Below are 245,727 nucleotides of genomic sequence, written 5' to 3'. Positions count from 1 at the left end.
AGGACTCCCAACGCCCATCAGCGGCTGGGGCTGATCAGGGGCCCAGCAGTCAGCTTCGCCTGCTGAACAGCAGCCTGAAGGGGGAGAAGGCAGAGTGACTTCATCTGTAGCTGATCAGCCTTCAAGGAAGCGGAGGAGAAGGCATTGATGAGAACCAGCTGGCTTCAGCCTTATTAAGCAGAGCTCTCAGCAGCAGTTGGATGCTGGAAACAACGCCTGTGTTTCCGGGCCTTACCTCGTTGCTTCCTTTTCTACATCTGGACGCTTGGTTTTGTGATTAAGAGCCTCATGCTATACCAACTTCATATGCTGAGTGTATCTCAGAGACTCTCGTTTCCACCGAGCTCTGCACACTGCTGCTCAACAACAGGACCACAGCACCGATGGGATTTGGAGTCCATAAACATCTGGGATGGGCGAACACCCAGTTGATGAAGGCTGACATGAGAGCTTTACAGAAATGCAACCAAGCTGCCTTAAACGTAGCCAGACCGCTGGCCAGTCTAGCAATGTCTACTCCAGGCAGTGCTATTTTTCTAGAAAAAGAGGCGCCAGAACTCGCCATCAACACCTCCGTCGTTTTCTTGGAATGGCAATGGTGTCTGCCTGACAGGTGCCGGAACTCCGGCTGGAAAAAAAAAGTCCCGACTCCGGGAGGGGAGAACCTCCAGTTGCCCAGATGATGTCAAACCCCAGTGTTGGACTCCATCTGGGCCAGGTGAGATTTCAGCACCCAACATCACCTGCATGGCCGCAGGTTCTCTGCCCCTGCTCCGTTGACAGCAGGTCTGCAAGAGAAGGGGAATCCTTCCTAGCTTCCTGAATCTGACCCCTTTAAATAGGCATTTGAACCCTGAGCTCTGTCCCCCAAGCCCTGCCGCGCATATGCCGGGTCCTACTGTATAGGATATTTACGTAGCTGGAGAGAGGCAGGATTGAGAGAGAGAAACAGTCGCATTCATAGAGGCACACACATACCATATTGCTACCTGTACACATATATTTTTATAGTTACAGGTAGGTAGCCGTGTTGGTCTGAGTCGAAGCAAAATAAAAAAATTCCTTCAGTAGCACCTTAAAGACCAACTAAGTTTATATTTTGGTATGAGCTTTCGTGTGCATGCACACTTCTTCAGATAGGTATCTGAAGAAGTGTGCATGCACACGAAAGCTCATACCAAAATATAAACTTAGTTGGTCTTTAAGGTGCTACTGAAGGAATTTTTTAATTTTACATATATTTTTATACGTGAGAATATCTGTAACAATGGGCTCGACCTCTTTTTATAAAAGATCCAGATTCTGCAACTTCGGGGCTCATCCAGATAACGGCTTCTCTCATAGAATAGAATCATAGAATCGTAGAGTTGGAAGAGACCACAAGGGCCATCCAGTCCAACCCCCTGCCGAGCAGGAAACACCATCAAAGCATTCTTGACATATGCCTGTCAAGCCTCTGCTTAAAGACCACTAAAGAAGGGGACTCCACCACACTCCCTGGTAGCAAATTCCACTGTTGAACAGCTCTTACAGTCAGGAAGTTCTTCCTAATGTTTAGGTGGAATCTTCTTTCTTGTAGCTTGAATCCATTGCTCCGTGTCTGCTTCTCTGGAACAGCAGCAAACAACCTTCCTCCCTCCTCTCTATGACATCCTTTTATATATTTGAACATGGCTATCATATCACCTCTCGACACTCCTGATCTAGAACTGGGGCAGATGCGCAAAGCTGGGAATAACTTCTCCCGCTCGAAGAAATATCCCGACACAGGGGGGTGGAAAGTGGTCCATTTGTACAGCCAATCCCATGTGTGTATTCCATGACCGAACAAGCACAGAAATCAACAACGGGCACCAAATTAAGCCTCTTAAGAACCTCGGTTCCCACCCACCCACCCTACCAAAGCCAAGTTTCTAAGCCTTATGGGTTTGAAGACACACCTGCGTCTATCCCCAATGTTGTCCTTTCCCCCACAAATTTGCAGCATTGATACAAGCTGCAGGATTCATCGTTGGTTGGCACATAATTTGATGGTGACATGTGGATATTATTATTATTATTATTATTATTATTATTATTATTATTATTATTAAAGGGGAAAATACAGGGAGCCCTATGCATAGCCCAAGCTAGCCCCATTCAAGCGGATGGATCCGAGCCAAGGAATGCGGCCTGGGACATTATGGTTGTAACCTACAGATTTGGACTGGGGGAAGAACTCCGTCCTCGAAAAAGCAGGAAGAGACAGTCGGGTAAACTCCTGAAGTGTACAAACGCACACCCCGTCAAGGGGACTTTTTTAAACTCTGGGAGATTTTGATCTCACTCATCTGCTGCTAAAAACCCCCGGCAAGTTCCCCTTCGGTGGAAATGCTGATGTGTAGATATAATCATGTAAATAGCTTTCCTAAGGGGGGTCGGGGTGGGGTGGGAATGGACATTGTGCATGTTGAGATGTATCTCTTTAATTCCCGTCTTTCCTTCTCTCCCCGTGGTTCCTTTTCCTCTTTTTGGAATTGTTTGCTTTGTAATTTTAAAAGGATGGGGAGCCTCCCGCAAAAAAAAATGTGCTGGATTCTTCCTGCTTCCCAGCCTGGGAGTAGGACGCCAAGAGGACCAGGGCTGTTCCTTTTCCGGATACAATCGGACTGAACGTTTATTTTCAATACCGAGGCAACGCTTGCGCTTTAAAACCTCTATTAATTCCTCTGGTGGGGTTTTTGCAGCGACTTTCTCTCTCAATGGGGGTTGCGGGGAGCCTGGGGGACAAAAGGCGACCTCAAAATCTGCCCCCTCGCCCTCTTGACCAAGGAAAATTTCTTCTTCTTAGCCGGCCAGTGGCTTCCAGACTGCAAGGAAGGCTGGATTGTGAAACACAGCCAGGACTGTCAGACTATCCCAGGCCTGCCCTGTGCTGAACGAGGAACCCAAGATATTTAAAGTTTGGGAAAAAACAAAACAAAAAAAACAAACCCATCCCTCATCCAGAGGGCATTTGAAATCTCTTTGTATGATATTTACTATCTGAGTCTTGCCTAAGTGTTTGATTTCTACGTTGTATTGACCTGTATCATTGCGGGGAGCAAACTGGAAGGGGAGATTTCTGTGGGGCGGGGTGGGGCGGTGATCGTTGACCATGGCACTTTATGCAAAATAAAATAAAATCGGAAGAAACGTTAACTGTTGTTTGTTTGTTTTTAAAGAAGAAAAGTTAACTTGTTTTTTTAAAGAAGAAAATGGAATGCCATAAATGAAAAAAAATCTCTTCTGAATTTAATGTCTGTAACCACAAGGCAGGTCTTACTGTGGGGCAGGGCTGTTGGGTGGAGTGCTCCACAGCAACACCCAAAGGTCAACAGGGAAGTATGGAATCGTAGAGTTGGAAGGGACCCACAGAGGTCATCTAGTCCAACCCCCTGCAATGCAGGAACCACAACTAAAGAATCCCTGGCAGGTGGCCATCCAGCCTCTGCTTATAAACATCCAATAAAGGAGGTTCCACTGTTGAGCAGATCTTGGGGTCGGAAGGATCTCCCTAGTAGTGTTTGGTCAGAATCTCCTTATTTAGCGAGATGCCTGAATCTCTAGGCGATGTGCTAGCAAGTTGGGAAACATGCAAGAGAGGGTTGGAAAGACCATCGGAACGCAAAACGCCAGACCAACCCAGCATCTGGGAGAGGAGGACCTCTCAGCAAACCCAGAACAGAAGCAGCATATTTATGACTACAACTCCCAGCATCCAAAGCCAGCACAGCTGATGGGAGTTGTGGTCCTAAGCTGGGTGCGCCACCTTTGGGGAAGGCTGCTGTAAGTCATTTTAGGAAATGTAGGAAGCTACCTTATGCAATGCAGCATCACGGACCGGTTTGACGTAGAGGAATGGTGGAAGGAACCTGTTGGGGAACCCCCAAGGGAAGAAGGCGCAGAGCAGAGCCTGGGGGGGGGGGGTTGACGGGACAACGATGAGGAGGGAAAAGGAGAAGAGGGAGAAGACTGGAAAGAGGAGGTGTCAGAATCTGAAGAAGTAACAGGTTTTAGTGAGCTGGGAGAGCCTGTGGCAGAAAGAAGTCTAGTACAGTGGTCCCTTGGTTCTCAAACGCCTTGGTACTCAAACAACTTGGAACCCAAACACTGCAAACCCAGAAGTAAGTGTTCCAGTTTGCAAACTTTTTATAGGTAGAAGCCGAATGTGCTCCGTTTTGAGTGTTACACTGTCACGGTCCGGTCGGCGGGCGGTTGAAGCCCTGGCTGAGGACGTCAGGACCAGAGGCAAGATGGTGATGTAGAAGCAGGAACAGGTGCAGGGCTGAGGGTCCAGCAGCAGGCAGTCGCAGGGTCAAGGAGCAAGGCAGAGGCGAAGACGAAGGTCTGGGAGTCAAGGAGCAAGGCATCGGCAAGGCAAGGGTCCAAGGGTCGAGGATCAAGGCAAGGGTCCAAGGAGCAAGAGGCCAGAGGCAACCAGGCAGGGATAGCGTTGCTGTGGCAAAGAGCTGAAGTGAAATGCTGACTTTTATCCCTCCCAGCTCCTGCCACCAGGTGCAGTGAGGTATCAAGTGGCCTCACCTGAGTGACCACTCCTTGCCTCTCCAGCACAAGCTGAGGTCTCACCTGAGTGGCCACTCCTTGCTTCTCCAGCACAAGCTGAGGCAGGCCCCAGTCCCGCAAAGCACTACAGGCCCCAGAGCCTGACTCCTGCCCTACTCCTGACATACACTGACGATTTGAGTGTTATGCTGAGGTCTGTCTGTTTTTGCTATTTATTTTGCGTTTTTGTTTTTGTGGCTCTTTTTCGCTTTGTTTTTGTGACTGCGTGGAACCCAGTTCAGCTACTGACGGACTGATTGTGTGACTGCAGTACATTGTTTATTGCTTTCATTTTATGGCTCAATGGTCTCGTTAGATAGTAAAATTCATGTTAAATGGCTGTTTTAGGGGTTGTTTTTAACGGAACGGATTAATCCATTTTGCATTACTTTCTCTGGGAAAGCGCGCCTTGGTTTCGGAACGCTTTGGTTTTGGAACGGACTTCCGGAACAGATTAAGTTTGAGAACCAAGATCTCACTGTATCAGAGGCAGAAGCTGAGGCAGGAAAGGAGGGAGGACAAAAGGCAGAGGTGAGTCAGACTGCTGAAGAGTCACAGGTATCTCTCCCTCCTGCGGCAACAAGCTCCTTTCCCTGCTGGTCTCCCAGAACCAGAAGAGGCATGAAAAGGGTGGAGGAGAGGTTGTTTGCATGCAGGTGCAGTCTCTGATTGCTTGAGGAAAAACCCTGAAGAGGCAGGGGCTTAGATGGCTGTGGGGAGGCTGGGACCCTCAGTATCGGCAGCTGCTTCATGACCAACTGGAGGTGAGGTTCTCTGCTCATGAGGCCTGACACTCCACCCAATCTGTGAAGATCCTGTTTTGGCTAACGAAGAGTTAACTCCAACTCACACAGTGTGATTGACTGCTGGCTTGCGCCCTACCGACAGATCCTTGGGTCCAACCTGCTCACTGTTTTCTGCACTGACTGGCAGAGGCTGTCCATCCCAGGTTTCAGGCAGGAGTCTCTCCCAGTCTCAGCTGGAGACACCAGGAATTGATCCCGGGTCCTTCTGCAGGCAAGAGCGCTGAGTTACAGCCTTTGCCCTCCCCAAACTACAGGCTCCTTTTATACAAGGGAGGATGGAGACCACCAAACAGGGGACTCATCCACATTTACCTTTTGCCCCACACTTTCTAGGCAAAGGCCCACACTTTTCTGGTCTGTGTCCGACCTAGAGATGGGAAGGCCTGGGAAAAACCAGGAATATTTTTTTGGGGGAACCTGTTTTTCCCCCAAAGCCGTTTTCCCCTGGTTTTTTTTTAAAGTATGTGGAATATTCAAACTATATCAAACTCTCTCATTTTTTCCCAGGAAAAAATGGCTTTGGAAAGAAAACAGGGGGGAAAACTGTCCCCCCCCCATTTTTCTGGTTCCCCCCCCAGGCCTTCTCATCTCTGGTCCGACCAGGAAGCAGCACTGAGCTAGACGAACAAATGGTGTGACTCAGTTTACAACCCCTGCCTGTGTCCCTAGGGCCCAGGGCTCAGTGCCAGGGCACAGACTTGGCGTGCAAAAGTTCGGCATCCCAATAGCATCTCTAGGAGAGACTGCCTGCCCGAAACCCTGGAGAGCTGCTGCCAGTCAGTGCAGACAATGCTGAGCTAGCTGGACCAGATGAGGCTTCTTCTTCTTAGGGCCAACCCACCCAGAGTCCTCTCCTCATTCTTCCTGGGTCTGGTGCGCTCAGCCTCGGAAGCCCTGCCAGGGACGCTATGCCAGTGCTGGAGGACGGACGAGAGGGAAGGAAGACGGAGAGATCGACGGCTTTCCAATAATAGACTCCACAAGCACAGGTCTTCATCAAGGGTGCAATATTCACACGCATCAGGAGTGGGAGGTATTTTCACTGCTGATAAATTAATATTTTCCCCCATCCAAGGTCAAGCATGTTTTGACGGGATATGTCCCGCTGAGCGAATACATGTGGGCTCTGGAGGACAATCGTGGGACTGATGAGTGGCATATGAGAATCTGGGCTCCAGAAGGCCCATCACGCCTCAAAATCATGTGCTCAGGAGCTATAAGCCCTCTTCTCCCCACATCCCAGAAGCGTTTGGGTGGGCTGCGGTTACCTAGCAACAAGAGAACAACATCCACTGTAGACCCAGAGATAAGAATGGAGGAGGGTTTTTCTTTGCTCTAATGGTGTTAAGAGATTCTGGGCGGGGGGGGGGGGGGACATCCCGAAACCCTAGAAATTAATAACTGATTATTCAGGATGTGAAGGGAGAAATACAAGCTGCAGAGGAATTCCTGGGCTAGCCTATGCAAAACGACCTGGACAAGATGGGGGCATTAAGAAATAATACAGGACAACTGAGGGCCATTGACAAGGCAAGAGAATTGTCCTCCCCATTTGCCCTGTGGTGTGAACTGGTGGTTTGGAAGGTTGCTGGGGTAGCAGAGTGTGAGGTGACAGGAAAATAGTTTTTTTGCAGGGTGTTCTGGGAAGAAGGGAGAAAGACTGGGATCCATCTTGGGCAGGCTGGCTGAAGGCTGGCTGCACTGCTGTGCGGGACAAGCCCCTCTCAAAATGACCATGCTATAAGACAGGGGTCGGCAAGGTTTACCTCACCTGGGCAGGTTCACTCCTGTGGAGTGGGCCGGATCGCGCCTGCATTTCCGGCGTCTGCGTCTGCGCAGGTGCGATTTCCGGCACCGTGGAAGCGAGTCCCTGCTCTGCGCTGTGCCACTTTAGGTCAGAGCGGGGGGACTCGCCGAGAGGGCAGCTCGGTTCGGGGGCGGCTCGTGGGCCATTTAAACGACCCCCGTGGACCGCTTTTGGGCCGCTTATAGCAGGTTGCCGACCCCTGCTATAAGATCTGGACGTCCTCCATACAGACGGGAGGTGTAAATAGGTGAATAAACCACTGTGTGAGTGTCTAGAGGCAGTTGGAGGATGGATGGCAGCTAACAGATTGAGGTTGAATCGTGACAAAACAGAACTACTGATTTTGGGGGACAGGGGGCAGGTGGCTATGGAGGATTCCCTGGTCCTGAATGGGGTATCTGTGCCCCTGAAGGACCAGGTGCACAGCCTGGGAGTCATTTTGGACTCACAGCTGTCCATGGAGGTGCAGGTCAATTCTGTGTCCAGGGCAGCTGTCTATCAGCTCCATCTAGTATGCAGGCTGAGACCCTACCTGCTTGCAAACTGTCTCACCAGAGTGGTGCATGCTCTAGTTATCTCTCGCTTGGACTACTGCAATGCACTCTACGTGGGGCTACCTTTGAAGGTGACCCAGAAACTACAATCCAGAATGCGGCAGCTAGACTGGTGACTGGGAGTGGCCGCCGAGACCACATAACACCGGTCTTGAAAGACCTTCATTGACTCCCAATATGTTTCCGAGCACAATTCAAAGTGTTGGTACTGACCTTTAAAGCCCTAAGCAGCCTCGGTCCAGTAGAAAAGAGTTTTGGATTTGGATTTGATATCCCGTTTTATCACTACCCAAAGGAGTCTCAAAGCAGCTAACATTCTCCTTTCCCTTTTCCCCCACAACAAACACTCTGTGAGGAGAGTGGGGATGAGAGACTTCAAAGTATACCTAAAGGAGCGTCTCCACTCCTATCTTTCAGCCCGGACACTGAGGTCCAGCTCCGAGGGCCTTCTGGCGGTTCCCTCCCTGTGAGAAGTGAGGTTACAAGGAACCAGGCAGGGGGCCTTCTTGGTAGTGGCTCCCACCCTATGGAACGCACTCTCATCAGATGTCAAAGAGATAAACAACTACCTGACATTTAGGAAACATCTGAAGGCAGCCCTATTTAGGGAAGCTTTTAATGTGTGACATTTTAATGTATTTTAATCTTTGTTGGAAGCTGCCCAGTGTGGCTGGGAAAGCCCAGCCGGATGGGCAGGGTACAAATAATAAATTATTATCATCATCATCATTATTATTACTTAAGGGGGAGAAAATTGGATTACCTAGAATTACTTCTCGGTGGTGGCGCCTGCCCTGTGGAACGCCCTCCCAGCAGATGTCAAGGCAATAAGCAATTATTTTACTTTTAAAAGACATCTGAAGGCGTCTCACTGAAATCTCTCACTGCCTCCATTTCTTCCCCTTCTATTTGCCAGGAGGTGATGGGACCAGTGGCCATGATCTTGGGTTTTTTTTGATGTTGTGCTTCAGACCATATTTTGCGCTCTCCTCTTTCACCCTCATTAAGAGGTTCTTTAATTCAGCGTTTCTCAACCGCTGTTCCACGGCACACTAGTGTGCCGCGAGACGCTGGCTGGTGTGCCGCGACGTGAGGCGACGAGAAGGGCGATTTGCATTGTCACGTGCCTGGCGGCCGCCAATAAACACCACTGACCCGCCGGAAAGGAATCCGGCCGGGTCACGACGCGGGGCGAGCGCAGCTCTCAACAGCCACCACCACGGGAGGGTGGTTTTAGACAAACTTAAAGAAGCTGGCTGGATGAGCTCAACCTGAAACTTGCTGAGCAAAGGATTGTGCTGGCAGAGAAATCAGCGGCTTGTGAAGCCTTATTACAGGAGATTGCAACCAACACGGCAATTGGCAAGTGTTTCTTACAGTCATAATTATATAGTCAATATAGGGTGGCACAGAGTTAAATCTTTTAACTTTTTTAATGGTGGTGTGCCTCGTGATTTTTTTCATGGGACAAGTGTGCCTTGGCCCAAAAAAGGTTGAGAAACACTGGTTTAATTCCTCCTCACTTTCTGCCATCAAGTTGTGTCACCTGTCATCCATTTGAATGGGTCTACTCTAAGTAGAACACATTTGGCTATAAACCCACTGGGCTCCATCTTATTGGTTTAGGTGTGGGCTTGTCATGGATATGGCATGGGAGTTATAGTATGAACAACTCTGAATCCTTGGTCAAGAGCAATGGATGCTGGGAGAGACAGCAAGAGCAGGCTGGGCCTTTAACAAAACTTGCTAAGTCCCTCTCTGCTAGCCCCAATTAGCTGCCTGCAAAGGAATGTGGTAATTGCCTTTGGCTGAAGAAGAAACACCGGTGTTCCCTATTTCCTTATGGTACGGATGGGAGGGGGTTTAATCACTCTATCCTGTCCACCTGGGGTCGGCTTGACCCTGATGAGTTGGGAGGGAATGAGAGAATTGTCTTACTATCTGCTAGTATTAGATCAGAGTGTGAAGTAAGACAGGTGAAGACAAATGGGCTACACCTGAAATCATTGGTAAACTGCTAATTGGAGCCTCATTTCCATTGGTGGGAAAACGGAACCCCACCTGACCCTTTCCCCATAACTTGGGAGTTCTAGCATTAGAACTTTGCATTTTGCCACTTGCAATTTTGCCAGAGCTTCTGCGAGTATGAAGCTGTGAGAAGAGAAGGGGGGCCTGCGGGCTGCGCCTTCTGAAAGCTTTGCAACAAGTTATATCTGCGTAACCGTATGTATCCTTTAGTTAGAGCAATTTGTTTGCTTATGTTTATTATTTGCGATCTCTGTAACCTCACAAGAAATGTGCACTGCTAATTTTTAAGTTGTATGTTTTACACTTTTTAATAAAGCCTTGAAAAGGTATATTTTGGTTTGGACCTTGAGTATTGTTCAGGGTGGGGCAACTAGTCCGGTCCCTTGACCATTTGGTCGCATACTGAGTGTTGGGCTGCACAAGTGAGTGTGCCTGGGTTTGAGTAAAGAAACCAAACCAGTTGAATTTCTGCCTGCTTTATTAAGAGTAGTCAGAGGCTTGCAACCTTGTAACAAGGCGGAGAAGCTATCCCTTTTGGGCTCTCTGGCCAGGTGCAAGTGAGAAAGGGTGGTGGCAGCGAACTACCAGGAAATTGTTTTGACTACGGCTCACAAGAGAAGTGCCGAGTTGTGTGTTTCCCACAAGCTGCTCAAGCCAGGAGATTGGCTGGGACAGGCAAGTGAGAGCCACCGACCATTACAGGGCTCCTGGGTTCCTCCCCGCCCACTTTCCTCCTTGCGTTCACAGCCAGAGCGACCTCGAGTTGATTGACTCATATCTGTGAGGAGTTGAGCCATCGCATAGCTTCCGACGTACTTGCTAAGCACATGTCATTTCTGACTGATGAGGTTGGTATGGAGGAGGAAGTTCGAGGGGTGGGGAATCGGCCAACAGGTGTGTCCAACCCTCATAGCCAGAGATGCTTTGCGACAAAATAGCTCCTCTCCTACCCCCCAGAAAGGCAAGAAAATTCATATAGTCATTAATGGCAATTTCCAGCTCTTGGTGATTCACTTAGCCTCGGCTTCTTAGGAGCTCCTGGTTTATAACATTTTAAAAAAACAAACCAACCCACAACCCTCAGTAATATTGCTGCCTGCTTCTCACTCCTTCACTTCTGAACACAAGAGAGTAGAATAATAGAATCATAGGGTTCAAAGGGACCACGAGGATCATCTAGTCCAACCCCCTGCAATGCAGGAATCTTTTGTCCCAAACGAGGCTCGAATCCATGACCCTGAGATGAAGAATCTCATGCTCACCTGACTCCGCACTCTGGAACTCCCTGCCAATTGATATCAGGCAGTTCGCTGTACTGTTTTTGATGCGCCCCCCAAAAAAACCAGTTTGTTTACACAGACCTCCCCAGACATGTAAGTCTGACACCTATTTTAATATGCAATTTTTATGTTTAAAGACCAGCTCCTTTTATTCATGTTTTTTGCTTGCTTTTACACCCCCAATAATGCCTGATCAATAATAATAATAATAATAATAATAATTTTTTATTTATACCCCGCCCTCCCCAGCGAGAGCTTGGCTCAGGGTAACTGACACCAACAATCAAGCCACACATTTTGTAAATAAACTGTTTATTACAAAGACAACTGGTTGCAGCTCTGTAGTTTTTATAAAAACATTTCCAACATTATTTACTAGAAGGCGCAACGGAGCAGTGGTTCCCAAACTTTCGGGGGCCTTTTGGTTCCATGAACTCACCCCCAGCGCTGCCTTTCCTACCCCATTTGAAAAAGCACTAACAAAGATAATGCAGCAAAATTCAAAACAGTAACAATTAGTTGCAACATTTAGTCAAGATCCAATTAGAACTGTTTAATTCGCTCAACAAAACTGTCCAGGTTTTCAAAGTCTGATCGTCATTTGTACCTCCCTGCCTCCTTGCTTGCCCCCCCCCCCGTAATCACCCACTTTGAGAACCGCTGCAGTAGAGCACGAGTTTGCTTTCGCCTCCAGAGCTATGCAGTCCCAGGGAACACAACCCAATCGGCCTCTTCCCCTTTTCATAATCCACATCACACAGGTCTCTGCGGATATCGGCTCATTCTCCCGTGGCGTACTGAAGGGGAAAACACAGGGGAGTGTGGCTTCAGGATTCTCCCTCCCCCCCCACCCCCGAGCAAGGAGGAATGATGTCACCCTCGGCAGGAGCGTCAGAGTAACTGAGGGACCCTCCTTGCTCTGGCCAGTGAATGCGGCGATAAGGAGGCTTTCAAGTTTTACTATGCAGATTAGCATAGAGGAAATCCATGAACGACGGAAAGAATCTAAGGCCGGGTACTTCTTCCCTTTTGTTTGATAGGGTTCCTACTCCACACTAGAAGTCCAAGCACCGATGCTTTGCTGCACGATTCTAAAAACACAGCTGCCTTGATTATTATTCTTTTTACTCTCTGTAGAGGGGCTGTCGGGATGAAGTCCTGTGATCCAAAGTTTACCAGCGTTTATCTCCTCGGCCAGAAAAGCACGAAGCCATCACGTCTCTTGGCGAAGTCGGGGGTGGCTTGTTCTGCACGCGTCTCCACAGAGACCAGTTTTTTCCGTCCGTGGAGGCTGAGCTGAATGCAGTCTGAGACCTGTACCCGGAGATCCCTCTTAGTCCTGCAAACACGGGAAAGGAAGAGGGAAAGTCTTAGGGACGAGTGACCCTTGGTAGGAGCTCAAACTGCTTCCCGGGAAGTATGAAAAAGTTAACTGTCTTTGAAACACAAATGTAAAAAATGGCTAAGAAGCATAAAAATGCGTCAAGTAAATTTTGGAAGTGTAAACATACTGAAGGGCCTTACCCCCCCCATATGTCAAGCATGGCCAAACTTGGCCTTCCAGATGTTTTGGGACTACAACTCCCATCATCCCTAGCTAACAGGTCCGGTGGTCAGGGACGATGGGAATTGTAGTCCCAAAACATCTGGAGGGCCAGGTTTGGCCCTGCCTGCATATGTGGCAGAGATGTAAAAAGGCTTTGGGGGAAATGATACATGATGAATGGAAGAAAAGGTTCAAATTGGTTATTCCCAAAAGTTTTCTCCCAGGAATAATAGGGAGGGAGGTTCTGAAAAAGATGGTTAAACTATTTAGGTTTGCCACAGCAGAAGTCAGAACCCTGTATATGCAGAAAATAGAAAGAAGGAGAAATGTCTTCCTAATGTATGGGTGCTGGAGAGAGGGTGGGGTGTAAATGAAATAAATAAACAAAAATATCAATTTCTTACTATTGCAGAACGGGGATTAAAGGTAAAGGGTAAAGGGACCCCTGACCGTTAGGTTTTGTCGCGGATGACTCTGGGGTTGCGGCGCTCATCTCGCTTTATTGGCCGAGGGAGCCGGCATACAGCTTCCGGGTCATGTGGCCAGCATGACTAAGCCGCTTCTGGCGAACCAGAGCAGCACATGGAAACGCCGTTTACCTTCCCACTGGCGCAGCACCTATTTATCTACAGTACTTGCACTTTGACGTGCTTTCCAACTGCTAGGTGGGCAGGAGCAGGGACTGAGCAACGGGAGCTCACCCATGCCCACCTTCCGATCAGCAAGCCCTAGGCTCAGTAGTTTAGACCACAGTGCCACCCATGTGACACCTATTAACAGCGCCAGTTCTGTTACTGGCAATCTCAAACTGGTGCCCTCCAGGCTTTTTTTTTTTACTCCCAACCAGCTCCTTCCAGCGTGGCATGATGCAGCTTCCGGCAACTGCACCGCTTCAGCCTGAATCTTTTAAAGACTCGCTTTATTTCTGTGATTGTAAGTTGCTTCAAACCGTTTCTTTAAAAAGCACTTTTATTGGCTATTATCCTGTTAACCCAAACCGCAATACAGATCCTGCCGCCGGAGAATTAGATGGTACAGTACTTATGCCAAACTTACGTTCAACATTGCGTTTTAACATAACCCACCTTAGGGTGAAGGGCACAACAACAACAACAACAACAACACAAAGCAGGTGAAAAATGGTCCCAACCAGGAGGGCTTATGTTATGCAGAGAAGATAGGAGTTGTTAGCTGAAAAATGGAAAACGCAGGAGTTACCGACGATTGAGGAGTGGCAGACGAAAATGATGGACTATGCTGAATTAGCAAGGCTGACTAGCAGGATCTGAAACCAGGGAGAGGCAAGGTTCCAAAAAGACTGGAGTAAATTTGTGGACTATATGGAGAGGAACTGTAGAAGTTTAAAGACACTTGCAGGACTGAAATAAATCCTACGAAATGACATTAAGTAGAAGGTGTAAAGGAACTGTGAGATAGGAGTGGATAAGAAAACAGAATGGGGGGAGGGAGGGAAGTCAAAGCTCGGCAGAGCACAGAGAATCCGAGATAGTTAAATAGATATTAAAAGGGGGGGTTGTGTGTGTTTATTGATTATTGTGTGTTGTTGTGTATGTTGTTGAATGTTTTGTTATTGTTTAATGTGTTTATTGGAAAATTTAATAAATTGCTTTTTTAAGAGAAGATAGGAGTTGGGCTTATAGTGTGTGTGTGTTTGTGTGAATTGACAATGAAAAGAAAGAATGGGAAAATTTGGAGTGCATGGGGGCCATAGGTGCCAACTCCTGGGGGCCCGAGCACCCACAAAATTCCCCATGAGGGGGCCGGGCACCCACAAATTTCGATGCCAGGGCCATGCACGCTGGCCCCAGGGATCCACAGCCGTGCGGCCAAGTTGGCACCCCTGCATAGGGGAGCTGGTAGGATGAGGCCTAAAGTGCTGGGGGTGGGGATCGGATGGGCTTTGAGGACCACATCACATTTACAAAATCCCCCCACCCCATTCTGCTCCTGCTGACCCCCTTATTGCAAAGGAGCAGTCTGCGGCTGCTTCCCCCCGCCCCTGAGCCCAAGGGAGGTTACTTTTGGAGAGGTTAAGGCCGGCCGGCATTTATTTGCTCTCTCGCTCAGCTTCGAAACCTCCAAAACAGGTTGAAGAAAAACCAGCCTGAGCTCCCCACCTCCGCGTGGTGCCAGTGGTGGGATGCTAATTGGTCTGTGGATGGTCCACAGCTTTGGGGCATCGATGGAGCTCGGGCACTCAGGAGCAGAACACAACAATATTCTCTCTTGGTATTTGTTTGTTGCGGAGGTCAGGTACCCCTGACCGTTAGGTCCAGTCGCGGACGACTCTGGGGTTGTGGCGCTCATCTCGCTTTACTGGCCGAGGGAGCAAGCGTTTGCCCGCAGACAGCTTCCGGGTCATGTGGCCAGCATGACTAAGCCGCTTCTGGCGAACCAGAGCAACGCACGGAAACGCCGTTTACCTTCCCGCCAGAATGGTACCTATTTATCTACTTGCACTTTGACGTGCTTTCGAACTGCTAGGTTGGCAGGAGCAGGGACTGAGCAACGGGAGCTCATCCCGTCGCGGGGATTCGAACCGCCGACCTTCTGATCGGCAAGTCCTAGGCTCAGTGGTTTAGACCACAGCGCCACCCGCGTCCCCCGTTGTGGAGGTTACCCACCCCCATAAAAGCAAGTTCAACGGAGTGGAGGGAGATGGAACCAAATCACCCGTGTTATTATTGCCTGGGGAAATGTAATTCCTCTCTTCCTCAGCCTGTTAGCAACCTATAGCAGCGGTTCCCAAATAAGGTGGGGGCATAATTAGGGGGCACTAAGAGGTGAGGGGGACCCAGGTGGCGCAGTGGGTTAAACCACTGAGCCTAGGGCTTGCTGATCAGAAGGTCGGCGGTTCGAATCCCTGTGACAGGGTGAGCTCCCGTTGCTCGGTCCCAGCTCCTGCCAACCTAGCAGTTCGAAAGCACGTCAAAATGCAAGTAGATAAATAGGAACCGCTACAGCGGGAAGGTAAACGGCGTTTCCATGTGCTGCTCTGGTTCGCCAGAAGCGGCTTTGTCATGCTGGCCACATGACCTGGAAGCTATACGCCGGCTCCCTCGGCCAATAATGCGAGATGAGCGCGCAACCCCAGAGTCGGTCACGATTGGACCTAATGGTCAGGGGTCCCTTTACCTTTACCTTTAAGAGGTGAGGGGGGGCATCAGGGAAGTGCTGGGGGTGTGAAGGACTATCAGACGGTCACTGTTCCAAGTGCATCAGTTTTCTCTAATTAAGTAAACTAAATAATTTTAATTGCATTCTGAATAAACATGCCGTTAACCGTTTTAAATTTTGCCATGTTATTATCTTCCTTGGTGGGTCGCGCAAGCTGATATTCTGAACAAATTTTATCGAAATAACAGGGGGGGGAGTTATGGAGATTAATATCAGATAGGTTTTTACCAAGACTGAATAGCTGGTCTAAATAAAAACACTGAGCAGAAAGAGAGTTGGGGGAAAGAAAGAAAGAAAAAATAATGAGCAGCGAAAGCGGGGGAAAGAGGGGAAGAAAATGAAAAAAGATGGAAAGAAAGAGAAAGAAAACTTCAAATTCTTTATCTGTCAGCTATATTTTTGTAGGGTAGGGGGAACTGGGCATGAATTTATGGAACCTGGCCTGAAAAAAAGTTTGGGAAACACTGGTCTATATTAAGCAGGTCTGAACTGCTGGGGGGGTTACTTTGAATGATATTAGATCATAGAATCATAGAGTTGGAAGGGACCACAAGGGTAATCTTATGCCCAACGTAGGACTTGAACCCATGACCCTGAGTCTCACGCTGTACCAACTGAGCCAGCTAAAGAGGTCCTGATCTCCTACTGCCTATTGCCCTGAACAGGGGGGGGGGCGTGTCTTCCTTTCAGCACCTTTGGGCCACTGATGGAGCTGGGACGTCCCAAGTCGATCTACTGCAACCTGCTTAAGCATGATGTTGGTACCCAAGAAGGTCCAGTTAGCAGATATCCAGTGTGGCCTATTGGTTAGAGTGTTGGCCTAGGACCTGGGGAGACCAGGGTTCAAATCCACACTCGGCCATGAGGCTCGCTGCCTCTCAGCCTAACCTACCCCCACGGGGCTGTTGTGGGAATTAAATGGTGTGTGTGTGTGTGTGTGTGTGTGTGTGTGTGTGTGTGTGTGTGTGAAAGAGAACCATTTTTGCCACCTCGAGCTCCTTGGAGAGTGAAAAGGTGTGATAGAAATGCAATTTAAAAAATATTTAAAATTCCGAAACGCATCTTGTGGTGGAGAATCCGCCCCCCACCCCCACCCTCGGCAGACAGAGCAGATCATTTTAACCCACGTCTAAACTTGTCTCTTCCTGGCCAACCGTTGCCACGGCAACCGGGCACTAAGCAAGAACCATGGCAACTGGGTCCAAATGCTTCTTCCTGCAGTCCAAATATGGCAGCAGGATGTTGGAAGGCGAGGACCTGGAAGTCTGGAAGCAAATTCAGTCTGGAAGCAAATTCAGAAGCGCCACAGAATAATAATAATAATAATAATAATAATAATAATAATAATAATAATTCTATTATTTGTACCCTGCCCACTTGACTCCATTACCCCAGCCACTCTGCGTGGCTTCCAACAAATAGAAGAACATAATAAAACAATTTTCAAAAAGGGGAAAAGAAAGGACCCAAACAATTACCGCCCAGTCAGCCTGACATCAATACCAGGAAAGATTCTAGAGCAGATCATTAAGCAAACAGTCTGTGAGCACCTAGAAAGAAACTCTGTGATCACTAAAAGTCAGCATGGGTTCCTGAAAAATAAGTCATGTCAGACTAATCTGATCTCATTTTTTGACAGAATTACAAGCCTGGTAGATGAAGGGAACGCTGTGGATGTAGCCTATCTTGATTTCAGCAAGGCCTTTGACAAGGTGCCCCATGATATTCTTGTAAAGAAGCTGGTAAAATGTGGGCTAGACAATGCTACCATTCAGTGGATTTGTAACTGGCTTACTGACCGAACCCAAAGGGTGCTCATCAGTGGCTCCTCCTCATCCTGGAGAGTAGTGACTAGTGGGGTGCCACAGGGTTCTGTCTTGGGCCCAGTCTTGTTCAACATCTTTATCAATGACTTGGATGATGGGCTTGAGGGCATCCTGAGCAAGTTTGCAGATGACACCAAATTGGGAGGGGTGGCTAACACCCCAGAGGACAGGATCACACTTCAGAATGACCTTAACAGATTAGACAACTGGGCCAAAGCAAACAAGATGAATTTTAACAAGGAGAAATGTAAAGTACTACACTTGGGCAAAAAAAATGAAAGGCACAAATACAGGATGGGAGACACCTGGCTTGAGAGCAGTACATGTGAAAAGGATCTAGGAGTCTTGGTAGACCACAAACTTGACATGAGTCAGCAGTGTGATGCAGCAGCTAAAAAAGCCAATGCAATTCTGGGCTGCATCAATAGGAGTATAGCATCTAGATCAAGGGAAGTAATAGTACCACTGTATTCTGCTCTGGTCAGACCTCACCTGGAGTACTGTGTCCAGTTCTGGGCACCACAGTTCAAGAAGGATACTGATAAGCTGGAACGTGTCCAGAAGAGGGCAACCAAAATGGTCAAAGGCCTGGAAACGATGCCTTATGAGGAACGGCTTAGGGAGCTGGGTATGTTTAGCCTGGAGAAGAGAAGGTTAAGGGGTGATATGATAACCATGTTCAAATATATAAAAGGATGTCATATAGAGGAGGGAGAAAGGTTGTTTTCTGCTGCTCCAGAGAAGCGGACACGGAGCAATGGATTCAAACTACAAGAAAGAAAATTCCACCTAAACATTAGGAAGAACTTCCTGACAGTAAGAGCTGTTCGGCAGTGGAATTTGCTGCCAAGGAGTGTGGTGGAGTCTCCTTCTTTGGAGGTCTTTAAGCAGAGGCTTGACAGCCATCTGTCAGGAATGCTTTGATGGTGTTTCCTGCTTGGCAGGGGGTTGGACTGGATGGCCCTCGTGGTCTCTTCCAACTCTATGATTCTATGATTCAATCCCTTCTTCAAAGTTGCAGCGACGCCCCCTCCCAGCCAGACCCCTGCCGAGATTATGCAACCACCTTATAATTACACGACAATGGTAACTTAAGATGCATTGCAACGCTCAGCGCAGATTCCCAGGAGTTGCCTTTCGGCTGGATCTGCTATTCTCTGTGCGTGCCCACGGGCAAGCGATTTGCAGTGCTCCAATATCTTATATTGGAGCAGTGAGAGATTTTACTTTCTTGGCTCCTTGATCATTGCAGATGGTGACAGCAGTCACAAAATTAAAAGATGCCTGCTTCTTGGGAGAAAAGCAATGACAAACCTAGACAACATCTTAAAAAGCAGAGACATCAGCTTGCTGACAAAGGTCCGTATAGTTTTCCCAGTAGTGATGTATGGAAGTGAGAACTGGACCATAAAGAAGGCTGATCGCCGAAGAATTGATGCTTTTGAATTATGGTGCTGGAGGAGACTCTTGAGAGTCCCATGGACTGCAAGAAGATCAAACCTATCCATTCTTAAGGAAATCAGCCCTGAGTGCTCACTGGAAGGACAGATCGTGAAGCTGAGGCTCCAATACTTTGGCCACCTCATGAGAAGAGAAGACTCCCTGGAAAAGACCCTGATGTTGGGAAAGATGGAGGGCACTAGGAGAAGGGGACGACAGAGGACGAGATGGTTGGACAGTGTTCTCGAAGCTACGAACATGAGTTTGACCAAATTGCGGGAGGCAGTGCAAGACAGGAGTGCCTGGCGTGCTATGGTCCATGGGGTCACGAAGAGTCGGACACGACTAAACGACTAAACAACAACAACAACAACAACAACAACAACAACAATATCTTGTTTCGGAGCGACTTAAGTTGTCCCGTTGCACGTAGCAGAATTTGAACCCTGTTCTCTCGAAAACGGAAGCACCTGGTGCTTTTGGGATTCCTAAACACTTAGCTCTGAAGCATCCAGAATGACTTCTCGGCATTCTCAGCTCACGCCTTCCCCAGAGGGGGCCTAGGAGCCCGTTCTCAGCAACCAACTTGCCTCCTTGCACAAAGAGCAAGAAGGCTCTTTCTCCATGGCTGAAAAGCTCCCCTTCTGTGATGATTGAGTGACTCTAGGGTGCTGGAGAGAGGGGCCCTGCTGCAGAAGGAATAAAATTACACCACTGGGGAGCACAGACAGAAGTTGCACTATAGTGCAAGGGTGTCTCTCCCAGCTGGTGGGGGTTTGGGGTGGGTGGGTGGGTGAATATACTGACACAATAATTAGCAGCGGATTTATATTGGATCAATCCACACATCATCCCTTTGTCCTGTGATGCTTTCTTTAATGTCACCGCATAATTTTCCACCTGGAGGGGCCACGTCCCTCCCATCTCTGTAATTCTGTGATTAAAGTTGGTTGGTACTTGAATATTTACTTATTTAATTGGCGCATTGGTAGCCCGCTCCTCGGCCCTCCCAAGGCGGCTGACATACAATCAAATCAAGACTGCCTTTACCCGCCGGCTTGCAACCTCCATGACATACAAGGGGAGAGTGGCAGGGAGGGAAGAGGAAAATTAAAACCTCGGTTTCTAAACAGTTCTTCCTATAACCTAGCGGCTTACAGAGTTCAGGGGCAGGAGGAGTTGGGCCTCCAGCAAAGAGGATGGAGTGAGTCTTGTCGCTTCTCATTTCTCTTGCTGAGGGGATGGCTGCCCCCCAGGTGACAACAGGAGGGGAGAGCAGGGCCATCTTTCCCATAGACGCTAGTGGTGCGGGGCACCAGGGCGCCAAGTTCTAGAGGGCAACAGGCGAGAGTCCGGGGAACACCGAACGAGCGTGCTGAGTAAGCGTTGGCTCAGTTTTTTCCCCTTTAGCCTGCAGGTGCCGAATTCTGTGGGGCGCCAGAAGGCTAAAAGGGGAAAAACCTGAGCCAACACTCAGCGGGAGTGGCGCACGCACCCTCGCTCACTTGGCGCAGACCCGCTCGCTTGGTGTGCTCGCTCGGCCAATGGGTTGAGGCGCAGGCACACACGGCGTCCCTCCTGCTAGCCGGTTTCGTCTTTGAGCCGGGCATCAGGTGCCGTGGATCTCCACGGGGCCCACTCGCCGCCCTCGCCCGCCTCCGCCACGCCGCGCCGAAGCAGCGCCGTGCCCGGAGCCTCCGCCTGCCGTGGCCACCGCAGCACGAAGCGGCCAGCTGAGCTGGGAGGCGCCACATCCAGTCTCTGCCTCTTCCCCGCCAGAGGAGCCGCCCTCCAGCCGCTGCCCACCTCCTCCAGCCCCACAAAGCTAGGCACGCGTGGCCGACAGTGCCGTCCCGTCCCAAGAGGCTTCCTCCGCCGCTGCTGGTGTTCCCTCCCTAAAAAAAGGTCACCAACTCTGAGAAGGATCGGGGGGGGGCGCCAGAGGGATCTTTGCACCACAGCGCCGGATATGCTTAAGACAGCCCTGAGGGAGAGGAGGCCTTGTAGGGCCGGCCGGCCACACCAGAACCAATGGAGGCAACACAGCAAACTTTCTGGCGGCCAGATCTTGGGGAGTTTCAAATCTCGGGGCGTTTTGTGCTGCTAATTCAGGTGTCTTGGGGACTTAGCAAAATCACCAGCTCTGTGATTCCCCCTCCCTCAGTCCCGTTTTCCTGCTTGATAATATAGATTGCTGTAAACCTTTCAGCTGGTGGGCTTGCTGAGCGCTAAAGAGAGCGCCCAAGCAGGGAAGTGTACAATAGAGCTCCGTGGGACGCCCCTTTTTCTGAGCGAGGGTTATTGGGTGGGGATCGGTGCTTTGATTCATTGAGCCGCCTCGAAGGGGGATTTCCTTCGAGGGCCGCCTTCTCACCTTACAAAGCAAGTCGCCCCTCTGTTCTCGAGACACACACGTCTAGCCATCTGGAAGGCGACCTCTGACGGCCCCCAGACTTGACCTAAGTCTTTAGAGACTGGGTAATTGATTCCCTCCACTCTGCCCTGCGGTCGGTGAGGACATCTGTCTTTTGCAATCGTCCCCCTGCCTGATGGGCCTCTCATGCTTTCAATGGGACGGGGAGCACGAGAGAGAGAGAGAGAGAGAGAGAGAGAGAGAGAGAGAGAGAGAGAGAGAGAGAGAGAGAGAGCATTAAGTGCTGAAGTATAGGTTCACGGGTGGAGCCCAAAGGTGTTAAGAGAGGAAGGAGTTCATCTGGGCCAGCCTTCCAAAAGCTAAAGCCCTTTGAATGCCAACTCCCGCCAGCCCCAGCCAGCCCAGGGCACCTGTGCATGCACAGAGTTCCTTTCCCACACTGCCGACTCATCGCAACCACAAAGTGTTTTCAAGCGGAGGGCACGTTTTCACATGGGCCCTTCTCTCTCTCTCTCTCTCTTGTGAAACAAGAACTCATGGGCACGCAGTGAAGCAGAATGCCGGAAGATTCGGGTTGGATAAAAGTAAGGACTCCTTCGTGCGGCGCAGACTGTGGAACTCCCTTCCACAGGAAGCAGCAATAGCCTCCAACTTGGATGGCTTTAAAAGATGATTAGGCAAATTCACAGAATTATAGAGTTGTAGAGTTGGAAAGGACACCCATTGGTCCACGCCCTGGGGTGCAGGAATCTCAATTAAAGCGTCCATGACTTTGTCCCCCCCAACCTCCGCTTAAAAACCTCCAAGGAAGCAGAGTTCGCAACCTCCCGAGGGAGACCGTTCCCCTGTTGAATTGCTCTTACTGTCCAAAAGTTCATGGCTAAGTTGAGGCCGTTGATGGCTGCCAGGCATGATGGCGATTGCTCTGCTCCCACAGCTGGAGGCAGCAAAGCTTTTGAGGACCATTTGCGGGAATTTACAGAAGGGGAGAGCGGGCTCTTGAGTTCGAATCCTGCTTGGTGGTTTCCCCTTAATGGGCATCTGGTCGGCCCCTATGAGAGCAGGATTCTGGGCTAGACGGGGCCCCTGGGCCTGATCCTTCAGGGCTCCTCTGCTGCTCTCACGCTACTACCTGTCTGCAAGGACCCACCTGTGTTCTCTCCTCCCTGTCCAAGGAAGGAGGCACCCTGACAGAGGAATCATAGAATCCTAGAGTTGGAAGAGACCACAAGGGCCATCCAGTCCAACCCTCTGCCAAGCAGGAAACTCCATCAAAGCATTCTTGACATATGCCTGTCAAGCCTCTGCTTAAAGACCTCCAGAGAAGGAGACTCCACCACACTCCTTGGTAGCAAATTCCACTGCCGAACAGCTCTTACTGTCAGGAAGTTCTTCCTAATGTTTAGGTGGAATCTTCTTTCTTGTAGTTTGAATCCATTGCTCCGTGTCCGCTTCTCTGGAGCAGCAGAAAACAACCTTTCTCCCTCCTCCATATGACATCCTTTCATATATTTGAACATGGCTATCATATCACCCCTTAACCTTCTCTTCTCCAGGCTAAACATACCCAGCTCCCTAAGCCGTTCCTCATAAGGCATCATTTCCAGGCCTTTGACCAATTTGGTTGCCCTCTTCTGGACAGGTTCCAGCTTGTCAGTATCCTTCTTGAACTGTGGTGCCCAGAACTGGACACAGTACTCCAGGTGAGGTCTGACCAGAGCAGAATACAGTGGTACTATTACTTCCCTAGATCTAGATGCTATACTCCTATTGATGCAGCCCAGAATTGCATTGGCTTTTTGAGCTGCTGCATCACACTGCTGACTCATGTCAAGTTTGTGGTCTACCAAGACTCCTAGATCCTTTTCACATGTACTGCTCTCAAGCCAGGAGCCCAAGCAGATCAAAGAACCGCAGGACCCCCGGATGTGACTGGGAGCAAGCAGCCCCAGGCAGCTGACATGCCACCAGGGCGAACAAAGGGGCTCTTATGGGAATCCATGGCACTATTCACAGACCGGCGGCTTTGGATGGGAGAACGAAGCTGCCCTCTGCAGCTGCCGCAGAGATATAACACGGCTTCAAGGCTCAGCGCGAAGTTTGCCCTGGAGATACCTGGAGGAGACGGCATGGTTGGTAGCACCAGCGACCAGCAGCCTTGCAGATCTGAGTTCTCCCACCCATGCTTAAAGCAGACAGCCTGTTCTACTTGTGATGGTTGCTGCAACACACTGTCAGGAGTATGGGCAGGAGTCAGGCTCTGGGGCCTGTAGTGCTTTGCAGGACTGGGGCCTGCCTCAGCTTGTGCTGGAGAGGCAAGGAGTGGTCACTCAGGTGAGGCCACTTGATACCTCACTGCACCTGGTGGCAGGAGCTGGGAGGGATAAAAGCTCAGCATTTCCCTTCAGTTCTTTGCCACAGCAACACTATCCCTGCCTGGTTGCATCTGGCCTCTTGCTCCTTGGACCCTTGCCTTGCCGGCGCCTTGCTCCTTGGAGCCTCGCCTTGCCGACACCTTGATCCTCGACCCTTGGACCCTCGCCTTGCCGACACCTTGCTCCTCGACCCTTGGACCTTTGCCTTGCCGACGCCTTGCTTCTCGACTCCCAGACCTTCGCCTCTGCCTTGCTCCTTGACCCTGCGACTGCCTGCTGCTGGACCCTCAGCCCTGCACCTGCTCCTGCTTCTACATCACCATCTTGCCCCTGGTCCTGACGTCCTCAGCCAGGGCTTCAACCGCCCGCCGACCGGACCGTGACACATACCCAGCAACCACCCCAATTTTCCCAGGGCGTCCTGGAATTACAGAAGAACGTCCCAGCTTTCAATAGGACTCTGGAATGTCCCACCAGCTGCCAAGCTTGGGGAGGAAGATGAGCTATTATAATCTTGATAGAAGTTATAAGGTTGAATATTCTTTCTTGCTAGGCTATGATACACCCTTGGAACCTAAAGCATTTCTGCTTGGTTGTCTAAAAAAAGACGTTATTCCAGAAAGTAATCGTTTTAATTTTTCTATTGCTGTTTTATTCGGGATTTGGCTTTTGGCGTTTCTTTCTTTCTCAGCTAGGCTCACCATCCAGTGAGCTTCACGGCTGAGCAGGAATTTGAACCCTGCTCTCCCAAGTCATAGTCCAGCACTCTGACCACTGCACCACACTGTCTCTGTCATAGAATCATAGAATCATAGAGTTGGAAGAGACCACAAGGGCCATCCAGTCCAACCCCCTGCCAAGCAGGAAACACCATCAAAGCATTCTTGACATATGCCTGTCAAGCCTCTGCTTAAAGACCTCCAAAGAAGGAGACTCCACCACACTCCTTGGTAGCAAATTCCACTGCCGAACAGCTCTTACTGTCAGGAAGGTCTTCCTAATGTTTAGGTGGAATCTTCTTTCTTGTAGTTTGAATCCATTGCTCCGTGTCCGCTTCTCTGGAGCAGCAGAAAACAACCTTTCACCCTCCTCTATATGACATCCTTTCATATATTTGAACATGGCTATCATATCACCCCTTAACCTTCTCTTCTCCAGGCTAAACATACCCAGCTCCCTAAGCCGTTCCTCATAAGGCATTGTTTCCAGGCCTTTGACCATTTTGGTTGCCCTCCTCTGGACACGTTCCAGCTTGTCAGTATCCTTCTTGAACTGTGGTGCCCAGAACTGTCATAGTCCAGCACTCTGACCACTGCACCACACTGTCTCTGTCATGTATCATTGCAGCTATTTTCACCGTACCCTTGTGAGCCCTCTTCAAAATTTTGACGCAGAAAGGTGGAACAGAAATATCCTGAAGGGATACACCAATAAACCAAGCCACATCCCGGAGGCCTTCTGTCTGCAACCTGCCAGGACAGCGAGAGGATTCCATCAGGCCTGCCTACATCGAGAACGCCCCCCCCCCCGCCCCCAGGATTACACCTGCAGGTTTTTGCCTGTGCCAACAGCAAACCCTCGGATGAATCAGTTGCAATGACTTGGCAATCCCTTGTGACTTTGATCCTCTAGCAGCTTTGAGGATCAAACTGGGCTTGCCAAGTCATCTCCACCTCCTGCTGCTTAACGTACCGAGCGCAGCCTGTTTTGATGTTTGGAAAACGCTTCGCTCCAAAGCCACTGTCCACTCGAAGAAGAGAAAAAGATTCAGGTGCTCCTGGGCCCCGTGTTCCTTCCTCGGAGCATCTCAGGAAATAAAAACTTCTGTGTGCGGAACAGACGCGTCTGGCCTTGAGTGCACATTCACGTAAATGCATGGCGGGGTTACGGCTTGCCAGCTTGCCATCTCACATGCCACAGATAGGAACATAAGAAGGCCAGCACATCATGCCAGTGACCTTTGAGTGGCTGATCACAGTGGCCAACCTGCAGGCAGGATCTGAACACAATAGCACTTCCTCATCCTGGGGCTTCCAGAAACCGGAATCCAGAACCCTTGCTGCCTCTGACTGTGGGGGCAGAGCACAGCGATCCTGGCTAGTAACCATCGAGAGCCCTCTCTCCTCCTCCAAGAATGTGCCTAATCCTCTTTTAAAGCCATCCAGGTTGGTGGCCACCGCTGCCTCCTGTAGCATTGAGTTCCACAGTTTAATTCTATGCTGCTTCCTTTTATCTTCCAGCATTCATCTTCGCCGGATGCCCACAAATTCTCGTGTAATGAGAGAGCGAGAAATAATAAATAATGAGAATAAATAATAAGAATTAATAATAGTAATAATAATAATGATAATTATTATTTATTATTATTTATACCACTCTGGGCGGCTTCTAAAAGGATATTAAAATACAATAATCTATTAAACATTAAAAGCTTCCCTAAACAGAGCTGCCTTCAGATGTCTTCTAAAAGCTTTCCTCCATCCATTTTTGTCCACACCATGAAATTTTTTACAAACTTCAGACATGACGCCTCTCCCTTGCCATTTCTCCGAACTAAAAAAAAAGCAGAACTCTCTCTACCTAGACTATGATACAGAGGCGCTTGACCAGGCACCCTCACCAGGTGACAAATGGTGATGAAAGGGTGTTTTTAGAGGGTGCTGTCCTGACAATGGGGTTGCCCCATCTTGCTTCCACTCCTTTGCCATTTCAGGCTGAGAAAGAAAGAAAAAACCCATTTGGATTGGACAAGCTGGGTACATTTATTTATTTATTGCATCCATTGTTGTTGTTTAGTCATGTCCGACTCTTCGTGACCCCATGGACCAGAGCACGCCAGGCACTCCTGTCTTCCACTGCCTCCTGCAGTTTGCTCAGACTCATGTTGGTGGCTTCGAGAACACTGTCCCACATTCTCATCCTTTGTCATCCCCTTCTCCTAGTGCCCTCCATCTTTCCCAACATCAGGGTCTTTTCCAGGGAGTCTTCTCTTCTCATGAGGTGGCCAAAGTCTTGGAGCCTCAGCTTCAGGATCTGTCCTTCCAGGGAGCACTCAGGGCTGATTTCCTTCAGAGTGGAGAGGTTTGATCTTCTTGCAGTCCGTGGGACTCTCAAGAGTCTCCTCCACCACCATAATTCAAAAGCATCAATTATTCAGCAATCAGCCTTCTTTATGGTCCAGCTCTCACTTCCATACATCACTACTGGGAAAACCATAGCTTTAAATATATGGACCTTTGTTGGCAAGGTGATGTCTCTGCTTTTTAAGATGCTGTCTAGGTTTGTCATTGCTTTTCTCCCAAGAAGCAGGCGTCTTTTAATTTCGTGACTGCTGTCACCATCTGCAGTGATCAAGGAACCCAAGAAAATAAAATCTCTCACTGCCTCCATTTCTTCCCCTTCTATTTGCCAGGAGGTGATGGGACCAGTGGCCATGAAATTAATTTTTTCATAGTTTTTTTTTCCTTTTATTGTATCCATACCCCACCTTTTTCTGCAAGGAGCTCAAGGTGACAGGCACGGCCCTCCCTCTCCTCATTTAATCCCCACAACAACCCTGAGAGGTAGGCTGAGAGGAGCTGTGACTGGCTCCTAAGATCACCACCCACACAGCTTCCTGGCCAAGTGGGGATTTGAACCCTGGTCGCCCAGGTCCTAGTTCAGCACAGTGAAATGGGTCTGTGGCTTCACCCAGCTAACTGAGCAGAGCATCTTGTGTTTGCTCTTCAGACCTGGTAGGGTAGGGAAAGGGGGGAGGTTAGCTGGCTGTTCTGTTAACTTTAATTTTGGATTGATTTTTTTAAAAAATGTGTTCTTATTTATGTTTTTTTAAAAAAAAAATCAGCTCTTTGGAAATCTTTAGCTCATTTAATAATAATAATAATAATAATAATAATAATAATAATAATAAGGTAATAATATATTATTATTTATACCCCGCCCATCTGGCTGGGTTTCCCCAGCCACTCTGGGCGGCTTCCAACAGAATATTAAAAACAGAATACAGCATCAAACATTACAAAACTTCCCTAAACAGGGTCGCCTTCAGGTGTCTTTTAAAAGTAAGATAATTGCTTATTGCCTTGACATCTGCTGGGAGGGCGTTCCACAGGGCAGGCGCAACCACCGAGAAGTAATTCTAGGTAATCCCCCTTTTCCCCCCTTAAGTAATAATAATGATAATAATAATTTATTATTTGTACCCTGCCCATCCGGCTGGGCTTTCCCAGCCACTCTGGGCGGCTTCCAACAAAGATTAAAATACATTAAAATGTCACACATTTAAAACTTCCCTAGATAGGGCTGCCTTCAGATGTTTCCTAAATGTCAGGTAGTTGTTTATCTCTTTGACATCTGATGGGAGGGCGTTCCACAGAGTGGGTGCCACTACCAAGAAGGCCCTTTGTCTGGTTCCCTGCAACCTCACCTCTCGCAATGAGGGAACCGCCAGAAAGCCCTCGGTGCTGGATCTCAGTGTCCGGGCTGAATGATGGGGGTGGAGACGCTCCTTCAGGTATACAGGACTGAGGCCGTTTAGGGCTTTAACAGTCAGTACCAACACTTTGAACTGTGCTCGAAAACATACTGGGAGCCAGTGTAGATCTCTCAGGACCGGAGTTATATGGTCTCGGCGGCCGCTCCCAGTCGCCAGTCTAGCTGCTGCATTCTGGATTAATTGCAGTTTCCGGGTCACCTTCAAAGGTAGCCCCACGTAGAGCGCATTGCAGTAGTCCAAGCGAGAGATAACCAGAGCATGCACCACTCTGGCTACACAGTCTGCCGGCAGGTAGGGTCTCAGCCTCCGTACCAGATGGAGCTGGTAAACAGCTGCCCTGGACACAGAATTGACCTGTGCCTCCATGGACATCCAAAATGACTCCCAGGCTGCGCACCTGGTCCTTCAGGGGCACAGTTACCCCATTCAGGACCATTAGTTCATTAAAAGAGACTGTGGCTCACTAGGATAGAATGAGATTCAGCTGAGTTTATGTGGAAATCCATAGCTCTCTCTGGATCCCTGATGTTGTGTTTTCATTGATGCAAAAGGAAGAATGATAAGCGAGGAGAAGAGAGGTCTCTTCCAAGCTATTGCCCTTCAGACGTTTTTCAACTACAACTCCCATTAGCCACAGACAGCTGTGGTTGTGGCTGGTGGGATTTGTAGTCCAAAACATCTGGAAGGCCTCACAGTGGGGAAGGACTCTATAAAGAGAGGCACCACGAGAGCCAGTGTGGCCTAGTGGTTAGAGCAGAGCTTTCCAAACTGTGTGTCGCGACACGTTAGTGTGTTGGGCTGCAGTGTGAACGCTCCCCACGCTCCTCCTGGGTCTGGTAAAACTGAATGACTGTGTTGCGAAATGACGCAGGTCGCCAACATGAAAAGTTTGGAAAGCTGTGGGTTAGAGCGCCAGCCTAGGACCTGGGAAACCAGGGTTCAAATCCCGTCATCCGTGAAGCTCATTGCCTCTCAGCCTAGCCTACCTCACAGGGTTGTTGTGGGCATTAAATGAGGAGGGGGCATAGCTGCCAAGTTTTTCCTTTTCTCTCGAGGAAGCCTATTCAGCATGAAGGAATTTCCCTTAAAAAAAGGGAGAACTTGGCAGCTATGGGAGGGGGAGAACCATGTATGCCACTTTGAGCTCCTTTGGGGGGGGGAGTGAGAGCTGGACCATAAAGAAGGCTGATTGCCGAAGAATTGATGCTTTTGAATTATGGTGCTGGAGGAGACTCTTGAGAGTCCCACGGACTGCAAGAAGATCAAACCTATCCATTCTGAAGGAAATCAGCCCTGAGTGCTCACTGGAAGGACAGATCCTGAAGCTGAGGCTCCAATACTTTGGCCACCTCATGAGAAGAGAAGACTCCCTGGAAAAGACCCTGATGTTGGGAAAGATGGAGGGCACTAGGAGAAGGGGATGACAAAGGATGAGAATGTGGGACAGTGTTCTCGAAGCCACCAACATGAGTTTGACCAAACTGCGGGAGGCAGTGCAAGACAGGAGTGCCTGGCGTGCGATGGTCCATGGGGTCACGAAGAGTCAGACACGACTAAACGACTAAACAACAACAACGGGGGGGGGGGGGAGGTCTGATATAAATGCAATAAAATAAATAAAAATGCACTGGCCAGGGCCCCGATGCAGTTTCAGTGCTTGTGAGAGCTCCCTCCCTCCTCTTTCTCTCCCTCTCTCCTCTCACTGCACCCTCCCTCAGCTCAACACCTTCCTTCCTTTTCTTCACCTCTCTTTCATTCTTTCTCTTTCTGCATCCTTCCAGGCTCACTGCTTAATCTCAGCTGTTAATGAGCTTTCTGGCAGTTCCCTAGCAACCATGTCCCAGGCATCTGCAAAGTGGGACAATCAAGTTTCCTGCTCTGGCTTTAGAGAGGAAGAGGCTCCATCACGGACTTTGCAGCCGACCCAAAACCCGCAAGGAGCTGCGAAAGCTCAGGAGGGCAGAGTTCGAATTCTAGCTGCGACCCCAGAATGCCGGACAGCAAAACGAAAGCAGGCGTTAAGAACTGGGGAGTTAAAAACACAAAGAGCCCTGGAGATGAAGCCAAAGGCCTACTACCCAGTGGCCAGTGAGACGCAAGGAGGACAAAGCCTTCTGCCCACCTGAGATTCCCATGCTGCCTCTGAGTGAGACAGAATGGGGCCACCACGACTAGCAGCCACTGTTAGCCTTTTGTTCCATGGATTTTCCCTTTTAAACCCATTCGGGTTGGTGGCCGTCACTGCCTCCTGTGGCAGGGAGTTCCATAGTTTAACTGTGCGAAGAATGACCTTCTTTTCTCTGCCCTGAATCTTCCAACATTCGGCTTCATGGGATGTTCACACGTTCCAGCTTTGAGGAAGAGGGGGGGAAAGCTTAGCCATCTTCAAATATCTAAAGGGCTGTCACATGGAAGATGGAGCAAGCTTGTTTTCTCTGTTCCAGAGGGCAGGACCCAGGGCCGTCTTTACCCAGGGGCGCAAGGGGTGTGGGCGCTGAATTCTGGGGGGTGCCAGGCGCCCGCTGCTGAAGTCGCCTAAGCTCTTAACTATCTACCTGTTATGAAATAATAAATAATTTTGATCAAACTAGAAAAACAAAATACATATATATCGAAATGTATACCTAAAGGTAAAGGTACCCCTGACTGTTAGGTCCAGTTGCATACGACTCTGGGGTTGCGGCGCTCATCTCGCTCTATAGGCCGAGGGAGCCAGCGTTTGTCCGCAGACAGCTTCCGGGTCATGTGGCCAGCTTGACTAAACCACTTCTGGCGAACCAGAGAAACGCACGGAAACGCCGTTTATCTTCCCGCCGGAGTGGTACCTATTTATCTACACAAGCACCACATTAGCTAATGGGGCCTCCTGCTGCCGCCCTGCTGCTGGAGCACGATTCTGTTCTCATCCTGAAGCAAAGTTCTTAACCTGAGGCACTATTTCTGGGTTAGCGGAGTTTGTAACCTGAAGCGTTTGTAACCTGACGCGTTTGTACCCGAGGTACCACTGTACTTGCACTTTGATGTGCTTTCGAACTGCTAAGTTGGCAGGAGCTGGGACCGAATAACGTGAGCTTGCCCTGTCGCGGGGATTCGAACCACCAACCTTCTGATCAGCAAGCCCTAGGCTCAGTGGTTTAACCCACAGCACCACCCGTATACCTACTGTCACTAAAGGACTTTTGACTTTGTGCGCTCATTTACCAAATGTATTTTTTGAGAATTTAAAGGAAAAACCATCTCCCACAAAAGCTTCTGCTTGCCTTCTATCACTGCGCCATACAGAGCGTGCTCACGTATGGTTTATGTGTGTGGTACGGAAGCTGTACTTCTCAGGATAGAGCAGGGCTGTGCAGAATTATTAAAACAGCAGAGAGCTAGATGACCCTTGGTGTCCCTTCCAACTCTACGATTCTATGTGTGTTGCTGTAACCCACCCTTGCCCCTTATGGCAAAAGAATTATAAGTAAAAAATAATAAATGGGCACGAGCTTTGTGCCCCACAGATGGGGGCAATTTCCTCCTTGACAGTAGCACCTTCATTTTGTCAGGACACGTTTTCCGCTGCCAAATCTTAAGAAGTGCAAATTAAAGACTCCGCTAACAGGTGAGAGAGAGCTGTCGCTTCGAGTCTCGCACTTGGAAACGGCACAAACGGCGTCGCGGGGGGACGTGCAACACGTCCAGCCTCCTCGCACAAATTTCATGCGGCTTGCGTTAATTATGCACTATTTATTTCCATCCATAATTAAAAATACACACAGGAGCTTCTGGCCTTATAGATAAAGAGGCTGCTCTAGCACGTGCCAAAGTGTGATGTCCACTTCTGCTGGGACTTGCCACTATCTCTGGAGGCCTTCTGCCGACACGAGCAGGAGCTCGGCTCGGGGAAAGGCAGATCTCGGACATGCAGTTTATCAGTCTTGTGGAATTAATTAAGCTAAATAGTTTTAATTGGGTTTTGAAAAATGCATGCAATTAATTGCTACTGTTTTGAATTTTATTGTGTTGCTATCTTCCTTAGTGGGTCACACAAGTCACTATTCTGAATGAGGCTTTTTATAGTGAGCACTGGGGATGAGTTTGTGAAAGCACGGGGGGGGGGGCAGTGGGCCAAAAAAGTTTGGGAACCACAGGAGTTGACAATATTGAGCTAGAAAGGCCAGTGGTCTGACTTGGTATAAGGCAACAACATCCTATGTATGTTGGTCAGGACTCTGCTATTCAGTACCAGTGAGTGTCCATCAACGGTGTCTCTGAAAAAATTTACACATCACTTGGGAAGACAGGCGAACTAATGCCAGTGTACTGGAAGAAGCGAAGATCACCAGTATCGAAGCAATGATTCTTCAACATCAACTTCGTTGGTCTGGTCATGTTGTGCGGATGCCTAATGATCGTCTTCCAAAGCAACTACTCTATTCCGAACTTAAAAATGGAAAGCGTAATGCTGGTGGTCAACAAAAGTGGTTTAAAGACTCTCTCAAGGCAAATCTTTAAAAATGTAGTATAAACACCAAGAACTTGGAAACACTGGCCTACGAGTGCTCCAGTTGGAGAACAGCCTTTACCAAAGGTTCCATGGGCTTTGAAGACACTCGAACTCAGGACGCAAGGGAGAAACGCGCTAACAGGAAGGCACGCTTGGCAAATCCACACCGTGATCAATTCCTGCCCGGAAACTAATGTCCCCACTGTGGAAGGACGTGTGGATCCAGAATTGGCCTCCACGGTCACTTACAGACTCATTATTAAAACCGTGTTTACGGAAGACAATCTTAATTGGCTACAAGGGATCGCCAAAGAAGATGAAGAGGAAGAGGAGGAGGAGGAGGAGGAGGAGGAGGAGGAGGAGGAGGAGGAGGAGGAGGAGATATTGGTCATAATATAGACATGGAAGCATGGGAAGGTTGGTGGAATATGGATATAAAATTTACAGCATGTTACAAAAAAATAAAAAAATTGTCCAGTAGCACCTTAGAGACCAACCTCTGGCTGATTAACATTCTACCGTGTTTCTCCGAAAATAAGACACCGTCTTATATTTATATTTCCTCAAAAAAACCACACTATGGCTTATTTTCAGGGGATGTCTTATTTTTTTCCTCCTCCTGCCGCGGCTGGCATTGCTGCTGCAGCTATCACTATGTCTTATTTTCGGGGTATGGCTTATATTCATTGAATGCTTAAAAATCCTGCTATGGCATATTTTATGACTACGTCTTAAAATAGGGGAAACAGGGAAGAAGAAGAAAGTTCAGTACCATGGCCAGCTCCTCCAAATACCTCTTGTTTTTCCTTTGGGAAGGGCGGCTGGAGATCACAGACTTCAGATCCTTTCATAAAGTATAGAATCGTAGAAATGTAGAGCTGGAAGGGACCCCAAGGGTCAACTATAACCCTCTGCACTGCAGGAACTACAGCTATAGAATCCCTGATAGATGGCTATCCAACCTCTGCTTAGAAGCCTTCAATGAAGGATAGTCCTCCTATGAAGGATATTCTATTCCTTAAATCTCCACCCGAAGGGCAAAAGCAGATCTTTCCAAGCTTTTCATGTCGGTGACGCACTTTTATTTAGACATGCATCATTTCGCGACACAGCCGTTCAGTTTTATTAGCAAACCGGATGTTAAACGAACCCCTTTCCTTTTTTCAAAAAAATATATATATTTCTTAGTTTACAAAAAGACATGCATTGCCTCTTTTTTCAAGTTGCGTTTTCTACAGATCAGTTTCATTTGTTGTGAGACATGAGCGTTGCATACAGAGTTAGGTTAGGAAGAAAAGAGAGGGAGCGGGGAATGGTGAGTGGGGTGGGGTCAGGTGGAGATACTTCTATTCTTCTACTTAGTGTCAGAGGCGAAGCAACCTGCTCCAGTACCCGCATCAGCCCTCGTCCCAGGGGACATGGCAAGCATCCCAGGGGACGTGATGTGCATCCCAGGGGGTGTGGCATGCCGCCTGCGGGGGGCGTGGCGTGTGTCCAGGGGGTACATGGCGCGCTGTGTGCACTCCGGAGGGTACCGCCGATCGGGGGTCGGTATTTTGTCACACACACCCCTTTGGACTGGGACCCGGAGCAGACTGCCCCCTGCCCCCTGGAATGCCCCTGCTTAGCGTAGGTGTGGGGTTTTGTGTCAGCGTCACTTGTATGGATTCTCTTACTATTCACTTCTTGTGTTTCCTGGGTGGTGGGTTGGGGGTGGCCTAGGGTGTGGAGACTCTTGAGAGTGCCATGGACTGCAAGAAGATCAAAGAAGGAAGTCAGCCCTGAGTGCTCACTGGAAGGACAGATCGTGAAGCTGAGGCTCCAATACTTTGGCCACCTCATGAGAAGAGAAGAATCCTTGGAAAAGACCCTGATGTTGGGAAAGATGGAGGGCAGAAGGAGAAGGGGACGACAGAGGACGAGATGGTTGGACAGTGTTCTCGAAGCTACGAACATGAGTTTGACCAAACTGCGGGAGGCAGTGCAAGACAGGAGTGCCTGGCGTGCTCTTGTCCATGGGGTCACGAAGAGTCGGACACGACTAAACAACAAAGGGTGTTGTTGGTTGTCTTTGGTTGGCTGTAGTGAGAATTGTTTTTGTGTGTGAGCAGGGTGTGTGTGTGTGTGTGTTTGGATCAGGTGAGCCAGATTGATTCGTATGCTGTCGGTGGATTCTTGTCGTTGTCTTGTCGGGCTGTGTATGTGATGAAGGGGAGCCATACCGGGGTGAAGGCGTCTTCTTCTATTTGCCCCTGTGACAAACTAACCCCTTTCCATCCCCAGGAGGAGCACGGGGACACACTTACACACTGCCGCCAGCACATGCGTCGCCACGACACACAGTTTGGAAAATTCTGGACTAAAGGCTTTAACGCGGAGAGAGAGATCAGCTCAGGCGTGTCTGGCAAATAACTGCTGTTGTCATTTATAAGAATGGAGGGAGAGCAGACTCCGAGGCAACAAAAGGATCTATACTAGGGGTCAGCAAACTTTTTCAGCAGGGGGCTGGTCCACTGTCCCTCAGACCTTGCGGGGGCCAGACTATATTATGAAAAAAAAAATGAACGAATTCCTATGCCCCACAAATAACCCAGAGACGCATTTTAAATAAAAGGGCACAGTCTACTCATGTTAAAAACACGTTTGCGGGCCAGATTTAGAAGGTGATTGGGCCGGATCCGGCCTCTGGGCCTTAGTTTGCCTACCCATGATCTATACCGGGGTGGCCAACTCCCAAGAGACTGTGAGTTAAAAACTGGTGGTGATCTTTTGGGGGGGGGGTTCAGGTCAAAATTGTTGAGCTTCATTTTAGGAAGGAGGAAGGCCCATTTTTAAGGGTTCAGGTCAAAGTTGTAGGGCTTTTTTTAGGGGGAAGGAAAGCCCCATTTCTTTGGGGTGTAGGCGTCCAGACGCCCAGTGATCTACCGGTAGATCACGATCTACCTGTTTTAGGTGCCTGATCTATACGATTGGAAAAGGGCCGCAGTTCAATGGTAGGAAAAAGATATATAAACAAGATGCCCAATGTTCAAATCTGCTGTGCACACCCCACATCAGAACACAAAGGCCAAAGGGGACCCATCGAGTCCAGCCTCCTCTTCTCACAGTGGCCAACCAGATTGCACCTCATGGGAAACCTGCAAGCAGGATTCGAGCGCAAGAGCCCTCTCCCCTCCTGCGGTTTCCAGCAACTGGTGTTTCAGAAGCGTAGCTGCTGCCTCCGGCCGTGGAGACCAAGCCAAAGAGCCACCGGTAGCCCAGCCCAGCCCTGTGCAGTAATTTCTCGCAATCCCCTTTGTGAAGCTCCGGGGAAATGCACAGCAAACAGCCCAACCCCCCTTCCTTCCTTCCTTCCTTCCAGCCCTCCCTCCCCTTTCGTCCTCGCTGCTTTCTTCTCCTGCACCTGGTCAGTGTCCCGGCGTGTGCCGGCAGCTGCCGCAGCAGATGGCAGTGGCTCGACCCTGGAAGGATGGGGGGGGGGGTTCCTGGAGAAGGAGCCCATCTGTCACCTGCTGTGACGGCGAAGGGCCCAGATTTGCATTCCCTCGGCTTCCCTTCCCCTCTCTCTGCCAATATGGACGGTTGCTTATTGGAGTTCTTCACAGTTACAAATCAGGCTGCTCCATGCGCGCGCACCAGCTCCATGCCCCTGAAAGGTCCTCGAAATCATGGAATCGTAGAAGAGTCCAAAGGGGGACACTAGGGTCATTTAGCCCAACCCTCTGCAATGCAGGGAATCTTTCGCCCCAACGTGGGGATCGAACCCATGACCCTGAGATTAAGAGGTTCGTGCTCTACTGAAATGAAGCTCAGCCCTAAAGGCAGGGGAGGTGGGCTCAGGGCCAGAGCACACAGACGGGCCCGGGGGCAATCTCGGCACCTGAGAACGTCCCCTTCCCGGAAATCCATGGAGAGCTGCTGCCGGCCAGTGTAGGCAATACTGAGATAGATGGTTAAAAAGGTTTGCCCCACTGTTTTTACAAGCCTGTAAGCATTCTGCATCTTAAATAGCAGAGACATCACCTTGCCTACAAAGGTGCGTATAGTTAAAGCTATGGTTTTCCCAGTAGTGATGTATGGAAGTGAGAGCTGGACCATAAAGAAGGCTGATCGCCGAAGGATTGATGCTTTTGAATTATGGTGCTGGAGGAGACTCTTGAGAGTCCCATGGACTGCAAGAAGATCAAACCTATCCATTCTGAAGGAAATCAGCCCTGAGTGCTCACTGGAAGGACAGATCCTGAAGCTGAGGCTCCAATACTTTGGCCACCTCCTGAGAAGTGAAGACTCCCTGGAAAAGACCCTGATGTTGGGAAAGATGGAGGGCACAAGGAGAAGGGGACGACAGAGGACGAGATGGTTGGACAGTGTTCTCGAAGCTACGAACATGAGTCTCACCAAACTACGGGAGGCAGTGGAAGACAGGAGTGCCTGGTGTGCTCTGGTCCATGGGGTCACGAAGAGTCGGACACGACTAAATGACTAAACAACAACAACAACAACAACAACAACAACAACAACAACAACAACAACAACAACAACAACAAAGCATTCTGTTGACCTCCAAGCTTTCTCCCTTTTTTGCCTCCATTGCTTCATGAATGTGGATACCCCAAAAGCGAAGTCATTGTGCCAGGCATATTTCCGGAGTGCTCAGAAGCCCGCTCTCAGACCCTCATTCGGGAATCAATGTGCGAGCCAAGAGAAGGGGCTCTGCGTGTGTCCCAGGGTCGACCCTGCCCCCCACCCCTAATCCCAGCTCAGACTCCTGAGCCTCCTCCCTCTTCAGATCTGCATTAGGGTGCCCTGGGGGGTCACTGGGTCAAGAGCGGCTCTCTCTAATCCCACCGCCGACGGGGAGGGGGGGCATCTATCGAGGGCACGGGATCGTGGTTTGCGGCACAGACAGCTGGAGGTTGAAAGGTGACCCACATGCCTTTGCACAATGCCTAATGAGGGGGATTAACGGGTTGGGGAGAGGGGTGGGGATGGCTTTACACAGTGTCCCTTGTTGGCGCAGGCACTGATTGTCATTCGAGGGGGCCTGTCAGCAGCCTGCAGTTTTATTCTGGGGGTTTGCCTATCTCCCATTTTTAAAGCAACGCAGTCGATGAGGCCAGGGTCACCGATGCAGAGAGGAACTCCGGTCATGAGCTGGTTGGACGCAGAGGAATGGTGGGAGGAACCAGCTGGGGAACCCCCAAAGGAAGAAGGCGCAGAACCCGGGGATTGGTGGTGGGATAAGGGTGGGTGGCTGGAGGCTGGAGAGGCAACAAGGCTTAGTGAGCAGGGAGAGTCTGTGGCAGAAAGAGGTCCGGAATCAGAAGCTGAAGCAGGAGAGGAGGGAGGCCAAGAGGGTTTTTTTTTTTTTTTTGCTAATAAAGAGTTAACTCCAACTTGCAAGGTGTGATTTACTGCTGGCTCATTCCTGACAACTTCTCAGCTTGTTCCCCTGCACTAATCAACCCAAAGTTGCTTTATTGTTCATTTATTACCACCGCCACTATCATTAGCATTCTCCCCATATGGACCGACCCGGACCCTGCAATCGTCCTCTGAGTCCCGAGAGAAGTTCGGAGGGTGGCAACACGAGAACAGACCTTTTCTCCTCGCTTGTGGGATGCTTTCCTCAAGGAGGCCTGCCTATGCTCTTTTAAATGTATTTGTGGGAGGGGGGGTTATTGGTTTATTTTTGTTTTATTATGCCTTTTGTGTTCTCATCTTGAATTTTTGAGTCGTAAACTGCCCTGTGATCTTCGGATGAAGGGCAGTATATAAATTAAATAAATATTAATTATAATCATTCCTATTACAAGTACATGTTTGGGATCCAACTTATTTTTGAGAGTGTAAACTGTTCCTAATATCGTGTTCTAATGACAACCTGCCCTGAGGACCAAATGGTGAAGGGCGGGTAATTTGCAAGAACTCAAGCTTTTAGTGTGGCACTTTGGAACTCCCTGCCACTTGATACTTTGCCGTTCTCTTATGAGCGCCTGATAAAAAACACACACCAGGCTACCCAGTTGTTTGGAGAAAACAGATGTGATTTTTAATCTGACTCTCGTCTGTTGTTATTTTAACTTTCCAAAAATCTTAAATTATTGTTTTCTCAGTGATCATTTTATTGTTTTATATTTTTGTAAACCGTTCTGAGGGTTTATTCATTTTTGTTTTTTATTATTATTATTATTATTATTATTATTATTATTATTATTATTATGCCACGCCCTCCCCAGTCAAAACCGGGCTCAGGGTGGCTGACACCAGTAAAATTGCAATAAGACGTAAAAGAAAGAAAAACAATTAATTAAAATACGGGTTGAAATACAATTTAAATTTAAAAATTTTAAATGCAGCCTCATTTTAAAGTACGTAGCCGAAATCAAAACCATAAGGGGGGATTTAACAACCAAGCAGTGTATAAAACATATGAAATAAATAAATAAATAAAATTACTATTTTCAGCAGCATCAACAACAACAATAATAATATCTGCATATTTCCTCCAACAGGGGGCAATAGTTAGGAGGAGGGTGGGAGGGGAAAGGATTCATTCTGCACTTTGTTATAGCAAATGAGATGAAATTAGCTCCTCTGATGTCCAGCAGGTTTTGCAAAGGGCTGGCTGTTTCCCATCCTCGGACACAGGCAAAGCACATGGCTCCCTTCCCAAGGAATCCTGGGTACTGTAGTTTGCGAAGAGTGCTGGGAATTGCAGCACTGTGAGGGGGGGAACTACAGTTCCCAGGGTTGTACTTTCGGCAGAAGGCGCAGATGCGACCGCAGCTGTATTCTGACTCAGTGCTGCAATTCATCAACAACCTTTTTGATTAATTTGATTAATAATAATAATAATAATGATTTATTATTTATACCCCGCCCATCTGGCTGGGCCTCCCCAGCCACTCTGGGCGGCTTTCAACTGAATATTAAAACAGTACAGCATTAAACATTAAAAACTTCCCCAAACAGGGCCACCTTCAGTTGTCTTCTAAAAGTAAAATAGTTACTCGAGCCTTCTAAAGCCAAGCCACAGTTTAGGGTGACATCCCAGGGCAGCTGGTGTCTCTCGCTCACCCAAGCTGCTTTAAAACAACCCAGGATTTGTATTTTTAGGGAAGGCAAGCCAAGAAAGTGAGCAATTTATGTACAGAGGTGGCACCCGATCCCAACGACGACAATACCATTCGTGCCACCCCTTTTATGAGAACGCCCCGGGGATTTCATCGCTATACAGACTCTTCCCTGCCTGCACCTGGATCTCTCTCAGAACCAAGCACCAAATCTTGGCGCCGCTTCCCACATCACAGGCTAATTCAACATTCCACCCTCCATTTCCATACAATTAGCAGAATAAGGAAGTTACGGGAACTGGTGGAGGTGGTTTCTAAAAAAACCCCCACCAAGATCAAAACAAATATACATGAACCAAAGCAAGGAGGAATTGGCGGGCAAGGCCGTGTTCTCTTATTTCCGCGTGAGATTCTTTATTAATTGATACAGGCGGCGCTCGGCCAGGGAGTGGATTTATTTTCCCCATAGCTTTCTCCTCTTAATAATTAATTCATTAAAATTAATTCATTAAACCCACCTTCTGAAGTGGTCCACCATCACGCCGACCAGCTCCCCGACCCGGCGGTCGTTTTCTGGCTGCATTTTGTGGAGGCAGACCACCAGGCCGTCGTGGTTCTGGGTGTGGAAGACGACCAGCTGGTCCACGCCGCTGGTCACGCTCATCCCGGTCACCTGTCGAGAGGAACAAATCGCCAAAAAAAAAAAGGTTTCAGTGTCTCCCCTCCAGGTGGAAACTAGGCGGCCAATGCAGGAACGAAACAAGGTCTAAACTTTAACAAGCAAACAGGTACCTGAGATACCATTGCAGATCCAGCCAGCTGGATTAATGAGGGCCGGGTCGAAAGACCGGAATATTTCTTAGTGATGCAAATGGTCCCCTGCATGGACAATTCCCCATGAGGCTTGGGAAGTGCTGGTGTAGTTTTGGATATAGAGAGAGAGCCTAGAGGAGAGGTTCTCAAAGAGGGCCCAAGGGGGGAAGGGATGACCTAGGGGGTTGCTAAGTGGCAAAAGGGTGCAGGGGGCACCCCTCCAAGTGTGTTGATATTTACAATTGGCCAGGCTAGAGCCTTGAGTGAAATACCTTCCTGTCACAATAGCTTGCTGGTTAATTAATAATAATAATAATAATAATAATAATAATAATAATAATATATACCCCGCCCATCTGGCTGGGTTTCCCCAGCCACTCTGGGCAGCTTCCAACAGAATATTAAATGCACAATAGAACATCAAACATGAAAAACTTCCCAAAACAGGGCTGCCTTCGGATGTCTTCTAAAAGTCAGTTGGTTGTTTATTTCCTTGACATCTGATTGGGGGGGGGCGTTCCGCAGGGCGGGCGCCACTACCGAGGAGGCCAGTTCACACAGTTCAAAATTGGAGTTAACTGTTAGGAAAAACACGGTCTCCGTAGACTTCGCCAAGCCGAATGAGCACAGCAACTCATTCTTGGTGGTCTTACACCATGATCAGTTGCTGAGAATGAAAGTCCCTGCCTCCTCACAGCTGTCTAAGGCCCCTCCTCTCCAGGGCTTTCCCCAAGCAATCAGAGGCTGTGCTTGCGTGCAGCCAAACTCTCCTCCACTCTTTTCATGCCTCTTCTGGTTCTAGGAGACCAGCGGGGAGAAGAGCTTGTCGCAGCAGAAGCAGGAGACACCTGTGACCCTTCACCAGCCTGACCCATCTCTGCTTCTTGGCCTCTCTCCTCTCGTTCTTCAGCTTCTGCCTCTGATTCTGGATTTCTCTCTGCCACAGACTCTCCCCGCTCACTAAGCCCTGTTGCCTGTTCAGCTTCTGACACGTCCTCTTCCCAATCTTCTCTCTTTGACCACTCATCATCGTCCCCCACCAATCCCCTAGCTCTGATCCTTCTTCCCTGGGGGGGGGGGGTTCCCCAGCTGGCTCCTCCCCCCATTCCTCTGCGTCTGACATTTCCATGACATTTCCTTACTTCCTATTTAAAGTTTTACTGCTCTTCTCGCTTTGAAAGCTATTTCCCTAGGTTATGTTCGTCTGCAAAGTTTTGGGGGAGATTATGCGCAGTACCGTTTGTGCCTGTAAAAGTTTCGGAATGCCTATATTATGCAAATCCAATTGAAAAAACACGTAAACGTAATAGGCTGTATGATAACAATTGCAAAGTTATTTGCTAGAAACGACTTCTCAAAATTTACAAGTCCAACTTTATCATCTTCATTAGAAACTTAGAAGATTATTTCATGCCACTCTTCTAAGGAATATGTCAGACAGAAAAATACAACAGAAGATGAAGAAATTAGAAATGAATGTGTTACGGCGCTGACAAAATAGGATTTGTATTTTGTACATACAGTCATACCTCGGGTTACGTCTGCTTCGGGTTACGAAATTTCGGGTCACATACACCACAAACCCGGAAGTATTTTTCGCCGCATACGGGCTCTGCACATTCACAAAAGCATTCTGCGCAGTTCGCGCATGCGCAGAAGCACACTTTCGCACTTCTTCAGGTTACACACTTTTTGGGTTACGAACCGCACCCTGGAACGAATCAGGTATGTAACCCAAGGTACCACTGTACTGGACATGGTGGTCAACTGAATAAGCTACATTTTAATATATTATGTAGCCATGTTCAAATATATAAAAGGATGTCATATAGAAGAGGGTGAAAGGGTATTTTCTGCTGCTCCAGAGAAGTGGACACGGAGCAATGGATTCAAGCTACAAGAAAGAAGATTCCACCTAAACATTAGGAAGAACTTCCTGACAGTAAGAGCTGTTCGGAAGTGGAACTTGCTGCCAAGGAGTGTGGTGGAGTCTCCTTCTTTGGAGGTCTTTAAGCGGAGGCTTGACAGCCATCTGTCATGAATGCTTTGATGGTGTTTTCTGCTTGGCAGGGGGTTGGACTGGAGGGCCCTTGTGGTCTCTTCCAACTCTATGATTCTATGATTCTATGTCACAATGTTGATTTTGACACTACGAGTAGCTGTATCTAATTTTTGAGAAGTAGTTTCTAGTAAATAACTTTGCAATTGTTATCATACAGCCTATTACGTCTACGTGTTTTTTCAATTGTGAAAATTTTGGAGCAGATAGACGGCTTCATTTTCCAATCCGGGCATGCCCCATAGCTTCTGCTGAAATCCTGTAAGTCTCCATACCACAAATTGTATGGGGAGAGGGTGGGGGGGGGGGAGTCAGGTAGGTCTCACTTTTGTTGTACAAGAGTTGCCCCTCCAGATGGCAATAATGCAATACAATATTGGGGAAGAGGTTTCACCTCACCCCCAGAGGCACACTCCATTGTCTCCTGAGACAGAAGGATGGCAAAGAATATCACAGAGCAGCTAATAAAGTGGAATGTTGATTGGACCATCTTATAAAAACCCACCGCTATAGTTGTGCTGATGGCATGTTGCAGAAGATGTTTGCAGAAACATCAGCAGCCTGTTAAACGTTACCACCTTAACTGCCATGAAAGCTGCCCACCGCACCTCCTCCCCAGGCCCGTTGCCACGAGAGGTCCCTCTTACCATGCTCAGAGGAATCGATCTCATCACTTTGTACTGTTTCCTCGGTTCCAACTTGTATAGGTGCTGGTCTGTGATGAGGACGGCTCGGTCTGTGCTCTTGTTACAGCGGTTGATCTGCAAGGAGAGAACAACATCAGTAATGACACACTTGTTTAGTCGTTTAGTCGTGGAGGCAATGAGAGATTTTACTTTCTTGGGCTCCGTGATCACTGCAGATGGTGACAGCAGTCACGAAATTAAAAGACGCCTGCTTCTTGGGAGAAAAGCAATGACAAACCTAGACAGCATCTTAAAAAGCAGAGACATCACCTTGCCAACAAAGGTCCGTATAGTTAAAGCTATGGTTTTCCCAGTAGTGATGTATGGAAGTGAGAGCTGTTCCATCAAGAAGGCTGATCGCCGAAGAATTGATGCTTTTGAATTATGGTGCTGGAGGAGACTCTTGAGAGTCCCATGGACTGCAAGAAGATCAAACCTATCCATTCTGAAGGAAATCAGCCCTGAGTGCTCACTGGAAGGACAGATCCTGAAGCTGAGGCTCCAATACTTTGGCCACCTCCTGAGAAGAGAAGACTCCCGGGAAAAGACCCTGATGTTGGGAAAGATGGAGGGCACAAGGAGAAGGGGATGACAGAGGACGAGATGTTTGGACAGTGTTCTCGAAGTTACCAACATGAGTTTGACCAAACTGCGGGAGGCAGTCGAAGACAGGAGTGCCTGGCGTGCTCTGGTCCATGGGGTCACGAAGAGTCAGACACGACTAAACAACAACAACAACATTTTCTCCTACTGATAGGTAACCCACTTAAGGACCCTATACGGGCTCTTGGGAAAGGAGCAGTTTTTTTCTACATCAATAGCACCAAAAGCAAGCATATGAAGAACCATGCAGGTGGATGAAGCCAAAGGGGGCCCAGCATCTCATTCTCACAGTGGCAAACTAGATGCCTGTGGGAAGCCAGAGAAGCAGGATACGAGCAGAGCAACCCTCTCCCCACCTCCCAGTGTGCTGCAATTTGCAGTTTCTAAGGCTCCCCTCTAGGTTTAAAATTGTCCAGAAGCCCCTTAAAAAGGTAAAGGTAAAGGGACCCCTGACCGCTAGGTCCAGTCGTGGACGACTCTGGGGTTGCAGCGCTCATCTCGCTCTACTGGCCGAGGGAGCCAGTGTTTGTCTGCAGACAGTTTTTCCGGGTCATGTGGCCAGCATGACTAAGCCGCTTCTGGCGAACCAGAGCAGTGCACAGAAATGCTGTTTACCTTCCCGCTGGAGCGGTACCTATTTATCTACTTGCACTTTGACGTGCTTTCGAACTGCTAGGTGGGCAGGAGCTGGGACCGAGCAACGGGAGTTCACCCCACTGCGGGGATTCGAACCGCCGACCTTCTGATCGGCAAGCCCCAGAGGCTCAGGGGTTTAGACCACAGCGCCAACTAAGTTTGCTCTGGGTATAAGCTTTCGTGTGCATGCACACTTCTTCAGATACACAAGAGCTTATACCCATAAGACCTTAGTTGGTCTCTAAGGTGCTACTGGACAATAAAAAATATATACAGTGGTACCTCTACTTACGAATTTAATGCGTTCCGAACACACATTCGTAAGTCAAAAAAAATTGTAAGTCGAATCCCATAGGAATGCATTGGGAGAAAAAAATCGTAAGTTGAAGCAACCCTATGTAAAAATTCGTAAGTAGAAAAAATCCTATCTAAACTGCATCCAAGATGGCGGACGGAGCTCCATTCGTAAGTAGAAACATTCATAAGTAGTTATTCGTAAGTAGAGGTACCACTGTATATATATATGTTTCAACTGCGTCAGACCAACACAGATACCTACCTGAATCTGGAATCTAGGTTTATAGTTCCCGAGGCTCCTCTCCAAGATCTCAGTTCCCACCCACCCCCCCACCCCCCCGGGAGAGGAAATTGCTCTCAACCCAATTTAGCTCAGCGGTGCATTTGATGCTCTGCGTTGAGTCAGGAGGGAGCAATGTAGTAGCCTCTGCTTCTGCTGGCTGCTCACCTTGCGGACGTGGCACGAGAACAGCACCGAACGGAAGTGCACCTTCTCCTTCAGGGCTGACACCCGTTTGGCAAACTGGTCGGCCATTGCAGGGTTTTCAACTACCTGGAAGAGTTAAAAGAGAGATTGTGAGCTGGGTGGCCTGAGCAGGACAGCAGGACAGAGAAGGGCACAAATTACAGTGGTGCCTCGCAAGACGAATTTAATTCGTTCCGCAAGTCCATTTGTTTTGCAAAAAATCCGTCTTGTGAATCGCGGTTTCCCATAGGAATGCATTGAAATTTCTTTTTTGGCCCATAGGAACACATTAATTAAATTTCAATGCATTCCTATGGGAAACCGCGATTTGCAAGATGAATTTTTTGCAAAACAAATTCGTCTTGCGAGTCACCATCAGATCGCAAGACGCATTCGTCTTGCGAAAAATTCGTCTTGCAGGGCATTCGTCTTGCGAAGTATCACTGTATTGTTTATTACTGGCAATTGATATTTTCCCATTTGGAGGGTGGGGAAATAATAATTATGAACCAAGAAAATTGAGGGGTCCCTTCAAGGGGTTCAGCTTCTTAAGGAAGACTGGACCTTCGGAGAGAGTGTACCCTTTAAGGCTCAAACCGGTCGGGAAATGAACAGAGACCAGACCAGCGTAAACAAAAGCAAAGCGGCTATAAGCCTGATCTTTATTAACAGTTGCAACAGGGTGCCCACTGCTACATGCAGGAGGTAGGAGGGACCCAGGACAAAGGTGTAAAGGTAAAGGGACCCCTAACTAATTAGGGCCAGTCATGACCGACTCTGGGGTTGCGGTGCTCATCTCGCATTATTGGCCGAGGGAGCCAGCGTACAGCTTCCAGGTCATGTGGCCAGCATGACAAAGCCGCTTCAGGCGAACCAGAGCAGCAAACGGAAACGCTGTTTACCTTCCTGCCAGAGCGGTACCTATTTATCTGCTTGCACTTTGACGTGACTAAACGACTAAACAACAACAACAACTACAACATGCTTATGTTACTGTTATTTATTGTCTGTAAGCCGCTTTGGGATTCATTTGAATTGAAGGCAGCATATAAACACAATCAATCAATCAATCAATCAAACCCATAGCTGCCAAGTCTCCCGTATTCCCCGGGAAACCCCCGTTTTCCCAGCTGTTCCCAGCCAAAAAAATGGATTCTTTTGTTTTTTCCTGGTTTATTCTGACGCAGTGGCCATTTTGGAACTGGGCGGAGCATGCTCAGAAGCGACTTTTGATGCTGCTCTGCCCAGTTCCAAAATGGCTGCAGCCCGACTTCTGGTGCGGTGGCCATTTTGGAACTGGGCTAAGCAGCATCAAGTCACTTCTGAGCATGCTCCGCCCAGTTCCAAAATGGCGGCAGCGCTACTTCCGGTCTGGTACTTCCAGCCCGATCCCTTATTTTTCAAGAAGGAACTTGGCAGGTATGATCAAACCCCTGCATATAGGAAAACTGCCCTGGGAAAACGGCACAGGCATTTTAAAGCAAACTAGCAAAGCAGAAAGAAGTTCAGGATTGCTGTCTCCCCGATACGTTGACAGCTGCCTACATGGAAGGGTGCTTTTCTCATTTTCACTTCAATCCTGGGGAACGTTCAAATATATACAGCCTCCCACCGCAGTCTGCCATGGTACAGTCCGAAACCGTATGCGACCTCTGCCTGCCAGCCCACAAGCAGACCAGCAGCTGCCCTGCATAGGAAAGTTTTTACTGTGCGATGTCTTACTGCGGTTTTTATAACTTGTTGGAAGCCGCCCAGAGTGGCTGGGGCAACCCGGTCAGATGGGTAGCATCTCAATCAGGCATCCCCAAACTTCGGCCCTCCAGATGTTTTGGACTACAATTCCCATCTTCCCCGACCACTGGTCCTGTTAGCTAGGGATCATGGGAGTTGTGGGCCAAAACATCTGGAGGGCCGCAGTTTGGGGATGCCTGATCTAAATAAATATATTACCATTATTCTCGTGGCACAAGGCCTTCCTTTCAACCTACCAACCCCGCCTTTTGGGACAATGCTGTTTTCGACAACGGCACCTGAGGATGGCTGAATTCTAATGTATTACACACACACAGCCCACCCTGCTGCTCTGTCTCTTGATGCTGAACCGAGGTAGCAATTCTCCCTCTGTAAGAAACTGGGCGTTCGCCTGTGTGCGTGGAGGCTGATCTATTAACACAGTACGATTCCATAGCTAGCAAGTGCCGGAAACGTCTGCAGGGGCAGCCACCCACACAGCCTCTTGCTCCCGACTTAGAGGATTTGGGGGAGACGTCGCCATGGAGACAGCGCATGAGAAAAGTTCCTCCTCATACGGAGCTTTCTCCTCGCCGCATCTTCAAGCTCCCTGAACAGATGCACCTGTCTTCCTTCAGTGTGGTTTTCGGCACCCTCCCCAAATCACCCCACCCAGAGCCACCAGGCAGCAGAACTCAGCTGTGGGTGAAAACTCATCTGCTCGGCCTGGTGTGTGGGCTTGGGCTGACTCAGCAGGCCTGGGATGACTCAGGAATCCCGTTCCAAGGAACAAACAAAGGCAGGTGACACCGCCACCAAGGCAGGGGGTGGGTGGCACATGGGCAGCTAGAGTCTTCTACGCCAGCCAGCTTTGGGCTTGGGAATACAGCTGCATCTCGTGGAAAGAGAGTCCTCCTGCCGGCTGAAGATTTGGCTGGCAATTCCTCATCGGTTCCTGCATTTCAGTTTTCCTCCTCTCTGAGGACAGATGGATCGATCCATGTTAGGCGAACATGTGTTCATTCGCTCCTAAGTCCATGCAGCTTCCATAGTATTCCGAGAGAGGGTTTTTAAATCATGGAATCGTAGAGTTGGAAGAGACCACAAGGGCCATCCAGTCCAACCCCCTGCCGAGCAGGAAACACCATCAAAGCATTCTTGACATATGCCTGCCAAGCCTCTGCTTAAAGACCTCCGAAGAAGGAGACTCCACCACACTCCTTGGTAGCAAATTCCACTGCCGAACAGCTCTTACTGTCAGGAAGTTCTTCCTAATGTTTAGGTGGAATCTTCTTTCTTGTAGTTTGAATCCATTGCTCCGTGTCCGCTTCTCTGAAGCAGCAGAAAACAACCTTTCACCCTCCTCCATATGACATCCTTTCATATATTTGAACATGGCTATCATATCACCCCTTAACCTTCTCTTCTCCAGGCTAAACATACCCAGCTCCCTAAGCCGTTCCTCATAAGGCATCGTTTCCAGGCCTTTGACCATTTTGGTTGCCCTCCTCTGGACACGTTCCAGCTTGTCAGTATCCTTCTTGAACTGTGGTGCCCAGAACTGGACACAGTACTCCAGGTGAGGTCTGACCAGAGAATTTAAATTTTGTTTTAAAAAAGAACCGTACAAAAATTTGCATTCTATCACCCAAAAAACGTATTGCAGCGGTACCTTGGTTCTCAAACGTCTCCGTTGATGAATGTTTTGGAACCCAAATGCCAAAAACCCAGAAGTAAACGCTTCCGTTTTCGAACGCGCCCCGGAAGTCGAACGGCTTCCGTTACGTGTTTTTCAATTTTCTCAATTGGACGGGCAGGGAGATCAGGGTCTGGCTGACCGCGCATGCGCCCGGCCACAGAGGAGGGAAGGGGACACGTCGATGTCACAATACAACTCAACCCCACTCGGTTCCACTACACAGGCAGCATTGAGTTCAGCCGGCATTTTGTCACCCCTCTTGTGATGGCACCCCCTTCCTACGCCCCTGCTACTGACTGGGCTGTGGGTGGAATTTCAACTGCATAACGGCAAAATTCAGGTTGCAGAATTAGTGGTCAAGAAACCCACTACAGATTTGCAAAAATAATATTTTTGTGAGGAGGAAAGCAACACACAAACTGGAAAGTGTGGGTTTAACGATTGCTGGGAGCAATGTCAGTCTCCCCACAAACAAATAGGGACGGATGCTCCATAAGCAGGTCATAGAATTAAAAAAATTGTAGAGTTTGAAGCACACACACACACACCCCTGGGGTCACCTGGTCGTTCCCCTGCAATGCAGGAATCACAGCTGGATGGTGTTATGTAACTTCCCCGCAAACAAATCAGACCAAATCCCCGAAAAAACCGTGCAAACGGGTCAGGATGAAACCCTAGCGAATGGGAAGTGACCCAGGGTAGCCATTACCTGAGCTTCATGCACAAATTGCTATTCAGAGGTGGGGGTCCTCATTTGATACGGCTAACGGCCACCCGCCTCTCTAGTCAAAATGAATCCACACTAGCGTTTTGAGAAAATAATAGCTGCGAACTTCACTCTCTTCCCCCCCCCCCCACAAGCTCAAGAAGCTCCGATAACAATTTTAGATTCTCAGCAAACAAACACGCCAACCTTCCCTCCTCTCCCCCATCAGGATTTTGAGGAAGGCGGATGAAAGACACGCAAGGAAGTTGTGAATCATAGAATCATAGAATCATAGAGTTGGAAGAGACCACAAGGGCCATCCAGTCCAACCCCCTGCCAAGCAGGAAACACCATCAAAGCATTCCTGACAGATGGCTGTCAAGCCTCTGCTTAAAGACCTCCAAAGAAGGAGACTCCACCACACTCCTTGGCAGCAAATTCCACTGCCGAACAGCTCTTACTGTCAGGAAGTTCTTCCTAATGTTTAGGTGGAATTTTCTTTCTTGTAGTTTGAATCCGTTGCTCCGTGTCCGCTTCTCTGGAGCAGCAGAAAACAACCTTTCTCCCTCCTTTATATGACATCCTTTTATATATTTGAACATGGTTATCATATCACCCCTTAACCTTCTCTTCTCCAGGCTAAACATACCCAGCTCCCTAAGCCGTTCCTCATAAGGCATCGTTTCCAGGCCTTTGACCATTTTGGTTGCCCTCTTCTGGACACGTTCCAGCTTATCAGTATCCTTCTTGAACTGTGGTGCCCAGAACTGGACACAATGTGGCTCCTTTAGGGTTCCAGCAATTTAGGCAGACGGCTGCTGGGTTTTTTTTATAGCCTGCTTTGGATTGCTTTGATAAATGTTTCATGGCAGAGTCTCTCTCTCTCTCTCTCTCTCTCTCTCTCTCTCTCTGTTCTGTTGTTTACTGCCTTGCGCCGACCGTGGGATATAAATAAACAATTTCCCCGCATTCACCCTCTTTGCACATTTGAGGGTGTCTTTTTTTGTTTGTTTACAGATTCCCTAGTCTCACCTTCCCTCCCTTCGCCTTCATCTTTTCAAAACTAAAAAAAAGCCCATCCGTTAGAGCGGTGGCTCTCAAAGTGGGCAGTGGGATTGCCTTGGCCGGGGGGGGGGGGGAGCCAATAAAAGGCAAAGGGGGGCATCAGGTGGGGTATATACTGGAGTTATAAATGACCCTCAGGCTTTGAAAAGTCTGGTATGCCTGGATCAAGTTTGTCAGCTTTGTTGAATGAATTAAACTGAATCGTTCTAATTGGATATTGAATAAACGTGCAATTAACTGTTTTGAATTTCCTTGTGTCATTATCTTCCTTAGTGGGTCGCCCAAACCGTGTCCAGAAAGTGGTTTTAGGGAATGAGTGTTCAGACCCCTGGGCTCTCACTTGTGGGGTGCCTCAGGGTTCTGTCCTCTCCCCCATGCTTTTTAACATCTTCATGAAGCCGCTGGGAGAGATCATCAGGGGGTTTGGGCTGGGTGTTCATCAGTATGCGGATGATACCCAGCTCTACCTCTCTTTTAAATCAGAACCAGTGAAAGCGGTGAAGGTCCTGTGTGTGTCTGGGGGCGATTGGAGGATGGATGGCAGCTAAAAGTTGAGGTTGAATCCTGACAAGACAGAAGTACTGGTTTTGGGGGACAGGGGGCAGGTGGGTGGGTGGGATTCTCTGGTCCTGAATGGGGTAACTGTGCCCCTGAAGGACCAGGAGCACAGTCTAAGAGTCATTTTGGACTCACAGCTGTCCATGGAGGCGCAGGTCAATTCTGTGTCCAGGGCAGCTGTTTACCAGCTCCATCTGGTACGCAGGCTGAGACCCTACCTGCTTACAGACTGTCTCGCCAGAGTGGTGCATGCTCTAGTTATCTCCCGCTTGGACTACTGCAATGTGCTCTACGTGGGGCTACCTTTGAAGGTCACCCAGAAACTACAATTAATCCAGAATGCGGCAGCTAGACTAGTGACTGGGAGTGGCCGCTGGGACCATATAACACCGGTCCTGAGAGATCTGCATTGGCTCCCAGTATGTTTCCGAGCACAATTCAAAGTGTTGGTGCTGACCTTTAAAGCCCTAAATGGCCTCTGTCTGTATACCTAAAGGAGCGTCTCCACCCCCATCGTTCAGCCCAGACACTGAGGTCCAGCTCTGAGGGCCTTCTGGCAATTCCCTCATTGCGAGAAGTGAGGTTATAGGGAACCAGACAGAGGGCCTTTTTGGTGGTGGCACCCGCCCTGTGGAACGTCCTCCCACCAGATGTCAAGGAAATAAGCAGCTATCCTATTTGTAAAAGATATCCGAAGGCAGCCCTGTTTAGGGAATTTTTAAATATTTAATGCTGTATTGTTTTTAACACTCGATTGGGAGCCGCCCAGAGTGGCTGGGGAAACTCAGCCAGATGGGCGGGGTATAAATAATAAAAATTATTATTATTATTATTATTACTATTATTATTATTCATAGAAGAATCATCCAATTGTAGAATTGAAAGGGACCACAAGCATCACCTAGTCCAACTCCCTGCAATGCTGGAACTTCACCCAACGTGGGACTTGAACTCGTGGCCCTAAGATAAAAAGTCTCATGCCCTACCAACTGAGCTTTCTGAATAATGTTTTTTTTATAGGGTAGGGTAAGGGGCATCGGGAATGAGTTTATGGATCCGAAAAATTTGGGAACCCCAGATCTAGAGCTTCCCTCCCTCAGCTGATTCTTGCTAACTTTCCCTGTTCCAAGCACAATGCTAGAGAAAACAACAGCAGGTAGAGATTGCAGCCAAATACTGGCCCTACACCATGTTGTTAAAGCAGTATGATGCCAGTTTAAGCAGCCTTGGCTTCCCCCCACCAAAACCAAAGAATGCTGGGAACTGTAGTTTGTTAAAAGGGTGCTGCTCGTTGTGAGGAGACTACAATTCGCAGAGTCCTCTGAGAGGAGGGATTTGCTTGGGAGACCACTCTGGGAATTGTAGCTTTGTGAGTGAAACAGGGGTCACTCGGCAACTCTTTGGAAGAGTAAGGAGAGGTTGGATGGCCATCTGTCAGGGATTCTTGAGCAATGATTCCTGCATTGCAGGGGGTTGAACTAGGTGGCCCCTGGCGGTCCCTTCCAAGTCTATGATTCTGTCATTCTCCCAAGGCTAGTAAAATGCTGAATCATAAGGTTCTTCTGAATTTGGGAGGAGGGGGCGTTGATTCAGGTGGGGCAGGGGTTGTAGAGGAGAAGGAAAGAGAGGTGGAATCGCGGGGGTGTGGAGTGGGGGGGAAATGGACGAGCGGAGGAAGAGGAGGAGGAGGTGGAGGTTGGGCTTTTTCAAAAGCTCTGCAGTTACTAGGGAAACGGCAAGGCAGCCTTCTAAAAGTGTAAAGGGGGGGAAGTGGGAGAGGTTTGTTTCGTTTGGCCCCCAACTCACGAGCAGGATAGCAGTCCTGCAGGCCTTCCAGAACCATCGACTGAAGTCTGGTTCCCCCTTCTTTTGGTTTTTATCGCCATATTTTACCATAAAGGGTTAACTTCACCTCCTCTGTGTGATTTCCTGCAGGCTCGCTTCTGACACTCAGCAGGGAGGAGGGTGGGGATAATAATAATAATAATAATAATAATAATAATAATAATAATAATAATTTATTATTATTATTTATACCCCGCCCCCATCTGGCTGGGTTTCCCCAGCCACACTGGGCGGCTTCCAACAAAATATTTAAATACATTGGTCTGTTAAACATTAAAAGCTTCCCTAAACAGGGCTGCCTTCAGATGTCTTCTAAAAGTCTGGCAGATGTTTTTCTTTTTGACATCTGGTGGGAGGGTGTTCCACAGGGCGGGTGCCACTACCGAGAAGGCCCTCTGCCTGGTCCCCTGTAACTTGGCTTCTCGCAGCGGGGAAACCACCAGAAGGCCCTCGGCACTGGACCTCAGTGTCCGGGCAGAACGATGGGGGTGGAGACGCTCCTTCAGGTATACAGGACCGAGGCCAAAAGCAGAATCCTTTCACCCTGCCTGATCATTGGGCCCTGGCCCTGCCTGTCATTGGCTCCGGCTCCGCCTACAATTGGGCTCTCTGCCTTCTCTCTCTGCCATTCCCAAGGGCCACCAGCCACCAACTGTGCAGGAGGATACAGAAACGGCAGGGCATCAACTTCTCGCCTTCACTTCCGGAAACACTTACCGACACCAAGTAGTTCCTCCCCCAGCTCCTGGAGCAGCCCCAGTCCTTCCGCAGGCCTTGCAGGACGTCCAGGGCCGCCACTTTGGCCTTGATCTGGTCCATGTCGGATGGAGGGATGTTCTTCACGATCTGTCTGGCTCGCCACCTGGAGAAAGAGATCCCGGGAGAAGCTCAGGGAGAGATTCCGACTGAATAACTTTCTGACAGCAAGAGCCGATCGACAGTGGAACGGTCTCCCTCGGGAGGTGGGGGACTCTCCTTCCTTGGAGGTTTTTAAGCAGAGGTGGGATGGCCATCTGCCAAGGATGCTTTGGCTGAGATTCCTGCATTGCAGGGGGTTGGACTAGAGGACCCTCGGGGTCCCTACCAACTCTACAATTCTATGAGAGAGAGCGGGGGGATCTACACATTTGGTTTTTAAAGGTAAAAAAGAGTTAAAGTTCTGATAACTACAGTATACAGCCAACCCTTGGTTTCCGAACGGCTTAGTTGACAAACAAATTGGCTCCCGAATGCCAAAAACCCAGAAGTAACTGTTCCGGTTTGAAAACTGTTCTGGTTTTTTGGAAGCCGAACATCTGTCATGCCATCCACGGCTTCCAGTTGAGTGCAGGAAACTCCTGCAGCCTATCGGAAGCTGCGCCTTGGTTTTCAAACGGTTCCGGGAGTCGAACGGACTTCTGGAACGGATTAAGTTCGAGAACCAAGGTTCCACTGTATAGCCACATGGCATTCTTTTTCAACGTTAAAAATACATTATTAAAATGTGGTGCCAGAGGGCGGTCAAGAGCTCCCCCCCAAAAAAACCAGGTAGATCATACGGCAAAGGAACCGAAAGAGAAACCAAATGTCTTGATTTTTTTGGGAACAATATTGTTTAGTATTGTTCTAACAACGTTTAAAAGGCGAGTGTAGATCCAGCCGGAGTCTGCCTGGCTGGGCTTGGCCCGCACGGCATGTGTAGGTGCTATCCAGATCTGTTTTGCTCTGAAACGAGGAGGCCAAAGTCAGCCATGCCCAGTCATTTCAGGGGGCCTCCTCAAAGCAAAACACAAGCAGCATACAATCCTTCAAGATTTGCTGCAGGCTCCAGCAATCTGAAAGGTATTTGGGCACGGCATGGGGCCCTCTCCTGTTCTTACATTCCAAGACCCGGACTGCAGAATCTGGGACCGGCAGCCATGTGGCACCGGAAGTTGTGTCGGCGTAACTTCTGGTGTCGCTTTGCCCTTCTATGGGCACCAAAATTGGCCACCGGCGGCTTCGAAAGTCGCTTGTACGCATGTCAGGAAGTGCGTCGACGCAACTTCCAGTGTCGCTCCGCCCTTCTATGGGCACCAAAAATGGCCGTCGTCGACACCGGAAGTCGCGTCTATGCACTTCCGGACATGTGTAGATGCGACTTTTGAAGCCGGCGGCGGCCATTTTTGGTGCCCATAGAAGGGCAAATCGGAAAGAAAAAATGGCCGCCGGCAGGAAAAAATAACGGAGAAAAACGGGAGACGAAGTGATACGGGGGACCACCGGGAAAAGGTAAGTAAAAACGGGGGGTTTCCCGGGGAAAACGGGGTACTTGGCAGCTATGCTCCTGTTACCTGCGGAAGATGAGCTTGCTGTTCTCCTGGAACTGAGTCAGCACGGCCGGCGGTTCTGGCCACTCCACGCCCTTGCCGTAGTCCGCCATGCTGCGTACTGCCTGAAACCTTTGCACCAGCTCCAGGAGGTGAGACTTCACCTTGTGGCGCTTGTAGTAAGACATGATGGTGTAGGTGGCCCGCAGGTAACGGCAGCGCTTGCGGGCCAGGGCGCCCCTCCAGGCCTGCATAGGACGGACGAGTCAAATCAGGGCCAGCCAAGCCATGACAACCCCACCACCACCACCACCACACCAAACGCTCCCTGCACCCAGGGAAGTAAAAAGGAAAGGACCCCTGGATGGTTAAGTGCAGTCAAAGGGGACTATGGGGTGTGGCGCTCATCTCGCTCTCAATTATACACATTTAGGTGTGAGGCAAAAACATTCCTTTTTAACCAGGCCTTTGGTTGATCTTATTGACATCCAACACCCTGCAGATTTGACTTTGGGGGGGGGGGGAGTTATTGGGTGAATGCTTTTGGTTTGATTTTATATGTTGTGGTCTTGTTGCGAACCGCCCTGAGACCTCTGGGTGTAGAGCGGTGTATAAGTTGAATAAATAATAATAATAATTTGAACCGCCGACCTTCTGATCGGCAGGCCCAAGAGTCTCAGTGGTTTAGACCACAGCGCCACCCGCATCGCGATCTCAGGGGCAGAACAGCCTTGCCTTGCATGCAGAAGGTTCCCAGGCAGGGAAAACTCCCTCTAAGGAACCCATCAGGGGTGTAGCTCAGTGGCAGAGTGTCTACCTTGCGGGCAAAAGGTCCCAGGCTCATGACTCCGTTGCCTTGTTTTGACCTGGAGGTACGGCAGGCCTTCAGGTGTGGAATCTGGCGCCACATTCCTCCTGCTCATAGTTGCAACCGTCAGCACGGCGTTTGCACGGGCGTAAATGGAAAGTGGGTACCTTTTGCAGCAGCAGCACGATGATGGGGATCAACTGGGCCCGTTCCTGCTCCAGGGTGAAAAGCGTCTGGGGCGTGCGGATAAAGATCTTGGTGTGTCCGTAGGCAACGTCGTCCTGGAAGCCGTGCTGCTCCACCAAGGCCTGCGTGGCCTCCTGGTCAGTAGCCATGAGGTGGTTGGGCCAAGTGTACTCACAGGTCATCTTATACCTGGGAAGGGAGGAAGTTATCAGTGACTGGCCTGGCCTGAGATAGAGTCTGGGAAATGCTGGCTGCTGGACAGCGGGGTGGGAGAGCACCATCCCAGCAGCCTTTTCGCAGAGCTGCAGGCAAAGCTAACACCCCCTGCAAGGAGAAAGGTTGTAGCTCAGCCCACTACCCACTGTGCTAGCTTTCTGCTTGCATGGAACATTTTTTGGTTGTTGTTTTTTTAAATAATTTTTATTAGGTTTTATAAAACGAAAGAATAACATCCATATAATTACACATTGTTATGACATCCATATTTAAAGATAAAAAATTAAAAAGAAAAATAACAAAAAAATAACTAAACATTGACATATCCATATCATTTTTCCTCATTTTAATAGAGGACTTCCCCGGGTCCCCCTTCTAACGGTTCATTGCTTATCATTCTTGGCAGATTCTATAACTTATTGTCCAAATCCAATTACAATATCCTTTACCTAATTTTACATCTCATTATCATATCTAAGCTATTTTCAATTATATCTCACTTATTTCCTTTATCTGCAACTCCACAGTTGCTTATAAATCTCCTCATACATCAATTCTACAATATTTTTTATAATAAATTCTGCATTTTTTGGGTTTTTTTGCAGGGGAACTCATTGCAAAAATGTGAAAGCTGAAATGCTACAGTCTGTTCCGCCACTTTGGGACTACCCCACCTCATTCTGGGAGAGGATATTGGGGTCCCTCTCCCAGGTCTCATGATACTTTGCTTACTTACCATGCCCTAGAAATATTCCTACCATGAGAAACGACATCCATTGATTTTTGCCATTGAGTGTATCAGGCCAGGCACAGGGTGGCAGGGGGGAAGGAAACAGCCCCCGCCCACCTTTGGGAAATTTGCAGTGCTGTGTTTGTACAGAAGGCCTCGCGGTGGTGCTTACCGGAGGAGGAAGCGGTCGTAAGGCTGCCTGTAGGCGAATCCCGCCCTCCGAACGCGCACGTTCTCAAGTAGTCCCAAATACGACACCTGATGGCGGCAGCGCTCGGCGTCAAAGAGCAAGGGAGACTTCTGGTCGTTTGGCTTGATGCAACGGACGTAATATGGCTCCTGTTCGGAAGAGGCAGGAAAGGAATCAACGAAGAATGGGTGAAGTTCAGCAACACTCCCCCCTCCCCCCAAAAAAGCGCTTGCAGAGAGCCAGCGACTCACTGAGGAATTCTGCCTCATGGAGAGGCAGCGTGGCACAGTGGTTAGAGTGTTGGACTAGGAACCTGGGTTCGCATCCCTGCTCGGTAATTGCAAAGCTCCCTGGGTGACCTTGGGGGTCGGCCGCTCCCTGTTGGCCTAGCCTGCCTTGCAGGGTTGTTGTTTCAGGGGGTAAAGGAGGAGAGGGAGAAGAACCACGTATGCCACCCAGAGGGCGTTGGAGGACAAGGTGGGGTATAAAGGAAACAGATAAATAAATAGCCGACGGAGAACAAAAACAGGTGGATTTAGGGCTTTAAAGGTCAGCACCAACACCTTGAATTGTGCTCGAAAACGTACTGGGAGCCAATGTATGTCTCTCAGGAACGGTGTTATGTGGTTTTGGCGGCCGCTCCCAGTCCCATTTTGAATTATGGTGCTGGAGGAGACTCTTGAGAGTCCCATGGACTGCAAGAAGATCAAACCTATCCATTCTGAAGGAAATCAGCCCTGAGTGCTCACTGGAAGGACAGATCCTGAGGCTGAGGCTCCAATACTTTGGCCACCTCATGAGAAGAAGAGAAGACTCCCTGGAAAAGACCCTGATGTTGGGAAAGATTGAGGGCACTAGGAGGAGGGGACGACAGAGGACGAGATGGTTGGACAGTGTTCTTGAAGCTACCAGCATGAGTTTGACCAAACTGCGGGAGGCAGTGGAAGACAGGAGTGCCTGGCGTGCTCTGGTCCATGGGGTCACAAAGAGTCGGACACGACTAAACGACTAAACAACAACAACAACCCAGTCACCAGTCTAGCTGCCGCATTCTGGATTAGGTGTAGTTTCCGGGTCACCTTCAAAGGTAGCCCCACCTAGAGCGCATTGCAGTAGTCCAAGCGAGAGATAACTAGAGCATGCACCATTGGCCTTGTTGTAAGCCAAAAATAGCTTATCTCCTGAGTTTATGCCAATAACACCACGGCCTGATCTAGCAAGCTCTTCTTATATTCTGAGCCAGCCCACATCCCCAGCCAGTCGGCCTCCTCTCTCCTCCTCTCTCTGCCGAGTCGACAGAGTAGTTAGTTGCGAGGGTAAAAACGGGCGAGAGGGAGCCATTGTATGTGCGCTTGCCCCCGGGTTCCCTGGAGGGAGGCAGAAGCTGGAAATGCAATCGATAATCACAACAGGCTTATTTATAGAGCCCCGGTGGCACGCAAAGGGGGACCATCTGGACTCTCCTGTCTCTCCGCGGTGCTCCGATTCCTCTTCCAGAGCCATCTAATTTTGGTTCCCAGCAAGAGAGGCGGGAGCCAAGGAGCACAGGGGAGCCACGGTGCCTGCCAACGGTTACCAAGGCAGCTGAGGACCCCCGGTGGCCTGCTCTCGCCAGCGCCTTCCCAGGAACGGCTGTTGCAGGAATTGAGGGAGAGAGAGTGCAAATGCAGGTGCGGAGGTGGTCCAAAGCGGGGGTTTGTCCCCTCCTCCCCATGAAGCCGGGACATCGGTTTACATGTATTTATTTATAATAAAACAACGCATGTAAGAACACAAGACGGCATGCTGTTCTCGCAGTGGCCAACCAGACGCCCGTGGGAACCAGCAAGCAGGATCTGGGCCCAAGTGTGTTTCTTCCCTGCGGCGGTTTCCAATGACTGGTATTCAGAAACATTGCCGCCTCTAACTGTGGCGGCAGGGCAGAGCCGTCCCGGCCAGCAGCCATTGGAATCTAGACTCTGGGTCAATACTGAGTAGAATTTCAATTACAGGGTGTGTGTTGTGCCGTGTGTGTGTGTTATCTAAAGCAGCGTTTCTCAACCGCTGTTCCGCTCAGTATTGACCCAGAGACGCTGGCTGGTGTGCTGCGACGTGCGGCGGCGAGAAGGGTGATTTGCATTGTCACGTGCCTGGCGGCCGCCAACAAACAACACTGACCCGCCGGAAAGGAAGCCGGCCGGGTCACGACGCGGGGCGAGCGCAGCTCTCAACAGCCACCACCACGGGAGGGTGGTTTTAGACAAACTTAAAGAAGCTGGCTGGATGAGCTCAACCTGAAACTTGCTGAGCAAAGGATTGTGCTGGCAGAGAAATCAGCGGCTTGTGAAGCCTTATTACAGGAGATTGCAACCAACACAGCAATTGGCAAGTGTTTCTTACAGTCATAATTACTGTATATAGTCAATATAGGGCGGCACGGAGTTAATTTTTTTAACTTTTTTAATGGTGGTGTGCCTCGTGATTTTTTTCATGGAACAAGTGTGCCTTGGCCCAAAAAAGGTTGAGAAACACTGATCTAAAGTTACCTTCGACGCCAGGTTCTCCACCAGCGCCACGATGGAGTTTTTGAAGAGGGTAGCAGCCGTCAGGGGCCTCTTGGTGACCTCAGTGATGCTCTGCTGGCCCTCTGGCCACATGTCCTGGAGGACTGGGTCTGCGCTGGGGAAAGAGCACAGAGCGGGAGTCAGGGGGTCCTGGCCGCTGCCAACGCCACCCGTTCCTTAACCCTCAGCCTCTCTGGGCATGGCCAAAGCCCACTGGTGACCATGTGTGTGGGAACATCACAGGATGCAGAGGAGCTAAGAACTCGCAGGGCGCAACTCATCCACCCTAGGGGCTTAAAGGGTAGCACTGCTGTTGCTTCTCAATAGTTTGCTGAGAGACCATCCTTCCGCTAAGCAGTATAATGAGCTGGCTCTGAATCTGGGCTCGGAGGGGCTGTTGCTTGGCAGAAGGGTATCCTTGCATAGGGAAGGCCACAGGTTCAACCCCCGGGATTTCCAGTTAAACGCTGCGCACCTTTGGCCAGGCTTCTTAGCAGCCCCAGAAAGCACACCCAACTCCAGCTCCCGTCGGCCTGTCCTGGATGCGTCCGCTTGCATTTCTTAGTGCAGAAAGCATTGATCTGACGTGTAGAGAGATCTTTCCTATTCTAAGTAATTCAAGGGGGTTCTGGAAGCTTCTCTGTGTGAAAGAAGCAAGCAGAAGGTTCATGATGTTTGGATTATTCCTTCAGAGAAGTTGAGGACAGCAGCCTTAAAGTGGTTCTCTTATCTCTTCTGTCAAGGTCATGTTGACTATAATAATAAGGCCAGAAGGAGCCTGGGCTTCACTTTCTCTTTCCATCTCTCTTCCTTCTGGTGTGGTGTTCTGTACATAGTGTTAAGGTTTAAACATAGTGTTAAGGTTTAAGTTTAAGTCAAGTCTGCTGCAACTGGATTTCTTATGGACAGGGCCAATTCTGAATGTATTGGATTTGTGAACATGATGCTCATTTGCCTTCAGTAGCAGTAAAGCTCTGCTGGATGAAATATTCATTGCCTCTGGTCTACTTTTTTGGGAATCCTGCAACGTGTTTTAAGTTTTTACTCTGCTAACTATACGTTGGAATCTGTTCTGGATCAATATTGAGTAGAATTCAATGACAGGATGCGGAGGAGCGGTGGGGAGGCACCAAAAGCCACTTGGGGGGAAGGTACATAAATTAGTGGTGGGGGAGCAGGGGTGCCAACCTCAATAAAATATTGGAGGGGGGGCAAGGAAACCCCATGTAATCTATCACATCGGGGTCAGCAAACGTTTTCAGCAGGGGGCCGGTCCACTGTCCCTCAGACCTTGTGGGGGACAGGACTATATTTTTTTTGGGGGGGAATGAACAAATTCCTATGCCCCACAAATAACACAGAAGTGTATTTTAAATAAAAGCCACACATTCTACCGTGTAAAAACACCAGGCAGGCCCCACAAATAACCCAGAGATGCATTTTAAATAAAAAGACACGTTCTTCTCAATGTAAAAACACACTGATTACCGGACCGTCCATGGGCCAGATTTAGAAGGCGATTGGGCTGGATCCGGCCCCCGGGCCTTAGTCTGCCTAGCAATGGATCACGTGATGCAGTGTGCACACACCATTTGAATGGCAATGCCCATCAACCGGGGGGGGGGGCTGGCTCCCTCAAATATTTTATTGGGGCGGCCGAAGAGGACTCGGCCCATATGAGTTGGCGCCTGTGAAGGGGAGTGGTCCCCAGCTGCTGCAACCACTCCATAGGGCACAGAACCGGGAGCAGCTTTGTCGGTATTCGGAACTGCAGAAGCAAGTGTTATCTCCGACAACAAAGAGTGAACTCTCTGCCGTGTGCATCCCTTTGGTCGGGGAAGGCTGGAAGAGCCCTCCTGGGCACGGCAGACAAATGCTCTGACCGGATACACACAGTATTGCCATTTCATCAAGGTCATTCTGGGAGCTCCGCCTGGCTCAGGCCGACATACCTGTTATACATCAGCCGCTTGAAGTCCTGGAAAAGAGTGTCCTTGTTCTTGTCCAGAAATCCCTCCACGGAGTACCTGAAACACAGATCCGTAGAGGCTTGGTAAAACCCTGCTTGCTTGCTGTGTAGCTTCCCATGCCCTCTTCTCCCTCTGACCGCTTATCCTGCCACCACTTCCCAGGATCTGAGCCCTCTTCCCTTGGTGGTTCCCCAGCTGGTTCCTCCCACCACTCCTCTGCGTCTAACCAGTCCCTGACCTAGCACGAAATGACGCCGAAGTGGAGAGCAGCTAGAGGCAAGGAAGAAGCCATTGCTTGTTTTTAGAAGAGTGATAAGATTTGACTTGGCTAACCCCTCGCTGGAAAAGCTGTAAATCTGTCTTCGGAGGAGCTATGGAGTAGAATTTGGACATGATTTGTGATTGTGTACTGTTGGATTTGAAAAAGACCAGCAATCAGAGGGAGATAAAGACACAAATCCATGCAACAATCCTGTATAATAAAGTCCCGGTGTCTCTGCGTCCAGTCCCTGTGTCTGCGCTACCGCACACGTGCCCCATGGACACAGGGACTGGACGAAGAGACTGGACGCACGCGCGCACGCACTCTCCTCCCTCAACCCTCTGCCTACCGTTTACCTGCAGCCGCCAAATGCCAAAAAATTATTTTGCTTCGCGCGCACGGTGGGTCACGTTCCTCTTCCCCTGGACTCACGTGGATGTAGAGCACGGCGGCCGCCTCCACTTCCGGAGCGGGAGGCTGAGGGCGGAGCTGTGCGGTGGAGGCGCCTCTGAAGAGCCTCTCTGGCGGCCGAACTGCCCGCAGGCCAGCCGGGAGTGCCGCCCTGAGCTTGCCAAGGGCGCCCATGCCGCTCCGCACTGCTCTCGGGTATGTTCTAGCACCGGGTCGGGGCTCATCAGCGCTGCGCGGAGCACCGGATCGAGGAGCCGGTCTGCAGAGTCAGCGCCCAGCAACGCCGCACGGAGCATTGCCTCTTCAATCCAGCACGGTGTTGCTGGGCGCTGACTCTGCAGACCGGCTCCTCGATCCGGTGCTCCGCGCAGCGCTCACATATGTTCTAGCGCCCGTTTATTTAACGGGCTGAACGACACTAGTAGAAAATATTTTGGTAAAACCCGGCTGGCAACACAACTCAGAGGCTTGGAGAAGATTAAAGGATGTCAACAAAGACTGTTAGGAAAGGACTGTATTATTTTGGGACAATGTGTGAAGGTTACATGAGAGGCTGAATAATCAGGGAGAAATTATTAAAAGCAGTAGTGATTAGTAGGAAGCTCTGGAATCAGAGGCATGGGGAGTCTGAAAAATTCAGCATAATTGGAATGTTTCCTTTAATTGGAATTGTATAATTAATTTGGATTTGTAATATAAAGTGTAATTGGGAATAATTTCAATGTGATTTGATGTTGTTTAATTGGAAAATCTAATAATTTAAAAACAAACAAACAACAAACCAGTCCCTGACCTGACACTGAGTGGGGATTCGAACCCTGGTCTCTCCCAAGTGCTTGTTCGACACCCTAACCAATACACGGGCTTACCCTACCCTGCAAACCCCGTGCCACCTTCCACGAATAATGGAGTATAACCGTCAAGCCAGAGCAAAACTCACGTGACGTCTCCTGCATAGTGCTTAATGCGGAAATCGCGTCCGAAATCCATGGACTTGTCAGCAGGATTGAGCTGCAGGGAGGAGGAAGGAAGCAGACATTCATTCATTCATTTGACCGCCCTATAGCTGTAGATCTCAGGGCGGTTCACAACATAAAACTGAAACATATCACTGTGAAGACGATTCAGCTCCATTCACAATGGAACTCATGACCATGCAGTGAAGCTGAATGTGGGAAGAATCAGGGCAGGCGAAAAAAGGAAGTAATTCTTCACAGAGAGCACGGTTCATCTATGGAACTCCCTGTTAGGATTCTTGCTCCGTGTTTGCAGTCATGGGATTGTTGTTTACCACATGACGGTGTATGTTTTCATTCCAAAGTGTGGAAAGTGACGGAAACAGGATGTTTTGTACTACCAAGTCCCGCTTGGACTACTGCAATGCGCTCTACGTGGGGCTACCTTTGAAGGTGACCCGGAAACTACAACTAATGCAGAATGCGGCAGCTGGACTGGTGACTGGGAGCGGTCGCCGAGACCATATAACCCCGGTCCTGAAAGATCTACATTGGCTCCCAGTACGTTTCCGAGCACAATTCAAAGTGTTGGTGCTGACCTTTAAAGCCCTAAATGGCCTCGGTCCAGTATACCTGAAGGAGCGTCTCCACCTCCATCATTCTGCCCGGACACTGAGGTCCAGTGCCAAGGGCCTTCTGGCGGTTCCCTCGTTGCGAGAAGCCAAGTTGCAGGGAACTAGGCAGAGGGCCTTCTCAGTGGTGGTGCCTGCCCGGTGGAACGCCCTCCCAACAGATGTCAAAGAGGAAAACAACTACCAGACTTTTAGAAGACATCTGAAGGCAGCCCTGTTCAGGGAGGCTTTTAATGTTTAATAGATTACTGTGTTTTATTTTTCTGTTGGAAGCCGCCCAGAGTGGCTGGGGAAACCCAGCCAGATGGACGGGGTATAAATAATAAATAAATAAATAAATAAATAAATAAATAAATAATAATATTACTATGTTCCGGAATGTAGGACTATTGTCCTTTGTTTCTTTCTCTCTTTACTGTCTGATAAGAAAGAGGAAGGAGCTAAGTCAGAATGCTACGAGTCTACTATATGTAAACAAAAGTAGATTAGCCAAAATGCTGTGCTGCTGAGTTCTGTTACGCAAACGGCGAATACTCTGTGGATCCCTAAGTGTGCTGATGCTCCCTGGTATCAGTCGCTGTGATGTTCGGGCTGAAGAAAGCTTTTGAAGCTCCCGAAGGAATGGCCAGGAGGGAGAGAACATGCCAATCGGGCATGTGTCTCTGCCAGGGTCCTACACGAGAGTAGGACGATCCTAACACTCCCTCCCACAGGAAGCAGTGATGCCCCCCCCCACCGCTAGAACACTGGACCACCCTGCAACTCTTGGGATGTTCCCTTGGGGGCTGCATGCGGGCAATGTGAGGGATGCATTGTTGCTTGATTACTGGAATCGTGTATTTTGCTGTTCATAGAGAGTCCAGGCCGCAAGGTCTGTGCGCGTTAGGAAGTTTTTTTTTTGTATGGTGCCACTTAGTGCAAGAGGCTGAGCCTGTACAGGGATCTAACCTTTGGTAGGAAACAGGGGGGAAGTGGTTCTGTTGCTGTTAGCGTTGAACTCCATTGTCCTAGATAGAGGTGGGTGAATGAGCTGGCTGGAAATTATATTTCATGCTGCCTGGGATCCTTTGGAATAAGGCATTTGCTTTGGGATAAACTGTTGGCTGGGAGGTAGCTCTCTTTTTTTTGTAATCCTTTTTATTTGGTTTTGCAAATATTAGTTTATAACAATCCAAATTACATATCCAAATTTAGAGATTTCTCCAGATCTCTGGACTTCCCACCTTCCCCTCCACAGATCCTATCGTACACCCTCTTAACTGCCACAGTCCATTTTGTATCTTTCCATCTTGTCCATAATGTTAAAGGTAAAGGGGCCCCTGACCATCAGGTCCAGTCGTGTCCGACTCTGGGGTTGCGGCGCTCATCTCGCTCTATAGGCCGAGGGAGCCGGCGTTTGTCCGCAGACAGCTTCCGGGTCATGTGGCCAGCATGACAAAGCTGCTTCTGGAGAACCAGAGCAGCGCACGGAAACGCCGTTTACCTTCCTGCCGGAGCGGTCCCTATTTATCTACTTGCACTTTGATGTGCTTTCGAACTGCTAGGTGGGCAGGAGCTGGGACCGAACAACGGGAGCTCACCCCATTGCAGGGATTCGAACCGCCGACCTTCTGATCAGCAAGCTCTAGACTCTGTGGTTTAACCCACAGCACCACCTGGGTCCCTTGTCCATAATGTTAATGGCATGTTATTAAAATCCTGCTCGTGTTTTCATCTGTTTACAACAGGCATCCCCCAACTCACCCCTCCAGATGTTTTGAGACTACAATTCCCATCATCCCTGACCACTGGTCCTGTTAGCTAGGGATGGTGGGAGTTGTAGTCCCAAAACAGCTGGAGGGCCACGTTTGGGGGTGCCTGGTTTACAGTGATCTCCTAGATAAATTTCCCCATTCTTTATTGAAGTTTAGCTCTTCTTGGTTCCCGAGTCTTCCGGAGGAGGTGGCTCTGTTAATATGGGTATGAATGGTTGGGAGGGTGGAAAGTGACGTCTATATGTGGGAAGTTGCTGAGTTTGTGTTTGGAGAAGTAACTTGGGGTGGGGGGTGGGCGCTGCTTAGATCACAGCGATTTTGCTCAGCTGCTAACAATGCTTTCTAACACATGGGTTTTTCCATTGTATTTCTGTATTTGATTGTGACTTCTTTATGCTGAAGAGCATCTTTATTTTGCTGCTAAGTATGCCGTTTCCAATGTGCATTTCTTTTTGTTTGATTTTCTTTTGCAATGCTCTATCAATCTTCTATCTGTGTTAAGGTATTGCTGTAAACTACTCAGATTTTTTTTAAAAAAACAACAACACATAATATAAACTGTTATAGAAACTGAAGAAGTGCTATAGAAGTGCTATAGAATCTGAAGAAGTGTGCATGCACACGAAAGCTCATACCAATGACAAACTTAGTTGGTCTCTAAGGTGCTACTGGAAGGAATTTTTTTATTTTGCTATAGAAATGATCTAAATAAATAGATGGGAAGAACTGCTCAACAGTGGAACAGGCTACCTCAGAAGGTGGTACAGACTCTGCTCCCCTGGAGATTTCCACCTAAAGATTCTAAAGAAGATTCCACCTAAACATTAGGAAGAATTTCTTGACAGTAAGAGCTGTTCAGCAGTGGAATTTGCTGCCAAGGAGTGTGGTGGAGTCTCCCTCTTTGGAGGTCTTTAAGCAGAGGCTTGACAGGCATATGTCAAGAATGATTTGATGGTGTTTCCTGCTTGGCAGGGGGTTGGACTGGATAGCCCTTGTGGTCTCTTCCAACTCTGATTCTATGATTCTATGATTCCTTTCTCTCCCTTGACCAGTGCCGGATTTACATATAAGCTAAACAAGCTATAGCTTAGGGCCCCACTCTCTTAGGGAGGGGGAATTTGAAGGGGGGGGGAACTGGATGTACATTTCTAAAATATAAGATAAAAAAACAAATAAAATAAAACCTACATACAGCAACCGTGTTTTGTGTTGTGTAGGCTCCTAGGATGTAAGTCATGGGCCCCGCCTGCTAGCCTGCTCCCTAAAATATCACTGATTTTCTCATTTCTATTTATAGGGTGCCTAGATTCTGCATCAACTGGTTGCATGGCATGTATTTCATGATTAATATTGTTGTTGTTGTTTAGTCGTTTAGTCGTGTCCGACTCTTCGTGACCCCATGGACCAGAGCACGCCAGGCACTCCTGTCTTGCACTGCCTCCCGCTGCCTTCAGATGTCTTCTAAAAATCTATATTTTGTGATGTGCAAATGGCTTGAGATACCTATGAGGTCCATAAATTACCATGTAGCATATATTCAACACAAAAACAGTGACAATTTGTTGTTGACAGAGGACAGCTGGACATATAAAGGGCCCCATTACCGTCAGTAGCTTAGAGCCTCATCAAACCTGAATCCGGAGCTGAAACAGACATAGAGTCAAAGAAGGAAGTTGGAAGAATGGCACTCTTGCCCACTTTCCCTTCCAGCTCCATGTGTTTTCAAGGCTCAGATTAATTCTGTTCCTTCCTTTGGCCCATGTGCTGAAGAAGGGTGGGGGGCTGCCTCTGTTTTGCTTTGAGGTACCCCCTTCTTACCTTCCTGCTGGCATAGTGTGGGTGTTTGCCAAGCCTGGCATTCATGGACTCCAGGAAAAGGGCGTCGGTGACTTTCCCCCCAGTCAGGCAGGCCTCATCCAGCACAGCGATTATGCCCTTGTGCGGCTCCTCCACCAGGTCCACAATGATTTGGTTGTTGAAATATTCAATCTGTCGAGGGCGAGGCAGTAAAACGGTTAAAACCTGGAGTACTGTGTCCAGTTCTGGGCACCACCGTTCAAGAAGGATACTGACAAGCTGGAACGTGTCCAGAAGAGGGCAACCAAAATGGTCAAAGGCCTGGAAACGATGCCTTATGAGGAACGGCTTAGGGAGCTGGGTATGTTTAGCCTGGAGAAGAGAAGGTTAAGGGGTGATATGATAGCCATGTTCAAATATATAAAAGGATGTCATATAGAGGAGGGAGAAAGGTTGTTTTCTGCTGCTCCAGAGAAGCGGACACGGAGCAATGGATTCAAACTACAAGAAAGAAGATTCCACCTAAACATTAGAATGAACTTCCTGACAGTAAGAGCTGTTCGGCAGTGGAATTTGCTACCAAGGAGTGTGGTGGAGTCTCCTTCTTTGGAGGTCTTTAAGCAGAGGCTTGACAGGCATATGTCAAGAATGCTTTGATGGTGTTTCCTGCTCAGCAGGGGGTTGGGCTGGATGGCCCTTGTGGTCTCTTCCAACTCTATGATTCTATGATTCTAAAACAAAAGTCTCCGAGGCACCTTTCAGAAGGTCTGTGACTCAGGGGTAGAGTGGGAAATAGTATTGCGGCCAAATTAAAATTCCATGTGTTGCTAGATAAGATTCATGCAGTTCCCCTGTGAAATCCCATGGAGGGCACACTGTGGTTGTTATTTTTTATTAACCCCCCCCCCACCTCTCCCATCCTGTCATGATCTCCCCCTCACCGGCCACCGCGACTCACGTGTTGCCACTCGATCCCCTCGCGCTGGTACTCCTCCTGCTCCTGCCGCAGGATCAGCTCGATGAACAGCTGCTGCAGCTTCTCGTTGCAGTAGTTGATGCAGAACTGCTCAAAGCTGAAAGGGAGAGGGAGCAGGCGAGACTCAAGACCCCAATCTGCACCCCACAGAGCAAAGGGGATTCTGCACCCCAGGGCAAAACCATAGCTCAGTGGCAGAGTCCAGACTTATTTAATTACAATGGAAGGTGAGCCCGTGAGCTTCAAGGCAGGGATTTGAGCCCTGGTTCAGTTTTAATGCCATAGTGCCTCTGGGTCTAAATAATATTTCTAAATAATAAAAAATTATTATTATTATTGTTGTTGTTGTTGTTGTTGTTGTTGTTATTATTATTATTATTATTATTATTATTATTATCCCCACCCTCCTGCCTGCTGAGTCTCACAAGCAGCAGCTGGTGTCAGAAGCGAGCCTGCAGGAAATCACACGGAGGAGGTGAAATTAACCCTTTATTGGAAAAAACACATCAATACCCCACCCATCTGGCGGAGTTTCCCCAGCCACTCTGAACAGAATATTAAAATGCAATAATCTATTAAACATTAAAAGCTTCCCTAAACAGGGCTGCCTTCAGATGTCTTCTAAAAGTCTGGTAGTTGTTTTCTTTTTGACATCTGGTGGGAGGGCGTTCCACAGGGCGGGTGCCACTACTGAAAAGGCCCTCTGCTTGGTTCCCTGTAACTTGGCTTCTCATAGTGAGGGAACCGCCAGAAGGCCCTCGGCACTGGACCTCAGTGTCCGGGCAGAACGATGAGGGTGGAGATGCTCCTTCAGGTATACTAGACCGAGACCGTTTAGCTTAGCCATCACGACTGCAAGTTATTGATCAGACAGCCGACACATTTGTCTAATTTTCTTTTAAAGTCACCTGAGCCAGTGGCTATTGTCGCATCTTGTGACAGCGAGTTCCATACGTTTTGCGGGGCAGGCTGGGTTTTCTTTTGTTGGCCCTGAAATGCCTGCCCATCAATGTCACTGGGGAACCTCAGATTTTAGTACCGGGGAACCCAAATTTGAGCAGGCCTAATTCTGGACATCACACTTTCGGAAAGAGCGTAGGCAATTTGGAAGAGGTTCAGAGGAGGGCCAGGAAGACGGTTCAGTGGTATGGAAAGCAAGTTGTGTGAGGGAAGGATGGGACCGCTGAGCCTGGAGAAGAGACGGCTGTTTGGGGAAATGGTGGCACTCTTGATACCCGAAGGGCTGTCCAAAAGAAGAGGAGAGAGGCCCCATCACACCATACATTTAAAGCACTGTGGTACCACTTTAAACAGTCATGGCTTCCCCCAAAGCATCCTGGGACATGTAGTTTGGGAAGGGTGATGAAGGTTGTAAGGAAGTCCCTATTCCTCTCCCAGAACTACATTTCCCTGAGTTCCCTGGGAAGAGGCATTGACTATTGAAACTGCTCTGGAAATTGTAGCTCTGTGACAGGAATAGGAGGATGTCTACTAACTACTCTCAGCATCCTTAACAAACTACAGGTCCCAGAATTCCTTGGGGGAAGCCATGACTCCTTAAAGTGGTATCATAGAACTTTAAATGGATAGCGGGAACGCAACCTGTTGTCACGTGATCCTGAAAATGGTCGGATCCGGTTAAAGCCCGCCGTCCTTTCCAAGGATCCCGGCAACACCCAGAAACTAACCAGTAGTCCACCTGCTGGTGGGATTCTGACCCCATACGTTTAAAGCAGTATCATACCACTTAGCTCCCCCAAAGAATTCTGGGAGCTGTAGTTTGTTGAGGGTGGGTGTTGAGGGTTGTTCAGAGGCCCCTTTTCCCGGTACAGAGCTACAATTCCCAGAATGGTTTAATAATCAATCCCTCTTCCTCTTCCTCTGCAACTCTGGGAATGGTAGTTCTGTGAAGGGAAGAGGGTTCTCCTCACAACTCTCGGCATCCTTAACAAACTACATCTCCCAGGATTCTTTGAGGGAAGCGACAACTGTTTAAATAGTTATCACACTGCTTTAAATGTGTAATGCAGAAGGGGGTGCAGAACTGTATTTTGTTTGCCTCAGGGGGTCTCCCCTAGGTGAAAGACGCCTACCTATTGTTGTCGAAGATCTCGAAACCATAGATGTCCAGGACTCCAATCACCGTATTCTTGCCATGGATTCGGGCATCGTAGTTCTTGACCTCGATGACCGTGTTGATGCGGGCCACGATCCAACAGAATAGACGCTCATAGAAGGCCTGTCGATGAAAACACGGTGGTGGCCACGTCGTCTTTTGGTTTAAGAGGGTTTTCAGACTTCAAAGGCCCTCAACGCCTCAGGACCACAATGCCTCCAGGACCATATAAACTGACCCGGACTCTGCGTTCATCCCCTGAGACCACGGTGTGCCTCCTCCACAAGAGGTCTGGAGGGTGGCAACACAAGAACAGGCCCTTCTGCATTGGCTCCCTACTTGTGAAATGCCCGTCACTGCCTCTCAGCTTACCTTCCAAGTTCCGGACTGCAGAATCCGGGACCGGCAGCCATTTTACACCGGAAGTTGCGTCGATGTAACTTCCGGTGTTGCTTTGCCCTTCTATGGGCACCCAAAATGGCCGGCGGTGGCTTCAAAAGTCGCTTGTACGCATGTCAGGAAGTGTGCCGACGCAACTTCCGGTGTCGCTTCGCCCATCTATGGGCACCAAAATGGCCGCCGCCAACACCGGAAGTCACGTCTATGCACTTCCGGACATGCGTATATGCGATTTTTGAAGCTGGCGGCGGCCATTTTGGGTGCCCATAGAAGGGCAAATCGGAAAGAAAAAAAATGGCCCCCGGCAGGAGAAAATAATGGAGAAAAACGGGAGACAAAGTGATACGGGGGACCACCGGGAAAAGGTAAGTAAAAAAGGGGTTTTCCCGGGGAAAACGGGAGACTTGGCAGCTATGCCTCTCAGCTGAACCAGCTTCCCAGGGGTTGTTCTGGGGCTTAAATGGGGAGGGAGAGAACCACCTTGAGCTCATTGGAGAAAAAGGTGGAACATAAACGCAATGAGTAGATGTATTATATATATATATATATATATATATATATATATATATATATATATATATAAACTGGGCATGTAGGTGTGTTTCCACTTTTCACCAAAACCGCTTGACCGATTGAGGTGAAATTTTGACACAACATCACATGCGAATGTCTGGAGGCTATAGGGAATTTTGCGTAGACAGATGTCACACCTGCGCAATGTAAAAACCCCAAAACCCTGTGTTTCAGAACACACCACTCAGACGAAAATGCATGCTGGGAAAAGAACCAGGTTGCAAACCAGCGCCCTCTAGCGGTGGCTACACTGGTACGGCACCTATAAAACCTTCCCTCTCAACAGCACCTCGGCTCCCGTTTACATACTAGGCCGAAGACTTTACAGACTAGGCTGAATGGAGGTACTGACTCGCCTGGGTGGCGTTGGGGGGAGATGGGGACGGGATAGGTCAGCACACGGTGGGACCAGTCACAGGGATGAGCCGGGGGTGGGGGGAAGAGGGAGCGTGATACATCATGGGTCGGGACAGGGTGGGGGGAATCACAGGGATAAGCCGGGGGGGAGGTGGGATACATCATGGATCAGCACAGGGTGGGGGCAGTCACAGGGATTAGCCACAGCAACACGTGGCAGGGCCAGCTAGTAAATAAATAAATAAATAAATAAATAAATAAATAAAATAAGGAATAAGACAAGTACTTCAGGCATCCTGCTTATGGGTTGCCCTATGATTGGTGAAAATGGTGTCCGGGGTGGGAACTTCAAATAATTGTTGAAATGTTTGGGATTTTGAAGCTGATCGTCTAAAAAGGAACCTCAACAACCTGAGTTTCCTTTAAAAAAAAACAACCCTCAACGATTTTGAGGTTCATTTCACAAAAAAAGGCCAACAACTGAATTTTACTTCTACAAATATGGCAACCCTACTGGGAGATCCCAAGCTGTGTAGGGCTTTCTACACCTTGAACTTATCTAATTGGCAGCCAACTGGACTTGGTTCCCTAACATCGCAAAGATCTCTCTTTTTGTGGACGAGTATGAATCTGTCCTTCCACCTTGAGAAGATGGGTGGCCCCCTTCTTCATAATTTGGCCTACGAAGCCCAAACGCCTTGTACAAACGAGAAGGGCGCCCGCACCTCCTACCTTGTGTGGGATATGACACATAGATAGCAGTCAAGTACAACATTCCTAGAGTGGACGTGAAAGGGGATGTTTGCTCCAGTCAGTAGAAAACTTCCTGTTTCCTCCTGAGCTGAGACAAACCTCCTCTGCATGTGACTAGAGGTGGGCGTGACATTACCTGCCCAGGTATCAAAAGGGGCAAGGCAAGCATCACTCTCTCTCTCTTCTCCATCTTGCTTTCGACTGTCTGCAGTCACTGGGACTAACCCCATTTGGGGTAGTTCCATGTGTATATACTTTGTAACCTAAGTCTGCCTTCAGGGATCCATCTGTGAACTGAATGTGTGAGTAAACTTCTTTTATAATACAGTACTTTACACAAGATTGTGTTGTGTCTATTCTTTTTATGAATGGGGTAACTGTGCCCTGAAGGACCAGGTGTGCAGCCTAGGAGTCATTTTGGACTCACAGCTGTCCATGGAGGTGCAGGTCAGTTCTGTATCCAGGGCAGCTGTCTACCAGCTCCATCTAGTACGCAGGCTGAGACCCTACCTGTCGGCAGACTGTCTCGCCAGAGTGGTGCATGCTCTGGTTATCTCCCACTTGGACTACTGCAATGCGCTCTACGTGGGGCTACCCTTGAAGGTGACCTGGAAACTACAACTAATCCAGAATGTGGCAGCTAGACTGGCGACTGGGAGCGGCCGCCGAGACCACATAACACCGGTCCTGAAAGACCTACATTGGCTCCCAGTACGTTTCCGAGCACAATTCAAAGTGCTGGTGCTGACCTTTAAAAGCCCTAAACGGCCTCGGTCCAGTATACCTGAAGGAGCATCTCCACCCCCATCGTTCTGCCCGGACACTGAGGTCCAGCACCGAGGGCCTTCTGGCGGTTCCCTCGTTTCGAGAAGCCAAGTTGCAGAGAACCAGGCAGAGGGCCTTCTCGGTAGTGGCACCCGCCCTGTGGAATGCCCTTCCATCAGATGTCAAAGAGATAAACAACTACCTGACATTTAGAAAACATCTGAAGGCAGCCCTGTTTAGGGAAGTTTTTAATGTGTGACATTTTAATGCATTTTAATAATAATAATAATAATAATAATAATAATAATAAATTTTTATTTATACCCCGCCCTCCCCAGTCAAAAACCGGGCTCAGGGCGGCTGACACCAACAGAACCACAATAAAACATAAAAACAATTAATTAAAATACAGATTAAAATACAGTATTAAAATTTAAAGTGCAGCCTCATTTCAAGTAGGCCATAAGTGGCTGACACCAACAGAACCACAATAAAACATAAAAACAATTAGTTAAAATACAGATTAAAATACAGTATTAAAATTTAAAGTGCAGCCTCATTTCAAGTAGGCCATAAATCCAAGCCATGAGGGAGAAAAACACAGGGGTCAGGCTGAGTCTAACCCAAAGGCCAGGCGGAACAGCTCTGTCTTGCAGGCCCTGCGGAAAGATGACAAATCCCGCAGGGCCCTGGTCTCCTGGTAAAGAGCGTTCCACCAGGTTGGGGCCAGTACTGAAAAGGCCCTGGCTCTAGTAGAGGCCAATCTAGCCATCTTATGACTCGGGATCTCCAGAATATTATTATTTGTGGACCTTAAGGTCCTCCGCGGGGCATACCAGGAGAGGCGGTCCCGTAGGTACGAGGGTCCCAAGTCGCATAGGGCTTTAAAGGTCAAAACCAGCACCTTAAACCTGATCCTGTACTCCACCGGGAGCCAGTGCAGCTGGTAAAGCACTGGATGAATGTGATCCCGCGGCCGGGACCCTGTAAGGAGCCTCGCCGCGGCATTCTGCACCCGCTGGAGTTTCTGGGTCAGCTTTAAGGGCAACCCTGCGTAATCTTTGTTGGAAGCCGCCCAGAGTGGATGGGAAAGCCTAGCCGGATGGGCAGGGTACAAATAATAAATTATTATTATTATTATTATTATTATTATTACTTAAGGGGGAGAAAAGGGGATTACCAGGAATCCTATTTTGAGAAGCTTAAACAAGCTTGCAACGAGCTAACCGCTGTGTGTTTAAAAGGGGAATGCACTCTGCTAAATAAAGGGACTAGACAACATATCCTCTTCTGCTTCCCTGAACATTCCCACACCTTGCCACAGCCTTACCCTCCAAGTCCCGGAGTGCAGAATCCAAGACCGGCAGACGTGTGACACCAGAAGTTGCGTCGACGTAACTTCCGGTGTCGCTTTGCCCTTCTATGGGCACCAAAAATGGCCGCCGGTGGCTTCGAAAGTCGCTTGTACGCATGTCAGGAAGTGCGTCGACGCAACTTCCGGTGCCGCTCCGCCCATCTATGGGCACCAAAAATGGCTGCCGACACCGGAGGTCGTGTCTATGCACTTCCAGACATGCGTAGATGCGACTTTTGAAGCTGCCGGTGGCCATTTTTGGTGCCCATAGAAGGGCAAATCGGAAAGAAAAAAAATGGCCGCCGGCAGGAGAAAATAACAGAGAAAAATGGGAGACGAAGTGATACGGGGGACCACCGGGAAAAGGTAAGTAAAAACGGAGGTTTCCCGGGGAAAACGGTGTACTTGGCAGCTATGCACAGCTACTACCTTGGCGCAAGCATCCCTCGCGTAGTTGGCCGCATTGGCGCTGTGGCCCTTTTGGATGACTTCCCCGCCCCCGGTGGCCACTGTCCGGTAGAGGAGCGTGTTGACGAGACTCTCCGGTTCCGTGGAGGTCAGCTCCGCCAGGTAGGGCACCAATTCGTCGTTCTCTATCTCCACGTCGTCCCCCGAGGCGACAAAGCGCACGTTGCCCTGGGAAATCCAGCGAGAGAAGAGCAATCAAACAGACGGAAGCACGTATCGCTGAATCGTCCCGATTTAAGCGGGGCATCCTGGAATTACAGAAGCCATCCCGGCTTCTGATTGGATCATGGAACATTCCAGGTTTAAATATATATATACTTTTCAGAGACATACCGTGTTTCCCCAAAAATAAGACGCTGTCTTATATTTATTTTTCCTCAAGGAGACACACTATGGCTTATTTTCAGGAGATGTCTTATTTTTTATTACGCGTTCTCTTCCTTGGCACCCTCCAGAACTGCGCCTATCACTATGTCTTATTTTCGGGATATGGCTTATATTGCGCAAATGCTTAGAAATCCTGCTACGGCTTATTTTATGGGTATGTCTTATTTTCGGGGAAACAGGGTACATTGCACTGATTTTACAATCACCTTGACATTTTAAAACTTGACATCCTTCCCCCCTCTTTCTGCGGTTCCTTAAATTAATTTTTTTAAAATATCTTCTGCACATCCAAATTCACTTAACTTACTCATTTACAGTCAAACCACAGTTTTCGATCATCTCCGTTGGCGAACGTTTTGGCTCCCAAACGTCAAAAACCTGGAAAAGTTCCGGTTTTCAGACGTTTTTCAGAAACCAAACGTCCGACGTGGCAGACAAACGGCTTCCGATTGGCTATTTCGATTGCAAGAGCCAATCAGAAGCCGCGCCTCGGAAAGAGTCTCAAGGGCCACATTGTGGTGCCACAACCGGCTCCCAGAGCCGTATGTTCCCTGTACAGGACTTTTGAGCAGTTTATTTTTACCACGTCTTAATACATTTCCACCCGTACGCCCTCCCGGCGCCAGCAAGCAAACCCCCTGCCTTCATTTACCAAGTGCAAAATGGCTGCCAGGATCTTGTAGACGGAGTCGATCTCTTCCGAAGTGAAACCTATCACAGTCATGGCGTCTGCAACGGCCCGGTGGCTGGATTTCTCGCTGCCCGAGGACTAGGGGAGAACCGGAAAGAAATGAATCAGGAGGAAGAGAAGAGGAGAAAATAAGAATAATGATACTTGAGCACTGCCAGGAAGACTTTTTCCTGCTGCCTGCAAATCAAGCCTGCTTCGTGTTTCCTTGAATTCCCTGGCCTCTGCTTGAAAACAGACCTCCCATTATTATCTTCCTTGGCGGGTTGTGCAAACAGTTATTCTGAATAATGCTTTTTATAGGGTAGTGAGAGATTTTACTTTCTTGGGCTCCTTGATCGCTGCAGATGGTGACAGCAGTCACGAAATTAAAAGACGCCTGCTTCTTGGGAGAAAAGCAATGACAAACCTAGACAGCATCTTAAAAAGCAGAGACATCACCTTGCCGACAAAGGTCCGTATAGTTAAAGCTATGGTTTTCCCAGTAGTGATGTATGGAAGTGAGAGCTGGACCATCAAGAAGGCTGATTGCTGAAGAATTGATGCTTTTGAATTATGGTGCTGGAGGAGACTCTTGAGAGTCCCATGGACTGCAAGAAGATCAAACCTATCCATTCTGAAGGAAATGAGCCCTGAGTGCTCACTGGAAGGACAGATCCTGAGGCTGAGGCTCCAATACTTTGGCCACCTCATGAGAAGAAGAGAAGACTCCCTGGAAAAGACCCTGATGTTGGGAAAGACTGAGGGCACTAGGAGGAGGGGACGACAGAGGACGAGATGGTTGGACAGTGTTCTCGAAGCTACGAACATGAGTTTGACCAAACTGCAGGAGGCAGTGGAAGACAGGAGTGCCTGGCGTGCTATGGTCCATGGGGTCACGAAGAGTCGGACACGACTAAAGCATAGCTGCCAAGTTATCCCTTTTTAAAAGGGATTTTCCCTTATGCTGAATAGGCTTCCTCGCGAGAAAAGGGAAAACTTGGCAGCTATGGACTAAATGACTAAACAACAACATAGGGTAGGGGGCACCGGGGAAGAGCTTAGGGTACCAAGGGGGCAGTGCCCCCCCCAAAGGTTTGGGAACCACGGATGTACTCCAAGGGCCACGGTCTGCTCCCAAACATTGTTGGAGTGTGTTGCTCATTTGGAGTTATCTGTGGTTCCAGACATTTTGCTTTCTCCACAGAATCTGGCATCACGCTAGAAGACAACTTCCACGAGAACGGGGCCTTTTCTGCGGTGGCTCCCCATCTGTGGAATGCTCTCCCCAGAGAAGCGCACCTGGCACCCTCATTACATACCTCTTTACCCAGGCCTTCAGCCAATAAATAATCTACGGCCTGTTAAATAAGTGTGTGTGTGTGCGATGGGGGAGGTACTGTTATTAGGATTATTTTATTATTATGGTTTTGATTTTTATGCTCTGTAAAAAAAAAAAGCATTCTAAACATTGTACACTGCCCTGGGATCTGTTGCTAAAGGCCAGTATATGATCAAATAAATCATGATAATAATAACAAAATATCCAGATTTAGGCATCCTGCTGCTCGCCAGGTGTTTTGGACTACAACTCCCATCAGCCTCCTTGGGCCACAGGTGTGGTGGTCACCTGTCAGCTCAGAGCCCAGAAGCCTCTACCTGCTTTACCTCATATCTGATGATCATCATTTATTGTGCAAAGCTCCAAAGCCACCTTTTTTAATTCACAGTGTCTTTTAGGAGCTAGACCAGGGACTCCTGAAGTGGGAGGTACTGGGAGGGGGGCAATAGGATAACCTGAGGGGGAGATTTAAGAGGCAAGAGGGCAGCAGAGGGGTTTTGGAGATACAGTGGTACCTCGCAAGACGAATGCCTCGCACAATGCAAAACTCGTAAGATGAAAGCGTTTTGCGATGTTTTCGGCATTTTGCAAGACAAAATTTTCCATGGCCACGCTTCGCAAGATGAAGTTTTTCGGCGTGTTTGTTTTTTGCCACGGCAAACCGCGCTTCGCAAGATGAAATTACCGCAAGACGAAGCGACTCGCGGAACGAGTCAGAGCTGTTTGGCAGTGGAATTTGCTACCTGACAGTAAGAATGGAATTTGCTTCCTGACAGTAAGAGCTGTTCGGCAGTGGAATTTGCTGCCAAGGAGTGCGGTGGAGTCTCCTTCTTTGGAGGTCTTTAAGCAGAGGCTTGACAGGCATATGTCAAGAATGCTTTGATGGTGTTTCCTGCTTGGCAGGGGGTTGGACTGGATGGCCCTTGGGGTCATATGAAACTTGGGGTGTTATGTGCTTTCTAATTTCCTCTTTGCTGGAGGGTGCCGTCTTTTATGGGTGAAGCTGCAGATTCCCACCCAGATCTGCAAATAAACCCAAATGCTGATAGCAACCCTGCCTCCAGATGTTATAAGAATTTTAAGGTCCCAAATACAGAATAAATATTCATAAATGCAAACATATATGTCAGGGGCCGCCCACAGGGTCTGCAGGAAGAGGGAGACAGGATTTCGGGGTATAGGGAGCCTCGGCCCCTTCTCTCGAGCAGCACTTCGTCCAAAATGGAACAGTCCTGCTGAATCAGGCAGAAGGCCCATCTGGCCCAGCCTTCTGTGATTCCTGCGTTTGGGGTTGGATGACCGTTGGTGCCCCTTCCAACCTCTATGGTAGGATTCTCCCTCTTTAAGCTGGGGAAGGGCCTTAGCTCAGTGGTAGAGCAGCTGCTTTGCATGTAGAAGGTCTAAGCTTCAATCCCTGCCATCTCTAGTCAGGGCTGGGAGACCTGAAACTCTGGAGAGTGGCTGCCAGTCAGTGTAGGCAACATTGAGCTAGATGAACAGCTTAAATCTGTAATGATACACTGGGCAAGGGATTTGAATATTCAGATTGCAGATTGGGAAGGTCATAATAAATAACAGATTGGGAAAGGTTACGAAAAACAGATTTGAAATTTACGGCGTGTTGCACGCAGAAAGAAAATTATATGAATGATTTATCGGTGGTATTTGACTCCTATGGTAGTAAGCTAGCAAAAATGTATAAAACAAGTACTGTATATTCCTGCATATAAGACTACTTTTTAACCCAGGAAAATCTTCTCAAAAGTCAGGGGTCGTCTTATACGCCGGGTCGTATTTCTTATACGACGAGTAAATCCCAAACTTTATATTTTAACTGGAAAAGTTGGGGGTTGTCTTATACGCCCAGTCGTAAATATATGGTACAAATACCTGCTGGAAATGTAAAGAAAACGAAGGTACCTTTTATCATATGTGGTGGTCATGTAAGGTAATAAAGGCTTTCTGGGAAATGATATACAATGAACTGAAAAAAATGTTTAAAATAAATTTTGTAAAAAAAACAAACACCAGAAGCCTTTTAATTAGGAATTGTAGGTACCGAAATCCCAAAGGAAGAGAAAAGACTCTCCATGTATGTGACAACAGCAGCATAGATGCTATTAGCCCAAAGATGGAAAGAAGAGAGAGCCCAGACCAGAAAGGAATGGCAAACTAAGCTGTTAGACTACATCGAAATGGCAAAACTGACCGGAAAGCTCAGGGACCAAGAAGACAAAAACTTCAAGAAAGAATGGGGGGGATTATAATTTACTTAGGAGACCACTGTAAGCAGATGAAAACATTAGCAGGATTTTAATCTTGTTTGTAGTGTAACAAATACTATGGACAATATGGATAGATATAAAATATAGATTATGAAATAATATGCAGTTGAAAAAGTTGACCCTGGGACGTCTCGAGATTCAGAGAAATCTCTTTATATGTACTGTATTTGGTTTTGTTATAAATTTACAGCTGTAAAATCAAATAAAAACACTTTCCCCAAAAACTCTGAGCTGGATTTGGCATAAGGCTCCAAGATACCTGCCGATCGATCAGATGCGTGCAGATTGACTACCCTCGGGAAAGCTGGAATTGGTCAGAAGCGTTTTTAAAAGGTGTTTTTTTTCGGGGGGGAGATGAAACCCCTGGGAAACTTACGTGGTTGTTGGCACCCTCTCTGGTAAATCTGTAAGCTGCCGGATTCCTGCTGAGGTGGAGGGACTCCAGCAAAACGTCCGAGGCTCCAAGCAGCAACTGCAAGAAAGGAACAAGAACTCTCTCGTAAACAGCCCAGCGCAGCAGCTTCCGAACCCAAGTCTGAGCAGCCAGATTCTGAAAGCTGTGCCGTTGGACAAAAATGTGACATGCAGAAGGAAGGGAGCAACATAAAATTGTGGCCTGAAATGCTAAATGTGATTGTGCACCAGAGCTCTGCATTTGCTCTGTTGTTTCTTTAAAAGCCAGCAAGTTACTAGACCTCATGATGGCTGGAAGAGGACAGAGCTGGAAAGAGTTGGCTCTGTCTGTCGTTGCCTCTGGCGCCATCTACTGTTGGCCTCCTGGCAGGGCTGGCTCTAGGTAGAGTCCCAGTGGTGCGGTGTGTCAGGGCGCCGGGAAACCATGCTGCGCCCTGCGGGGGCGCCGGAGCGATCTCCGCCCCTCAGCGCCAGGGCGCCCGACCTGCTCGAGACTGCCCTGCCTCCTGGCCTCCTGCCCCACCAGGCCCCATACCAGCCAGCACTTATACCAGGGGTCAGCAAACTTTTTCAGCAGGGGGCCGGTCCACTGTCCCACAGACCTTGTGGGGGGCCGGACTATATTTTGGAAAAATAATAATAATGAATGAATGAATTCCTATGCCCCACAAATAACCCAGAGATGCATTTTAAATAAAAGGACACATTCTACTCATGTAAAAACACGCTGATTCCCGGACCGTCCACGGGCCGGATTGAGAAGGCGATTGGGCCAGATCTGGCCCCCGGGCCTTAGTTTATCCTACTGTTGTAAGAATTTTGAGGTCACACATATAAAATAAACGTTCATAAGTGTATATTTAAATCACATGTCTTAAACGGTACAGGAAGGCAGTCCTGAGGCCATTTTGATTCTCCCAAACTGACCAAATGTTTCTCTGCAAGGAGGGAGGGGTGTGTGAAGGAACTTTCCCGTTGTCTCAAGAATTAAGGTGATTTCCATCTCAAAGGAATGGCCAGGCTACCAAGGAAAGGCAAACTAAGAACTTTATTAAGTAAATAAAAACAGATTACATGAAAAGAGACATCAACTCTGTGCTACTCATCTCCTTATGTAATCTTAGTGTTTTTAAATGTCAGGTGTAACTTCAGCCTGAACACAGCAGAGTTTGCGCAGGTTTTTCCGGAAGCTTCTGGCGGTAACTTAAATGACTAGACGTCTGGACGCAGAGTAAAACTATATACAGGATTTATTAAAATAAAGAAATCCAGAGTTTCTATGTACAGCTTTAGAACTCAAAACAAAGTAAAATAAATCCTTTCCTCTCTGTCTCTCTCTCAACCAATACAGCACCTCTCCTCCTACACTGACCACACTCATCACTCCACGTACTGTGCTAGCTTTCTCTGATAACAGGTCTCAGTGCTGATATCAACCAATGAGAGGCAGTTACTAAGCCAGAAGTAGACCTTGGCTTTCTGCCCAGTGTTAATTGCTTGTCCTAGAGTTGATTGTGTGAAGAAGCAATCTGATGGTTTCTCACGCTACTAATTTAGCAAAACCCGAACATGTAAATCCTCCCTTCCTGCCTTTTCTGTACCATTGAAATGGAAGTGTATAAAGGAAGGGATTTCTATTGTTCGTGGTCTCTCTCCATGCCTTTGTAATGCGAGTGGGACCCTGCTGCAGCAATCCACTGTCATTTATTTTAAATAAACGATGAGACCTTTGCTTTTTCCAATCCTGGTGTGGTCTTTGTTATTTTTTCCTCTCAACCGAAGGAGCCTAAAACCAAAGTGCTTCTGCACGGGGTGCATAGCTGCCAAGTCTCCCGTATTCTCCGGGAAATCCCCATTTTTCCAGCTGTTCTTAGCTGAAAAAACGGATTTTTTTGTTTTCCCCCGGTTTATTCTGGCGTGGTGGCCATTTTGGAACTGGGCGGAGCATGCTCAGAAGCGACTTTTGATGCTGCTCTGCCCAGTTCCAAAATGGCTGCAGTGCGACTTCTGGTGCGGCGGCCATTTTGGAACTGGGCAAAGCAGCATCAAAAGTCACTTCTGAGCATGCTCCGCCCAGTTCCAAAATGGCGGCAGCGCTACTTCCGGTCTGCTACTTCCGGCCCGGTCCCTTATTTCTCGGACAGCAACTTGGCAGCTATGACGGGGTGCAGTCCTCCTTAAGAGGCTGAGACCCCTCTTTTGGGAGTATAAATTCCTTTTACACTACCCATGACTTATACTTTTAATATTTATACATGGTAGTAAGGAGTGCTCAGCACTGTGTGGGAATTTGTAGAAACTTTTTTTTTTGTGATTTTCAAATTAATCGTGTAATTTGTGAGTTTGAGCCTGCCACACCAAAAATCAGGTGAAGGCACAATGCATTTTGGTACGCCATATTGATTCAACATGGCGCCTGGCAACTAAACATTGACAAAGAGTACCAAGCTTGGCAACAGCATCTTAGGAGGTGGCCAAACCTATGACAAAAAGCAGGCATAGTCACACCAGAGTCTTGTTTCAGTCAGCCATATTGAATCAAAATGACGCCCCACATCTAAACATTGGCAAAGACTGCTACCCCCACCTTAGGGTATGTTTAGTGACAGTATTTCGAGCGACAGGTGAACCTACGCCAAAAACGGGCAAAGCCATGCCAAAGTGGCGTGACCATCATTCAAAATGGCGGTCAAACATTGATGAAAACCACAGCCTTCACCTTTGGCAACCCTCGAGTCAGGTTTGGCAACGATATCTCAAGAGGCTTCCAAACCTTTAGGGGAAAAATGGACGGAAATCCACTTTCCAAAATATATAGCTGATATGGCGAACAGCGCTTTGAGATCTTGGGGGATAAGGAAGGACATCAACAAACAGCCCTGAGGTTCCGGCACAATCTGAGTACCGAGAAGCAGATCAGGAATGAGGAGAAATCCCAGCAGGAAGAGGAAAGGTTGGGCCCTCTTCTCGAGGTTGGCTCACCTGGTAGAAGGTGTGGAAATTCCTCTCGCCCGGCTGCTGTTTGAGGATGCGGGACTGCAAAGGGAAAAGAAGACCCAGGGTGAACTGTGGGATAACCAGCTTCGTATAACCAATATGCTTAAGTTTAATTCAGGGGTCGGCAACCTAAGGCCCATGGGCCACAAGCAGCCCACGGGGGTCGTTTTACCGCCCCTCCAAGCTGCCCCTGAACCGAGCCGCCCGCTCGGCGAGTCCCCGCACACTGTGCTAATCCGGCGCGGCGCAGCGTGGGGACTCGCTTTCGCGGCGCCAAAAAACGCATCTGTGCAGACGCCAGGAATCATGGGCGAGCATGCTCACTTGAGATTTCTGCACTGCAGGGGGGGTTGAACTAGATGACCCTCGGGGTCCCTTCAAACTCCACAATTCTGTGATTCTATTGTTATAAGAATTCTAAGGTCCCAAATAAACATTCATAAATGTACAAGGCAAACGCATACGTAAGTATATAAACCATGTGTCTGAAATAGTACAGGAGAGCAATCCTGAATATATTTTGACTCTCCCAAATCATTTTGACTCTCCCAAATTGACCTCAAATCTCTGCAAGGAGGAAGGAAATGGGAAAAGCCTCTCCATGGTCTTTTGCTTACCTGTCTTAAGGACATATTTGTGTATGAATAGGGTAATTCCTGGATTCAGGAATTCAAGTATTTACCATCACAAAAGAATGGCCAGGCTGCCCAGGTAATGCCATCAGTGACCATTATCAGGTATCCTGGCAAGCAGGATTTCTGCTGGAGACCGCCTCCTCCTGTGATGTAGGTATGATGTTTTTTTTGGGGGGTGGTCTCTGGCTACAGAGTGGGCAGTTTCAAAAGTCCATATAAGGGCTCGCGGCTTGCGTACCATTCTTCAGGGTTCTCCTCCCTCCTGCGTGTGCTGAGTGGGGACCCTGTTGCAACAGTTCCTTTAATAAAGATCAGGTTTACTAGCCGCTTTGCTTCTCAATATACTCCGATTGGCCTCTGTTATTTTCTCCTACCCATAGGGAACCCACTTAAGGACTCTATACGGGCTCTTGGGTACCCCATAAGGGAAAAGGAGCAGTTTCCCCCCTTAAAACACTATGGTTCAGTTGGGCCACCCCACCTGCACCCACACCCAGTACCTTCTCCAGGAGGTAATTGTTGATGTGGCCCCCCGTGGGGTCCCCTTTGAAGTCAAAATTGATGTCCATGTATTTGCCAAACCGGCTGGAGTTGTCGTTGCGGTTGGTTTTGGCATTGCCAAAAGCTTCCAGGACGCAGTTGGACTTTAGCAGGACGTTCTTCACCCTGCAGGAAAGCAGAGAGGAAGGAAGACAGAGAGGGAAGAGTCAGAGCTGGGCTGGGCTCCAAGAGATAATAGAACCAGTTTACGCCAGCTGTACTCGGCTTCTCTGAAGGGATAACCCAAACATCAGGAACCTTCTGCTTGCTTCTTTCACACAGAGAAGCTTCCAGAACCCTCTTGAATTAAGCAGAATAGGAAAGATCTCTACACATCAGATCAATACTTTCTGCACTAAGAAATGCAAATTAACACAGCCATCAATAGCCTTTCCCTCCACCATGAATTTCTCCGCTTGTGGTGGTCGTCATTGCCTGCTGCGGAAGGGAGTTCCACAGTTTAACTATCAATGTGCAATTAATTGTTCCTGTTTTGCATTTGTTACTACGTCCCCATGTGGGTGGCGCTGTGGGTTAAACCACAGAGCCTAGGGCTTGCCGATCAGAAGGTCGGCGGTTCGAATCCCTGTGACGGGGTGAGCTCCCGTTGCTTGGTCCCAGCTCCTGCCAACCTAGCAGTTCGAAAGCACGTCAAAATGCAAGTAGATAAATAGGAACCGCTACAGCGGGAAGGTAAACGGCGTTTCCATGTGCTGCTCTGGTTTGCCAGAAGCGGCTTTGTCATGCTGGCTACATGACCCTGGAAGCTGTACGCCGGCTCCCTCGGCCAATAATGCAAGATGAGTGCGCAACCCCAGAGTCGGTCACGACTGGACCTAATGGTCAGGGGTCCCTTTACCTTTACCTTTACTACATTCCTTAGCAGGCTGTGTAAACCATAGCTCTGAAGAATGCTTTTTTATATAGGGTAGGGGGCACTGGTACACAGAGCAGGATGGTGATAGCTAACTAACACCAGGTACTTGGGGATAGACTGCTTCCAGGTGTTATGAGTTGTTGCTATGGCTAGTAGCCAAAAAAAACCAACCCACCATACCTGCCAAGTTCCTGCCTGAAAAATAAGGGATCGGACCCATAGCTGCCAAGTTATCCCTTTTTTAAAGGGATTTTCCCTTATGCTGAATAGGCTTCCTCGTGAGAAAAGGGAAAACTTGGCAGCTATGATCGGACCGGAAGTAGCAGAGCGGAAGTTGTGCTGCCGCCATTTTGGAACTGGGCGGAGCATGCTCAGAAGCGACTTTTGGTGCTGCTCTGCCCAGTTCCAAAATGGCCTCTGTGCCAGAAGTCGCACTGCAGCCATTTTGGAACTGGGCAGAGCAGCATCAAAAGTCGCTTCTGAGCATGCTCCGCCCAGTTCCAAAATGGCCGCCGTGCCAGAATAAACCGGGGGGAAACAAAAAAATACGTTTTTTCAGCTGGGAACAGCTGGGAAAACGGGGGTTTCCCGGGGAATACGGGAGACTTGGCAGCTATGCAACCCACCCTCGACTACAATTTCAGGAAGAGCACACACCAAGTCGCTCACCTTTCCACCTCTGCCCTCTGGGTGGGGTTTGTGATGGCCGCAATATACTGCATGATGTACTTGCTTGCCTCTGTCTTCCCAGCGCCGCTTTCTCCTATAAAGAAAAACAAGACGTTGAGGAAAGGTGTGGGGCTGGGAGATGCTTCCTCCACCAATAGGGAGAAGGACAGGTCCCACTTCAAACTGCGGGGTGGCGATGTGATGATTTTGTTATTGTTATGAGAACTGTAAGGTCTCCCTAAGATATAAAATAATTGTTCATAAATGTACCAGGCAAACACATATTTGAATATATAAACCATGCATCTGAAACAGTACAGGAAGGCAGTCCTAAAGCCATTCTGACTCTTTCAGTGACCTCAAATATTCCTCTGCAGTTTGGATGGAAATGGGAAAAGCCTCTCCATTGTCTCTGTGTTGACAAATCCTGCCTTAAGGGCGGATTTGAGTATGAATAGGGCGAGCCTGTGACCTGTGACAGGGTGGCAATTTCAAAAATCTATATAAGGGCAGGCACCCCTTTGTTCTGGGTCCTCCTCCTTTCTCCTGCCTGGGAGGAGAGCACCCTGTTGCAACAGTTTAATAAAGGCTTACAAGCTGCTTTGCTTCTCAATATTCTCTGGTTGGCCTCTATTATTTTCCCCTACCGATAGAGAACCTACCGGTACATAAGGACTCTATACGGGCTCTTGGGTACCCCATAAGGGAAGAGGAGCAGTTTTTTCTTATAACAGTTTATACGGGGGAACCCACAAACAGGATTTGAGCGCCAAGAGCCCTCTCCCCTGCCGTACCTGAGATGACAATACAGGTGTCCTTCGCACGGCGCTTCATGGCCTTGTAAGCTGCGTCAGCCACTGCGAAGAGGTGGGGCGGCCTCTCGTAGAGCTCCCGGCCACGATACTGCTCAATCACATCTTTCCCGTAAAGCTCCGTTTGCTTGTAGGGGTTCACGGAGACCACCACCTCGCCTATGTATGTGTAGATCCTCCCTTTCTCGAACCTTGGAGAGGCCAAAGGAGCAGTTAGGAGGGCATGCCAGCTTATCATCTTCCAAAGCAACTACTCACTTCCCAACTTAAAAATGGAAAGCGTAATGCTGGTGGCCAACAAAAGAGGTTTAAAGGCCCATCGAGGAGTTGGAGATGGCATTTATAAGTGGTCCATGTTTCACAAGCATATCGTAAGGAACAGTGTCTCCGAAAAATTTTACACATCACTTGGGAAAGCAGGCGAACTAATATCAGTGTACTGGAAGAAGCAAAGATCACCAGTATCGAAGCAATGATTCTTCAACATCAACTTCGTTGGTCTGGTCATGTTGTGTGGATGCCTAATGATCGTCTTCCAAAGCAAGCAACTACTCTATTCCGAACTTAAAAATGGAAAGCGCAATGCCGGTGGTCAACAAAAGAGGTTCAAAGACTCTCTCAAGGCAAATCTTTTAAAAATGTATTATAAACACCGAGAGCTGGGAAACACTTGCCTGCGAGCGCTCCAATTGGAGAACAGCATTTACCAAAGGTGTCATGGGCTCTGAAGACACTTGAACTCAGGACGCAAGGGAGAAACGTGCTAAGAGGAAGGCACGCTTGGCAAATCCACACCGTAGTCAACTCCCACCCGGAAACCAATGTCTCCACTGTGGAAGGACGTGTGGATCCAGAATTGGCCTCCACAGTCACTTACGGACTCAGTTAAAACTGTGTTTATGGAAGACAATCTTACTTGGCTACGAGGAATTGCCAAAGAAGAAGAAGACGAAGACGAGGAGGAGGAGATATTGGTCATACTATAGACATGGAAAGGCTGGACTAGATGAATCCCAAACCGGAATTAAGATTGCCGGAAGAAATATCAACAACCTCAGATATGCAGATGACACAACCTTGATGGCAGAAAGTGAGGAGGAATTAAAGAACCTTTTAATGAGGGTGAAAGAGGAGAGCGCAAAATATGGTCTGAAGCTCAACATCAAAAAAACCAAGATCATGGCCACTGGTCCCATCACCTCCTGGCAAATAGAAGGGGAAGAAATGGAGGCAATGATAGATTTTACTTTCTTGGGCTCCTTGATCACTGCAGATGGTGACAGCAGTCACAAAATTAAAAGACGCCTGCTTCTTGGGAGAAAAGCAATGACAAACCTAGACAGCATCTTAAAGAGCAGAGACATCACCTTGCCTACAAAGGTCCGTATAGGTAAAGCTATGGTTTTCCCAGTAGTGATGTATGGAAGTGAGAGCTGGACCATAAAGAAGGCTGATCGCCGAAGAATGGATGCTTTTGAATTATGGTGCTGGAGGAGACTCTTGAGAGTCCCATGGACTGCAAGAAGATCAAACCTATCCATTCTGAAGGAAATCAGCCCTGAGTGCTCACTGGAAGGACAGATCGTGAAGCTGAGGCTCCAATACTTTGGCCACCTCATGAGAAGAGAAGAATCCTTGGAAAAGACCTTGATGTTGGGAAAGATTGAGGGCACTAGGAGAAGGGGACGACAGAGGACAAGATGGTTGGACAGTGTTCTCGAAGCTATGAACATGAGTTTGACCAAACTGTGGGAGGCAGTGCGAGACAGGAGTGCCTGGCATGCTATGGTCCATGGGGTCACGAAGAGTCGGACGCGACTAAACAACAACAACTTTTTGCCACAACAATAGACATGGAAGCATGGGAAGGTTTGTGGAATATGGATATAAAATTTACAGCATGTTACAAAACAATAAAAAAATTTGTCCAGTAGCACCTTAGAGACCAACTAAGCTATAGTTTGGTTAGCTTATACGTAAATCCGGCACTTGGCATGCCCCCACAGAGTGCCAAACCGACTATAATTCTGCAAACTGAATTTGCAAGAATGCGACTGAATCTCACCTGCCAAAGAGTGACAGCCTGGAAGTGGCCCATCTCTGCCTTTCCTCTGTCCGCCCCCAATAGGCTGTCACCTACAAAGAGTCCCTTTGCCCGGTCTCTGCCCGCTGGGCACCCCTGGACACTAGCTACCTGCAGGGGCTACAGAAACAAAAGTCTTCTCCCATATCTGTCAAGGGCGAGAGTCTGCTCTGTAGTTGAGAAACAAGCACCTTCCTGTAAACAGAGGAAGAAGGGCGGCTGGCAGGAAACTCCCAGGGTGTGTCAAACCGAGATGAGGAAGAGGGACTAACCACAGAGGCCAGGTTGGAGGACGGAAGATGGGCAGAGCCCTCCTCGCCTCAGCCGCCCCCTTGCAAGGCAAGGCTGATGCTCTGCCTCACAGCGACGGCCCTTCTCCGGCGTACGCAACCGTTGTGAAATAAAAACAAGGACACAAGCTGCGACAGCCAGGCTCAGATGGGCTAATGTGGCCAACATGTGTATCCCACAGTTGTGTGAGCCAGGCAGCAAGAAAATAAGGACATAAGAACATAAGGAGAATCGGCGGGATCAGGCAAATGCCCCCATCTAGTCCCATTCTCATAGTGGCCAACCAGATATCATGGGAAACTCGCAAGCAGCATTTGAATGCAAGAGAACTCGCCCGTCACGCAATTTCCAGAAACGTGTATTCAGAAGCTTTGCGGCCTCCAACTGCAATACCCTCCAAGGGTCCCTATTTTCCAGGGACAGTCCCAGATTTACAGAAGCTGTCCCGGCTTCTGATTTTACCCGGGAATGTCCCACTTTTCCTTAGGATGTCCCTATTTTCATTGGAGACGTGTTGAATGGTTATGCGAACCCCCCCCCCCCCCGAGCCAAGGAGATAAGGAAGTATACAACCTTCAGAAGACATCTGAAGACAACCCTGTATAGGGAAGTTTTTTTATGTTTAATGTTTTCTTATGGTTTTATATCTGTTGGTGGAAGCCCAGTGGCTAAGGCCACTTTAAATCGTCTTGGCTTCCCCTAAAGAATTATGAGAGTTGCAGTTTGCTAAGGATGCTGAGAACACAGTCTCCGATTGCCATGAAAATGCCGGGAACCTTCACACAAACCCTTAAGCCACCCCGGCTACTCACTTTGTCAAACAGTCTCAAATTCCCAATCGCAAGCCTTTGCTTCCACCCACAACCCTCCAATCTTCCTCTGCCTTTTCATTCATTGTTCCTTCTGTCTCCTAGCCAGGGAAGGAGAGAAGCAGCAAACTGTTTTGAGTCCTCATTTGCACAAGCTGCTCAGCAACATCACACATGACGGGGAGGGTCTGTCTGCGTCCAAACCTCTTAGGTTCCTGCCCAGTTTCTTTGTATTTCTGCCTCACTTTGTTTTGCCAGTTTCGTTTGGGAACCTGAAGTCTCCCTGAGCCACCTCCTCTACCTGTGTGTGTGTAGCGGGCATTCCTTCTTGGGCTCCCGAAAGGAGCCATTAACCTTTGGAACTCGCTGCCACAAGATGTGGCAACAGCCACCGGGTCAGGTGACTTGAAAAGGACATGAGACAAATGTGTGGGCTGTCCTGTCAGGGGCTGGTAGCAACGGTGGCTATATGGAAATCATATTTAGATTCAGAGGCGATACGGCACTAAATCTGAACCAGGGTTCAAATCCCTGCTTGAAGTTCAGTGGCTGGCCTCGGGGACAGTCATCGCCTCTCTGCCAGGCCTACCTCACCGAGTTGTGGTGAAGATAAAATGCGGGGAGGTTGGTAGAACCTTGTAGCACGTGCTGAGCTCATTGCAGGAAAGATGGGAGTATTCAAGAAAACATTACCCGTCAGCTGTGGGAACACAGACCGGGCAATCATCGAGCTGTCTGGGAGGTGTGCAGCCTGGGAGTCATTTTGGACTCACTGCTGTCCATGGAGGCGCAGGTTAATTCTGTATCCAGGGCAGCTGTCTATCAGCTCCATCTGGTACGCAGGCTGAGACCCTACCTGCTCGCGGACTGTCTCGCCAGAGTGGTGCATGCTCTAGTTATCTCTCGCTTGGACTACGTGGGGCTACCTTTGAAGGTGACCCAGAAACTACATCTAATCCAGAATGCGGCAGCTAGACTGGTGACTGGGGGTGGCTGCCGAGACCACATAACACCGGTCTTGAAAGACCTACATTGGCTCCCAGTACGTTTCCGAGCACAGTTCAAAGTGTTGGTGCTGACCTTGAAAGCCCTAAACGGCCTTGGCCCTGTAGACCTGAAGGAGCGTCTCCACCCCTATCGTTCAGCCCCGACACTGAGATCCAGCGGCGAGGGCCTTCTGGCGGTTCCCTTGCTGCCAGAAGCAAAGCTACAGGGAACCAGGGAGAGGGCCTTCTCGGTAGTGGCACCCGCCCTGTGGAATGCCCTCCCATCAGATGTCAAAGAGATAAATAAATAACTACCTGACATTTAGAAGACATCTAAATTCCCTGAAGTTCAGGGAAGTTTTAAATGTGTGGCATTTTAATGTATTTTAAATCTTTGTTGGAAGCCGCCCAGAGTGGCTAGGTACAAATAAAAAATTATTATTATGGAGCTGGGAGGGACAGCAATGGTCATCTAATCTGACCCCCCCTGCAATGCAGTCGTCGCAGCTAAATGGCTGTGGCTTGTGGTTGGCCACTCTGGGAAATGGGAAGCTAGCCTTGGAACTGATCTAGGTCCAATCTCTTCCTGCATCTCATCTTCAGTCTCTGCCCGTGACCCTCCCTAGCCACATCCTGAGGCAGTGAGTCCCACAGATCCCACACAACTGCCCCCGGCCCCGCCATCTTTCGCAATCCTCGGGACTTCCAAGTAGTTACCTCAGCTTCAGGTTTTCCAGGAAGTCTTCCATGGTGACCTGGTCTAGGAGGACAAAATCGGCCTTGCCGAACTCCAGGCTTTCTTGCTCAGCCATGACCCGCTGTGTGAAGGGTGCAGAGATGGGGGAGAGAGAGAGAGAGAGAGAGACTCTGTGGGGCCGCCGGGTCCCAACACTGGCAGACCGAAAGCAAATGACTCAAGTCGCCGATGGCTGGTGGGGAGAGCTTCCTGCCAAGAGGTTCCTTCAGAGAGGCGAGGGTGGGGCCCTGTGGTTAGCTGGGACGTTTGAGACGCTTGCGTTTCCGCTCGCTCGGGTGTCATCGTGCATGAAAAAAAATTGCGCCCTTGCAACCCATAGACCAAACTCACACAAATGATGACTAAGGAGAGGTTTACCAGAGGTTTATAATCCAGGGACTTTGTGTGGAGAAAGAGAGGCAAGTTATTCCACCCCTCTCTTGCAATATGGTGGACAAAAATGGCCAGCAAGTTCTGAAATGGAACAGTCACACATTTACATGTCCTCCAAGTTCCCTCTGATGAAAATAGGGACATTTCTTATTCCCACCCCAACTTATCCTAAAAACCCAATTTTCCTCCCCATCTCCCCCCACCCCACCCCACCGGCAGAGCATTTCCTCCAATCGCTTGTGCCATTTCTGTTGTCTTTTCTCCATTTTGAACCAGGCAGGTGATGGAGCAATTAAGAGACTTTTAGGGACGGTGTCCTAGCAGGAACCTAGAAGACACAGCCTCTCCTTGCTTTGGTCATTTTGAAAGAGATGCTTGCACCCTGCACAGCTCAATTTTGCAGCACTTGCTCGACCACCCCGACATTCAGCGCTGGCATGTGGCTAGTGGTGTAATTTCCTCCCTTCTGCCCGGATTGGACAGCCTAAACCATGGGTAGGCAAACTAAGGGGGCCAGATCCAGCCCATTCGGCTTCTACGTAAATCCAGCCCACGGACAGTCTGGGAATCAGCCTGTTTATACACGAGTAGAATGTGTCCTTTTATTTAAAATGCATCTCTGGGTTATTTGTGGGGCATAGGAATTTGTTCATTCCCCCCCCCACCCAAAAAAATAGTCCGGCCCCCCACAAGGTCTGAGGGACAGTGGACCGGCCCCCTGCTGAAAGTTTGCTGACCCCTGCTATATGCCTTAAGTTACATCCAATTTGGAGCAAAATAAAAAAATTCTTTCAGTAGCACCTTAAAGACCAACTAAGTTTTTATTTTGGTATGAGCTTTCGTGTGCATGCACACTTCTTCAGATACACTGGAAACAGAAGTGTCAGACCCTTATGTATATACAGAGGGTGGTGGGGGTGGGTGGGAATGGCTGATGGGCGTGGTAAACCTGTGGATGGCTGTTAACGGCTGCTGATGACTGCAATTAGTCCGGGGGGGGGGGGAGCAAGGGCTGAAGCGCTAAAGAAAGCTTGATCATGCATAATGAGATAAGAATCCGATGTCTCTATTCATCCCAGGTGGCTCCATGGTTTTAAGCTTGGTAATGAGTTCCAATTCAGCAACTTCTCTTTCCAGTCTGCTCCTGAAATTTCTCTGTAATTAAACAGCTGCTTTGAGATTTTGTATAGAATGTCCTGGGAGATTGAAGTGTTCTCCTACTGGTTTCTGGTTTTGGCAGCAGACACTCCCTTGCTAGGCTACTCCTAAATTCTGGAAATGCCACTCGTGGCTGCCTCCTCATTTTCCTTCCACCAGCAGATGAGGACTGTTTTATTCCAACAAGCCTATGTGAAAGAAAGGGCTTTAATAGTGCTGGGTAGCTCCTACTCTTTGCATTTTCATAATTCGTTCCCAGATTGTTTTAATTCTATAGAATTTACTTATTAACTACTGCATTTTGTTTTTAGCTTTGTGCATTTTTTCCTGTGTCTTTTTAGTTTGTTTAAGCCACCTTGAGCCTGGGAGAAAGGTGGGATGTAAGTACAGTGGTCCCTCGACTTACGAATTTAATCCGTTCCAAACGGACCTTCGTAAGTCGAAAAAAATCGTTAAGTAGAAGCCAATGGGGGGGGAGACTGAATTCTCTTCGTAACTCGAAACATTCGTACGTCAAGTCATTCGTAAGTCGAGGTACCACTGTAAATAAATATACAGCTATAATATGCTGATTTGCTACAAGTGAATTTTGCAGATTCTGAAGAAGTGGTGCAATAAATGTCATAATCCGATTTTGCATGTCTGAACAGCTTGGAAAGGGAGCCCCAATTAACAAGAGGGCGATGAGGAACCCATAACCTGGCAAAATGTGCCCATGATCCTAAAATTCCCCAGCCCAGGAGCCCCACACTCACTGCAGGAGCGAGTTCCACAGTTTAACTATGGGCTGCATTAAAAAGCTACTGTTTTATGTGTCCTGAATTTATTCTTGCCGCTTTCCCCGATCCATCAGCTTAGCCCTCCAGCTTCTAAACCAGGCACGTCCAACAGGTAGATTGTGATCTACCAGTAGATCACTGGATGTCTGTAGTAGATCAGTGCTAGATCACTGGCACCCCTAAAAAAAGCTCACCCAAAATTTTCCTCCTCCCTAAAAAAAGCTGAACTATGACCTGAAGCCCCAAACAAAAATGGGCCTCCCTCCCTCCCAAAAGAAGCTCAACAAGTTTGACCTAAACCCCCCAAAACAGGGCTTCCCTTCCTTAAAAAAACTCTACAGCTTTGACCTGAACCCCCCAAAAGCGGGTAGATCACTCCCAGTTTTTAACTCTGTGAGTAGATCAGTGTCTCTTGGGAGTTGACCACCCCTGTTCTAAACAACTACACTTTCCCACTTTGCAGCTAACTAGTCCAGTAGATAAAACAGGTAGGGGGAAAATGGCAAATGTTTTTCAGGGTGAGTGAGAGCTTCCTTCTTCCTTGGAATAGAGGAAGTGGGGAGGCAAGCAAACCACACGCCCAGGAAGCAGCTTAGTAAGATGCTCGATTACCTGCCCGCACCCCATTGCCCAGGGCTCGACTTCCTTTTTGGAGTAGAGGGGGAAAGCCAAACACCTCCCCCCAAGAGACAAAAGGCTGCACGATTTACTGTATTTGCTTATTTATTAAAAGAATCTTGCGCTACGACCAGAGACTTCCTCTTTCAGGCTTGACATCCTGCCCAGATTTCGTCACCCCAGCAATGACTCAGAACGGGGTGGGAGGGCTGGTGAGCCGGGGAAAAGCACGCCACACCCACGGGTTAAAGGCAACAGCCAGCTGGTTGGGCTCAGATATTAAGGCGGCAGCAGTCGTTGAGCAGGGATGGGTCACTTATCCTAGCAGCTGCACGGCTCTGCTGCTGCGCACCTCCTCCTCCAGGGATCTGGAACAGAAAACAGGCAAGAGCTTTAAAATCAGCACAGCAGCGCTGAAATATCTAGAGATGCCTAGCTGTGCAATTTCGCTCCCAGGAGTCCTCGCTTTCGCCACCCCTAAGAAACGACTGTCGACCCAAGACTCTCCGAATCGAACAAAAGGTCCGAGCCCGGGGTAGGCAACCTAAGGCCCAGGAACTGGATGCGGCCCAATCGCCTTCTCAATCCGGCCCACGGACGGTCCAGGAATCCGCCTGTTTTTACATGAGCAGAATGTGTGCTTTTATTTAAAATGCATCTCTGGGTTATTTGTGGGGAATAGGAATTTGTTCATATTTTTTTTCTTCAAAATAATAGTTCGGTGCCCACCATATGGTCTGAGAACAGTGGACTGGCCCACAGCTGAAAAAGGTTGCTGACCCCTGGTCTGAGCAGATGCACCCCCTACTCAGAAACAAATTCCACTCGGTTCAAAAAAATGCACCCACGACAGCAACTAAAGAATTTTCTCTCGTCCGACAAAAGTACCAGTTCAAAGCAAAAAGGATTTTGCTAGTCTGCTTTTTTAGAGAGAGGTGTATTAACTCGTTTTCATTTCCAGACTAGACAGCTCTGCGGCCGACGAGACCCCTTAAGGCTGCAAGATGGCTTAAAAAGCCTCGAGTGCCCTCAGCTTGCCCTGTTCTAACTGCAGCAGTTGCTCCTTCGGCACCCGATTCTCCTGGGAAACACTTGTCTGAGATTTCTATAACCTCACCCCGAAGACAAGAGCAGAGGGAGGCCTCAAACGCCACAGATTTTGCTCTTGCAAGCTCTACAGGAATGATCAGGGTCACGGGCACGACCCAGCCACGCTGGAAGGCTTGCGGGAAGAAAAGAATGAGAGGGCGAAGATAGACACTCAACCTCTGTCCCGAGAGCTGCTGTTAGGTCAGTATTCTTCGACATGAAGAATCTCCATCTCCCTTAGGCTAGGGGCGAAGAACCAAAGGTCCTTCAGATGCTGCCAAACTCCCATCAGCCCCCAGACGACAAACTCCCCATCAGCCCCCAGACGACATAGCCACTGCTCAGGGATGCTGGGATATGTAGTGCAACCATATCCATAGCTGCCAAGTCTCCCGTTTTCCCCGGGAAACCCCCGTTTTTCCAGCTGTCCCCAGCCGAAAAAACGGATTTTTTTAGTTTTCCCCCGGTTTATTCTGGCGCCGCGGGCATTTTGGAACTGGGCGGAGCATGCTCAGAAGCGACTTTCGATGCTGCTCTGCCCAGTTCCAAAATGGCTGCAGCGCGACTTCCGGTATGCTAATTTCGGTCCGGTCCCTTATTTTTCAGAGAGGAACTTGGCAGGTATGACAATATCTGGAAGTGCAGAAGTCCACCAGCCTTGTTATACAGATGCAGAAGCTTCAAGCTTTAACTGGGAATTCTTGTGCCATCTCGGGAGACAGGACAGTTGCAGCTGGACCAGCACAACCTGCCACAGGAAAGCCCCAGAGATAAAAGGATTATTCATTAAATTTGTATACTGCCCTAAAGACCTGCAGGTTTCAGGGTGGTTCACAACATAAACAAGCCGTGAAGCAGCCTCAACGAGTTCTCAAACTTTGAAATGCTCAAGCCAAGGCCGGATCTAGACCCATCAAAAGAGCGTTTCAGAAAAATGACCTTTACAATGAGAAATCACGTCGGCAAAAACGGAACGCCACAGCGCCATCTGGTGCCACAGTGTTGTATCGCATATAAAAACGCTTTTTCTTTACCAATTCCCAAGAGCAAATTGTTCACCTTTCGCCAAGCTGAAACACTTTTCAGAGCTGGGCAGTGCCAGGACTTAAAGTCCGTCAGGTGGGTTAATTGCCAGGCGGTGGTCTGAGAAGGTCACAAGAGAAGGATCCACTTCACTCAGCGCTGCTGGATCCAACGTGATCCGAGCTCACATCTTGAACTAAAGAGACAGAGAAATGAATGGCACTTGTTGGAACTGAGGAAGGGTGCATGGAGATATCAAGTTCCTTTTTAACTCCCTCCCCTTCTTCTTCTTCTTTTTAAAAAATGATTTTTATTAAGTTTTATAAAAAGAAGAAAAAAATACCATCCATATGTTCATACATTGTTATAGCATCAGTATTCAAAAATACAGAAATGAAGAAGAAAATTAAAAGAAAAAGAAAACAACAACAACATATGCATTCCATTTTTTCTCATTTTAGTAAGAGACTTCCCCGAGTCCCCCTTCTATCAGTTCATTGCAAATCATTCTTGACAAATTCTATATCTTATTTTCCAAACTTAATGACAACATCCTTTTCTCAATTTTACAACTCATTATAATATTCTAACCTATTTTCAATTATATCTCACTTAATTTCTTAACCTGCAACTTCACAACTGCTTATAATCTTCCTCATACATCAATTCTACAATATTTTTTATAATAAATTCTAAATTTCTTTTAACTCCCTCCCCTTCTGACAGGAGTGAGTCAGGAGTAAATATCACTGAGCAAGTTGGAGTTAACTTTTTATTACCAAAACTAGGATCCGCACAGGAGTGCCTAATGAGCACAGCAACTCATCTCTGGCAGGTCTTGCCTCCATGAAGCAGCTGCGGAAATTTAAGGTCCCTGCCCCCCCCCCAAACTCCCCTCCTCTCCAGGGTTTTCCCCAAGCAATTGGAGACTGCGTCTGCATGAAGCTAACTTCTCCTCTGCCCTCTTCACACCTCTCTTGGTTCTGTGAGACCGGGGCCGAGGAGTGAAATGGGAAGCCTGCAACTCAGCAGCCTCCCAGGAAAGGGCTTGGCTGAGATTTCTATAACCTCCCTCTGAAGTTGGGGCAGAGGGAGGCCTCAAACCATCTCACAGCTGCTCTGGCAAGCACTGCAGGAATGATCAGGGTCACAGCGCAGACCCAGCCATGCTGGAAGGCTTGCAAGGAGACACGGGCGGCTCATACTTCAGAGCCGTTTCGAGCAGGAGACTTACTGGCTGGCAACATCTTCAGGAAGCCCAACTGGATTTTCTTGTAAGCATGCGGAACATCGCAGTCTTCTTACCCAAGTTCCTCTCTAAATGACATCATCACAAAGAGAATCTGCAAAGGGGAGGGGGACAAAAATAATATAGAATGGTTCAGCATTCCCTATTCATGTGTTTAGAAAACTGGTGTGAGTTTTAATCTGTTTCTACTTTACTGTTCTTTTAACTTTGCAAGTAAAAAAAAAATGTTACTAATGCTTATTACAGTCGTACCTCGGCTCCTGAACACCTTAGGAGTCGAATGTTTCGGCTCCCAAACGACTGAAAACCGGAAGTGAGTGTTCTGGTTTTTTAACGTTCTTTTGGAAGCCAAACATCTGAACAGGCTTCCAATTGGCTGCAGGAACTTCCTGCAGCCAATCAGAAGCTGCATTTTGGAATTCGAATGCTTTGGAAGCTGAACGGACTTCTGAAACGGAATCTGTTCGTCTTCCGAGGTACGACTGTATTTCGTTGCTTTTTTTTTTTGGAAACTGCTTTGAGGGCTTGGTTTTTTAAACAAAGCAAGCAGTGTATGAATTTCACGAAATAAATAAATGCCTCCTTTTCGTTGCGTTACTATTTAGACCTAATGCAACAGGCAGGTGAAGAACACGGCAGCACACAACCCTCCTAGACTGAAAGGGCATTGGGAGAATGCACAGAAAAGTAAAAGCAGATTCGAAAACGCTGTTTCTAACCACCCCTGGCTCTCGTTTTACCAACAGTCAAGTTTCTAGTCCACACCACGTGCATTACAGCCCACAGCTGAGAAAGCATGCATTTTCATAACGTGAGATTTATTCCAAAGGGAAAACAGGCTCGAAAACGCAGCAGAGGATTGGAAGTGGAAAACCAGCATATAAAGTAGTAACCAGACCTAACAGCTAAACTACAACTCCCAGCATCCTCCATTCCTCCTCTTATAGAGGCTATGGAGAAAGGACCACGCTGCTTTCTGGGAACTGTAGTCCACCCAGAAAATAAGGACCAACACAACGGCCCGTTTAGCGCCAAGACTGAACAACCCGGGATAAAGGCCGCTTCCCCGCAAGACACCAGAGACTAAAACACCTACCAGCACCGCGCCAGGCCGCGGACTGGACTCCGCTGCCGCGGATGGCGACTGATCCATTTTTCAGGTGGCCCAGAAGCAGAAATCGCCATCTGCTTCGCTCTCCTTCGTAAGACCCGCCTCCTCTGTGTGTGTGACGCCACCGCGTTAAAACCCCGCCGCCTCCTCCCCTGAAGTCTCTTCTTCGCCCCCTAGCGGCTCACAGTCCTACGGTTTACGAGCCTCTCTATGCGAATGGCTCTAATAGAAATGCGATCGCGCCGCTTTCCAACAGGTCCTCCTTGCCTTGCCTTGCGCGAAGTGGGCGGGGCAGAGGAGCTCGTGGGAGGAGCATGCGGGAGGAACCAAGGGGATGCAATCTAACTGGTTCTCTACAGCGACTTTCGGTCGTCAACTGTAGTTGGTGGGAATCCGGATTAAGAAGAGTGGAAATTCATATAGAGCAGGAAAGCCTTGTGGCACCCCAAAGGATGGCAGATTTTATTACAGCACATTATGATCCTTGTTCTGCAGATCCACCATGTTCTACTGCAAGGGGTCACTGTGCTCATTTAAACTTTGCTTAATAAGGTTCAAATGGTGTGAGCAATCATTTACTGCTGCTGTGAATGCTGTCACTGCTCACTGGAAGGACAGATCCTGAAGCTGAGGCTCCAATACTTTGGCCACCTCATGAGAAGAAGAGAAGACTCCCTGGAAAAGACCCTGATGCTGGGAAAGATGGAGGGCACAAGGAGAAGGGGATGACAGAGGACGAGGTGGTTGGACAGTGTTCTCGAGGCTACGAACATGAGTTTGACCAAACTGCGGGAGGCAGTGGAAGACAGGAGTGCCTGGCGTGCTCTGGTCCATGGGGTCACGAAGAGTCGGGCACGACTAAACGACAACAACAACAAGTCACAATACAATACAATTGTTATGATAGTCTTTAACACGCCAGAAGACGCTTTGCTTCTTTTTTCAGGTGCAACGACGGAACGACCTCTACTCAGGAACAGACGTTTCACTGAGATCGACTCCTGCTTTCTTCCACCTTCCTTGACCACCCTCATCAGAACCGGAACTGAGGGCAGAGCGGAACTCATACATTTCCCCCTACCCCTTTGGGCAACCGAGCCCCTCTCTCTCTCTCCCGCCTCTCCCTCTCCGCTCCTCCTTTTCGGAGGACTGACGTCAGTCCTCCCGCGCCGAGCCGTTGGGCGCCTCTCGGCGAAGCCTGAATGAAGGCGAGCGCTCGCGCAAGGCACGCCGGGAACGCCGACGCCCAAGATGGCGGCAGGATTGAAAAGTTGTTGCCGCGGCGGCGGCGGCGGCGCCTTTCGCTCCGTTTGAGGCTCCTGCTCTTCCGGGTGCGGCGATGGCGGCGCAGTGAAGGGAGCGCGCGGCCCGGGCGGGGAGATGCCTCCGGGCCCCGCCTGAGACATGGAGGAGGAAGGCAAGAGGGGCAAAAAGGTGAGGCGAGGAGGGCGGGGGCGCCCGGGGGGAGAGGGGGCGGGGCTTCGATGAGGGCGGCGCCTGGGGAGGGAGGGTGGGGGAGGGGCAGAACACTTGGGGGGCAGGTAGGGGAGTTGGGGGGCTGATTTTCCCCCATAAGAACTGGAGTGGGGGTGTATTCACACAACCCATAACAATTGGGGTGGGGAGGCTTTAATTAAATAAACCAAGATCAAATTGAAGTCCTGTTGCCCCCCCTTTTTTACCAGAATACCCAACCCCATAAGAATTGGAGTGGAGGCGGTATTCACACAACCCATAATAATTGCCGGGTGCAGATTCTTTACTTAAATAAAACAAGATCAAATTGAAGATCATATCCTGTTATCCCCACTTTTTCTTTTTAAAACCAGATCACCCCAAATAAGAATGGGAGTTGGGGTTGTTGCACAACTTGTAAGAACTTGGCAGGTGGGGGGGGGGGAGATTATTTAAAGAAAGAAAGAAAGAAATCGTGATCGAATTGCAGTCCTGCTTTTGTTATTTCTCTCTCCTCAATTTTATCAGAGGTCGATCCTCAGGATTTCCCTCCCCCTCCCCACACCTCACATTTCACATACAGTATGCCAATAATAAAGAAGGTGTTTAATGTTTTTCTACTCCCTGCCCCACCCCCTCCCAATTGCCAAATAGTTCTTCATTTGCAGGACTCCTTTCCACCCCACCCACTTCAAATATTTCATAGCTGGCAATAATTGGACAGGGGGGAATATTACGTTTGAAATATTTAGATGATATGAATCGTGATAACCTTCTGCTCCTCGCCCTCTTCCCCTCCAATTGCTGGAGAGTTTTACATTTGCAGTCTTCCTTTCCATCCCGCCCTCTCTCAGTATTTCATAGGTGGCAAGTATTGGGGTGGGGTGGGGAGTGTTGTCAAACCCAAAAGGCTTCCGTTTGGCACCTTGTGAAATCTTTGCCTTGGGGAGGTCTTGTGATTCTGCTGCCACCAGGTAATATTTGGCAGTGGAGGGGAAGACGATCTGTGCCAGACCAGCCTCATCAGTTGTTGAATATTTTGTTTTTGCTTGCTGTGCGATGAATTCCTTTGCTCCTTAGCAGCCTGCTCTGTTCTAACATATTCAATGAGCTGATGACTTAAGGAGAGAGCTCCTACGGTAGTTTCTGGATCAGGCTGAAGGTCTGCCTAGTCCCACAAGGCTGAACCAGTTCACTGTAGGAAGCTCATATTCAGGACATGAGGGCTGTAGCTCTCTTTTGTTGTTCCCCAGTGACTGGTCCTTAGAGACCTGGCGCATCTCAATATACATTTAGGACACTGCCATTGTGACTGGTACTGTTCTCCATGAATTTATCTAATCCCATTTAAAAGCTGTTCAGCCTGGTGAAACCACTCCTTGTGGAAGCAAATTCCATAGCTGAAGGTATGTGATTGTGAAGAAGTCTTTCCAGTGTCTCCCAACACTCAGTTTCTAGAATTATATGAAGCAGGGATTTTTGGGGGGGGAGCAGCGGAGAGACTTCTATCTCCTCTATTGCCCAAATCATTGTGACTGTTCCTCGCAGATGCGTTGATCTGACCCCCCCGGATCTCTTTTGTTGCCCTTTCCTTCATCCTTTTCAACTCAGCAATACTGTATATTTTTATTTTGAAGGGTGGTGTCCTGAACTGCACACAATATTTCTGGTGCAATTGCATCACAGAGTTATATAAAAGCCGAAAGATTTTTGACACTTTGGCTTTCGGTCCCTTTCCTAATGATCCCTGGCACGAAGTTCACCCTCTTTCACAGTTGGATGACGTTTTCATTGTGCTATTGCCAGAAACTTTTCCTGATCAGCCACTGCCAGCTTGGACCCCACCAGAAGTGAGGATTTATGTACCGTACTGTTTATTTGTCCTAATATGCATCAGTCTGCACCCGCTTGCAGAAAACCACATCTGCTACTTTATTGCTTACCAGTCACTCGTTTTCAGAAATATTCTTTTAGAGCTCTTCATCACACTGGGTTGGTTTTTTTTTGAATCCCAAATAATCTGGTGCCTTCAGCAAACTTGGCCACCTCACCCCTGAACCCTAGGTCGCTTAAGAACAAGTTGTGTTAGTCACGCAGCCTTTCATTTTCTTAAAGAAACCCCCTCTGGAAAACTTAATGGGAAGCGTAGTCTTGGAATAGAATTACTGGTTGTGTTTGAGCCATGAGCTGAGCCTCTATCTCTCTATCTGCCTTGGAGTAAATTCCATCTGGTACTCGGATCAGGCTGACCTCTGGGTATTCAGCAACATTTTTGCTCTGGCCTGGCAAGTACAGGTGCATGAGATATGTCAGTAATGGTGAACCTATGACACGCGTGTCAGAGGTGACACGCAGAGCCCTCACTGCTGGCACACGCCCCATCGGCCCATTCACGCTGTTGTTGTTGTTTTCCCCCCATTTGTTCTCCCGCTCCTCCTACAGCTTGTCTCCGCTACAGCTTATCTCTGCTGTTAAAACCAGGATCCTTTTGTTGTTGTTGTTGTTGCTGGTAGCCAGAGATTGGTTTTTTTAACCCTTTCTGTGTTGTTGTTTTTCTGGCACTTTGGCAGACTATGATTGGGTGTAACAGCGTTCATTTTGTAACCCATTCTGTGCTGGGTTTTTTGGTGCTTTGGCAGACTATGTCGGTGCTACATGTTGGTTCCAGTGAAGGTATTATTCGTCATTTATTTCTGTTCTCTGCCCCCCCCCCAAATCACGAAATTATGGTTTTTTTCTCGAAGTGACACACCACCCGAGTTATGCTCGGTTTTTGGGCGAATTTTGACACACCAAGCTCAAAAGGTTGCCCATCACTGAGATATGTCTTTGTGTCCCATGTGTGTGCACTATGGTTGAGAGAGGCTCCTGCTTTCTGAATTTGTGGGTGTGCAATAGGATTATTTTTTTACTTTTTAACTTGTGAAGTCCCGGGTGGGACAGGAGAGAATAGAGCACACTCTCCAAGCTCCTCTGTCCAGCTGGTGGGCCTCTCCCAAACCCACGATCCATTTTACCCAGCCCCACCTCCTGCCTTGCACCGAGTGCGTTTGCCTAGCTGGAATGGGTCCTTGACAAAGCCTTTTGCTTGCTTGAATGGAGAGGGATGTGCCACATGGGGCTAGACCGGAGGTCAGCAAACTTTTTCAGCAGGGGGCCGGTCCACTGTTCCTCAGACCTTGTGGAGGGCCAGGCTATATTTTTTGGGGGGGAAATGAACGAATTCCTATGCCCCACAAATAACCCAGAGATGCATTTTAAATAAAAACACACCTACTCATGTAAAAAAACACCAAGCGGGCCCACAAATAACCCAGAGATGCATTTTAAATAAAATGACAAATTCTACTCATGTAAAAACACACTGATTCCCAGACCGTCCACGGGCTGGATTTAGAAGGCGATTGGACCGGATCCGGCCCCTGAGCCTTAGTTTGCCTACCTATGGGCTAGACTCTTGCACAGCTGGAATGTAGTGCAAAGGCTGGAGTCTTATCTCTTGGCTTTTCCCATTTTTGCTTCTGAAAGTTGCCCATAAAAGTTATTTTTTTAAAAAAAACCTTGGGCTGAAAGTAGTTTCTCATCCCTCCTTTAGCAAAATGTCGGAAAGGCACCTCCCAGGAAACATAAGTAGTGGTAGAATATAGGGACAAGGAATAGGGAGTATCGCTGCTCAGTAGGGTCTGGCTTCACTGTAGGCAGACTTGCGATTGCAGGCTGGAAGGTGCTCGAGTCACGGGGTGATTGAAAGGGAGGGGAGTAAGAGCCTTGCTCGTAGTTGTTGAAGAAGAGGCTGAAGCTTGGCACCCGTCTTTCTCGGGAGACAATGGAGGAGTGCGCCTTTGGCGGTGAAGTCAGACTGTTGGAAGGTTGCAGCGCCTGCTCCGGCTGTAGAACTGCTTCTTCCCACATGGTTTTTGCTGTACTTGTGGCACCGAAGTGACCTTCCCGGGGCACAAGCCTGGGCAGTGTGTCTGGAGGTCAGACAACAAGGCCCTCCCTCAGCCCCGCTGATGTGGTCCAAAGGAAAACAGAGCAAGATGTTGAGCGCCAGCTTGGCTGCAGGAGTTGCCGGAAGGAGGCGTAAAAGGTGCCATCTCACTGTCTTAGGGACTCTGCTCCGAATTTGTGTAGGGTTTAGAATCATAGAATCATAGAGTTGGAAGAGACCACAAGGGCCATCCAGTCCAACCCCCTGCCAAGCAGGAAACACCATCAAAGCATTCTTGACATATGCCTGTCAAGCCTCTGCTTAAAGACCTCCAAAGGAGGAGACTCCACCACACTCCTTGGTAGCAAATTCCACTGCCGAACAGAGTTGAGAAAAGAACAAATTAGCGAATCAAAGGTCGAAAGGATAATGAAAGGAATAGATGAGATTAAAGTAAGCAAATTTAGGGAGCTCGAACTAAAATTCTTTCTAAAATGGTATAGAACTCCGGCCCAGCTAGCTAATATGATACCAGGATTGAACCCTAACTGATGGCATTGTGAACAAGCCAAGGGACAGTTAGAATCATTGAATCATAGAATCATAGAGTTGGAAGAGACCACAAGGGTCATCCAGTCCAACCCCCTGCCAAGCAGGAAACACCATCAAAGCATTCTTGACATATGCCTGTCAAGCCTCTGCTTAAAGACCTCCAAAGAAGGAGATTCCATCACACTCCTTGGTAGCAAATTCCACTGCCAAATAGCTCTTACTGTCAGGAACTTCTTCCTAATGTTTAGGTGGAATCTTCTTTCTTGTAGTTTGAATCCATTGCTCCGTGTCCGCTTCTCTGGAGCAGCAGAAAACAATCTTTCTCCCTCCTCCATATGACATCCTTTCATATATTTGAACATGTCTATCGATATCACCCCTTAACCTTCTCTTCTCCAGGCTATTCCCGAGCCTTTTCTTCTCTCGAACGTGTCCCGCAAGGCAGCAGATACAGACTGCTTCCCAGGGTTTCCTCCCAAAGCCTTTCTGACAAATGAGTATATCCGCGAGGCAGTGGTGGTTTAGGACCAGAGTTTTCCTTTTCCTACCTTTCCCAGGTTGGCGAACCCCATGGTGAGGCTATTTTGGACATCAGAGGTGTCGAACTGCCTTTTTAAAAGGCCTGGGGGGGGCGGTGTTCAGGCAGTTAGCAGTTTTAGTTTCAAACAAAGCAACCATTGCCCACCCTGCTGCAAAGAATAAAAATCCCGCAAAGTACCAAGGCATTTTTTTTTGTCTGGTTGATTACATGGGGGGTGGAGTCCCCCGCTCTGACAGCTCACCTCAGGCACTTGAAGGAAATGGAGAAGGTGGGCGGAGATCTACAGCACATGCAAAAGCAAGCTGAAATAGGGAGGGAGCCAGAATGAAGCAAAGGAAATGAGAACCCCGGGCCAGCAGAATGTAGAAAATTCAGCCTGGCATTTGGGAGGGCTTGAAAACGAGCACAGCACCTCTAGTCGCAACAGTCGTTGGTTTATTAAATTGGGTGTGCTAAATCTGTAGCACTGAGCGAGAGATTTTCCTGCCCACTCCCCCTCCATGAGAGAACCCTCCATAATCCTTAAGAATCCGGAGGAATACGGTACCATCCTGGGGCTTCTAATTTTCGTGGCCCAGCTGAGCACCTATCTGCACAGGGATAGTCTAACTTCTGTCGTTCTGTGCTCTGGTAACCTCTAGGCTGGATTACCGCAATGCGTTATACATAGGGCTACCTCTGAAGACAGTTCGGAAGCCTCAGCTGGTGCAGAATTCGGCGGCCAGGTTGCTCACTGGGGCAAGACGGTTTGAGCATATTACACAGATCCTGGTCCGACTACACTGGCTGCCAATTAGTTTCCGGACCCAAGCCCAAAGTACAGGTTGTGGCTTATAAATCCTTAAATGGCTCAGGACTGCAATGGTTCAAGGACTACTTGGCCGCATATAAACTGACCTGGAGTCTGCATTCATCCTTTGAGGCCCTTCTTTGTCTGTTTCCTCCACATGAGGTCCGGTGGGCGCCAACACAAGAACGGGGCCTTTCTGCAGTGGCTCCCTGTTGGTGGGATGCCCTCCCCAGGGAGGTTTGCCTGCTTCCTTCATGATATACCGTATATTCCGGCGTATAAGATGGCTGGGCGTATAAGACGACCCCCAACTTTCCCAGTTTAAATACAGAGTTTGGGATATACTCGCCGTATAAAAATACGACCCGCCGTATAATACGACCCCTGACTTTTGAGAAGATTTTCCTGGGTTAAAAAGTAGTCTTATACGCAGGAATATACAGTATTTTTTTGGCGCCAGGCGAAAACATTCCTCTTCAACCAGGCCTTGGGCTGATGAATATTCTACATCTACAGCCATTTAAATGTGTCTGTGGGAAGTGGGGTTATTGTTTTGTTGCTTTTGTTTTAAGTATTTACTCGTGTTTTTAGCTTGTATTTTATCCTGCAATCTTGTGATGAAGGGCAGTATGTGTCTAATAAATTGATGATGATGGGATCTGTTTAAGTGGAGTGAACCTGAGGTCAGAAAATGTTCATGAAGACTGAAAATCTCTGTCATTTCAGCACATTTTCATTTCTAATGGGGGGGGGCAGGTTGAAGACAGGGCCACACACAGTGTATTAAGCAAGGAGGTGTGTGGGGGGGTGGTAGAATACCGGCTTTTCATGCAGAAGACCCCCCAGTTCAATCCCTGGCATCTCCAGGTAGGGCTAGGAACATCCCCTGTCTGAAATTGTGGAGATGGCACAAAGGCCTGACCCTGGGGCAGTTGGCTTCATGTGGCAAGAGTAGAGTTGAGGTGGGAGGCTGCAGGCTGAATGGGGCAGAGGGTGGGGGGGGGCTGTGGACCTGTGGGCATCAGGGTTTGAAATTAGCAGGGCGCCAGGCACATTTTGCACCTAAGGATTCTCCATTTGCGAGCACTGCAAAAAGTATGGGCGCCATTTTTGTGCCTGGCTCAAGGATTGCTGAAAAGTATGTGCCTTGAAGCCTCCAAGTATATACAGTATTAAGGATAGACAATATGTTAAGGAGTTTAACAATAAAGAGAAGAGTGTTCTGAAAACTGCAGTATGTGGTACCAATAGTTTTATTGTCAGCACCAAATTAAACGCGTATTAACAATTTCTGCAAAAAATGTGATGTTAACAATGTGTCACTTACGTGAATTGCGTATTAATTCATGCTTATAAATAAAAATTTATTTATTTATAAGCATGAATTAATACGCAGTTCACGTAAGTGACACATTGCGCCCTTCCCGGTTCAGAAACCCGGGCTCAGGGCGGCTAACAACAAATTTAAAACACATAATTGTAATACAACATACAAGCAGCATAAAATACAGTGTAAAAGCATGAATAACAATAAAATTCAAGTTCAAGAGTCAATTTGGAGAAAATCCATCCAATAAACATTAGATAGTCACCTGGGCGAGCTGGCTAAATTAGACCTACTTGGGCCAGCGAGGAGGCCAGGGGAGAATTAGCTGTGGGGTCCCAGAGCGGGTAATCTTCATAAAAGGGGGGGGGGGAAGAGAAGGGAAATAAAAGATCAGTCTGAGTTCAAATTAAAGGCCAGGCGGAATAGCTCTGTTTTACAGACCCGGCGGAAGGAGGTTAAATCCTGCAGGGCCCTAGTCTCATGGGACAGAGCATTCCACCAGGTGGGAGCCATCACTGAAAAGGCCCTGGCCTTGATGGAGGATAGTCTGACTTCCTTAGGGCCTGGGACCTCTAAACTATGGTTATTCATGGACTTTAAGGTCCTCTGCGGGGCATACCATATTTTATTATCAAAATAATAAATAAAAAAATGCTTTTGGCACACAAACCCTGTGGCAACCAGACATTCTGTCTTGGTGCTCACAACCTAGTTCCCAGAAGCTGTTTGGCTCCTAGCTTTTTCTATCCCAGTTTCTAACACTGGTGGGCACCCAAAGAAGCTGAATGTTGGAAGATTCAGGACAGACGCAAGAAAGCTGGCAGAACAGAGCTAAACGATGGAACTTGCTCCCCCAGGAGACAGTGATGAGCACCAACATGGATGACTTTAAAAGAGGATTTGGAAAATTCATGGAGGGGGGAGAGGGTTATTGAGGCTCTGCTCTGCCTCCCCAGCTGGAAGCAGCAATGCTTCTGGATCCCAGTCGCTGGAAACCACTGGAGGGGAGAATGTTGCTCATGTGCTCAGGTCTTGCTTGTCCGTTTGTCCCACAGGATGAGCCATGCTCTCCTGAGGTGATGTGCGCAATTGAATGGCAAACGTCATGGCTGGTTTGGTGGGTTTTGACAGAGGGCGCTGGGGTGGGGGGACGGATTCCTGGCAGAGCACATGTAAAGGTTTGCACAATTTGCAAGAAACCACATAGGGGCATCATCAGCTGGAATCTTACGAATGAGTGTTTTGATGGCCCCACACTCTTTATTTCTATAGCATTGAAACCCACAAGTTGATATGACTGTTGTTGTTATTAAAAATTTCTATGCAGCCATACCTCGGTTTGAGTACTTTCAGTTTAAGTACTCTGCGGACCCGTCTGGAATGGATTAATCCACTTTCCATTACTTTCAATGGGAAAGTTCGCTTCAGGTTAAGTACGCTTCAGGTTAAGTACGGACTTCCAGAAACAATTACACTCATACTTCAGGTTAAGTACGCTTCAGGTTGAGTACTCCGCGGACCCGTCTGGAACGGATTAATCCACTTTCCATTACTTTCAATGGGAAAGTTCGTTTCAGGTTAAGTACGCTTCAGTTTAAGTACAGACTTCCGGAACCAATTGTGTACTTAAACCGAGGTACCACTGTACTGCCCTTCATTTGAGGACCACAGGGCTGTTTACAATAGAAAAACCGCAAAATATATAATATAGGAACAAACAAAATACAATTACCCACCACCGCCAGGCACAGTTTAAAAGGCGGCAGATTGTTCAGTTAGCCAAAGACCTGATAGATGAGATGGAAAGGAAATATACCTTCCTTGGATGTCAAAGTATGAGACTGGCTCAGCAATTTGAGTCGTCAGCCTGGTGTAAGGCCGGGTGATTCCTGGACTGGAAAACCCCCTGATTCCTGCCCCTGAGGATTTCAGCATGGCCTCATGACTGGTGCTTTCAGATCTCCTAAAGTAACTCCTTCCAGGGCTGGGTCGAACTGATGGAAGCGTTTGGGCTTTCCGCCCTTCCTGTGTGCTTCCTGTTCAACTGCGCTGTGGTTAGATAGGGACTTTATGGAGGAATTGGTGCATTTTCCTCCAGAAGGTGGTTGCAATTCCCAGAAAATAAGGTGCCGCGGTGGCATTTTCCCGTTCCTGAAAAAGAAATTTCTTGGGGAGGCTGGCCTGCGACTCTGTGTGTATTTCTGGGGTTCGTGTTTGTGAGTACACAACCGAGCTGATTCACAAAGGAACTGGCATGGGAGCGATTTATCTGACCCAGGATTTTTGCAGAAAAGAATGCTGTCTAATGTTAAATGGAAATTGTTTAGAGGGCAGTTATTACACATGAATGAAACACCATGAAAGGATGGCAATGGCCTTTGTTTCAGCCTGACTTGCTCACAAATGTTCTTTGGGCCCCTTCCCAAGAGTCGTGTTCTAATTAATATTTGAAGCTAATTTTAGTTCAGTTTTAATTCTGGAAGAGAAATTGGGCCATGAAACTTTTTTCCTTTTTCCTTTTTTTTCGAGTGGATGGAAGAGAACAACTTGCTTATAAAACATCTTGTACGGAGATGGCCGTAGAACTAATTACTGAATTTTTAAAGTCCTTTATCACCCCCACCCAAAGGCTAGGCTGCTGTATTTCACAAGCACAATAAATAGAATAGCAGTTAGAGTGTGACTGGTCACACGCCGCTCAGCTTGTGGTTAGAGCATCAGTCGTGGTTAGAGCATCAATCCAGCTCTAGGGAGAGCCAGGTTCTGCAACACAATTCCTGATGACCTTGGGCCTGTCTCCGTCTCTCGGCCTAGCCTACCTCTCAGGATTTTTGTAAGGATTGGAAGAGGGAGCAGGGGAGAACTCTGGTAGGCTGCCTTGAGCTCTGCGTCAGAAAGGCACAATAATAATAATAATAATAATAATAATAATAATAATAATAATAAATTTATTATTTATACCTCGCCCCATCTGGATGGGTTTCCCCAGCCACTCTGGGCGGCTCCCAACAGAATATTAAAAACAGAATAAAACATCAAACATTAAAAACTTCCCTAAGCAGGGCTGCCTTCAGATGTCTTCAGTCAGATAGTTGTTTATTTCCTTGACATCTGATAGGAGGGTGTTCCACAGGGAAGGTGCCACCACCGAGAAGGCCCTCTACCTGGTTCCCTGTAACCTCACTTCTTGCAGGGAGGGAACCGTCTGAAAGCCCTTGGTGCTGGACCTCCGTGTCCGGGCTGAACAATGGGGGCGGAGACGCTCCTTCAGGTATACTGGGCCGAGGCCGTTTAGGGCTCTAAAGGTCAGCACCAACACTTTGAATTGTGCTCGGAACTGCCAATGACATGGCTCCCAAAATGCTTCAGGAGCAAATCTCACCTTCTCAAGCGAGCCTCCTCCCAAGTATACATGTAATCACCGTTCTCTGCTACTTGTTTAAAAAAGCAATGTTCTCTTTGATCGTGCTAACAGCATACAGGGCTAGATTGAGAACTGAAACTTGTGTTTTCACTCACTTCATTCCAGGATCCTCATTGCAAGCAGCGCCAGCCTCTGAGCTCATCCCCATTTAACTGCACATGAAAGCTTGGAATCCCGTTTGCTCCCCACCCTCCCGCCTGGGACATAACTGTGGGAAACGAGCTATTTTTAGTACGGCCTTTTCCACCGCAGAAATCTGCAGCAACCTTGATTTCAGAAGGTGGCAGCAATGCCGCCCCTGAGACACTCCACTTAGTCACGGTGCAGACTAAGTAATTCTAAACAGTCCTGGCAGCTTTTCTCGTGGGACGACAGTCATTCGGGCTCTAGGCGCAGTTCAGCTCCCGGAGCTTTTAAGTCACACTTTGGACGTGTTTTTAATCTTCTGTGTTTTGTGGCCTCGCCAGCGCTTTATTCCATTGCTTTGTTTTCTCTATGCATCTCGGGTATCTGCAGGTCTGCCAGGCCACCAAACCTTGTCCTTCCGAATTACTGTAATGGCCCAAATATAAGCCACACGTAAATATAAGCCACACCTTTAAAATTCATTTGGGGGGGGGAGAAAAAAGACAATACCGAACATAAGCTGCTCTCTTAAAATTCTGCAGGCACTCGCACCCATTCCGTTTTACCGTATGTCTGTTTCAGCAGCGATATCGTAAAAGCCAATTTGTGTAAGGCCGTGAATTTAAGCAGCAGTTTAGCTTTTCAGGGTCGGAATTTGGCCAGGGTGGGGAGTGAGGCTTATTTTCAGGCCAATACAGTACTTTGCTGTAGGTGATGCAGCTGTCCTTGTAGAGCAGGCACCCCCAAACTGCGGCCCTCTAGCTGTTTTGGCCTACAACTCCCATGATCCCTAGCTAACAGGACCAGTGGTCAGGGATGATGGGAATTGTAGTCCCAAAACATCTGGAGGGCCGCAGTTTGGGGATGCCTGTTGGAGAGGTTACAAGGAGAGGGGTTAAAAGCAGAGACAACCCAAGTTGGTATGTTTCGGGTGTGGAACAGTAGGGAGATTCCTGTATTAGGACAGTTGGACACCAACTGTCAGGACAAGGTAAAAAAATTCATGTTTGTGGAATCTTAAGAGTGCCCTAGAGTATCCTTCAAGCACCTTCCCAAAAGTCACTTTGAATTAGAGCTGCTACTTCCTCCTGCAAAGGTTAAGCACAGTGTAGCAATCAGAATTTTGGGATGAAGCCTCCTCTGCTGAGAGCAAGTAGCGGGGACCTAAATCTCCTTTGTCACTTTCGGAGGTGCTCTTCCCGTCTCTCTCACCGTCTTGAACAGAATGGAACGAAGGGCCTTGCTCCAAAGGAAGCCTTTCAGTGCGGCTTGCTCACATTTATAACGCGGGAAGGATGGCAGTTTAGAGAAACAGGAGTCATCTTTTCTCGGTCTCCTAGCTGAACGACTTTCCATCAGCAGGTCAGAAGCCCTCAATCGACTGTAGGAACTCTGTGGCTGGGCTGGCAGGCTCCCAGCAGTCATGCGTGGGCGCCAGGTTGGTGAAGGCCGTTCTAAGTTGCATGCTAGGAAGCCATCCTTACTGGAAATTAACACCAACATGTGGCAGCCGTCTCAAATCCAGGGTAAAGATTTGATCAGCAAAATTCTTGTTAACTTGGAAGCCTCCTATTATATTTGAGAGCATTATCCCAGAATGTTTGGGACTTGTAACCAGCCTGTTAGTTATGGTGAAATGGGCTTTGGGAATGCAGGGCCATGCTTCCTAAATCCTGAGCGGCATTTAGGTAGAAAATCATGGGGGTCACAGGGGTTATCTAGTCCAACATTGGGGCTCAAACCCACGACCCTGAGATGAAGAATATCATGCTCCGCCGACTGAGCTATCTTCAATCAAATCGCCGGGTATCAAGAGTGCCTGGGCAGGAATAGCTAAAGTGATTCCTGCTGAGATTCCTGCGTTGCAAGGGGTTGGACTAAATAATAATAATAATAATAGTTGTTTATTATTTGTACCCCGCCTATCTGGCTGAGTCTCCCCAGCCACTCTGGGCGGCTCCCAATCGAATATTAAAACAATACAGCATTAAATATTAAGAACTTCCCTAAACAGGCTGCCTTCAAATGGCCATTGGAGTCCCTCTAGAATTCTAGGATTCTGTGAGTTTAATTTGCAAGGGGAATTCACAGCACATAGTTAAACTGTGGAACTCGCTTCCACAGGAGGCAGTGGAGTTCTCCAGACAACTGGAGAAATTCATGGAGGAGGAGGAGGCAATTGATCACTACCAGCCATGTCCTGACGCCACAACTGGAGAGGCAGTAATTCTCATGAATAACAGCTTCTGGAAACCATAGGAGAGGCGAGCTGCTCTTGTGCTCAGGTCTTGCTTGTGGGCTTGTCCCACAGGCATCTGGTTGGCCACTGTGAGAAGAGGAGGCCGGACTAGATGGGCCATTGGCCGATCCAACAGTCTCCTCTTAAGCCGTTAATGCAGCTTCCTATGTCCCTGTTTAAATCAGCCCTCTACTCAATGAGGACTAGATTCCTACCTGGCTATTGGCCTGATGCGGCAGGCTCTTCTTAAATTCTTACAATACTCCAGCAACTGGATTGCATGTGGGTAATCAGGGCTGCGGTTGTGCCAGCCGGGGAAATGGCATTGCGAATGGGGAGTGCTCCTTTCAGGTGTTTGCTGCCTTAACACAAATTGTATTGTTAACCTCTCGGCCCAGCCTGGCGCCGTCTAGCTGTTCTGTATTACAACTCCCTTTAGCCCCAGGCTGCACAGATGGGAATTGTCGTCCAGAGCAGCTGGCCAGCACCAGGTTGGCGAAGGCTCCAGGCAACGTAGTTTGTTTCCTGAAGAACCTCCATTACTCTGGCTTTGACTTGGAGGCAGTTCTGGCGCAAAATTGGGCCGTTGGGCCATGTTCCTGGAATTCTGGAACTTTTTTCTTTCTTTCTCCAGTCCAAAAGTGATGTTCCCGTCCGGATGAGTCTTGCCTGGGCAACAGCTGGATTTGATGAAACGGCAAAGGGCAGCACATGGCTTTAAATGGCTTCAGCTGGCCATTTGCAGTATCCAGTTGCAGCTGCCTCATTTTTATTTTTGCTCTGAAATGCACAGAAATAGGCGGATAAAAATGTACCCGTAACCAGCCGCTTAATCCAGAATGGCTGCAGTGGGGCGTGGCTATTGCTGGCCAACACAGCTTCCCCCGCTTCGGCACCCCCAAAACACGATTGTTGCGTGGTGCAGCACCCGCAAGGTGCGACGGGCCTCGCTGTGCCGATCTTCATCCTCAAAACAGGTTGCCTGTTGCTTTCCTTTTTAACGTTAGGACGGTTTGCTGAGTGGCGCGATCAGAGCATCTCTCAAGCTCTGGTGTCAAGATGCGTGGGATAGCGTTAGAACCCCGGCACAGCAGGAATGACGATCTAAAGCAGGCATCCCCAAACTGCGGCCCTCCAGATGTTTTGGCCTACAACTCCCATGATCCCTAGCTAAGAGGACCAGTGGTCAGGGATGATGGGAATTGTAGTCCAAAACGTCTGGAGGGCCGAAGTGTGGGGGATGCCTGATCTAAAGGGCGGTCATCCTGCTCTGGCTTCTTGGCCCGTCCACTTTATGGCTTGAACTGGACAGCTTGAGATTTTCTTTGCCAATAAAACAGTCAAAGGACATAGGATGGCCTTCTCCGACCTGGCTCCCTCTAGGTCCTGCTAGGCAGGGATGGTGGGAGTTGTAGTCCAACAACAGCTGGAGGGCCAAGTATGGGAAACCCTGCTCTATGTTTTTTTGGACTACAACTCCCATCATCCCTAGCAAGCTCGGCTGTATTGTATGATACTGGGGGTTGTAATGCAAAACACTTGGAGGTGGGGGCAGAAGGCTGGTTTGGGAGAACTGCCTGGATCATCCAGTTTTATCACCCATGAATTCTTAATAGGGAGCAAGCTCCCTTGCTTCAGAGGAAATCGTAGATATGCTCAGGGGACCATGCAGTAGGTCTTGAAGAGAAGCAGTGAGGCGCAGGCAGGCCTGGGAAGTAGGAACAGCTCCGTATCCGCTGAGTGTCCCTGTTCCATATTCCCTCTGAGTGGAGCGCTGCAGGGATGGCCCGAAAGCCATGCCTTTGTACTTCCAAGCTGTTGCCCAAACCGTAAAGAAATCCTCTGGGGACAAGCTTACAGCTGAGCCTGATGGCATGTATCTTCTCAATAGCCCTGCATGGGTCTTAAAATTAATTTAGCAATCCCCCAAGCGCCCTTGGCTTAAGCGTGGGAATCTGCTCTGCGGCAGTCGATGGGTAAATGAGGCCTGTTGGTCCGAGCGAGAGAGCAGGGTGGCGTTCACTGAGCCTCCTGTCAGAGTGGGCGGGGCTCTTCCCAAAAGTAGGCGGGGTTTGACAGCAAGCCCCACCTACCTGGGTTGCAATACAAGGGGAGCTGTGAGGAATTTGGAAGCTTCCCCACCTCTTCAGAACTATAGTGTGGCATTCGCTAGCAATGCATATCTCTTAGAGCAGGGGTGGCCAACTCCCAAGAGACTGTGATCTACTCACAGAGTTAAAAACTGGCAACTGGGGGTTAAGGTCAAAGTTGAGAATTTTTTAGGAAGGAGGAAGGTCCATTTTGAGGGGGTTTGGATCAAAGTTGTTGAGTTTTTTCAGGGACGAGGTAAAATGTTGAGCTTTTTTAAGGGGAGCCACAGTTGTTCAGCTTCTTTGGAGGGAGCCAATGATCTACCAGTGATCTACCACAGATGTCCAGTGATCTACCGGTAGATCACGATCTACCTGTTGGGCATGCCTGTCTTAGAGTTTTAACTGAAATTTGCTCCGTTGCTTCTGAATGGGAGTCTTCTTCAAGCCGCACAACATAGTTCATGCATAGACTGTAAAATCTCTCTTCCATGCTGTGTGTTCCCAGACCTCCCCCCACCCCGAAAGATTCCAGGCTCCTTTTCCATTGCTTGTCACCAGATATATATATTATTATAAGCAGTGCCTTAACCCAGATGGCTGACACCTGCTTCTGTGACAACTCACAGCAGATGGATGGAGCAGATAAATGGGGGAAGAACAGAAGGCCAAAGTAAAAAAAAACCACACACACACACACACACAACAAAGCAAGCCTAGTTTCTTGCACACCAGTTGCCTTGCCATTTTCAAAGACCAGCATGTTCTGAAATGTGTGGAAAATTCCCTACATTGTAGAAATGTCTCTGGACACTGAGGGCCTTCTCGGTAGTGGCACCCGCCCTGTGGAACACCCTCTCACCAGATGTCAAAGAGAAAAGCAACTACCAGTCTTTTAGAAGACATCTGAAGGCAGCTCTGTTAAGGGAAGCTTTTAATGTTTAATAGATTATTGTATCTTAATATTCTGTTGGAAGCCGCCCAGAGTGGCTAGGGAAACCCAGCCAGATGGGCGGGGAATGAATAAAAAAAATGGTCGGCGTGGTTCATCTGTTCTTAAGGTGTGGAATTGATTATGGAAGGTCTGTGTCTGAATCTTCTCTTGGACTGTGAGGCACAGTGGATAACTTTGGGCCCTTAGTCTCTCTCACATAGGCTGTCCTACCTTGCAGGATCTTTGTGAGGTATCGCACTATCCGTGAATGGTCACGCCGAGCTCTTCAGTGGAAGAGCAGGAGGCAATGTAGCCAGCAGCCTCGTACCCAGCACTGTTTGGGAATTCCCAGAATTCAAAAAATTATGTGCAGTTTTGAAATCGGGGGTTGAAATCAGTGCAAGTTTTGAAAAGCTCAGTCCGCCCTCTTGATTCAAAGCGGTCTCCAAACGTAGACGAAAACCTTGAACTTGAGAACCTCCGCGCAAAACTTGGTTAAGCTAATTTACGAGAACAGGCAAACAACTTTCTGGAACTTGGTAGACTAGAAGAGAGTGCTTCGCGTTTGTTTTTAAACCCTCCAAAGAATACTGAGGTTTATAAATGGATAATGTAATTTGTTGGTTTCTAAGGTTGTGCAAGCCCAGGGCCCTGATCCCATTGCTGGCTGGGGCAGATGGGAGTCTCAGCCCAAAGCCTTGGGAGAGCTGCCAGGTTGGCGAAGGCTGCTTGCTGTGCAGCACAAAGCGAATAAATAAGAGACAGAACAAGACAGCAGCAGGTAAAAACTCTTTGAACAGACAATGGGGAGGTCTTTCCCATTTCCTCCCTCCTTGCAGAGAAACATTTGAGGTCAATTTGGGAGAGAAAAAATGGTTTCAGGACTTTTTCCTGTACCGTTTCAGACATGCGGTTTATATATTTATGTATGTTTTTGCTTGGTACATTTATTTTGTATCTTAGACCTTATAATTCTCATAACAAGCTGCTCTTGTGTGTGCCAAAGCCCATTATTGTTAACGCAGAGCCAGTGTACAGTCATAGTACATAGTACAAATAGTACATAGTACATAGTACAAATGTTTGTGTGCATTCGCACTCACACACAGCCCTTGTTCTGGCCGGCTGATGGAGTTGGCAAAATGTTCACAGCTTGTTCTGCATTACGTTTCAAGCAGCAGTCTCCGTGGCAGAGATTCCACCTTCCGCCTCATCCACAGAACGGTACAGTTTCCCTCTGAAAGGCCTAAAAAAATCTGGAGGTGGGGGAAAGCGCTCCTTGCAGGACTAAGTCAGGGTTCAGGGATCCCCCCCCCCCAGTGACTGGAACAAACGAGGCAGATCTAAAAATAGCACTTGATGAAAATTCCTTTCCTTTTCCCTTGAACGTTGCCGCTGAAGTCGGTTTTTTCCTTATATCAATACGAAGCTGATGTAAACATAGAAGCGAAAGCTTGCAGCCATCTGGACTTGAGAGGAGGGGGTAGTTTGCTTTTGATGTACGCCGGGAAGGAATTCGCCCCCCCCCCCCAAATGTTCAAGCAAAACTGACCCAGCTCCTGAAGCTGGCATTTCCCCGCAGGCTGGGAGTCAGCTGGTGGGTTGGGTGCAATTGCAAATCTCCACAAGCCTTGTGGGGTCCGATACAACAACAAAAAAGTTCGCATAGATTCAGGCTTCTTGGCTAGCTTTCCATCTAGGGTGGGGGATCTTTTTTGCCCATGGTGGGCCAAATCTGTATCAGCCCTATGCTTCGCAAACCACGTCTTGACAGGTGGGTGGTGCCACAAACCTGTCCATCATCTGGCTTCACAATGACGCCAGGCGACGAGCCCCTCCAGTATCGCAAAGGGGTTTGCATTGGAACTAAAATGAAGGCTTCCCCTCTCACCTTCGTGCCTTTCAACATGGCAGTTCCTTTATTTTCCGCCAGCCAGTTCCTTTGATTCATGAAGTTTCCTCCTGCTTTCCTGAAGCAATTTAGGGTGTGCTGTCTTTAAATGTACGAATGAGTCTGAGGCACCCTGCGTTGTGGTTTTATCAGCCTCTCTCCTTACGCAGACCAGGCTCCTTAACTTCAGCCTCACAAACGGCAGATGAGGGAGGCAACCTGTGCCTGGGCTGTACCACTACATACCGCAGCTGAGGGCTCACCTGGCTGAGAAACCCCTCCATAAAAATACAACCTATCAACTCAGCAAGAAGGGATAGGCTGAAAGCCTCCTCGCCAACAGGTTGGCTTTCCACATAAAGAGCAGTAGTGAGGGGGTTTATCAGCTTGGAGAGAGGAACACTGAGTTATGGAAACCCCCACAGGCGGATATGGTACAGCCTTGGCTCAGGCTACATGCAAACTCGTGCAAATTGCAGGGGGTTGGACTAGATGACCCTTGGTGTCCCTGCCGACTCTAGTTGTATGAAATCTGTAGCTGGGACTTCAGGAGTGTCTTTTTTTATAGGCAGCGTTTGAAATTCCCCAGGGACCAGACACGTTTTGCTACTGGCACAGCTGCAATTGTGACTACGTGGAGATTGCGGGTTGGCGACTACAGTTTAAAACCTCGCCTTGTTGTCGTTTAGTCATGTCCGACTCTTCGTGACCCCATGGACCATAGCACGCCAGGCACTCCTGCTTTCCACTGCCTCCCGCAGTTTGGTCAAACTCATGTTTGTAGCTTCGAGAACACTGTCCAACCATCTCTGTCGCTAAACGTGATCCACCTGGAGAAGGAACTGGCAAGCCACTCCAGTACCCCTGCCAAGAAAACTCCATGGACAAAGACAACAGGCATATAAAACCTTGCCTTAGTCATAGTTAATACCATTTCCATTTCCACTGTGTGTGTTTTTCCTCCTCGTATACGGGGACAAGTGAATTGTTGGAAGAGCAAGCGACAGCCGAGCAATGTAGTTGAAATCATAGAATTGTAGAATTGAGAGAGGGTTCTCTAGTGCAACCCCCTGGCAATAATAGTAAGTAGTAGTAGTAGTAGTAATTAATTTATACCCTGCCCATTTGTCTGGGTTTCCCCAGCCACTCTGGGCGGTTCCTAGCAGAATATTAAAAACACGATAAAACATCAAACATGAAAAACTTCCCTAAACAGGGCTGCCTTCAGGTGTCTTCTAAAAGTCAGATAGTTGTTTATTTCCTTGACATCTGACGGGAGGGCGTTCCACAGGGTGGGTGCCACTACCGAGAAGGACCTCTGAAAGCCATTTAGGGCTTTCAAGGTCAGCACCATCACTTTGAATTGTGCCCAGAAACATACTGGGAGCCAATGTAGGTCTTTCAGGACCGGGGTTATATGGTCTCGGTGGCCACTCCCAGGCCCCAGTCTAGCTGCCGCATTCTGGATTAGTTGTAGTTTCTGGGTCACCTTCAAAGGTAGCCCCACGTAGAGCCCATTGCAGTAGTCCAAGCAGGAGATAACCAGAGCATGCACCACTCTGGCGAGACAGTCCGCAGGCAGGTAGGGTCTCCTCCGCCTTCGTCCATAGTTAATACCATTTCCATTTCCACTGTGTGTGTCTCTCCTTGCATGTTGGGACAAGTAAGAGCAAGCTGCAGTCAAGCAATGTAGTTGAGATTGTAGCATTGGAAGAGGGTTATCTAGCGAATAGACCTTCCGTTATGGCGACCGTAACCTAGGTTTAAAGTGCCATTTGGCACCTAGCTTATACATCAGAGCTGCTAACACTCTTTATAAGACGTCTGTTCAAACTCAAATACCGTTGCGTCCGTACTGGATTTGAAACTGTTTTACATACGGGATTGTTTCCTATTGTTGATGTTTTTGCAGCGAAAGCGCTTCCAGGTATTTTGTGGGAAGCGATTCCCGCATGGGATCGGATAAATAAGTAGAACACCTGCAACTGCATGCACTTACAAGCCCAAGACTCAACCCTGTTTTAATGTTTTAAAAAAATGTCAGGGAGAGGAAGGAGGAGAGAGCGCTGTTTGCATCTGGAGCCTCGGGGCCTCGCTGTGTGCAGTTAAAAAAAAAAACAGCCTCCCTCCCAGATTCATGGACGAGTGGAACAGAAGAGCCACCGACATGACCAGCAGGGCCATCAAAGCCTCAGCCGGCTCTGCCCTGGCATTCCAGGAAGCTAAAGCCTGTAGCAAAAAGACAGCTTTATTCAGAATCCCGAAGGAAGCTTTCCCCACCCTTCTGGCATGTTTGTTTTGGAAGGGAGAAACCAAGCTTGAGAAGCTGGACATTGGAGGAAAACTTTTTTGAGTTGCATCTTCTTAGCCTAAATGTAAGAGTTTGTGTTTCAAATTTCTGCAAGCGAATTATTTAATACCTATGACAATGTAAGTTTTTTAAAAAAAAAAAAGTGGCAGAAAGTTGTTGTTGTTTAGTCGTGTCCGACTCATCACTGTGTGATGAAATAATACACACACACACACACACACACTGTGAGATTGTTGTTGTTGTTTAGTCGTTTAGTCGTGTCCGACTCTTCGTGATCCCATGGACCAGAGCGCGCCAGGCACTCCTGTCTTGCACTGCCTCCCGCAGTTTGGTCAAACTCATGTTCGTAGCTTCGAGAACACTGTCCAACCATCTCGTCCTCTGTCGTCCCCTTCTCCTTGTGCCCTCCATCTTTCCCAACATCAGGGTCTTTTCCAGGGAGTCTTCTCTTCTCATGAGGTGGCCAAAATATTGGAGCCTCAGCTTCAGGATCTGTCCTTCCAGTGAGCACTCAGGGCTGATTTCCTACAGAATGGATAGGTTTGATCTTCTTGCAGTTCATGGGACTCTCAAGAGTCTCCTCCAGCACCATAATTCAAAAGCATCAATCCTTCGGCGATCAGCCTTCTTTATGGTCCAGCTCTCACTTCCATACATCACTGCTGGGAAAACCATAGCTTTAACTATACAGACCTTTGTCAGCAAGGCGATGTCTCTGCTTTTTAAGATGCTGTCTAGGTTTGTCATTGAAGCAGGCGTCTTTTAATTTTGTGACTACTGTCACCATCTGCAGTGATCATGCAGCCCAAGAAAGTATAATATCTCACTGCCTCCAATTCTTCCCCTTCTATTTGCCAGGAGGTGATGGGACCAGTGGCCATGATCTTAGTTTTTTTGATGTTGTGCTTCAGACCATATTTTGCGCTCTCCTCTTTCACCCTCATTAAAAGGTTCTTTAATTCCTCCTCACTTTCTGCCATCAAGGTTGTGTCATCTGCATATCTGAGGTTGTTGTTGAGTTAGGTAAAGGTAAAGGAACCCCTGACCATTACGTCCAGTCGTGACCGACTCTGGGGTTGCGCGCTCATCTCGCATTATTGGCCGAGGGAGCCGGCGTATGGCTTCCAGGTCATGTGGCCAGCATGATAAAGCCACTTCTGGCAAACCAGAGCAGCACATGGAAACGCCGTTTACCTTCCCGCTGTAGCGGTTCCTATTTATCTACTTGCATTTTGACGTGCTTTCGAACTGCTAGGTTGGCAGGAGCTGGGACCGAGCAACGGGAGCTCACCCCGTCACAGGGATTCAAACCGCTGACCTTCTGATCAGCAAGCCCTAGGCTCTGTGGTTTAACCCACAGCGCCACCTGGGTCCCCGTTGTTGAGTTAGGGCCGATCAAATCTGAACAGATTTGATGAACATATGAGCAAATGGCACCTGAACATTAAAATATGCAGATGCATAGCCTATCAAAGCAATCTTGGACCATCTGAAGAGCGAGAGAACCAGATGCATTGCAGGGGGTTGGACTGGATGACCCTTGGGTTCCCTTCCAACACTATGATTCTATGGAAGCCTGCCTTGATGGGTTGGAGAGCCCCACAGCAGGTGAGCCTCTTTGCCCCTCTTTCGGTTGCTGGTCCACCCCCCACCCCCCGTGGGACTTTCTGCTTTTTCGCCCACAGCCGCCTCTCAGCCCTGAGAGAGCCGAGCCAGGAGGAAGCTGTGGTCTCCCTGCGTCCTGTTCGCCTTCTTGCTCAAGAGCAGAAGCTGACAGTTGTGCCTCGCCCTTTGGCAACAGCAGCCATTAGCCGGCAACCCGGAGGAGCCCGGTGGGGTGGGTGGGGTGGAGTGGGACCCTGTTGTTGGAAGCAGCCTTTTCAAAGTCTCCCTCTGGGGAACCGGGTGCTTCATGGAGAATGAGGTAGGAATCTGCGGTTCCGTGTCCTGATTGCCTCCAATAATAATAATAATATGGTTCTAGTAAAGCGCTTCCAGTAAGCAAAGCTTCCCTCTCTCTCTCTTTATCCCTAAAACGCCTCTCTTGCTCTCCTTCGCCTCTGCACATCCTCAATGGCACCCAGGATCTCAGCCCTACCTCTCCATCTTCTGTCTTGTCTGCCCAGTGGTTTTATCCCCTCCCAGTGTCCGTCAAACCATCTCTCTCTACTACCTCTTTTGGGGAAAAACTTTGCGCCATCAGCTACTTGGCAAAAAAATAAAACAGAACCTCCCCCCCCCCCAACCCGCTTTGCTCTATATTGCCCGATAATAGCAAGCGTGTCTTCCCGGGTCGCACAGCAGCCCAAAAGGCATCCTTGTTGTCCGATTTGAAAGGCTCCCTTAGTGATGGTTGTGGCTAGGCACCGGGATCTGCGGGAGAAGAGGGCTCTGCAAAGAATGGCAAGCTGAGCCCCACCCCTTGGCAGCGCTGGGGTGGCACGGCTACAGCCCCACCTGCATTGGCCAGCAAGCCTTGCCCAGGACTCCGAGCTGGTCTCATCAGGCCAGATGTTGGGGCTGCCTACTTCTGCATTTCTTTACGGAAGGGTGGAGCTGCTTGCAAGCCTGCATTTGTTTTCTTTCTTTTTTTTATAAATGATTTTTATTAGGTTTTACACAAAGAAAAATACAAAAAGGATGACAATCTTATTTCTTCAATATTAATACAACAATACTCCTCAGTTATATGAAAAGAACAGCAAAAATAAAAAAGAGAAAAAAGAAAAAAGAGAAGAAAAAAAGGAAAGAAAAAATATTATACGTCTCAACTTCACTTCAGTTCTAAACACTTCAGACTTCCTCGTACCCCCTTCTTGAGTTCTCCATAATTCATTAATTATTGCAGTTTCCAATTCTACCCACCCTTTCTTTCTTCCCAAATATAACTTCTTTTTAACCATTAACCCTTCATACTTCACACTGCCTTTATTACCCAATGTTCTTTGCCCTTTTACCCAGAAATATTCTATCTTAATTATCAAGTTCTTTTACCCCTTTTTTATTCCCTCTTACCAAACTAAATCTACCCCCTTTCCTTGGAATCGGTGTCTCCAGAAATTACAGCCAGCTCCTTAATACATTCCAAATTCAGACCATTTTTATCAGTCCATAAAAATTTTGTACAATTCTCACTCACCCCACTCCTGCTCTGTCCCAATCTAAACTTTGCTGAACCCTTTTCTCCCCCTGCTGTAATCCCATCACTTTATTTCCATTCACATTCTCTTTCTGCCCCCTCCCTTTTTCCTGCGTTTGCTTTCTTGCAGGGGTGGGGGTCCTGTGGGCCCTCTGGAAGCTTACCAAACTGCATCTCCCATCATTCCTGGCCATTGGCCATGCTTTCTGGGGATGATGGGAGTTGTAGTTCAGCAGCCTCCGGAGCTCCCCTACCCTTGCATTGCTTGCCAGACTCGCCCCTTCATAGGTAGAATTATATCTCCTGGCTTTCCTCAACTGCTTTTGAATCACAACCACAGCACAGCCATCATGCCTAGATGGCAGTCTGAATAAAGAGCACCAGGTTGGGGGAGGCGGAAGCAGTAGCTACCGGGGGCTGCTGACAGACCTCTCTGGTCCATCTGCTTCAAGTTCCCTGCAGGGGAAGGTCTCGACTCTGCAGCCTCCTTCTGGCTATAACAAGACTCGAATCTGCTGCCGTAGCTTCCTACCCTGCCTGCTGATGTTCCTGAAAGTTAGAAGAGCAGAGAAAGCCAGGGGGGGGGGCTATGTGCTATGGGGGTCCCTCAAGGTTTAATTCCTCCCCCTCCCCAGTGTATATTTTAACACCTACCTGGAATAATAATAATAAATTACTATTATTATTAATACCCCTCCCACTCTGGGCAGTTCCCAACATAATATTAAAAACACAATAAAACACCAAACATTGAAAACTTCCCTAAATAGGGCTCCTTCAGATGTCTTCTAAAAGTTATTTATCTCCCTGACATCTGATGGGAGGGCATTTCACAGGGCAGGTGCCACTACCGAGAAGGCCCTCTACCTGGTTCCCTGTAACCTCACTTCTCGCAATGAGGGAACCACCAGAAGGCCATCAGTGCTGGATCTCAGTGTCCGGGGGCTGAATGATGGGGGTGGAGGCGCTCCTTCAGGTATACTGGGCCGAGGCCGTTTAGGGCTTTCAAGGTCAGCACCAACACTTTGAATTGTGCCCGGAAACTTATTGGGAGCCAATGTAGGTCTTTCAAGACCGGTGTTATGTGGTCTTGGTGGCCGCTCCCAGTCACCAGTCTAGCTGCCGCGATCTGCAATGCTTGAGGTCATCCAGAGGTACCGTTATGCAAGAACATGTCCACTTCTTTTTCTCTTACTCTTACAAGTTTTTACAGGGTGGATTTTTTTGGGGGGGGGTGCTCATTGAGTTGCCGCCACGGTGTTAGAGTGCCTTTCAGCAGTTTTTGGCTATGAGAGCTAAACCTTCAGATTAGACTACTGCCATGCATTATGCATGGGGCTGCCATTGAAGACTGCTCAGAAACTGTGCTAATCCAAAATACAGCTGTGAACATTGGAACTGCAAGGTGTTCCAGCTTTTGCAGGGTTGTGGTGATGGGCTAGATCACATTCTGCTTGTGCCAGTCCTGTCAGTTGGCTTAGAATCATAGAATCGTAGAGTTGGAAGAGACCACAAGGGCCATCCAGTCCAACCCCCTGCCGAGCAGGAAACACCATCAAAGCATTCTTGACATATGCCTGTCAAGCCTCTGCTTAAAGACCTCCAAAGAAGGAGACTCCACCACACTCCTTGGCAGCAAATTCCACTGCTGAACAGCTCTTACTGTCAGGAAGTTCTTCCTAATGTTGAGGTGGAATCTTCTGAAACTCACTAAAGTCTTACCAGTAAACCAGCAAAAGTCTGATTACTGAGGAAGTGTGGAAATGACTGTTTGTGCATGCCAAGTCTGCCTGCTCCTGTAATGTGAAATGGGTGGTCTTTGCAGCTGCCCAATGAATGCCCTATAATTGCTTGTATGTAGGGACCCAGGTGGCGCTGTGGGTTAAACCATTGAGCCTAGGGCTTGCTGATCAGAAGGTCGACGGTTCGAATCCCTGTGACTGGGTGAGCTCCCGTTGCTCGGTCCCAGCTCCTGCCAACCTAGCAGTTCGAAAGCACGTCAAAATGCAAGTAGATAAATAGGTACCGTTACAGCAGGAAGGTAAACGGCGTTTCCATGTGCTGCTCTGGTTCGCCAGAAGCGGCTTTGTCATGCTGGCCACATGACCTGGAAGCTGCATGCCGGCTCCCTCGGCCAATAATGCGAGATGAGCGCGCAACCCCAGAGTCGGTCACAAGTGGACCTAATGGTCAGGGGTCCCTTTACCTTTACCTTAGGGAATGACAAAAATACCACCATTGGAACGACATGGAACTAGTCCAGGGTCAATTTGCCCTTTCAGTGGTGGGGAGGCTCGGCCCAGCCACACCAGAAGCCCGTGCTGTTGCTTGGGGTCCTAGCAGCAGCATCCTTTGTGCCCCAGAACCCCTTGTATTGTCACAGCCAATGATGTTTCAAGAGATCCAGTCTCCCCTCTCCTTCGATCTTGCAAGGTAGAGCCACAGGGGACGGGCAGCAAGAGACCTGGAGCGGTGTGGTTTCCAGCTGGGGTTGGTTGGGGTGAGGGTTGTTAAAGGAAAGTACCCTGCTGCCTATGATTCTTTTTTTAGCTAATAAAGCTCTGCACCTGGCGGAGAACCAGCCATTCATTTGGGGGGAAAGTTCTATAGGAACAGGTGAATAATGAGCCCTTTCAGAAGCAGGGCGAAGCAGGCTGCAATTAATATAATGGCTGCTCAGCTCATTGAAACTGGGGACAGTGTGCTCCGTTCCATCTCTCTCTCTCTTTTTGTTCCTCCTCCGTCGAAAAATAGCCACCTTAATTGATTCATATCTGACAGGCAGTGCTCCGCTTTGGCGCAAGCAAGGTAGCTCTGTGGGCACGTCAGTCAGGTCGGCCAAGTGCTGGTCCTAAAGTGTCTCTCTCTCCCCCACCCCCCAACCCCTTTCTGCCCCGCAGCCTGGCATAGTGTCCCCTTTCAAGCGTGTCTTCCTGAAAGGCGAAAAGGTGGGTCGGGATAAGAAGACCCAGGAGAAGGTGACAGAGAGGCGGCCGCTGCACACGGTCTCCGTCCCTTTGCCTGACCGGGTGGATCCCGACATCCTCTTGAACGACTACATCGAAAAGGAAGTGAAGGTAACCACAGCCGCCTCCTGGCTTCGGCCGCTTAGCCTCTTTCCCATCTGCAGGGGCGGGCGGCCTGGCCTGTTTCACGGCAGGAGGTGTAGCCATAGCTGCCAAGTTATCCCTTTTTTACAGGGATTTTCCCTTATGCTGAATAGGCTTCCTCGCGAGAAAAGGGAAAACTTGGCAGCTATGGGTGTAGCCGCCCCGCCAAAAACTCACCGGGGTTGTCGCTGTTAATTAAATTTGCATACCGCCCTTTTCATCCGAAGATCCCAGGGCAGTTCGCAACAGAAAAATTAAAAATGAGAGCACAAAATGCCGAATAAAACAGAAACAAACCAATAACCTCCTTCCCACAAAGACATTTTAAAAGCCACAGAGTGATATTCTGCAAATAATATAAGCTTATTTGATACACTGATTACGTTAAGATACTGCTTAAACATGGAGGCCAAGCATATTGCTTCCCATTTACTGGCCTTGCTAGCTAGGGGTGATGGGAGTTGTAGTTCAACAACAGCTGGGGACCCAAGTTGGAGAAACACTGGTTCAGGTGGAGCTTTCTGGGTGGATTGTGTCACACATGCTCCTTCCTCTGTCCTACTCCCCTCAAAGGTGGTTTCCTGTTTTTAACAGCAGGGCCTTACTCATTCCTGCGAACTGCGTTAGCGGGGTTCTGCGGAGAGGCCTTCTTTCCATAGCTGCCAAGTCTCCTGTATTCCCCGGGAAACCCCCGTTTTTCCAGCTGTCCCCAGCCGAAAAAACGGATTTTTTTTTTTGTTTCCCCCCGGTTTATTCAGGCGCTGCGGCCATTTTGGAACTGGGCGGAGCATGCTCAGAAGTGACTTTTGATGCTACTCTGCCCAGTTCCAAAATGGCTGCAGCGCGACTTCTGGTGCGGCGGCCATTTTGGAACTGGGCACAGCAGCATCAAAAGTCACTTCTGAGCATGCTCCGCCCAGTTCCAAAATGGCGGCAGCGCTACTTCCAGTATGCTACTTCCGGTCCGATCCCTTATTTTTCAGAGAGGAACTTGGTAGGTATGCCATGTTGAAAATCGCACTGGGCCATGTTGAAAATCGCACTGGCCTCCAGAGGGCTGAGGGGCAGTTGGTGCCTGCTTTCATCTCGCTCTGACAATTCTTCATTGCTTTCCAGTATTTAGGCCAATTAGCATCTGTCCCAGGGTACCTGAATCCCTCCAGCCGAACGGAAGTGCTGCATTTGATAGACAATGCAAAGGTGCGTACCAGCTGGTCTTGAGTTTCTCTCCCCCCCCCCCAGTTCTGGCATGTTAGAGAAGCATTTCCACCCGGGGAGAAGATTTCATGGGATCCTAGAAATGCACAGGGGCCACGAGGATCATCTGATCCAACCCCTGCAGTGCGGGAACCGTGGGATTTGAACCCGAGGCCCCGAGAGTCCCGTGCTTTACCAGCCGAGCTCTCCCTCATCGTGGTAGTTTAATACCCTGCCTCTTCTTCCCCTCCCGCCTTCGTCCTAGAGGGCTCATAAGCTTCCAGGGCAGCTGACGCAGGAACATGACGCTGTGATCAGCCTCTCCGCCTACAACGTCAAACTGGTGTGGCGGGATGGCGAAGATATCATACTCAGGGTCCCAATCCATGACATTGCGTCGGTTTCCTACATCCGCGACGACTCCTCGCACCTGGTGGTGTTGAAAACAGGTAGGCTGGCGAAGGGGTTGCCTTCCAGTTGTTGGTGGTTTTTTTTTGAGGGGGTGGTGTCTTGGTAGCCACGAGAGCCTGCTGCGTCCACCATCTCTTGTGCATCTCTCCTGGGGGGCAGCTAAGTGGGGTGTCCCCTTTGCAGTGGGACTCTGCTGCGTCTGAGAAAGACCGATTCTGTCAGGCGGCAGAGGAACAAGCCCTCACGGCAGGCTGCCAAGAACGGACAAGACGGGGGAAAGTCCTTACCATCTGCTTTTATTCAATATTCGCACAGAGAGAGGCTTGGGAATGCAGCCTCTCTGAATAATGGCCTTGTCCCGAGTGAATCTTCACCCGCTCTGTCTCTCCCACTTCCTCGTGAGCCATCGGTGCGGGTTCTGAAAACTGCCCTCTGCCTCTGAGCTCTTTGCTCTCCTACTTTAAAGGCCCGCTGGGTTCTGGGAGACAGAGGGGCAGGATTTCTAAAGACACTTGAGTCTGTCAGCTGTCACTCACTGTGCTTTCCCCTCCTCCTCCTCCCATGATTTCCCACCTCCCTCAAACCCCTGTTGTAATTCTGAACTGTCTCTTCCTTCTCTGGAAGGTTCAGGCTGGGGAGGCAGTCTCCACCGCTCCTCTTCTGCCCAGTCCCTGACAGCTGACAGATGTATTGGGGGGGGGGGGGAGGTTATATAAATAAGCTAACTGCCTCTGTTTATAGGAAAGATGGAACAAGTGGATTCCAATTACAAGAAAGGAGATTCCAGCTAAACTTCAGGAAGAACTTTCTGACAGTAAGAGCTGTTCAACCGTGGAACAGAAAGTTCTTCCGGATGTTATGTCGGAATCTCCTTTCTTGTACGCAGTTCTGGTAGAATTTGCCCCAAATGCTCAGCGGTACAAATCCCATTTGCCACCCGTTCAATTCAATAGTCTGATTCCGGAGAAAGCAGCTTCATAAGTTTCTAAACGAGTGCTTTCCCTACTGTTAAGCAAATGCACAGTGTTCATTTTTAAAAGTTATTTTATTAACAAAAGAAACCAAAGAAAAAAGCGCATAAATAAATACTGTCACAGCAGGTTGAAAGCAGCATAAGGTTAGGCATTACCATTGAGCTCGTCGTTCTGGAATATTACAAAATACAGTGGTGCCTCGCAAGACGAATTTAATTTGTTCCACGAGTCAATTCGTTTTGCGAAAAATTCATCTTGCAAATCGCGGTTTCCCATAGTAATGCATTCAAATTTCTTTTTTTTGCCCATAGGAACGCATTAATTAAATTTCAATGCATTCCTATGAGAAACCGCGATTCGCAAGACGAATTTTTCACAAAACGAATTCATTTTGCGCATCACCATCAGATCGCAAAACGCATTCGTCTTGCGAAAAATTTGTCTTGCAGGGCATTCGTCTTGCGAGGTACCACTGTACCCCTTTTCCCCAGGGGGGTGGGGTGGGGGGTTATGCAGAATCATGCAGGCATAGCAGCTTGCCTCCTGGTTCCACTAATGGCCTCTGGTTTTTCTCAGCTCAGGACCCCGGGATTTCCCCCAACCAGAGTCTTTGTGCCGAAAGCTTGAAAGCTCTTACGTCAGGGTCTCTCTCGGAGAGCGGAGCGGTTCCTGTCGAAGCTTGTTGCCTGGTGGTCCTGGCTACGGAGAATAAAGTAAGATGTCCCCCCCCTCTGTCCCCTCCCCTTCCTCATGCAGGTCCGTTTTTGACAGCAATACTTCCCTTTGCTAGGAAAGATCTTGCCTTCACCTTGGACAGGTGCAGCTACGCAGGTGAAGGGGTGCACTCAGGCTGCGAAGAGGCATCGACTCTGGGTCGTCTTACGCTCTCTTGTGGTCTAACAAGGCAGTCTTCTCAGACAGATACAGTGAAGCAGGATTTTTCCAACTAGGAAAAAACCAGTGTCTGTGGAATGGATGTTTAAACGATCACCTTCCTGCCTGCAAGTGTTCAACTTGCAGGCACGGAGCATTTTGTTTTATTTGAGACCTGTGCCCAGTAATAATTCCGTCCACCAGAAATCATTTGTCAGCGGCCACTGGAGATGGAGACCCTGTTAAAAATTGCACTGGAGATAGAAATGTTCCAGTATTTTTTTCCCTTTTCATAGAACGCCAGTAAGTTTTGCTGCTGCCTGAAGCGTTCCTCTGAAGTATTATTATTAACTGAAGTGTTATTCATTACTTTATGAATTTCATGCATCTTGTGACAGTTTGCCGACATACCATAAAAACAGCTGAGACAGTTTTTAAAAAGCGGGTCAAAACACGACTGAAGATCTATATATATGTAAAAATGGTGAAACTGTGGGCTCCACTTTTCTCGGTAACCGCTTGACCGATCCCCCTGAAATTTGGACACAATGATCCATGCCACTTCCTGAGTGTTTGCAGAACCTCGGATGCCTCACATCTCATACCTGCCCAGGTACAGACCTGTTTTTCCACAAACTAAAACAGCGCCCTCAAGTGGCGTTATTCCCTCAGCTGCTCCTCCTTCTACACCCCCTCCCTTCCTGTGAAATCTACACCACACCCACAAACCCCGCCTCCACCACGAGATCCACTACTCACGTACATCCATGAAGGCCAAACCAACTGAAAACAGGCCTTTTGCAGCAACAAGGCCCAACATTGCCAAGTGGAGGTAGAGGCCTGCCTGGAGGGGATGGGGGCCCGAATAGAGGGCAGGGATAGGTAATGGGTCAGAACAGGGTGGGGGGAGACACAGGGATGAAACCTGCCCTCTCCACAGTATCTCGCCTCGGCTCAGGGGGACTCTGAGGCTCAGGGGGATCTGAAGGGGGGCTATTAGCCTCCATCTCACAGACTAATGCACAGCAACGCGTGCAGGGCCAGCTAGTAGGTTAATAAAGGTAAAGGGACCCCTGACCATTAGGTCCAGTCGTGACCGACTCAGGGGTTGCGCGCTCATCTCGCATTATTGGCCGAGGGAGCCGGCGTATAGCTTCCAGGTCATGTGGCCAGCATGACAAAGCCGCTTCTGGCAAACCAGAGCAGCACATGGAAACGCTGTTTACCTTCCCGCTATAGCGGTTCCTATTTATCTACTTGCATTTTGATGTGCTTTCGAACTGCTAGGTTGGCAGGAGCTGGGACCAGCAACGGGAGCTCACCCCGTCACAGGGATTCGAACCGCCGACCTTCTGATCAGCAAGCCCTAGGCTCAGTGGTTTACCCACAGCGCCACCTGGGTCCCAGTAGGTTAATAAAACCCATAGCAAATAAGCATCTTCCACCCAGCTGGTGGTGAATCTTACTGAAACAAGTACCTTGAAGTGTTTCTCAAAGGCACCTGTTTCTCAGGTGCCTGTCGTGTCTCAGCAGGGATGAAACCCTTGCCCTGTGTTAACTGTGGAGTGGGCTTCTGATATCTTATGGCAAGTTTCGGGAGCTGTGTTTCTCCAGAGAGTGCTGGAATCCAACTCCCATCATTGACCATGCCAGCTGGGACTGATGGGAGCTGCCGTCTTCTTTGGCGATCCCTCGTAGCCGAGTAAGATTGTCTTCCATAAACGCGGTTTTAACAATGAGTCCGTAAGTGACAGTGGAAGACAATTCTGGAGCCACACGTCCTTCCACAGTGGGGATATAGGTTTACGGGCGGGAGTTGATCACGGTGAGGGTTTGCCAAGCGCGCCTTCCTCTTAGCGCGTTTCTGCCTTGCGTCCTGAGTTCGAGTGTCTTCAAAGCCCATGGCACCTTTGGTAAAGGCTGTTCTCCACTTGGAGCCTTCGCAGGCCAGTGTTTCCCAGTTGTCGGTGTTTATACTACTTTTTAAAAGATTTGCCTTGAAACCTCTTTTGTTGACTTTTGTCTACGCTTGGCTGTGTTTAGACTAATTTCGCAGACAGAGGTATCCCAAGATGGAGACAAATAAATACAGATCAAAGATAGGAATGGCTGAATTGAAACCACAGAGAGTAGGCAGAAGTAAACAAACCAACAAATTACAAAAGGGATTCAATCCAGTACGAGGGCCTTTTGTGAGCACAATTTTGTGGTAGTGGTTTGAATTAACTAAATACTGCTTTTTGTTTGATTGGTATTTTTAGTCTTGTCCATTCGTCATGTATTTTTCTTTTTCTTTTCTCTCTATTTCTTTTATATAATACACATTTATTCTAGATGTTTGACAATTTGATATGTATACTGTAATAACTAAAGTCTAGAAATGTCCAATGTAAGATTAGTTTGTGTTTTGTTTTTTGTATGTAATGTACATTTAATAAAAGTGAATAATAATAATAAAAAAAGATGGGAGAACTTGGAAGCTCTCTGCTTCTCCCCCAAAGCCCATCCGACCTGTTCCATCCTTCTCCAGGTAACCGCGGAGGAACTCTGCTCCCTTCTCAGCCAAGTCTTCCACATTGTTTACACGGAGTCCACCATAGACTTCCTCGACAGAGCAATATTCGACGGGGCCTCCACGCCAACCCGGCATCTCTCCCTGCACAGCGGTATGAGAAGCAGCCGTGGTTTTCTTGGCTTCTGGGGTGTCTCTTGCAAGTGGCTGCTGCCGAGGGGAAACGAGCAGGCCTGAACTACTCCAGTTCCACCTGCGGGACTGAGCGATCATGTGATCTCGCCTTTGCCTACCTGGCATCTTCCCAGAGATGATGGGGGTTGTAGCCCAGAGCATGGGGAGAGCGCCAGGTTGCCAAAGGTGGCTATAAACTCGCGGGTGGGGTGGGGTGGGGTGGGGTCATTGGTTTGTGGGGCTTGTTTTCTTGTTTCATCATGTAATGTAAGAGAGAGAGAGAGAGAAAATATGTTGTGAACTGGCCTGAGAGTTAAAGATGAAGCGCAGTATACAAAAGAAGAAGAAGAAGAAATAATAATAATAATAATAATAGTAGTAGTAGTAGTAGTAGTAGTACAGTGGTGCCTCGCTAGACGAAATTAATTCGTTCCACGGGTCTTTTCTTATAGCGAAAAATTCGTCTAGTGAATCCCATAGGAATGCACTGAATTTTTTTGACTTTTTGTTTGCCCATAGGAACGCATTAAATGAATTTCAATGCATTCCTATGGGAAACCGCGATTCGCTAGATGAATTTTTCGTAAAACGCATTCGTCTAGCAAGGCAACCTCCGCTCGAAAAATCCTTTCGTTAAGCGGAAATTTCGTTAAGCAGGGCATTTGTTAAGCGAGGCACCACTGTAATAATAAGGGTAAAGGGACCCCTGACCATTAGGTCCAGTCGTGACCGACTCTGGGGTTGCGCGCTCATCTCACATTATTGGCCGAGGGAGCTGGCGTACAGCTTCCAGGTCATGTGGCCAGCATGACAAAGCCACTTCTGGCGAACCAGAGCAGCACACGGAAACGCCGTTTACCTTCCCGCTGTAGCGGTTCCTATTTATCTACTTGCATTTTGACGTGCTTTCGAACTGCTAGGTTGGCAGGAGCTGGGACCAAGCAACGGCAGCTCACCCCGTCACAGGGATTCGAACCGCTGACCTTCTGATCAGCAAGCCCTAGGCTCAGTGGTTTAACCCACAGCGCCACCTGGGTCCCACTAATAATAATAATAATAATAATAATAATAATAATAATAATAATAATACTGTAATAATAATATATCCACTGGTGGCAAACTGGGCTGAAGTGGCTTCCCTCTTCTCATCTAGCTGGAACAGAGGCTCCCTTGAGTGTCTATCTAGCCCAGATATTTCATTTCATTTTTTCATTTCCCTTTTAATTTGCATACCGCCTTTCTATATTGCCACACGCAAGGCAGTTTACAGCAACAAAATATACAACAAAGAACACACACCTTATAATAATCTGACCCAATACAAAATGACATAATAAAATGTGGCATTAATGTGAAATGACTTGTATCAAATAAAGTAGTATTCAGTACTCTATGAGAATATAATAGTACAGTGGTGCCTCGCTTAACGAAATTTCCGCTTAACGAAAGGATTTTTCGAGCGGAGGTTGCCTCGCTAGACGAATTCATTTTATGAAAAATTCGTCTAGCGAATCGCGGTTTCCCATAGGAATGCATTGAAATTCAATTAATGCGTTCCTATGGGCAAAAAAAATTCAAAAAAAAATTCAATGCATTCCAATGGGATCCGCTAGATGAATTTTTCGTTATTAGAAAAGACCCGTGGAACGAATTAAATTCGTCTAGCGAGGCACCACTGTTCACGACACGATAGAATCAACTCTCAAAACACCAGCAAATGATAATTAAACAGAAATTCACCACTGCACCGATCCTGGTCTGAATGCCTAATCCGGCCCGCTGGTCGATTTAATCCGGCCCCTGTGGCAGTATATGTCCTGGGGTAAAATCCTTTAAAAAGCTCAGCAACTTTGGTCGGCCCTCACTTCATCAAATCTGGCCCTCTTTGAAAAAGGTTTGGGCACCCCTGACCTAAGCACAAGAGCCCTCTCCCTTCCTGCCGTTCCTAGCAACCAGCGTCCACAAGCATTGCTGCCTCCAGCTGACTGCTCTGACTGGCAGCAGCCCACCGAGGTCTGGACCTGTTGGTCCTTCCTGTTGCACTCTTAGGGGTATCTGTGGGTGCCCGCTTTGTCCTTCAGCAGGACTGGCAGCTTTTGATCCAAGTTTGCTGGCTGTTTGAACCTGCCTCGGGGGCCAGCACTGGAGAGGCCATGTGCCAGCCAAACCTACTTGCCTTTTATAGCTCTCTTCTCTCTCTCTCTCTCTCTCTCTTTTCTCTCTCTCTCTCTCTCTCTTTTCTTTCTCTCTTTCTCTTTCTCTGGCTACTTCCTTGCAGATGACTCTTCTACAAAAGTGGACGTTAAAGATTCCTACGAAACGGAAGCAAGCACTTTGTGAGTATACTTAGGGCAGCAGGGAAGAATAGGGCACCATTGCTGTTAGAACAGAACAGGGCAGGAGTTCCGGCACCTCTTTTTCTAGAAAAATAGCACTGTGTGTGTGTGCGTATTCATTTCACAAAATCCATGTATTGCCTAATTGTAAGTAAAACGCCCGCTAGGTTCCCAAAGTAGTCGGTGCCGTCCCATGTGGTATGAGACAATGGAGTGCGCCTCCATTCTTTATCAAACAGTTCCCCCTCCTCCCAAATCTTCAGCCCCAAAAAAGGCTCCCAGCGCAGGTAAAAGGGGGGCAAGTATCACTTCAGTCCCGAACCCTCAGGCCTACAACCTGACAGACGCAGCACAAAAGGAAAACTGACTGGGAGGGAGGAGGAGATGGAAGGCCCTCGGCTCCGTGAGGGTGACGCGTGGACCTGTTGTGCATTTCCAGTTCTTTCCCCGAGTCCTTGGAGACCGGTGGCAACTCCCCTTCTTCCTTCTCGGCACAGCCATCTCCCCATGCCAAGGCGGCCAGTGAGAGTGAGCTGAGCACCACCGCAACAGAGCTGCTCCAGGACTACATGATGACGGTAGGGGCAGGGAGGAAGGCTTTCCTCTCCCCGGGGAAATCTTGGTTCCCCCTTGTGGGGTGGGGGGTGGGGACCAAAGGGCTTGTCGCCCACTTAGCTGGGGGGTCATTGGAATCTGCAGGTCCCTTTCTCTTCCTCTAGAGCAGCAGTGGGAATGCTGTGGCCTCTGGTTGGTGCCAGGACTACAACTCCCATCATCCTCCAGTCCACTGGCTGTGCTGGGTGTTGGGAGTCCAAGGACATTTTGGAGGTGGCCTGGGCCAGGCCTGCCTGCTCCTACCTGAGACCCTCCCCAGCCAGCTAGGAAGTGGAGTCTGCAATTATTATTATTAATTTTCCAAGTTATCCAACTCCATTACTTTAATTTAATACAATTTTTAAAAATCAGGTTTCTCGCTTCTGTTGCAAACATACAGGTGAAACTCGGAAAATTAGAATATCATCGAAAAGTGTAATGCACCTTAATATTCTTTATTTTAATTTTAATTTTTACAAATGCTTTCTTTTGGAAATTCCACAGTAATAAAACAAAGTTACAATAATACAAAAATAAACAAAAATAAACATCGCTATTACATTTCATTAATTACATTCCATTTATAATTGACCTGCCTAACAACAATTACAACAAATAAAGGCTTGGCATATCAAAGCATTGCATGTCATGCATCTATCTCATATATTGGTTTCACTTTTAAATTGCGTTACTGAAATAAATGCACTTTTCGACGATATTCTATTTTCCCAAGTTTCACCAGTATGTCGGCCATTTCCTGCCACAGCTGCATCGTTTCCTATTTAGTGTTCATTTGTCATCCATCAATCTTCGTTAGATCCTTCTTGCAGCTAGCTGCATTTTCCTCCTTACAAACAGCGCCACTGTTGCATCTTTTAAGTATAAAATCAGTTTCATACACATTGTTGTTTCAGCCCTGGTGTGCTGGTAGAATTAATTACTATCTTCCATTGTCCAGTTATTCGCAGTGTTTATCTGGATGGTACAAAGTCATATTCCATTCCTTCCGCTGTTCACCTACTAGCGTACGGCCTGCAGCCATAAATAGCTGACGGCGAGTACATTTCCAGTCTCCGCCATTAAAATTCCACTCCGGAGCTCTTCCTCGGCACACAGTTAAAAACAAAGTCTTTTCTCAAGTTTGGCCTCTTGCCAGATCTATTCGGCAGCCTTCATTCTTGTCCTGCATTGCTCCACCACACACTAGGAGGTGGGGTCTGAAACAGCTGGAAAACACCTGGGTGGGGAGAGCTTTGCTAGAGCGTCAGAAATGTTGTAGGCTGAGAGATGATTCAATAGCTGTCTTCAAATATCTAAAGGGCTGTCACGTGGTGGGTGCATAGCATCATAGAATTGTAGTGTTGGAAGGGACCCTGAGAATCATCAAGTCCAACTGCCATGCAGTGCAGGAATATGCATACGGGGATCAAACCTGCAACTTTGATGTTAACGGAACCACCGTCTTCCGGGGTAGTTTGTTATACCGTCTGATAGTTTTAGCCAGCTGTGAGCTTAACCACTGCCTCACCTCCTGGGATGTAAACCTTCAGTGCGGACCTTTCCTAACGTTATGTGAAAAACCAAACAGAAGACACTGCAGCTTCCATTTCAACACCCTTTTCTCCCAACGCTGGAACCTACGCTGATTTAGCTTTTATTCTCCCCACCCCGCCCCTTTCTTTCCTAGCTACGAACAAAACTCTCCTCTCATGAGATCCAGCAGTTTGCCATGCTTTTGCACGAATACCGCAATGGGGCATCCATACACGAGTTCTGTGTCAGCCTGCGACAGCTCTATGGGGATAGCCGGAAATTCCTTCTGCTAGGTGAGTGTCCCCTCCTGACCCCAACCCCTGGGATTGAATGAACGAAAGTGGCTGGTGTCCGTATATCCCGTTTGTTGAGGGGCAGGTGGGGCTTGTCAGCCTAGGAAGGGAGCCCATCTAGGCCAGGCGTAGGCAAACCCGGCCCTCCAGATGTTTTGGGACTACAACTCCCATCACCCCTAGCTAGCAGGACCAGTGGTCAGGGATGATGGGAGTTGTAGTCGCAAAACATCTGGAGGGCCGAGTTTGCCTATGCCTGATCTAGGAGAAGAAAAACGCTAATTCTAAACTTTGTGGGATATCTTTGAGAGAAGGTTAAGGAGTAAACCTTCCACACATCCATAGTGGATGCATTTGTAAGAACTTGATCTTTTAGTGTGGCAGCAGGTACACTGTGGAACTCCCTGCCTATTGACACCAGGCGGGCACCTTCGTTGTACCCTTTCTCGCGACTTCTAAAATCATTCTTCTTTGCACCTGAGTGTTTAGGAAGCTGATCTGAGCGTTAATCTGTCCTTAAAGTAAAGGTAAAGGGACCCCTGACCATTAGGTCCAGTCGTGACCGACTCTGGGGTTGCGCGCTCATCTCGCGTTATTGGCCAAGGGAGTCGGCATACAGCTTCCAGGTCATGTGTCCAGCATGACAAAGCCGCTTCTGGCAAACCAGAGCAGCGCACGGAAACGCCGTTTACCTTCCCGCTATAGAGGCTCCTATTTATCTACTTGCATTTTGATGTGCTTTCGAACTGCTAGGTTGGCAGGAGCTGGGACCAAGCAATGGGAGCTCATCCCAACCGCCGACCTTCTGATCAGCAAGCCCTAGGCTCAGTGGTTTAGCCCACAGCGCCACCTGGGTCCCTGTCCTTAGTCTCTTGCTATTTTAACTTTTCGAAAGTCTTAAATTGTTGTTAGTTTTTCTTATGGATTGTTTTATCTTTTTTGTAAACTGCTTTGAGTTTTGAGCTTTGATTTGCGATCAAGCAGTGTATAAATTTTAGGAAATAAATAAAACAAGTAAGGAGAAGCTAGAATGCCATCGTATATCAATATCCACACGGGACGTAACCGACAGTACAAGTACAAGTGCAACAACAACAACAACAACAACAACAACAACAACAACAACAACAACAACAACAACAACAACAATAATAATATATTATTTATACCCTGCCCATCTTGCCACCACCCCACCCCCCGCCACTCTGGGCAGCTTCCAACACACATTAAAATACAGTGGTACCTCGGTTTATGAACACAATTGGTTCCGGAAGTCTGTTCATAAACTGAAGCGTTCATAAACTGAAGCGAACTTTCCCATTGAAAGTAATGGAAAGTGGATTAATCCGTTCCAGACGGGTCCGCGAAGTACTTAAACTGAAGCGTTCATAAACTGAAACATGGGTGTAATTGGTTCCGGAAGTCTGTTCATAAACTGAAGCGTTCATAAACTGAAGCGAACTTTCCCATTAAAAGTAATGGAAAGTGAATTAATCCGTTCCAGATGGGTCCGCGGCGTTCATAAACCGAAAATTCATAAACCGAGGTGTTCATAAACCGAGGTTCCACTGTATCACAGATTAAAAGCTTCCCTAAACAGGTCTGCCTTCAGATGTCTTCTAAATGTCAGGTAGTTGTTTATCTCTGACCTCTGATGGGAGCGCATTCCACAGGGCGGGTGCCACTACCGAGAAGGCCCTCTGCCTGGTTCCCTGTAACTTCACTTCTCGCAGGGAGGGAGCCGCCAGAAGGCCCTCGGCGCTGGATCTCAGTTTCCGGGCTGAATGATGGGGGTGGAGGTGTACCAAAATAATAGATCTATGGCATCCACTATTTTGGTACATCATACTACTGATGAAGCCCAGGATGGCGAAACAAGGTTAATATTCCGGAAATCCTTGTCTTAGACTTTGTGAACTGATGGGAGTGTGAACTGATCTATTGACCATTCTGCTTTTTCCGTAGTATTTTATGACTTATTTCTGTTGAAATCTATAATATGATACAGTGAATAATATACTGTGCTTCATTTATGCAAGAGTACAGCCAGTTACGTCTCGTGTGGGTATTGAGCATGTTTTATGCAACCAAAGGTTTGATGTTGTTTTGCGGAATGGCATCATAGGCACACATAGGCCCTTGAGGAGAGGGAATCTGGCTTCTATTCAGATTATATAAATCTCTCACCTTTTAACAAGGAAGTGAGATGTTTCCGTGTCTTGAGAGCAGCCAGCCACAGAAATGTACCATTAGCTGCCATTTTTTTCATCCATGCCAGGACAAACTGTAGTTTTTAAAAATTAGGTTGTTGAGATTCCCTGGGGACCCCCTATCCCCCCCCCAGAGCTACAATTCTCAGAGTGGTATAACAGCCCCTCTTCTCGGAGAACTCTTGAGATTTGTAGTCTCATTATTACAACTCTCAGAGCCCTTTTAACAAACTACAGTTCCCAGCGCCTGCGAGAGAGGCCAGGGTTCGAATCTCTACCAGGACATAAAGCTTGCTGGATGTGACCTTGGGGGCAGTCACTGCCTCCTCTCAGCCTCACATGGTTGTTGTGGGGACCATAGCTGCCAAGTCTCCCGTTTCCCCCGGGAAATCCCCGTTTTTCCAGTTGTTCCTAGCTGAAAAAACGGATTTGTTTGTTTTTTCCCAGTTTATTCTGGCGCGGCGGCCATTTTGGAACTGGCTGCAGCCATTTTGGAATTGGGCAGAGCAGCATCAAAAGTCGCTTCTGAGCATGCTCCGCCCTGTTCCAAAATGGCGGCAGCGCTACTTCTGGTCTGCTATTTCAGGCCCGGTCCCTTATTTCTCTGACAGCAACTTGGCAGGTATGGTGGGGACTAATGGAAGAGGGGGTGGGGGTCGTGCACAGCGTGGCCTCAAGCTCCTTGGAGGAAGAGGCGGGATACGGACGCAACACAAAAATAAAAAAGGAAATGTTATTTCAGAGTCTGCTTGGAAATAGACACTCCCCCGCAATCTCCATTTCCCCCATGGCTCCCTCTAGTGGCTCAGTGAACACATCATTTTTCTAGACGCTTTCTGCGGGGGGCAGGTGAGGAGCAGAACTTTTAAGACACGGGGAAGGAGACTTCGTCCTCTTGCTCACCGCACAAGGAAGGTGTAAACTTCCAAACCTATGATTCTGTGATAATGCTGTTGGTGTGCTCCCCCCTCTCTCACATACACACACTTTTTAAATCATTTTTATTTGGTTTTACAAATAAAAATTATGAACAGCAAACCAGGGTAAAAATATCCATATAGAGAGATTCCTCCGAATTTCCAGACTTAGCCCCACCCCCTCCATGGGGTCCCATTTTAAACATTTTACTACGTACATCTTCTTCCATACTCCGGTTTTTATATCAAACCATATTATCCAGGGTAATTGTTACACTGTTACAAGTGAGATCAAAATCCTGCTCATGTTTCCATCAGCTTACAGTGGTCTCCTAAGTAACTTATAACTTTTCCCCATTCTTTTATAAAGTTTTTGTCCTCTTGGTTCCTGAGCTTTCCAGTCAGTTTTGCCATCTCAGCATAGTCCATCAGCTTGGTTTGAGATAATATAATATAATAATAATAATAATTTATTATTTATACCCCGCCCATCTGGCCGGGCTCCCCGAGCCACTCTGTGAGGCTTCCAACAGAATATTAAAATACAATAATCTATTAAACATTAAAAGCTTCCCTAAACAGGGCTGCCTTGAGATGCCTTCTAAAGGTCTGGTAGCTGTTTTTCTCTTTGACATCTGATGGGAGGGCGTTCCACAGGGCGGGTGCCACTACCGAGAAGGCCCTCTGCCTGGTTCCCTGCAACTTGGCTTCTCGCAATGAGGGAACCACCAGAAGGCCCTCGGCGCTGGACCTCAGTGTCCGGGCAGAACAAAGGAGGTGGAGACGCTCCTTCAGGTATACTGGACCGAGGCCATTTAGGGCTTTAAAGGTCAGCACCAACACTTTGAAATGTGCTCGGAAACGTTTTTCTCTTTCTTCCTTCCGTCTCTGGGCTAGTAGCATCTGTGCAGCTGTTCCATACATAAATAGTCTTTTTCTGTTCTTTTGGGATGTCAGTGCCTAATTCCTAATAGAAAAGCTTCTGGTTATTTTAGGTTATTTTAAGCATTTTTTTTCATTTCATTGTATATCATCTCCCAGAAAGCTTTTATTACCTTACAACACAGCATGATAAAAGGTACCTTCTTTTTCTTTACATTCCAAGCAGGTATTTGTACTTGTCCTATACATTTTTGCCAACTTAGTAGGGGTTAAATACCACTGGTACATCATTTTCATATAATTTTTTTTCAATGCACAACATGCCGTAACTTTCAAATCTCTCTTCCTTAACCTTTCCCCATCTGCCATCTGGATATTACATCCCAAATCCTTTGCCCAGTGTGTCATTACCAATTTAACCTGTTCATCTTTTGTACGCCACTCTAAAAGCAAGCTATACGTTTTAGACAGTAATTTAACATTATTCCTCTTTCTTTTTAAAAAAACTGTACCCCCATCTCTTCCTTGCTCCATTCCCTTCTCCCCCCCCCCCCAAAGGCCTTAGACCATTCATCCCGGAGAAGGACAGCCAATACTTTGAGAACTTCCTGGAGACGATTGGCGTGAAGGACGGGCGAGGCATCATCACAGACAGCTTTGGGAGGTACCGGCGGACGGTGAGCACAACCTCCAACTCAACCACCAACGGCAACGGAGCCGCGGGGAGCTCGGACGACCAGTCCGCACCCTCGGAGGGAGATGAGTGGGACCGCATGATCTCAGACATCAGCAATGACATCGAGGCTCTCGGCTGCAGCATGGACCACGATTCTTCCTGAAAGGATCGGAGAGAGAGAGAGAGAGAGAGAGAGAAAGAGGCAGTTCCCCCCACCAGGAATACCCAGGCCCTGTTGCTCGCTATAGCCGTGCACACTCTCTCCTCTCCCCTCCTGGGAATAATAGGAACTTTTTTTGGTTCCGGGCAAAGCGGAAAGGGAAGATTTCCCTTACGACTTCCCTTCCTACCTTCCTTCAGGGGCCCTTGACCTTGTGGGCGACAGTCTCTTCTGTGAAGGAGCAAGCCATGGAGAGGGGGCTTGGCCGGATCAGGCCCTAGCAGGAGGGAGAGCGTTTGCAGGGTGGGCGGGTGGGAATCGTTGGAGAGCCATGAATCCGACGGGAAAGCAGCGCCGGGTTTTGCCAAGGACAGCCAGTCCGCGAGAACTCGACAAGCCGGTTTACGGTTTTTTGCACATGACATTTCTAACCTTTTTGTTTTATTTCCCGTGGGGGGGGATGGAGTGTGTGTGTGTGTGTGTGTTTGTTACTTTCCAATGAAGTTCATTGCAATGTGAATTAACTTAACACCCCAGGTGTTTTGTCCTAACATTTCTGTTCCAGACCAGAAGGTGGCCTTGGTTGCGCGAAGCCGAGCCCTTTGCCTGCTTGGTTGCGGGCAAAGGCCTCAGCAAGAGATGATCTTCCCTTGCCCCCAAGCCTTGGCTAGCTGCCTTTCCTCCTTCTCCAAAGCCCAGAACGTTGGCAACCTCGGCTCGGCCGTATTGTAGCAGCCTGGCTGAAACGGGCTCTCACCTCGGCGCTTGGCACCGGGCCGGGCGGGCGTAACTTGAATGTGATAACCCCAGTTGAGAGCAGTGGCCGCAGGTCGTCTTCTGCAGGGCACCTCGGCTGGCCCTCGAGCAAAGCCACCAGCTGAGTCAGGCTGGCCGCATCTGAGCAAACAGCTCCCATCCTGACTTCTGACTGCACCAGGTCATGGCATTTCCTTTCCCTGGTCGAAGGACATGGTTACACGAACCCCCCCCCCCCCCTTGAAGTGGTGCCAGGAATTTGGTGCTATCATTTCTACCTGGGCCGTGTAGCTTTCGCAGGGAGGATAGTTTTTTGGGCATATGGCAGTTCCTGGCTGGCAAAGTGGTCTTGGACCCCTGAAGCTGGACGGGGTGGGGGGGTCCAGTGGCAGCCTACAGTAGATTCTTCCCTTTTTTCTTTTTTTGAGACAACAGAAACTAGGGCATTCAAGGTCCTCTCGGACTTCTTACACAGGCGGAGTCTGGTGGTTCTTCAAATGCGAGAGTTTGACAGCAAGCCTACAGTGTGGGGTAGATTTCTTGATTTGGGGGTTTGTTTGTGTGCTGTTTTTTTAAAAAAGGAACCAGAAGTGGAAGAAATATATACATAATGTATATGTGTTGTATATATTATACATATAAATGCACAGTTATTTTTGTATATGTATTTCATGCCACAAGATCTCTGCTGGCTACTATAAACTGACCTGTATACTATTTTAGCTCTTTGAATGGAGGTCCTGAGTGTGTTGGGGTTTTTTGGGGGGGGGTTACAGCCACAGTGGAAAACAACATTTTCTTTTTTCTTTCCCCCCCCTTGTGAGTTGCAGTTCTCTGCTGGAACAGCCACCTGCAGCCCACTCAGCAAATTGAGTTGTTCTTGCTTCGTGTTACATCAGCAAATCTGTAACCAGCACTCCCTAATCCCCAGGGCCGTTCTCCACTCCTCTTTCTCCCTCCCTGGCCACCCCTTAAACTTGTCATTTTGTAAGAGAGACTCACTGTCTTCTGCATTACAGTTGTGGACAGCTCTTGCTACAGGATGTCCCCAAATCCTACTTTTTGAATAGAACCCTAGGATTGCAGAGTTGGAAGGGACATCTGGTCCCTTGCCATGCAGGAATCTCAACTGAAGCATCTATGAGAGATCCAAACATCTTCTAGATTGTAGCCATGGCATACAAGGGGAAAGGGATGGGGAGGGCAGAGGAAAAAATCAAGCTCCGGCACCACTTATTAAGCAGTTGTTCCTAGAACGACCAGCTTGCATAGTTCAGGAGACAGGAGTTGCCTGACAGCGGTGCCCACCTGCCAGGGGCCAAAAGGGTGGCAAAGGAATATTCAGTTTATGCCCAGAGCTGAGTAAAGTAGGGTTGGCCAGCGCCCCTTTCTATAAATCAGGATTATGCCTACTTTACAACCCATTCTCTACAATGGCTGGAAAAGGCTGCTGGATGCTCAGCCCCCAGCCAGGTGGCTAATCAGGATTCAAGCACATGAGCCCCTTCCCCCCTCCTGTGGCTTCCAGCAACTGGTATTCAAAAGCATTGCTGCTTCCAACTGTGGAGACGAAGGTTTTTAGCTCTCACGGCTAACGGTATACCCACAGATACCAAGTTACAGTGGTACCTCGGTTTATGAACACAATTGGTTCCAGAAGTCTGTTCATAAACTGAAGTGAACTTTCCTATTGAAAGTAATGGAAAGTGGATTAATCTGTTCCAGACGGTCTGCGGAGTACTTAAACTGAAGCGTTCATAAACTGAAGCGAACTTTCCCATTGAAAGTAATGGAAAGTGGATTAATCCGTTCCAGACAGGTCCGCGGAGTACTCAACCTGAAGCGTACTTAACCCGAAGCATGGGTGTAATTGGTTCCGGAAGTCTGTTCATAAACTGAAGCGAACTTTCCCATTGGAAGTAATGGAAAGTGAATTAATCCGTTCCAGATGGCTCCGTGGCGTTCGTAAACCGAAAGTTCGTAAACAGAGGTGTTCATAAACCGAGGTTCCACTGTACTGCATTTTGGGGAGGAGGTAGGAATAAAGTGACCTAATTCTGCCCATTCTTCTGAAGAGAATGCCAGCAAGGCTGAACACAATGTAAAAAAACAACAACAACCACAAACAGACAGACTGCAGTTCCCAAAGCAACTCTGAGCCCTTCGGAAGGAAGACACTCTTGAAACCTGTGTGCAGTTCAAGTGAATATACCGTTTATTGAGCAGCATTTTCAATGCAGAATAGTCGGGACTAATTATTTGCAGTCCTAACAAACAACAGCTGTATTGGATATGAGTTAACTGTGCATCTATACAGAAGGGGTGGGGCAGAGGCTGGGTGGGCTTGCCAACCGGTCGCTACATCGTCAGCTCCTGCACAAAAAGAAAAGGAGAGAGGCTTTGCCACTTTTGTATTTGCAACATCCCTATTTCCTTCATGTCCCGCCCCCCACTTTGCAGGGTTGAGTTGGGACAGATCCTCGTGTTAATAGGATCGTCCTGGATTGAGCGCCACATATTTTAAACGGCTCTTGTCACACACAATACTTTCCAGGTGGCTTGGCTGACACACAAACATTTAACTGCCCCTCAACCAAGCATACAACAATCGGGTCACGCGCACATCTAAGCTCAGTATCACCCACACTGGCTGGCAGCAGCTCTCGGGAGTTTCAGGCAGGATTTGAAACCAGGACTTGGAGGCACCAGCAAATGAATTTGGGATATTTTTGTGTGCAAAACCTGGAGTCTTTTAATGAAACAGTCAGCTATTGCAGCCCAGCCGGAAGGCATCCCACACCTTTTGCAGGAAGGAGAAAAGTATCTGCTCCTTTTTAGCAGTTCCCGTTAAGGATGCCACCTCACTAAGGGGAGGGGGGGTGTTGTCCCAAGGCCCCATAAAACTAGCACCAGCGCTGACGGCTCCATACCATGGCAATAAGGAGAATTACAAAATAGCCTGAAGCAGAATAGAGGCCTTTGGCCCCGAATTTACTGGAGGATTCCTGCAGGTTCAAGGAACCAGGCCCATTACCAGCCCTGCATTACACCCTCCTAGAGGGTTTCTGCCTGGCCAGAATTTGTCCTTGAACTCCCACCGTGCCTTCTGCTTCCCTGAATGAAGGACAGAGAGTGCTTTGTTTAAGAAACCAGCTGGCCACAGAAAGGGCACCATCTCGATTCCTTACCCTTCCCCTGCTGGGATGGGGAAAAATCTCTGGCACTCAAAATGTTGCTGGCATAGCCAGTGGTCAGGCATTCTGGGAGCTGGAGCCAAGCAACACCTAGAGGACCATGCACTTCCTGTCCCTGTCATTTACGGCTCTTCCATGTGGCAGTTTGTTGTGGCCGCAGGGCTACCAGCAGATGCAGATTCATGCGCGCACACACACAGGATCACCCGCATCTAAATATCCACCCACACTTCGCCCATATAATCCAGGCTTGGCAGAACACAGAGAGACAGGTCTGGCCCGAGACATGTTGGCACCTGATGCAAAAACCACAAATGCCTCCTACCCTGGAGAGAAGGGGTGAGTGAAGATCTACATCAGGAGCAAGGAGGAAATTGAGGTTTAATCCTGACAAGACAGGAGGCAGGCAGATGTGGCGGGTTCCCTGGTCCTGAATGGGGTAACTGTGCCCCTGAAGGACCAGGTGCGCAGCCTGGGAGTCATTCTGGACTCACAGCTGTCCATGGAGGTGCAGGTCAATTCTGTGTCCAGGGCAGCTGTCTATCAGCTCCATCTGGTACGCAGGCTGAGACCCTACCTGCCTGCAGACTGTCTCACCAGAGTGGTGCATGCTCTGGTTATCTCTCGCTTGGACTACTGCAATGCGCTCTACGTGGGGCTACCTTTGAAGGTGACCCAGAAACTACAACTAACCCAGAATGCGGCAGCTAGACTGGTGACTGGGAGCGGCCGCCGGGACCACATAACACCGGTCCTGAAAGACCTACATTGGCTCCCAGTACGTTTGCGAGCACAATTCAAAGTGTTGGTGCTGACCTTTCAAGCCCTAAACGGCCTCGGCCCAGTAGACCTGAAGGAGCATCTCCTCCCCAGACACCGGGGTCCATCTCCCATGGGCGTTCTGGCGGTTCCCTCCCTGCGAGAAGTGAGGTTACAGGGAACCAGGCAGAGGGCCTTCTCGGTGGTGGCGCCTGCCCTGTGGAGCGCCCTCCCTTCAGATGTCAAGGAAATGAACAACTATCTGACTTTTAGAAGACAGCTGTTTAGGGGGCTTGCCCAGATGGGTGGGGTATACGAAATTATATTACCAGAAACAGGCAGGGGGTAGGGGAAGAATCAACTCAACTTGAAGTAGGAATCAAAGGCCATGGGGTCTGCTCTGACTCATGCTGGGTTTGGTGCAGAGCCCAGGTGACCCCAGAGTAGCAGCCCTTGCCATTTCTGTTCACTGCAGCGGCAGACTTTGGTCTCAAATTTCAGCAGTGCCTCATCGGGGAGTTTGCATGGCGCCCCGCATGGTGCTTTGCAAGCCCTAACAACCAGCTAATGGTGCTTTGCAAGCCCTAACAACCAGCTGGTGTCCAGGTGATTGTGACACCACCTGATTGACAGGTGGGCGCCCCTGCAGGGGATGGAGGGAGACGAGGATCCAGACCTGCTGGCCAGATCCAGAGACCCTTTCACCCAGAGGTGAGGCCTTTCTCAGCTATAGATGCCCACCCTAGAGGTGAGAATTACAGAGATGGAAGGGACCCCGAGGGTCATGTAGTCCAACCCCGTGCAATGCAGGAAGCGCAACTAAGGAATCCCTGACAACAGTTCCCACCATTCCTGACCCTGACCTAAGAACATGTTTTGGATCAAGGGGGTCAAAACCCCCAAAGGAGAAGCAGTGAAGGCAGAGAGAATTGTCACCTTGCACCATCCGGGGCCCCCAAACCCAATGATTTCAACATGCAGATTTCACACACACACACACACCACTTCCCTGCACATGAGACTCACCATGATGGCGTTCACAATGTCGTTGTTGTTGTGACGCAGGGCGCGTACTGCTTTGGGGTGAGACACATTGGCTTGAGCCATGACCAGCTCGATATCCCTCACCTCCAGACCCGTTTCGTCAACCTGCCAGAAGAGACGAGGAGGAGGACTTAGAAACAGAAAATCCCAGCCAGGTATCAACAGATCCGCTCCTGTGTTTATCTACCTCCCTAACAGAGGAATGAGTCAGCCCACTGGTCCATCTTACTCAGTATAGACTACACGGACCGGCAGTAGCTCTCAAGGTTTTGGGGTGGAGAGTATCTCCCTACATGAACTGGCCTGGGTGCCAAGATCTCACCTTCTCTCGGTCCCACCAGCATCAGAGGCAAGGCTGGGGGTGACCCGAGAGAGAGAGAGAGAGAGAGCCTTTTTTGTGGTGGCCCCCATATTGTGGAATTCCCTCCCAAGAGAGGTCAGACTGGCTCCCAGTCTGGCTCTTGCTGTCAGGGCAAACTGGATTTCAAGGCGTTCTGGTGTGTTTTAATTATAATTAAAATACACGGTTCATTCGGTTTTTATCCCTTTGTATTTTATAACACCAATTTTAAATGATGGAAGCCGCCTAGAATCCCAACTTGGGAGAAAGGCAAGATATAAATACGTTAAATAAACAATAATATGAGTAACAAACAACAACAACAACAACAACAACAACAATAATACTATAATCTCGCAGCCCTCCCTGGAAATGATGTTGGGGAATGAACCTGGGGATTCCTGCACGCAAAGCAGATCGTCTCTCACTGAGCTATTTCATTTCTTAATGTTGCTCCTCCTGCCCACAAAAAGCACTCTGGTTCCTGAAATTCATTCCAATTGTGCAGATAAAATAGAACTGACAGAATTCTACAGGATGGGGCATTATTGTGTGAAAACAGCCCAGATCCAAGGATCCCCAGATGGTGAAGATGTCAGGCAGGATCCTGGCGCCCAGGCATCTTCGCTTGGTCGCAAGTGGTGGATAGCCAAGTGCAAAATGCGCCTGGCTAATTTCGAACACTGCCTTTTTGCGGCGAGGCGAACAGAACTGTAGACAGGATCCCAAATGCGGCCGCACCGGGGTTTTGTGTACCGGCATCATATCGGCAGTATTATTTCCGATTCCTTTCCTCGTGATCCCTACTAGCATGGAACCTGCCTTTTTAAACGCCAGCTCATCCAGCCCTATTTTATGACCCCGAGATCTCGTTCCTGGCTTGCTGCCTTGCACCAGACCACCGTACCTCCTCTTCCTCCTCGCTCTCCTCCTTGATCGTGAGGGTGGGAGCCGCTTCAGTGATCAAGGGCGAGTGCTCCATGGGGACCTTGAACTTCTCTGCGGCAGCTTTGTGTACCTGCTGAGAGAGGTCTTCGATCTGCAGAAGACAAGAGGGCGTGGGAATAAATACGATGAGGGCACACCCCGAGTCCTTTCGCCACTCTGGACGTGCACAAGAGACCTGGGGGAAAGGCATCACGCAGACTCTGGGTTCCCTGCCTAGCTCACGACACCCATTTGGTTACCCCGAGAGGCGAAAGTATTCCCCGAACAACTCCGGCCCTAGCATGAGGCACAGTGAGGCAGCTGTCTCAGGCGGCTGAAGCTGAGGGTGTGGAAAGGTGTTGAGAGGGCAGAGTTCTCTCTCTTTGTGTGTGTCTCTGTCTTCCACCCTCCAGTGGTGTAGCGTGGGTTGCCAGTGCCCGGAGCCGGCAAGCCGCCAACACGACGCCTTGAACAGCCTGGAGACTCGGGAGCATGAGACAGGGAGACAGAGCCTCTGTCGGCGCTGGGGACCAGAGCCCAGAGACTCCTGGCAGCAGGCAGGCAGGGAAGGACAGTGAGCCAGGCACACAGCAGCCCGATCCTCCAACCATTGCAGGGGGTTGGACTAGATGACCCTTGGGTATCCCTATGATTCCTAACTGGATTCAGAAGCCCTTGCCAACCCCTGGGAGACCACCCACTCCTCACCTTGGCCTCTCCAAAGACAATGTAGATGTCCGAGGCAGGGCTTTTGAAGACGTCCGGCTTGGTGATCACAAACAAGATGTTCTTCGACTTGCGGATCGTGATCCTGGTGACGCCGTGGATTTGCCGCAGACCCAGCTTCGACATGGCCTGGAGGGAGAGGAGGGAGACAAGGGGATGGCAACCACTGAGCAGAAAGGTTGGAATAAAGCCATGCTCAGAAGACAGGGAGAGACAGGACTCTGGCTGATAAGCGGAGTCCTAAGGTGGGATTACCTGGTTTCAAAAGTTATTTCCTGAGTCAACTGAAGGAATTCCCACCATTTCCAATTCAGAGAGAAGAGTGCCATTCCTTAGCCAAAAATGACAGAACCCCCGGCACAAGAGGGATGTGATCAACGCAGGAGAGCCCCAAAGTTTAAAGATGTGAAAAGTTTGGGGGCCGCCTCCATCTGCGGAACTTGCACCGTTACAGATGCTCATAATACTCTTTCGGCATTTGTAAGAACTTGATCTTTTCATGTGTCCCCACCTACTCTTTGGAACTCCCTGCCTATTGATGTCAGGCAAAAGCCTTTGCTGTACTCTTTCTGGCGCCTAAATTTATTTATTTATAGTTTTACTACTTCTTAGTTAGCCCAGCCTTTGCCGAACTGATGCCATCCAGATGTTTTTGGACTACAATACCCATCAGCTCCAGCCGAGTTAGCCAATGAGCTGCAGGCCTTGCCATCTCCACGCAGGGGAAATTTTATACGAGATCTATCAAAACATACAGATCATGACGACAGAAGAATCACAGCACTAGCCCTTTCCTTAAATGCAGTCAGTTCCCCAATGCCTGTGGGCTAACAAGAAGGTCTTCACCTGTCGAGTCTGGCTTCTCCAGGAAGGGAGTTCCGGAGTCTGGGAGCAGCCACCACTGAAAAGGCCCTGTCCCGGGTCCCCCCAAGTGTGCCCTTGAGGGTGGTGGGACTGAGAGAAGGGCCTCCCCCTGAAGATCTCACAGCCCGGGCAGGTTCATATGAGGGAATACGGTCTTTCTGATAGCTTGGATCTAAGCCATGATGGGTTTTACAGGTTCAGTTTCTGTTAATTGGTTCTCATGGGAAACTTACAGATTCTTGCTTCACACAATTAACTCACGGCAGTGTCAATTTACTCTTGGCAGAAAGCCAAGGTCTGCCTGGCCTGGAAACTACTCTCTGATTGGTTAATGACCAGCACTGAACTCTGTTATCTAGGAATGCTAGCACAGTTGTTCCTTGTTGGGTGTTAGGAGTAGGAGTGCTGCGTATGGTTGGAGAGACAGAGACAGAGAGGATTTATTTTGCTTTGCTTTGTATGCAGAAACTCTGCTGGTTTTATTTTCTTTTAATAAATCCTGTAAATAGTTATTGTGCGTCTAGCCGACTAGTCATTTCCACCTCAACTAGCTTCTGCGCTGTGCAGGAAAACTCTGCTACGTTTGGGCTAAAGCCACTAGAGCTATGCCTGACACTTCAAAATTCTCAGATAACCAACATTTTGAATTGTGCCTGGAAACAGATTGCTAGCCATTGGAGCTGTTCCAACATGGGCAGAGGCACTGGGTTGCCCCCAAGATTGAGGGGGGAGGGGATGGTGCGCATCTCCTGACGCCATGCAGGTCGGTGCAACTTCGCTGCAGGCTGTGTCAGTCCCCAGACAACATTGAGGGGGGATCAAAGACACCTTGGCCTCTTTGAGTTCGCATGCCTGAGCAAGGGAGCCATCTGCTTCCTATGACCAGCTCCACTCAGCAATCTTTGGCCCAGTTGTTATTATTATTATTATTATTATTATTATTATTATTATTATTATTATTTCAACTTATACACCTCCCTACACCCGGAGGTCTCAGGGTGGTTCATAACAAGACTACAACATATAAAATCAAACCAAAAGCAATAACCCCCCCCCCAAAAGCCACATTCTAAAAGGGTGTTGGATGTCAATAAGATCAACCAAAGGCCTGGTTTAAAAGGAACGTTTTTGCCTGGTGCCTAAAGGTGTATAATGAAGGCGCCAGGCGAACTTCCCTGGAGAGAGAATTCCACAGATGGGGAGCCGCTGCAGAGAAGGCCCCGTTCTCATGTTGCCGCCCTCCGAACCTCTCAAGGAGGAGGCACAAGAAGGAGGGCCTCAGAAGATGATCTCAGGATCCGGATAGGTTCATATGGGAAGAGGCGGTCCTTGGGGTATTGCAGTCCTGAGTTGAAGTTTCTGAGCACTTTTCAAAGGCAGCCCTATGCAAACCCCATTATAGCGAGTCCTTGGGACGCACATGGGACCGCCTGAATTCTGCAGGAGAGTTTTCTCTCTGTCTCAAGCAAGCCTCTCCCAAGCGCTAATTAGCTGAGGAAAGGCGCTTCCTGTCTTTGGAACCAGTTAAGAAGAGATTCTTCTTAACGAGCAGCCAAGAATGCCTATTAATTCCTTCCAAAGCCTCTAAGCAAACAGATTTCTTAATTTTATTTTTAAAGGGAACTTGACTCGGTCAGTGCTGCTCTGGAATCCCTACGACATTGGGCGGGCGAGAGGAGAACCGGACGTTTAATCTCTCTGGCTAGAGGCAAACTTCCAGGAAAACCCTGACCGTGCGACAGTCCCCACGTGCGTGACCTCCTTTCTGACCGGGGCATATCATGGCCAAGCCCCATGGCCTCCCTACGCCCTTCCTGGCCAGCCTTGGAGAGCGAGGGGCTGCGCTCTGTTAGGTGTCAGAAGCAGGGATAATCCCCAAGCCAGTGACGAACACAGGCAGCCTTATTCAAACCCTAGTCCAGCCCCTTTCCTTGGTCTCAGGGCAGCCTCAGCTAGGGCTTCAAGGATTGATGTCAGGTGGGGGCCCCTTCTGATTCCCCCCCAGGGAATATTCATCTGGGTTGCAGCCAGGTTGAACAACACTGGTCAGCAACTGGCAATGCCTTGGCCAAATGCCTGAAGGACCAGGTGTGCAGCCTGGGAGTCATTTTGGACTCAGAGCTATCCATGGAGGCGCAGGTCAGTTCTGTGTCCAGGCCTCCATCTGGTATGCAGAGTCTACCAGCTCCATCTGGTACGCAGGCTGAGACCCTCCTGCCCATTTCTCACCAGAGTGGTGCATGCTCTGGTTATCTCCCGCTTGGACTTCTGCAATGCGCTCTACGTGGGGCTACCTTTCAAGGTGACCCGGAAACTGCAACTAATCCAGAACGTGGCAGCTAGACTGGTGACTGGGAGCAGCCGCCGAGACCGTATAACACCGGTCCTGAGAGATCTGCATTGGCTCCCAGTACGTTTCCGAGCACAATTCAAGGTGTTGGTGCTGACCTTTCAAGCCCTAAACAGCCTCGGCCCAGTAATAACCCCACATCATTCAGCTCGGACACCGAGGTCCAGCACTGAGGGCTTTCTGGCGGTTCCTTCCCTGCGAGAAGCGAAGTTACAGGGAACCAGGCAGAGGGCCTTCTCGGTGGTGGTGCCCGCCCTGTGGAACGCACTCTCATCAGATGTCAAGGAAATAAACAACTATCTGACTTTTAGAATACATGTGAAGGCAGCCCTGTTTAGGGAAGTTTTCAATGTCTGGTGTTTCGTCGCTTTTTTAAGCGAACCTTGAAGTAAGTGTTCCGGTTTCCGGACTTTTTTCAGAAGCCGAACGGCCTCCGCTTTGAGTGTTATGCTGCGATCAGTCTGTTTTTGCTATTTATTTTGCGTTTTTGTTTTTGTGACTGCGTGGAACCCAGTTCAGCTAGTGAGATTGTGTGACTGCAGTACATTGTTTATTGCCTTCATTTTATGGATCAATGGTCTCGTTAGATAGTAAAATTCATGTTAAACTTCTGCTTTAGGGGTTGTTTTTAAAATTCTAGAACGGATTAATCCAGACATCCCCAAACTGCGGCCCTCCAGATGTTTTGGCCTACAACTCCCATGATCCTTAGCTAACAGGGCCAGTGGTTGGGGAAGATGGGAACTGTAGCCCAAAATATCTGGAGGGCTGAAGTTTGGGGGTGCCTGGATTAATCCATTTTGCATCACTTTCTATGGGAAAGCGTGCCTTGGTTTTGGAACACTTTGGTTTTGGAATGGACTTCCGGAACGGATTAAGTTTGAGAACCAAGGTACCACTGTACTGTAGACACCAGTTACCTCTCACGGGATGCCACATGCCTCAGTAGACCATTCAGGGAATTACAGAGTTGAGAAAAGTTTCTGCTTGTCCGCTCTTCCTGCCCCCCAGACCCTCCCTGCCCGATTCTCTACTGACCTTTCGTGCTTTTTTCTCGCTTCTGCTCTGTTTTGCTCTGCTAATGGATTCTTCACCAGTTCCCAAGGAGTGTGTTAGTTGCGCCTGGAAGATGCAAGTGGGACGTTAAAACACCCATACTGATTCTTTAGTTGTGGCTCCTACACTGCAGGTAATTGGGGATCCTTTGGGTCCCTTCCAACTCTACAATTCTAAACATGGTTTACATAGCAGTAAACATGGTTTCAGTTCTAAATATGGTTTACATAGCAGAAACATGGTTTCAGTTCTAAACATGGTTTACATAGCAGTAAACATGGTTTCAGTTCTAAACATGGTTTACATAACAGTAAACATGGTTTCAGTTGTAAACATGGTTTACATAGCAGAAACATGGTTTCAGTTGTAAACATGGTTTACATAGCAGTAAACATGGTTTCAGTTCTAAACATGGTTTACAGTGGCTGGCTTTGCCAGGCCCCAATAAGTCAACACATTGCAGTGTACTTTGCCAATTAAGTTTCATTAGTTTTCCTAATTTTAAACGAATTGATTCAAATTTAACACCAATTTAAAAGCTGACTTTTCGCCCCCCCCCTTTCAATACGTTTCTTTTCCCTCCCTTCTTTCCTGCACACAGTAAAATGCTTTTTCTTAATTTCTAATACGTCCCCATCCATTTGCTATTTCCACCGACTGTGCATGTTCAATCCTTGCTGAGACTTTTACCCATTTTCCTAATTAATCAAATGGCGTTAATCTTCCATTATCATTAATCATCATTTTAAATCGTATTTCCTCCAATACAACTTAATGAGCCTGTCCTTATGCGTTCGCATCGTTTCAGTTCACCAGCACTCAAGTTTTACAAGCCTCACAAACACCCAGAAAAATCTCCCGATCTCCCTTGCTAGGCGATTCAGATCTGCCGCTAGTTGCTTTCTCATTGCAGCGTAGTTTGCACATGCTCAGAGGAGCCTCGCTGCTGCACAGCCCCCAGGCTGAGCCAGGTTCAAGAAACATCTTTTAGCCCAGAGTTGGCCAGAAGGTGTATGGAAAGATCTACTGGTGAGATCTCTAGGTGATCTGCTGAAAGCTCAGCCCACCCATTGAGGGGGGGGGGCGATTAAGATATCTGCCCCCCACAAACTCCCTGAGGCCGGAAGTTTTTCAGGAGCCTGCAATCTCTGCTTCCTACAAATCAAGCCACCTTCCCCGCAAACAAAGCACCTGTGTCTGAGCTGTCCTTGGTCCTGAACCCTCTGCTTCTTCCAGTTCAGGTAGGGACCCTTCGTTGCTTTCTGAGTCATTTGAGGACCCTGGAAGAAAGAGAGAGGAAGCGAGTGAAAGGAACCTCTCCGTGTCCCAGATAAAGAGACCATTTATAAAACTGATTTTCCTTTGCCTCTCAGTCTGGAGGTATCCATAACAACAACAACAACAACAACAACAACAACAACAACAACAACAACAACAACAACAACAACAATTTATTTATTTATTATTTATTATTTAAACCCCGCCCATCTGGCTGGGTTTCCCGAGCCACAACAACATTATTATTATTATTATTATTATTATTATTATTAAACCCCTGTCAGGGAGTTGTTGCGGCTACTCCCAAATAAAGACACTCCAGTCCGTTGTGTCTTTCAAGGTTTTATTTTGCATGCTATAATAATCTCAAAGCAGTTTTCAACACGTGAAAACATCCAATAAAAAAAGCCAGAATAAAATTAATTCAAGCTTCAAGGAAAATATTACAGGACCTTCTCTAAGGGACATTTGGCTTCCCCATTATTTATCTACCTGCTCAATTTATAGAGCTGCCCCATAGCAAAAATACTCTAGGAAGCCAGCGGGGTGTAGTGGTTAGAGCAGGCATAGGCAACCTTGGCTCTCCAGATGTTTTGGAACTACAACTCCCATGGTCCCTGACCACTGGTGGCCCTGTTAGCTAGGGATCATGGGAGTTGTAGTTCCAAAACATCTGGAGAGCCAAGGCTGCCTATGCATGGGTTAGAGCAGGCATGTCAAACCTGCGGCCCTCCAGATGTTTTGGCCTACAACTCCCATGATCCCTAGCTAGCAGGACCAGTGGTTGGGGAAGATGGGAATTGTAGTCCAAAACATCTGGAGGGCTGCAGGTTTGACATGCCTGGGTTAGAGTGTTGGACTAGGACCTGGGAGATCAGGGTTCAAATCCCCACTCGGTCCTGAAGCTCCCGGGGCGACCTTGGAGTCAGTCGCCGCCTCTTCACCTACCTCACAGGGTCGTTGTCGGGATTAATTGAGGAGGGTGGTGAACTCCTTGGAGAAAAGGGTTGGAGAAAAAGGCAATAAATGAGCTCTTCTGCTGACCTGCTTAAGAAAGCTGGAGGGGCAAGCTGGGTGGAGATGCCAGTCGCCAATATGACATCCAGAGATCTCCACACCAGTAGCAAAACGCGCCCGGCACCTGGCTAATTTCTAACATTGCCGGCACGGCATTTGCCGTTTCCACCTGGAGACTGGTGAGAGCCATAGAATCATAGAATCATAGAGTTGGAAGAGACCACAAGGGCCATCCAGTCCAACCCCCTGCCAAGCAGGAAACACCATCAAAGCATTCTTGACATATGCCTGTCAAGCCTCTGCTTAAAGACCTCCAAAGAAGAAGACTCCACTACACTCCTTGGTAGCAAATTCCACTGCCCAACAGCCAATCTGTTCTCCATCCAGAAGCACCACTGCTGGGCAAGGGAGGGCTGGCAAAGGCAGCCGTACCAGAGGCTCAATAGTAGGTGGGGTGATACCCCCATTGGGGCAGAGCCCCAGGGTCAGGGCTGGGGAGTTTGCCACCACCTCCATCCACACACCTCGGGACCAAACCCTGGAAGGCCAACGGGGGTGGCTCACCTTTGTGGTTGGCCTCGTGGGGCCTCTTCCCCGCCAAGGCCTTCTTCTCCTCCAGGAGCATCATCCCAGTCGCTTCCCTCAGGCTCTCGATCTCCGGGCAGCGGTACAGCAGCTCCCGCTCGCTGGAGGAGCTCGACTCCAGCTGCACGGGCCCCCGATCGCCTCGCTTCTCCCCTGCAGAGACGGAGTCCTTTTCTCGGGCGTCCTTGTTGCCAGGCAACCGGTTCCGGCCCCTGGAATCTTTGCTGCCGGGAGGCTGGTCGTCTCGGCAGGGCCTGGCAGGCCTGGCGCTCTCCACGGCTGGAGAGAGAAGTAGGTTATGGAAGGGGATTTTTTTTTGGTGGGGGGTTTGCTTTCCCTTGCCAGTTGGAAGCCAATTACTCCCAAACAGCTTCACCCAACCTGGCACCAAAACAATTGTTTTGCCCGACAACTCCAGCCAGCGTTGCTGATGGGAGTCATAGTCCAGAACATCTGGGGGGCACCAGGTTGGGGAAAGCAGATTTGGATCCCCAAAATCGCAGCATGTTGGGCTTAAAGACCTTGTTTCTTCTTGGATCAGAGGTAGCCCAGGGTTGAGAGGCTCCCAAGGAGAGGGTCTTCTGGTCAGCCATCTCCTTGGCCATTGTGTCCTGGCAGGGTTACCCAGCTGAAGTGGGCAGCCGGCTAGAGTTCAATTTCCCACAATGCCCAGCAGCAATGCATTGTGGGAAACTTGAAGGGTGCCTGGATCTAGTTTCATGGCAGTGCTGGGTGTGTGAACCAAGGAAAACAAAATATGGAAGTCTATTTGGAAGATCTCACACTCCTACTGGTGTGTCAAGACCTCAACGACTCAGGCCTCAAATACCTGAAAAACCGGTATTGCCCTGTGGCAGGGCCTGCTTGGTGGTGGCTCCCTGTTTGGGGAATCACTCACAAACAGGAGGAAGTTAAAACATTCCTGTTCACCCAGGCATTTGATGTCGGACATAGATGATGCCTGGCAACCTAAAAGTTCTTAGTTGCGGCTATTTTAAAACATTTTGTTTTTATTGCTTGCTGTTTTCTTATTGGTTGCCTAGGCAACTTTGGGTGGAAGTGTGGGATACAAAGTTATTATTGTTAATAATAACAATAACAATAATAATAATAATAAGCAAGCCTGTTCAGATGTTTAGACATTTGATGCAAATATAAACAAGATTCCAAGGAATCTCCTGGACTCCCAACCTCCTCTTTGTGGGTCCTATTATTAATCATTTCCTCCTGCATCTTTTATTATGGTGCAAATCTATTACATCTCAATTGTGTCCAGAATTCACCCTTAAACTACAAGTCATATTCCAATCCTACTAACGATTTTCACTGTTTACAATGGTCTTTAAGATAAGTTATCAATTTCCTCTGACATTTGACGCAAGTTTTAACCCCTGGTTTTCGTCTATTGCTATTTTAACTTTTTGAAAGTTTTAAATTACTGTTCGTTTTTCTTATTGATACGTTTACTGTGTTTCTCTTTTCCGTACGCTGCGTTCAGGGTGTGGGTGTTTCTACAACCAGCGGTGTGCAAATTTTATGAAATAGGTAAATAAAATCAACCCTCATCCTCCCGTTATCTGTATGGGAGAGACGGGGAAATGAAAGCTCACCTTCCGCAGGAAGCTTCCTGCAGTCCCGGAGGAGGATCGGGTCCTCTTTGGAAGGAGCTTGTTCCTCGTCAGACCTGGCTGTCGAAGCAGGAAGCCACGAAGCAGCCGAGGGGCCGTGGAAGTGGCCCTCGGAGGGAGGCAGCGGCGAGGGAGAAACAGGAGGCACTTCTTGGGGTTCAGAAGGTGGAGACGGAGGTGGAGAAAGAGGAGCCTCCTCCTCCCAGGTAGGCAACGGCTCAGCCTGCAAAGAAACAGCCAGGGACTCTTGAGCTGGTCCTTCAGAGGCCGGCAGGGTCTGCGATAGAGGAGAGGAGGTCTCTACACTCAGCAAACCGGCTTCCGGGACCAGGAGTTTTGTGCTTTCAGCAAAAGCACTTGAAGGAAATGGTCCTTCTTCACTCTGATCTTCCTCTTTTGGGTGGCCAACCTCCTCTGCTGTGGCGCCCTCTAGTCTCGTCGTTTCTGGAATCTCTTCAGTTGACCCGTCAGCTTCCGGACTCTGGATCGGCGGCTCGGCTTGCAAGCTCTGAGGTGGAGTTCTGTCGATGCTCTCAGATGTCTGCCCTTTGCTTTCACCGGGTGCAAAGACGGCCTCCTTGGCAGGCTGATCCACTCCTTCCAACGCGGAACTCGGCAGCGGCCCAGCCCCCGTCTCCACCTCCTCTGAACGAGGGGGAACAACCACATCTGGTGGAACTGCAACCCTCTCCATCTCCAGTCGGCCGCCGAGCTCCTCGCAAGGTTGGCCGGCGTCTTGGTCTTGACTGCCGCCGTCTCCAGCAACATTGCAAGTGGCTCGAGGCTCCAACTCATGCTTCAATTCTGACAAGTCTGAGTACTCCAAGACGTCTTCCTTAAGGCTGCCGAGAAGGCTTTGTGCTTCGGCTACCAGCAGGCTGCTCACCAGACGGGCAGCTCCCAAGCCCTGCTCCCGGAGGTTGCCAAAGGAGCCCCGCAACATGTCGGTGATCTGCTGCTGGTCTGCAGTGACCTCTGGAGGCTCTGCAACCAACGAGGCATTCTGCCACAAGGCACCAGGAAGCGCAGGCTGGCTGGGGGCGGGAGACGGCCTCGCTGCAGCAATGGCTTCAGAATCATCCGGGGCTGCACCAGTCCTCCTGGTTCCCGGCGACTCTGCAGCACCAACACGATCTGTTTCTGCATTTCCACTGGAAAGGTTGTGCTGGGCATCTTCAGGCTCAGACAAATAGATCTCCTCTTCAGAAGCAAAGAAGAGGTGCTGGCTTTTACAAAGCACGGGTGACGCATCCCTTGGTCGGGCGCCGGATGGAGAAGGCGGCTGGTTAAGAGCAGAGGAATGCAGACACAACGCCATGCTCTGCCGGGAAGGTCCCTCTGCTGGCGGGCTCTTCAATGGCTCAGCCAAGGGTTCAACCTTAGTATCTTCAGTCTCGACCACTCGATGTTCCAGCTCAGAAACGGCTGCCAGCTGTTCTTGTGGAAGAGGAGAAGGGCTCTTCTCCACATCCTCGGCCGGGCTGCCCCATGCCTGCTCAGGGGTGCTCAGCCCTTCCCTCTCAGAGCCAGGGGATGAAGTCAGCACAAGGGTCCCACCAGAGATATCCTCAGCTGCCGTGAAGAAGCTGCTGTCTGCCTCCGAGTTGGGCATGGAGACCTCTGCCAACTCCGGGGAAGAGAGACTGGTATTCAGGTCCTTTTCCTGCACAGAAGGTTCAGCGTCCAAAGCAGGCGGTTGGAGACCCTGAAGCAGAGCTTGAGCAAAGGTCTTCTTTGGCACCTGCAAGGGTTGCCTGGGTAGGCCCTCGACCCTGCCTGTGGAAGGCGCTGCAACTGCGTCCCCTGCCGTAGAAGTTCCTGGGGCAGCTTTTCCCACCTGAGCTTTGGTGTCCAAAGGATGCTGATCGTCCAAAGGAGGCAGAGATGGAACCGCCTCCATACATCCTCTGTTCCTCTGAGCCTCAGGCCCCCGTTGGACAGCCAGCTTGGTGTCTTTGGTCGCTGCCTGGGGTTCCAGAATCTGTACCCCACCAAGCTGTGGCCGGTCTTTACCACCCGCTGGCTGAGGGCAGCCTTCCTGGCCAACAACCTGCTCAAAGGCTGCAGGAACCATGAGCTCGTTCTCTTCTTTCTGTCCTGGATTCTTGTCCGAGCTTGCCACCAATGCTGGGCCATCTGTGGTCTCACTGCTGGCAGGGGCAGGAGCAGGAGCTTTCCCTTGACTCTGAATCTGCGCCAAATTCATGTTGCTGTCTCTCAGGCTAGGCTGAGCGCCAGGATCCTGGAATGAGACGGCCTCTGATCCACACAGTCGCACAGGAACCGTGCTTAAGTGCTGAGCTTGAAGCCCGCCTCCTGGCCAAACAGCACCTTCTCCTGCCGGGATCTCAGCGACAGAGTCTGCTCTGCTGTTTTCGTCAGAAATAGCATCCTCTTCTCCCTCAGACGGACTTCCCCAGTCCTGGCCAGCATCAACTTCGTCCAATAGCCCTTGCTCCTCCATTGCCCCAGTGGCTTCCTCTACCACTGAAGCCTCTTCTTCCCCTAGTTGACCTTTGCCCTTGGCGTCCTCTCCGGCTCCCTCAAGATGGCTGCCTGTTTCTACCAGGATGGGCTCATGGTGGCTCTCACTGGGCTGAGGCTCCCTCACACTCAGGTCTTTGGCCTCGCCAGTCTCCAAGCACAGCCTGAGATGGGCTGCGCCGTCTCCTATCGCCACACTGGCAAGAGGGCCTGTGGAGGCCTCCACCTCCAGCCCAGACAAGTCTCTTGGCATCCCGCAGACTTCAGCACGCTCTTCCACATCTGTGGGGGGCAGAGGTGTGGCTGCCGCCAACAAGGTGACCTCACTGTCCACGGTAGCAGTGTTCTGTTCCGTGCCGTTTGGTCCCAGCAGGGGCCGAGAATCAGGTTTTGCCTCAGAAAAGATGGCCACCACATGGTCCTCGTTGTTGTTCATCTGGTCAAGGGACGAGGCCTCCTCGAGCTCGTCCTCCGACTCAAAGCAGGCAATAAGGCACTCCGCTGTCGGCTCGTTGTCGGCTCGAGTCGCTTCAGGCTGCTCCAAGATGGCCGCCTCACAGGATCCAAGGAGGGACACAAACGGAGGCTCCTCCTTCTCTGGCTCAACGTCAAACACCCCTCCGTTAGGCCTCCCTGCTTCGGTCAAACCTCCCCCCGAGGCGCCATCTTGGTCAAGCAGCTCCAGAAGCCGCTCCTCTGACTCCTTTAGCCTGGCATTGATGTCAAAAGAAGACGAGTCGTTGACGTCTGCCGTCGCCATCTCCGCAAACGGCACGGGATACGGCTTTGGGATCCATCCCAAGGGTATGGCGGGGCCTGCATACACCTGGTCTATCCACTCTGCAGCCGTTTGTCCCACAGGCCGAGGCCCCTCCAACGAGTTGTCCAGAGGCGGCAAGGCATCGGCTTCCTCATCTGTATCAAAGCAAGCAATGAGGCATTCTCCAGGATCAGGAACGTTTACCTCAGCAGCCTCTTGCCCACCTGAGAGCGACTGGCGCTCCGGGGAGGCCCTTTCTCTTGAAGGCTCTTCTCCCACTTGACATCCAGTTCCACGACCCACCCCTCTAAAAAGAGCTGTGGGCCCCTGCTCCATAGGAGACCCCCATCCTTGACCGGTAGGGGAACTACTGCTGCTTCCAGAACATTCTGAGGAATCGCCGGGAGCTCCAGGCACAACCTGCAACCTGGAGGCCTCTGCTTCTTCGGTGGGGAGTGAAACTTTGATTCGGTCCTCCTGGGGTATCTCTTCATCTCCATCCTTCTCCAGGGAGAAGCCCCTCTCCTCCTGCTCCTCCTTTTCGGCCCTTGGGTGCCCATCGTCCCTGGCAGAAGCCGTCTCTTCCTCGTCTGTGTTGTAAGCGTCGGATGAGGTCTCCATCTCGCTCTCGCTGCCCGAGCGGGACAGCGCAGGCTCCGTGTCTTCCTTTGGAGGCTCGGCCGCTTCCTGAGCAGGGGCGACGGCAGCTTCCGCCACCACGGCATACTGCTCAATGCTGTAGAGCCGTTCATCGTCCTCCCCGTTGTAGGAGGCCGAGTCTGAGGACTGGGAGGTGTCGTCCTGGTAAGCAAAGGACTCGTCCACGCCTTCGTTGATGGAGGTTTCCGAGAGAGAGTGCAGGAAGGAGGCCGAAGTGCTGTCGTCATCCTCCACGCCGTAGAGGCCGTCGTTTCCCACCGACTCCCCTTGGGGGAACAGGGTGATCTCCATGGACTCCGCTTCGAATATGAGGCTCCCACGGAAAGGCAGGAGCAAAGCAGAAATCATCTGGTCACTGTCAGCGCCGTCCACACCGTCGTCTGGGGCGGAAGCCGCCGTCTCGGCCTGCGGCCGGCCGGGCACATCCGCCTCGGAGGAGTCCGTCCCAGAAGGGAAGGCAGCGAGTGAACCGGGCAAGAGGCAGGGCTTCGATCCCCCAAACTCTGCAGAGTCTCCGGCTCCCGCTTCGTAGGCAGGTGGGGCCTCTGCCTTGGAAAGCTCGCGGCTCAGATCCGCTTCATCCCCAGAGTCCTCTCTGCTCTCGGGCCAAGATGGAGGCGCTTGCTCAAACCTCTGAGGGCCCAGCCTCGAGGTAGCGACTTCGGCGCCCCAGTCGCCACCATCTTCCTCCGGGGTCGTCTGCCCGTCGTCCTCGTCCTCGGGGAACGACGAGTGGACTAAAGTGCTGGAGGAGAGGGTCTGGAAAGCAAACTCCCCCTCCAAGTCGGGAGACAGGCTGGGTCCCCGGGGAAGCCTCGGGCGGCCGTCCGCCGCCTCCAAGAGAAACTCCTCGCCATCCACCGACGGGGCCTCCATGGCTTCCAACTCTGCTATCAGGTTGGGAGAGCAAGACGGGGAAGTGCTGGCGGTACCCGAAGAGGCCCAGCTGCCTCCCTCGGCCGTGATGTAGGACCCTGAGGGGGAGGTGGGTGGGGAGCAGAGGCCTTCGTTGTCTGTGTCGTTCTGCTCCTCGCTGAGGCTCTCTTTGGAGAAGGGGTGGTGCCTGAGGTGGGAAAACACAGTCTTGATGGGGGTCGAGGGCGCCGTGAAGTATAGTTCTGGGTCCAGGCCACAGGTGTGCTTGCCAGGCAGGGGCTGGGCCTCGGCAGGCTCTACAGAGAGGTCTTTGGTGAGCGCAGGAGGCAGGGAAGGCAGGTCCGCCAAATGTTCGCCCTGAGAGAGTGGAGGTGGCATGGCTGCCCTCTCGGCCTCCTGTGGATTCCGGAGGCCGGGGAGGGTCATGCCAGCTTGCCGGCTGGCCAAGTCTTTTGGGGTCTGGTGGGGAGGCCTTGCCTGGAGGCCAACCAGGTCCTGATCCTCCACGTCGCTCGTTTCCTCCTCCTCAGAGCTGGCCTCCAAGGTGCCCCGTTGGAGTGGCGCAGCGGCAGCCCCTTCCCCACCTTCCTCATCCTTGCTGAGGCATTGCGTCTCCTCCCCCATCACTATGCGGGTGTCCAGCATGTCCATGCCCGACGGAGGCTCCCCGTGACCTTTGGGCGCCACCTTGGTGGCTTTCGGGGCCTGCTCCATCACGACCTGCCCACACTCGCTGAGGGCCACCAGGCCGGTCGCGGCGTTGCCCACGGCCGTGTCGCAGCTGGCTCCTTCGGGCTGGGGGCGGTCCTCTTTCTTCGCCGGCAGGAAAGCCGGAACGACTTTGCCACAGAGGGTGGGGTCCATGGGGAGGCCGGCCTGGCAGTCGGGCGTCACCGCCGGGGACATCTGCAGCGGTGTCAGGGCCTCGCTACTCGGCGTGGAGGGCGTGGAGGTGGTCCGGGAGACATCTGGGGGTGGGGTGGGGATTGAGAAGAGAAAGATTGGGGGAGAAGCGTTAATCCAAATCACTCCACAACAAACTAGCACCAACATTTCAGTTCTCGGGTCCGGAGGGCGGCAGCACAAGAACAGGCCTTTCCAGTGGTAGCTGCCGGTTTGTGGCTGCCGGTTTGTGGCTGCCGCTTTCCAACAAAGTATTAAAAATACAATGAAACATCAAACAGTAAAAACCTCCCTAAACAGGGCTGTCTTCAGATGTCTTCTAAAAGTCAGATAGTTGTTTATTTCCTTGACATCTGACGGGAAGGCGGGAGCCACCACCGAGAAGGCCCTCTGTCAGGTTCCCTTTAACCTCACTTCTTGCAGTGAGGGAACTGCCAGAAAGCCCTTCGGCACTGGGCCTCAGTGTCCGGGCTGAACGATGGGGGTGGAGACGCCTGGCACTATTATTGTATATCTTCAAGGCAAAAACATTCCTTCTTAACCAGGCCTCTGGCTTTTAACTATCCATGGGTGGGACATTTCTAGTTTATTTTTTCCCTCTTGGTTTTTACGTATGAAAAAAGAAACTAAAAAAATTATCATCATCATCATTCCATGATGTGTTGACAGTGGCCCTCCAGATATTGCTAGACTACAGCACAAGAAAGGGCCTTTTCTGTGGTGGCTCCCCGACTGTGGAATGCTCTCCCCAAAGAGACCTGCTTGGCACCAACTAATGCTTGGCTTTTCCAGCAGGGAAATACCGGTTGTCTTTTCTCATCCTGTTTACAGGTTTGCTGGCTTATTGGAGAGGAGTTGTGGTACCCCCTTAAAAAATTCATGACTGAGATGTGATCTGAATAAGCTTATGGACCAATTCGTGTGTGCAATACTCTTTCTCACACATACGTACGGTCTAAGAGTTGGCCCATCCTGAGATGGTACTGCTTTTCCTCTCCCTTGCTGAGCCCATCCCTAGAGAGATATCCCACCCTCAGCCCTATCTGGCTCCTGGGCTTTGTGTGATGCAAGTTTCTGAATCAATTAGAGTGTTCGCAGCATTCCATGACACGCCTTGGCGTCTGAGCCAATGGCAGGAGAGGACACTTAAAAGGGGTTGGACCAAGTCATGGCAGGCAAGTCTGTCAATGGTGCTTCATGCGTTCAAGCGTGCAACACATGGGAAGCCAGGGCTCAAGCTTTTCCAGGTGGTTTCCCTACCATTGCTAAGTTTTGGACGACGGAGGCAAATTCACAAAGCCCAACATTTTACTGAAAGTCCCAGGTCAGTGCCGGGTTTACGTATTAGCTAAACCAGGCATCCCCAAACTTCGGCCCTCCAGATGTTTTGGACTACAATTCCCATCATCCCTGACCACTGGTCCTGTTAGCTAGGGATCATGGGAGTTGTAGGCCAAAACATCTGGAGGGCCGCAGTTTGGGGATGCCTGAGCTAAATGAAGGTATTGCTTAGGGTCCCACTCTCTTGGGGGCCCGCAAAAAAATTAAAGAAAAAAACAACTGGATGTACATTTCCAAAATATAAGATAAAAAACAAATAAAATTAAATTAAACCTACATACAGCAACAGTGTTTTTGTGTTGTGTGGGCTCCTAGGATGTAAGTAATAGCATATATTCAACACAAAAAACAGCAACAATTTGTTGTTGACAAAGGACAGCTGGACATATAAAGGGCCCCATTACCTTCAGTAGCTTAGAGCAGGCACCCCCAAACTTCAGCCCTCCAGATGTTTGTATTACAATTCCCATCATTCCTGACTACTGGTCCTGTTAGCTAGGGATCATGGGAATTGTAGGCCAAAACATCTGGACGGCTGCAGTTTGGGGGCGCCTGGCTTAGAGCCTCATCAAACCTAAATCCGGCCGTGGTCTAAGTTTTCTGTGTCTGAGACTGTAATATACAAGCATGCCCGGGGGGTGGGGTGGGGTGGGAATAATTCTTTTCAGAGGTGAATATGCTCTTGAACTATATACTCATTGTATGGAAGTTGACAACAGGACGACAAAAATGGATTCTACACGCCCTAATCTTGGCCATATTGATGAATTGGGAGAATAGAGATACAATTCCCCTTAATCAATAGCTTCACAACATTGGCAACATACAAACGGACAGCTTATAGACGCAGACTTTCTTTGGATAAATACTATGATATTTGGAATGAGTTTACACAGAATATATTCAGTTACTGACAATTATACATGTATTAGGATAGTAAGAATATACACATCTCTATAGGCATAGGCAAACTCGGCCCTCCAGATGTTTTATGACCACAACTCCCATCATCCCTGACCACTGGTCCTGTTAGCTAGGGATCATGGGAGTTGTAGTCCCAAAACATCTGGAGGGCCGAGTTTGCCTATGCCTGTTCTATGTCTTTTAAAGTGTGTTTCTGGGGCAGAGGATTTCTTGGTTTGCTTTTGTTTTATTACACACTAGCTGGCCCTGCATGCGTTGCTGTGCATTAGTCTGTGAAATGGAGGGTAATAGCCCCCCTTCAGATACCCCTGAGCCTCAGAGTCCCCCTGAGTCGAGGCGAGATACTGTGGAGAGGGCAGGTTTCATCCCTGTGTCCCCCCCCCCCGGTTCTGACCCATTACGTATCCCTGCCCTCTATTCGCCCCCCCCTCCACTTGGCCTAGTCTGGAAAGCGGCCTAGTCTGTCTGATAATGGTCGCCTTGGGGTTTCAGTTGCTTGGTTGATGATGTTTGTGGGTGTGGCCTAGATTTCACAAGAAGGGAGGGGGTGGAGGAGGGTACTACGCCACTTGAGGGCGCTGTTTGACTTGGTGGAAAACCAGGTCTACACCTGCCCAGGTGTGTGATTTGAGGGATTTTTGCCCCCAACAACGCTCGGGGAGTGGCCTGGATCGTTGTGTCAAAATTTCAGGACGATCGGTCAAGCGGTTACGGAGAAAAGTGTAGAACGCAGTTTCACGATTTTTACATTTTTATATATATAGATTCTTGTGTTCTCCCTTTTGTGGGTTTTGTCCTGTTGCAAACTGCCCTGGGATCTTTGGCGGTCTGCAAATTTAATAAATACAAATAAAACAATAATAGCCAGAGCCCTCTCCCCTCCTGGGTTTTCCAGCAACTGGTATTCAGAAGCATTGCCCCCTCCGAATGGGAAAATGGAGCGTAGTTTAGCTATGCACTGTGTGATGAAATAATACACACACACACACACACAAACACAAATTGTGAGATTGTTACCAACATTTATTTCTAAAAGACAATGGTGGCAACGCACAAGACCAGCAATTAGCAGCCAGCTGGGAGAAAACAGCCGCCTCTGTCCGAAACTGGACACCAGTCCCATTTTTCTTTCCACAATGCTCAGCGGCGCCCTAGATTTTTCATCTGAGCTCAAGTGCAGAGTCATTCCCGGCCCGCTCCCTCTGGAAGAGACCTGGAGGAAAGCCAGCTTGAAAAGGCATTCGTCAGTGCTCAGAAGAGGCCACACGGCAAGCCAGGTGGCCGGGCTCAGCGCCTCCTTCATCCCCACCTACGCCCATCCCTGGTGAGCCCTTCACGCCCACCCCAGGGAGATGCCCCAATTAATGGCCAAGGCTCAAGCACACCTTGCTTGTGGCGGATTTCACAGTGAGGCGAACCAGCCCTTAAACCCCTCCAATCCCATCACCGCCAGCACACAGAGAAAAAAAGCAAGCACTGCAACTAGACAAGTCTGTGCTATTTTGCAATGCTTCCGGAAGCTGGATTGTGTGAGGACATAAGAAAAGCCTGCTGGATCAGACCCCAGTGGCCAATCTGGTCCAGCATCCTGTTCTCATAGTGGCTGACCCGTTGCCTGTTTGGAAACCAGCAAGCAGGATCCGAGCATAAGCCAATTTCCCCTCCTGTGGTTTCCAGCAACTGGGATTCATACACACTTTCCCCCATGCCACACATAATTTCCTAAACTTCTACCATGTCAACTCTTCCTCGCCTTTTCCCTGAGCTAAAAAATCCCAAACACTGCGACCATTCTTAGAATCATAGAATCATAGAGTTGGAAGAGACCACAAGGGCCATCCAGTCCAACCCCCTGCCAAGCAGGAAACCCCATCAAAGCATTCTTGACATATGCCTGTCAAGCCTCTGCTTAAAGACCTCCAAAGAAGGAGACTCCACCACACTCCTTGGCAGCAAATTCCACTGCCGAACAGCTCTTACTGTCAGGAAGTTCTTCCTAATGTTTAGGTGGAATCTTCTTTCTTGAAGTTTGAATCCATTGCTCCGTGTCCGCTTCTCTGGAGCAGCAGAAAACAACCTTTCTCCCTCCTCCATATGACATCCTTTCATATATTTGAACATGGCTATCATATCACCCCTTAACCTTCTCTTCTCCAGGCTAAACATACCCAGCTCCCTAAGCCGTTCCTCATAAGGCATCGTTTCCAGGCCTTTGACCATTTTGGTTGCCCTCCTCTGGACACATTCCAGCTTGTCAGTATCCTTCTTGAACTGTGGTGCCCAGAACTGGACACAGTACTTCTGGTGAGGTCTGACCAGAGCAGAATACAGTGGTACTATTACTTCCCTTGATCTAGATGCTATACTCCTATTGATGCAGCCCAGAATTGCATTGGCTTTTTTAGCTGCAGCATCACACTGCTGACTCATGTCAAGTTTGTGGTCTACCAAGACTCCTAGATCCTTTCCACATGTACTGCTCTCAAGCCTGGTGTCTCCCATCCTGTATTTGTGCCTTTCATTTTTTTTTGCCCAAGTGTAGTACCTTCATCGGGCTTTCATCCCCTTAACCCAGAGCTTTCCAACACTGGCGAAGTGGCACTGGGAGTGGGTGCGCATGTGCCAGTCCACACACGCTACACCGTGGAGCGGGCGCCTCGGGGCCGGGCCGGGGGGCACCACCAGAGCTATGTCCTCCCTGCTGCCCCCACTTGGAGGGTGGCTGAATGGGATGTGGAGTGTGTGGGCTGGCCACGCGCAAAGCTGCGTGGGGCCCGAGCCGCTGCGTCCCTCCCAGGCCCCCTCCTGCTGGAGGGCAGCTATGGGGAGGTGGCAGGCAAGGGGCTGGAGGGAGCTGGAGGCCCCACAAGAAAGATGTAGTGGCTCAGGCTTCCTGCAGACCCAGCACCATTCGCGGGGCCAGGGCTCCTTTTGGGAGTGGCACGCTGAGCTCTGGGGCACCTGGACTTACGCCCCTCCTTGGCAAGGTAAGTGCCACACGGTGTCCTGCCCCCCCTCGCCCCCGCTACTGCTTTCCAAAGTGTGTGTCGCAACACGTTAGCGTGTCGGCCACAGTGTGTGGGGTGCAAGTGGCGTTGTGGTCTAAACCACTGAGCCTCTTGGGCTTGCCGATCAGAAGGTCAGCGGTTCGAATCCTCATGACAGGGTAATAATAATAATAATAATAATAATAATAATAATAATAATAATAATTTATTATTTATACCCCACCCATCTGGCTGCGATTCCCCAGCCACTCTGGGCGGCTTCCAACAGAAAAATAAAACACAGTAATCTATTAAAAGCCTCCCTGAACAGGGCTGCCTTCAGATGTCTTCTAAAAGTCTGGTGGTTGTTTTCCTCTTTGACATCTGTTGGGAGGGCGTTCCACAGGGCAGGTGCCACCACCGAGAAGGCCCTCTGCCTAGTTCCCTGCAACTTGGCTTCTTGCAACGAGGGAACCACCAGAAGGCCCTCGGTGCTGGACCTCAGTGTCCGGGCAGAATGATGGAGGTGGAGACACTCCTTCAGGTATACTGGACCAAGGCCATTTAGGGCTTTAAAGGTCAGCACCAACATTTTGAATTGTGCTCGGAAACGTACTGGGAGCCAATGTAGATCTTTCTCCCGTTGCTCGGTCCCAGCTCCTGCCAACCTAGCAGTTCGAAAGCACCCCAGTGCAAGTAGATAAATAGGTACCACTGTGGAGGGAAGGTAAACGGCGTTTCTGTGCGCTCTGGTTTATGTAACAGTGTTCCGTTGCACCAGAAGCGGTTTAGTCCTGCTGGCCACAGGACCCGGAAAGCTGTCTGCGGACAAACGCTGGCTCCCTCGGCCTGAAAGCGAGAGGAGTGCCACAACCCCATAGTGACCTTTGACTGGACTTAACCGTCCAGGGGTCCTTTACCTTTTTACCTAGCAGGTGTTTTGCGTGAACACTCCCCAAGCTCATCACAGGGCTGGAAAGGGAGCGGGCAGCCTGCCGGTTTGTTAGCAAAACTGAATTAAAGGTAAAGGGACCCCTGACAGTTAAGTCCAGTTGCAGACAACTCTGGGGTTGCGGCGCTCATCTCGCATTATTGGCCGAGGGAGCCAGCGTACAGCTTCCAGGTCATGTGGCCAGCATGACTAAGTTTCTTCTAGCGAACCAGAGCAGCACACGGAAACGCTGTTACCTTCCCGCCGGAGCGGTACCTATTTATCTACTTGCATTTTGATGTGCTTTCGAACTGCTAGGTTGGCAGGAGCACCCCGTCGCGGGGATTCGAACCGCCGACCTTCTGATCGGCAATCCCTAGGCTCAGTGGTTTAGACCACAGCGCCACCCGCGTCCCTTAACTGAATTACTGTGTTGCGAAATGATGCAAGTCTAAAAAGTGTGTCACCGACATGAGAAGTCTGGAAAGCTCTGCCTTAACCATTTTGGTTGCCCTTTCCGGAACCTCCTGCAACTCTGCGGGATCCTTTTTAAAGTGAGGTGCCCCCCCCCCCGAGATGTCACTGGGAATTGAACCTTAATCACTCCATCAGCCTCGATGCCCCAATGTCTATCGATCCACTTAACGGAGGAGCCTGCTTCGCAAATGGCTGAGAGATGGAACGTGGAGCCCTAAATAAGTACTACCTACTTTGATTATTACCCTCATTGGGAACAGGGAAAAGTTGCCAGCTCTGTGCTTGCCCCAGATATGATGCCCTTGAGAATCGGACTGTCCACTTCTGGGGTGGAGGTCTAGCTAATGGGCTCGATGGTACAACCCACCCACCCACCCCTCCACTCCCTGCTGTAGCTCCTATTGATCTGGCTCAACTCTCCGGGGACCGGGATGCAGCTTACGGGAAATGCTAGCCAATCTCTCTCTCCCCCTGGCTCAGACAGTTGCAAGCTCCACTCCTTCGCATTAAGACCTTTCGGATCCTTGCCAAGGAAGGATTAAGCCTGGCTACTTTTCAGAGCTCACTTTCAGCAGAGTGAAAAGCTAATCTTGCATGGAGTGGGGTGGGGGGAGGTGGGCCTGGCGATGCCGGCCCACAGAATTAGAATCATAGAGTTGGAAGAGACCACAAGGGTCATCCAGTCCAACACCCTGCCAAGTAGGAAACACCATCAAAGCATTCTTGACATATGGCTGTCAAGCCTCCGCTTAAAGACCTCCAAAGAAGGAGACTCCACCACACTCCTTGGTAGCAAATTCCACTGCCGAACAGCTCTTACTGTCAGGAAGTCCTTCCTAATGTTTAGGTGGAATCTTCTTTCTTGTAGTTTGAATCCATTGCTCCGTGTCCACTTCTCTGGAGCAGCAGAAAACAACCTTTCTCCCTCCTCTATATAACATCCTTTTATATATTTGAACATGGCTATCATATCACCCTCCGTTCTGAAGGAAATCGGCCCTGAGGGCTCACTGAAAGGACAGATCGTGAAGCTGATGCTCCAATACTTTGGGCACCTCATGAGAAGAGAAGACTCCCTGGAAAAGACCCTGATGTTGGGAAAGATGGAGGGCAGAAGCAGAAGGGGACAACAGAGGACGAGATGGTTGGACAGGGTTCTCGAAGCTACGAACATGAGTTTGACCAAACTGCGGGAGGCAGTGGAAGACAGGAGTGCCTGGCGTGCTCTGGTCCATGGGGTCACGAAGAGTCGGACACGACTAAACGACTAAACAACAAATCATATCACCCCTTAACCTTCTCTTCTCCAGGCTAAACATACCAAGCTCCCTAAGCTGTTCCTCATAAGGCATCATTTCCAGGCCTTTGACCATTTTGGTTGCCCTCTTCTGGACACGTTCCAGCTTGTCAGTTCCTTCTTGAACTGTGGTGTCCAGAACTGGACACAGTACTCCAGGTGAGGTCTGACCAGAGCAGAATACAAATCTGGGGTCCCTCCTGATTTTTTGCACTACAATTCCCATCACAGAATTGCAGAGTTGGAAGGTACCTCTATCTAGTCCCCCCCAAGCAATGTGGGAATTGCAGCTGAATTATCCATGACGGGTGCCCACCCAACCTCTGCTTAAAAACTCCTAAGGAAGGACAACCTACCAAGAAAGGAGTTGAACAGTTCTTACCACCAGAAAATTATTCCTAATAATAATAATAATAATAATAATAATAATAATAATAATTTTATTTATACCCCGCTCTCCCCAGCCAAGGCCAGGCTCAGAGCGGCTAACACCAAATATAAACCAGTTAAAATACATTAAAATTAAAATTAAAAATGCAGCCTCATACAAAAGGGAAAAGGAAAGGGAAAATGGGGGAGCGGATCAGGCTGGCTCCAGGCCAAATGCCAGGTGGAACAATTCTGTCTTACAGGCCCTGCGGAAAGAAATCAGGTCCCGCAGGGCCCTGCAGAGCATTCCACCAGGTCGGGCCAGTGTTGAGAAGGCCCTGGTTCTAGTTGAGGCTACTCTGATTTCCTTCGGGCCCGGGACCTCTAAGGTGTTACTATTTATGGACCTTAAGGTCCTAACATTTAGTTGGAATCTCATTTCAAGTAACTTGAAGTCCTGCCCTCAGGAGCAGGAGAAACCAAGCTTGCTCCATCCTCCAGATATTTGAAGATGGCTCTCATATCTCCTCTCGGTCTCCTCTTTTCCAGGCTAAATATGCCCAACTCCTTCAACCGTACCTCATCAGGCTTGGTTTCCAGACCCTTGACCATCTTGGTCGCCCTCCTCTGCGCACCTTCCAGTTTGTCAACATCCTTCTTAAATTGTGGCGCCCAGAACTGGACACAATGTTCCAGGTGTGATCTGACCAAGGCAGAATAGAGCGGTACTATGACTTCCCTTGATCTGGACACGAGACTTCTGTTGATGCAGCCTAGAATAGCATTAGCCTTTTCTCTTTTTTTGCTGCTGCATTACACTCCACAACAACCCTGCAAGGTAGGTTTAGGCTGAGAGGTAGCAACTAGCCGAAGGTCACACCCAGTGAGCTTCATGGATGAGAGGGGATTTGAACCCTGGTCTCCCAGGTCCTAGTCAGACACTCTAAAAGCACTACAATACACTGCTTATCACAAGATAGTGCAGGGTTTCCCAATCTTGGGTCTCCAGCTGTTTTTGGACTACAATTCCCATCATCCCTGACCACCGGTCCTGCTAGCTAGGGATCATGGGAGCTGTAGTCCAAAAACAGCTGGAGACCCAATTTTGAAAAAACCCAGGGATAGCTACTCAACAGCTGAAACAAGAAACAGAAAGAGTTGATCTGTGTTCAAAAAGCTGGAAACTTTATCATCTGTGCAGCCTGTCAATTGACCAGCAAATCCTGATTTACTTTCTGCCCCCACCCATCACCTCCCCTTAGCTCTGGGGAGTGGGATCACTTTATCTGAGGGTGATCTTTATCCAAACCAGTGCTTTTTTTTCTAAATAACAAATGTTCAGGGGTACTCTCCTTTTGACTCAAGAAAACCACCATTTTATAGTTCAAATCAGGAAAAAATAAATACAGGAAATGGACAAAAGTACAAAGATTCACAAAATGTCTAGGGGTATACCCCTGCGTCTCCCCAGAAAAAAAAGCACTGATCCAAACACACACACCAAAAAAAGATTTATCACTATCTCATAAAAATTAGGACTATTTGAGAAGCATCTACCAACCATTCTAGGGCGGCTATTGAGAAGCAAACCGTTGTCTCTGGAAAATAGGGACACTTGGAGGGTCTGCAACCCCCTACCATGCAGGAATCCTATTGCAGGGGGTTGGACTAGATGACCCTGGGGGGTGCCTTCCAACTCCACAGTTCTGCAATTCTATGACGCTGCAAATCCCACCAGTAGATCCCCATCGAATTTCTGCTCCACCCCGGGCTCAAATCTGCTTCTCCCTGAGCTGCTAGCTTTCCACAAGAAGGGAATCTGATGGACAGGTGATTAAGAGGGCCGCATACGCCTTTTTTACACACACACATACCCCCTTGGAATGTTTGAATCAGCTCTTTGAAAGCCACGATGCCCTAGAGAAAAGAGAGATCTAATTGCCCCGCTGCAGCAACTTGCTTAAGGTCAGATAAGGATTAGGAAGAGGATAAGCACACCAGAAACAGATGCTCTCTTAAGACTGAGGGGCAACACGGCCAATGAGCTTTTAAGAAAAGGGCAGAGGGAGAAAAAGCTCAGAGCATCAATATGATAGATGCTGGATTGTGGCGGAGGGGGCTGCAAGCCTATTTAAGGAGCCACAGACGTCTAGCTCCTTTTCGCTGACCACTCAGAGCCACGGAGGTCAAGGAGGAACCTGAAAACATACTATTAGCCGAGACAGAAGCAGGGCACGATGGCTCTGTTCTAGGCTTCCGAATTCCAGCTGCTGGAAACTGCAGGAGGGGAGACGGCTCTCGGGCTCGGATCCTGTTTGGGGGTTTGCCATAAAGGCACCCTGGCGAGAACAGGGTGCAAGACTAAATGGGTCGTTGGCCTGATCCTGCAGGGCTCTTGTGTGAACTCGAGATCCCAGTCCAGATTGCAAACTTGGGGTCCCCTTTGGCTCGCAAACATCCCAATGGCTCTTAGGTAGGCTTACTCAGAAGTCAGCCCCGCTGATAAAATAGCTGAACATCAAGATTTATATGCTGTTCAGTCAACCCCCCAAAAGTCAAAAACTGTGCATTAAAAACACAGATAAAAATGATAAAAATGAAGTATTGAAAATATAATGTATATGGAACCACCAGTTTTTTAAAGCAATTCTGCAGAACAATATTACATGTTAGAACCAGCCTTCTTGAACCTTCCAGATGTTTTGGACTACAACTCCCATCAGCCTGGGGCCGATGGCAGTTGTAGTTCAAAACATTTGGAGGGTGTCAGGTTGGAGAAGGATGTGTTGAAATGTACATGCCTGGGTAGGTTCCCCTAAACCAGGCATCCCCAAACTGCGGCCCTCCAGATGTTTTGGCCTACAACTCCCATGATCCCTAGCTAACAGGACCAGTGGTCAGGGATGATGGGAATTGTAGTCCAAAACATCTGGAGGGCCGAAGTTTGGGGGTGCCTGCCCTAAACAGTATTTTTATAGCAACACAGCCAAGGCTATTGTATTTTAATATTTTGTTGGAAGCCGCCCAGAGTAGCTGGGGAAACCCAGCAAGGTGGGCGGGGTATAAATAATAAATTTCTTATTATTTATTATTATTATTTATTATTATTATTAGGCATCCCAGCCATGTAAGTACAACACCCACACAAGTCTACTCATAAGTAAGCCCTGTTATGTTCATTGGCGCTTACTCCTAAGTAAGCATACATATATGACGGCAGACCTAATATCCTTTAACTGGGGGAGGGGGCTTTGCCAAAAACTGTTTCCAGGATTCCTCTGAAAAGAAGAAAAAATAAAATTTCAAACCGCTTTGAAACCAAGGGATAAAAAAAGTTGGAAGTAACTCAGAAGGTTTCTAATCCACAGCTGGCAGAATAAACCCAGGAGTTTTAAGGTTAACAGTGCAAGCCTATCCATGCCTACTCAAAAGAAAGGCCTCTTGAATTCAATGGGTCTTACACCCAGGTAAGTGGGGCTAAAACTGCAGCCTAAGATCACCAAAGATTCTGTCCCCACTCCCAGGCCTCAAAAATTCCTACCCAAGATGGGTTCAGGTGAGCAGAAATTATTCACCGGAATGCAAACACACTCTGCACATGCTTAGAGGCACCCTTGCTATTTTCCCATTTCATAGGGCAACACTTATCTTGGGACAGAGAGGAGAGGAATAGTTGCCAGAATTAAGCCTTGAATCCAAGTGAGCCCTTCTTCACACAGAAAAATATCTGCACAACTTTGGGGGCAGTGGGAGTGTAGCAGACCCGCCCTTCCACCCATCCTTTACACCCAGGTCTCTACTCAAGTGTAGACCCTAACCAGCTCCATTGCTAACAACTCACATTTGCCTTCCTCTTCGGCAAGCAACCGAATATTCAGTAGGGGCTCCATTCGGGAAAGGATTCCCAAAGCAGACAGCAGCCTAGCACATTTAAAAGGGTTTTCTCAGCATCTTAGGGCCTTCATAGCAACAGAGCAGAGACAGGAAGCCTAGCTAGAATTGAAAGTGTGAGACTCTTGGGAGATCCCTCCTTTTATATGGCGTGAGAAAAGGTTGGTCCTGGAGGTTTGCAATGGCTTTTGGGGGAAGCGGGTGTGGCGCAGGTAGAGAAGTTGCTCACCTGGAGCCTTTAAAGAGAAAGAGGGGTTGTTTTTTTAAAATACTATGGGCTTCCCCCCATCCTTGTTCACAGGGTTGCCATACATCAGGAATTTTCTGGATATTAGGCCACGACATTCCAAAAAATATATATGAGGGAATTGTTTTTTGTATGCTACTGTGGCCGCGAGAATATTGATAGCTACGAGCTGCAAGGGTGATAAAGTACCGACAAAATTGGATTGGCAAAATAAATCGTTGGGGTACGCAGAACTGGCTAAATTAACAGAAAAGTTGAGAGACCGCAGGGAACGAACTTTTATATTTTAAAAAAGGACTATCGCAACAGCATGAAATCTGTGGCAGCTCTAAAATACGGTAACTTCCAAGATACATTGGATGAGTACCAGGAAAGAGAATATATACGAATATAATGAATAACAAGACTGAAATAAAACGTGCAATAGGTTAAATCATGTTTAGAAGCATGAGGGGTTGACCGAGAGTCATGGGATGAGATGAATACGATACAATGTAATAAGTATTTTAAAAATTCCTTTTTTCTTTATTATGTATAATTTCGTTACATGCTGTTTTCTTTTCTTTGGTATATAATTAGTTTCAATAAAGCATTTTAAAAGCAAAAGGGGGGGAGGGTTCTGGGCATACCCAGAATACTGGAGTCGGAAGCAGGGTCCGAAAGGAAATATCCAGGGAAATCTGGGCATATGGCAACCCATGTTGGCAATGCAGTTCATTTATTTCTTTATACTTTTCAAGATTATACATTTCACTCATTTTATACAGTTCACTAATTTCACTAATCATTTTGACATTTCAAAAACTTGACTTCCTTTCCCCTCTCTTTCTGCGGTTCCTTAAGTTTGCTTTTAATATCTTCTGCATATCCAGATTGACTTAATGTGCTCGTTTATTCATCTTCTTTAAATATATACTCTTATGAAATGGCAGGTTGTTACAATAATCCTGCCAATGTTTTTATCTGTTTATAATTTATCTGTAAAATATTCAATAAACCATTTCCATTCTTTTTTCTTTCTTTTTTCTTTTTTTAAAAAAATCTTGATTTCCTATTCTTCCGATAAGTTTTGCCGTTTCTCCATATTCCATGTTTTTGTATCCAATATTCTTCCTTTGCTGGGACTTCTGCTTCTTTCCATTTTTGCCAAAAAAGCTCACCAACCAACCCCTCCTCCCATACACACACACCAAAAAAAGTCTGGATTTTCACTTTGTGTGTTCTGCTGTGTTCTTTGGGGCTTCCTCTCCTGTAAGTGTGCCCAGGAGCACAGCCTGATAGAAACACAGAACTGTAGTGTTGGAAGAGACCCCCAGGGGGCATCTAGTCCAACCCCCTGAAACACAGGAATCTCAGCTAAAGTATCAGTGGCAGAAGGCCATCCAGCCTCTGCTTAAAAACCTCAAAGGGAGGAAGGAGTGAAGACAGTTACTCCTGTCTTTAAGAATCTAAGAAAAGCCTGATGGATCAGGCCCAATGGCCCATCTACTCCAGCATCCTGTTCTTGCAGTGCACAAGCAGATGCCCTAATGGGAAACCTGCAAGCAGGATTCGAACACAAGACCCCTCTCCCCTCCTGTGGTTTCCAGCAACTGGAATTCAGAAGCATCGCTGCCTCTGACAGTAGAGGCACAGCCCAGACATCCTGGCTAGTAGCCATCGATAGCCCTCTCCTCCATGGATTTCTCTCTGACCACATTCTAATTTTGCTGCCTCCTGTGGCAGCGAGTTCCATAGTTTAAACATGCGCGGCATGAAGAAGAACTCTCTTTTATCTGCCCTAATGCAGGTGATAATCATCCAGGGACATCTGGGGCCCTAAAGTTGAAGTTAAAGGGCTGAAACTTGGAAGGCAGAGCAAGCTTGCTTTCTCTTGTTCTGGAGGGTAGGACTCGAACCCATGGCTTCAAGTTATGAGAAAGGGACTAAACATCAGGAAGAAGAACCTTATGCCAGTGAGAGCCATTTGACAGTGGAACAGTCCCTCTTGGGACACTCCTTCCTTGGAGGTTTTTAAGCAGAGGTTGGATGGCCACCGGTCATGGATACTTTAATTGAGATTCCTGCATTACGGGGGGGTTGGACTAGATGACCCTTGGCGGTCCCTTCCAACTCTACAATTCTATGATTCTAACACTCACTAGGCAATGTTGGGTCAGAGGGACTAATGGTCTGATTCTGCATCAAGCAGCTTCCCTAAGAGTCGACCCAACTGTGCTCTGTGTTCTGTTTGATTTTTTTTATTGCGTTTCGGGAAGATTCATAATATGCGTCCTGCTGTATTTTCCCCACTTCTGCTGCAGATTTGCCGCAGGCTCTCAAGCCCACATAATATTTGAGAAACGAATCAGTCAGAACCAGTTAGAGATCCGTCAAACGTCTCCTCCTTTGGAGAGGACAGACACCCTCCCCCCAAAAATGCCACTGGGGAACACAACTGCCTCTCTCTCAACCCACTCTTTGCAAATAAAGCATTGCTAAATTCCACTCAGCCAGTTTCTATCTCGGAGGCCTTTGCACAATTCCACTCTTGTCAGTTCGGGTCCCTGTCGCTTTTTGCGAGAGAATTCAGTCTCCTTCTCGTGGGCGCTTTGCGGGCGAACTTGGCAGTGAGGAGGAGAGGAGGAGAATTGATGCTTTTGAATTATGGTGCTGGAGGAGACTCTTGAGAGTCCCATGGACTGCAAGAAGATCAAACCTATCCATTCTGAAGGAAATCAGCCCTGAGTGCTCACTGGAAGGACAGATCCTGAAGCTGAGGCTCCAATATTTTGGCCACCTCATGAGATGAGAAGACTCCCTGGAAAAGACCCTGATGTTGGGAAAGATTGAGGGCACTAGGAGAAGGGGACTACAGAGGACGAGATGGTTGGACAGTGTTCTCGAAGCTACGAACATGAGTTTGACCAAACTGCGGGAGGCAGTGGAAGACAGGAGTGCCTGGCGTGCTCTGGTCCATGGGGTCACGAAGAGTCGGACACTAAACAACTAAACAACAACAACAAGAAGAAATCCAAAATAATGGGTTGTAATGCAAAAAAGGGACACAGACTTCTGGGTTTGACGTGGTTGTAATCCAAAACGGTTGTAATCCAAAGCGGTTGCAAACCAAGGTACCACTGTATGAGATATATATGAGAATAGGCGAATAAAAAAATAAATTAAGATAATTTGGAGTATGCAGGAAAGGTTGAAAATAAATGTTTTTAAAAAAAACTGCAGAAAGAGGGAGGAGTCAAAGTCTGAAATGTTAGAATCATGTTTGTATAATTGTTGTAATGTATATAAATGAAAATTACAATATTTTTTTTTAAAAAAAAGAAGTTCCCTTGTATTGTTAATTCCTTGATGACCGTAGCTCAGGCACACAAATTCCTTTGCAGCTTTCATTCTCCTTTCATATCACAAATTACCCAAACCCAAGCGTTTATTAATTTCTAGGGTTTACCCTGAATCTATAACAATAATCATTCTGGGCTGCCTTACTCATCTCCTTATCTAAGCACTACTAAACTGTTCTGGATTTACCACAAGCTGCCGGGAAAAGTTGCAGGAACAGTTTCTCCGGTGCTGCTGCTGTTGTGCCAGCCAAACGCAGGCCTGCCAGCAGATTTGTCCCACGGACTCTAAAAATAGCGACGTATTCTGAACACACCCCAGGAGCCTCGGATCAGAATGGGGAAATCGCGGCTGTGCGCATTATGCAGGATTAAGGAGAAGGTGTGTCACCCACTGAACTTTTCATCCAGGCTCATCCCGGCAGCGATGCGTCCGGACCTCCCTTTGGGTCGGATGACATGGAGAATTCAGCTGCTCGGGGGCATTGAGCTGGCCAGGGCAAAATGCATTAATGGGCTACCTACGAAATACAGGCAATGACGCGATCGGAAGTTAGTCCTTGAACTACTCGAAAATGATTGACAGATGGTACTTGACTCCGAGTAGGCTTGCTACTAGGACGCGGGTGGTGCTGTGGTCTAAACCACAGAGCCTCTAGAGCTTGCCAATCAGAAGGTCGGCGGTTCGAATCCCCGGGACGGGGTGAGCTCCCATTGCTTGGTCTAAAGATATCTAACGGAGAGATGGAGCAAGCTTGTTTTCTGCTGCTCCAGAGGGGAAGATGCCCGTCAGACCTGACCATATGCTAGGACCAGAGCCGTAGCAAGGTGATCTTGCGCCCCTGGCAGAACCGTCCAGATCGCGCCACCTATTTAATGAAAAAAGAATGTGGCACAGAAAAAAAGAGGGGGAAACAGGGGCCCCGCATAACATATAAAGACCCTCTATTTAAAACCTTTTCTTATGAGGCAACAATCAATATTTTTATTTATAGACATATTTCTGGACATATTTTTAGCCGATTTTCTGGTGGGGGGGAGGCTCGCCTGCGCCCCTGGCAGGGGCCTTCCTCACCACCCCCAGGCCTGGACTGATGATGAGTCCATCAATTATATGTTGGTAACCCCAGGGTGGCGCTGTGATGCTGTGGTCTAAACTACTGAGCCTCTTGGGCTTGCCAATCGGAAGGTTGGCGGTTCGAATCCCTGCGACAGGGTGAGCTCCCGTTGCTCGGTCCCAGCTCCTGCCCACGTAGCAGTTCGAAAGCACGTCAAAGTGCAAGTAGATAAATAGGTATCACTCCGGCGGGAAGGTAGACGGCATTTCCGTGCGCTGCTCTGGTTCGCCAGAAGTCAGGCTGGCCACATGACCCAGAAGCTGTACGCTGGCTCCCTTGGCCAATAAAGCGAGATGAGCGCCACAACTCCAGAGATGTCCACGATTGCACGGTCAGAGGTCCCTTTACCTTTACTTTTAGGCTTGCCAAGACTGAATCAGATACAGAAGTCCCTTGCTTCTCAAATGCCTTGGTACTCAAACAACTTGGAACGCAACCACTACAAACCCGGAAGTAAGTGTTCCGGTTTGTGAACTTTTTTTGGAAGCCGAACGTGCTCCGTTTTGACTGTTACACTTCCGTTTTGAGTGTTACGTTGAGGTCTGTCTGTTTTTGCTATTTATTTTGCATTTTGGGGGGGTAGTTTTTGGATAATTTGTTTTTGTGACTGTGTGGAACCCAGTTCAATGGTCTCACTAGATAGTAAAATTCATGTTAAATTGCTTTTTTAGGGGTTGTTTTTAAAAGTCTGGAACGGATTACTTTCTATGGGAAATCGCGCCTTGGTTTTGGAACGCTTTGGTTTTGGAACAGACCGGCGATGTGTGCATTTATTTTTATAACAGAAAGCAAAACAAACAAGAGTCAGGGAGATATCGCTGTCATAAAAATGGAAATTAAAACCTACAAGGCTTTCAAGGCCGACGCCTGGGACCATGGCAGGTCTTTTTCACTTCAAAATATCTTTGTTCACAAGTCTAAGTCAGTATCCATGACCGGGGGTTGGATCTCGCAATTTGGTTTGGAAAAAGAGATCGCTTTGTGTCTGGCTCCCAGAGCCGAACTCTCACATATTAGAGCAAAGCACAGAAAACGCATCACAGTGATTTCGGGCTGAATGGGAATGAAAGAACAGAGATAATAAAGGCTAAAGTTATGTTAACCAGGGTCACCAACCTCAAAAGCACCCAATTAAGGAATGAGAAATAATAATTTTTTTAATAAAAAAAAATTAAAGCTGCCTTGAATGCCAGCATAGATGTTTCGGAGGACAACTCCCAGCAGCCCTGCTGAGAGTTGTAGTACAAAACACTTGGCGGGCACCAGGACAGAAAAGTCTGCATTAAAGTATCGTTATATTTTCAAAAGCACACATCTTTTCAAATCTCTTTGTCTGGCTTTTGAACCCTTTGAGATCACAGAGCATTTAAAGCCGTGATCCTCTGCCCCTGGGATCACGGACCTTTTTTGCAAACTAGATAAATGGCCATGGAATTGCTCCTGCCAACCTAGCAGTTCGAAAGCACATCAAAGTTCAAGTAGATAAATAGGTACTGCTCCGGCGGGAAGGTAAACGGCGTTTCTGTGCGCTGCTCTGGTTTCGCCAGAAGCGACTTAGTCATGCTGGCCACATGACGCAGAAGCTGTACACCAGCTCTCTCGGCCCCCTGCTGAAAAAGTTTGCTGACCCCTGATTTTGACTCTCCCGAATTAACCTCAAATGTTTCTCTGCAAGGAGGAAGGAAATGGGAAAACCTCCCCATTGTCTCTTTGCTCACAAATCCTGTCTTAAGGGCGTATCTGTGTATGAACAGGGTGAGCCTGTGGCCTGGATTCAGGAACTGAGTATTTACCATCACAAAAGAATGGCCAGGATGCCCAGGTGAAAGCAATCAGTGACCATTATCAGGTAGCCTGGCAGACAGGATTTCTGCTATAGACCGCTGCTTCAGTGATGTATGTATGGTATATTGGGGGGTGGCCTTGAGCTACAGGGTGGCAATTTCAAAAGTCTATACCTGTATGTAAAGGTAAAGGGGCTCCTGACCATCAGGTCCAGTCGTGTCCGACTCTGGGGTTGCGGCGCTCATCTCGCTCTATAGGCCGAGGGAGCCGGCGTTTGTCCGCAGACAGCTTCCGGGTCATGTGGCCAGCATGACTAAGCTGCTTCTGGCGAACCAGAGCAGCGCATGGAAACGCCGCCTGTTTACCTTCCCTATTTATCTACTTGCACTTTGATGTGCTTTCGAACTGCTAGGTGGGCAGGAGCTGGGACCGAGCAACGGGAGCTCACCCCGTTGCAGGGATTCAAACCGCCGACCTTCTGATCAGCAAGCCCTAGACGCTGTGGTTTAATCCACAGCGCCACCTGGGTCCCTCTATACCTGTATAAGAGCATGCAAACCAATGTTCTGGGTTCCTCCTCCTCCCTCCTCCATGGTGGGGTGAGTACTGGGCTGCAACAGTTTAATAAAGATCAGGTTTACTAGCTGCTTTGCTTCTCAATATTCTCTGGTTGGCCTCTGTTATTTCTCCTACCGATAGAGAACCTACAAAAGGACTCTGTACGGGCTCTTGGGTACCCCGTAAGGGGAAAGGAGCCGTTTTTTCTTATAAGACTATTCTTCCTTGAGAAGTGTCTGTTTTCGTTTGTTTGTCTTTTGGAGGGGGCTTGAGCATCAAAAATACCGCTTGTTTCCACGTAACTCTTTGGAAACTCTGCTTCCATTTCTGACTTTGGACTGAGCAGGGATGTTTCGGGGGCTGCTGGCTTGGGCAGGCGGACCTTCCCGTACTTTCTGCCCTAGAACTGCAACCCCAGCAAGTTCTCCTGGGCCTCCGGCTCCCTCCTGCCCCTGCACAAACAGAGTCTTGCTGACTCCAGCGTTTGGCGGCCGGGCTGGCGCTGGGGTGGCACCTAGCCTGGCTCTGCGAGGCTTTAGCCCCCTTTCATGCTAGAGAGGGCATTACAAAAGAGATGCCCCCTGTTATTCCCACCCCACGCACCCACAGAGCCTTCGACAAAGAGGCTCTCGTGTATTGTTTTAAAAGCATTCACCACAGATGCCAGCAAATGAACGTAAATATCTTTGTTATGTTTAGCATGCAATCCCTTCCAGCTACTGGATAAATAATCACACACCCTCCAAAAATATTTCTCCAATGAAAATAGGGACATCTTATTTAATAATAATAATAATAATAATAATAATAATAATAATAATAATAATAATAATACCCCACCCATCTGACTGGGTTGCCCCAGCCACTCTCAGTGCCTTCCAACATACAGGTGGTGCCTCGACTTCCGAATGCCTCGACTTCCGAAGGTTTCAACTTACGAAGTCGGCAAACCCGGAAGTTTTTCCGCCGTGTGTGCGTTCTGCGCCTGTGCAGAAGTGGCACGCGCAGTCTGCCCATGCGCAAAGCCGCGCTTCGCGCATGCGCAAAATGCACGCTTCGACAACCAAAGGTATCGACTTACGAAGAGCGTCGCGGAACGGATCGCCTTCGTAAGTCGAGGCACCACTATATATAAAAACATTAAAAAAACATTAAACAACTTCCCTATACAGGGCTGGACCATAAAGAAGGCTGATCGCCGAAGAATGGATGCTTTTGAATTATGGTGCTGGAGGAGACTCTTGAGAGTCCCATGGACTGCAAGAAGATCAAACCTATCCATTCTGAAGGAAATCAGCCCTGAGCGCTCACTGGAAGGACAGATCCTGAAGCTGAGGCTCCAATACTTTGGCCATCTCATGAGAAGAAGAGAAGACTCCCTGGAAAAGATCCTGATGTTGGGAAAGATTGAGGGCACTAGGAGAAGGGGACGACAGAGGACGAGATGGTTGGACAGTGTTCTCGAAGCTACGAACATGAGTTTGACCAAACTGCGGGAGGCAGTGGAAGACAGGAGTGCCTGGTGTGCCCTGGTCCATGGGGTCACGAAGAATCGGACACGACTAAACGACTAAACAACAGTAACAACAATAGGAACTTCCTACCATACCGTCCAACATTTCTCCAATGAAAATAGGAGCTGCCTAAGGGAAAGTGGGACTTTCCAGGATCAAATCAGAAACTGGGATGGCTTCTGTAAATCCGGGACTGTCCCCAGAAAATAGGGGCACTTGGAGGGTCTGTAATTATAGCAAAATGAAAGAAGCGGGTAACCCCCCCCCCCAAAAAAATAAAGCCACATTCTAAAACTTCTCTATACAGGGCTGCCTTCAGATGTCTTCTAAAAAGCACCTGGCTTTTCCTTGACATCTGACGGGAGGGCGTTCCACAGGGCAGGCGCCGCTACTGAGAAGGTCCTCTGCCTGGTACCCATTGATAGCCCTCTCCTCCAGGAACTTAGAATCATAGAACGGTAAAGTTGGAAGGGACCCTGAGGATCATCTAGTCCAACCCCCTATAAACACAGGAATATGCAGTTGTCCCAGAGGTGGATCGAACCTGCAACCATTTTCAGCACCATGCTCTAACCAGCTGAGCTATGCAGGCAGACTTCTGCAGTCCTCTTTCAAGTAGAGCGGAGGGATGCAGGCTGAGGTTGGATGGTCACCTGCCATTGATGCTTTAGTTGAGATTCGTGAATTACAGGGGGTTGGGCTAGATGACCCTTGGGGTCCCTTCCAACTCTACAATTCTTCTCTGGCGATCTCTCATAACCGAGTAAGATTGTCTTCCATAAACACGGTTTTAACAATGAGTCTGTAAGTGACTGTGGAGGCCAATTCTGGATCTGCACATCCTTCCACAGTGGGGACATTGGTTTCCGGGCGGGAGTTGATCACGGTGTGGATTTGCCAAGCGTGCCTTCCTCTTAGCACGTTTCTCCCTTGCGTCCTGAGTTCGAGTGTCTTCGAAACCCATGACGCCTTTGGCAAAGGCTGTTCTCCAACTGGAGCGCTCGCAGGCCAGTGTTTCCCAATTGTTGGTGTTTATACTACATTTTTTTAAGGTTGGCCTTGGGACAATCTTTAAACCTCTTTTGTTGACCACCGGCATTACGCTTTCCATTTTCAAGTTCGGAATGGAGTAGTGGCTTTGGAAGATGATCATCAAGCATCCGCACAACATGACCAGTCCAACGAAGTTGATGTTGAAGAATCATTGCTTCCACACTGGTGATCTTTGCTTCTTCCAGTACATCGGCATTAGTTCGCCTGTCTTCCCAAGTGATGTGCAATTTTTTTCGGAGACACCGTTGATGGACTCTTTCCCATGATTCTAGGAACCATGTGCAACTGGAATCGCACAAGTGAAATGTGTGCAGGTGCAGCTGCGTTTTGCTAATTGGCTGGGAGATGGCAAGTTCTGCCTCGCAGCTCTGCAAAGGAGATAGCGGCAGGCTTTCATTCCATTTCATCTCGGCGCCGTGAGCTTAGCGTTCATGGAAAGGGCCTTGAACCTCCCCGAGGGGCGAGCGCTTCTCTCCTCTCCCCACCATGCGCTCCTGACGGTTGCGACTTTGGTTATTTCGGTCTCTCCTGACTCCAAGGCCGGGGGGGCTACACATGCATGCTGCGCATGAGTGCAAGGATGAAGCCTCTCTGCTTGGAGAGCCTTTCGTTCATTATTCAGAGGCTGCTTCTTGGCAAAGGATTTAATGCAGGGAGAGGAGGCAGTCGGTCGGTCGAGGCCTCGGCTACTTGGCAATGTGCCGTTTTGCCCAGGTGGAAAACAAAGGCAGACCAAGGCCACATCTGCAACATGCAATGCAGGAATGTAGTTCGTTAAGGGTGCCAAGAGCACTTTTGCTTTTTGTGGGGTGTTTTTTTTAATTATGCTTTTCAGGTTTATGCATTTCAGCATTTCAATAATTTTACAGTCATTTTAACATTTCAAAACTTGACTTCCTTCCCCCTCTTTCTGCAGTTCCTTAAATTAATTTTTAATATCTTATGCATATCCCAATTAATTTAATTTACTCATTTATTCACCTTCTTTAAATATATACCCTTATAAAACTGCAGGTTAATCCTATCAATGTTTTTATCTGTTTACAATTTATCTGTAGATATTCAATAATCCATTCTTTTATTTAAAAAAAGTTTTTTATCTTGATCTCTTATTCTTCGGGTAAATTTCACCATTTCTGAATAATCCATAAGTTTTTGTGTATATTCTTCCTTTCCTGGGACTTCTGCTTCTTTCCATTTGGGGGCAAGTAACTTTCTTGCCGCTGTAATCGCATACATGAATAAGTTTCTAAACAGTTTAGGTAGTTCTATCCCTATAATTCCCAAAAGCAAAGCTTCTGTTGTCGGTTTTTTTACAGTTATTGTAAACATCCTTTTCAATTCATTATATATCAGTTTAAACCCAGAGTGGTTTATGAATCAACACCAGTTCCCAGGGAATTCTGGGAATTGCAGTTCTCTGAGGAGTGTGGGGGTCGCCTAACAGATCTCAGCACCATTAACAACCTACAGTTCCCAGGCCTCTTTAGGAAAAGCTGTGACAATTTCAAGGGACTTCTTTGCTATTCAACTTTTGGCTAATGCTGGAGGTATCCCTCTTTATCCTGGTCTTCGACACCTGAGTTTAGTGTTTTCAGACTCACTCTGTTCTTGTGGCTGCAATCTGCTTTAAATTCTGCATTTTAAATGGTTGTAACCCTCCCCTGCAGGGACCCAGGTGGCGCTGTGGGTTAAACCACAGAGTCTAGGGCTTGCTGATCAGAAGGTCGGCGGTTCGAATCCCTGTGACGGGGTGAGCTCCCGTTGCTCGGTCCCAGCTCCTGCCCACCTAGCAGTTCGAAAGCACATCAAAGTGCAAGTAGATAAATAGGGACCGCTCCGGCGGGAAGGTAAACGGTGTTTCCGTGCGCTGCTCTGGTTCGCCAGAAGCAGCTTTGTCATGCTGGCCACATGACCCGGAAGCTGTCTGCGGACAAACGCCGGCTCCCTCGCCCTATAGAGCGAGATGAGCGCCGCAACCCCAGAGTCGGACCCGACTGGACCTGATGGTCAGGGGCCCTTTACCTTTACCCTTTACCTAACCCTCCCCTGCAGGACCTGGTGGTGAACGGTGGGGAATTGATGTAATTTAAGTATTTATTTCATTTAATAGAATTCATATACCGTTGGATTGCAGGCAACGTCAAAGCGGTGTATAAAAAGAACAAAAGAGCAAGATAGTTAAAAGCAGTTAAAATGTTCAAAAAAATTAAAACCAGCAATAAACAAGAAACCCACCAGCATTCCAAATATCTTGGTACACTTGTCTGGACAGAAATGCTTTTAGCTCAAGGTGGGCTCCATGGTTCCCCCCCCTTCCTCATTTAATCCTCACAACAACCCTGTGAGGTAGGGTAGGCCAAGGTCAGCCAGCGAGATTTGTGGCTGTGTAGGGATTCGAACCCTAGTCTCCCACGTCCTAGTCCGACAAATCAGTACCCTTCACTCAGGGCCAGATTTAGGTTTGATGAGGCCCTCAGCTACTGAAGGTAATAGGGCCCTTTATAAGTCCAGCTGTCCTCTGTCAACAACAAATTGTCACTGTTTTTTGTGTCAAATAGATGCTATATGGTAATTTATGGACCTAATAGGTATCTCAAGCCATTTGCCCATGTTGCCATGCAACCAGTCCATACAGAATGTAGGCACCCTATACAGTGGTACCTCAACTTACGAAGACGATCCGTTCTGCGGCCGTCTTCCTAAGTCGAAGTCTTCCGTTGTCGAAGCGCTGCTTCTGCGCATGCACAAAGAGCGATTTTGTGCTTCTGCGCATGCGCCGACCACGCACGCCGCTTTGTGCAGGTGCAGAACCGCACTCGGTGAAAAGACTTCTGGGGTTGTCGACTTCAGAAGTCGAAACCTTCGGAAGTTGAATCGTTCGGAATGGATGTCGAGGTACCACTGTATATAGAAAGGAGCAAACCAGTGATTTTTTAGGGAGCAGGCAGGGCCCATGACTTCCATCATAGGAGCCTACACAACACAAACCACTGTTGCTGTGTGTAGGTTTTGTTTTATTTGTTTTTTATCTTACATTTTGTAAATGTACATCCAGGGTTTTTTCCTTTAAAATTTTTGGGGCCCCCAAGATAGTGGGACCCTAAGCTATAGCTTGTTTAGCTTATACTAGTGGACGCTCGGGTTGCGAACATGATCCGTGCAGGAGGCAGGTTCGCAACTCGCAGCGCCGCGTCTGCGCACGCACGGGTCGCAATTCAGCACTCCTGCACATGCGCAGGAGAAAAGAGAAAAGCAATGACAAACCTAGACAGCATCTTAAAAAGCAGAGACATCACCTTGCCGACAAAGGTCCGTATAGTTAAAGCTATGGTTTTCCCAGTAGTGATGTATGGAAGTGAGAGCTGGACCATAAAGAAGGCTGATCGCCGAAGAATGGATGCTTTTGAATTATGGTGCTGGAGGAGACTCTTGAGAGTCCCATGGACTGCTAGAAGATCAAACCTATCCATTCTTAAGGAAATCAGCCCTGAGTGCTCCCTGGAAGGACGGATCGTGAAGCTGAGGCTCCAATACTTTGGCCACCTCATGAGAAGAAGAGAAGACTCCCTGGAAAAGACCCTGATTCTGGGAAAGATGGAGGGCACAAGGAGAAGGGGACGACAGAGGACAAGATGGTTGGACAGTGTTCTCGAAGCTACGAACATGAGTTTGACCAAACTGCGGCAGGCAGTGGAAGACAGGAGTGCCTGGCGTGCTCTGGTCCATGGGGTCACGAAGAGTCGGACACGACTAAACGACTAAACAACAACAGCACATGCGCAAAGCACGGTTTAGTGTTTCTGCGCATGCGCGAGCGCGAAACCTGGCAGTAACCCTTTCGGATATTTCTGGGTTCATGTGATGCGCAACCCAAAAGACGCAACCTGAAGCGTCTGTATCCCGAGGTGTGACTGTACGTAAATCTGGCACTGCGCCACCCTGTTTCCATGAATAAAGACAACAGGCAGGTAACATTGAAGACCTCCACCCTCCTGCATTTCATTCATATCTACAATTGTCTCGGCAGGATTCAGCTGAGGCTTTGTATGCCCAAGGCAGACGCCAGCTGTGCACAGCACTAATTGGCCAGGTCCTGTGACATCACGGACTCCCCCTTTCCCCTCCATCCTGGGAGCACAGTTGTGTGCCTCTTTCGCTGCGCGTTTCAAACAAGGCACCCAGCAGACATCAAATTAAATCTAACTTCCAAGTGGAGTTTAATTTAATTTTTGGAAAAGACGTTTTAAGGCAGGCAGCTCGTTTGACACATGGTGGGGGGGAGGCGAACAATAGAATGACTCAATCTGCTTTCGGTTTTGCTGATGTCAAGATCATTGCAAAAAGGGGAGATCGGGGGGGGGGGGGTGGAGCCCTGAAAGGAGGAAGGGCGAGGAGAAAATTATGGGGTGTATTTCATTGTTAAAGTTATTGCTATATGTACCCTTAAGATACTCATTTACCTGGAAGCGAGCCCCCTTTGAACTGAAGTAGATGTTTTTGAATTTGCACTGTTAGTTTCCTGAATGAGAAGTTCCACCCCTTAATTATTTATCTATTATTATTATTAATAATAATAATAATTGCAGCTAGCACCATCCACATGCTTGCAAATGGGTGACCCACACTGTGCATCTAAAACACATCCAAACACACATTTAAACCCCTTGGCTTGCCCCCCAAGGAATCCTGGGAACTGTAGTTTCCCACTCACAGAGCTACACTTTGCAGTACTGCAAAGAAACTACAGTTCCCAGGATTCTCTTGGGGGTGGGGAAGCAAAGTGCTGTGATCTATTAAACATTAAAAGCCTCCCTAAACAGGGCTGCCTTCAGATGTCTTCTAAAAGTCTGGTAATTGTTTTTCTCTTTGACATCTGGTGGGAGGGTGTTCCACAGGGCGGGCACCACCACCGAGAAGGCCCTCTGCCTGGTTCCCTGCAACTTGGTTTCTCGCAACGAGGGAACCGCCAGAAGGCCCTCGGAGCTGGATCTCAGTGTCCGGGCAGAACGATGGAGGTGGAGGCGCTCCTTCAGGTATACTGGACCGAGGCTGTTTAGGGCTTGAAAGGTCAGCACCAACACTTTGAATTGTGCTCGGAAATGTACTGGGAGCCGATGTAGATCTTTCAAGACCGGTGTTATGTGGTCTCGTCGGCCGCTCCCAGTCACCAGTCTAGCTGCCACATTCTGGATTAGTTGCAGTTTCTGGGTCACCTTCAAAGGTAGCCCCACGTAGAGCGCATTGCAGTAGTCCAAGCAGGAGATAACCAGAGCATGCACCACTCTGGCGAGACAGTCCGCGGGCAGCCTGCGTACCAGATGGATGGTGTCAACCTCTGGCCAGTTATTTTGGGGCAGGGAAATCTTCCTGGCTGGATTAGCAGGGGATCAGATAGGAACGCCTTCGTAGAGCCAAGCTTAGCGGGGGGGGGGGGGAGCCGTTTTTCCCCATAGTTTTTAGGGAAGAGAACAATTGAATAAATAGAAACTTCCCAAGCTGTGAACAACAGCTGTCTCCTTTTACTCCTCCTCTCCAGAAAACCCACTTAGAATCACAGAATAAGACAACAAGTAACGAGTGCTGGAAATGTCAAGAAAAGGAAGGTATCTTCTACCACATGTGGTGGACTTGTAAAAAGGTAAAGGCTTTCTGGGAAATGATATATAATGAGTTAAAGAAAATGTTTAAAAATACTTTTGTTTAAAAAAAAAACCAGAAGCCTACTTACTGGGTGTAGTGGGTGAAGAGATACCAAGGGAAGGTAAAGGACCGCGGCAAGAACTCTTTTAGCCCAAAAATGGAAACAGCAAGAAGTACCGACGAAAGAAGAGGGGCAGATGAAGACGATGGACTTGGCAGAACTGGCGAAGCTGACAGGAAAAATCCGAAAGCAACATGATCAAGTATTCCAAAAGGACTGGAGTAAATTTATACGATATTTGAAAGATTATTGTGAGCAATTAACATCACTAGCAGGGTTGTCTGAAGACTTGTGATGAGAAACTTTCTACCTTTCTATCTATCTATCTTTGAATTGTGAGTTATTTTGTAATGTGTGTATTTAGAATTGGTAAACGTACAAAATGCAATGATATAAGGGTTGATTTTGAAAGCCAGGAGAGAGGGAAGTTGACAGGCTCTGAAGAGCAGGGACGTAAAGTAGAGTGGAATGATGTGAGCATACATTATTAAATGGAAAATTGTATATACCATATGTATATATATGAATAATAGAATAATAGCATACCCTCCAACATTTCTCCAATGAAAATAGGGATAAGTCATGGCGTCACAGCACATTGACTATCAAGAAATGCAAGATGGTATGGCCAATGCCAAATCCAGTTGCAGGTAGTTCCAAAGGTGAACTGCAGCACAGGGCATAAATCGGGGGAGTTTGTTAGGATTCATTCCCCGTCTGCAGTCATAGGGTTATTGTGTATCATTATTGTGTATGTGTTTTCATTCCCACAGAGTGGAAGTGACGTAGACAGGATGTTTACGTGGGACTGTTGTTTTCCTTTGTTTTTTCTCTTTACTGGCTGTGATGCCAGAGAGAGGGAGCCATGATGTAGAGCTCCTAGTTTGTTTATATGTAAATAAAGCAGTTTAGCCTTATTTACTGACTTGTGTGTTGTTCATCATGTTTGTGAGAGCAATCGCATATTTGGCCTGTGGGACCAGTCTGACAACTGGCCCCCGGGACGGCCGAATTATTGACAGTCCTATTCATTATTATTATTATTATTATTATTATTATTATTATTATTATTAACAACAGCAACAACAACAACAACTTTTATTTACACCCCACTCACCTGTCTGAGTTGCCCAGCCACTTTGGGCGGCTTCTAACATAAATACAAACATAATAAAATAATAAACATTTTTTTAAATCCCTCTACAGGGCTGTCTTTTAACGGTTGTGTAGTTACTTATCTCCTTGGCTCGGGGAGTCGCATAACTCCATACCCTCCAACATTTCTCCGATGAAAATAGGGACGTCCTAAGGAAAAGCAGGACATTCTGGGATCAAATCAGAAACCGGGAGAGCTACTGTAAATCCAGGACTGTCCCTGGAAAATAGGGACACCTGGAGGGTCTGTAATAGTGTCGGAAGGGTTCCCGAGGGTCATCTAGTCCAACCCCCTGCAATGCAGGAATCTCAACGAAAGCATCGCCGAGAGGTGGTCATCCAGCCTCCTCTGCTTAAAAACCTCGGAGGAAGGAGAGTTCACCACCTCCGGAGGGAGACCGTTCCACCAATAAACAGCTCTTGCCATCGGAAAGCTCTTCCCTGTAGGCTCTGGAACTGATGCTATTAAAGCTGCTGTAGTTTCTCACCAGCAACTGGTATTCAGAGGTAGACTGCCTCTCAACATGGAGGCTCTGGTTCGCTTCCTTGGAGAACGGGTGTCGAGAGGCCAATTTTGCATGAATTTGTCTACATTCTGCACTGGGTGAGATACCCTCTCCACCCTCCTTTAAAAAGGACACACAGCAATTTAGATCAGGATATTGTCTGGTAATGGGACGCAGGTGGCGCTGTGGGTTAAACCACAGAGCCTAGGGCTTGCTGATCAGAAGGTCGGCAGTTCGAATCCCTGCGACGGGGTGAGCTCCCGTTGCTCGGTCCCAGCTCCTGCCAACCTAGCAGTTCGAAAGCACGTCAAAGTGCAAGTAGATAAATAGGAACCGCTCCGGTGGGAAGGTAAACGGCGTTTCCGTGTGCTGCTCTGGTTTGCCAGAAGCGGCTTTGTCATGCTGGCCACATGACCTGGAAGCTATACGCCGGCTCCCTCGGCCAATAATGCGAGATGAGCGCGCAACCCCAGAGTCGGTCACGACTGGACCTAATGGTCAGGGGTCCCTTTACCTTTACCATTGTCTGGTAACCCGACTGAGGGAAAGGGGGGAGATATAGAAGGCTGGAAAGGGGGGAGCTGAGATTCAGCCGTAGCGGCTCAGGAGTATGTGTTTGTGTGTGTAAGGGAAGGGCTTCTGGCAGGTAGAATTTCAGTCCGTGAAGACTGCACTGCAACTCCAAGCCAGGAAAATGTCCTGCCATTAGATGTCTCAACACCTTCTATATACTTCTCAAAAGCACAGGAGCCTTGCCAGGAAAAAAAATTGATAATGTTGGCAACCCTCCTTGGGCATGGGTGAAGATTTGGGGAGAAAGAGAAGCTTTATCTCTGACACAGACACAAAAAAACCCAACCTGGCAGAAAGGAATGGCTTTCATACGAATGTCGGGTACTGCCTTATGCAGAATCAAACTGTTGGTTCAGCTAGCTCAGTGCAGTCCCTGCACAGGCCGGCAGCCGCCTCTCCAGGGTTTCAGGCAGCCCTCTATTGAAATGCCAGGGACTGAGTCTTCTCCATGCAAAACAGATGCCCTACCTCTGACCTATGGCCTTTTCCCATGCCAAGGGGGCTGGCTACCTTACACAACATCTAGCCCAATATTGTCTGCACTGACTGGCAGCAGCTCCCCAAGGGTCCCGAGTGGGAGTCTTACCCAGGTCTCTCTTGAGATGCCCTCGATTTAAAAACGAGAACTCGACGCTGACACCGCCGAGCTACCGTGTTTCTCATATTATAAGACATGTCTTATATTTATTTTTTCCTCAAAAAAACACACTATGGCTTATTTTCAAGGGATGTCTTATTTTTTTCCTCCTCCTCCTGCCGCGGCCGGCATTGCTGCTGCGCCTATCACTATGTCTTATTTTCGGGGTATGGCTTATATTCCTTGAATGCTTAAAAATCCTGCTATGGCTTATTTTATGGGTATGTCTTAAAATATGAGAAACAGGGTATATAACCCTTTCCCTCCTACCAGATGCTAGAGGTTGGGTTTCTTTTCCCTGGGGGAGGGTGGCGGGTGTGTCCAGAGGCAAAAAGTGGGTGTGGTCAGTGGCAGAAGTGGGTGTGTCCAGAGAAAGTGGGTGTGGTCAGTGGTGAAAGTGGGTGTGACCATGGGCAAGTGGGTGTGGTCAGTGGCAGAAGTGGGTGTGTCCAGAGGCAGAAGTAGGCAAAGCAATGGGTGTTGCATTTCATAAAATCATGGAATTGCAGAATTTGGAAGGGACCCTAAGGATTGTCTAATTCAGGGGTCAGCAAACTAATTGTCTAATTCAGGGGTCAGCAAACTTTTTCAGCAGGGGGCCGGTCCACAGTCCCTCAGACCTTGTGGGCGGGGGGCGGACTATATTGTGAAAAAAGAAGAATGAATTCCTATGCCCTACAAATAACCCAGAGATGCATTTTAAGTAAAAGCACACTCATTCTACTTATGAAAAAACACCAGGCAGGCACCACAAATAACCCAGAGATGCATTTTAAATAAAAGGACACATTCTGCTCATGTAAAAACATGCCGAGTCCTGGACCGTCCGCGGGCTGAATTGAGAAGGCAATTGGGCTGCATCCGGCCCACGGGCCTTAGGTTGCCTACCCCTGGTCTAATCCAACTTCTTGCAATGCGGGAATAAGCAGCTGTCCCATACTGGGATCGAACCTGCAACCTTGGCCTTATCAGCACCATGTTCTAACCAACTGAGCTATCCTTTGTATATTTCAGCCACACAGAAGTCAGAGGTTTCGACACCCACACGCACACCCCTCCGACATCTCTCCACCCTGGAAGGCAAGACGAATTCTCAGAGAAAGGGACCCTTTCCAGACCGGTAAAAGCGTTCAAGGAGGGCACAGAGCAGGGCAGGTGAGAGGCGTGGCCTGAGGAGAGGGCTGGTGGTGTGGGTGGAGCCCCAAGGGTCAGTCAGAGGGGCCTGAAGGGTCATGTTTGGGTCCCGGTCCTGAGTTGTCCCAGAGTCTGACAGGGGCTCCCCAGAGAGACGACTTTCCCATCACCTGGTACCTGAAATGCTTTGATTTGGAGAGAGCAGGAACCAGAACCCTTACATTCCCGATGCAGAGCCTCCAGTCCCTTCTCAAACTTTGCAGGGCCTTGGATACTATAGCTTTGAGGAGCTGTGGGCAGGGATGGAGGAACTTCCTTCCGCAAGCCGAGTACACGGTTACAAACAAGGACAGGAAGCATCACCCAGACCAGGCGAAGATGCTTTGTAAGTAAAAATGCGCCAAACCCGAACACACTCATAGAATCTTAGAATCATAGAATCATAGAGTTGGAAGAGACCACAAGGGCCATCCAGTCCAACCCCCTGCCAAGCAGGAAACACCATCAAAGCATTCTTGACATATGCCTGTCAAGCCTCTGCTTAAAGACCTCCAAAGAAGGAGATTCCACCACACTCCTTGGTAGCAAATTCCATTGCCGAACAGCTCTTACTGTCAGGAAGTTCTTCCTAATGTTTAGGTGGAATCTTCTTTCTTGAAGTTTGAATCCATTGCTCCCTGTCCGCTTCTCTGGAGCAGCAGAAAACAATCTTTCTCCCCCCTCCTCCATATGACATCCTTTCATATATTTGAACATGGCTATCATTTTGTTGTTGTTGTTTAGTCGTTTAGTCGTGTCCGACTCTTCGTGACCCCATGGACCATAGCACGCCAGGCACTCCTGTCTTCCACTGCCTCCCGCAGTTTGGTCAAACTCATGTTCGTAGCTTCGAGAACACTGTCCAACCATCTCGTCCTCAGAGGATGGCTATCATATCACCCCTTAACCTTCTCTTCTCCAGGCTAAACATACCCAGCTCCCTAAGCCGTTCCTCATAAGGCATCGTTTCCAGGCCTTTGACCATTTTGGTTGCCCTCTTCTGGACACGTTCAAGCTTGTCAGTATCCTTCTTGAACTGTGGTGCCCAGAACTGGACACAGTACTCCAGGTGAGGCCTGACCAGAGCAGAATACAGTGGTACTATTACACACTCTTCTCTTTCTTCTCCTGCCTGTTGCCCAATAAAATTTTAAAGACGAGCCCCCCCCCCCCGGGCCAGGACTGAGAAAGTTTCTAGCCGCATAGCCACACCCCTTTCTTTTTCCTGTAGGCACACATTCTGGGTCAACTCATTCCACTTCCTGAGAGATCTCAGTACCAGGAAGACAACCGAACATGGTTATTTGAATCCCAGCTATTTGACTCGGGGAAGGGCTGTAACTCAATGGGGCAGAGCATCTGTTTTGAACACGGAAAGTTCAACCTCCAGTGGCATGCCTGGGTAGATATCTGGGAAATTTCCCCTGCCCCAAACTCTGGAGAGCTTCTGCTGGTCAGTGTCGACAATTCTGAGCTAGATAGACCAGCGATTCTGACTCGATTGAAGGCCTCTGCCAATGAATGCTCCTATCTCTGCATACAGAAGCATTGCAAGGAGGAAGATCAACGGCAGGTGGGAGGAGACGGTGAAAAAAAAAAATGCAGCTCATTCACATTAAAGTTGCTAAAGCGGGCGATTTCCTGCAGGTGGGACCCAGTGCGGATGAACCCAGAAAGACTAACCTGCGTATAAACCTGCTTATCGCATAAGCTTTCAATCCCCTTCATAGTTTTTTTTTTTGTTCTCCAGTTCTATCGTATAAAAGTGGGATTTATTGCTGAGTAAGGATGCAGAGAGGATTGGGGGGGGGCGCTCCAGTGTCTTGCCTTTGCCCTTGGTATACCGAGTTATTTAGAAGGACAATGTCCCGCCTTATGGCGAGGTCTTGGGGCAAGTCATAGTATTACGCAGCAGAAAAAGAGGCAATGCCTTCGTCTGCCAGCCATATGTCTAGCAGAATCAAAGGGGGAACCCCAATCACCTGATATTCCCCGCCCCCCCCAAAAAAACCCACCAATCCCTGCAGCCCTTAAACTCTTATCCAGATTCTGGGTTATGGGGACAAAAGGGCAGCATAGCTCTTAGGCGACTCTGCCTATTATCCCAGAGGTTAGGGAAAGAGAAAACCAATCGCCATTAATTTGCATGGATTAATATATATATATTTAAGTTGGGTTTAGCAGGGGCATCATTGCAGGGTGTTTTTTTTGGGGGGGTAGTAGATTTGGGGGCAGAGGCTGACAAGCTGTGAAGCCCCTTCCTTGGACGCACCATATGTTATATTGCAATAAACAAAGCCCTGCATTTTAAAAAGCATTTGTTCATTTTTCTCCTGCATCCAGCAGGCAACCCACAGGTCTGCCCCACATAACTGTGGCGTCAAGCTAGCCAACCATCCGTAGAAAGATTTGCGCTTTCGACCTGCACATCAACTTCATGGGCCCATTTTACAGTTGGGAACAACAAGCCCCGTCGGGCGGAACAAGTGAGCCGGCTGAAAATACTGGTGGCTCCAAAGGGATGGATTAGCAGCAGCCTGAACCCGGGTGTGTGTGTGTGGGGGGTGGTCTCTCGCCCTCCCTAAATGGTACCCAGGGGTGTCGGAAAGGTGCTGGGATGCCTGGAGGTTACCTCCCCTTCTTTTTTTGGGGGGGGGGATTCTTCTGTGCAAACAAGGATGCCACCAGGAGAATATCATTGTCATGAAGGGTTTTTAAGAGCTACTCTGTGGGGCAATGTAAGGGATGTGATGTCTTACTGAGTGCTTGTTAGGAATAAGGAAGGAAGCAACCCCCCCATGCCTCAGGGGACATCACACCTCCCCTTAGGGCAGTGATGTGCAGTGGGGAGAGCAGCAGGATCTCCTTCCCACCCACCCAGAGAGCGAAGGACAGGGTGGTTGCTGGCTCGCTTCCCTACTTCTCAGCCAATCTTGGGAAAGTTGCTGTGCCCCCCCCCTCCTTTAAATGCAAACACAGATCAAGTCCCCCACCCAAGGGTCTCTGCCCCCCCCCTGGAGCTACTACAACTAGATTTCCCAAAACAAAGAAGGGAAAAACTTTTCAGAGGTACCCACAATCTGTGCATGGGGGGGGGGGAGGAAGTCCTTTGCTCTGCCCCCCCCCCCCTACAGAACAGAGAGGTCAGCCTTAGGGAAGGGGGGTGTCTCAGATAGGAGAGCCCCTTCTTAGCCCCATGTCTTTTTGGACTTGGGGGGTGAGGATAAGGTAGAGGAGCCTTGAGGGAGGGAGGGATGCGTTAAGAAGGGGAGGGGGGAAAGGAAAGGAGAGTGTTTCTGCTTTCTCTAGATCCAGTCGCACACAACTCCCGAGAAATAACCAAGGCGTTCTCCATGCTCTGCCCCTCATCAGACCCCCCCCCCCAAGAACTGCTCTGCCCCACATCCAGCCACCATCTCCGCCCCTCCTGCCCCTGCATTTCCCAACCTGCCATTCCCACTTCCATTCCCCCTATTCTTTCCTCACCCCATCCCCCCACAGCTCCCCGCCCCCCTCTTTGTGCCTTGCTTACATTGCCCACCCCCACCCACACACAAAAAACCCTCCTCCCCTCTTCCCCACCCCCCCGCCCGCCCGCCCGCCTTTGGCCAACTCAGCAGTGCGCCTTTGAGATGGGGAAGGGGGAAGAAAGCACTCACCTGTCTCAGGTGCCCTCAGGACGCCTGGGTCCTTGGCCCGCGTGGCCTCCTGGCTCTTGAGGGCTTCTCCGGGCATGGTGTGGCATCCAGCGGGGTGTGGGTGGGGGGCGTGAAGTAGGGGGGGGGAGGGTTAGTGTTGCCAGGCAAGGCGGCTGGAGCGAGGAGACCTAGAGATGGCGAGAGAGAGAAGGAGGAGGAGGGAGCAGCCGGGAGCTTGTGATGGGCTCTGCAGGCTGGAGGGAGGATGAGGTGGGATGGAGCCTGCGCTGGAGAGGGGGGACCTGGGAGAATCCAGCTCAGAGGTGGGGAGGAGGGAGAAGGAGGCTGGACCAGGCTGCTGCTGCTGCTGCTGCTGCTGCTCCCCCCGCTGCCTTAACAGCCCTGTCATCCTCAATGATGTCAGCAGCAGCTATAGAGAAAAGCAAGCGGGGAGGGTGTGGAGATTGTGGAAGCTCGGAGTGCCTGGTACTGCAGAGCAGAAAGAGAGAGGCAGGCGAAGCCAGGCAGGCAGGCAGGCAGGGCAGGCAAGAGGCCCCCTGCTCCCTCCAGGGCAATTGCATCAGCCTGGCAGGCAGGGAGCAACAGCCTCTGATCTCTCTCTCTGCATCCTCCCTCGTCCACCCAAAGTCCAGTTTCTGGAAGCCACAGGAAAGGAGAGAGTTTTGCTCTTCTAGGCAGGTCCTGTTTGTGGGTGCCCCGTCACGGGCATTGGCCAGGCGAGGGCAGGATAGGGGCCCCCTGGCCTGATCCAGCAGGTTGTTGTTGCTATTTTTATTTCTATTTTTAATATTATTAATATTAAAGGTAAAGGGACCCCTGACCATTAGGTCCAGTCGTGACCGACTCTGGGGTTGCGCGCTCATCTCGCATTATTGGCCGAGGGAGCCGGCGTACAGCTTCCAGGTCATGTGGCCAGCATGACAAAGCCGCTTCTGGCAAACCAGAGCAGCGCATGGAAGCACCGCTTAACTTCCCGCTGTAGCGGTTCCTATTTATCTACTTGCATTTTGACGTGCTTTCAAACTGCTAGGTTGGCAGGAGCTGGGACCGAGCAATGGGAGCTCACCCCGTCGCAGGGATTCGAACCGCCGACCTTCTGATCAGCAAGCCCTAGGCTCAGTGGTTTAACCCACAGCGCCACCTGGGCCCCTTATTTATTATTATTATTATTATTATTATTATTATTATTAGTGCTTTTTCTTTCTTTAAAAAACTGTTTCGGGGTACTCTCATTTTGACTCAAGAAAAATCACCATTTTATAGCTCAGATCGGGGGAAATGAATACAGTAAATGGACAAAAGATTCACAAAATGTTTAGGGGTATGCGTACCCCATGCATCCTCCCCCAGGGGAAAAAAAGCACTGAATATTATTATTATTAGTAGTAGTACTCCGCACATCTGACTGGGTTGCCCCAGCCACTTTGGGCGACTTCCAATCCATACAAAACATTTTTTTTACATTCCCTAAATATGTATTAAATACATATACCTCCCTTCATCTCAGGGCAGTGCGCAAAACACACAAATACAAGGTAAAAAAGATGCATAATGCAAACAAGAACAGAAAAGTTCGAGCCCCACATTGGGCAAAAGATTCCTGCATTGCAGGCAGTTGGACTAAATTATCCTTGTGGTCCCAATTCTAGTTGTGGGGTGACTATAAGCCAATAACGCCCCCTCCCTGCCACAAACACATTTAAAAGGTTATGGGATGTCGATCAGCCCAAGGCCTGGTTGAAGAGGAACTTTTTTGCCTAAAGGTGTTTAATGAAGGCGCCAGGCAAACCTCCCTGGGGAGAGCATTCCACAGGCGGGGAGCCACTGCAGGAAAGGCCCCGTTCTCATGTTGCCACTCTCTGGGCCTCTTTTGGAGGAGGTACACGAAGGAGGGCCTCAGAAGATGATCTCAAGGTCCAGGGCGGTTCATATGGGGAGAGGCGGACCTTGAGGTATTGGGGTCCTGAGCCATTTAAGGCTTTATAAGTCAAAACCAGCACTTTGAATGGGGTCTGGAAGCTGACTGAATCATAGAATCATAGAGTTGGAAGAGACCACAAGGGCCATCCAGTCCAACCCCCTGCCAAGCAGGAAACACCATCAAAGCATTCTTGACATATGGCTGTCAAGCCTCTGCTTAAAGACCTCCAAAGAAGGAGACTCCACCACACTCCTTGGTAGCAAATTCCACTGCCGAACAGCTCTTACTGTCAGGAAGTTCTTCCTAATGTTGAGGTGGAATCTTCTTTCTTGAAGTTTGAATCCATTGCTCCGTGTCTGCTTCTCTGGAGCAGCAGAAAACAATCTTTCTCCCCCCTCCTCCATATGACATCCTTTCATATATTTGAACATGGCTATCATATCACCCCTTAACCTTCTCTTCTCCAGGCTAAACATACCCAGCTCCCTAAGCCGTTCCTCATAAGGCATCGTTTCCAGGCCTTTGACCATTTTGGTTGCCCTCTTCTGGACACGTTCCAGCTTGTCAGTATCCTTCTTGAACTGTGGTGCCCAGAACTGGACACAGTACTCCAGGTGAGGTCTGACCAGAGCAGAATACAGTGGTACTATTACTTCCCTTGATCTAGATGCTATACTCCTATTGATGCAGCCCAGAATTGCATTGGCTTTTTGAGCTGCTGCATCACACTGCTGACTCATGTCAAGTTTGTGGTCTACCAAGACTCCTAGAGCCTTTTCACATGTACTGCTCTCAAGCCAGGTGTCAGCTTGTGCAATCTGACAGCTTGTGCAATCGGACAATGGAAGATAAGGCTGTTCATGGGGTATGATAATGGCTAGAGGAGAAAACTGAGAGAGCGCTTATTTTAAAAATAATTTTTATTAAAATTTCAGATTCCATGTTTCAAAATGAACATCTTTCATTATAACCATACCTTCAATGACTTCCCTCCCTTCCAAGGTGCTTTCAATTTACCCGCCATTCCTGCATATTTTGTATATCCATCTCATTCAGTTCTCCAAACTTACCTCCCTTTGTGATATATTATACAGGACTGCTGAATTTACCTGAATACTTGCCACAATGTCTATGCATACTGTACATAGGTGTGCAGCTGCTATAAGTGCACTGCATGACAGAGAGGCGTGACCTGATTCATAGCATCACCGCCCGTTGTTTCTGTCACATGATGGCGTCATCAACATCACCAGGCAAGAACGTCCAGAGTTTCTCCCACGAACCATAATTCTCAGATGCCCAACTTTCACATCATTTCATATCATTTCTTTCCTCCTCTTCCACAATTCTCCCTCTCCCACAGTGAACCAGGATTCCCAGCTTTCGTTTTATTTTAAGGAAAGGTTTCTAGATCGTAAGACAGGAGGCAAAATGCACGGGCGCTCGACTTTCGTGAGAGAAGGTAGCCTGTTCTCCACTTTCCGTGTTTTACTATCTCTGCCCTTTCTCAAAAACCCAAAAAAAACTCCCAAGGACACCCCATTGCTTTATGTCTCTTTAAAAAAAAAATCTACAGTGGTACCTTGGTTCTCAAACTTAATCCGTTCTGGAAGTCTGTTCCAAAACCAAAGCGTTCCAAAACCAAGGCGCACTGCTTTCCCACAGAAAGTAATGCAAAACGGATTAAAAACAACCCTTAAAACAGCAATTTGACATGAATTTTACTCTCTAACGAGACCATTGATCCATAAAATGAAAGCCTTAAACAATGTACTGCAGTCACACAATCAGTCAATCAGTAGCTGAACTGGGTTCCACAGTGTCATAAAAACAAAAACGCAAAATAAATGGAAAAAACAGACAGACCTCAGTGTAACACTCATTTGGCTTCTGGAAAAAGTTCGCCAACTGGAGCACTTACTTCCGGGTTTGCAGTGTTTGGGTTCCAAGTTGTTTGAGTACCAAGGCGTTTGAGAACCAAGGGACCACTGTATTTCCATTTTGTGTTGCATGTTTGGGATTGTGAATGTGGGAGGTCGCCCTCGGCTCTCTGCAAGACTCAAGACTCTGAATCCAAACCTCGACCCATGGGATCTGACGGCATTGTAAGCGCCGCACTCCTGAAAGGAGCTCAGGGTAGCCTAAATGGGGTGATGCTCAGAGCAGGGGCTGAAAGGAAGCAGGTGGTCCGAAGCCACACCGCATGAGCTTCATGGGGATTTGAACCCACCTCTTCTTGCTCAGAGTCCACTGTTCTGTCTGCCCGCTATGCAGTAGCTTTGTATTATTGCAGAACTGGAGAGATAATAACAATAATAATTTTATTATTCATACCTCGCCCCTCTGACTGGGTTGCCACAGATACCTGAAGGAGCGTCTCCACCCCCATCGTTTTGCCCGGACACTGAGGTCCAGCACCGAGGGCCTTATGGCAGTTCCCTCACTGCGAGAAGTGAGGTTACAGGGAACCAGGCAGAGGGCCTTCTCGGTAGTGGCACCCACTCTGTGGAATGCCCTCCTATCAGATGTCAAAGAGAAAAACAACTACTAGACTTTTAGAAGACATCTGAAGGCAGCCTTGTTTAGGGAGGCTTTTAATGTTTAATCCATTATTGTATTTTATTTTTCTGTTGGAAGCTGCCCAGAGTGGCTGGGGAAACCCAGCCAGATGGGCGGGGTATAAATAAATTATTATTATTATTATTATTATTATTATTATTATTATTATTATTATTATATTACTATTGCTGTTTTTATAACTATTGTTGTTATTCAGATTTCTTATGAGCCAGAATGGGCCAAAACAATATAAAAACACACCATTAAATATTAGAATCAACTCTAACAATTTACAATTAGAATAGTTTAGCTCCGATTCCTGCTTTATTTCTTTATCTATTTGTTGCATTCTAATTGCCACCAAGGAGCTCAAGGTAGTGTATAGAGCAGGCATGGGCAAACTCAGCCCTCCATATGTTTTGAGACTACAATTCCCATCATCCCTGACCGCTGGTCCTGTTAGCTAGGGATGATGGGAGTTGTAGTCCCAAAACATCTGGAGGGCTGAGTTTGGGGGTGCCAAGTATAGTTTTCTTCCTCCCCATTTTCTCCACAACAGGCAGCCCTGTGAGGTAGGTTAGGCTGAGAGGCAGTGACTGGCCAATGAGCTTCATAGCTGAGTGGGGTGGGGATTCGAACCCTGGTCTCTCCCAGGTCCTTACTCTGCCCACGCTGTCTGTCTGCAGGGGGTTGGACTAGATGACCCTTAGGGTGCCTTCCAGCTCAACAATTCTGTGATTCTACAATAGTGTGTGATAGATAGAGGTTTGTTGCCGAAGGCCAGGACAAAAGCTACATTTCATCAAGGGCCATATTGGAAACTCCGAACGATGCAGAGGACAAGCAGTTACTCTGTACATTTTAGGTGCTTCTAATTTCCATAATTTGCTTACCATCCTTATGATGCCACATTGCAGTTAATGGCAATGTTGCCGCAACAGACATGCTACCCCTCTCTCTCTCTCTCTCTCTCTCTCTCTCTCTCTCTCTCTCTCTCTCTCTGAATATTGTTACCTTCAGCTGTGAAACAATGATCTCTTGATCCATAAACTAGGGCAGCTCAGACATAATAAATGGGTATGCCTTTTATAAACTCGCCTGTTTTGTTCCTTTGGCATTTGACCAGTAACATTTTTGAAACTTAATGCTGCAAGGGTGGATCTGAGAAGAGAGAGAGAGAGAAGGAAAGAAAGAAAGAATATAGGGCAGTAAAAATTATGTTTATTTGCTGTGGGGAAGGGGGAGGGTTAGGGCTGTGGGCCCCCTAGGGCCAATCCCACCCACCCACCCAATTTTCCTCAATATGAGATTAGTGGCAAGCAAAATACCAACTACTCAAAATCTGATTCAAGTCTCTATTTTCAGCCTTGAGGACTAGCAGCTCTTCTGAAGAACGAAGTGTGCAACAGCAAATTCCATGAATGTGGTATCTGATTGCAATACTGTTATTGCATGCAAAATTGCATGCACACTTGCCAGTCACACACACACACAAAATCCCAACAGGAGGAGCAAGGATGTGGAATTATCTTTTCCTGTGTGCTGCTGAGGACTAGAAGCATGGAAGTTAGGTCTTGGCCCATGAGATGTGGGCGAGGGGCTGCGCTGCACCTGTAAGAATTGTGCAGAAGGGAGGCTTTGGGAAATACTCAGTTTTTCTACCTCCTGTGATGACGCAGCAGCCTGGTTCCCTCTCCTCCTCTTCTCTCTCGCCTCCTTATGATCCTGGCTCCCAAAAGATAGAGGGGAGAGCTGGTTGTTGCAATATGTGGCCTGCCTTCAAGCAGAAACTTCCGGGTCCAGGAGTGGAGCTGGCCCCAGTCGCCAGTTTCCAACACGGGGCAGCATGTGGCCGGACAGCCAGTCTCACCCTTTTCACTTTGTGGGTGCTGCAACTTTTCAGCCTGGCCCATATTCTGGAGCTAGCAGAAGCCAGACGGCAGAGGGGCTGGTGTGGAGCTGTTGACTTTTCTCCCCACCATGAAGCTGGTGATAAATGTCAAGCAGATAGATCTCTCTCTTTCCCACAGGGACACACAAATCTATACCCCCCTTTCCTCTGGATGGCAATGTTTCCAGCGCATGCCAGTGGCAAGTGGAACAAGAAATGCAAAAAAAAATACAAATAAATTGGCGAAGTTTTTTTTATTAAGTTTCCCCAAAAAAATCACATGTACATTTCAATAAATGTGGATGGAAGAAGGACAGGTCCCTGCCCCCAGGAGCCTACAGTCTCTCTGTGTGATTCATTTGGGTTATAATCTATGTTGTAACTTGATGAAAGTGTCAATTTGCATGGAACGATGAGAACCAAGGCTCCGAACGATTTTATGCTGACACCCTTGATCACAATCTGCCATCGCTTGCATGCTGCTTAGACACAGAGGAAACATCCCATTGGTCCTTCCAGGTGTCAACCCCGGCCTGCTGCCGTGGAAACCAAACTTTCTCCTCCTGCCGTAGTCTCCATGGTGACAACGGAATTTTAAAAGGGGGTGGGGGATGCTTCCAGCTGGCCAGTCACATAAATGCAAGAGGGGCAGCCTATGGGAATATTTGAGAAATCTCTCCTGGCTCTCGCATCCCCCTTCTATTCACGTGGAATGAGAGAGAGGCTGTTTCAAAACAGTATTTTATGGGGTGGGGGAACTGAAAGCCAGAAAGGAGTTCAGAGCTGGCGTACCTAGTTCTCCCCCTTTTTCATTTAATCCCCCACCACAACCCTGCGAGGTAGATTAGGCCGAGAAGCGGGACCAAGGTCAACCAGCTAGCTTCATGGCAGAGTGGGGATTTGAACCCGGGTCTGCCAGGTCCAAGTCCTACTACACTCTTAACCACGATGCTACAATGGCTCTCACCTTGCCAGTGCTCATGGATGGGGCCCCTTCCCTTTGGAGAGTCCTGGGTTCGAATTTCACTACTGCAATTTTAACTCGGCGCTTCCAAGGACTGCTCTGCTCTAGCAAGGCATCAAGGCCACCTGCCTGCCTCTGTGTGTGTGTGTGTGTGTGTGTGTGTGTGTGTGTGTGTGTATTCAAGCGCTTGCTCGGCCTCGCTGCGTCTTACTGCTATTTCCCTTCCTTCCAGCTCTTGCAAACGAGGTCACTTCCATCGCGATCCCTTGATTGAATCTGACGCCGAGGCCCGGCTCCCAGTCTCCCTTTGCTTTCCGCCAACAGCCGCTCCAGAAAGCTTCTTAACCACCAGCTCTTCCCCTGCTGCAACTTAAAAAGCCATTCGCAAAGAGTCATCTGCCGCCTTTATCGCACAACCACCCTGCGAGGCGGGGCAGGGGCACTAGGAATTTCTGCTGGGTCCACTGAAGGGCTGCTTCTCTGACTGAATCATTGGCCAGTCAGCCACCACCCCAATCCTGACCCAGCAACCTCCCCCAATGTTCTGGTTAGGGGTATCAAAGATTCTCCCCTGGAGGGCAGAAGTCGGCCTGCAGGGATTCTGGCATGCGTGCCAAGGCATGCCCTGTTCCGTGGGCGGGCGCTGCATGCGCCACTGAGCATGCCAGGCACATTAGCTGCCTCTGGGCACCAACGACAACATTGGGGAGGGGGAGGCGCGCAGCGGGGAGGACGGAGACCATCGCTGACTGTTCAGTTTACTGGAAAGAAAAAAAACCCCAAGGCAGTAGCAGCTCAGCTCCAAGAATTCGCTTAGCGAGTGCACTGGGTTACGTAAGCTCTTGGCATGTATAGATTTAAGAGAGAGTCTCGGCCAACTCGAGGATGCTTGGACCCAGGCACCTGGCATAGCTCGGCTGGTAGAGCATGAGACTCTTAATCTCAGGGTCATGGGTTCAAGTCCCATGTTGGGCATTGCCAGGGGTTGGACTAGATGATCCTTGTGTCCAGTTCTGGGCACCACAGTTCAAGAAGGATACTGACAAGCTGGAACGTGTCCAGAAGAGGGCAACCAAAATGGCCAAAGGCCTGGAAACGATGCCTTATGAGGAACGGCTTAGGGAGCTGGGTATGTTTAGCCTGGAGAAGAGAAGGTTAAGGGGTGATATGATAGCCATGTTCAAATATATAAAAGGATGTCATATAGAGGAGGGAGAAAGGTTGTTTTCTGCTGCTCCAGAGAAGCAGACACGGAGCAATGGATTCAAACTACAAGAAAGAAGATTCCACCTAAACATTAGGAAGAACTTCCTGACAGTAAGAGCTGTTCGGCAGTGGAATTTGCTGCCAAGGAGTGTGGTGGAGTCTCCTTCTTTGGAGGTCTTTAAGCAGAGGCTTGACAGGCATATGTCAAGAATGCTTTGATGGTGTTTCCTGCTTGGCAGGGGGTTGGACTGGATGGCCCTTGTGGTCTCTTCCAACTCTATGATTCTATGATTCTTGTGGCCCTTCCAGCTCTACTGTTCTGGGACTCCCAGCGGCATCATCCAGCAGCTTGGAATCACAGGTGGGGAGAGCTGCTGTTGGACTCGGAGCCTGATTGGTGAGCTTGCAAGACTGGGGCAACCCAGTCAGATGGGTTGAGTACAAATAATAAAATTATTGTTGTTGTTATTATCTAGGTGGCGCCCATGAGGACGAGATGGGCCGATCCAGAAGCCAAGCTCTTCTGCAGTTGCATTGGGGAAATGAGAGCTTGCAGGATCAGGCCAAAGGCCCATCCAGTCCAGCATCCTGTTCTCACAGTGGCCAACCAGGTGCCAATAGGAAACCCGTGAGCAGGATTCAAACACAAGTGCAGCTCTCCCCTCCAGTGGTTCCCAGCAACTGGCGTCCAGAAGCATTGCTGCTTCCAGCTGTGGAGGGCAGAGCAGAGCCATCGTGGATAGTAGCCATCGATAGCCCCCTTTCCTCTTTTAAACCCACCCAGGTCAGTGGCCATTGCTGTTTCCTGTGGGAGGGAGTTCCATAGTTTCAAGTATGCACTGAGTAAAGTTCTTTATCCTGTCCCAAAGCTTCCAACATTCACTGCACCCACCAACCGCTCTTCATTCTCGCCACATTTGCCCCAGTCTCAATATATACATGGCTCCCATCTAAGAACCCAAACCACGGTTTCCAGTTATGGTTTGCTAATGCACCGCAAACCGTGGTTTGCCAATTCAGCCACTGAGCTGAACAGATAAGCTTCCTGAAGATTTATTGAAGCAGTATCTTCAGCTGCGAGTACGCCATAGGTCCAGAGTCTGTGGCTTCATTTAATCCCCCTTCCAAGTGATTCCTTCATTTGCTTGCTACCACAGCAGGTCGAACCACCGTTTGCCATTACCCTCCAAAAACCTCTTCCATGGAAGGCGAGAGTCGTACACAGGAAGCCCAGTGGGACCATGTGCTGAACCAAAGACGAACTGCTCCGGAAGCTCTGCAAACGCCATCTTGGCAGTCAAGATAACCCCACCATTAATTGGTAGTTGTTGTAGCAATGAGCTCAACTATGTTTAGATTCACTTGCTCTGATATAAGCTAATTGGCCGGCTTTGATGCTTTCCTTATCTGTGGGCTAAAGGGACTGGGCTCTGAGCCCAGAAAGAGGAACTATCTGTAAGGTCTGAGTATTTTCCACCTGCGCCCTCACCTGGGCAGGTGAAATGACATGTGCTGTTTTGTGTATAATGTACGCACATTTGCTTGGGTGCAGACAAGCCATCTCCTTGCTGTGGTGTCCGCCCCAGGTCTGCAAAGGCTGGCAGATCTGGCAGGCTAAGTCTACACCTTTCTTTAATAAAGCACTTGAATGGGCCATTCTGATATATTTGACATCCTCCTTTGGCACCCAACCACTCCTGGGAGCGCTACTTTGGTCCAGCGGTTCGGAACAGACCACTGGGGCCATCTACCTCTGTGTTGTCTGCACTGACTGGTAGCAGGAGGACAATCTCGGCACCACCTTCAAAAGCTAGGGATTGAAGCAGGGACGTTCTGCATATATGATGTTTTGTTGAGTCTGAGCTACCCAGAACTGTTGTGGTTGGCATGGGCGTAGGCAGGGGGGCAGCTGCCCCCCCCCTAGAAGCAAAAAAATAATGTATTTTACAGACCATAACCAGCACTTTTTTAATTGGGGGGGGGGAGGCACCTAGGCCTCTAGGAGTTGGCTGCTATGCCTAGGAGTAGGACAATTCAAGAAAGCAGAATGATGCATATGCTATGGTAATATATAAATAGAATCATATAATTGTAGTCGGAAGGTACCACAAGGGTCATCTAGTCCAACCCCCTGCAATGCAGGAATTTTTTCCTGAGGTGGGGCTTGTACCCACCACATGGTTGAAATATTATGCTGATATGCAGCAACGCCTCGGAGCCGTCGTGGCTGCGGCCATGCCTTGCCTCGCCCTCGCCCGCCCTGCCACCCCCTCTCGCCTGCCCGACCCTCCCGTCCTCTCCAGCCAAGCAGGGTAGCCGCCAATGCTGCCAGCCCCAGAAGCACAAGGTGGCCACCGCTGCCGCCACCACCACTACGATGTCATCGGGCCCGCTGGCCCTGTAGCCCTGCCCACATTCCCACTTCGTGGCCCCTCCCCTCCCGTGCCTTGGCCTCCGCCCCTGAACGACCATGGCTTGCCCCCCCCCCTAGTTTTGATCCTGGCTATGCCCCTGGTGATTGGTTATGAAGGGGACTGGTAAAGCCCGAGGGCCATAAAGGTCCAGCAGCCCTCTTGCCACAGTTGCCAATGAATCCCTCAGATCTAGAGGGCTTCAAAGGCAATAGCCCTGGCGAATAAGCGAAGATGCCCAGGAGCCAGGATGGCGCCTGACGTCTCCACCATCTGGAGGTGCGTGCCTGGGGATCCTTGGACCTGGGCTGTTTTCACGCGCTAGCAACACACCCTATAGAACCCCATCCTTTATATTTCATCTGCACAATCGGAATGAATTTCAGGAACCAAAAGGTCGTATTGAAACAGATTAGACTTTTGAGCAGTCTGGCCCATAAATGGCAACTAGGCCTTCCGTTTTGGTGACTGTAGTTTAAGGGAGCCATTTGGCGCCTAGCACGATGCGTATGAGCTTCTAACGCTGCCTGCTGCCTGGGAGACAAAAAGGCTTCTTCCAACACGTGGATTCCGAAGCAACTCTCTTTCTTTCATCAGCCAGGCCAGGAGCGGAACAGACAGCTGGAAGTGTGACCTGAACTGTACAATAGACCATTTATTCAAATGCACATCTATATACATGGATGAAGAGGCCCCCTCCATGCGTCCAGAGATGCTCCCAGCCGCTTCCCTTCAGAGCATCGCCAAGATGGCTGTTGACAAGGACAGGCAGAATCCCTTCCTCCCAGCAGTTATTCCGGCAACTGCCCTTGAGCGTGTGTGTATCTCTCCTTCTCCCTATTTTGCCATCTCTTCAGCCACCGCCTTGCCCATCTTGTCTTTGAGGTAGGCTGTCTTCTGCCACTCCGACTTCAAGTCAAGCCATTCATAATAGGGAACCTGCAGCAGGTGGAGGGGGAGAGAGAGAGAAAGAGAGAGGAAAAACTAGGCCAGGCCTCAGCTAGCAAAGCCCTGCCAGGCTGCATCTATTCCTGCACGTTGAGAGTTAAAACAAATGGTATACCATGCCTGAAACCTTCCCTCTCCATAGACAAGGATGCCCATTATCACCCTTAATGTTTAATATGTACTTAGAACCCATGGGACGTGGGTGGTGCTGTGGTCCAAATCACAGAGCCTAGGGCTTGCCGATCAGAAGGTCGGCGGTTCTAATCCCTGCAGCGGGGTGAGCTCCCGTTGCTCGGTCCCAGCTCCTGCCAACCTAGCAGTTTGAAAGCACGTCAAAGTGCAAGTAGATAAATAGGGACCGCTCTGGTGGGAAGGTAAACGGTGTTTCCGTGCGCTGCTCTGGTTCGCCAGAAGCGGCTCAGTCATGCTGGCCACATGACCCGGAAGCTGTCTGCGGACAAACGCCGGCTCCCTCGGCCAGTAAAGCGAGATGAGCGCGCAACCCCAGAGTCGTCCGCGACCGGACCTAACGGTCAGGGGTACCTTTACCTTTTTAGAACCCTTGGCCTGCTTTATTATAATTACTGTTAAGACAACGTAGTGAGATTTGCAGAGCAGCTCACAGCTCAGTTGAAAATCAATTGGGTTTTATTTGCGGATTATATGCATTTATTTATTATGAAACCTCATACAGGTATTCCAAGGTTAATAATGCAAGCACAAATTTGATATCTTGGGTCAAATTTCAGGTGATTCTGTTAACCGGGCTAAATTGGAACTGATGCCATATCACTTCTGTATTTGTTCAGAATCTGTTCAGTATTTAGGCATTTCAATAGCAAGCGACATAACCCAGTTAGTATCACGTAATTGCAACAGAATAATTAAAGAGGTTTCTTTAGACATCGATAGATGGGAGTCATTAAACTTCAGCCTTTGGGGAAGGGTTAATATACGCAACTCCCTCGACTGTTCCTCACAAGGCTTGGCTTCCAGACTGTGTGTGACACAAGTGTTTTCCTGATCAGAAGCACTTTGCTGTGAGCATCTCGCAGCCACCTTGGCTTCTAAACAAGTAGGGATCATCCAGAGTGGCTCTGAGCTGGGGGGCGGGGGGTGGGTGGGCAGGGAACGGAGCCACGGTCTACCCAGACAGACAGCCGGGGATAATCTCTGTCCCCTTCCACCCTGGTGACTCTCAATGCCTCAACTTTCCATCCAACTTTGTACAAACAAGCGGCTGGCCGGCACCTGGAGGAATGAAAGCCGGAGGATCGGTGGGCCGTGGGAAAACGCAGGAGAATCGGAGCAAACAGATTAAGGGCAGGGATGGGCTGAAACAACGATGGCCAGAGGGTTAAGCGGCCTCACGCAAAAACAGTGTTTATTGGCAGGCTCCAGAGACAGGAAGCGGCTGCTGTCTTCAGCAGTTTTGGGAATCAGAGCAAAGCGCATGTGCTTTTCCCTTTTTTAGATAAGCCTGGGGTGACCCCTGAACTTACACATTCAAAGAACAAATTGGGGGACTGAGCTGAAAGAGCATGCAAGCCCTAGACCTGTGTGTGACATGGCTCTAATTGTAGAATCATAGAGTTGGAGGGGACCCCGAGGGTCATCCAGTCCAGCCCCTGCCATTAAAAGTCTCATGCTCTACCAGTCCAGGGCCGTATGATCCGCAGCCTCACATGATACATTTTTATTTACTGCATTTATATCCCATCGTTTTCCTCCAAGGAGCTCAAGGCCGTGTACGTGAGTCTCCCCGCTGCCCAGGGTTGTTGTGGGGATTAAATGAGGAAGGGGAAAGACCTTCAGCTGCTTGGAGAAAATGGATAGCAATGAGTACATAGCTCAGGATTGCGTATGTGGACATTCACCCAGCTTGCCTCTATCCTCACAACAACCCTGTTAGGTAGGTTAGGGAGAGATCGTAACCCTGTATGGACTGCTGGGATAGCTCAGCTGCTAGGGCACGAGACTTTCAATCTCAGGGTTGTGGGTTCGAGCCCCACATTGGGCAAAAGATTCCTGCATTGCAGGGGGTTGAGCTAGATGACCCTCAGGGTCCCTTCCAACTCTACGATTCTACGGTTTGAACCCATACCATAAGAACAAGACTCTAAAATGCTCTGATCTGCTCTCACACAGAGCTCCTGCCATCCTTGAAAGTAGGACAAGCGGTAAGATACCATCGAAGATATATCATAAACTGGTGAAGATATATCATAAAAAGGATAACAAATGTTGGAAATGCAAATAATCGGAAGGAACCTTTTACCATATGTGGTGGACTTGTCCCCGAGTAAAGAGCTTCTGGGACAAGATTTATAATGAATTGAAGAAAGTGTTTTAAAACATGTTTGTTAAGAAACCAGAAGCATTTTTATTCGGCATTACAAGGAAAGAATTGCCAAAGAAAGATGTTACTTTTTTTCTGTATGCCACAGCAGCAGCTAGGATTGTATTAGCAAGAAATTGGAAATCCGAAGATCTACCTACTGTGGACGATTGGCAGATGAAGCTGATAGAATTTATGGAACTGTCTGAACTGACTGGGAGAATCCGAGATTGGGGAGAGGAGATGGTGGAAGAAGATTGGAAGAAATTTAAGATTTATTTGGAGAAGAAATATAAGATTAAAAATGGACAATAAGGGAAGTGGAAGTATAAAGAGGCTGATGAGGCAATTAGATATAGAATGAGGAAGTAAGATTAAATGTGAAATATTTATTATGATTTCTAGATTCAAACGATATTTTTAAATATTAGAAATTTGTGGTTATAATGGATCAAGAATAATATGTATAATGAGTATTTTAGAAGAAGAATTGATTAAAGAAGTAGAGAGTGCTATATCAGTTATAAATAGACGCGTGGAAGGGGGGAAGGAGGAAGTCGACAGAAGAAGAAATTGTATTGATTATATTGTTAAAGAAAGGTTTTTTCTTTTTCTTTTTGTTCTTTTTTGTTTTCTTTTTTTTTTACATTTTTCAATAATTTTTGTATGTGTTAAAATCAATAAAAATATATTAAAAAAAAACAAAGTAGGACAAGCAGTAAAGCAGTCTTCTTTGTAAGACTGGAGCCAGTTTATCCACAACCGTCTTTGCCAACTCGGTGCCCTTGAGTTGTTCTAGACTACAACTCCCAACAGGACCACCCAGCACGGCTGTGCGCTGCCGGGGGGGGGGGCACCAGGTTGGCAGAGAGTGATCTTCAAAAAGCAGACGCTCTTACACACAGAGTCACGGGGAAGGCAGTTCAGCATGAGCTCAGTCAAGGCTACAGAGCAAGCGGGGCCTGTTGGAGGGTGCCTCGCCTGGGCTCCCCCTTTCCTCCCCTCCTGCATCTGACATCTCTCCACCGCCCCACCCCCCCCTTTGCCCTTTCCTCCAAGCTGCCGGAGAGCAGAGCAGGGGGTGCTGAGGACTGCGGAGCTATAATTGCTTGCAAGGAGCTAAATAATGTATGATCTCGGTCTGAGTGCAGCCTCCTCCCCCCCTCTGCCCCCACCCCCACCCCTGGAGCCCTCCAGCGGGCAGCCTGACGCCAGAGAGAAAGAGAGAGAGAGCGGTCAAGAGCCAGGAGGAATGGCGGTGCTCCCCCTGCTCCAAGCCACTCCTGGGGAACTGAGGCGAGCAGATGCAGAGCTTTTCCGCCATTCCCTGGTAGGGAGAGAACAGGGAAAGGGCGCAGAGCGGGGGGGGGGTACTCCAGTTGCAGCTCCATCCTAACCCCCTCCCCCTACAATAATCCTGCCCACCATGACGCAAATCAAGGGCATCTGCATATGGCCCTTTCTTTTTCTTTTTCTTTGCATAGGTGATTCTGCGTCGGCTGCAGAATTAGCAGCCTAAGGGCCACATTCCAGAGTAGGCAGCTGTCCAGGGGCCAGAGGGGACAAGCATGGAGCTGGAGCATCGGAGGTGGCACTTAAGCTTCGTTGGATAGAGGAGAGAAATGGCTGCAAAGCATCAGGGGCACCGGCTATTCCGCCTGCCTTCCCCCACTGCCTCCTCAAAAGGAGTTGTTTCAGTGCTTATTCTTGCTCCCTGTTAATGTTTTTGTGGGGAATAATCTGCTGCAGCTTTGGGGCAGAAAAACGCATCCTAACACTTCTGAAATGTTAAGACTGAAGGAGCGTCTCCTCCCCCATCATTCTGCCCGGACACTGAGGTCCAGCGCCGAGGGCCTTCTGGCGGTTCCCTCGCTACGAGAAGCCAAGTTACAGGGAACCAGGCAGAGGGCCTTCTCGGTGGTGGCACCCGCCCTGTGGAATGCCCTCCCATCAGAGGTCAAAGAGGAAAACAACTACCAGACTTTTTTTGAGGAAATCTGAAGGCAGCCCTGTTCAGGGAAGCTTTTAATTTTTGATGGATTTCTGTATTTTAATGTTTTGTTGGAAGCCGCCCAGAGTGGCTGGGGGAACCCGGCCTGATGGGCGGGGTATAAATAATAAATTATTATTATTATTATTATTATTATTATTATTATTAGACTGAGTCAGCTTTTTACTGCATTTGTATTGCTTGTGAGCTGCTATGGGGGATATTTTTTGGCTGAAAGGCGGCACATCGATAAATGCCTTTGCTTTTATTATGTATTGTGTGTGTGTTTTTATACTGTAATTTTGTGCTGTGGTCTATGGGTATCGGGTGGTATGCAAATTTAATAAATAGTAACAAAAGTAATGTAGCTTAACAGTAGGGTACAATCCGGGGAAGCCATCCAGCCACATATCTCCCCAGACAAAAGCATGAGGAGGGAGGAGAGCAGGGTCAGTGAGGGGTAGGGTCTCGGGTGGGCATCTGGCAAGCAGCATTTTGCGCCTGGGCCGCAGGTTCCTGACCTCTCTGTTAAGGACAATGTGATACACAGGGCAAGGCAATGAAGCCTCACCCAGTTGCTCCCTGGAAACCCTGCTAAGCCGCTCTTGGGCTTCCAGGCACAGCCAAGGCGTTCACAAACCTAGAAATCAGCTTTTTAAAATTACCATACTTTTCCGCCTATAAGATGCCCCCATGTATAAGACACCCCCAAATTTTGAACATTATTTTTAAGGAAAAAAACCTAGTCTTATACTCGGAAAAATGCGGTAATCCTTAAATGCCAAGAATCTTGGGGGTTCTGTGTCCTAACCTAGGTCTGACAGAAGTACATGTGACAAGGATCTAGGGGTCTTGGTGGCGGCGAGACTGGCGACTGGGAGCAGCTGCCGAGACCATATAACACCGGTCCTGAAAGACCTACATTGGCTCCCAGTACATTTCCGAGCACAATTCAAAGCGTTGGTGCTGACCTTTCAAGCCCTAAACGGCCTCGGTCCAGTATACCTGAAGGAGCGTCTCCACCCCCATCATTCAGCCCAGACACTGAGGTCCAGCTCCGAGGGCCTTCTGGCGGTTCCCTCCCTGCGATAAATGTGGTTACAGGGAACCAGGCAGAGGGCCTTCTCGGTGGTGGCGCCCGCCCTGTGGAATGCCCTCCCGTCAGATGTCAAGGAAATAAACAACTATCTGACTTTTAGAAGACACCTGAAGGCAACCCTATATTGGGAAGCTTTTTAAGGTTTAAAGTTTTGTTATGGTTTTATATATGCTGGAAGCTACCCAGTCAGATGGGTGGGGTACAAAATTGTTGTTGTTGTTGTTGAACCACAAGCTGTACATTAGTCAGTGGTGTGATGCAGCAGCATAAAAAGCTAATGCTATTCTAGGCTGCATCAACAGAAGTCTAGTGTCCAGGTCAAGAGAGGTCACAGCACCACTCTAGTCTCCTTTGGTCAGACCACATCTAGAATACTGCGCCCAGTTCTGGGCACCACAATTTAAGAAGGGTATTGACAAGCTGGAAGGTGGGCAGAGGAGAACGATCAAGACGAAGGGCAGTATACAAGGCTCTGGAAACCAAGCCTTATGAGGAACAGTTGAAGGAGCTGGGCATGTTTAGCTTGGAGAAGAGAAGAATGAGAGGTGATACGAGAGCCATTTCCAAATATCTCAAGGGCTGTTCCGTGGAAGAGGGAACAAACTTGTTTCCTGCTGCTCCAGAGGGGAGGACCCAAACAATGGGGTCAAACATTGACAGTAGACCGGACGACCTCAGAAGGTGATGGACTCTCCTTCGTTGGAGGTTTTTAAACAGAGGTTGGGTGGTGATCTATTAGAATTTCTTTTTAGCTGTGATTCAGATGCAGGAGGTTGGATCAGATGGCCCTTCTATTGAGCGTAGGGAATTATCTCACTTATATGAAACCCCTTACTAGCTTAGCTGCACACTTGTAAAAGTATGCAGATGAAAATACAAACGGTTGGGTTTCTTTAACTGAAAAACGAACTGACTCTAAAGAGAGTTTAAACTAAAGATAAATGCTTTCTCCCACATTCCAAACCTCCCACAAACTCCCACATAACTCCCATTAAACTACCCGAGAATTAACAGCAAACTAGCATTATAACTAAGCAATCATACTAAGATTCAACTAAGGAATCTCTTAAACTGAGAACAACTGAGAGAGTGATCTACGAGATGAATCAAACTGAAAGATCTAACTAAGAGATGCAGAAGGCTTTCTGGCAGAGCCTTATATACAAGAAGCAGAGCCCACGCCTGTGGGCAATTAACAGAAATCACCTGCACCTGTTTCTCTTAAACAGACTGTATTTACATTAGACCGGCTCTAAAGTAACTTGACTATTCAAGAAATCCAACACCTTCCAACCCTACAATGATTCTATGAACATTGAGCAATCGCAGAATGCACCCACCCACAGCCCTCGGCCCAGCAACTCACATCCACAACCAGGAAACCGGAGGCTTGGACGTGGCGTCGGGCCATGGCGAAGCGCCCCAGCAGGTCTTTGCTCCGGTTGCTGAAGTTTGGGAACTCCCATCCGAGGAAGGCGAGCCTGCCAAGAGAGTTTGGGGTGGGACGGGGAAAGAGAAAACGGCACTCAGCACCATCATGCACTCCCAAGAAGATCTTCTGCCTCTTGGGGAGCACCTGCCTGGCTGCCAGGGAGGCCATTGCCCATAAATGCTCCTTAGGCAGGCTTTAGTCAACGTCTGCAACATGCCCTTTCTAAGGGTGGGTGGAGAAAACTCACAAGGATTGGGGCAGGGGGCCCAACACACGGCTTGCGGAAATTTAAATCAGTGTGCGGCTGGCGGGTTCTGTGCCGAAGTGCTCTTGCGGCCCCTTTGGTCTGAAGAGGTTGGACCGCCCTGGATTAGAGGAATTCATGGAGAAGCCTATCAAGCCTATGAAGACCAGAAGGGCTGGGTGATATATCAATATATCATCCAAAACTGGTTTGAAGTCCAAATCGCGATATCGGTTTCCTAATTTTTGACCTGGCAATATATCACGAATCATGGTGTGTGTGTGTGTGTGTGTGTGTGTGTGTGTGTGTTTCCTGCAAAAACCATGTGAGGAGAACCATGAAGCCAGCCAATGCTTCTCTCGATTCCCGCAGCCCCTGTTAACTCTGCAGTCTCAGCTTTCCCCTGTCTCCTGCAGGGCGCAGAGAATCGCAAGAGCGGGTGCCGGCAAAAAACCACGCTGCAGAGAAAACCGTGAAGCCAGCCAATGCCTCTACATAGCTCCAGTTTTAGACATTGTGATATATCGGTATATTGTGATGGTGCTCTCTCTCTATATATATCACAAAGTTGAAAACCAGATACAGTTACAGGTAGGTAGCCGTGTTGGTCTGAGTCGAAGCAAAATAAGAAAATTCCTTCAGTAGCACCTTAAAGACCAACTAAGTTTATATTTTGGTATGAGCTTTCGTGTGCATGCACACTTCTTCAGATACAGTGTGTATCTGAAGAAGTGTGCATGCACACGAAAGCTCATACCAAAATATAAACTTAGTTGGTCTTTAAGGTGCTACTGAAGGAATTTTCTTATTTTACCAGATACAGTGATACCTTGGTTTATGAACTTAATCCTTTCCGGAAGTCCGCTCTTAAACCCAAGTGTTCTTAAACCAAGGCGTGCTTTCCCATAGCAGCGGGGGACTCAATTTACGAATGGAACACACTCAACAGAAAGTGAAACATGTTCTTATTCCAAGGCAAAGTTCACAAACCAAAACACCGACTTTGGCCTTACAGCGTTCTTAATCCAAGTTGTTCATAAACTGAACTGTTCTTAAACCCAAGTCCCCCTGTTTTGCCCAGCCCTAGAGACCGGTTGCTGGAAAGCACAAGGAGGGAGTGGGCTCTTGTGCTCAGGGGTCCCGCTTGCAAGTTTCCCATGAGGTGCATCTGGTTGGCCAGGATGCTGAACTAGATCGGACCTTGGTCTGCCCAATAAGCTCTTCTTACCTTCTTAAGTTACCTGCTACAAGCAGAGTTTCCTTGCCTGGGGCAGGCGCTCTCAGATCCTAGACCAGGGGTCGGCAAACTAAGGCCCGCGGGCCGGATCCGGCCCAATTGCCCTCTGGATCCGGCCTGTGAATGGTTCTGCAATCGCCACTTGGATCGGTGCGATCACCATTCTTTTCCTTTTTTTTCAGGCACCATTTTTTCCCCTCCCTTACCGCAGCGGCGTCTCCTCCCTCCCTCTTCCTGGCTTCTCCCCGCCCTGCGGAGGAAGGGGGCTGGGCTTTGATAGGAAGCCTTGCCGCCTGCCCGCCGGCCTTTCCCCATGGCGGCGCTGTGGGCTGGAGCTTGGCATGCCTGCTGGCCCCGTGCCTGGCACCCGGGGAAACTGTCCCAGAAAGGAGAGGCGCCGCCACTGCCGCCAGCTCCCAACCGCAGGCAGAGCAGCGAACGAGGTAGGCAGGGAGGGGAGGGGCTGGGGGAGAAAGGGGAGAGAGAGAAGCCCCCACCACCACGTGGGCGTGGGCATGCGCTCCCGCGCACACAGTCTGGCCCACCAGTATGTCTGGGGGACGGTGAACCGGTCCCCTCCAAAAAAAGTTTGCTGACCCCTGTCCTAGACCAAAGGTAGTCAGTGTGGGGTCCTCTAGATGTTGCTGGTCTCCCAGCATCAGCCAGTGTGACCAACAGCCAGGGAAGAGCAGAGCTGCAGCCCGGCAACACCTGCAGGGTTGTCTCTGTCTTTGTGGCCGAAATTTTGGTGTCCATGCTGCCCCCATTAAGCCAGAGCCTACAGCTCTTGTGCGCTGTGGACAAGCACCCTGCCAGAATTCCCAAAATCCAGCGTCTTCCCCGGAAAGGCCTACAAATGCAGACCAGCTTCCTCTCCACTTGCTTCCCAGCAGCAAGAGCAGAGTCTTGCCCTGCCCCATGAAAGACGGCGTGATTCATTCACCCTAGACCTGTGTTTTTTCACCGGGACTACAACTCCCATCACCCCTGAGCACTGGTCCTGCTAGCTAGGGATGATGGGAGCTGTAGTCCAACAACAGCTGGGGGGGGCTCAGGTTTGAGAAACGCTGCCCTAACCAACATCCCCGAAGACTCACCTTCTGGCCCCGGGCGGGAGAGGTTTAGATCCCTCGGACTGGGCCCGGGCAGGAGCTGTGAAGTCTGCTACAGGCAAGGGCTGGTTGTCTGCGTTAAGCACCATCTCGGCATCTGCAGAGAGAAAAGAAATGTCACTTCTGAGCTGGCGAGTCTCCTGTGGGCAGGGGCTCTTCAGGCCCCATGGACCAGCTGATCGGCAGGGCTTTCAAACCCATTACCTGCCCTGCGTCTGACATCATATATTGGGGTAGGTGGGCGTGGCTTGGCAAAAATGGCCGCATGGGGACACCTGGTGGAGATTCCCCCCTGCTGATTAATTGGGTTGCTTTGCTGTGTTTTGGGAGTCACCCCGAACAAACGTCTTATGAAGCAGCCTGATCTCCCAGCTCCTAGTCCGGCACCCTAACCACTACACCCCACTGTCTTCCTAGAGTTCTTCTGCTATGGGGCAGCTCAGCAAATTAAGAAGGTAAATAAATATGGGGAAAACAAAGCGTTCCTTAGAAAAGGATCTGAAATATTTCCTTTGAAGCTTGCCTCTCAAGCTTGAATTGTTTTATTTGATGTCACATGGAAGAGGCAACAAGCTTCTTTTCTCCTGCTCTACAGGGTAGGACTCAAACCAATGGTTTCAAGTGACAAGAAAGGACTAAACATCAGGAAAAACTTTCTGACTGAGAGCTGTTAGATAGTAAAACAGACTCCCCTGGGAGGTTGTGGACTCCCCTTCCTTGGAGGCTTTTAAGCAGAAGCTGGATGGCCATCTGTCATAGATGTGATTTAGTTGAGATTTCTGTATTACAGGGGGTTGGACTAGATGACCTTTGGGTTCCCTTCCAACTCTACAATTCTACGATTCTATAAACCGCCCTGAGATTTCTTCCTTAAAACACAAAGCGGTAAATGAATAATAATAGTAGCAGTAATACAATAAAAATCCTGTTATTGGATCCACAATGTACTACTAAGGTAAGGTAAAGTAAAGGTAAAGGACCCCTGGACGGTTAAGTCCAGTCAAAGGGGACTATGGGGTTGCAGCACTCATCTTGCTTTCAGGCCGAGGGAGCCAGCGTTTGTCCACAGACAGCTTTCCGGGTCATGTGGCCAGCAGGACCAAACCGCTTCTGGTGCAATGGGACACCGTGATGGAGGCCAGAGCGCACAGAAACGCCGTTTACCTTCCCGCCGCAGTGGTCCCTTTTTATCTACTTGCACTGGTGTGCTTTCGAACTGCTAGATTGGCAGGAGCTGGGACAGAGCAATGGGAGCTCACCCTGTCGCGGGGATTCGAACCGCCGACCTTCTGATCGGCAAGCCCAGCGCCGCAGCGCCACCCGCATCCTTATAAGGTATTACTACAGTATTCATAACCTATGGACCCAAGTGGCACCCCCCCCCCAACTTGGCTGTGGGGTGGCGTGAGATAGAGATCAGCCCATTGGGACAAGAATATGCCCCCTCCCTGTCGCCCAAGGGCTAAGGGGGCCTCTCTGTAGGTGGGGAAAGATGTTGCCATGCGAAGAGGAGGGCCCCCCCCAAGACATTTTCCTCTGCAAACGGCCTGCCCTCCAGTGCCCCACGCTGCCCCCCCCCAAGAGTGGGGCTCACCAAGCAGCCATCCGCAGTCCGTGTCCACCTCAAAGCGCACGTTGGCCGGGTCGCCCGCAACCACCTGCAGCACCTCCCTGAGGCTGCTTTGCAGGGGGGTGGCCTTCCTGCCCCCCTGGAGCCCCTTGCTGCCCAGGGCTTCCGGCGGCAGGAGGGGCCCTGCGTAGTTGGAGCACTCCAGCCAGGCGGCGGTGTTGACGTGGATCAGTTTGAGCTGGTAGTTGTGCCCTCTCGCCGAGGGGTCGTCTGCCAGAGGTGGAGGAAGGAAAAGGAAGAAACGGAAAGAAAACGGAAGGCAGAGTGAAACCCAATGGCCGGGTCAACGGCCGGGGAGCGGGGACAGTCGCTCGGCACCTCCTGGCCCTCTGCTAATTAAAGTTCAGTGTGGCAGCCCTTACACTTTGGAACTCCCTGCCACTTGACATCAAGTAGGTACCTGCACTGTACTTTTATCAGCACCTCATTCTTGTCTGGGAGAAGCCAGTCCAGGTACTTAGGAAGTTGAGGTAATCTTAATCAGTTTTTAACTTTTGTATGCTCTAAAGTAGGGTTGTAGATTTTTCTCTCTCTTTTTGTAAACCGCTCTGAGGGTTGTTGTTTCGTTTAACAATCAAGCGGTGTATGAATTTTATGAAATTTAATAATTTATTTTAAAAATACTCTGGCTGATTTGACACCTGATGCCCTTTTAAATGTTGTGGAAGAGGGGTTATTGGGTCTTCTTTGTTTTTTTATTATTACATATTTTTATTTGTTTTTGTTTTTTGTATTGTAATTTTATGCTGTGAACCACCCAGAGATTTATGGGTATAGGGTAGGATACTAATGCTAATGCTAATAATAACAAAAATAATAATGAAATAGGCAAGATGAATGAATAAAAATGGGGCCCAACACAGCAGGTACTTTTTTTGCGCCAACCTAGCACATGAGCGCTGTGCATACCTCAGTCGTTTCAGTGGGGCCTGAGCTGGAGAAGGGCCATGCAGGGCCCCATAGGTAGCCCCCTCCTATCCTATCCTCAGATGCATCCCAACAACTCTCAGCACCCTTCACGAACTACAGTTCCCGGGATTCTTTGCAGGAGTGTGGAAGCCATGGCTGCTTAAAAGTGGTGTGACGCTGCTTTAAATGCAAGGCACAGACGGCGCCTTAGATAATATATGAGCTCCGTGCCAAAACTGTTTTGTTTTCTCCTTGGGGAGCAGCGCCACCTAGCAGTCAGATTCCCAACTCCAGGTCGGTCCTGAAAGGTGAAGAGAAGATGCTGAAAGGGTTCTGTGGCCAGGGTAGGGTCAAGTGTGTCCGCTGCTAGGAAGCAGTTTTCCTAGTCCTTGGATGCTTTCCCCACCTCCTCACCACCCAGGTCACTCGCCCCCTCATCCTCTCATACCTAAGAAGCGAGTGCGAAACTCTGGCTCCAAAACTTTTTGCAGATGGGAAGCCTTTGCTTGCTGCAGAACGCAGAGTGACCACACCAAGTCCAGAAGCAGGTAGGGGTCTAAGTCATCCAAGTGGTTGTCCATCCCTCTGTGGACCTGGAAAGGAGGAAGAAGCGGTTTAGTAGTAGTAGTAGTATACTTTGTCCATGGAGTTTCCTTGGCAGGGATACTGGAGTGGCTTGCCGGTTCCTGCTCCAGGTGGATCACATTTAGTCAAAACTCTCCACTATGACCTGTCCATCTTGGGTGGCCCTGCACGGCATAGCTCATAGCTTCTCTGAGTTATTCAACAAGGCAGTGATCCATGAAGGAAGATCCTTGGAAAAGACCCTGATGTTGAGAAAGATTGAGGACACAAGGAGAAGGGGACAACAGAGGACGAGATGGTTGGACAGTGTTCTCGAAGCTACGAACATGAGTCTGACCAAACTGTGGGAGGCAGTGCAAGACAGGAGTGCCTGGTGTGCTCTGGTCCATGGGGTCACGAAGAGTCGGACACGACTAAACGAGTAAACAACAACAACAGTAGTATACTGCCCTTCATCCATAGATCTCAAGAGTGCTTCACAGCATAATATAAGAAAAAACAAACAAAACACAGTGGGACCTTGGTTTCCGAACGTAATCCATTCCGGAAGACTATTCGACTTCCGAAACGTTCAAAAACCGAAGCAGCTACTTCCAGGTTTTCGGCGTTCGGAAACCGAAACGTTCGACTTCTGAGGCTTTCGAAAACGGAGGTTCCACTGTGCATAATACAAACAAGGACAAAACAACCCCCCCCCAAGAAACAAATAACCCTCCTTTCCCTCCTACAAACACAATTAAAAGGGGATAGAATGTTAGTCTCTTGGGCCGGGGGGGGGGGGATACCTCTAGGCTGGCATTTGAGAACCTACTTAGAATCATGTAATTGCAGTTGGAAGGGACCCCACCCCCAGGGTCATCTAGTCCAACCCCCAGCAGTGCAGGAATCCCAGCTAAAGCATCCCTGGCAGATGGCTACATTCTCCATCCCTCTGCCCTTCCAAGATGAAGAAAGAACTTTACCGTGCTATAAAAGGCATCTCTGCAGCTGGGGTGGAAGTTCAAGCGAGCAAAAGCGAGGACGACGTTGCTAAGGTGGACCAGGGAGTACTTTTCGGCGTTGTCCACGGTGTGCTAAGAAAAGAAGCATGGGGGGGGAGCGATTGAGTTCATTCATTTCAAACGGTTATACCTAAGCCATAAATGAGTCGGAAACTGCTTGAATGGGAAAAGAAGCCCCACCACTTTCATCCTGGAATATTTTCATTGGTTGGTTAGTTCTCCAAGTCCCAACATGGGTCCGCTATTCACTCCATGCTCTCAAGGACCAGCCTAACACTTTGAATCAAGACAAGTATAACTTCCTCCTCCTCCTTTCTTACTTTATTTTGTGTGTGTGTGTTTGAGTCTCTGACAAAAGCCACCCACACTCTTTTTAGCCTTTTGAAAGAGATCCTTTTTTTCTCTCTTTAGTTCATGAGGCATATGTACTATCTGATTTCTAGCCCTGCTACCTGAAGCAGCATTCAGATGGCCTCTCTTTCTTCTCATGTAATCAACCAACTTTTCTTTAATCCACATCTGTGTAAATATAAAAGGTAAAGGACCCTCTGGACGGTTAAGTCAAGTCAAAGGCGGCTATGGGGTGCGGCACTCATCTCACTTTCAGGCCAAGGGAGCTGGTGTTTGTCCACAGACAGCTTTCCGGGTCATGTGGTCAGCACGACTAAACCGCTTCTAGCGCAATGGAACACCATCACGGAAACCAGAGTGCACAGAAACGCTGTTTACCTTCCCGCCGCAGCGGTACCTATGTATCTACTTGCACTGGTGTGCTTTCGAACTGCTAGGTTGGCAGGAGGTGGGACCGAGCAACAGGGGCTCAAGCCATCGCGGGAATTCGAACCGCCGGCCTTTAGGTGGAAGATTCCACCTAAACGTTAGGAAGAACTTCCTGACAGTAAGAGCTGTTCGGCAGTGGAATTTGCTGCCAAGGAGTGTGGTGGAGTCTCCTTCTTTGGAGGTCTTTAAGCAGAGGCTTGACAGGCATATGTCAAGAATGCTTTGATGGTGTTTCCTGCTTGGCAGGGGGTTGGACTGGATGGCCCTTGTGGTCTCTTCCAACTCTACGATTCTGATCGGCAAGCCCAAGAGGCTCAGTGGTTTAGACCACTTCCTGTGAGCACCAGGTTACGGGAAAGCACATATTCATAACCAAGACACAGAAGGTCCTATACTTCTTGGTAGCGTGTGCGCGGACACATGTGAATTCTGGACACGCATGTGGGTCCAGAAACACACCTGGCGACATACCTTGGGCCACACCCACCACGGATCAGTGGCTCCTGGGAGGTTGCCCACGGGAAAACACAGCCCTTGGACTAAAACAGGCTTCTCAGCCCGGCATTGATGAGTCAAAGGAACAGGGCCACGGAACATGGGGGTTTGCCTCCACCTCTGCCCCTTACTCTTTTTAAGTGTCAGGTGTAACTTCAGCCTGAACAAAGCAGAGTTTGCGCAGGTTTTTCCGGAAGCTTCTGGCGGTAACTTAAATGACTAGACGTCTGGAACGCAGAGTAAACTATATACAGTCGTACCTCAGGTTACGACCACCTCGGGTTGCGAACAATTCGGGTTACGAACTGCGCAAACCCGGAAGTATTTTCGCCCCCCGTGCGCGCGCAGAAGTGGCGCGCACAGTTTGCGCATGCGCAAAGCGCGAAAATCGCAAAAATCATGCTTTGCGCATGCGCAAAATGGCGCTTCGGGTCGCGTTCGGTTTACGAACTTTTCGGGTTATGAACTGCGATCCGGATCGTGTTTGTAACCCGAGGTATTACTGTACAAGATTGATTAAAATAAAAGAAATCCAGAGTTTCTATGTACAACTTTAGAACTCAAAAACAAAGTGAAATAAATCCTTTCCTCTCTGTCTCTCTCTCTTTCTCTCTCTCAACCGATACAGCACCTCTCCTCCTACACTGACCACACCACATACTGTGCTAGCTTTCTCTGATAACAGTGCTCAGTGCTGATCATCAACCAATGAGAGCGCAGTTACTATGGCAGAAGTAGACCTTGGCTTTCTGCCCAGTGTTAATTGCTTGTCCTAGAGTTGATTGTGTGAAGAAGCAATCTGATGGTTTCTCATGCTACTAATTTAGCAAAACCCGAACATTACTCACCTGCGCGAAGGCCTCAAAGAGGGGCAGGTTGAGCCACTTGAGGTAAGCAAAGGACTTCAGGCACCGCACCACGTCCCCTGCAGACAGCTCCGGCACGCGGGGCTGGAGGTCGGCGGCGATCTTCTGGAAGACCTGGGTCTGGTGGAAACCCAGCTTCCCTGAAGCAGAGAGGAGGAAACAGCAGTTGAGAGAAAGAGGCTGCAGAAGAGGAGCCAGCATAATAATAATAATAATAATAATAATAATAATAATAATAATAATAATAATAATATTTTTTATTATAATTATTGTTATTAACCCCCACCCATTTGAGCGGCTCCCAACCGAATATTAAAAGCACAATGCAGCATTAAACATTAAAAACATTCCTAAACAGGGCTGCCTTCAGATGTCTTTTAAAAGTAAGATAATTGCTTATTGCCTTGACATCTGATGGGAGGGCGTTCCACAGGGCAGGCGCCACTACCGAGAAGGCCCTCTGCCTGGTTCCCTGTAAGAAGGGCGAGGGGTGGTATTTTATGCCTTTTGACCTGCCGTTACTTTTATTGATCACGGTTCAGTAATTCTTTATTGTTACTGAGAAGCGTAAACAGTTTAATTATCGTTTGCTGATTACTGCTTTTATTTGGTATAAGTTGTTTATTTTAAAGTTATTTTCTGTATTGGATCAGATTGTTATTACGTGTGTGGTCTTTGCTGTGTATTTTGTCGTTTCTTCAGTCTGTAAACCGCCTTGCGCATACAGTAGTAATATAGAAAGGTGGTATACAAATTAAAAGGGAAGTGAAAAATGAAATGAAACCTGTCGGCACGAATTAAGTTTCAGCTGGCCTGCCTGCACTAACCCCAAAACTACTTCCAAACACCTCTTATCATTCAGCCCGGAGACTGAGGTCTAGCTCTGAGGAGCACTTCTGGCAGCTCCCTCACTGCGAGAAGTGAGGTTACAAGGAACCAGGCGGAGGGCCTTCTCGGTGGTGGCACCCGCCCTGTGGAAGACCCTCCTGTCAGATGTCAAGGAAATAAACAACTATCTGACTTTTGGAAGACATCTGAAGGCAGCCCTGTTTAGGGAAGTTTCTACTGTCTGGTGTTTTATCGTATTTTTAATATTCTGTTGGGAGCTGCCCAGAGTGGCTGGGGAAACCCAGCCAGATGGGCAGGGTATAAATAATAAATTATTATTATTATTATTATTATTATTATTATTATTATTATTATTATTATTATTCCAAACCCTCTCCAGCCCCTCCACCTTGGATGACAAGTGGCCAGAGAAGGGAGGTTGCTGTCTGAAGCAGCATCTGTTTCTGGTGTGTAAAACTGCTTCCTGGAGTGTAAAACTCTTTACTGGCCATAAGGGTTAAAGGGATGCGCCCATTTCTTAAAAGGAAGTCGCCGCTCACCGTAGGCGAAAGCCAGGTCCAGGAGGATGCTGGTGCTGAAAGTGAAGTGCTTCTGAACTAAGTGGTAGGAGATTGCCCGGAGCAGAGGGATGGACCGGCGGTTCTGGACTGCCAAAGCAACGGCGATTCTCCGCGTGTCCTCGGGGGTGAACTGCTCAGCCAATTCCAGGCTCTGTTGACAAAGATGATGGATGTGAAAAATGGGTGAAGGCCTAACCCAGGGGCCCGAAATATGCTATCGGCATATTTCACCCCAAATGGAAACCTTACTTGCATCTTTTCGCATTGGTGGCCAGCTCCCAAGAGATTGCAATCTACTCACAGAGTTAAAAACTGGAAATGATCTATCCCCTTTTTTGGGGTTCAGGTCAAAGTTGTTGGGCTTGTTTTAGGAAGGAGGAAGGCCCATTTTTGGGGGGGGGTTGGGTCAAAGTTGTTGAGTTTCTTCAGGGAGGAGGTAAAAAGTTGAGCTTTTTTTTAGGGGAGCCACAGTTGTTCAGCTTCTTTGGGGGGAGCCAATGATCTACCAGTGATCTACCGCAGGCGTCCAGTGATCTACCGGTAGATCATGATCTACCTGTTGGACAAGCCTGGTTTAAAGCATGGGTAGGCAAACCAAGGCCCGGAGGCCGTATCCGGCCCAATCGCCTTCTCAATCCAACCCGCGGACAGTCCTGAAATCAGTGAGTTTTTACATGAGTAGAATGTGTTCTTTTATTTAAAATGCATCTCTGGGTTATTTGTGGGGCATAGGAATTCGTTCATTATTTTTTTCCAAAATATAGTCCAGCCCCCCCACAATGTCAGAGGGACAGTGGACCGGACCCCTGCTGAAAAAGTTTGCTGACCCCTGGTATAAAGGTTTAGCAGTAGCTGAAAATCTAACTCATATATTACAAGTTGCCAAAGGTTAGGAGGACCCTGATGAAAGTCTATGCTGTTTGGTGTGATTTTATCTTATATGCAACTAAGGCAGACAACACAGGACTTCTCCTCCACAGTACAAAGTGAAATTTTGTTTTCCTAATGGCCTTTAGTACTTTGCCAACCTAATATTAAGTCTCTCTCCGGTACACTGTGCTGAGTTTTGGTACTTCTGCTATATCTATAGCATATATATTAAATGATGCCTTATGAGGAACGACTTAGGGAGCTGGGTATGTTCAGCCTGGAGAAGAGAAGGTTAAGGGGTGATATGATAGCCATGTTCAAATATATCAAAGGATGTCATATAGAGGAGGGAGAAAGGTTGTTTTCTGCTGCTCCAGAGAAGCGGACACGGAGCAATGGATTCAAACTACAAGAAAGAAGATTCCACCTAAACATTAGAAAGAACTTCCTGACAGTAAGAGCTGTTTGGCAGTGGAATTTGCTGCCAAGGAGTCTCCTTCTTTGGAGGTCTTGAAGCAGGGGCTTGACAGGCATAAGTAAAGAATGATTTGATGGTGTTTCCTGCTCGGCAGGGGGTTGGACTAGATGGCCCTCGTGGTCTCTTCCAACTCTACGATTCTATGATTCTGTGATCTATTATATCAGTTTGTTTGATTTACTTTGATATAATCTTTTAAAAGGAAAATAATTTCGCTGGAGGTATGGTTCAATAATATTGGGGATATAAGGAATAAGGAAGGAATAATTTATTGGCCAAGTACCAAGCAGACTTGGAATTTGTCTTCGACTACATTGCAATGTAAAAAACGTACCTCATACAAACACTATTCCGCTCACAATACAACAGCCCAGCAAAGGAAGCTAGTCCAAAAGATAGAGCTAGTTCAAAACGATACTGGGCTTAGAATAGCTGCAAATGGGGGTGCAAAGGAAAATGCTTTTGATGAAACCAGGTCTCCCTTCTTTTCATATGCAAGGGGGAAAGACAGCTCCCCCACCAGCCTCACAATCCTGTCTGTGAAGCGCCTACATGGACTGCCAATGTTTTAAAACCATGTAGAATGACATGGTTGGACTAGGTGTCCCTTGAATGACAGGGGGTTGGACTGGATGGCCCTTGTGGTCTCTTCCAACTCTATGATTCTATGACATTTGCCTGGCAACTGCTTCGTATAGTACAGCCAGGTGGTCAAAAAAACGCTTCTATTTTCTCAGGTTTTAATCAACATGTTGTGGCTGGTTTTCTGAGCTACTCTGGAACTGCTATTGTTACACTAGGTCAGGGGTTCCCAACAAAATTTTCTCGAGGACCCCTCATCGAGCCGCTATTGTGACAAGGACCCCCATTAATTCCTAATCCTAAATCTAATTCCTAATTCCTAATCTATTTTTTCCAGTAAGCTTAACACTGATCTTGGAAGGGTTAGGTTCAAGGGACGCTGACGATTTAGGTTCAATGGACACTGACAAGATCGGTTCGAGAGTCACTGACTTACTTGCTTGAACATCAAATGCATTATCTTCCTCTTCATCTGTAGGCCTTTGTCGTTTTAACGAACCACTTTTTAACCAACGGTCCATTTTTAACTACGCGAACTGTAGCTTCCGCGAAAAACAACGCTTTGTTTACAAACACTACTATTTTGCAAAGAGGCAGTGCGCGCCAGGGAGGAGGGAGGGGAATGGAGAAGACAGGGGACCTGCGCAGTAGTGCACAAATGAAGCCGACGCGCGCAAAGCATCTTGGGGAGGTGAGCGTTAGTAGAATGCGCGCACTGCCTCTTTGCAAAACAGTAGTGTTTGTAAAGCGCCACCTAACGGCATACAGCAGAACTACTTCCTCTATCTAATTTTAGTTTTGCGCTAGACTCTGCTCATGCAGGAAGCGGCCAAAATAAAAAATCTGTTATCATACGAAATATATTTAATATATTTTTTATTCTAATAGCATCTTGCGGACCCCTCTGGCATAGCTCGCGGACCCCTGGGGGTCCGCGGACCACCTGTTGGGAACCACTGCACTAGGTATTGCTTTGTACAGTAGTACCTTGGTTTGCAAACCATCTTCAGAAGCCGAACGTGCTCTGTTTTGAGTGGTACACTTCCGATTTGAGTGGTACACTGTTTTTCCTATTTATTTTGCATTTGTTTTTGCAGCTCGTTCCCGTTTTGTTTTTGTGACTGTGCGGAACCCAGTTCAGCTACTGATTGACCGATCGTGTGACTACGGTACATTGTTTGTTGCTTTCATTTTATGGATCGGTGGTCTCATTGGATAGTAAAATTCATGTTCAATTGCTGTTTTAGAGGTTGTTTTTAAAAGTCTGGGAACGGATTAATCCATTTTGCATTACTTTTTCTGGGAAAGTGTGCCTTGGTTTTGGAACGGACTTCCGAAACGGATTAAGTTTGAGAGCCAAGGTACCACTGCACCGTATTGTGTTTTATCGACTTTGTACATAACCATTCAACTGCATTTTAATAATAAATAAATCCCATGCATCTCCTCTCCCCTCAACCCCCCCCCGCCCCGTTGTCAGACCATACCGGTTCCTGCCTCTACCTTGTCCTCCAGTCTCTCCATCAGTATCGGGGAGAGGGGCCCCACTTTCGACATCAGCATCACCACTGTCCTGACGTCTGCAATCTCCGTCCAACGCAGCTCAAGATGCTTCAGCACGTCGCTGAGCAGCTCGCTTGGGTGTCCCTTGGGGACGCTGGTGGCCATGTGCTCCGCCAGGAAGGCGAGGTTCTTGAAGGTCAGGCGCCTCAGCCGCCAGCGCACCTCCTGTTCCACCGAGCGCATCTCCGGCCTGCTCCGCTCCAGGCCCAGGAGGTGGAGGCTCTTAAAGAGGTTCACCAAAGCGGTGTTCCACACCTGAGACCCCTGCACACAAAAGAAGATTCAGGACGGATACAAGAAAGGACTTCTTCACGCGTGGGCAAACTACGGAACTCCCTGCCACAGGCAGCAGCAGCGGCCACCAACTCAGAAGGCTTCAGTAATAATAATAATAATTTATTATTTATACCCCGCCCATCTGGCTGGGTTTCCCCAGCCACTCTGGGCGGCTTCCAACCGAATATTAAAAACAGTACAGCATCAAACATTAAAAACTTCCCTAAACAGGGCCACCTTCAGTTGTCTTCTAAATGTAAAATAGTTGTTTATTGCCTTGACATCTGATGGGAGGGCGATCCACAGGGCGGGTGCCACTACCGAGAAGGCCCTCTGTCTGGTTCCCTGTAACCTCACTTCTCGCAATGAGGGAACCGCCAGAAGGCCCTCGGAGCTGGACCTCAGTGTCCAGGCTGAACAATGGGGTTGGAGACGCTCCTTCAAGTATACAGGACCGAGGCCTCTTGGGCTTTAAAGGTCAGTACCAACACTTTGAATTGTGCTCGGAAATGTACTGGGAGCCAGTGTAGATCTCTCAGGTGTTATGTGGTCTCGGCAGCCGCTCCCAGTCACTAGTCTAGCTGCCGCATTCTGGATTAATTGCAGTTTCCGGGTCACCTTCAAAGGTAGCCCCACGTAGAGCGCATTGCAGTAGTCCAAGCGAGAGATAACCAGAGCATGCACCACTCTGGCGAGACAGTCCGCGGGCAGGTAGGGTCTCAACCTGCGTACCAGATGGAGCTGGTGGACAGCTGCCCTGGACACAGAATTGACCTGCACCTCCATGGACAGCCGTGAGTCCAAAATGACTCCCAGGCTGCGCACCTGGTCCTTCAGGGGCACAGTTACCCCATTCAGGACCAGGGAGTCCTCCACACCTGCCCGCCTCCTGTCCCCCCCAAAACAGTACTTCTGTCTTGTCAGGATTCAACCTCAATTCAAAAGAGGGTTAGGACAAATTCGTGGAGGAGGAGAGGGCTACTGATGGCTACTGGGCATTTTGGCTCTGCTCTTCCTCCACCGTTGGACGCAGCATTGCTTCTGAAGGCCAGTTGCTGGAAAGCACAGAAGGGGAGAGGGCTCTTGTGCTCGGATCCTGCTTGCAGGTTTCCCATAATGAAGTTGGAATTCTTGATTGAAGCTTACATAGAAAATTGCAGAAAGGCAAAAACTCTGGCCACAAAAGTAAAATTGCATTGGACCAATAGTTCAAATGATTCAAATTTTTCAAATAGTCTCTTTTGGATAGATTTGTTCCTTGAAGTTTGTATCTTTATTAGAACACACCCAATCTCTTCTTTATACATTACAAATGCACTCTGTCACCTAGCTCTAAGCTACCAGTACACGTTGACTTTAAGACTATTTGGTAAGACTATACACCTGTATTTATATTATACATCTCTGCATACATGTTTGTAAACCTTTAGATGACTTTATATTGCTTATATGATAGTTAACATGCTAAGAGGGTCTCTGATGAATGTATATTGAACTTATTCCAGCTGAAGAAGAATTTTCGAAACAGGGCCTTGTCCTGGCACATCAACTTCACCTGGCATATAAACTTCAAGGAATAAATCTATCCATAGGAGACTATTTGAAAAATTTGAATCATTTGAACTACTAGTCCAACACAATTTTACTTTTGTGGCCAGAGTTCTTGCCTTTCTACAGGTTTCCCATGATGAGCATCTGGTTGGCCCCTGTGAGAACAGGATGCTGAACTAGGTAGGGGCCACTGGCCTGATCCTGCAAGCTCTCATGTTCTTCTGCTCAAATTCTTCTGGATGCAGAGGCTTCACCCCAGGCCCCATCTCCCATCTCGGGGTCAGACAGTCCTACCCCACCAAGTCCATGACACAGCCCCTTATAACCCACATCCTGTGTCTCCACTGCCATTTTGGGGCTTAGCCGCTTTCTTTCTCTTCTTGTTATATTCAGTTTAGACCAGAGGGTCGTGGATGAGAGTGTGTCCTTTTAAGGGACCCTGCTACTGGGGAAATCCTTTCTTCCCTGAGGTCTTGCAGGAGGTCAAGCCAAAGAACGGAAAGACATTTTGATATGGACTACCTTTCACCCACCACAATGAATTTTTATTTGTCCCTGTTCAGAAAACTGGACTTTGACCTGGGAGGACCTCATTCACTACTTGCATGGGGGGAGGTTCAAAAAGTATCTACGTGGTACTTAAGAGAATAACTTGCACCTAAATATTAGCTTGACAAAGGAGATGGTGTTGGACTTGTGGAGGAAGAGAGGGGAACGAGCCCCGATGTATATCAGGGGAGGGGGTTGTGTGAAGAGAGTCTCTTCCTTTAAATTCCTGAGAGTTTACCTTAGTGAAGACCTCACTTGGAAAAACAATATAACTCAGGTGGTTAGGAAGGCCCAACAGAGACTCAATTTTCTCAGGGTGTTGCGAAAGAACTATGTTAAACAACAATTGATGACCTCCTTCTACCGGTCCACAATAGAAAGTGTCCTCTCATATTGTATCGCAGTGTGGTATGTTGGTTTGACAGCCACAGACAGAAAGTCTCTACAGAGGGTGGTGAACACAGCACATGATATCATGGGCTGTCCCCTGAGCCCGCTAGATGACATCGCAAGGGGATCGTTGCCTTAGGAGAGCGAGAAAAATTATCAGGGACGATTCACACCCTGGCCAGCACCTCTTTAATCTTCTACCTTCGGGCAGGAGATATAGAAGTATAATCAGTCGTACCAACAGGCTAAAAAACAGTTTTTATCCGTGGGCTGTGAGGCTGCTGAACGGAATATAATATAGTGCAACTGACTTTCGGGGTTGGTGTGTTGTGCGACAAGCACACAGAGTACAATGAGATTGAGTGTTGGGTGGGGGGAGGCTCAGTTAATTTCATTGTACACAGGTTGTACATTGACAATAAAGGTATTATTATTATTATTATTATTATTATTATTATTATTACAAATGGAAGAATAACTTTTCCTCTCATGGTTGTTGTGAGCGGAAGCCCAAGGAACTGCAAGCCTCTTTGCAAGTTAACTAATACCAGTTACAGCTGCCTTCAGTCGGCGGTTTTGCCTTGTGCTTTTATGTTATGAACTGCCCTGAGATCTACGGTATAGAAATCAAATGAATAAATTTTGAATAAATTCCATCCATCTTTGTAGCTAGCTGCTTGCCATAAGCCTCAAATGGAAAAAGCTCAATGTTAGAATCAAGAAAGCAAATTCAGAATGGGAAATAAAACAACCACATTTACATCCTGGACCACAGGACTCTGCACATGCCCCCAATCCCCATTTTACCCTCACAACAACCCTGTGAGGTAGGTCAAGCTTAGAGAGATCACGATTGGCCCAAATTCACCCACTGAGCTTTGTAGCGGAGCGGGGATTCGAATCCACAGCCTTCTAAACCTCCTCCTAACTCCCACACTCAACAGGCACTGAGGGGCTTTGGTTCCTGGGGCCTTTTGGGGAAGAGGAATCACTTTGCTGCCTGGTGTCTTGCCTTGGTAATGGACTGGATGAGAGCCAAAAAACTGAAGCTCAATCCAGATCAGACTGAGGCCCTGTTAGTGGGTGGTTCCTTAGAGCGGATGGCTGGGAGGTGGCCTGCTCTCGATGGGGTTACACTTCCTCTGAAGGAGCAGGTTCATAGCTTGGGGGTCCTCCTGGATCCTTTGCTGTCGCTTGAGGCTTAGTGGCCCGGAGTGCCTTCCATCATCTTCGGCTGGTGGCCCAGCTACGACCCTCTCTGGACAGGGATAGCCTAACTACTGTTGTCTATGCTCTGGTAACTTCAATGTTAGATTACGGCAATGCGTTCTACGTAGGGCTGCCTCTGAAGACGATTCGGAAACTTCAGCTGGTGCAGAATTCAGCGGCCAGGTTGCTCTCCAGAACAAGACAGCCTGAGCATAGTACACCAATCTTGGTCCCACTGCACTGGCTACCAATTAGTTTCCGGGCCCAATTCAAAGTGCTGGTTCCGACCTATAAAGCCTTAAACGGCTCAGGACCACAATACCTCAAGGACCGCCTCTTTCCATATGAACCTACCCAGACCCTGAGAATCATCTCCCAAGGCCCTCCTTCGTGTGCCTTCTCTGCAGTGGCTCCCCGTCTGTGGAATGCTCTCCCCAGGGAAGTTCGCCTGGCGCCTTCATTATACACCTTTAGGCACCAGGCAAAAATGTTTCTTTTTAACCAGCCCTTTGGTTGACCTGATGGACATCCTATATCCTTTTAAAATGTGGCTCTTTTCGGGGGGGGGTGTTATTGGGTTGTTGTTTTTATTCTGATTATATAGGTTGTGATTTTATTCAGTGAACTGCCCTGAAACCTATTATTAATAACAATAATAACTGGACCAAAGATTGCTGAGTGGGGCTGGTCATAGGATCAGATTGCTGAGTGGGGCTGGTCTGTGAACCGCTCTGAGACCTCCGGGTATAGGGCGGTATATACGGTAAATTCAATCAATAAGGAAGGAAGGAAGGAAGGAAGGAAGGAAGGAAGGAAGGAAGGAGCAGCCACCTGACTGTTTTCACTTACAGGCTGTGGAACCCACCTGTCTGTGTATGATCTGAAGCAAATCTTGGAAGCGCACATCCCGCAAGATGCTGTCAGGGTCCAGTTTTTTCTCCACCACTAGACGGGAGAGTCGGGAGATTATAACGGCCGCTTGGTTTGGGTTGATGGCGTAAAGCTCCTCCAAGCGCAGGAGATCCTCTGTGGTGGATGCCGAGTTTATGATGTCCTCCAACTCACTCCGTTCGGGGGGCGTCCTGTCCGCCTGCTCCTTGACAGAGAGCTTGTCTGTGGGCCTCGAGAGGCTAAAAGCGGTCAACGGGGCGGAAGGGGTTTGGGGTGGCCCTCTGGCCATTAGCATCTTGCTTCCCGCAGACACCACATGAGCTCGGGCGCACAAGGGGGACGAGACCCTGTAGAGTCGATACCAGCGGTGCATCAGCTTGGCAGCCATTTTGTAGCGCGGCCCACGGGGAGCGAGGAGGACGAAGGGGGAGGGGAGCAGCGCTGGGCGGGCATCAACTCATCTCCAAGCAGCTGCATAAGAGCAGGGAGAAAATGTAAAGGCAGCTCATGAGGACTTTCCATAACTTCTTTATTGATAAAAAATATTTATATACCACCGTGTCATGAAAACAATACATCAAAGTGGTTTAAAGCAATAAAAGCATAGAAAACTGTTAAATGCAGACATCAATTCGCAACTGGCTTTGGTGCAAACCAAGTCATGGTGCAATCCTGTACTCATTTGCCCAGAAGTAAGTCCCTCTGAACTCAGCGAGACTTTTTCCTGATTAAGAATGTATAAGATCGTGTTGTCAAGATTCTCGAATGGTGGCAACAATCAGCCATGAGACTTACTGAGGAAACATTGTTGTGTCAAAATACGTGTCCCCCGGGGCTCAAAGCATTAAGAGGAAATCAATGTGATTAACCCAACCAGCAGATTACAATATGGATTTTGAATTAACAGAAGAGACCCTCAGCAAAAAGGACTACTGTATTATGCCCCGAGTGCTAGCATAAGCAGATCAAATGGAACAATTATTTAATTGCATAAGAGCAGAGGTTTCCTGAGGGGGAAGAAGAATGAGGCCAGGGAGATCTTTGGCAGTGGGTCCAGCAATATAGTATGCATATACAGCGGCGCAAGAGTAGTTTTGTTTTTAACTTTAAGGAACTAGTTTTTTTATTTAAAAAAAGGCTGCTGTATAATGGCTAATATCCACACACAGTAGGGACTTGCTGACCCACCAGGCCATTTTGGCAAAGCCTCGCCACCACATCCTATGAGAACATAAATCCCTTAACAACTTGGGACCAGTTTACCTATGAGATCACCTTACCCCACATGTGCCCACTTGACCACTTCGATTAGCATAATGGGCACTACTGCAGGTGCCTCATAATACTCGTTCAGCATCTGCAAGAACTCAAATGTTTAGTGTGGCAGCACCTGCACTTTGGAACTCTCTGCCTATTGACAACAGGCCAGACTTCACAGAACTCTTTTCCACACCTGGTAAAAACATTGCAGTTTAGACAAGCCTACGCAGGTGCTTAGAAAGTACAGGTACTTTTAATCTGTTTTGGTATTTTAACTTTTGTGTGTTTTAAAGCAGCGTTTCTCAACCACTGTTCCGCGGCACACTAGTGTGGTGGCTGGTGTGACGCTGGCTGGTGTGCCGCGACGTGCGGCGACGAGAAGGGCGATTTGCATTGTCACATGCCTGGCGGCCGCCAATATACAACACTGACCCGCCGGAAAGCAATATTTCTCCTCCTCTTTCCCAAAGCTCAGCGCAAACGAGCCTGGCGGCCGCCAATAAACACCACTGACCCGCCGGAAAGCAATCTTTAGCAAGTGTTTCTTACAGTCACAATTATAATATAGGGCGGCACAGAGTTAAATTTTTTAACTTTTTTAATGGTGGTGTGCCTCGTGATTTTTTTCACGGAACAAGTGTGCCGTGGCCCAAAAAAGGTTGAGAAACACTGTTTTAAAGCATGGCTGTGATTTCCCCCCCTCGATTTACTTGTTTTATCTTCTTGCAAACTGCTTTGAGGTTTTTTAAAAAAACAATCAAGCGCCACATAACATTTTATTAAATAACAAATACATTAAAAAGTGGCTTCAGCTGTGGGGCAGGTAAAGACACAATTGGGCTGCAAGCACACCTGATCAACAGCACAGCAGTTTTCAAGCCCTGACAATCAGCTGTTTGTTGGTGCTTCCTTTGATTTCAAACTACAGGGGCAAAAACTGGTCACCTGGTATCGCTGCGATGTCAGGTGATTGACAGGTAAGTAGCCCCGCCCATCTGTCAAACCTGGCCTACTGGAGTGGGGGAGATCAGGACTCACTGGCCAATTTCAATTCCCCGTTCTGATGATAGGATATGCCGCAGCTGCAGAACTCCCGAGTTCAAATCTCAGTTTTGCGGTAAACTCCCTAAGTGACCTCACAGTTCCCCAGCCCTATTTGGTCCAGCCGTTTGCATGCAAATCCCACATGAGGAGAAAAAGCTAGCTCCACCCCACACATCACTATCCACAGCACCAGTCAGACTTGTGCAAAAATCACAGCTATATTGCACAGGGATTTCACTGGGTTAAAGGTGGGGCATCCCCCCTCCAGACTTCATTCTCCAACTTTTGTGGGGTGACAACAATTGGGACACATGAGAACAAGAGAGAGAAGAGGGAGAAACTTTCCACGTTCATCCCCACCACCTCTTCCCCCACGTAGGATATACACACGACCCCCCTGTCCCAGATAAAGGCTTTCCTCCCAGCCTCCCCCAATGGGAAACACACGACTCCTACCACTGGCCCACCTCGCAGGGTTGCTGGGAAGAAGCCATTTTGCGGAGTGGCTAAAGGTAAAGGGACCCCTGACCATTAGGTCCAGTCGTGACCGATTCTGGGGTTGCGGCGCTCATCTTGTGTTATTGGCCGAGGGCGCTGGCGTACAGCTTCCAGGTCATGTGGCCAGCATGACTAAGCCGCTTCTGGCGAACCAGAGCAGTGCATGGAAACTCTGTTTATCTTCCCGCTGTAGCAGTACCTATTTATCTACTTGCACTTTGACGTGCTTTTCAAACTGCTAGGTGGGCAGGAGCTGGGACCCAGCAACAGGAGCTCACCCCATCGCGGGGATTCGAACCTCCAACCTTCTGATCGGCAAGCCCTAGGCTCTGTGGTTTAACCCGCAGCGCCACCATGCAGAGTGGCTACGTATTCTTTTATTTTCATGTTGCTTTTTTGGTGCGCGCTGGAAGAAAAGGCAAAGGGAGTATATAATTGTATGATAATTTGGTGTTGTTATAATGAGGCTATTACTGGACTGAATTTGAAAATTAATAAAAAATATTATACACACACACATATAAGTATGGGGCAGCGGGACGGGCTGAAGCCCTGGAGATGAACGCGATCGCGACAAGGAGGCCCCGTTCCCCGCAAGCCAGGAGGGAATATAGGGGGAAGGGGGCACCTCCCCCCCCAACACAACTCGTGACAAGCCGGGTTCCTGTCCTGCCACTTCCTCTTCCGCTTATTCATTATTACTTTTTAATCGTTATTAGTCCTCACCCTCCTGCGGATTCAGCTTAGTTTCTGGGCCGCCGCCGCCACAGGCCTGACCTCAACCGGCTGCCCGCGCGTGCACTGAGGCGCCGCCAGAGCGCCGGGAGCGTCGCGCGCTGATGGCGTCACTTCCGTCGCCCGCGACGGATCCGTTTGAAACGTGCACCGTATACCTTTGTTGTAGAGATGTTTTCGTGGAGGGAATCGATTTTTTAAAAAGTTTATTTATTCAGTGGGACTCGCATCGGGGCGGGGTACATAGTTAGTAAATAAACATGAATTCTGAGGATTTGGCTTCAGAGGTTTCGTTAGAACTTTCATCCCCAGTCATTTAAAAACTGCTTCCGTCGTGAGAGCTCAGAAAGTGCCTATCCAGACGATGCGGTAGGTTTCTATTAAAAAGTATCTCTATGGACGCCTCACTTCCGTTCTCTCATTCCTGTCGCCCAGACCTATTGGCTACTGAGAAAGGAAGATCGGAAGGGCTGCCCGCGCCATCTTTTCTCCGGGCAGTAGGGAGCCTGTTTCCCCTACCTTGCACAATAGCCGACCAATGGTGGTTTGGAGGCGGGACCTTTGGTCAGATTGCTACGGATTGGGGGAATAGGAAAGTAGGCGGGGAGGGGGCGCAAAAGCCACACCCCCAGAGGCCGGCCAGCGCTATAAATAGGAGTGTCAGGCGCTATTTTCTCCATTTAATAAGCAATTGCGGGGCTGGGGGCTGGGCAGGACAGGGCTGGGCTGGGCTGGGCTGGGCTGGTTGGGTTTGTTTTTCGTTATAATTTTCCCGGTAGTGAAGCTGTATATTATCCAAGGCTGTGGGGTGACCCTGTAGTGTGGTCACGACCTCTATTTCCAAGCAACAATATTAGTATTTTATTTTATATTTAAAAGCCCGACTTCTGTTCTGAAGCTCACTCCTTTCCCTCTCAACAATTTTGAGGGTTCCAACTTTTTTTTAGGAAAAGAAATTTGGCAAAAGGTACAAGGAGCCAGATTAACCTGCTAGAGAAGAATTTGTGTGCCAATATGCTTTACCTTAAATTTCAAGGTAGATCTCGGGCTCTCTTAAATTTGCAGAGGTGGATCAATGTACCTTAAGTTTCATAGAGAAGGGCGGCTAGGCCTGAGCATAAGATCCGAAATCCGTTCGAGTTTGTGGCTGGGGCGTGGCACAAGCCAACATGGATTTGAAATATAACTAGGGTTGCCACCTTTGTTCTGGCAAAACACAGGGCAGGGCAGTTGGTGGGCATTTTCTTTAATTTCGGGGCTGGAAGCAATCCACCACAATCAATTGCAGCCTAACGGGATGGCCCCTCTGGAAGAATTAAGAAACCAAGACCACAAACATTTTATATAAGAATGGAAACTGTTTATTGAATATTTACAGATGAATTGTAAACGGATAAGAACATTGGTGGGATCATTGTAATACCCTTCAGTTTTATATGAGTATATATTTAAAATAGATGAATAAATGAGCAAATGCAGGATGTAGCATTTGACATTGAAATACGGGGCAATCCTCTATTATACAGGACAGCTGGCAACTTAAAAAAACTCTAGGTCCTTAATGAGCTATCATACATTCCCAGATATTCAAACCCTTTAAAAATAACTTTTAGGTGGTTTAGCTCATGGTAAATGTGGACATGTTTTTGTTTAAAATCTCAAAACTTTGCAAAGGGAAATAGAGTTCAATTTTAAGCTGAGAAGTCAGTCTTCTTGTGAAAACAAAGTATATGCACTCAGAGCAAACAGCTGGGCTGGGCTGGGCTGCAACTTACTTGCAATGCTTTTTATTGCTTTTTGGCAAAACCACTTGGTTTAAATTGGGTTTTTTTAGAGGAAGTGCGTGCTCTTCAGTTATTTGGGGAAATGTTAGTCTTGAAATACTAGAAGCGTAGCTGTATTGTTGGAGCAAAAACAGTGCTGGGGTAGGAACTTTTTAATAGACAAGAGTCTGCTTTAGATGCCTCTGAATTACTCCCTTTAATTTTTGCTTTACATGCAATTAAGCAACTTCAGGTCCATAAGAAACAAAAAGTTCCAAAGAGATTTCCAAACTTCAATCCGAAATGGTTTCTACTCTAGATCTGTCTCCGAAACACTTGGCTTTCATTTTCTTAAACTGAAAGAGACTTGACTTTCCACTTCTCCTATATTAAAAGATTTGGGTGGTTCATTTTGTACATTTTGGGGGCTAATGACTTCAAACAAGGCCCAAACTGGGACAAAGACTTGCTTATTACAGTTGAACCCATATATCAACCAATTTGCGTGTCTCCGTCCTTTGGACAGAACACGCCCAAAGTTAGGTGTGCTGAATCATTTTGGGTGTTTGTCCTGCACCTGCAGCTAGTTAAACATGTGAGAATGAGTCAGCAAGCATGTGAGGGTTGACTCAGCACAAACTAAAGTATTGTTTGAAGCATGTTTGCCTTTGGCCAGAGCCTGATCTGTGCTGGAACACAGCAAGGAAGCTGTATGCAGCTGGAAATACTATATATATTACAACTGTACAGTATGTAACTTATAAACTGTGGAGCTGCATTGTACTGTCAGTAAAGGGACTGAGGCTACCCAAACTGGTGTTTTTCTTTCACTGGCGTGTTTGAATGGGCATTCTGCACATGCCCCAACAGTTGGAAGCTGAACCACATAATTTATTATACCCACCCCACCCGTCTGGCTGGGTTTCCCCAGCCACTCTGGGCGGCTCCCAACAGAATATTTAAGGTAAAACATGATAAAACATTAAACTTCCCTAACCAATGGCTCTCCCATCATAATTATGCCACCTGCATATTGTTGTAATAATTTTAAGGTTATATAGAGATATCATAATTGTTCATAAACATGTACATGAATGTACAGGCACATGTCTGAAGCAGCACAGGAAGACAGGCCTGACTGACACCATTTTGACTCTCTCTGACCAGAATCACACACACATTTCCACATGACTATCAACTTGGATCTTGCCAATCAGACACAGGAGACAAGAAGAGAGAGTCCAACTTTTTTTGTTACAATGCCTACGCTTGCACCTTAATGGGCTAATGTTACAAGGGCCTCTTTGGGGCTTATATACTTACAGTAGTTGCTTCTTGCTTATAAAGAAAAACTCTTCCTTTTTCTCTTATGGGGTATCCAAGAACCCATATAGAGTCCTTGTGTACATTCTCTGCTGGTAGGAGAAAATAACAGAGGCCAACCAGAGATTTTTTTGTTATTTAAACAGATTATACATTACACATATTACTTATCGTTCTTTCCCTGTAAGAAAACCCTTCGGTTTCAGGTAGTTTGCAAATACAAGTGTTTGGGGTTTTAGAATCGGGTTCCAGCCTTTTACCTGGTATAAGACTTGCCAATCTTGGGGAGTCTTCCCTTCGTAATTGAGGGCCGCACCCTCTCCAATATCTAATTTACTGGTTGTCTTACTGCCGGGAGTCTGAGATGTTGCTTCCTCTGTTCCGTTGATTTCTAGGCTCTGCTTCAGAGATTCCTCCTTAAGCGTTGGGAATTACCTTCTTTGCTCCCTTTTTACCTTTCCCTTTGTTACCCCGTAGATCAGTTTTCTTTGAGCCAGGTGGAAGTAGATTGAATAGTTTCTGCCATTGTTTTTTTCCGGGTACGGGCAGCTTTGCTTTCCTTGCTGTTTTAGTATTTTTGCTTTTCTTTTCCTTTACTTTTGATTTGTGTCTTTGCAATTTCTCATTTGTTACTGATTGACTCATCTCGGCCGGCTTATCTGAATTGTGCACTTGGGTAATAATAATAATAATAATAATAAATTATTTATACCCCGCCCATCTGGCCAGGTTCCCCCAGCCACTCTGGGCGGCTTCCAACTGTTGTAAAATTTAAGCTGGTTCCTATGAACCCAGAGAAATGGATCCTGACCCAGGGAGAGCCCAAGGATCCAGGCAAGCAGGCACGATGTTGCCGCTGGCCGTAGAATGACAGAGACCAAACTAAGGCTGTCAAAAGCAAAGTACAGTTTATTAAAGAATTAAAAAACTGTTGCAACAGGGTTCCTCGCTCACGCAGCAGCACGGAGTGAAGAACCCAGAACAAAGGAAGGTTTACAGTTTTATAGGTTTTTCTGTACATGTTACACAATTGTATGAAAGGCGATAAATGGATTTGGGAGGAGGGCTATCCGGTGAGGACAAACAAGTTGATAGTCCTTGATGAGGAAAAACAAAAGGTGACAGTTCCTGGTGATAGTCCAGTTGATGCTTATGTAGATTCTTTTATTGTTTCAG

At 48.6% G+C, this 245,727-nt stretch overlaps 4 protein-coding genes, 1 long non-coding RNA gene and 2 other non-coding genes across 11 annotated transcripts; 1 reads left to right on the top strand and 6 right to left on the bottom strand.

Moving 5' to 3' along the window:
• Positions 1-11,354: 11,354 nt before the first annotated feature.
• On the bottom strand, positions 11,355-92,287 carry MYO1G (myosin IG). 2 transcript variants are annotated; one of them, XM_060281037.2, is made up of 22 exons: positions 92,058-92,287; positions 87,154-87,362; positions 86,360-86,453; positions 84,774-84,939; positions 83,624-83,677; positions 80,604-80,699; positions 76,586-76,702; positions 75,508-75,714; positions 70,855-71,000; positions 68,744-68,858; positions 67,807-67,977; positions 63,587-63,657; positions 61,956-62,030; positions 59,986-60,118; positions 57,443-57,609; positions 56,306-56,513; positions 55,355-55,578; positions 53,760-53,904; positions 45,421-45,525; positions 43,398-43,511; positions 40,397-40,551; positions 11,355-12,398 (listed from the first exon to the last, which is right to left on the bottom strand). In XM_060281037.2, the coding sequence occupies exons 1-22, from the start codon at positions 92,150-92,152 to the stop codon at positions 12,242-12,244; spliced, it is 3,024 nt and encodes a 1,007-aa protein (XP_060137020.2). In that variant the 5' UTR covers positions 92,153-92,287; the 3' UTR covers positions 11,355-12,241. The 2 variants fall into 2 exon arrangements, with proteins under 2 accessions (XP_060137020.2, XP_088510577.1); XM_088654451.1 differs by lacking the exon at positions 92,058-92,287 and adding an exon at positions 89,237-89,513.
• Positions 92,288-95,111: 2,824 nt separating this feature from the next.
• Positions 95,112-99,605, bottom strand: LOC118092375 (uncharacterized). The gene is made up of 4 exons (XR_015946463.1): positions 99,482-99,605; positions 98,371-98,479; positions 97,173-97,332; positions 95,112-95,392 (listed from the first exon to the last, which is right to left on the bottom strand). It is a non-coding gene; the product is annotated as an uncharacterized LOC118092375 (long non-coding RNA).
• Positions 96,115-96,253, bottom strand: LOC118092410 (small nucleolar RNA SNORA9). The gene has a single exon (XR_004693522.3). It is a non-coding gene; the product is annotated as a small nucleolar RNA SNORA9 (small nucleolar RNA).
• Positions 98,183-98,320, bottom strand: LOC118092409 (small nucleolar RNA SNORA9). Its single transcript, XR_004693521.3, has one exon. It is a non-coding gene; the product is annotated as a small nucleolar RNA SNORA9 (small nucleolar RNA).
• Positions 99,606-100,639: 1,034 nt separating the features above from the next.
• Positions 100,640-144,576, top strand: CCM2 (CCM2 scaffold protein). Of its 2 annotated transcripts, none has more exons than XM_035129421.3 (10): positions 100,640-100,930; positions 127,147-127,323; positions 128,473-128,556; positions 128,819-129,002; positions 130,515-130,651; positions 133,342-133,477; positions 135,776-135,833; positions 136,273-136,411; positions 138,115-138,253; positions 142,821-144,576. In XM_035129421.3, exons 1-10 carry the CDS (start codon positions 100,901-100,903, stop codon positions 143,099-143,101), a joined length of 1,365 nt encoding a protein of 454 aa, XP_034985312.1. In that variant the 5' UTR covers positions 100,640-100,900; the 3' UTR covers positions 143,102-144,576. The 2 variants fall into 2 exon arrangements, with proteins under 2 accessions (XP_034985312.1, XP_034985313.1); XM_035129422.3 differs by lacking the exon at positions 100,640-100,930 and adding an exon at positions 122,946-123,031 and having other exon boundaries at positions 142,821-143,357.
• A 1,471-nt stretch (positions 144,577-146,047) lies between these two features.
• LOC118092065 (uncharacterized) lies at positions 146,048-200,681 on the bottom strand. The gene is made up of 9 exons (XM_088654450.1): positions 200,543-200,681; positions 159,605-165,370; positions 157,974-158,273; positions 156,306-156,394; positions 155,097-155,180; positions 150,827-150,973; positions 150,099-150,230; positions 148,834-148,956; positions 146,048-146,227 (listed from the first exon to the last, which is right to left on the bottom strand). The coding sequence occupies exons 1-9, from the start codon at positions 200,616-200,618 to the stop codon at positions 146,213-146,215; spliced, it is 6,732 nt and encodes a 2,243-aa protein (XP_088510576.1). The 5' UTR covers positions 200,619-200,681; the 3' UTR covers positions 146,048-146,212.
• An 11,450-nt stretch (positions 200,682-212,131) lies between these two features.
• FASTKD4 (FASTK mitochondrial RNA regulator 4) lies at positions 212,132-241,533 on the bottom strand. Of its 3 annotated transcripts, XM_088653446.1 has the most exons (12): positions 241,457-241,533; positions 241,009-241,136; positions 237,903-238,399; positions 233,003-233,326; positions 229,549-229,720; positions 228,143-228,300; positions 225,981-226,091; positions 224,882-225,026; positions 223,489-223,734; positions 221,880-221,991; positions 219,236-219,350; positions 212,132-212,433 (listed from the first exon to the last, which is right to left on the bottom strand). In XM_088653446.1, exons 3-12 carry the CDS (start codon positions 238,314-238,316, stop codon positions 212,332-212,334), a joined length of 1,899 nt encoding a protein of 632 aa, XP_088509572.1. In that variant the 5' UTR covers positions 238,317-238,399; positions 241,009-241,136; positions 241,457-241,533; the 3' UTR covers positions 212,132-212,331. The 3 variants fall into 3 exon arrangements, with proteins under 3 accessions (XP_088509572.1, XP_060137015.2, XP_060137016.2); XM_060281032.2 differs by lacking the exon at positions 241,009-241,136 and having other exon boundaries at positions 241,433-241,533; XM_060281033.2 differs by lacking the exon at positions 241,009-241,136.
• Positions 241,534-245,727: the final 4,194 nt, after the last annotated feature.

Source organism: Zootoca vivipara, chromosome 11 (assembly GCF_965207765.1).
Source record: "Zootoca vivipara chromosome 11, rZooViv2.hap1.1, whole genome shotgun sequence".
Taxonomy (NCBI): domain Eukaryota; kingdom Metazoa; phylum Chordata; class Lepidosauria; order Squamata; family Lacertidae; genus Zootoca; species Zootoca vivipara.
This window is presented reverse-complemented; position numbering and strand designations above follow the sequence as displayed.

Coding starts and splice junctions, on each gene's coding strand:
- MYO1G (XM_060281037.2), bottom strand. CDS start 92,152: ATGGCTGAGCAAGAAAGCCTGGAGTTCGGCAAGGCCGATTTTGTCCTC. Junction 80,700..83,623: donor ATTTCCACACCTTCTACCAG/GTGAGCCAACCT, acceptor CCTTTCTTGCAG/TTGCTGCTTGGAGCCTCGGA. Junction 71,001..75,507: donor CGAGGGATGCTTGCGCCAAG/GTAGTAGCTGTG, acceptor TTTCATCGACAG/GCCTTCTATGAGCGTCTATT.
- CCM2 (XM_035129421.3), top strand. CDS start 100,901: ATGGAGGAGGAAGGCAAGAGGGGCAAAAAG. Junction 100,931..127,146: donor AAGGCAAGAGGGGCAAAAAG/GTGAGGCGAGGA, acceptor TCTGCCCCGCAG/CCTGGCATAGTGTCCCCTTT. Junction 138,254..142,820: donor CCGGAAATTCCTTCTGCTAG/GTGAGTGTCCCC, acceptor CCCCCCCCAAAG/GCCTTAGACCATTCATCCCG.
- LOC118092065 (XM_088654450.1), bottom strand. CDS start 200,618: ATGCCCGGAGAAGCCCTCAAGAGCCAGGAGGCCACGCGGGCCAAGGAC. Junction 158,274..159,604: donor CAGGAAGCTTCCTGCGGAAG/GTGAGCTTTCAT, acceptor TTCTCTCTCCAG/CCGTGGAGAGCGCCAGGCCT. Junction 150,231..150,826: donor TTGTCTTTGGAGAGGCCAAG/GTGAGGAGTGGG, acceptor TGTCTTCTGCAG/ATCGAAGACCTCTCTCAGCA.
- FASTKD4 (XM_060281032.2), bottom strand. CDS start 238,316: ATGGCTGCCAAGCTGATGCACCGCTGGTATCGACTCTACAGGGTCTCG. Junction 225,027..225,980: donor GAGATGCCTTTTATAGCACG/GTAAAGTTCTTT, acceptor CCTCCTTTCCAG/GTCCACAGAGGGATGGACAA. Junction 223,735..224,881: donor GTTTCGCACTCGCTTCTTAG/GTATGAGAGGAT, acceptor CACCTCTGGCAG/ACGACCCCTCGGCGAGAGGG.